General features: G+C 36.8%; 3 protein-coding genes and 1 long non-coding RNA gene across 7 annotated transcripts; 2 read left to right on the forward strand and 2 right to left on the reverse strand.

Annotated features, from left to right (window-relative positions):
- The first annotated feature begins 3538 nt into the window (after positions 1 to 3538).
- LOC129253412 (DNA replication licensing factor REC) lies at positions 3539 to 40808 on the forward strand. Its single transcript, XM_054891774.1, has 5 exons — positions 3539 to 4442; positions 4516 to 5127; positions 5207 to 5824; positions 5879 to 5999; positions 40070 to 40808. Exons 1-5 carry the CDS (start codon positions 3569 to 3571, stop codon positions 40449 to 40451), a joined length of 2607 nt encoding a protein of 868 aa, XP_054747749.1. The 5' UTR covers positions 3539 to 3568; the 3' UTR covers positions 40452 to 40808.
- LOC129253410 (nose resistant to fluoxetine protein 6) lies at positions 11851 to 35279 on the reverse strand. The gene is made up of 11 exons (XM_054891773.1): positions 35201 to 35279; positions 28078 to 28370; positions 21457 to 21619; positions 20599 to 20748; positions 20152 to 20527; positions 19916 to 20081; positions 15952 to 16031; positions 15763 to 15876; positions 12403 to 12743; positions 12195 to 12337; positions 11851 to 12120 (listed from the first exon to the last, which is right to left on the reverse strand). The coding sequence occupies exons 1-11, from the start codon at positions 35277 to 35279 to the stop codon at positions 12016 to 12018; spliced, it is 2010 nt and encodes a 669-aa protein (XP_054747748.1). The 3' UTR covers positions 11851 to 12015.
- A 12508-nt stretch (positions 40809 to 53316) lies between the features above and the next one.
- LOC129247585 (alpha-mannosidase 2) lies at positions 53317 to 185313 on the reverse strand. 3 transcript variants are annotated; one of them, XM_054886768.1, is made up of 9 exons: positions 184993 to 185313; positions 177920 to 177941; positions 130184 to 130241; positions 72594 to 74039; positions 68063 to 68155; positions 65140 to 66034; positions 64069 to 65052; positions 63461 to 63992; positions 53317 to 56146 (listed from the first exon to the last, which is right to left on the reverse strand). In XM_054886768.1, exons 4-9 carry the CDS (start codon positions 73122 to 73124, stop codon positions 55411 to 55413), a joined length of 3771 nt encoding a protein of 1256 aa, XP_054742743.1. In that variant the 5' UTR covers positions 73125 to 74039; positions 130184 to 130241; positions 177920 to 177941; positions 184993 to 185313; the 3' UTR covers positions 53317 to 55410. The 3 variants fall into 3 exon arrangements, with proteins under 3 accessions (XP_054742743.1, XP_054742750.1, XP_054742758.1); XM_054886775.1 differs by lacking the exon at positions 177920 to 177941; XM_054886783.1 differs by lacking the exons at positions 130184 to 130241; positions 177920 to 177941; positions 184993 to 185313 and adding an exon at positions 120609 to 120922.
- Positions 185314 to 196980: 11667 nt separating this feature from the next.
- LOC129253371 (uncharacterized) lies at positions 196981 to 205702 on the forward strand. Of its 2 annotated transcripts, none has more exons than XR_008583711.1 (3): positions 196981 to 197241; positions 204685 to 205234; positions 205351 to 205702. It is a non-coding gene; the product is annotated as an uncharacterized LOC129253371 (long non-coding RNA). The 2 variants fall into 2 exon arrangements; XR_008583712.1 differs by having other exon boundaries at positions 196981 to 197215.
- Positions 205703 to 205906: the final 204 nt, after the last annotated feature.

Consider the following 205906-nt stretch of genomic DNA (forward strand, 5'->3'; position numbering starts at 1 on the left):
GTTCGCGAGGTCTCGATCGCTATAGTTGACATTCGTTTGAAGCGTAAAGATCCTTTTTTATCTGACGTTCGTCCCGAAAAAACAGCATTTGCGGGAAGTCATGCTTCATTATTACCTTTTAAAGAAAAGTGCAGCTGAAACGTGTCGTATATTGATCAATATTTACGGTAATCTCGCTACATCAAATACAACTTATAAAGAGTGGTTTCGACGCTTCCAAAGTGGCAATTTCGACGTGAGTGATAATTTCGCGAACGGGCACCGAACAAATTCGAAGATACTCAACTATAAAAATTATTGGATGAAAGCGCATATCGAACGAACCTAAAACGTTGGATGTTGACAGATCAGCCGTGTGTAAACGTTTGCCCGCGATGGGTATGCTCCAGAAAGCAGCTAACTGGTTACAGCAATTGAAGGAGAGGGATATCGAGAGACGTTTGGTGACATGTGAGATGCTTCTTGAACGGCAGAAAAGAAAAGGTTTTCTGCATCGCATCGTCACTGGCGAAGAAAAATGGATCTATTATGATAACCCTAAGCGTCGAAATTGTTGGAGCATGCCAGATGAACCAAGTCCATCGACAACGAAAAAAAAATCCATGCTTCAAAGGTTATGTTGTGCATCTGGTGGGATCAGAAGAGTGTCATATACATATTATGAACTCCTTAAACTATCTGAAACCATCACTGTCGATCATTATCGACTACGGAATGCAGTTAATGCGTATGAAATAGGACGGTACTCGTAGACATAACAAACTGATTTTACTGCATGGCAATGCCAGCCCACACGTTGCTAAATCGGTCCAGAAATATTTAGAGAGATTGTATTGGAAAATCTTGCCTCACCCGCCGCGTTACCCAGACATTGTACCTTCGAATGACCATCTGTTCCGATCAATGCAGTCAGTCCTTATTGGAGAGCGATTCCCTTCTTACAAGAGCATCGCAAACTGGCTTAGTGAATGGATCAAGTCAAAAGAACTCGAATTTCTCGTCAGAGGAATCCGTATGCTGTCTGAAAGACGGAGTAAAGTTGTAGCTTCTAATAGCACATACTTCACATTTAATTGTTTAACTAATTTGTAACATTGGCTAAAAAAGGACAGAACCTTATTCTCATACCCAATATGACATCCATAACAAATCTGATCTTAAAAATCTGAAGAGTGGCACCAAATTCGTGCAGCATACACAAAATAATTGGCTGACTCCATGCCGCGACGTATACTTCAAGCAATAATTGATTATAAAGGTTACCCAACAAAGTACTAAATACCTTAAAATTTAATAAAAATTGAAACAAATAGTTGCTCTTGTCTTTTAAGCTGCGGCATGATTTCTCTGTATGTTTTTTTTTTTTGCATTACAATGAAATTGGTGAACACTTTTTTATTTATTTCATGTTGATAATTGAAATAAAATAGGATAAAGAAAATATCTGTCTACTCTGTTTTCCATTTTCGCAAAATATTATGAAACTTAGAATACTTGACAAAAAAATCGTATCTGTATCAAATAAGGTGTGAGTGAGTGTATGTAGTTAGTTTCAAGTTACTTTGTGCTATTCGTAGTCTGTAAGATTCAAAATTTTAACAAGTAAATAAATTAGTATGAAAAACTCGACAAAAGAATTGATAAGAGCATACAATTTGTGAAAGTCATCAGGAATGATAGATGGCAATATTTTTCCACCCGAAGCAAAATTGTAGGAGTCATTTTGGCTTCTACCTCAAAGAGGACTTTAGAGCGCAGTTATGCCCGCTCATTACGCAGGTATTCTTACACTCTTTCAAGTAACCAAGCGTGGCTCCCTTGATTCTTTACGGCTTTTGATGACCTCTGTTATAAACAAACCGCTGTGATATCCCGTATTATGTCAGCAAATCAGCTGATTCCTTAAAATTTGCTGAGCGCCGATTAAGACTTTTGATGTCGGTCACACCTTTGCATAATTGATAAAAGTGATACGTAAGTTGCTCACCTCAAGGCCAATCTGCTCTATTTTTTTCTTGTTTGTTTTTTCATTGACAACCTGCTCTAAGTTTGATCAAAAAGAGGTTGTCTGTAAAGTCGGTTTACTGACGATAGTTTAACGTGATAACGTCATAAGAAAATACTGATTGAATGGTTGCATTTTTCAAAAGAAAATTTTAATTTTATTTGTTTTTTTTTAACATAACATAACAAAACATAACATAACATAACATAACATAACATAACATAACATAACATAACATAACATAACATAACATAACATAACATAACATAACATAACATAACATAACATAACATAACATAACATAACATAACATAACATAACATAGCATAACATAACATAACATAACATAACATAACATAACATAACATAACATAACATAACATAACATAACATAACATAACATAACATAACATAACATAACATAACATAACATAACATAACATAACATAACATAACATGACATAACATAACATAACATAACATAACATAACATAACATAACATAACATAACATAACATAACGTAACATAACATAACATAACATAACATGCTGTTCAAGCAAGGTAACGACACATGAGCAAGATAACGACGCATTTTTTGGTGCGTGCAGCCGGCTACATAGATTTATAAGACGTTATCACGTCAAAAAATAATAACATTAAAACAACACGTATTATTAACAAACTTGGTTTTATTTTAAATTCTTCAAGTAAATCAAATTAATAATAATCAATAAGAAGGCATATGCAAATACAAATACGTGAATTTATATATGTACATATACGCATATACATACACATATACGCTCACTTAAGTAGGAGAGAGCAAGATGTCGAACGTTGCCGTTCGTTTGCTTTGTTTGCTTTGTCGTTCGCTCCGCGCTTTCGCTTGCAGTTCATTCAAGGTAACGGCAATGAGCAAGGTAACGGCAATGAGAAAGGTAACGACACATTTTTTCGTGCGTGCAGCCTGTTAAATCGAATTATAAGACGTTATCACGTCAAAAACTTAGGAACGTTGGTTAACTATGGAATCGTAATGAGGGTAAGCATATCTTGACCTTGGATGCATTTGGAATTCCCTCAAGAAAAAAGTGGAACTTCGTTGACTTGAGAAATTAGAGTGCATGTGTGATATTATAACACAATTTCAGATAAGTTGCCTTAATATTTAGTTCCTAATTGAATACGTTGAATATAGCCGTTTGTTCACATGTGTATGTGGACTATTATTAGATATAGTTAATTAAGTTTTTTTTGTTTACTTTTTCTAATTTATCAGTTTGCAACACATAAATTCGCGCATGAGGAAAATTTGTGATGTAGCTGATTCAGAAATTTTTCTTTTCAGTCCCGAAATTTAACAAATTTTTTTATCTCGTTTTCGTAGATTGGCAACTCGTAAGCATTGGCCCCAGTATCTATAGTCTACTGTTAGGCGCACGGTGAACACTTACAAACAGCTGATGGTAAATGTCAACATTAAATAAAGAACGCGGGGTCTTTAAAAATTTGAACATAGGTAATTACGTGAAGATAGTGCATAATTGAAGTAGTTACTTATTATGAATCCACCTGCTTCACGTCCCCCCGGGCGCTTCATACGCGGCCGTGGACGTGGTGGAGGTGGTTACCGGCCATACTTTTACTTTCGACGGCACGGGCGAACAATACCAGCCGGTGGTCGAGGAGGATACCGTGGAACGGGGAACATGCCCAAAGCTAGCACCGTTGGCGGCTGGCGTGGTCGTCGCCGTGCAGGACAACAAAACGATAATTCCTTAACACACCCACCTGACATTCGCTTAGATTCATCTTTTCTACGACCAGAGTGTTATGCAGCGCCGGAAGATGCCCAGCATGCAGTACAAAATATTCCAGCCAATATGCCACTCCAATGTCCTGGCTGGCATCTTTACTTCCCACACGAGTCTTATAATGAGTCATCGGAGCTGGCGAAGCGCATTAAGGTGATTGAGGAGCATTATGCCAGACATGAAGCTGTTTATGATTTCAAGCAAATTCAGTTTGAAAAGTTCTTTATGTTAGAAGCGAATAAAGTGTGCGGAGATGAAGTGCTTATGAAGGCGTGGCCGCAGGTCAAACAGGATATATTAATTCATACCCAGCGTGCACTGGCCACGTTCGGCGCCGCTATGCACAAAGTGGTAACAGTGGCAGCTGTGGAGCGTACAACCAGTCAATTGACGTGTAGCACAAATGTATATGTGCCACGCTGTACTCTACCACGAAAGATATATGTGAGACCAGTTGGCTTTCAAGAAGTTAACTTAATGTCAGATCTAAATAGTTCGTTGGTGGATAGTTTGTGTAGCGTGCGCGGCATTGTGTATGCCATAGGTGCAGTAGAGGCAACGGCCTCTTGGATTGCGTTCAAGTGCTCGCGCTGTGGCCAAGAGCAAACTCTAAGGCAAAGTGGTAAACTTCTGTTTGATATAGATTTTTGCGTTCCAGCTGCTCAATTAACATCTTTTAATCTTTGCCGTCATAGGATTTTATATCACTCGTCCATACAATTGCAAACGCGATGGATGCCTAGCGAAAAGGAATTTCATAGAGCAACGCTCATCTCCATTCACGCGCATTACACCTCTCCAAATAGTTGAGCTTCAAGAGAGCAATTTACAGTCACCCGTCTATTTGGAATTCGAAGCACCGCAGGCGCTAAATGTCGAGCTAAGGTATGATTTAGTGGATAGTTTGGTTTCGGGACAGGATGTAATTATAACTGGTATACTTAAAATGCGTTCTTTGATCGACGAACAAAATACATACCCGAATTCCTCTGCTTCTACGGGAGAAATCTATATGAAAGCTTGCTCCATACAAGATGCCAATCATTTGGGACACAATTTCACCCAGCGCGATCTGGACGCAATTTCAATGATAAACTCGGAACCAGATAGTTTTAAGCTTTTGGCACATTCAGTGGCGCCTGAGCTGCACGGTGAAGAATTGGTGAAAGCGGGCGTGCTCCTAGCACTTTTCGGCGGCTCCGGCTCACAGATACACAACGAGTCGGAAATTAATGTGCTGTTGGTTGGTGATCCCGGCATTGGTAAATCGCACTTGTTGGAAATGAGTACAAACGTTTCTCAAAGAGGCAAGTCGCTGATTAAAATTTCGAATACATATTTTTAATTTAAATCTTCTGCTTTGCATGCTGTTTTTTACTCATACAGGCACCCTCTTTAGCGGCAAACGTTGCTCTCCAGCTTCACAATCATTGACCACAGCGATTCAAGGACGTTCTAATCATATCATTAACTCTGGCGCACTCGTTACTTCGAACACAGGTCATTGTGCAATCGATGATCTTGATCGCTTAGCGTCACAGCAAGACAGTCTTCTACAAATTATGCAATCCAAAACTGTTTCATTGCCATTTCATAATTTATATGTTACCATTACTGCGCCTACCTCCATTATTGCTGTGTCAAACTCACTACGTGGACATTACGACCGTTCTCGGCTGCTTACTGAGAATACACGTCTAAGTACCACTTTGCTGCAGCAATTTCACTTAGTCTTCCTATTATTGGACAAGTCTAATAAAGATTTAGACACCTCTTTAACTGAACACATTAAAGCAATCCATGATGGTATCAAGAAAAGTTCTACGATTGCAGCTCGTTTTGCAATGAAACCAAAATCAAACAATTCAATGAATTTTTCCCTCACTGACGAAGAAATAGACGATGAAAATTACGATTTGAGTAATCGTTTAAAGTTAAAAAACCAAGACTTTGAAGAGGAGGAGTTAGATTTGTTGCCGCCTATTTTAATGAAGAAATTTATTGGTATGTATTTTATGCATATCTCTCTTTGCTTTTGTTACTAGCTTTCCTTTACAGCGTACGCTCGTCAACATGTGCGGCCATTACTAAATAGCGAAGCCGCTGAAGCGCTGAAAACCTTTTACATGGGTTTACGTGAAAAAGGATACGAAGAAAATCGATGCGCTGTAAGTACAAGGTAAGTTAATTTCACCTTTAAGATTGTATAAGTAATCAGAAAATTTCTCTCAAAAATGAGGCATAAGCATTTATTTAGCTTTACTTTTTGTAAGGAAAAGCTCAAGCAATGTTGTTGTTGTTTTAACAGTAATGGTAGCCCCGTCAGTGTAGGGCATATCACCCGTCGTCTTCGTCTAGCTCATCTAGGGGTAGGCCCAGGAAACATGCTGTTTCGACAGGTTGGGTCCAGAGGGAGAGGGATGTTAGATGAGTCGGTTTTAGGGGGCATGTGAAGAGGTGGTTAGTGTCGTGCGGGGTATCTTCACATGTCGGGCATGTGTTTGAAATGTCGGGGTCAATTCTGGATATGTAGGAGTTTAACCTGCTACAGTACCCAGAACGTAATTGTGCCAGTGTTACACGAGTCTCACGGGGAAGCTGGAGCTCTTCGTCTGCAATAGGTGGTGGTTGGATTCCGATTACGGCATTCACAGGACGGGAGTTCATGAAGGTGGTGACGGTCTCCCGGTGGATGTCGTTTATTGACTGTCTAAATACTGTCCGATCCAGAAGATTGCCGTCAGTTTTGTCCTGGATTTCGTCAGCGTAGTCTAAAAGGTGTCTTCTGACGTGCCTGGGAGGCGGCTCAGGCTCAAGCAGGTGTCTGCAGGGGTGAAACCTGCGGTAACATCCAAGCAGGAACTGCTTGCTGAGCAGTTTGTTATGCTCCATTACTGGGAGCATTTGTGCCTCGTTATGCAAGTGTTGAATGGGGGACATCAGGAGACAACCGGTCGCTGTCCGAATGGCAGTATTTTGACATATCTGTAGCTTTATCCACTGCGTGTCACTAGTTCCAAGCGACCAGCGCAGCATAGTTCAGAACCGGCCGACCAATTGCCTTAAATGTCGAAAGCAACAGTTCTTTGTCTTTGCCCCAAGTGCTGCCGGCAAGCGATTTGAGGACGTTGTTGCGATTTTGGACTTTAGTGGCAATTGCGGTTGTGTGCGCAGAGAAGCAGAGCAAGCTGTCAAAGGTTAGAGCCAAAATTTTGGGGTTGTTTACCGTAGGATTTGGTGTGTCGTCGACTTTTACCTTAAGGAACAGCTTGACCTCCTTTGCCCTCTTGGTCGCCGTGGACTCGGTGGGGGAAAGTTGGAGATTCCTCACAGTGAAAAAGCGAGAAAGGTCGTTGAGGTAGTTGTTCACTTTTTAACACAGGCCATCGATGTCATTGCCCGACGACATTATCGTACAGTCGTCAGCGTATGAGATCAGGGAAACTCCCGCTGGTGGTTGGGGGAGCTTCGAGATATAGAAGTTGAACAGCAAGGGAGAAAGGACACCACCCTGCGGTACACCTTGCTTAATCTTCCTCTGCTTTGATGTTTGATTTCGAAAAATCACTGACGAGTGCCGACCGCTCAGGTAGTTTGCGGACCACCTCTTCAGCCCTGGCGGGAGTGTCGACTGATAAATATCATCTAGTAGCGTGGAATGGCTGACTGTGTCGAAAGCCTTCTTCAGGTCCAGCGCTACTAGGACAGTCCTCTCGCAGGGGCGGTTTTGGTTAAGCCCACGGTTTATCTAGGCGTTTATGGCGGATAGCAATTCTTACATTCGCTGAAAGGCAAATGAGGTTTATAGACCATCTATTTGCTGGTTCTCCTAATTTTTTCTAAAAATCAAGCTGAGTTGACAGAAAATTCGGAAAGTGTATGCGTTATGTGCGAAAAGGCTAAGTTTTGACAATTTACACTCTGTTTCATCTTTTTATTTATTTAATGGAAGTGTGACCGGCAAAGTTCAAATTTAGAGTTCCGTTATAAAAAAATTAAAATGTTGCTAAATAGTCACATCCCCTTTGGCGGACGCGTTGTGCAATTTGTTAGTTTTGTGAGAAATTTAGAAATCGTACGTTGTTTTTAAAAAATGCAATATTCCTTTGTACACATCCTAAAAGTCCAGAAATGTGACGTGAATTTGGAGCAAAATATTTGAAGACATCGAAGACGTTCATAAATGAATGGGTGCAAAGGCATACCGAAGTTAAAAACGTTGACCACTCACGCGGACGAAGCCAAAAGAAAAAATACCGCTACAAGATCAGAAGATCGTTGATTTGTTGGTGATAAAACCGTACTTTTCGTGGCGTGACACTGCATAACTTCTAAGAAAAACTGGTGTTAATGAATCCAAAGACACTTTTCGAGGGCATTTACATGTAGAAAGCCTGAAATTTCGGAGCACATTGAAAAAACCGCTGCTCTCGTTATGACATATTGAATTTGACTTGCATGAGCTAAGCCAAATTCAGAACGGAATTGGACAAACATAATATACACGGATGAATCTTCCTTTTGAGCGAATAGTTGCATACGTCAGTTCTGGTGTACTGCTGATAATCGACAACTTCAACGAACATGTAAACATCAAGCTAAGCCTCATGCTTGAGGCTGTTACTCTGAAAAAGGATTTGAATAAATAAAATCTACCAAAAAGCAATATTACTGTCAGCTGCAAGTATTTGGAAAAACAAGTCAAGCTTTTAGTTTACGAGCCTAAGCTTCGAAGCCGAAGATTTGTAGAGTGGAAACAGCAAAATGGGCTTCAAATATTGGATTGGCCTTCACAGTCGCCTAATACCAGCCCTATTGAAAATGTTTGGGCAGTTGTTAACGCTCCGTTGGGCACGTCTTTTAAAACCTTCGTTTGGGCATCTAGCCAACCCCTATGTATTGACAGGCCTTTGTATGGGAGTATGTAGTAAATGCGCCACATTTATAATTCGTTTCTAAGTACCGCAGGTATATATTTTTAATTTCTTACCTTTTTCATTGGTTTCGGCATGCATTGAGCTACCTACCTACAGGATTTTTTTGTTTTGTTCGTTATTTTGACAAATTTCGAAGAAGGTTGAAAAAATAAAAATTGATTGCAATGAAATTTATGGTAAAATATAAAGTGATACTTATTTATAGATTCAGTGGAAGGCAAGTAAAACAAGTATACGAGATTTTTGACAGCTGTTGACATACTGTTGACATAAAAACATAGCCGTCCAGCCAGACCCGAGGTGCCCAACCGAAGATGTTACTTTTTAAATCCTTTCTTTCGTCCTGTTCGAGGATCCATTTTAAAAAGTTATATCCATAAATCGATAGTTAATTAAATTTTAGGAAGTTACCTCGAAGTACAAGTCGTTAGCTAAAGGGTTTTCCAATAAGAGGTGTTATTTTGATATTCAAAGAAAAATACTATTTTTTAATATAAATGATTGGATGTTTATTTCATTATAAAGAGGAAGCTTTGCCGTTAATAGTGAAAAATAACATCAGGCAAATGACCACCATGACCACGCTTACAGGACAATATCCTTTCCATGAATATTTCCATAACCGAATTTGCAAAGTGGCTGCTCTATGTCCTCGATAGTCTCACGAATTCCATCTTTGAGCTCTTGAATCAACGCTGGGCTGTTGGCGTAGACCTTCTCTTTCACGTGGCCCCAAAGAAAAAAGTCACAAGGTATTAAATCACAAGTTCTCGGTGACCATTTGTGATCACCTCTTCGAGAGATAACACGGTCCGGAAACTTTTCCCTTAAAAGTTCAATGGTTTCGTTGCTTGTGTGGCACTTAGCGCCGTCTTGTTGAAAATAAACCTTGTCCAGATCAATACCATCCAATTCCGGCCATAAAAAATCGTTAATCATCTTTCGATAGCGCAATCCATTCACCTGTAACACCTGCTATTGGAAAACCCTTTATAATAGAAATTTTAATAAATTCACGTCCAAAGTTGGAAAAGGTCTGGTCAGACCTAGATGCCTAATGGAGGGTTAAGCAAAAACTCAAGCCAATCATTGACATTTGAGTATATAAAGGGTGATCAGATTGGAGATACTTTTTCCAATAGGGTCTTTTTTTGCCAGTTCATGCGTGACTACTGTCAAACTAAATACACAAGTTTTTTTCATTGACATTTCATTATGGAAAGAGTTAACCTCAACAGAGTTTACAAATCGTTACGAAAGTCGACGCTCGGTGAAAAGTGTGACAAACGACTTTTTGATGCCGGAAATTGAAGCCTCTGATCTTCACAACATTTGGTTCCAACAAGACGGCGTTACTTGCAATACAGCCCGTGAAACAATGGATTTACTGCCTCGTGGTTTCGGTGAGCAATTTATCTCACGTCTCGGATCAGTGGATGGGCCACCAAGATCAAGCGATATCACGCCTTTGGACTTTTATTGTGGAGGTGGATGTAAACTCTAAATGCTTTGTGGATAAACCAGCTTCGATTGAGGCATTGGAAACCAATGTTACTAAAGTTATTCACGACATACCGCCCAATGTCCTTGTGTGTTTTGAATGGCCAAATTACGGCCAACGTTGAAAGGGATTGTCTTTAAAAAATTAATGAATGAATGGTTCTATACAAAAATAATAAAGATTGCCCGATCAATTTGAATTTTCGATGTTTTATTTAAATTTAAAATTCGATGCCTTCATATTAGAAATTGATCACCCTTTATAAGCAAATTATTAAAGAAATAAATTTCCAAAACCCAAAAAAAATGTCCAAATACAAAAACAAACAAATATCCAAACACAAAAAAAAAATCCAAATACAAAAAAAAAACAAACATCAATTTCACTTCACTTTATACTTCTTTGGAATTTTTTTTTTGGTCGCCCTGAACGTCATTAAAAGGTCAAGCCTATGGAGCATTCCTACGACAGTCGGTTCTACGTTGCCGGAATGACCCGAGTTTATATCTGGACAAAGACTTGTCACTCCAGCACCATTCCCTGTACATTTATAGGGAATGCTTATTCTGCTACAACAACAACAACACCAAGCCTATGGAGATTTTAAAACTGCTTTTAGTAAAATCATTTTTTTTTTCTGTGGCTACATTTAGCCAATTTTTGCTGGAAACCACGGACTCTAATCTGCCAACAATTTTCTAATTCATAGAATGCAAATGTTTCCATAGAGTTCTCCAAAGGCGAAATACAATTCTAAAGTTCTCTTAGTAGTCGGGTTTTCAGTAAATCTAGCTACATTTTTGTAAAGTATGGGTTTTTTAACTAAGATTTCTATAAAAGGGTGTTGTTGTTATTCTAATAGTTCATCAAGCCCTGTTGGCAACGACGTAGTCACCGGTTGTCATCGTCTAGACGGTAGACCCAAGAAATATGCTGTTTCGTCAAAAGGGAGTGGATTGTTAGTTGAGTGGGTTTAAGGCGGCATGCAAATAAATCGATGTGAATTGCTATACATCTCTAATATTAACTCTTTACTGCTACTCCAATCAAGTGTCGCTCATTATTTTTAAATTTAAGCAATATTTAAGCCACTCGTGCTGACGAAACACTAAAATAAATGCATATTTGGCTATACCAAAAATCAGTTACAGACGAAGAAATTCAAATGGCTTATGAGCGTCGCGTTCCCTAGCACAACTACATGCTGGATAGTGTAGTAGGTTAAAATCCTACTTCCACTAGGCACCACGCATGACGCTAACCATCTCTTCACATGCTCGTCAAACCTTCTCACTCATCTTAAACCCCTCTCCCTTTGGTTCAACCTCATCGAAACTGCTCGTTTTCCAGGCCTTCCATTAAATGATTTGAGGCCGTCGACGATTTTAGGCTTCACCGCTTTGTAAGCTGCTGCAGGAACAACAACAGCAAGCCATCCAAATCATGTGGATATTCAAAACGAAGCACCACCACATGAACAACACCCAGAAAACCAACAATTTTTTTTATAAAACTCGAAACTTAAATTAAACTTCGCAATATTCTTATTTACTAAAAAATATATAATATTTTTAAATGAAATGCGTCTTAACTAAAACTTATTCCTAGAAGAAGGCGGTATACTCATGCGATGAGCGTTGAAATTTTTTTGAATTATATTTATAAGTCTTTAAAAACGAAATTCCTGGCAATGATTTTTACATTCTCCGGGTAATTGTGGCAATCAGCTCTTTTCTTCTCTTATTCCATACATGAACTTAACGCATAAGTTTCAGCAAGGCAGATGTAGGTAATTCAATCAAAATAGCCAACACCAGCGAGAGCAAATAAGAACCCACCAGAGTGGAAAGTATGAAAGAAAACTGAAAAATAATTTAATAAAAAGTATTACATTTTTGTAATATTACATAATAAAAGAGATCTTTAATTAGCTTACCATAATGCCAGGCGCAAAGAAAAGCGGTGTTCTCAAAGTGCTCAATACGATGCGTGCCACAAAAATGTGTATCACGAAAGCGCCATAGGTGAGACGTCCCAAAATACGGAAAATAGGCAAACAAGAGAACTTGCGGAACAAACCTAAAAATAAAATTCAAGACTTCAAACTAAAATTTTTAAAGTTTCGCTTGAGAAATGGCGCTCACCTCCCACTTTACCGGCCATGCCCACAACAAAGACGCTCAAACCAATTGCCCAAGTGTTGCGTTGTATGGCGGCATAGACACTATTCCAGAAAAGTGACTGCTCCTCGTAGTAATGTTGGTAAATAGGATGAGACGAAAACAGCCATAGAATACCAACTGGAATGAGGGCATACCAAAGGCATTGAAACAACTTGCTTTTATGCAATTTGAATTGTTTCTTAGACATTTCATCGTAGGCTATAGCGGACAGTACACCACAGAAATAGCAACAGAAATTCATATGGAATGGCGCATATAATTCGCTGAATTCGCGATCGTCTATGAAGGAGTCCTTTTGTGTTCTGTGTAAGAAGTGAAATATTATTGGACAATTAATATTATATAACAGATGTATGTATATTATATTTGTATATAGTACAGATATTAAATGAGTGGCATAATTGTACGGACACCACATGTTGTTAAGTTTTGACTATTTATTTGTTTATTTTTAATTTGCAATTATTTTTTTGTATTATTTTTGATAAAAATATATTTCATTCTATAGCAAAAACCACATTAATCCAAGTCTAAAACTTTGTACAGGATTTATAAAAATTCAACAATTTTCCATCAAAATTAAATATTTTTTGGTCAAAATTAAAAAAAAAATTTTGTATGCAATTTTATACGAGGTGTGTTAAAAAAAAAAGTTAATTTTCATTTTTCTCAAAAAATGTTTACATGCTGTTAAAAAAGTACCGGGAATTGTTCAATAAAACGCGAAATAATTGTTTAAACATCAAAATCTATTTTGTTGCCTTCAAAATGGCCTACATTCGTAGCAATACACATATGCCAACGATTACTCCAGTCATCAAAGCACCTTTGAAACGCGTTTGAAGAGATCTTCTATAGCTCCTTCAGCGAACTCTCCTCAACTCAATGCGGCGTCTGCGGAGTGGCAATTTAAGTTTCGGGAAAACGAAAAAGTCACAGGGAGCTAAATTCGGTGAATACGGTGATTGTTCGATGATATTTGTCGAGTTTCTGGTCACAATATGAGCCTTTTGAGATGGCGCGTTATCACGATGCAAAATCCATGAGTTTTCTTTCCACAAATTGGCCCGTTTCCTACGCACATGCTCTACGTTCTCTCTCAATCGTCGCATAACTTCCAAATAATATTCTTTATTGACCGTAAAACCATTTGGAGTGATTTCCGCGTGTACAACACTATGATAATCAGAGACTTTCACTTTTGACCAACTTTGACGTGTTTTTTTTTTGGTTTCGGCTCATGTGGATAGCGCCATTTAGCCGCCTGTTGACTGGTTTGCATGTCAAACTCATATATCCACGTCTCATCACCTGTTATGATGCGCTGGATAAACGTTGGTTCCGAATTCACTTGCTCAAACATGTCTTCAACCACCTTCTTCCGATGAATTTTTTGAAAGAAATCCAACTCTCTTGGTACGAGTCCAGCAGCCACGCGTCTCATTCCCAATTGATGGTGTAAAATGTTGCGAATTGATTCGTGAGACACGCTAAAGTCACGAGCTACCTCCCTCAAACTTTAATCATGGTTTTCTAGCACCATTTCCTAGACTTTGTCGACTTTTTTCTCCGTTGAAGACGTTGATGGGCGACCAGATCGGGACAAATCTTCCACGAGTTCTCGGCCCTCTGCATAGCAGTTTTGATATGCACTTTTTGGTATGTCCTAGAGCTTTCTCAGCGATTCGTTGTTTATCTCCGCAAAACGCCGTACTTTCTTGGGAACAAGAAAAAGTCGCAGGTGGCCAAATCTGGTGAATAGGTGGCTGAGGTATAATAACGGTGTTGTTTTTGGCCAAATAGTCTCTCACAAGCAAAGATGAGCGAGCAGGTGCATTATCATGATGTAAAACCCAAGCATTTTTTTCCACCATTCCGGGCGTTTTTGTTTTTTGTATTGCTTAATGCAAACTGCGCATAACTTCAAGGTAATACTCCTTATTTACCATACGATCTTGTGGTAAGAACACCTGATGCACTACGCCGTGGTAAGTGAAGAAAATGGTGCTTTCTTTGGTCTTGTCTCTCCTGGACTCTGCCATTAGGACGTTTGGGCTTTGGTTTCGATGTCGTAACCATATACCCATGATTTATAACCAGTTATGGCCCTTTTAAGCAAATCTGGATCATCGTTGACGTCATTCAACAATTCCTGAGCGATGCTCATGCGACCAATTTTAGAACGAACTTCGCTGCCACACGCTTCATGCCCAAAATTTCCGAAAAGATTACATGGCATGAACTGATATACCAATATCCTCAGCAACTTCTCTAATTGTGATTCGGCGGTTCTCCATAACAATTTTCTTCACTTTGTTAACATTTTCATCGGTTGTTGATATGCTGGGGCGTCCAGAGCGAGCGTCGTCACACGAGCGTTCACATCTTCTCGACCTTCTGTGAAAAGCTCGTACCACTTGTGAACATTTTTTTGACTCAGAGTACTCTCAGCGTATGCCGTATGCCATTGTCAACATTTCAAATGTTTTTGTCTTGTCTTGTATTATTCTATATTGCTAAAACCGTGAACATATCTTCGCGACGAGTGTACCAAAATAAAAAAAGTAATAACCGAAAGTCAAATGTGTTGAAATATTTTGTATATTTTAGTTACATGACAACTCTATTTCGTTTATTTAGAGCTTCTGTCGAAATGCACTTCTACAGACTCTTTTCAACCTTCTACTTGTAAGCAGGCACAGCGGATATATTTGCGTTGTATGTTATGCTTTTTATAGTTTACGTTGTACTTAAATAAAAACTGAATTATTATAACGAAATAACCCGTATTATTACAAAAGAATGTACGTAGTGCGCAAAATTTGAAAATTCACCTTATTTTTTTAACACACCTCGTAAACCATTAAATTTGAGTGCAATAAAATGCAAGTTCGAAGTAGCTCAAAATTCTCGCTGGTTGCTTATAATTTTTTCGTATTTTCTCCGTTGAAAAAAAAGATGGTGCGAATTCGTTATATGAGAAAAATCGCATTATTGTCCAGGAAAAATGATCAAAATTCAACGAGAATTTTGGGCCACTTCCAGCTACTACTTTATTATACTAGAATTAAAAAGGCTATAAAACTACATACATAATTTTCTTTTTAAATTCTGATTAAAAAGTTTGAAAATGTATCGATTTTTTATAAATATTGCCCAAAGTTTGCAACTAGGCTTAAGATAGCTTTTTATAGAATGAACTATGTTTTTAGAAACAAAATTTGTTTCAATTAAAACTGAATAACTAGTCAAAACCTATGAATATGCAGCGTTTTTATCAGTATGTCACCCACTTTAGTTATGATTGAATTTTAAACTTACTGCGGTGAAGGCACAAAAAAGGGATCATAGTTCCCGAAATATGCTACAAAACCGGGCAGAACAAAAAAGAAGCTGCCAACGCAACCGAAAATCCAGTTTCGTAAGTGAGGCCACCTACAGACAGTAAAATCATTTAATATTATAATATTTAACTAATCGCTGAGTAAATAAATAATTTGTAAGACATACTTGTGTGCGATCATTAGTACGAGCAACGAAAGTATAAACGAAAAAGTGTCGGACGCCAAATACCAACTCTGAAGCATGCACTAAAAGAAATAAGTAAATTTCAAATATTACAAGGTGGCGCAAAATTAATCACCCTATCGGAAGATTTATAATTTTTGCAACTGGCGCCGTACGTCAATCATATTTCACTTATGACTAGACAATTGCAGTATACAAACAGACAAGCAATGGAGCGAATATTTATATGTACAGGATTGCCCATATTCGACGGACCCATCTGGCAACCCTGTATCTTTTGACAGAGATGTCAGATCGTCAAATTGTTGAAATTTACATTCAACAAAAGAAGTCAGAAGAAGAAGAAGAAGAACAAAATCATCATGTCCGATGAGGCTCATCGATTTTTGAAGAAATTGTTTTCTCGTCGTTTGATGTCGAAAAATGGCGATTTTGACTGGCCACCGCGTTCATCCGATTTAATGCCACCTGACTTCTTCTTATGGGGATATTTAAAATCAAAGGTTTATATTAATAAGCCAAAGACCATAGAAGAGCTCAAGAACAACATCCGTGAGGAAATAGGCGTTATTCTAGCCGAAATGTTAGCTAAAACTATGGAAAATGCTGCAAAACGGGCACAATACGCCGTACAGGCTCTAGGCGGCCATTTGAGAGATATCATATTCAAAAAGTGATGTCAACAAATCTACTTGAACCAAATAAAATTTGTTTTTCTTTGATAAAAAAAACACATGGGTCCGTCGAATATGGGCAACCCTGTATATAATTGGCGCGAACACCCTTTTTGGGTGTGTGGCCGAGCTCCTCCTCCTATTTGTGGTGTACGCCTTGATTTTGTTCCACAAAAGGAGGGACCTACAGTTTTAAGCCGACTCCGAACGCCAGATATTTTTATGAGGAAAAAGGCAAAAATAAATAAAGGACAAAATATTTTTTTCTTATTTAATTTTCTTAATTAACGTTAGTTTTTCCCATCCTTATACATCTATTTCTACGACATTAGACTTTAAACGGATTTAAAAATGTTTTATCAGCGCACGGATCTTCAACAGGACATAACTATGACTTAATTTCTTTGTTTAAAACCGCCAGATGGCATTGAAGTGGATATGTTTTGTAAAGTCGTATGTACTACATAAATTATTTAATATTTGCTTAAGTCAAGTAAGATTAAGAAAGCCACGAAGAGCCTCTCCTTAGTATGTCTGATAATGTTGTAAAGGTTTTGGTAGGACAAAAGTAGTTTTGTGTTTCCTCAATAAAGCTGCAAATTTATAAAAACTATCCTAACTGATTGCTGTTCATTGTCACCTGTACAGCAGTAATTATACGAGTATTAAGCTATTATATAAATGGCGTAAGTGCCAGAAAGCCGATGGCCAGTGAGAACAACAACAGGCCTCGCAATGCCAGAACTGGAATTAACCAACATATCGGTTTTCTCTTAAGTTATATTCAGCCCAAATGAGTTTATCAATTCTGCACTGTGGGCCACCTATGAACCGTTGATGAAAATAATTACTCTGCTATTGGGGTTGTGTTCCAATTCCTGCTTGAAGTCATCAATGAACCGTCAGTGGATAACGGAAATGACCGAAAATGCGATGATAAGAAGCGGGAGTGATCACAGGCAGAACTGATTAAAGGTGGAGATGGACAAGAAGCGGAGGTGAATTGAAACAGAGAGTTCCAGAAGCGGAGGCGAACTAAAAGTGACCGGTAAAGGAACAGAAAGCTGACGATATCGAACAAGAAGCTGAAATGACCGGAACTAACCAGAGGCAGGAGTGATTAAAGGTAAAAATGAACTAGAAGCGAAAATCACTCTGAATGGAAATTAAAAGAGATATGGGACTGTGGCGGACTAGAGATGGAAATCACCGGGGATGTAAGTTCAAACGAAGCGAAAGTCCGTAGAGACAGGGCTGATTCGAGACGAATGTGAACAAAAATAGAAAATGGCTAGAAACGGATATTGACAAGCGGGAGAGACCAGAAACGAGGATGACAGGAAGGGGAATTAACTGAAACAAGGACAAATGGACTAACAGCGGAAGTTTCTTTAAACGAAAATGGGCATGAGCCTCGCCTCCAAAAATGTTTCAATGACCTGGAACACAAATTAAGTATACTGAAAGCTGCGGCATTTCAACTAGTCTTAAATAGATTGCGAAAAACTTTATAACCAAAATATACTAGTAGCCCAAGAATGATAGTTTAAAAAATTGCGGTATCTGTGGGAGTATTTCTGGCTGTGGCGTAACAATTGAATAAGAAAGCCAGAGAACACCGTTGTAGGGGATATTCGCTCGTGAATAATAATAAAAATGAAAAGCAATACAACAATAAAATGAACACACAATTATATTATTAAGTCAGCAAATTCGCTGATTCTGCTAAATTCACTGAGAACAGGATAGCGGTTAGCGGATGTCGCCATCTCTGATTAAAAAAGTGCGGCACTCATTTTGAAGGTGGTGTAAAAAAAAAAGTCAGTAAATAACAACACTTCTGTTAGAAAGCACGCACACAATCAGCAAATGAGAGCATTTTTTTACGCTCAGAGAATCGGAAAAATCCGCAGTCCCAGCTCATGATCCAATTTGAAGTCGTTTTGTGTAAAATAGAGAGAGAGAGAGAGATATTCTTACTATGCCCCTTTATGCTTTCATTCTATACATCCAATTCCCGAAGTCTCAGAGGGAATTCTATTAAAATTCGATTATTACAAATGTTCTTCTAAACGTTTGTAATACCCTGCAGAATAAATGTGAGGAGCGAACCGTCAAACGAACAAAGCGAAATAAGAAAAACCCAGTCAACCAAAAGAGAACAATTCTTTTATTATTTTATTATTTATAGGGGCACTTTTTTGATTTCGAATATACATACATATTACAAAAAAAAATATTTTTACAAATACTGAAAATTTAGAATAAAAATCGCGCGATTTTGAGTCCAAATTTTCGACTGCGGCGCTTTTTAGATTTCAATTAGACATACATACCTACATATGTACATGTTACAAAACAAATTTTTTATAAATAGTGAAATAGTGCAAAATCGGAAAATTGTTCACCCAAATTTTCGCCAGCGGCTCTTATAAGCTTTACGATAAAACTACATTTTCATAAGTGCTATGAATTATAAAAACTTAGTTAAATGATTGCTGGGTTGACGATTGCTGTATAAACTTCTCTTCGACTGTATTTCAGTACAAACTGCAAATGCAGTCGTAAAACACCAAATTTTTAAACTTCTCCTGGGGGTTCTATAGGGACCCTAGGAGGTTGGGACTTTCACAGATATAATGGTATAACCTTGCTCTTTCTAATGGGCGTGGTTGAACTCGTCGATACAAATTTCCACGATAATCTGCGCTAGTCAGTACCCAAGAGAGCGGCTGCCCTAGGACTTCCAAAACTGTTGTGCATGAAATATTCACACCTTCAGAGTTGAAATCGTACCCGCGCTTAAGCCTAACGGTTTCAATTTGCGTAAACATTTCTGCGGGATAATGTACGATTTCGTACGTTACCCACTTTTATGTACATAAATGAACCCACTTTCATATATGCAAATGAGCAAATTTGCCAATATTTGTGACCTAAAAAATCCCACTATTAAAACATCAGCAGCCACTTCATGGTTCCAAAGTGACGGAACGGTTTGGTGTGCATTGTCAATCAGTGGAATAATTTGATCATATTTTTTTGAAATTCGTCAAGGGCGCATCGACGCACGCTGAACGATTATTTTGTGCGAATAGTGAGAGAGCATCTTTTCCTCAATATACACCCCCGATTTGAAGACCATTCCTAACTCTGCCACCAGGCACCCTGTATATTGATTCCGTTAGTTTATTACGTATGTAGAGTGTAAAAATATACTCCGTTGCACAAGGTTGGAGTATAAAAATATTAAATACCAATACTTCACCTACCTTCTCATCGTTGCGATAATAATTATTGATATACAGTAAATTGGCCCACCAATTCTTACGACAAGCGAGCTGCTCACGTTCAAAAATGTGACGCCAAAGTGGTCCACCGGGATTTTCAAAATACACACCACTCAATAAAATAGCAAACCCATATGGTATGGTCAATCTGAAAACAAAAACAACAACAAGAATTAACTAATCAGTTTTAAAGCAAACATTTCTCCACGCTAACTCACCGCAAATAACGGAATATATTAAACTTAATAAAAGCCTCCACATATTCCATGGTGCTCAAATCGTTTTTGATTTTTGTAAATGCCAGCCAATTTATAGTCAACAATAAGCCACTAAAGACGAAAAAAGTGATCGTAATTAAACCACCGGATATTAGCAAAGTGCCTGCAAGGGTATGCAACAATCGTTCAACATCCTGGGGATTGCTCAAGGCGCCCTCATACAGAATCCAGTTTGTGTGAGCGAAAACCACCAGGAACATAGAGAAAAATTTGAAGCAATCAAGAAAGCGTAGATCACGTCCCAATTTGCCAACTGGTTCCTGATTTAAGCGATACCAATTGCGCGCTATTGAAAAGCTGACACAGAATCTGTTGCCTGTTGGTGAATAGGCGTTTTTAAATTGACGAGCGAGAATAATGCAATGCGTAAAAGTAATCAATACTCACCTCTGCCTGTGACTGCGTTTTTGTAGTGACCCTCCTTTGAGATTTCTTTGTCGCTAGGCCTATGCTTGAGATAGAAATCAAATAAACTGCTGCTGGCAACTAACAAAATCAGCACAAAAGTGATGGCATAGAATGTCAGGTTCCACGTGTCTGTATGTATGTAAATCAATAAACAAATATTTATAAATAAAAACATTTTTTTTGTTGTTGAAATATTGTACTTAAATCGTAACTTCTATAAAAAAGTGCAATAAGTGTCTATTTATTTGCCTTGTCATCTAGCGTCATTTTATAGACTAAAGGCGTCTCATAACAACAAAATACTATTATTATATTTTCCACACAGACATTACGTGATCGTAGTCGAAATATGCCATAATATTTATATTTATTTTTAATTGCAATTCTGAAATGAACGTTACGTTATTTGTCACATTCTGTGGAAAAAGTAGTTTAAACTATAATATACGAAAACAGTGTGCGTTTTTATCTGAGAAGACTTCTACTGAAATTTTCCGGAGAATATTTTCGTAGAGAATTTTAAACCTCCATCACTGCTAAATACTTGATATTTTTTTAAATTTCTAATAAAAAAAAATATTGATTTAAAATGTTCTACAAAAATATGCGCCATTAAATTTCATTATAGACTCTCTTAATGGTAAATGTATTTTTATACGAGTTTCTTCAAATAATTTACTTCAACTTGAACCCTAATTAGGTAAACTTCAATACAGTGAAAAACCAATTATGATGTTTAGGGACAAAATAGCAGGCCGTCTAATATTCTACAGTTCCGCCTCTTTCATAATTGCTATATCGCATTCTGGTCTCTGGTTCATCCCATTATTTACTCACCCATTTCGACAACTTTATGGTTGGTTTCGCAATATTCAATCATACTGACAGCTTTTAGTCCATATGTTTGTGCTAATTTCAAGTTTATACATTGATTCAATATAGTATTATATTGTATACGATTGGACTCCTCCGCGGTGAATAAACCCACGTATGTGTTGAGCTGTAAAAAAAATATTTAAGCTTTGATTAAAAAAAGTACACCTAATTGTCTTTTTACACAAATTTGATTTAACACGATTTAAAAATTATTTTTTTACACGAATTGTTTAGTTTTAACATGTTTTTCAATATTTTATGATCTTAAATCTAATAAAGCAAATATAATGAAATTTTTCTGAGACTCGGCAGATTTTTCTCTCGCCGTTTAATAATTTATTTAATGAATTAAAATTTGTAAGCACGAAATAACTTTGAAGTAAACTCTAGAAAGAAGTTTTTAATATGGTTTTCATGGTTTCACCTAATTCTTTTTTTACACAAACATTTTTTCACACGAATTCTTTGGCAACGTATATATCGTGTAAAAAAAGAATTGAGTGTACTTCCCAGTCATATTATATATTGGAATTAAAAGATCAGTTTCTAGTCACTAATCACTGATGTGACTGCTGTTTGAATTTCAGGATAAATATTTTTAGATCATTAATCTTTGGGCAAATACAAATTAAATGAAATTAATTAAAGAAAAAAAAATGTTTCACCGACAATAAATATTACTCTTTAGTTAAGAGGCATTGGCGAGTCCCACTCTTTTAAACTAAAAATATTTACATAAATATTAGTTGGGCTTATTAGAATACCCAAGTAAGATCTCCTATTCCTACATCCCATCCAATGATCTCAATCCTTTGTCAAACCAATCAGCCCTTCCAGTGAGGCAGTTCCTAAACTGTGAAGTCTTCGAAAAAGTGGTAGCCCCAAAATCAAAGCAAATTTTTTTGTTCAGAAAGTGCTGAATAGGTTTTGGCGCTTCCTAACATCCACGGCTTCTACAGAAATCGTAGTGTGAAGCGCCGAAAACGGTTTCAAACCTTTCCTCACGCGGTCGTCTGCTTCCACATTGCCCTGAACGCTAGTACGTTTCGGGTCTCTGTGCAGACTGATGCTGAACTGGTAAAGAGACTTTATGGATCTTCGATATTTTTGAATAAATTTCGAGCTGATCAATAATTGTTTAAAAATAAAGTTAAACCTAAGCAACGTTGTCCATAATGATAGCCAACTTTGCCGTCATGTTACAGGGTCCGGCACTCGAAGAGAAAGCAATTAAAAAGGCCATAAATTGATATTAGTTTGGAAAATTACTTTTATTCAATTCAAAGTAAAAAATGTGTGAAAATAATACAAAATTAAGAATCAATTTACTTTTGCTCGATATGTCCAGCTTTTGCCTTGACTATGGCCTTGAGACGGTCCAGAAACGAGGACGTTTTGAAGTTCGGAACGTTGTTTTTTAGCCATGCTTGGTTCACTCGAGTTTTGTGAGACAGTGCCGAGTCCTGTTGAAACGTCCATGGTCTACCACCGAAAAGTTTATTTGCCCACGGCCTCAAAGCAACCTCCTGAATACTTTCTCAATAATTTTGCATTTACCTTGACGCCAAGCTCGATGAAAACTATTGGAGAGCACCCATTTGCGGTTATAGCGGCCCAAACCATTACTTGTGGCGGGTGCCAATCGATGACTCAAATTTTCGTCTGAAGGGTCGGTCAAATAAACTCTATCGTTTTGGGAGTTTACGAATTGCTCAATTTAAAAAATTGTCTCGTCAGAAAACACACTGTTCGGAAATCAACCGCCTTCGGCCAAGCGAAGCAACTCCTTCGCTCTCTCAAATCTGACTTGTTGCTGCTTTGATATGAGCTCTTACGCCTTATGGATCTTATAAGGCTTGACTTTGAGATCATTTTTCAGTATGCGGCGGATTGATTGGCACTTCGTCTTGGATTTCGCTCAAGTCGCTTCTCCACTTTTTGCACCATTTCACGGGACGTTGCAGTCTTTTCATGACTCCTCCATAATGTTTCGCGATGCTACCAGTATCATTATAATGAATAATTGCGCGATAAACAAAAACTATATTTACTTTAAGGTGCTCGAGCTCACGAACAATCGCTGGTTGTGATTTTCCAGCCAAATATAATGCAAGCACACTATTACATTTGAAATCCATTACTGATTTTCCGTTTTCGCGTGTACGCTCGGCAAAATATTTCCGCGCGCTTGTAAACAATACTCTGGACTGTCATTTAGCCAATCAACAGACATCTGATGCTCGTGCGTCAGCTGCGAAGTTTGTTACACTTCGAGTGCCGGTCCCTGTAGTTGTATTATATAAACCTCGGCTTGACAAATACTGCAGTAATCTCGAAGTTTGTAAGCTTCTCTCAATGAGAGTGCAAGTATATTAGGTTCGTCTGTGAAACTTGAAAGCCTACAGCGCCAAAATTGCGGCCAGAGTTGATCTCCGTGATCTAAAGGGTTGTATGGACTTCCTCTATTCTCCAATGAAGCCATTACATCTACCCGCCATCTTCAGCCTACTACATTCATACAAATGGTTTTAGAGCTATTAGAGAAAAATACTACTTGAATCTGAACAACGCTTTTACAAATTATGATAATGTATGTTCAAAATCGGATAATAAATCTTTCAAAGCACCCTTCGTCAAGGAATGGATGACTCGGTGTTATTAATTGTCTCCTTGGTGATAGCACGTCGAGCCACTAAACCAGCTGATCACCTAAAAGTGTGATTGGCAAAATAATGCTGACTATGATGGAAAAGTAAGTAGTACAAAATTAGTCGTGCCGGATAGTCTTTCCGAGAGACCGACTTTCACCTTCTTCTATTCGATTGCTGCTTGTTCTGCAGTGTATTGAGTTGGATCCATGTTACTTCAACGGCCATGAATCTCGGCAAAAACTCCTCTTGATTTCTGTTAAATAACGTCAATCAGTTATCTGAAATTGTCATATGATTGCATTTGTGATCAATTGTGAGCAAAACCAGTCCCATATTGCCGATAGCTAAAGTGGTGGAACAAAGCAGGACTAGCCTTACCACCTTGAGCGAAAACCATAAAGTTACCTTAATCTGGGTCCCGGGACATCGGATCATTGAAGGTAATGAAAAAGCGGATGAATTGGCCAGAAGGGGATTTGCCATGAATAACGTTCTTGCAGAATCGGTATTCACTCCATTAGATGCAGTCAAGAGTACAATTTCCCTAAAATACCGCCCAATCGCCGATTGTAGATGGAGAGACTAGACGAAATGCAAAATTAGCAGAACGTTATGGCCCACCTACAACCTTAAGCAATCGTCAACATTGATAAATATGAAACGACGGGACGCCTGTAGACTAACGGCAGTCATAACTGGCATTTGGTATGTGGGAGAACAATCAGCCAAAATGGGCATCCCTCACAACACAGTTGTAAACAACCGGAGAAAAAGGCAACAATCTTTCATTTCCTCTGCGAATGCCCTGCCCTATGGAAGGACAGAATGTTAACACTGGCTAAACCGCTCTTCGAGAGTCTGGCACAGTTGTCTGACTTAGATCTCAACAACCTGATAAGGTTCCTGAACCGCACAGACTGGATATAGTCATGCTGTAACCAACTGGTAGACAAGTTGGTAACGAGGATGTGGCAACAAAATGATGCGGAAACGCTAGTTGGATTCTGGAAGAATCACCACCTAACCCAACCAGCCAACTCTTTGATGTGATAACCCGGATTTCATCCTGATAACCCTTCAGCGTTTCTCTACCCTATTGAAGTCGCTAGCATCACTCATAAATTGACATACTGGATAAACAATAATCACCATGTGGTGTACCTTCTGAATCATTCGTTGTGTTTCGGCAAAGGATTTAATAAATTTAGTACAAAAGTCAATCGTAGTTCTCTGATTGTAACCAATTTTCCGGAGGAACTAAAAAAAAAAAACCAAATGTAACACTTCTTTCAGAGTATGACATTGCTGGACCGAAAGATATTGGCATAAGTGGTCAAAAATAGCAAAGATTTGTCATTGCTAGATCCATATTTTCCTATCTTGTTTTGTTTTAGCGAATATTGCTTCTTAAGTTTTTACAGCTGTATTTGTTGGTTCAGAATTTATAGGAAACTGATTTATTTTGACAATTTTGAAAAACACCCCTTTCAGATTTTTTCCGAAAAAATATAAGCAGAACTCATGATGGAAAGAATAATGAATAATATGGTACCGTTACTTTGCTCTCAGCGAATTTGACAATGAGTTACGTGGTTTTAGCACCAGATTACCATTTTCGTAAATTGATTTATCATAAAATTTTGTAAAATATACTTTTTTTTTAAATTAGTTCAATAATTCACTCAGTTTTATTTAGCTTTACTTTTTTTAACATCTGGTCGATATACGAGTACCTAAAAAAGGTGTTTTTCAAAAATGAGAAAAAAATGTCCACAAATTATGAATCAAAAATCAAATTCTGAATCCAAAAAAATGTTTCTAAAAGTAAAGTTTAAGAAATTAAAAAAGAGGTAAACAAATTGTAAAAAGAACCAAGATATTTACTTAAAAAATTCTATATTTTTAACATTTAACAAATCTCAAAATTAAAAAATAGTTTTTGATATTTTGCCAGTTTACTTTTTATTATTACTCGAACCTAAAAATAAACCAAATTTCAGAAAAATTTATTTCAATGCTCAATATATAAGGTTGGCCAAAAAGTCTTGCGGTATTTCCGCAAGCTTGTCTTTGCAAGCGCGTAGTTCTAGTTGTATTCGTCGCATCGGTTCACACTAGAGCTTTTTGGAAAGCTCTTTTCACGTGCTAACACGTGTTTGATTAATTGTTGTTTGCTTTTAGTCGTTCGTGAGTTATAGCGTCGCAAACATGGAGCAAAATAAAGAGAAAATACGGCATATTTTACAGTACTACTACGATAAAGGCAAAAATGCATCTCATGCTGCCAATAAAATTTGTGCAGTTTATGGACCCGATACAGTTTCCATTTCCACCGCACAACGATGGTTTCAACGTTTTCGTTCTGGTGCAGAGGTGATCGAAGATGCGCCACGGTCCGGAAGGTCTGTCGTCGAAAATTGAGATAAAATTGCTGAATTGATCGAAAGAGACCGGCATAGTAGCAGCCGTAGCATCGGCCAAGAGCTGGGCATGAGTCATCAAACCGTATAAACCATTTGAAGAAGCTTGGATTCAAAAAGAAGCTCGATGTATGGGTACCACACGACTTGACGCAAAAAAACATTTTTGCCCGTATGGATGCATGCGAATCGCTTCTGAATCGCAACAAAATCCACCCGTTTTTGAAGCGGATGGTGACTGGCGATGAAAAGTGGGTCACTTACGACAACGTGAAGCGCAAACGGTCGTGGTCGAAAAGCGGTGAAGCAGCCCAGACGGTGGCCAAGCCTGGATTGACGGCCAGGAAGGTTCTTCTGTGTGCTTGGTGGGATTGGCAGGGAACCATCCACTATGAGCTGCTCCCCTATGGCCAAACGCTCAATTCGGACCTGTACTGCCAACAACTGGACCGCTTGAATGCAGCACTCATGCAGAAGAGGCCATCTTTGATCAACAGAGGCCGAATTGTCTTCCATCAGGACAACGCCAGGCCACACACATCTTTGGTGACGCGCCAGAAGCTCCGGGAGCTCGGATGGGAGGTTCTTTTGCATCCACCGTATAGTCCGGATCTCGCACTAAGTGATTATCACCTATTTCTGTCCATGGCGAACGAGCTTGGTAGTCGGAAGTTGTCCACAAGAGAATCCTGTGAAAATTGGCTCTCGAAGTTTTTTGACAATAGGGAAGCGAGCTTCTATAAGAGGGGCATTATGAAGTTGGCATCTCGTTGGGAACTCGCCATCGAACAAAACGGCGCCTATTTGACTTAAATCGCATTATTATAACCAATTTTATGAACAATTGAAAATTCAATAAAAATACCGCAAGACTTTTTTGACAACCTTATACTTCGATGGAATCGCTTAACATGAAACCCTCTCTATTGCATAGTAGGGCTACTATTAAACGACTGCGACTGCTGCCTAATTTTTTGTTTGGTGTCTGTACCGCATCCATTGTTTTCTTATGAACGCACGAGTTGAACTGCAATGCCCTTTTTACGTCTTATATAGGTTTAGTTTACCATGATTTCAACAACTCCATAGCTATCTTATATTTGTTGGGCCCAGTCTTATCAAAGTCACTTCTAACATTATTAGATTATCAATTACGCAAGGCAAGCATAAATATATTATATGCGTAAGTACATATGCCCAACAAATAGTCTGTTTGTTTAAATTAGTTTGTTTCATGGCATTTGCTTTTACATATTCTACGTGTAATCAATTTTTATTTACAAGCCACTCCACATATACAAAAGAGAAAAGCAAGTTACTTTTTGCTTAGCTGCGCCAGAATGTTTCAGGTGACAAATCAAACGAATTTATTGGTTTATGGGTGCGTATAGAAATACTATTTGAATATGTAAATACGCTATTATGTACTATGTAAATAATTCTACAAAAGTAAACAAGAAAGAAAAACGCAAAAACATAAAAACAGAAAAAAATCTAGGTGATTCCCATACCTTTGTGTTGTTGGTGAGTAATCCAGCATAAAGTTCTTTGACCACATCGGCCCCAGCTTCCATTAAATCCTCTTCACACCAGCGCAAACATAAGCCATAATACAGATGCCGATGATTAAAGTGATGTTTGTTGTATTTCGATATCTCAGCAATGGTTTGCCATACCTCCGAGTTTTCTTGCGGCAGCACCTCAGCGCGCACAAAACAATATGTCTCTCGATGCTTGAATTCTTGTAAACAACGATCATAATCATCGAAATCATAAAGGTCTGGCATTTTGAAGTATCTCGTCACTGCAGAATAATACACAAATTAATTAATTGACTTGATTGGAAATTTTTAGGGCTTAAAAAGTTAATAGTAAAATTCCGCTTCAGCAGTAAACACTTTAAGTGGTGTAAGTAGAAGTGTTTAGCATATTATGGATATGCAATCTTAAAAGTAATATTAATACAAAGAAATATAGTAATAATTTTCCAAACAAATTTCGAATTGTGTTGTTTTTTTGTTTGTTTTTATAGCTTGTATCGATCAGGTTGACTAAAATTTCTTCGCCGTTGAACAATACACGCGCGAAAATATCCGAGAAATTTCGGGATTCATCACTTCTGTAGTGCGCATGAAATGGATTAAGGCTAGTAGGATAAATTACCTGATTTTTTTTTTAAAGTCGTCCGAAACCATTTAAATTTATAGTCACAGAAATGTAGGTGATCACATCTGTTTGATGTATGCATATACACTCATGGGTAAAATAATAGAATAGCGATATGCTGACCACTTTTATTTTGCGCTTCCAATTTTTGCAATTTATAAAAATATAGTTCACTTTGCAACAAATGTCATATAAAGGTTGGTTAAATTTCAAGGGCCGATGTTGAATGTGAACCACACCTAAACACCAACGACACCGTTGCACTTCTTTCTTTGGAGTTATTTGAAAGAAAAGGTGTACGTCAAAAAGCCAGCAACAATTCAAGAGCTAAAGGATGAGATAATTCGGCACATTAACGGTATAGAACCTCAATTATGCCTCAGCGTCATCGAAAATTTAGACCATCGGATGAAGGTGTGCCGCAGAGACCGCGGCGGCCATTTGGCCGATATTTTGTTCCATACGTAATTGAGCCATACCAATATTATCATAATAAAGAGAAATGACAATAATTTCATAAAAAAATTGTATTTTATTCAATATCAACACCGGGCCTTGGAACTTTGAACCACCCTTAACAAGGTGAAATCCAAAATAAACCAGACTAAGCTAAAATAAATACGACAGGAGCTTTCCTCTGATAACTTCGAGTTTATTTATTCAAAATAGTCCCCTCTGGCCTCGACACACTATTTTGCACGATCTAAAAGCTTTTCGAAAGAGTGTTCCAGGTCATTGACTGGAATGTCCTTCCAAATGTTGGTACAAGCCATTTGGATGGCCTCTACGGACGCAAAACGTTTCCCTTTCATGGCCAAACGCAATTTTCCGATGAGATAGAAGTCAAAGGGAGCCATATCAGGCGAATCCAGGGAGTGATTGTTGGCTAGAATGCGATTTCTAGTCAAAAAAATCAGTCACAAAAGTGGATCGGTGAGATGGTGCGTTATCATGCAATCAGCGCCAGCTTGCTTCTTCGCGGTATTCAGGACGAATTCGACGAATGCTATGCAACAAGCGCTTCAAAACGCCAAGATTGAAAATTGCATTGACGGTTTAGTCCGTTGGCATGAAAACTTTGTAGACAATTTCCTTGGAATCGTAAAAACAAATGAGCATCGACTTGATTTTGGACTTCTCCAAACGCGATTTTTTGGGTGGTGGCTCATCTGGGGCCTTCCATTCGGCACTTTGACGCTTAGTTTCAGGTTCATGTTGGAAACAGCACCTTTCATCGCCAGTTACAATGTTGTTGATTTCTGAGCAATTTTTGGTCATCAGTTAACAGTTGCGGAATGAAACATGCACAGACCTTTCGTAAGCCCAAATGATCAGTTAAAATTAGATAAATCGATGTTTTAGAGATATTCAACTCCGACTCCATAAATTTCAACGATGACTTCGTTTCATTTTTGATGAATTTACGAACAATTTCGATGGGGTTTTCGGTGATTACTGATTTTGGGCGGCCCGCATGCTCATTGTCATTTATGTCCTCACCATCTCTGAGACGTGTAAACCACTTATGAACTCTGACACGAGATAGACAATCACCGCCATAAACCTTTTTATCAATTCAAATGCTTCGGTAAACGTTTTACCGATTTTAAAACGAAATTTAGAATTAGCGCTTTGTTTGAAAATCATTTTGTGCCGATGACACAAACATACTAACACTTTAGACGCAATAACTTCGCTTCCACTGAACCGAATGTCGCCAAACTTTCACTGGAAGTCTGCTAGGGATCTAACTTCCAACGCACTAACTCATTAAAAAGATGGCGCCATCAAAAACATTTTTATAACTCCAGTCTTATTTATTTTGTACTTCACCTTGTATTATTGTTCATTTTCGTTAAAAACTCTATCAAAACCAATGCGAATAACACTGTTGATCCTGTCCCTAGGGGCAAAGAACAGTGGATGAGCGACGAGACATGGAGTGTTATCAATATGCGCAAAAATATTAAGGAGAGAATCGCCAGCTTACTAGCACCCAGACTAAGCAGCACCCAGTAAGTAGTATCGTGCTTTGCAAAAGACGGTTCAGTGATCAGTACGCCATGACAAAAGACGCCACATCAGCAGTCTCACAGACGCAACCGAATGCTCAGCCAAAGCCCGACTCCCGCACGTTATTTAAAATAACCAAGAGGGTGATCAATAAGAGGCTTAATAAATCACGTCCAATTAAAAATCTTGATGACAGACTGCTGATTACCGTTGAGTAATAGCTGCCGCGCTGGAAACACGCCAATAGGCTATTAATACGCCAAGCGATCTACTATGCATCAAAGTTTCACCGCCTGTCTTGGCAGACGTATTTGCAGAAGTAAAACAACTTCGAAAAGAAAAATCTCCTGTGCTTGATGCTATACCAGCCGAGCGTGACACCTCATTATTATCTGAAATATTACACCCGGCTAGTTGGGAAGAATAGTCTCTCCCGCAAGAGGGAAGCTGGCGAAAATTACAATAATTTGAGAGGATGCGTTCTACCCGGATGCCAGAATCATGCGGAATCGTCTTAAAGACCTTAAAACAACTATTTGCACTTGTCAGTCAGACTTTCGTAACGGCTCTTTTTGCGCTGACCAAACCAACACGCTGCGCATCACCATCGAGCAATTAGTGGAATTTAAATCAAAACTACATCTCTTATTTATTGACTTCGAAAAAGCCATAAGTAGCGTCAACCGTGAATATATATAGGCAGCTCTGCGGAGAAGGGGATTCCCAAAAAAAACTCGTAGCTCTTATTAGAAAGAAAGCTACCATACCGAAAACTGACGGGTGTTCCACAAAAATGCGTTGTTAGATACTTTTCGAGTTGAGAATGGAGTGCGTCAAGGTTGTATGCTATCCCCATGTCTGGTTATCGAAGATATGATGGCCTCTACCTTTCCTGTTGGAGATCGGTGTGTTATTTAATGGAAAATTGACAATACCATGCCGAGATACCTGCCCTATGCCGATGTCATCTGCTTACTGTCATCCAATTTTTCTGATCTCAAGACTATCAATAATTTCGTTCGGCTAGACTAAAGAGCAATGCCGCTAAGACTACAACCTTGTATAACAGTACCACCTCTGGGCCACTGGGAGTTGACGGCCAACAATTCGAATGCGTGCAGAAATGTTTGATGAAGATGGTTGAGCAAAGAGTATGCAAACCGAAGTCTGCATTTGGTATTCTCGCACCCCTATGACGAAACAACAACATAAGTGTTAGTACCAAACTAAGAATATTCAACGGATGCATTAAATCTGTGTTACTATAGAGGTGCACCACTTGAAAAGTTAAAGTGACAATCACAAAAGGCCTTCAGACTTTTATCAACTGCTGCCTCCAAAGCGTAGACGAATCTTCTGGCCTCTAAAAATAAGCGTCTCCGTGTTGCTTAGGATTACCAATCAGGTCGAGATTGCCTGTGAATTGCGAAGAAGGAAATGACAATGGATTGGTCACACACTTTGAAAGGATGACGATAAAGTGGCCAAACAGGCGTTACGGTGAAACCCGTTCCAACAAGTAGGGCGTGCAGTTGGGAGACCTCGGCAAGTCTTAATTTATCATAAAGTGAATTGAGAGTCGTAGGGCAAAACTGTATCCGATGACATTCTGGAGTAGTTGACTCCCACAAATAAATAGTTGAAGTAAAACATATATATGCATTAGGCCGGGTCGATTTGTGGGGAGGCAAAAAAATCGCCCATTGCTCTGTGAAAATCATATTCTAGGGATCAAAATAAGAAACTTTGCCGAAGGAACCATACCTCGAAAACGAATTCTGATGTCCCCCAATTTGGGTCGAACTTTTTAGTTTCTCTTCTCATGTAAAGGCCAAAAATGGTGATATTTTAAAATGATTGTATGGGGAACCCCCCAGGGGAGTTCCAGGGGGTGTGCCACTGGAATGGGTGGATCGGTCGTCCAAAGTTAGTGGGGGTCGGTCATACATTTGGACTCGATTGGAGCACTCTAAATGGGTCAAAGTTGGATTTTTCGTTCGACCCATATTGGGGGACATCAGAATTCGTTTTAGAGGTATGTTTCCTTCGGCAAAGTCTCTTATTTTGATCCCTAGAATACGATTTTCACAGAGCAATAAGCGATTTTTAAATCGGCCCGCCCTAATATGCATATATGCATGTTATCTTATAATTTTTAATTTAGTTTGATTTTATTTAATTTTTTAAATTTTATTTTTGTTGGTTTTTATTATATTAATTTAATTTTGTTATGGTTTTTTTTACTAAATTTACAAAATTTTTTAAACTTAAATATTTTTGAACTAATTTAATTATAACTCTTTCACTTAAATATTTTTATTGTAATTTTATAGTTTTATTTTTTGAATTATTATTGTACAATTTTTAATTTAATTTTATTTTTTTTTCTTACCTCATGCTTTATTTACTCTTATTTTATAAACTTTTTACAATATTTTATTTTGTTTTTACTTTATCTTTTTTTAAGTTTGCTTTATTCTTACCTCATATAGCTTTTTTGATTAAATGTTTGGGTGACTAAATTTACTTTAATTTTTCATTTCTCTATTCTCTCCTCTCTTTAATTTAACTAAATATTTCTATTGTAATTTTTATTTAGTTTTATATATTTTTATGTTTTTTTTTATATCGTATTAAAATTATTTTATTTTATCAATTTTTTTATGCTTTATTTACTCTTATTTTACATATTTTTTTAATTTTATTTTTTATTTTATAATTTTTTAAGTTTATTTTATATTTATTTATTTATATAACTTTTTTGTACTTTATTTTTATTTTTTTAATTTTATTTAAATTTTTTCTACTTTACTTTTGTTTGAGTCTTTTTTTATCTTCGCTCCTATTACCACCGGCTCGTCACTATTAAAGATGCGCTTCCGTTACATTTACCGCTTCAGCTTTAATATCTGTTCCGTTTTTATCTTTTTGCTTCTGCCACTTAATTGATTTTAATTCGCTGCATAAAAGTGAAGGGCAAACGGGTTCAAGTTCAGCTTTCGATTTCATTTCACAGGACCTGTTAATTTAACATACATTCACGCACTTTTTTATTCCTTCAAAGTTCTGCAAAAACCGCGTCTTTGTGTAATTGAAGCTTCGATTGGAATGGAAATTTTTATGGCTCATTTGCCAGGTTACTTTTGTTAATGTGATTGTGGATGCTTTCAGCTTAGGTTGAAATTGTTGCGACTTCTTTTAATGTACCTCAGCTAGCCAACAAATCGAAAGAATTAAGCTGCGAACCTGTTTACGAATATATGGCTTCACTGAATGTTTTTTTTTTTTCACTTGTAAAAATTGCATTCCTTCTCCCTCGTTATTCAAGGTTATATAGATTATCTTTTGGCATCATAATATTTTAAAGGGTTTCTCAATAGTTATACAAAATTTGTATTCAATTACAAACACACCTTTGAATATTTTTTCTATAACCTCGCATTGTCAACAATATTTTCCTTTTACTTTTTTCTTGCCATTACGAAATGTTCGAACGAGCAACTTTTGGAAATAAATAAAAATCACTACCGAAAGTTTTAGTCGGTAGTCGTTGGTAGTTAAGTCAACCGTAATAATTGCCCCAGCAGACAGACCATTCGTGCTATATTGAATAAATTCGACTCGTCATATTGGCTATTGCATGCCTTTGTGACAGGGAGACAATAGCCGGTCGACTTAATAAAAAAATAGTAAAAAAAGCAGTAAGTGCTTCAACTTCGAAACGAGCCAAGTTAACCGATCACAGGAGTTGTGGTAAAGGTCTAGGCCAATATCACAACGAGATCAAATGAACTCAAATGAAATGGAGCTGTGGCATTATTGGCTCATTTTTCTTTGAAAATACTGCTGGAAACGTCCTTTCGGTCAACGATGAGCATTGCATAAGCACAATAAACGATTTTTCGTAGCCATAAATTGAAAACATGAACTTGAACGTTCTTTGGGTCAGCAGGATAGCTCGCCATGCCAATTAACTTTTCTGTCTGGGTAATGCAATTTGGCCACCTATGAGCTGCGACGTAATGTCCTGCACTTTTTTTGTAGGGTGCTGCGAAGGACTAATGCTATGCGAAGAATCTAGTAACGATTCAAGCTTCAAGGTGAATATCGAGTTAGACGTCCTTCAGATAAAAGAAGAAGGTCTTGGAGGATGCGTTATTGTGAAGCCAGCCAAGGAACTCTCATTCATTAAATCGTGCTCCATAAATAAAGGAACTATTCCCTCTTTGAAATATACAAATGATCAACTGCAGATTTATAATTTTAGTAATTTGTTTTTTTTTTTTTAATTTTTAAAAGTAAACCACTATAGAGACCACCCTTTGTATAAGCCTGCTTTTGAATATCATATAATGCGTCCTGGTGTTTACTTCAAGAAGCATACAATTAGCACTAAATTTCTTTTGAAAACATTTAAAATATTCATTCAATGAAATAAATTTTATCACAACTTACTATTCATTTCGTAGCTACTTGAAAAACCAGCAAAATAACTCGCAATCGCGAAAAGCCACAATAACATTTTATAAAACATTGTTATTGGTTTGAATTGAAACTTGAAGTTTAGTTACTTTTTATTTTTTATTTTGTTTAAAACAATTTTTTTTTCCATTAAAAATATTAAGTTTCACAATTTTGTTTTTGTATTTTTGTTTTTTTTTTTTTTGTATTTCAATTAATTTATTTTTTATTAATAGTAGTAGTTTCTTTTTTGTTTTATTTTTGTTTAAAAACAACACTAATTTTCACAATTTTCGCTGTTTGCACTCCCACAACTTTCCAAAAACAATTTTTTTTGCACACCTACACATGCGTTTTTCACATTTCCTTTTACTTTTTCAATAACTAAATTCGCTTTTCGATTCACTGACGACTTTATTAAAAACTCAGGAAAATTTGTCCGCATGCCACAACAGTTACAATGGAAATGAATGCGGAGATGAGTTGAGAACTGATCGAGGTTGCCGATGGTTGTATGTTTCTGTTAATAATGAATTTAGACCTACGTACTTACACACGTAGTTGTGTGTATCGAACAAGTAGGGATCGATAAACGAATCATTCTTGAGTAGTTACACGCACGCCTACAGTTTGCGGAATTTTATGTGTGTGCGTGTGATGTGTGTATATGAGTGTTGATACCCATACATCCAGTCGCCGTTCATTGTTTTCACCAACCGCAAAAAGGCTTAATTCTCGTGCCAAATAATGGCTAGTTTTATGATGATCGCAGCAACAAAAAGGCATAGTTTCGAAACAATATATTTTTCCTTAAATTCGACTTAGTGATTAATTGTACTTTTATAGACACATAGTTGATATTAATTGTACTAAGAGCAACTACTTTTTTTTACAAAATGATGACATGCACATTGTTCGCACAAATTTAAGTTCTTATACAGTCATTTGAAAAATTTCAAAACATAACTCTGCTTCAACTTTACTAAATTGTACGAGGTTATTTGTGTGATTGCTTGCTGGGATGCCGTTGAAGTAAAATACCGTTATCAAAGCAAACACTTTTTGCGTCGTTTCATAATTTTTGATCATTTTGTGAAGTGAGTTCAATTTAGTGTGTGCGAAATAATAGGGCCACGAAAATTAAATTAATATTTATTCAAAAATACTGAGGATTTTAAAGAGCTACAAAGAATAAAAGTATTATATAAAAGATAGAGTGTGTACATAAATTAAAGAGATAAGCAAATAATACGATTTATTCAACCATAATGAGCAGAGGAAAACATTGCAGCGTCCAGCTTCGAGAGCAGATAAAAATGAAAAAGGAATTTTCATATAGACAGATAGCCGAAATATTGAACTGTTCTAAGACAATGGTAGAAAATGCAGTAAAACACACGCCACATAAGGAAACACATGGGCGAAAAACAAAAATATCTCCAAGTCTTGAAAACAATACAGTGAGATTTGTTAAAAAGAACCCCTTTGCAACTTCAACTAATATTAAAAGTGAGTTTTCCTTAAATGTCGACACATCTACTATTCGCAAAAGACTAATTTAAAAGTACCTCTTCTATCGAAAAACAATATTACTAAAAGGTTATTTTTTGCGAACAAGAATATCAACCGGTAAGTGCAGAAATGGCGGAATATCCTGTGGTCGGATGAGTCTAAATTTAATATGTTTTATCCTGACTGTGGTTCCCAACACGTTCGCAGGCCAGTGAACACCGCTTTCAAACCGCAATATACAATTAAAACCACTAAACATGGTGGAGGCTCAATTATGGTATGGGGATGTTTCTCCTACCAAGGTGTTGGTCCGGTATACCGAATCGAGGAGAAAATGACGGCTGCGATTTATTGTACCATTAAATGAGGTAATGCTGCCTTATACTGAGGATAATATGCCACTTCGATGGGTGTTTCAGCAAGACAACAATCCGAAGCACATATCGAAGCTGGTCAAGAAATGGTTCACCAATAACAAAATAAACATACTGGATTGGCCTTCTCAATCACCGGATCTAAATCCCATTGAGAACTTGTGGCAACATGTAAAGGTAGCTTTGAGAGGGAAAAAAGCGACCAACAAAGGCCAACTCTGGTCAATAATAAAGAAAGCTTTGGAAAGTATTCCTCAGGCCACATGCCAGAAGTTGGTCGACTCTATGCCTCGACGGTGCATGGCTGTTATACAAAGCAAAGGCTGTCCAACAAAATATTAAAAAGCGAAAATAATTTAATTTATAAACAATTTATAAATGCTGAATTTTTGTAGCTGTCCCTATTTTTTTTCACAGCGTGAAATGACTTCTGCTTTTAAAATTTTGTTTATTTTTATTGTTTGCAAAGAATTTGAGTTTTTTATTTTATTATTTTTAAGCTATATTATTGGCCTATTTAAAAATAAAACACTAACCTGAAATAACTGAAAATAATGGTTTTATTTGTATTCGTATGAAATATTTCTGTGTGTCCCTATTATTCTTCACATGACTGTAAGACAGTTTTGAAAATATTTTTCGCGTAAAATAAAAAGTACAATGTTGCTATAATACTATTAGTAAGCAATTCGTTTTTTTTTTGTTTGAAAGATTAACTATTTGAGAACGCTGAGCTTAGTCAATCAAAGCTCTATACTTCATATGCAAGGTGCAGAAAACCAAATTCTCCACAACATTTTCAGTCATACTTTATTTTATTATTATTTTAAGTTTTATTATTATTTAAAGAATTTTCAATTGCCTACCCTACCATTCCTGCCGTTGTCCTTCATTTTGCATGGCACAGAAGCATTCACGATTTCGCACAAATATGAGAAAGCGTACTAAGGCCATTCGGGAGAGCTACATATACTTATAAAATATGAATTTTTATAGCAATATTTTTGCAAATTAATCAGTGAAACTGTCATTGTCTTGCCTTTATTAGTTTTCAAATATATTGACATTTAAGATTTAATAATAATGCGCTTTGGCCAAATGACAGCTGCAGAAATTGAGTTTTTGCTTACAGCTCTTAGCTTATATCCATACAATATTGAAATAAATCTTCAGAACCTAACGTTATGCATGTAAATTACCCAGTGAAACAGCCACTTTAGGTCCTCAACGAACCTCAACTCAACCCACGCAGGCGTTTGTCATATTAAGTGATCCCTTGTACATTTTTTTACTTAAAATTTCTGTAGAGAAACTCCCTAACTGCCTTTTTAATAAACTTTCATGTGAATTCTTTAAAAAGAGGGCCAAAAATACCCACCAGGTAGTAGCCAGGGGATTAAAATGTTTTGCTAAATTTTATTATAGGCCTCTGAAGATATTAACGGCATTTGAACTCGACTTATATATACCAATTTGCGAAAATGGTTTTCTATTTCTCACACATGAGGAAATCGATATGGGGCGCAAAATTAATTATCCAATTTTGTTTTAAAACTTTTTTTTACTAAAAGTAGAAAAAAAATATCTTGGAATGGAAATCTTTCTTTAGACCTTTATCCACTCCACTGCTTGGTTGTTTGTGTACTGAAGCTGTCTAGTTCAAATGTCAAATATGATTGACATACACCGCATCCTCACTCACCACGTCAGTGGTCTTATTAGGTTGTGTTAGGTTTTGAGTAGCTAAACTCACTTAGGCCATGTAGGTCCGTTGTGGTACCACTGTGTAACACGGATACCTCAGTGTTTATTTATAATGGAACCATTTAGATGCTCTAATGAAACGTTTGTTTTATCCCAATACCGGATAGTTCCGTAAGAGAGTGAAAATGGTATTTTCCTCCTGGTATTACTCCTAGCTAAGGGTGGACAATTACACAAGAAATGTTCTACTGTTTCTTAAGCAAGGGTTTTTATTAAAGGACCTGAAAGTTTCAGTTGGGACCCAGCATTAAAAAAAATTGTCTTAATTCTGAAAGATAAAATTTCCAAAAACATTTGCAATATTTTTTGTCACTTATGAAAAAAAAACTTATATTTTAGAATTCTCTTGACTTTCTTTTTTTATATCCCCATATGCTTTATAGTTTTATAGAATTAGCATAATTTTTTTAATACTGCGTTCTAACTGAAACTTTGAAGTCCTCTAAAAAACACTATGACAACGCGAGTGCTCACGTGTTGCCTCTCACAAGAGAGTTTTTGAGCACTCAAAAGATCCACTTTACAACGCTGATTTGGTACCTAATGATTTCTTTTTGTTACCGAATATTAAAAATAAAATGCGAGATCAACAATTTTTCAACGCCTGTCGAATGCATTGAAGCCTTTGAACAGATTATTTTGGAGGTATCCACTTCTCAGTAGTAAAACTGCTTTGAAAATTGCTTCAAACCAATGCAGAAGGGTATCGACTTCCAAGGAGAAAAACAGCGAAGCCATTTTCATTATTATTTCACTGTGTTTTCATTATTGACAGAAACATCGGTCTCAACTTGTTAACTTTAACACCAATTTTCTCGAAATCTTGGTTTTCGGACAATTGGTCGATTAAAATGCCCAAGAAGGGGGGGAAAAAAACAAAACAAATCACATAGCCTACTGACATCACCTTTAATAGATTCACCTTGGTTCTTTCATTAATCGTGTACTTGTTTGAAGTCAAATCACTGAAATCGTCCAAATCGCTTGACATATTTTGATATGTATCCGTCAAAAAAATAAATTAAAAATTTGTCGTGAAGACTTTAAATATCCTCTCAGTCTATACATATAATAACATATAAAATAAGTATAAAAAATAGGAAATTAAGTGCTTAAGAAATATTTTGAATTGATACTTTTCTCCAGTTCTTACTTTGAAACCATATTGATAATAAAATTTCTTCATTACTTGATTTTGTTATACTATTTCCAGTCACCTTGAAGGCCTCATCCGACTCTCACAGGCCCGTGCACGCGTCGATTTCTCTGCTGAAGTGACAAACGCTCATGTACGCGATGTCCTATGCATTGTACGGCACAGTATTGCCGATACCGCGACGAGCAATTATATTGACACAAATCCCGCCACGGCGAGCGCAGCCACCAGCCAAAGGGGTACAGTGAAAAAATTCATACAAATGTTGCAAATGCGTTCCAGTGCATTGGGACGACGGATATTCGACTTCGATGAGTTGAAGGATATGGCAACGCGCGCAGGTATCTCATGTGGCGTCAGCAATTTGGTGGAAGTTGTAAATTTGCAAGGATATTTGCTAAAGAAGGGACCGAATATGTATGAAGTGATGGCCGATTAGTGGCCGGAAAGGATGAAGAAATGAAGACAAATTAGATATTTTAAGTAGATATTAATGGAGAAGGTAGAAATGAAGGATGTGAAAAGCGTTAAAGTTTTTTGTTTTTGTTTTTAATTTCGCAGCAAATGATTTTAAGTTACATGTAAATATAGAAAGTGAAGGTTTTAAAGTAAATTTATGTATGTAAACTCTTTGTTGGTCTCCGGTGTGAAATACATCAGAGAGGTGTGGATAACATCAGAACATTAACTGGCTCATAGCGATTTTGAAAGAATCAGTTGATTTACTGACGTAATCGGGGTTATGGCATCGGTTTATTTACGAAAAAACTGAAATGATGTTGATGATATACGAAAAAAAGGCAACGCAGCCTTTGCTCATGTTACTTCGATGTCGTCTAAACACCGACTGATTGGACGAGTGTGAAATGATCGTGCAGATCTCGGCAAGCGAATACCCCGTGACGTGGCAGCCGAAGTTACAATTAATTTGTTTGTCTCCATAGTTACTGGCCAAACCTGGTAATCTATTATTCTTGGGTGGCTAGTATTATCCGAGGTACTTTCACGTCCCACACATATGTTGAGTATATCGGGGTAGATTCTGGAAATGTTGATCTCTAACCTACTAAAATATCCGGAACGTAATTGTATCAAGATAACGTAGGAATCTCGAGGCAGTTGAAGCTCTTCGTCTGCGATGGGTGGTGCTTGGACTCCGATGGCGGTATTCGGGAAGTGGGAGTTTAGGAAGGTGCGCTATGTGATAAGCTGAACCTCATCATTCACTCGGTCTTACGTTTTGCTCACAATTCCATCGAACATTTGGGCTCGAGGGTCATTTGAAAAGTCCGCGCAAAGGTTATGTCTAGTTATAGTTAGTAGCAGCTCCTGCCTAAGCAATTGTGGTCGGAAAATCAATGGAAATAGGGTTCCAACTCATTTTACATCCACCCTATTCGTCCCTCGGACTAATATTTGTTCCCCAATTTGAAGAAATGGCTAGCGAGCAAAAAATGTTATTCAAACGAGGCGGTGATTGCACAAACGAATGGCTACTTTCAAGGCTTGAGCACATTTTATTATTTGGAAGGGATCAACAAACTAGAACAGCGTTGGAGTGTATAAGCCTGAAAGGAGACTAAGTCGAAAAATAAAAATGGTTTACCCCGAACACCGCGTAAGGAAAGCTGAAAGTAAACGTATGCTGCGATCAAGATAGAGTCTTCAACCTAAATATGCTTATCCTTTATGGCTGTATAGGGCGGTTGGTTATACAACGAATTTTATCATACGGATTGGTAGTTTGGTGGAAAGCTCTTGAATGAGATTACAACATCAAGTTACCTGGCAGGATACAAAGCTTAGCCGGTGCAATTAGATCATGTCCTAGGGGGGTTCAAGGATATGGCAATCATGAGCGCATTTGGGTTAAATGAAGCGGTTCGCTGGAATCATGAAACTTAATGTACAAGCTCAGTTCACCTTGGCGGGGACTGATTACATCGTCCCAACGGTGCCTTAGAAATGTACTAGGTTGTGGAATAAGTTCGTAGCGTTTTTACCGAAGCCTTTTAATTAAACAAGAAACAATAATTATATTAATAAGTTAATCAACTATATATACACCGTTGCTGTTTATAACCTCTTACCACTTCTCGACCAATTTGTTGGTGCCGTTCCGCCAAAAATCACCTGTTCTGGTGTCAAAGAAGTTGATGAGCTAGTTTTTAAGGACTACTTTTTTATCGAGTGTAACGCCGTTCATATGGTTTGACAGAGAGCGGAAATGATGATAATTGATTGGTGCAAAGTCCGGAGAACACAGCGGATGCTGAAGAACCTCCCATTCGAGCTCTTGGAGTGCGCTTTGACGACTTGCGCAACATGCAGCCTAGCGTTTCCGTGAAGGAGTATGGTTGGCCCATGTCGATCACATCTTTTCAGTCGATGTGTCGGTGTGGCTAGGCAATGAAGAGCTTCTTGTTGACTGTGTCATTCTTTTCGAGCAGCTCTCAATGCACCATGCCCTCCCAGTCTCACCAAACACGTATCATGATCTTCTTTGGATGAATTACATGATGGTCCGGCTTAACTCTCGGCTTTGGTCTATCTCCTGGAGCCACCCACTTCTTTCTTTGTTTCATATTGATGTATAGGCACCATTTCTCATCTCTCGGTTCAAAAAGCGTTGTTTATGACTGCGTGTTGCTCGACGGCGGGCGAATGCTGAGAAGAAATTTTAAGGCGACTTTCTTTGTTTTTTTCATTGAACACGTGAGGTACCCGAGCTCCCAATTTTTCGGTAAATCCCATTGAATGAAGGAGATTGAAAATCGTTTTATGATCGTAGCTCATTTTTTCGGCTAATTCACGACTGGCTTAGCGACCGTTCTCCTCAAACGTTCTTCATTGAATTAAGAAGGGCTTCCGCTGTGGGGTCATCGACGGACTATGGCGGCTTTGACCATTTTCGAACTTTGGAAACGATTTCCGTGTTGTAGACTCACCTCTGACTGCTTCTCCAGACAAATCGCAAATGTCGCGCTCTGCTTCGGCAGCTTTTTGACCTCGATGAAAAGCAAGGAAGAGCAATTGTCGGAAATAATGATTTTTGCCTGCTGGGTATTCCATTTCTAAGCCTCAAAACGAATAAAAAATTAAATAGAGCAGAAGAGTTTGTAGTGCCGAAAGAGTTCTATCGAATGAATACTTAGCCTATAAACTTATTCCCCAACCCAATAGATGGAGCAATCACACAACCGATAGTCAGCAAAATGTTATGGCCCACCAGCAACCACAAGTAAACATCAACATTAACAAATATAAAACGAAGGGATGCCTGCAGACTGACGGCACTTACGAGTATAACTGACTTCTGGTTCATAAGTGAACAGGTAGCCAAAATGGGCATCCCTTAGAATATACAGTGTACAGCAGAAGTCTTGATACCCTACCACTTCGAAGATGTTATATAAAAAATATCTCGAAAGTTTTTGAGTATTTTAATATTTTATTAAAAATTAAATAAATTAAAAATATAAAATATAAATTATCTCATTCTCAAATAAGAAGGAAAAAACCATTGAAAATCTGAAAATTCGCACAGCAAAAATATTGATACTCTTACAATAAAGTATTTATATATGAAAAAATTTAATAACAATTTGAGAAAAATTACATTTAATATTTAGTAGAATATCCTTGTAATCGAATAACCTCTTTCAGTCGGTCAGGCATTGAGTGAATCAAGCTTTTTGTATAATCCGAATTTATATTTTGCTGTTCGACTTGGAGCAAGCTTTTAAGTTAATTTCTGGAAGTTATGTGGTGCTTCCTTAATCGTTTTTGCAAACGATCCCAAAAATGCTCTATAGGGTTCATATCTGGGCTCTGTGGAGGCGTTGACAACAAATGAGGTACTTTATGTCTGATATTAGCCACATCTTCACTATGTGCGCGATGTGTTTGGGATCGTTGTCCTGCTGGAAGTAAAATCCTTCAGACAATCCCATTTTTTCAGCACTTTGTAACAAGTTTTCTTGGAGTATTTTTAAATATACAGTGTTGTCCATATTCGACGCACCCATGTGTTTTTTTTTTTAAATCAAAGAAAAACACAATTTTTTTAATGTTGACGATAATAATCATTTTATTTGGTTCAAGTAGATTTGTTGACATCACTTTTTGAATATGATATCTCTCAAATGGCCGCGTTGAGCCTGTACGGCGTATTGTGCCCGTTTTGCAGCATTTTCCATAGTTTTAGCTAACATTTCGGCTGGAATAACGCCTATTTCCTCACGGATGTTGTTCTTGAGCTCTTCTATGGTCTTTGGCTTATTAATATAAACCTTTGATTTTAAATATCCCCATGGCGTTAAATCGGACGAACGCGGTGGCCAGTCAAAATCGCCATTTTTCGACATCAAACGACGAGGAAACACTTTCGTCAAAAGATCGATTGTGGTGCGAGCTGTGTATGGTGGAGCGCCGTCTTGTTGAAACCAGCACTGCCCCATACGCTTTCGACGAATAATTGGCATAACAAAAGTGGTTATCATATCGCGATAAAGCTCCTGATTGATGGTAACAGCTTGACCATCTTCATTTTCGAAGAAAAACGGCCCAATAATCGTTTTCGCACTAACGCCGCACCAAACAGTGACCTTTTCGTCGTAAAGAGGTCGAAAATACGGCAATTTTGCTTGTTTACCGTCCCATTCAATAAGAAATGAGCCTCATCGGACATGATGATTTTGTTGTTCTTCTTCTTCTTTTGACTTCTTTTGTTGAATGTAGATTTCAACAATTTGGGAGCGCTCGCGTGGCGTGTACTGTTTCATGATAAAAGTCTGCTTGGACTGACGCTTTCAACGCGGTATGTCATTAAGCGATCTGACGTCTCTGTCAAAAGATACAGGGTTGCCAGATGGATCCGTCGAATATGGTCAACCCTGTACATACTTCTTTTGTAATTATTTCATCGATAAAAACAAGATTGCCAACACCTGATGTTGACATGAAGCCTCAAACTTTGACGCCTTGTATTTCGTGGATTTAAATCTTCATTTCGCTTCCTCCACACTTTAAGCCGCCCATCATATCCGAAAATATTATATTTCGATTCTTCGGAGAAAATTACTTTGTCCTAGAAGTCAAATTCTTTGAGTTGATAAGTTCTGGCATTAGTTTGATTGACAAAGGGCCTTTTTCTAGCAATACATGCCTTATATCCATTTCTCTTGATTGACTTTCGCACTGTATCCGATGAAACAATGGTGTTTAGGGATGCTTGCACTACAGTAGCTATATTCGGAGCACTCTCGAAAGGATTTTTTTTATTGTTCTCTTTCAATTAACTTTCTAGCGCGGCCTGATCTCTGCTTATTTTCGATCCTTTTTGAATCTTTGAATTGTGTTTTGCACTGTTGCCTTACTTCCGTTAAAGGTTTTTTCGATTTCTGAGAATGATTTTCTATCTTTATGCATGCGTACAACAATTTTTCTCTCCTTGAATGTCAATTCTTTTCGAGACATGATTGGACGCGTAGAAAAGTAAACATAAATAAATGAACTTCATTGATTATACTGAAAATAGTCTGCCAACAAATATTAGTTCGAAGCATTGACTACTCAAAATCTGAGCGTATCAACAGTTTGTAGTATGAATTTCTTACTTACAGTTACATTTTTGCTTGCCGTCGTTGACGCAGCAGACAAATTTGATTATTTTTGTTTTTTGTTTACGAATGAGTACAAAGTGTATTATTCATATTATATATTAATAAAGTTTTTCAGAATCTATAAAAATGTGCGAAATTTCTTAAAATTATACTTAGAAATGGTAGGGTATCAAGATTTATGCTGTGCACTGTATACTGCCATAGTTGTAGACAACCGGAGAAAAAAGAAACTATCTTCCACTTATGTAGTGAATGCCCTGCCCTATAGAAGCGAGGATGTTAACCTTAGCAAACCGCCTCTCAAAGAGCTCCCCACCTTATAATCGCACATCAAAGAGTAGACTATTTTATAATCGCAAAGACTGGATAAAGCCGCTAAGGAATAATCGTATATCTTATTGGTAGCGAGGATATGGCAACAAAATGGTGCGGAATCACTAATTGGATTCTTGGTGAATAACCACTTCAACCAACCAACCAAACTCAAGCAATTAAGGGATTATGGGTAGTCAGAATTTTCAAAAAAATGGATTTTGTTTTGCATTTTATTAAAGTATAATATCTCCAAAATATTGTGTGAAAATTTTAAGTAAATCCGACAAATACTTTTCGAGTTATTCAACAATCAACAAAGGGCGCTCGGGCGCTCCGGATATCGATCAATGTAACTTTAAAAGCGTTTTTCTCAAAACTATGTTCTTTGAATTGGTGATCAATGTAATTTAAAAACCGTTTGGTAGATTTCAATATACCTATGAAATGAGAATTTTTTTCAATTTCAAAAGTTTATTAACAAAAAATGGTTACAAATTTAATCTTCAAAATAATAGCCATCGTTAGCGACACATTTTTTCCCTCTCTCAGACAATTTGTGGATGCCGCACCAAAAAAATTGACCGTCTTTGGCCGCAAACCAATCATCGAACCATTTTTTGGCTTCTTCGTGAGAATTGAAGCGCTGCTCGGAAAGTGCGTGGCCCATCGATGCAAACAAATGATAATCGGAAGGCGCCAAGTCTGGTGAGTAAGCCGCATGCATCAGCGGTTCCCAATCGTACGTCTCCACCAATGCCCGGGTCGCCCATGTTCGATGTGGCGTGCATTGCCATCAAGAAAAATTACTTTGTGACGCCGATCGGCATATTCTGGGCGTTTTCGGTGCATAGCGCTGTTCAAATCGGCCAATTGTCGTTGGTAGCGTGCACCGTCAACTGTTTCACCTGGTTTTAATAGCTCGTACCAAATCATACCACGCTGATCCCAGAAAACATACAGCATTGCTTTGCGGCCGAAGCGATTTGGTTTGGCCATTGTTTTTGGCTTGTGGCCGGGCGGACCATACGATCGTTTACGCTTGGGATTGCAGAAATACACCCATTTTTCATTACCCATAACGATTTGATGTAAAAAAGACTTCCTTTCGAACCGGGAGAACAGCATTTTACAAGTGGTTTTTCGGTTATCAACGATGTCCGCAAGCCGTAGTTTGAAGGCACGAAATTCGACATTTTTAAGAGCGACAAAAATGCGTTGTTGCATGAAACGCAACAAACAATGAACCGAATATTTTTGACAGATGTCAGGCGAAAAAAACAAGACATTTGGGAAAGTTTAAAAATACTCCTAGCGACATCTATGGTATTGCTTTTGAAAAACATAAAAACTCGTGCCTGATCGAAGGATTTTTCTTTTTTTTTCAAAAATTTCGATTGTTTTTCAAACAATTAATTGTCGGTTTTTTTCTCGAAAATCTGAAAAATATTTCCTGAGGCCGCTATATTGTTAAATAAAAAAAAATAGGCTTCAATCAGACACAAGATTATGTATTAATAAAACTAATTTCTCTTGTCCGATTGATTTTAGGTGAACCTCCAAGGACTTGTGATGATCCCCGCAAGGGACTTGTGGAGAAACGGGCTCCACACAAACAGCGATAACGTTTACAATTATTATTATTATTTTTTTTTTTGTTTTGAAATTTTGCTAAATTCAAGCAATTGACTAGCAAAAAAAAATTATTCAAAATCAGCTTTTTTTCGAGCCTCTGACTACCCCTAAACCCTTAAGTAGTTTTTATTTTTGCACAAACTTTTCAAACGGTCCTCGTATTATTAACACAATAAAAAATAGAAATCAAACAAATTCTTACATTTTAATTACTTTATGTATATATTTCTATTTCATTCTTTTTAAATATATTCCTCAATATTCTGTTGAAATACAATATCAACTTATCCATGTATTTTTTTATATTCATTTGAAGTATAATTTAATTTACTTAAATGTAAGAGCGTACAATGTCTTTTATGCTACATCAGTTTAAATTAACTATTCAATTACCACATTCACTACTAATTTTACTGCTAGGCATTCATTATAGTAACTGTAATTCGTACAATTCTAATTACATATTTCCCCATATCGTCTTATTTGATAGATATTCGTACAGTTTATGCATTTTTCTTTAATACTCATCACCTCATCTCCCTTTTCTTATTACTAAGCTCTATGGTTTCTTCTAATCTTTTTAATAAAAGTGGGCATTAGAACGTCTTTTGTTGTGATTGTTTTAATAATTGCAACTTTGCGGTGCTGTGAATTACATTGGTGATTTTACTGCGTTGATGTTTTAGTTGTTGTTTTTTTTTTTGTTTTTTGTTATTAAAATTCATTGTAATGTTGCTTATTTAAATTTTTCCATTTCACTATGCATTTTTATTTAAATTTTTTGTTTTTTTACTGTACATAGTTACGCTTTTCTATTTAATTTGAAATCAAACTGAAATACATTTTCCATGAGGAAAACTAAATACTAGAATATACTTTAGGTGCTTTACTAAATACATACCTACATACTTATACAGTTTACATTATGTTGGTATTTAATAAATATAGATTTCTTCGATGTGAACTTATTTTCTAGTACACTTTTTGAAATACTACAACTATACATTTCCAGCAAATTATATTATATATTATTTAGGTTCTTCAAAAAAAAGCATAAAAACAATAATGGGATTTATTTAATTATTAAAAATGGAAAGAATATACGAGATAAAGTAATTCTATTTCAGAACCTAGAATTATGTCGTAATTCATTCAGCTGCCTCTGCCCACTGTTAGTAACTACCAAAGCGTTTAGTGCCGCGTAAATTTGTATACATCGGGATCTCCGGTATTTAATCGGGCTATTCGGAAATCGAATAGTTTTCGGAGTACAGCATTAAAGCAATACGAGCGAAAATTGTTTGTCTCCATCGTGGTTCATATTACCGTAAATATACATATCGCAAGTTTACTTAGTAGTCTTAAGGGGTTATATACAACTACAATTTTCAAAAAATCGCTTTTTTATTTTATTTTTTTAAGGGGTTATTTACCTTGTTTTGGACTAAAAAATCGAAAATTTTTTTATGGCATATTCTAAAAGTACATCATCTTAAAAATATAAATTCAAAAAATCATAAAGATCGGCGCACTAGAACGAAAGTTACAAACCGTGTGAGCGCGCAAATTATGCATAAATGAAGTGCACGCAAAACTTTAGACGCGATTATCTCGAATTCGTGTTTTTTGAAAATTACTGTCGCGGTGATCATTATTTATCAAAAACCGATTTGACCGATTTGTATAAACTTTTTTTTAATTATTCGAAGTTACAACCTCGTGAATCTGAACGGTTCACTTTTTATAAATATTTATATAGTTCGCTGGAATTAATTTTTTTTTTAATTTTTCAACCCCTCAAAAATCGTTTGTTTCGTGCAAAGCGGTTTTCATATCGAGAAAAATTTTTTTTTGGGTAAATAAACCGGTTCAGATTCACTAAAAAACATAATCATTTAATTTTTTTTTATTTCAGTTGAGCTGCTCATGCGCTACCGTGATCAGCACAAGCCTCTTCCAAAAAACGGTGTTTCGGGGGAGGGGCGATATCAACAATAAATAATAACACTTTTTAAAATAAAAACACCAAAATGTATTCTTCGAGAGTTACCCTTCCGATGATATATGCTTCATTTTAATAAAAGTTCTAAAACATATTTAAAAAAAATCATGACAATCGTCCATTTTTTCGGGCTCACAAGGTCTATAACCCCTTAAGATAATTAGATAATTTTAGGTTCTTAGTTCATTGTTCGTTGTGAAATGTGTTCGATCGCGTTCGAGTTGTGATTCGAATGAATTATAATAAAGCAATGATGAAATTTACAAAAAAAAAAACAACAAAAAAAAAAACAAAAAAAAAGGAAAAAACGTCATCAAATATCGAAACCGATTTTCTGTAAATAAGCAGCATATTTCTGTGCTGAGCTTATAATTTGACTAAAAAATATTTGCCTTTACAATTAAAATATTCTCTTACATGGTAAATATAATTTTTTTTTGTATAACTTTAAACGATATTATATTTAAGAACTACAAACTTCGTAATATACAATAAGTTAAATATTTTTTATACACGTCTGTATATTACAATCAATCTTAAATAAAAATGAACAACACATTCCTCAACATAAAAATAATTACATATAAATAAATACACATATGTATATAAGAATAAATATTATGATTGTATATAAAATATTTAAGCTAATCAGTCTAGAAAAAAAACTAAAAATTTGCTAGTTTTTGAAATTCAAACGAAAAAAATTTTTTTGTTCAACTTTCTTAGCCAAAAGCGTTGCCAAATATTCGTTTCAAATTTATTAAATTCGCTAATCAGAAAAAGCTAATATCAATGGATGGCTATGAAAAATGGTTGCTTACTTCACGTTTTCGAGATTTACAATAATACCAGACTATAATCACACCTTCAATAAGCGAGCATGCAAATTCCGCACTGACTACAGTATTGCTTCGTCCCAAGCAGATTAAAAGAGTATCTGATTTGTATTAAATGCTAGTAAAAAAAAAAAATACTGGCTTTTGTTCGAAATTTTTGTAAAAGTCGGATCTAATTTTGACTTTTAAATACAACTACCTGCAAACAGGTATGCCTAAGATCAACAGTCAGTTCGCAACTGCTCGACCCGCACTGTCTCCTTTAATTCATTTTGCTTGCATTATTTTTATTAACTTTTACGTAGTATGTAATTTTCCTTAAAACTCAATATATTATATTTATATTATATTTTTCTCTAAACTTAACTACAGTGCGTGGGGTACATTTCACTAAGATTACCGACGCATGTAGTTCGGTGCTGCGTAATTTTTTTTTTGTTTTGTTTTTTTGCATTTAGATTTACTACATTTTTCGGGTCATTTTCTATGCTTTATAATATAATTTAAATATTCTTGATTTTTATTAAATAATTTCCTTTTTTTTGCATTTATAAATATATCATTAAAACGCTCACACTGTCATCTGCACTCATACAAGATTATTAAAAATAAGCTAATGCTGCCTGAGTAAAATAATATACCTACGCCTGTGAGAAGGATATTTTAGCAAGCATTTTTATTTAATGTCTTAAAACCAAAAAAAAATTGTGCCAAATAATTGAAGTAAATCTGATGTATAAGCAAAAAATTAAAAAAATATTATTTTAAAAAAATTAAAAATGTATCAAAAATATTTAAGAATAAAAAGCCATTTACAGAGTGAAATAAAAAGTAAAAAAAAAAACATTAGAATTTAATTAGCACATCGTTTACTCTCAGAAGCTTATCTTGAATATGCTCCAGCGGTTAAAGTATGTCAGCAGTGGTTTGCACGATTTAAAAGTGCTGATTACAGAAGACAAAGAGCGATCAGGTCCATAAAAATAGTTTTAAGATGAAGAATTGGAGGCATTATTCGATCAAGATCAATGTCAAACTCAAGAAGAACTTGGAAAAGCATTGGAAGTCACTCAAAAAGCCATTTCTAAACGTTTAAAAGCAGCCGGATGCATTCACTAACAAGGAAATTGGGTGCCACACGAATTGAAGCTGAGAGACGTTGAAAGGCGATTTTGCGTGTCTGAAATGCTACTTAATCACCACAAAAAGAAATCGTTTTTGCATCGTATTGTCACTGGCGATGAAAAGTGGATTCATTACGACAACCTAAAGCGTAAAAGATCATATGTGAAGCCAGGCCAACCAGCCGAATCGACACCAAAGCCGAATATTCATGGTTTGCTCTGTATTTGGTGGGATACTGTGAGCTGTTAAAATCGGGCCAGATGATCACGGGAGAGCTATACAGGCAACAATTGATACGTTTAAAGTAAGCAATAGCCGAAAAACGGCCGGAATGGACGACCAGACACGAGAAACTGATTCTCCATCATGACAATGCTCGGTCACATGTTGCAGTACCGGTTAAAAATTATTTAGAAAATGCCTGATGGAAAATTCTACCTCACCCGCCTTATAGCCCAGACAGGGCCGTAGAGAGCATATCCAGGCCCTCGGGGAAAATTGCAAATGCCGGCCCTTTTTAATTATGTCTAATTCATATAATTCGAATTACTCTCGAGTCCGGGCCCCTCCGAGAACTCCGGGCCCGTGGTATAAAGGCCCCGATACACAAATAAGAGCTGGCTTACTATTTTTTTTTTTAGAATTTTTTACATTCGGCTTTCGGACGAGGCAAATCCAAATCCTTTCGACTCACGAAAACCAAAGAAGTTAAATATTAAGACACTAGCATTTTGGTTTAGAGACTTTCGAATTCGAAAATACATTTTTGAGAAGTGCGACTTAAAAAAAATATGAACTAGTGGAAAATAAGCGTTTTGTCTACTTAACTCGCTTTAGTGGCCCTCTCGCCATCTCCCCCTCTCTTTCTCTTATTCTTTCTTATTCTCTACTTTCTGCTCACATATAAAAAAAGTGATGTTATATTTTTTTAACGTTCGAGTTTTAATTTATATTACTTCAAGATAATAAAATTCATAATACTTCAAGCTCCTGAACTGTATTTGTAGAATCGTTTCTCAAAAATATGAGCGAGCAGAAAATAAGGAAGTTTTGGTTTAAATTCGCTGAGTTGAGTTTTTCAGAGCGCGCGCGCTTCTGTAAAAAAGTAATTTGACTGCTAAAAAATTAAAAATTAGATTAAAATTTGTTTTAAGACTTCGATTTTTAAAAACATTTTAACCCTATAAATGGCTTTTTATCTTTTCTACTTTCTTTTGAGAGACTTTTTAATATGATTTTGTTGCTTAAAGGAAAAGAAATTCGAGCTGATCATGGAAATTAGTTACACAATAAACTTAAATAAAATAAATTAAAATTAAAATACTTCTTTGCTCTATTTGACTTGGTACGAAAGCACAACAGACGGAAATTTGTATATTACAAAATATTATTTGCTTCGTATGCAAACCATGCTTAGTGCTTGATTGGTTGCTTGCTTAGTGACTGAGTTCAAGGGAGTAAGTGTCGACCAGGCAAATACGCGATTTAATGGAGATGGTTTCCAACGCCATTAGAATAAATTAAAAGAATTACAAAAATGTGGTCGTTATAGGTATTACATTACTGGACTTGAACTTATAAAATTATATAGCGAAACGAAAATTATAATAATAAAAATAAAAATTTCCTAAAAAAAGGAAAAAATTTATAAAACAAAAATTCAAAAAATTATGAAAAGCAAAAATTAAAAAAAAAAAAATAAATAAAAAATAAATAAAAAAATAAAAATAACAAAAAATAAATTAAATAAAAATTCTTGATTAACTCCTTTAAAACTGATGAACTGTAAGTCGTATCCGCATCATATTTATTACCCACTGTTTGGTCTAAGAAAAAATGTCTACGTCTCAAAGTTACATTTTTCCCACCTCACACGAAATAAAGCGAATTTTCTTATCTGTCAAGTCACGAATGTTATTAAGCAAACTAATGTAACTTCTTTTCATTTGAACTCAGTCACTTTCATTGCATGTGTCTTTTCTATGTATGTATGTATATATAAGTAGGTATAACGGTTTTCATATTACTAAAATATTTTACTAAACTACTGTAAGCGTATTCGAGAAACGATATTGTACAATAAGAAAAAAAAAATAGTGTAGCTCCTGGAATGGTTGCTTCGCTGTACTGTACTGGTTACAAGTGCTTAAGAGGGCAACAAAATATGTTTTAAATCTCATTGTATTGCTAAGTAAAGTATTTGATTTCGCTTAAAAGAATTTCTAAACTAATCTGTTGCACATCAGTTAAACGTCGAGTTTGGTGTTAATATTAAAATATTTCGTCGTAATTTAATTAGCAATACAACGGAATAAAAGTTACTTTGAAACCTAGTTTGGTTTTGTTTCTTACTGTGACTTTTTACAAATAGGGATATGTCAGGGCAGTTTAAGTTTATTCATTTTAAAGTTGAAATGCCATTTACATGCGCTTAGCTTTGAAAAAAAAAGATGAAACAAAATAAAAAAATCTATAACCACAAATACATATTTTTTCAGATGAAAAGAAAATTTCGAAAATACCAGTGAGTGTGCAAATACATACATATGTGACATGTAAATTCGGTTTCTAAAACTAATAACACTCATACAAGTAAAATTTAAATACAAAAGCATAACACATACATACGTCAACACGAACACAATAGTCACGATACAAATTGAAGAGCTGTATTCAACAAATACTCGTGTACTTGAAACTCAGTAGAACTAAGAAGCAAAAGAACTCTCGAAGCAAAATATAAACGAGCACTCGTTTTTCTCTGCCTTCCGAGCAATAAACTAAACTTAGTCGTTTTGTACTTCCTGCATACTCGTGCTGTGGCAGAAAGAACGAGATAACTGCACTTTAAGTATCGTCATATCTGCGCTCCCTTTTTGTTTCCTTCTACTTGAAATGGCGAAAAAAGTTCAACACAAATTCAAAATTTGATGCAAATGATTTTCAAGCAGAGCCTGCCGTTAAATGAAGTAATGAAGGAGCTGAGACCGAAGAAAGCGGAATTCAGGATGTTTGCTTTTAAGTCTGTCGCTATAAAGAAGCTACGGACACTTTACTACCGAGCGATGATTGTAAGCATTATTTTGAAAAAAAAAAATATATATATATATATATATACAGTTGAACTCCGCGTATTGCAACTCACGCGTCTTCCGTTTATAGGCGTTTTTTCTAGTTTTTTTAAGAGAAATTTTCATATTTATACGTTTCTGCATGGTTTAGATCTGAATACCAAAAATGAAGTTCAAAGTGAGAACGAGTGCGGTAGCTCAACCTCAACTTTTCAACTTTCGTCGCATCTACTGCGACTGGAATTAAACCAAGCAACTGAATTCGAATACCATTTTATAAACCATGAAAATTCGATAAAACAATTAGAACGAATAAGTAAATTTTTATTAAAATTTGGTTATTTCTACGCGTTTTTTCTAAGTACAGACTTTCCATACCAGAAAAACGCGTTAATCAATTGTGTATTCTGCTTTCAGATTTTTAATAACTCGCAAAATCTCTAAGAACACTGCTTCAATGCTGGTTCAGATGGTTGCACGATGGTTGTTTACTTCTTCTTTGTTCATTTATGAGCTAAACTGGAGTTTTTCTGCATGACTATGCCCCATGAGGGTACGACTTATACAAAACCAAACACTTATACAGCAAAGTATATGGAGCAATATATGTGGAACAAGTAATCATATACTCGTAAGGGAGTATGCTGAAAATACTCGAACAACGATCCTAGGCTCTACTGGGCAACAAATACTCGTTGACATCGAGACAAAACATATATACACATGCATACATACGCAAAAAAAACTATAAAACAACTCAAACTTTGTATCGAACTAACAACTAATTCGTAATTCAAATTTTGAATGTCACATTAAAAGTACGCAGCTCCATTGGATTCAATGTTATCTCGGCGAACGAGTTCAACCGTTTACGTTCACCTTCGCGCAACAAGCCGGTCAAACTTGTTGTCTCCAATCGCACAATGTGCAATCTATTGAAACCCATCTGCCCCAGACCGTTCGCAGATGCAGCACAAACGCGTGTTATATCGATGTTCTGCCCGACTGCACAATCATAGCCCTGTCGCTGCAACACCATTAACGCTGAGGCGGATGGGAAGAGCTGTAATTGTTCTTCGGAGAGCGTACGCAAATTCAACAGATGCAAATCACATGGCAGTGCGCCGTGATCAAGCAGTGTTGCCTTCGGCTTTAGTTGCACTGCTGGTGCATCGAATGTCTCGACATAGTATAAGTTCGGTGGATAGCGTAGCCCATTTGCGAGTTGATTGGCCAGTAGACTGGGTATTTGGTAGGAGTTTTCATTTTTCGTTGGAATATCTTCGATGAGTACCCAGAATTTGTGACGTGTCAGACGGCTGTCGACTATACCTTCGCCCATGCCACGATAATCGTCGTAGAGTGTGCGACGATCGAGCATTACTTCCAGTTGACCAGGTTCATAGGAGGCAGCGCCTTGTGCATGTGTGGTCAGCAATGTGAAACGTACGTGCGAGTCCTGAATGAAAGCGCCACTCGTGATGGGAAAATAGTTGCCCTCAATGCCAATTGTGGGCACTTTGATGCGTCTGTAAGGTAGATAATGGAAGGTTTTTTAAAACATTTGATTGCGTATTGATATTGCAAAAGTGCGTTAAATTTAATACATAATACCAACTATGCGGTATAGAATGTATAATAAAAAATATTTAAAAAACACGCTTTTATTGCTAATCGAATTAAAAAGTAGAAAATAAATTTTAATGACAAAGAGACCTATTATGAAGTAATAGCAAATCGAACGATCAGTCATAGTCAACTACCTCAGAACAGAATTATAACAAAAATTAAGATACAAATAGAATAATTCAAATTAGAGTTAAAAGCGTGGGATGCTTGATATAGTAAATATTACAATCATTCTATTGGCAACTACCTATGTACAGAAGGCAGGGCCGTGGAGAGAGTCTTCGGGCCCCGGGGGAAACTTGAGATGCGGGCCCCTTCAAATTTTTTTTTATTTATCAAAATGCGTATTATGTTATAGTGATATAACATTTAAACATTGAAAAACTCATTGATTAAATATTTGATAGAATTAATTATGAAATATTGATTAAAATGAATTTTAGAAAACTCTTCAGCAGACCTGAAATAAAAAACGCAGCTGAAAAAAGTTAAAATTGTTTATTCATTTTGTGAGCCTTACAAATATTTCTTCGTAATCGTGATCATAACATTCGATATGGTGACACCAAAAAAAGTCTGTGACGGAACTCTGGTAGAAGTATTATTTACTATATTTTTTCAAGCAGGAAATTTCTTGGAATTACCCTCGAGTCCGGGACCCTCTGAAAACTCCGAGCCCGGGGGAAAAAGTACACGATCCCCCCCTACCCCCCTCTCGTCGGGCCTGACAGAAGGTTATGAAAGTGAAGCAAAATGCATCCCACGCTTTTAACTCTAATTTGAATTATTCTATTTGTATCTTAATTTTTGTTATAATTCTGTTCTGAGGTAGTTGACTATGACTGATCGTTCGATTTGCTATTACTTCATTATAGGTCTCTTTGTCATTAAAATTTATTTTCTACTTTTTAATTCGATTAGCAATAAAAGCGTGTTTTTTAGTTTTTTTAAACTATTTTTTATTTTCTACTTTTTAGTTCGATTAGCAAAAAAGTGTGTTTTTTAGTTTTTTTTTTTAACTATTTTTTATTATGAATGAAAATTATTGTTATCATTGCAGTCAGTGAATTAATGATTCGATATATTCGTGTTACATTTAATTCCTTTCTTATCGAGTGTGAGTTATCGGCCGTGATAAAGAAGTAATCGGGATGAAGAACTTATTTCGTGGAGGGAGCCTGAGAAACGGCTACCCTACTCCTGAAACGGAGAGGTAACAACAAAATATACTGACATAATCAATATGTTACATACTTTTTCCCATATAGATCATTGATTGAAGGTCGAGCCTTGTTTTTCTGAATGAAAATTATTGTTTTCATTTAGTCAGTGATTTATAGACCGATTTAATTGTGTTATATTTAATTTCTTCTTTACCGACTATATGTCCAAAGAAATGCCAGCATTGGCCTTGACACAGAATAGATACTCTCAGCACAGAAAAAAGAGACCGTGGATTATATTGACACAATCAAAACGAGATGTAAAGTTCCAGTTTGGTTTTTTTTAGTTCATTTTTGTTGTGAATTGTACTTTAATCGATACAATTTTATAAATAAAATTATGGTAATGATAAATTCCTTCTTTATTTGCCCAAAATTTTGTTCCGTAAAATAATTTCAAAATTTATGTTTTGATTATTTTATTGTAATTAACAAAATTACATCTTATATGAAAATTATTTCACCTTATATGAACATTGAATAGAGTAAATTTGCGTGTATGAGACTTGTAGTATCTACGCATGTGTAAAGACTATACAAAGTGAGAATGCAACTACCCTGAAAACGTTTTACCCTTCTATTCGTACTGTAGTGCCGCGTGCCCGAGCAAGTTCGAATTCGAAAGAGTAAGTCGTAGACTCCCGAAATCAGTAAGAGTAACTCGGAGAGTGCAGGCATGCGCAGACCGCGCGTTAGCTCTGTCTTTCTTACTCTTCTACAGAAGATCTATAGTAAAAAAGAAAATATTAATCCTGGCAATCCCAATAAGGATAATGGAAAACTTTTATCAAATTATTGCATTGTCATCCACTTGCAAGCAGGGGAAAGTGAGAGAGCAAAATGACATTTCATTTTGAGGGGAATTTCCAAGTTTTTACTGGATAAATTTTTACTGGTAAAAATAAACACGAATTAAAATGTGCGATTTGAGTCAAAGTTCAAAATATCAACAAAAATGGTGATTAAAATGGAGAGTGTAAATAAATACATTTTAGAAAAAATTTATGAAGTTTATTTGAAGTCATTATTAAATGTTTACATTAAATAGGAATCGCCCAATGATACAGAGGTATGTAGTTTTGAATCACCGCCTCTAGTAACCGTTGCAGCAGTTTCCGAAATACAAATCAAAAGCATTGAAGGTGTCTTTTGTGTTTTACGTTTGTACTTTTTAGTTATTACCTAATTTAACAATATACGAGGGCGGTTCAATAAGTACTCGCGTTTGATGACAGCGAACGTTCCTAAAGGAACGTCAAACGACGCAAAACAAATTTCAGACTTATGGAGAGGTTAGTTTGGATTTGGCAGCTGTTCGCGTAAGACGTGTTTCGTGATTTTCGCTAAGATGGAAAAAGAACAGTATCGTTCGGTAATTCGCTTTTTATTTTTGGATGGGGAAAAATGCGAGGAGATGAAAACAAAGTTGGCTGCTGTCTATGCGGACGCTTCGCCATCTATGACTACAGTTAGATATTGGGTCAAAGAATTTAAACGTGGGCGAGCATCCGTTTTTTATGAGGATTCTCGCTGATCGGTGAACGAAAGTGCCCGAAGGAACAGAGGCCATAGGTCGACCGGAATGGCAATTAATATTTTAAATGATAAGTTGGCGATGGAAAAATTGTCGGCCGGATGGGTACCGCAATTCCTCACAGTGGAAAACAAGCGGATGCGAACGTCGTCATACTCATGGACTTTTTCGAAAAAGGAACAACGATCGCTAGGCAATACTGCTGTGAGTTATTGTACCGCTTTCAGAAAAAATTGAAGGAGACACATCCGCATTTAGCGAAAAAGAAGGTATTCACCCGATCTGGTTCCATGCGAATTTTCCTTGTGCCCCTTGGCTCGCGGGAAAAAAATTTAGTTCAAACGAGGAAGTCAACGTCGAGACAAAGACGTATTTTCGAGAGCTCGACAAATCCTATTTTTTTGGTGGGGTAAAAAATGGCCAGAGCGTTGGGAGAAATGTATCTTCCTAAAAGAGGACTATGTTGAAATATAAAAAACTAATTTTTGAAAAAAATGGTGTCTACATTTTTATTGAGCCCCCATCGTAAGTACACACATGAAGAAAGCTGTGATGGCCACAACAATACAATTACCAATGGAATATTCTTCATCTAACAGCGATAATGAAATGGAACAAATTATTGTGGACAAAATAAATCATGTGCTGCTTAAGGGGGTATTCTAGTCTAGAAATTTAAAGGTATCGGAAAAAAGTTTAAGTATTCAAAAATATCTCCCTAAAAGGATTTTTCAAAATTCGAATTATTTTCGCAGTTACAACTATTTTAGTGACACGACAGCTAGACTGGTTTGAGCGGACGGCGAACTTTAATCGTGTTTTTCTCGAAACTACTTCTGTCGATATGGTCGGCACGATATCTCAAGTTCTAATCAACCGATTTGCTTGAAGTTTATCATGAATATGCTTTAAATATATCTCTATCGGATGAAGAACGAAAAACTAGAAATTTCAATTTTTTAATATGTGTATACAATTCGAGAAAGCTTAAAAATTAGGGAAAAGTCGAGCTCAATTTTTGAGTAGCCGCCATTTTATGAAAAAAAAATTGTTTTCCTTTTTTTCTGCGTCATACGATAAAGACGTTCATATTAATTAAGAATTTGTCATCGTTTCTTTTCAGATGACCACAAGGGTAGAAATCGTGACAACGAGGACACGGCCTTTTGTTTTCCCCTTCCACTTCAGGGGCGCATAATTCCATGAAATTTTTTTTTTAAATTCATTTTGTGTGCTCTTAATATATAAATAACTAAATGATAAAAAAATAGATAGTAAAAATATCATTAGCTTTGTTTTTTATTCACCGTCAAAAAATTCTCGAAGTTCGGGCCTCTAGACTTTGCATTTCATTTGCCTTTTTTTTTTAATTCGAGGTAGCTCAACTTTTTTGAATTTTGTAATTTTTCCCGCCTACAATTTAGAGTGCTGTTCGTAAAATTCGCAAATTATTACTGGTATTGTTCATGTTCATGTACTTTTTTAAATTAAGTTACTGCCAAGTTACTTGATAATTTTTACATGAACAGACCTAATCTCACGAGGCAAACAGTCTCACGAGATCGGTGAGTTGATTGCTGCACGAGCAGAGAATTTCGTTCAATAAGTTTGCCCAATGGCTGAGCAGAAAAACCGCACATGCCAATGTGCCTTTAAAATGCATACGCATATAGCAATTTTTCCTATTGGTTATTGAAATATAATTTTTCTTACTAAATGCGATTATATGGAAGGTGTGCTTATTTACTGCCCATTTACAATCGGAACCTATAATAATAGTTTGTGCACCATAAATTGGGCTTAGAGTGCACAAATTTAATTAAAAGTGGATGGTGTTGTGTCCATTTTCGAAAATTCAAACTCAATTAAAGTTTTCCCAACTCATATATTAGCTTGGGGGAAAACGCCATTATTACTACGGCATTTTTTTGCCGCAAATTGCTTAAAACTATTTTATGGTCTATCTTTAGCCCCTGGGCGATGCTATGATAACTAATATGCCGGTCAACTTCGATTATTTCTGTTATTTTATTGAAACTTTCGGCATTATCGACATTTTCTTTAGCTGTTACACTATCGGCACCGCAAAAACCATTCACAATTTCAGCCGCTTGGCTTGCATATTCGCCTTTATCAAAGAAAAACTGTAAAATGTACCGAATTTTCTCTTTGTTGACTTCGACTGTTAACACCCTTTAACTCGCAACTGAATGGAACAAACAAAAAACAGCAAACGAATTTTTTAGTATCAAATTCCACCTTGACAACGATAATAAACTTTAAATTGTTTGATCGATATCTTGTAGAGTATCGATCACTAAAGCCATCTACCGAGGAATTCTTTTTCTTCAACCTAATACTTGTATTAAGTTCGAGCAAACTCATTAGTACTGAAATATTGAGTTTTTCGCTTGTTTGAAAGAAAGTTTTGCCATTAGAAACGCATTGACCGAATTGCGCTATTTTAATTTTTAGTTGAATTATCGTGTGACGGAGGGACACTTAGATATACATTCTGTTAAAAAAACGTGCGTTACACATATGTTTATTTTTTTTTTGCTGGAAGGGTGGTACAACTGTCCTCTATAGTTTCGCTGATTTTCAGCGTGATCTGTCAATTAGCTTGTTTTTGGCATTTAATTATATCAGTCAACCGCAGGTGTGCTCTGCGATTTTCCATACGGATAAAAATATTGAACAAAGAATTTGTCTAAAATTTTGAGTTCTGAATGGGATTTCGTGTGCGGAATCATTGAAAATGTTGCAGAAAGCCTATGGCGAGTGTGCTTTATCAAAAATACGGGTATGCGAGTGGTATACTACTTTTGCAAAGGGCCGAGATGTCGTGGAAGATTCGCCCTGGTCTGGTCGCCCATTAACGTCTCAAACGGACGAAAGTGTCGATAAAGTCAATAAAATGGTACTGGAAAACCATCATTTATGTTTGAGGTAGGTAGCTTGTGACCATAACGTGTCACGAATCAATTCGCAATATTTTACACCATTAATTGGGCATGAGACGCGTGGCTGCTGGACTCGTTCCAAGAGAGTTGAATTTCTTTCAAAAAACTAATCGGAAGAAGGTGGTTGAAGACATGCTTGAGTAAGTGAATTCGGACCCAACGTTTGTTCAGCGCACCATAACAGGTGATGAGTCGCGGGTATATGAGTTTGATATGCAAACGAGTCAACAGGCGGCTAAATGGCGCTATCCACATGAGCCGAAACCCAAAAAAACACGTTAAAGTCGTACTACTCGTTTTCTCTGCTTATCATAGTGTTGTGCACTGGGAATGCGTTCCAAATGGCTCTACGGTAAATAAAGAATATTATTTAGAAGTTATGCGACGTTTGAGAGAGAACGTGCTTAGGAAATGGCCCGATTTGTGGAAAGAAAACTCATGGATCTTGCACCATGATAGCGCATCGTCTCACAAGGCTCATATTGTGAACACATTTTTGACCAAAAACTCGACAAATATCATCGAATAACCACCGTATTCATCGGATTTAGCCCTCTGTGACTTTTTCCTTTTCCCAAAACTTAAATTGCCACTCCGCGGACGCCGGTTTGAGTCGATAGAAGCTATTAAGGAGAATACGCTGAAGGAGCTGAAGATGATCTCTTCAAACAAAATAAATGTTGATGATTAAACAATTATGTTGCGTTTTATTTAACAATTCCCGGTACTTTTTTCACAGAATGTACATAGCTTTGTAAGCCAGTTCCTTTTCTAATTACAAATAATTCAGTTTTGTTTTCCTTACCCTGTTAAAAAGGAAATATTTATATGTGCGTATGCACACTTGATGCCCTAGTATATGTACGTTTATATTTGTATTCTGAACTTCCAGCAAAACAAGGCTTATTAATACACACATATGCACGTACATATAACCGCATACACAGAGCACTCACTTTATTCCTCTAAATGCGTCCAAAGCTATCTAAAGCTAAAATTCTATGCCTAACGACTACAAGAAAAAAATGCATTAATAGGCGCAGCCGTAGCGGGCATCATTCTAGTTGCCATAGTGCTGAACAGTCTGAAATAGTCGCGGCGGCGCCGAACAGTTTCAACTATTGTACTGTACAACAAAAACTCATCATAAAATATACATAAGGTATAGCTCTCTCTCTCCTTTTCCTCTTGCGGAACGAAAATGCCCAAAACTTTGCATGGCCTTGAAATTTTTATCTTCATTCTCGCTCATCCATCGACGCCTAAGAAGTTTCACGTCAAAAATAGAAAAAATCGGTTTTGTGAAGAAAGTTATACGGTTGGGTTCTGCAATTCACTTCCGCGTGGATTTCTATGCAATCGCCAGAAAATTTAAATGTGATTCTCTCGGAAGTGAATTACAGAATTTCCCTGATAATACCGTAGTGCAAAATCGCAGCGTGTACAAATAAGTTGTCCTTCTTTACTAAAATTTCTTAACCTCTACACACTCACTTGTGATATTGGAAACCATTTTGATCGCTATAAAACACCGGTAATTCGGCTACAGTATCCGCCTCTTTAAGCACATCGTCACGTTTCACTGTTATAATGTTATCCACGTCAGTGACGAAACGCATGAAAAGCTCTGTTTCACGATTCTTCGGTGGTGGCTCGAAATCTATATCGTTCTCTATGTACATGGCTGCATCGAGGTGGGTATGGGTATTGAAAATACGCACAGTATGCGCCAAAAAGGGGCCATAGATAACAGTAACATCACTAGCGATGGGTCCTGAAGAGATAATAATACGCACATCCTCATACTGATCGAGCACATCCTTTTCGGCTTCGTTTTGTTCGGGATCGGTCTTGAAAAGGTAGGCACCCGAGTGGAATTGTGCGCTGCGATAGGCGGCAAACTTTATAGCGCACTGCATGGGACGTAGAGCTTGCTCGTTTTGGCTCTTGCGTGTTATGGTCTTGAGAAAACCGCTCTTTTCGTCGAAGAGCAAGCGCATGAAATTGTTTTCCAGTTGTATATCACCTATGAGAGTAAATTAAAAAAAAAAAAAGCAAATTATTTAATTAATTTATATTATTACAAAAAATAAATTCCATACCTGATGGTTTTGCTCTGATCACAAAATCTGTGCTAGCATTTGGTGCCGTTGGCGCTGACGCATCAGTACAACCATCGCAATAAATTGTAGCCATGGTTGGACGACTAAAATTCTTTTCATCCACCACCACAAGACTATATGTCGCCAGGGTGAGGGCATCCAATTCAGCAATGAACATCACCTCATATTGGCGCGTGGAGACCCGTATGCGTCCCATGCCACTATTGGCACCCACACCAGCACCCAGTCCCATTTCATAGGCATCTGTTATATTCCAAACTGGATTAATTTGCATTAAGCGCATTTCCTCGCCACGTTCATTCAACACCTTAACATTCGGCACTGGCGATCGTAGGGTTATCACCTCTAAACGTTTTTGTGCCAAAGAGTTGAAGATCACAAAAGAAGCGGTGCCAGCATTCGAATTCAAATCTTCAAACTCATCAACAATACCATTGCCACTCAAAGGTATTGGTGTCTTTCGCGCCAATTTACTGAAATTGTCACGCTCCAGCTCGCTCAAGAGGAAATTGTGTCGCTCACTGCCATCTTGCAAGAGCATTTCAATAGTGGATTCCTGCATTTTCACCGCATCCTGTATGCTTTCGAACAAGCGCATACCGTAATCGCGCATTACTGCCGCCTTTGAAGTGCCTGTGATGGCATCATGATGTTGGAACAGACCCAGATTGCGACGCGCATGTATCATTTTTTCATAGTTCTTCTCGAAGATCTTTATAGCGTTGACATGGTGCTCCTGACGTGCAGTATTGTAAGCGATAGTGAAAAGTATCTCGGCTGCGCGTAGGTTGTGCTCTAAGTCAGCGCTAAGCAACTTGTAAAATGGGCGTGTGGTGTAGTAGCCAGACCAGTAGGCGGGGCGACCCTCTGAAAAGATATCTGAATAGACGAAAAAATCGCCTTTGAGTGTCGGGAAGGAGGTGGTGCGGCGACGTATCTCGTTGAAGTAGTCGCGTGGTGTGCCTGTGCGGGAGAAATTTATGCTGTTTTAGTGGAAAGCAAGCAAGGAAAATATATAATCAAAAATAAATACGAGTCCCACCAACTAACCAAAAGAAATGTCCACATTATACAGTCGCTTATTGGCCATTATGTGATCGATTAATTTTTTATAATTCGTATATTGCTGATCCACTTCACGCTCCTTATTATAGCGGAAATCATCACCAACCGGTATGAGCGCCACGTTGTGGGGAAACAATGAGGCTGTGCGCGAGTATTGCTCCAACAAGATTTGCGCTTTGGATTCTACATTATCATCGGTTATAAATTGCGCCTTCACCGAATACTCTGTATATTCGCCTGGTATTTTACGGAAATCGAAATTCAGGCATATGAACGGATGTGGACCGCATGAGCCCTTAATCGAATATATGTCAAAAGGCATATTGTGTGTTAGTAGCTTGCCATGTTGTGTTGGCGCTTTGCCGCGTTGCTGCCAGTATGGAGCCCATATGAAATCACCCTTTTGTTGGCGCGCAAACCATTGCTTCCAGGCGTAGTGAATACGTTGTATGATAGCGCCTTCGAAATTACTGCCCGACAGCAGATATGGTACAGTGCTGCCATGACCGAAGGGATCGATCGACCAGCCAACGGTTGGTGTGACATTGAGATTGTTGCGCAACCACTGATGCCCTTCGATGAGTTGATCCAACATGGCATAAAGATGCACATTCGCCTCGTCAGTCATAACCCAACCGCCGGTAGTGATTTCAAAACGACCCGATTTGATTAGTTTTTTCAAAGCGCGCTGTTTTGTTGGGTGCGCCTGATCCCACCACAGTTGTAGGAAACTAATTTCGGACCAGATGAACGTCATATCGGTGTATTCTTGCATTTTTGTCACGACCAAATTGAGTATCTGCCGCGAATCCGATTGGAAATAATTAACGAATGTCTTTAGCCAGCCGGGATCGTTGTGCGAGTGTGGTACCACGAAAATCTGTAAAATGGTATTTAATTAAAGGAAAGTCCGCAAAAAGGTCAATTTCAAAGCAAAATAGTTTTCGAAACATGTATATACACATATACATTTACATTCTAACATGAACTTATCGGGAATTGACAAATTAAAAAGCCGCTATAAAAAGATTGTCAAAATTTACATTTCAAGTGATCCACGTATTTTGTACATTGCCCTCAATTATTCTAAAACTTGGTTGATTTGTAGGCTTGATTATAATAAGAAATAAATTGAAAAAATTTTGCAACAAAAACTAATAATTTTGCGATGTATTCAATGTTCCAAATTTTGGTATACCGATTTTTGAAGAGCAATATTTTTGGATAATTTTGAAATTTTTGTAAAATTAAAGAAAACAAAAATTACATACATTTAAGGAAAAAAAATCAATTTTTTTTTTGTTAAAAATTTTAAGAAAAAAAATTTCTTTTGTAAAAAATTTTAAGAGAATAATTATTTTTTGTAAAATTTGGCAAATAAATCCCTCAGATTTTTTAATTATACAATATTTTTCATTAATAGCTGAAATTATACTCAGTAATCTCTAAAAGTTGCGGCCGCCGTAGCCGAATTGGTTAGTGCGTGATTACCATTCGGAATTCACAGAGAGAACGTAGGTTCGAATCTCGGTGAAACACCAGAATTAAGAAAATCATTTTTCTAATAGCGGTCGCCCCTCGGCAGGCAATGGCAAACCAATATATAATCCCTGAAAGTTTCATATTAGCATTCCCATACCTTTTCGAGTTAGATTCAAGTACAAACAGTGCAAAATATAGGGTTTTCCAAACTGAGGTGTTATTTTGATATTCAAAGAAAAACGCTATTTTTTAATATAAATGATCGGATGTTTATTTCATTATAAAGAGGAAGGTTAATAGTGAAAAATAACATCAGGCAAATGACCACCATGACCACGCTTACTGGACAATATCCTTTTCATGAAATTTTTTAGAACCGACTTGCAAAGTGGCTGCCCTATGTCCTCGATAGCCTCACGAATTCCATCTTTGAGGTCTTGAATCGACCCTGGGCTGTTGGCGTAGACCTTCTCTTTCACGTGGCCCGAAAGAAAAAAGTCACAAGGTATTAAATCACAAGATCTCGGTGGCCAATTGTGATCAGCTCTTCGAGAGATAACACGGTCCGGAAACTTTTCCCGTAAAAGATCAATGGTTTCGTTGCTTGTGTGTCACTTAGCGCCGTCTTGTTGGAAATAAACGTTGTCCAGATGAATGCCATCCAATTCCGGCCATAAAAAATCGTTAATCATCTCTCGATAGCGCAATCCATTCACCATTAATACCTCTTATTGGAAAACCCATATGTACTGGTCTAGCGAGCCCGTTTGCAAATGCGATCGAAGTGTTGATACATACATCAAGTAAGCAGATCACTAGTTTGCGTTAAGTATTTGAAAAACTCGAAAAGACTCGAAAACTTATGGGAATCCCAGTATGAAACTTGAAGCGATTTCTGAGCATATTTTAAGCTTTAATAAAAAATAAGCTGGTGTTTTGTTTTTTTAATTACAAAAAAAGTGTATATATATATTTTTCCCAAATATTTTTAACAGAAAAATATAAGCACAATTTTTTATGAAAAAAAATTTTTAATAGTATATTTTACGAAAAAAACTAAAGATTTTAATTTATAAAAATGTGAATAATAACGGAAGATATTTCTCTATCATTCTATATTACAATTTTGTATTTTAATAAATTTCAAAATTATTAAATTTTTCGGTTTAAAAAATATATGCAAACCAATTTTTATAAGAATTGACGCCTTTGCATGAGAGTTTTCATTACGGTTAAGTTAGTTTCACATTCCGCTCCATTTTTTTTTTACTTTTACTTTCAATTCAATTCGTATTAAGATCAAATTTCATTCCGACAACTCAAAAGTCAAAATTTTTGAATCCATCAGAATTGATTGGTATAAGAATAATGTAGTATTCGCTGGGAATCGAAATAAATAAGAGGTCGAATGTAAAATTTTACCTACCTTCAATGGCGGCCGTTTGTAATCTTTCTTTTGTGCCTCAAAGCGTTCTTCAAAGCCGCGATCCCAATACTCTTTTGTGTGAATCCATTCAGGCTGCAAATATAGAAATAACGAAAGAGGTAAAATATCACACTGATTTAATTACTATAACATTAGGCGACTAAAATCTTTGATAAGCTAAGAATGCAAACAGAACTAGATCACTCAAATCTTTTCTTCATAAAATTTTATACGGCGTTCCACTATCCGATTACAACAAAGTACAAATACCAATATGGCGACTGAACACTAACAAAGACGCAGAAGCTGATTGATTGCCGCGGAAATTTTCAAATATGTAGGGAATTGTACTTTAGAAAGTATAAAATGTACCTACGCAGAATTATCCAAACTGTTCACGCGTGAATGTAAACTCCGCCTCTACCAGTCAATAATACTACCAGTGCTGTCCTACGGCTGTGAGTGCTGGACATTGACAAGCAAAGACGAAAGTGGCTCAAGAGTTTTCGAACGAAAAGTACTCCGAATGGTGTTTGGCCCCATACGCTGCAACGATGGAACGCACCGAATACGCTACAACGATGAGTTGCTAAGCTTATGCCAGGGAGAAGACGTCGTAAAATACATTAAATCCCAAAGGCTTCGATGGTTAGGGCACACTGTGCGCGTGGAAGACAGTCGCCCCCAAAAATCTTTTTTTCAACGAATTGTCTAATGACCCGAGTCCGAGGACGTCCAAAGTTAACCTGGCTTGACCAAGCCATAGCCTGAAAAGGCTACGAGTTAGGAGGTGGAGATCTGTTGCTATAAACCGTGCAAATTGGAAGAGGATTGTGGATGAAGCTAAAGCTCAGCCTGAGCAGTAATCGCGATGATGATGATGATGATGACTACAGAATTATAAATAATACCTCAGAAACGGTAAAATGGTTTTCAAAAGGTCAATTGTATGATACTTCAACAAGTTTCTGAGGAAGCTGGCGCCACGGAAGTATTAGCTGAAATCGGAAGTATAAGCTGATATCGTGAACCCTTATGGATACGCCCAGTAAGCGAATCAGTAATTCTAGTGACAACGAAATAATGTTTGCAGAAATAAATCGGAAACAAAAGACTTTTTCGTTTTCCCAAGCGTTAGCAAGTGGCGAATAGATGAAGCAATTGGTATAAATAAACATATCTTGGTAGCGCTGGCAAAGAGCTGCATAAAATTACATTTGTTTGTGAAAATGTTGAGTTGAGCTAGTTTTGTGAGGAATAATCCAACTTTGTTGCTGGTGTGGCATGCACATTTTTTGTGAATTGGGCAGAGCTCAGAAATAGCGAGCAAGGAAGTGGCGAATCGAAGGCATCTAAAATCAAATTCTGAGCGAAGTGTTTAAATTGTGTACTAAACATTACTAAGCGTGAAATTGGAAATAGGAATTGTTCAGTCCCTTTTTTGGAATTTTAAGGTGATAGCTGTGGTACTTGTTTAGTAATTTCTTGCGTTTCGTAACAAAATTTTGACATTTGTGAGGTAATCGCCGGAGGTAACCATTTTTGTTTTTATTTAACAGAAAGAGAGCCCGTGCTACTTAGTGTTACTTTCACTCTTCGAAAATTAAAATTTTTTCTTTTGTACTAATTTTACTAAATTAAATTTTACTAAATTTAGTCCGAGGACTACGGAATTGAACGTAAAGTTAGTCCATCGGGATGAAAAGTATTAGCACGTTAAATGACTCTGCCAAAATCGCTCCACCAACTGCCGCGTCACGTCAATAAGTGGTTCCAACTAAGAGAGCCTTTCCCGACAACGCCCGGGATACACTTCGTCCAACGCTGTTATAATGTGAAAAATAGCCACTCATAAAAACCTTTTCCGACCAGCCATTTCTTCGAATTGGGGAGATAAGAGGGAGCCAAGTCAGAAGTATAGGCGGGATGTGAAACAAGTTGGAGCTCTATTTCTATTAATTTTGCGAAAGGACAAAAGAAAATCACTCGATTCCCTCCATTCAAACGAATGATGATAAGGGCCAGTAGTGCCACATCTCTGACTTTGCACGGTCTTTTCAAACGGTCCTCGTAAGTGCGGGATTTGCAAATTAAGCAAAAAGCGGAAAGGGTATAGTCCGCATGTTACCTTTAAGCCTTTTTTACTAAATGCAGTACTTTCAAAAGAATTGTGGAATCTTAGTTTTGTCCGTTTTGCAGACACAAGTTATTTCTGGTAATGTATTCTTTACCCCATAAACCACAAACTATTTTATAATACAACTGTACAATTGACTAATCTGAAGGAAATTTTGCATTTTCTGATGTACAATTGACTATTCTGAAGTGCATTTCTCGGTTTCTGAAGTACTATTTGAAAAGGTATAGTTTACAGCCAAAACAACCCCATGAACCATACTGGCAGTCCCTAAATGACTGATTACACTGATTTACAAATAATTAAAGACTTTTTACCCAAAAACCAGACCATCGAATTCCAATCCTAAAATCTGTCGCTGAGTCCAAAAATCCATATACTTTTTTTTTGTGATGTAGATTACGAGATATCGCCAAGTAACAGTTTTGCATTAACAAAAAAGTAGATCAAAGCCATTTTAAACATTTGGAGAATGCATTAGGTGGATATTCGGACTTAGCGACCGTTTTTACATAGGAATGGGATGGTCTGATTTTTTACTAAAAAAAAAAAATATTATTTTTAAACTAGTGTAATCAGTCATTTTGGTGCTGCCAGTTGGTCTTCATGATCCAAATTACAGAAACTTTTTTTCTAATAGCGACCGCTACCTAGCAGCCATAAACAGACCTCCGAAGATGCTATGCTATGAAAAAACGTTTCATAAAAACCATACACAGCTTGGAGATGGCCTAGAAGTGTACTAAGTCTTGCTACAATTTTTTTTGACAAATTTTACAATGCATACAGCGAGAGCGAATTCGCAGAAAAAAGTTCCGTTATTTTTGCTTTTGTTCGTATGCATTGTCTACTCATAAATTATACTCAGCTTCGGGACAAATTTCGCTTGTTAACAATGGAGTGGGGAGCTATGGAAATCGATTTGTTGTAAAAGTGCAAGTTAGATTTACGAACTGCTGAAAAAACTTAATGAAGGTGGCGCAAAATTAATCAAATATGGAAAGATTTATAATATTTGGAAATATCGTCCTATGGCAATCATATTTGACACTTGTGAGCTAGACAGCTGCAGCATACAAACAGACAAGCAATGAAGCACGTACGGGTCAAAATAAAGATTTCCGTCATTCAAAATAATTTTTTTTTAAAAGTTGAATGGTTAATTTTGCGCCACCCTTTATTTCGAGAATGTTTGTTTACCGCACGATCAATCGATCTTCCCAAACGTCTGAAGTGACAGACATAAAAAGAATTGGTCGTTCTCGCGTGATTGGAACCGGCGCAGCCATAAAAGCCGTTCGAGAAAGAATTCGCAGCAATCCACTTAGAAAGCAGAAACTCATGTCCAGTGAAATTAATATATCGACCAGACCCATGTCAGAACTAATAAGAGATGATCTCTACATGAAAGCCTTCCGTTGCTCAACTGGTCATCTTTTGGCAACGCGCTTGGAGAAAATTAGACAGATGCAAGCAGCTTCTTCAGTGGCACGCAGTCCGCGGCTATGAAAATATTATTTTCACAGATGAAACAATTTTCACTGTTGAAGAAGGTTTTAATGAACAAAACGACTAAATCTATGCTAAAACTTCTAAAGGCGCAAAAAATGTTGTTTCAAGGGATAAGCGTGGCCGCCATCCAGCCTCCGTAATGGTTTGGTGGGGAGTGCCTTGTAAAAGCGTTACATCTATTCATTTCAGCGAAAAAGGGGTTAAGACCGGGGAAAAAGTGAACCAGGAGGATGTCTTAGAAAATGTGGTGAACCAGTTGAGCAATACTCTCTTCAATGAAGCACGTTGGATCTTCTGGCAAAATTCCGCTCCAGCCCATAAGGCAAAAACCACCCAGAAGTGGCTTAAAGGCTAATGTAAAAGCAAATTGTTACTATTCTGAATGAAAATTAAAATTTTTTTTTTTTTTTTAATATTTACATTATTAAATAAAACTAACTTTATTAAAAAAAACAGTATAATTTCCTACTTATAACGGACTTAACTTGCAACAGAACTTATGGCATAGATATATCCACTTGCAGGACAAGCAAAAGATGGAGGAAGAGCTTGGGCAAAAACCTAATAAAGGCTTACGACCAAGCCAAATTACGACTTATTTATGTTTCTACTTAGTAGCTCAAGCAGCTTTATGACCCATAGGCGAGAATGTATAAACTCCTACAACGACCAATTTGCATGAGCGTAAAAAGGATTTTTAATTTGGTTATTTTAAAAACAATTTTCTATAGACTAAGCTCAGAGCTGTAAAAAAAAAGTATCCTAGTAAGCCCATACATGCATTAGTATATAGTGGAAGGTAAAAGTACTAATTGCATAATTTTCGGCAACAACAAATATTCGTTTTACTTTACACTCTTCTTTCTAACAGTAATTTATTACCTGGAAATCAAATTTCCCGTACTCCTCATTCGTAGTGATATTCGTGTCACTCTCATCCATCACATAGCAAATATCACCCCAATCAGGGTTCTTGGTGGGCGCGCCATTGACGGCCATGTCGATGCCATCGTTCACATCAATGTTGCCGCCGACACCACCACCACCACCACCATCTAATACTGTTGTGGCTGACGACTGCTGCGCTGTGGTGGCGCCACTGCCACTCGTGGTGGCGCCACTGCCACTCGTACTCTGTACGCCATGCTTCTCTTCATTTACACCATGCAAATTCTTAACTTTAGCATTATGCATATTGGCTTTAAACAATTGTTGCAACGGTGAATTCAAACTGGTCGTCATTACACCGCCAAAGCCGCTACTTAGCGCGGCAGTCGTGTCTTTGCCCTGCTGAAGCGTTTCTTGTTGTTGTTGGCCCATGGAAATGTAGTAAAGGCAGAGTAAGATCGTGACAAATGCGGACAGCAGACCGAAACAGCGCGCCGAGCCGCGTCGAAATAATTTGAATGTCATTTTGCGTGACAGCGCTTGTCAATTGCTGAGCGCAGTGAGGATGGGCGAGGAGAAAAGCTTGCTTTGTTGCAAGCGCAATCAACAGTTTGTCCTTCGCTCGGTCGCTCGCTTGCTCGCTTCGCAGCAGCGCGTAATGAAAGGTGGTTTATTATATATTTGTATATTCGTTATTTTTGTTTTTGCGTTTTGTAATTTTGGTTCTTGCTTACTTATTATCTATTTTTCAAATTATTTCCGCAATTTAATTCGATTGCATTCGATGCCCGGCTATTAAGTGTACTGGAGCGGCAGCAGCAGCAATAGTAGTAGTACTAAGCATAGTCAATTGTTGTTGCTCCAGAGCAGTTCCGTGGTTTGCCAGCCAGTGAAGCTCACTTTAAATCAGCACAGTTCCGCTGACGTACATACATAATTGCTTAGACTGCTCTGCTTATTTCGATTCAAATACAAGCACACACACACACGCTTTCGCTTGTACAAATATCTAAGTACTCATTTATGTAAGTATGTAAATCTACAAGCATTGTTCATTTGTTAGTTAACACGATATTATTCGAGTTCGTTGATTTTGTAATTGTTGTTGTTGTGTTAGGTTGATTGGCATTCGATTTTCGATTTCAGTAGTTCAGTTGTTCAGTTGCATAAAACATTTATTGTTCGCCTCCGTCCAGAGGGTGTGAGTTTTTCCCCAATTTCATTGGCAGCCACGTCGTTACGTTGTTTTAAAACTAATTTAGCTGCTGGATATTTGCAATGCTGTTGGCTATTCTAGGTTGGCGGCTTGTCGTTTGTTCAATTGACATTTATTGCTGCGTTGTTGTAGTTGTGTTTCCAATTTCGTTTAGCTTCGGACTATCGAACTCAAATGAAAATCAACATCAGCTACCGCAACATTTTTCCTGTCGTTCGGATTATCTGAAAATTGAAAGCAAATGAAACGTAATGGAATTAGTGTGGTTACATTTGACTTGTCGAAGTGAGTTTGCTATTGTAGAACTCACAAGAATATTCAGTAGCAAATAAATGCGAAGAAAAGTGTTTGAAAGAAGAGGAAATTAGTTTTCAGTTAAATTAGAGCTTTGCATACACCATAAGTGACATACGGCGGCCGCCGTAGCCGAATGGGTTGGGGCGTGATTACTATTCGGAAGTGCACAGGTTTGAATCTACTTGCATGAAACACCAAATGATAGAAGCGTTTTTTCTAATAGCGTCCCACTGTATTTCTGCCACGGAAAAGCTCCTCATGGAGGAGGCGGCATAAAACTTAATGCCCCCACTTTTGTGAAAAACATCAAGACGCACACCGCAAATAAGAAGAGGACCTCGGCCAAACTCCCAAAAAAGGGTGTGAGAATCCCGAAGTAATATAGAAAGCAGTTCCTTGAAGGGTGTCCCCCCAGAAGGAGAGGAGGGATAGTTTTAGTGGCCGCACCACACGACGCAGTAGACGACGGTCGCTATAAGTGCGAAGGCAGTTTTAACCCTACCTCACCCACCAAAACAAAACGATGGCATTTATTTATTATTTTTTTATATTCGTTTTTTTTTTTTATATAAAAATATACGTTATACGACAACAGAAACTGTGTCATTTGCAGTTTCATACTTTATACAAAATTAAAAAAAATTCAACAATTTCAATGCTCACAATTTTTTTTTTTATAAAAAATATTGTTTACATCGGGTGATTTTTAGCTGCATGAAAACTATCGATATCACTAACTATGGTTTGACAGCTGAGAATGGTAAACTGAATTTCTGTGCAGTAAGGTTTGGAAAATCATCATGAATCGTTTAACGCCAGATCAACGCTTCCAAATTGTGGAAGTTTACTTTGAAAAAAAAATAAATTTGTTCGCGAATTTCATAGGGCACTAGTCCTTAACTAAGAATAAGCTGCCGTTACGGTGAATTGCGAGCGCTATCGAGCTATGCCGACTGAATTTTTCTTCTAAAAATTAATCAGCTAAACAGCGACGACAACAAAATAGTTGTTCTGATTCCAACAAGACATCGCAACTTGCCATACAGCGCGCTGAACAATCCATTTATGGCAATATTCAAGCTAGCATTGACGCCATAGGGGCAGACTTATTGGAAAAAGTAGTCAACAATTGAGGTGATTCTAGAGTAACAAAAGCATTGGCTATATCTTCTATGCTCGTTAGTTTACCACCGATTTTTTTGAAATATTCATTGACCCTAATCAACAAATTCTTTAAAAACTGCGGTGTAATTATTGAACAAAAAATATTAGTAAATCACGGTTTGCTCTTTGTCTTATTATACGAAAAATATTATTTACGTCCCAGCAAAATTTTTATGCAAGAAAAGCATTTTATAACAATATTAGAAAAAAAAATTAATTACAAAAAAAGTTTGAATCTCCTATTTATTTACTTCTTGCTATAAAGTTTATTATACAATACATACATATACATACATGCCTACAAAGAATTTATTAAAAAAACTGTTTTTCGACTCAGTTTGGCTTGAAAAGGAAATTTGCGCTTCGCATTACAACCAGCCCACAAAGTCCTAGTATACAATTCAATTACAAAACCAATTTGGATGTGTGGTGTACAGGTTTTGTGTACTGCCTGTTCTACTAACGTCCATATCATACAAAGAGTAAAGTCCGAGATACTTAGAACAATCTCAGCAGCGTTCTTCAAATACCCACGGTCGATGATGAAATCAAAAGTAGTAGAGAAAAATATCTTAAAAAATTGCAGATCCACCCGAACACTCTGCTACGCACACAATCAGCGTATTACATCTAGAACAAAGAAATCGCCCCGCATTAGATGGACAGACATATGCAAATTGAAAAGAGACCTCGCAATGGGTTAGCAAGCAGTTAAATAAGATACAAAATTAAAAACTTACCGAAAGGCTTAAATTTTCTTCCACGCGATTAAGTAAATAAAACTTTTAAAAAATAAAAATAAAAAATAAAATTGTCTTGGGAACTGTTGGGTTCTATTTTTTATTAAAGTTTTTTTCTTTTTATAAATAATTATTTTCCACTAGAAAGGTAGAAAAGCGTATTTATTTGATAACACTTCTAATAGACTCGGATTTTAAGAATATTCTAATCAAATTCTTCGCACTCACAATCAATTGAATTTTCTATACGAATAATAGTTGTTTACGAATGTCACTTTACTGCATACGCTCAGAGTTACAATAATTTGAAACAAAAACTTTCAAATGCTTACGAGTGCGACTATGCGGGCCGAGTGCTTAGCATCAAATGCTTATAGAAGAGTTTATCTTTTAACGCTTGTAAATTTACGGTGCGAAACGTTTTGCGAATCGAAAACTTGTTTTTAAATTTTGAAAAAAAAAACAAAAACGCCTTTTACTTATCTTAATTAAAAAGTACTGTCATAAATTATTTAAAAGTACTATAATTAATTACTCGAAAATGCTTTGTCAGTAAGAAAAATCACAAGTTCACTTCATACTTGAAATTCTTCCATACATTGAAGGCAAAAAAAACGAAAAACGCTTATTATTTTAATTCTAGAATCAAAGCTAAAAATTATCACGAGTTTAGAAAAGTTTCTCGTAATTATATTATAAATAGTTTAATTAACTGAAAATTCCATAGAATATTTTCTCAATTCTTCGTGTTTCGCCGTCAAGAGAAAAGTTTCCATCACGCGTTCCACAGCGTCATAGTCCGCGTAGCTTTTATGCACGCGAATCGCATGCTTTTACACAACTTCATTAATTGTCGATTTTATATGTACATAAATATAGTACAAGTAGGTTCGATAATTTGCATTTCATGCGATTACCTGCGTTGCGTGCAACAACTGTTGTAGTTCCCTAACTCACTCATGCGCTTGCTTACTTACTGGTTGTCGAAAGTTTGGCGTGTACGTATGGAACCAAATCGGCTTGAAACGAATAGCGTTTGCGCCTTCACAGCTTGGATGTGTATTTGTATTTCCTCTGCAAGGCACTAGTGTACTTCTAGTGAATTTGGAACTATGACTAGTTCCGGTTTCCTCTCCTTTTCAATTAAGCAACTAATGAATTTTAAATGGCAGTGTTCTAGGGCGCACAGCCTCAGCATTTCTTTACCATAGTTTGGAACTCGTACTAATTTCGTCAAATGAGAACTATATAGTATGCTTTGCATTTATTTCTCGATAAGTTCGAATATATAATATTACAGATTCATTAAATTATGCTCGTATTTTTGAAAAATGTTAAAGCATCAGAGCGATTCTATGTGAAGAGATCCAAGTATTTCGGGCATGGTCTAAATTTGTCTGAAAATTGGTGTATTTGTAGGCTTGAGTATAAGAAAAAGTAAATGGAAATACAATAATTTTAAGAGAAAAACTTAATAATTTAAAGATTTATTTTTTTTAATTTTTTTTAGATAAATATACTGAATTTTTTGTTTCTAAATTCAATATATTTTTTTATTATTAAATTTTTTAGATAAAATTCATACTATACTAATTAACATAGTATTTAGTTAGCACTCGGTACTAAACTGACTATAGCAGATCAATGAAAAAAAAGAGATACAGTTTTTGTTCCTTGAAAAAACTAGCCAATGAACACTCAGTGCAAATTACAGTCCAGCGAAACGCTAGCATACGTGCACGCATACGGTGGCGCAAAATTAATCACCCTATAGGGCGATCTATAATTTTTGCAAATTGCGCCGTACGTCAATCATATGTGAACTAGACAGTTGCATAAAAAAAAATATTCAAAAACAAAGTTAGGTCCATTTTACAGATGCTACCTACTTTATTATGCAGATACAGAAGGGATATATTATACAATATATTAATACGGACATCGTTGCCCACACTAATATTAACTAACATCTCTTAACATATCTGAAGTCATCAATTCTATGAATTCTAAGGACTGAAAGTAAAAATATATGAATAAAAAGTTTCACATATAGTTGCTTCGCTTTGAGACTCCAAAATAGCCCAGGTTTTAAAGAAAACATTAAATTCGAAAAGGTCTAAGTTTTCGTTAAAAACAGGAGCCATAAGAAAGCTTTAAAGCCATTTCTTTTCTCAAATCAATAAGTCATTGCGTCTTGAAAGAATACATCCCTTAATTTAATTTTGTATTTTATGGTAAATATTCTATATTATGTTTGACCTTGGACTGATCTCTCAAGGTCAAATGAACAACGAAATCAAACTCAACCCCAAAAACGTATGTTATCAATTTTTTTTAACTTTTCTATTGGATATGCTATATTTTACCTTGAACCGGCCCCACAAGGTCAAATGAACAACGAAATCTAACTTAACCCCAAAAAGGCATATTATCAATTTTTTTGAACTTTTCTGTTGGATATGCTAAATATATTTGACCTTAAACTGGCTCCACAAGGTCAAATCAACAACGAAATCGTATTCAACCTCAAAAACGTATACTATCAATTTTTTGAAACTTTTCTGGTGAATATTTTGTGTTTGAGAACTATTCCACTGATCTGGTGAAAAACCTAACAGAACTGCACGCGCCAATTATTAATTTTTTTTTTTTTAAGAAAACCCAGCTGTATGAATTCATTCTATTGCTGTGAAAGCGCTTGATATTTCTGAAATTTATAAGATCTTTTAATTGTAGTTAAGTTATTGGTGAAAATTTGTTGGTATGCAGGTAAGCTAATTGAATTTTAGTACAAGAATGTTGGAGTTTGAAGTTTTTAAAAAAATCTTGTGGATTTTTCATAATTTTTTGCTTGATGCTGTTGAACATACAATTAATTTTTCTAGAAATTCTAATTAAAAATCGTGGAATCCGGATGACAAGTTTGTGGAATTTTTTGTCCCAGGTATTTCCTTAAAGAGGTTTGTTTCATAAAGGCGAATCGAGTAAAAAAACAACATATGAGAGGTATTACTAAAGGTAGGGGAAATGGTTGAAATACCACTCTGGCACTCCCATTATGACGATATTCAGCAATAGGAAGATATCTACAGCCAGCCAGAGCTGTTGATATCATGTGACCTCAATCGTCTATTCTATGCCAAGCCCGGACATTTACTGAGAAAATGTTCAACAGTCTCCTTCTTCTTTTCTGAGAAATAAGTTATGCAATTTCCTTTTAACAACTGCCAGGGGGATGCCGATGCTCGGGTAGAAGGTCTCTGAGAGGTATTTCTAAAACTTTTTGTAGTATATGAAATGGCCCCATATGGCTTGAACGATGCCTTGCATTGTCCGCTGTGGGACCACACGGATTGGAGAGCTATAGTTTTTAACGACTCTACTACAAGAATCTGCCTGAATTATAACAATGGTCTCTGTTATATTGACTATGAGGGCATGAGATGATTGCGACTTATTGGTATACACCTGTGACTTTAGAAAACTCCAGAAGAAAAAGATTAACAAAGTTAAACCGCACAACCTTCATACAAAATGCACGTCATCACGCGGGAGAAACCGTACGATCCCTCTTAGAAAGCCCTAAAAAAATTCGTTATATCAAGAAAATGCGTTAATTCGTTATATTTGAAATTGCATTTTGCTAAGCTAAAACTTAATGGATTATGACACAGTGTACATAATAAAAAAAGTTGATTAAAATTTTTCAAATTTTTATAAATTTCGTGCAAAGCTGGAAACTTTGATTATTATGTCTTTATAATAAGTAATTGGAATGCAAAAATAAGTAAGTAAATAGCCAACACTCAATATGTGGCGCCTTTAAACTAATTTCGGGGTGCCTATGACTGTACTTAAATTTATAAATTTAATAATAATTTTAATTTGTTTAAGGGGGAACACCACTGTGAACGCGTGAAAATTAAGTGATTTTCATGAATTTTTTTTATATATTAAGTAGGGATGATTATTTGAGGATCGGACAAATTATAATTTATTTAACATATACTCAACTATACTGACAAAAGTTTTTATTAAAAATTATTAAAAATTACAATTGTTATTAATATTAATGCAATGACGTCATAAAAACTGATGCACCCTGGTGGCCACAATACAGCGGTGAAAAATCATCTGAAAGCAAAAAACAAAAAAAAATCTTAATCTATGCATCAATGCTATCGTCGTACGTGGCGGTTTTTTTTTTAATTTTTTTGGAGAAAAAGGTGCGGGTTGAAAAATGAGTTTGTGATTTTACCCTTTTTTATTTTCGAAAGGCTTGAAAAATATTAATTTTTGGAATTATTAGAATTTTTAAAAACGGCTATGCACGACTGTAGCCAATACATGCACAAAAATTAAAAAAAAACTTAAAATCGGTTCGTAAGTCTTCGAGAAATCGAGGTCACCGTGTCCAGAAAAGTCGTTTTGAGAAAAACGCGTTTAAAGTTTTCATTGGCCGTTGTCACTCACTACCTGCACTTATTGTATTGGGTATAACTTCGTCAATTTTCAAGATTGTAAGTTAACATTTTTTTACATATTTTTGAATATATTTGCTTTAAGAAAATGCAAAAAAACAATCGATTTTTTTTTTTAAATCACAGTAGTGTCCCCCTTAAATTCATACATTTAACATTTATTGAATTCAAAGCAGATGACGTGCTTCCAGAGGTCATAGTTATCACACGACGCCAAAATGGTAATATGGGATAAATGGAATTTCTTGCGCCTACCTCTTACATTCTGTAAGTAGATGTCGCTATACGCAAGGTGGCTTGCGAGTGGTTCGCAATTGACGCAACGGCACTAGTTCTGCACCAGAAATATTGTTACACTAGTTCGGACTTTCTCCGTAGGGTTTACTTTGTTTCGTGTCAACGTGTTGCAATGATGGACCATTAATTTGCTGCATGCACACTGCTGTTACTCTTTAAGTGCTAATTATTAATTTTTTTTCCATTTGTTGGCGCTGTATGATGTTTGTGTTGCAATTGTGCGAATAAACTAGATAATCGTTTTTTTTTTCTTTTTGTTGTTTCGCAGTTTTTTTTCTTTCTTTTTTTGATTTTTTACCTTCCGTCCTCCTCTGTTATTTAGCACTTAATTACTATCATCCGCTGTGCAGCGAAGCAATGTTTTTTTGCTTATTGTGTTTTTCGATACCCTTTTTGCTGTTGTGTCAGCGAAAGCCAGCCGCATGAAAGCAAAGGTAATAGCGAAGCATTACAGGAAAATGCAATAAAAATTGTCTCAACAATACACGCGATAATTTAATTTTAACGGCTTCAAGCATAGTACCAACGTACTCTTATCTTCTACTTCATAAAAAGTACGTAACCCCTCACTGTCATACCACCGCACGCCATCCGGAGCAGCTCTTTCGTTCGTTGCTGTGTGTATTTATCCATATATATGTATGTGTATGTGCGTGTGCATATTGAGCCATGAATTAGAGAGGATATCGTATGTAGATAAATAATAGTGAAATAATAAAAGTGTGAAACTATCAATCGTTGGTAAATGGAGATGCGCCAGAACGACTTTTTTAAAATGTCAAATCCCACCCATTCACACGGTTACGAGTTCATGTACGAATACTTGTGTGCATGTAACAGCACAAGATGGCAAACTCTAACCAAACAAGCAATCATTCAGTCGACCGGCTGATCGGCCGCCTGGCTGTTTTATCACTTGAGTGCTTTTATGGCCGAACTGTATGACCATAAAATTAATGGCTTTAAAAACGTGAATGGGATTTAGTTTTTGCCATTTTTATACGTATACAGATAGACGCTATTAGCAGTTGTAGTTTTTTCCCCCAATCGCAACACTATGCGTATATTTTTTTATGTATTCCACACCCACGGCATAGACGTGCCTGCTTTGTTGAATCTGTATTTGTTGTTTTGTATAGCCACGAATTAAGTTGCTGTGCAATTTAAATTTTGGTTTGATTTGAAACTGTAAAATAGAAAACAAACATACACACATGCCAATGATCAATAATAAAATGTGATGCCAAGAAATTGGCGTTTGATTTTTTAAATTATTCGTTTCTTACCGTTTCGACTTAATTAATTTTGATTATTTTTTGCCAAACTTGAAACTTTAGCGGAGGAATTTTACATGCATTTGAAAAACGTTTTGATCACTGTGTTATTCATGGGCTGTATTTTCGTAGTATCCGAAGGGCCTACTTTAAAGCGATGCAATAAATTTCTATGAACTAAAAATATTTTGTGTTTTTATTAAGAAATTTCCGGCACCGTTTTGACAGAATCTATGCATATTATGTGAACGGGCGGACATATTGGTATTACTCAAAAATGATAGAAACAAGACTGCGCGCATCAGAGAGTGCGTGACGTCACATTTGTGCAGTTGTGCGGTATAATCCTTTGTTCTTCCCTATAAGTTAAGGTCTCTTTTATACCCAAAATGCCAAAATTTTTGAGTTTCGTCATTGCTTCGTTTTTTTTTTAAGATAAAGCTACCAAACTGTAAATTAAAAAAACAATTTGTATGATTGAAAAATATACTAAAAAATTCCACATTAGTGTAGTTGTGCAGTATTGCCAGCTCTTTGCTCTTAAAAATAAATTTAGATATTTTTTATAACCAAAATGCGAACATTTTTGAGTTTGGTGTTTGCTATTAAAAACAAGAATGAAAAAACAATTTGTATGATTGAAAAAAAAAACGAAAAAAATCCCCTCTTGCATTTAAAGCTTATGCCGAGAAGATTTCAGTGCTATTAAAAATTGACTGATTCTTATAAAGTTTGATGTTTTGAAGGTGCAAATCTCATTGTTTACTCCTTTTGAGGTTATGCAAGAATATTCGTCTTCTTCTCTCAACTCTTCTTAGTATTTAAAACCGTTTTATAAATTTAAAAAGACCTTTGCTGAATTGACCTAATACGAATCAAAGCCATGTAGGTGCATTAAAGAAAAAAAAATTAAAAATTAAAATAAAAATACCAGATAATACTAAAGAAACCATAATGACATTTTTGAAAAAGAAGTACCTTATCTTGTTACATAACCTCGAAAAAACAGTGTTTTTCGGCTTTTTCTAGGAAATTCTCTTGCAATAAAATTTTAAAAATATAGATAGCTGTTTTCTCATTAGCATTGTACAAAACCATTAACATTTATTTAACAAAAAAGCCTAAGTAAAGGCATTTCAACATAAATCAAGTTATGAAAATGATAATCTGGTCACACTGATCCGGAATTGCACCAGTCAGCAATCAGCAAAATCAGCTGATATTGTCAAGTTCGCCGAGAGCAAAGTAGCGGTATCAGGATAGGCGCTTCCTAATTTTTCTCTTCATAGTGAGATGATGTACGTACACCCGTCGACAAAAAAAAAACACCTCATGCCCCTTGGGATTATAAATTTTGCTATTTAATTTTGTTTTTAAATTTGTTGTTAATCAATTTTCAATGAAAATATACTTCATTTAAAGTTCCAAAATTTGTACAAAATTCAGAAAAAATCATAAAATGTGCAAGTAAATTAACAAATTTCAATCAGAATTTCCAGAAAACTTTTGGGCACACAGCCCAATTCAATTTTGGTATATCAAAGCTATTTTTCAACTTTAACTTTAACTTTATTATACTAAACGGGCCATAAAACTGGATACTCAGAAAGAAAATCATTACAACAAAGATTTTTTCGAGGGGTGCAAAAATTAATGCGCTCTAAAAGTAAAGGCGAGTCAACTCTTCCATTTATAATATCGAAAACAAGAAAGAGATTTAACTTTAGTAATCCACACCTTGCATTATGCGAAGGAATCGGATCAGTGAAGTTCAAAGATCTGAGTGCAAAACGAAGAAATTTCTTTTAAATGCGTTGTGGCACTGATGATAAGGATTCCAAACAAAGACGCCATACTCCAGCTTGAATCATACGAGTGAAGTAAGTGTAGAGACTTCAAAGTGTAGTGACTTCAAAGTGTAACGACCCCTCAAATCGGAAGCAAAACGCCGAATGAAGACAAATATAGAATACGATTTGGTGATGGCGAAATTCAAATGACTAAGAAACTAAAAAGTGGATTCAAAGATTACTCCTAAATCAGTTATTTCATTAAGAGTATTTAGACGCGAGTTCTTTATAAAATATGAGGTAGAGATTAAATGCTTTGCCATAGAGAATTATACATGAGTGCATATCTTAATATTTAGCTGAAGTAGATTCCTATCGCACCATGCCACCACGTTGTTGAGGTCTGATTGCATATTGTATGACTCAGACAGGGTTAGAGCATTATTAAAAAATGTTAAGTCGTCTGCATATAACTCAGAAAGTGGAGAAATGGAATCATTCCGATATGTTATTAATAAAAATTACAAAGAACAATGGGCCCAAAATGTTGCCCATTAGAATACAGGAAGAGGTAATAAAAGGTTAAGAACATAAATTATCGACAACAACTACACATTCAGGATTGAAGAGGTCCGACTTAATATACAGTCTGTGTCAAAAAAAAGGAACCGCGATTATTCATGAAGTATAAAAGATATATATTTAAACATTTTTTTACATTCAAATATTTACAAAACTGCGAGTCGCAATTACTCAATAAACCGTGTAGTCTTCATCGTTGTCGAGTATAGTCTGGCATTTTCTTCATGCTTTGAACCAGCTTTTCCGCGTAGCTCGTCGACAAAGAGGGTAAAATTTTGCAAACTTGACGCACGAGTTGCTTTTAATCATGAACTCGCCATCCGGCAGGATGCATTTTCATAGTTCCCTACACATTTTCAATGGAGTTGGCGTCTGGGCTCTGGGATGGCTGGTCCAATACTGTGACGCTATTTTCTTGTTTTGCTGTTTCTCAATGTGTTTTCCTGAGAGCAGTGGTTTTGATGATGTGGGACGGTAGGATATGTTCGCCTCCTTCAGTCGACGTTCGATGGTGTTGGTAATCACATCTATTCCTTTTTTAGCGAGAACTGATCGTGCTTGGCGTATTCACAAAGAAGGGTCCCGGTTAAAAAGATGGACGATCACTTTATCCTGTTTTGTCATCCCTCGCTTCAAGCCGCGCTCGAAAAAGTCATCAGCAAACTTTTTTGATTTTTTAATTACTTTTGCGGCGTAAGATAATTTGGACCCTTTCGAATGCGTGCATAAAAATACCGCCTCAAAACGCTTCCCGTACTTCTCACTCATTTTTGTTTGATTGCGTTTACGGGAAAGTTTCGAACGACACTAACCTGAGTTAGCACTGACGTCGTAGCCCTTGAGTTGGCTATTATGCAGCAAAAAGCAGAACGAAATATATCTTGAAGTTTCAAGAAAAAAATTATTTTCTTCTGACACAGACTGTATATAAGGGAAATAGAGAGAAACCTACAGCTTATTAGTTTTTTAGTTAAGGTTGAATGGCAGATGTTATCGGAAGCCTTCAAAAAATCCGTATAAACAGCATCAACTTGAAGGCTCTTATTGCAAGCCGATTACTTGATATATAACGTTTTAGTGCGAAGTATAATATAAGCTTGGAAATATGCCTATAGTTCGCGATGTCGTTTTTATTCCCAGCTTTGAATCTTGTTGTGATGGAAGTAATTTTCCAAGCATCTATGAATTGTCCACAAACTAACGATTTATTAAAAATTAGCAGAAACGAATAGACAAGAAAGATGATAACCCATCGACATTCACATGCCATGAGCTTTTGATTTGCTGAATACCATCCCAAATAGCATGAACAATTAACTGGAGAGAACTAAAATTAACTAATTGGATCTGATGCAGTTTCAAAATTGGAGCTGAAAAAGTTCGCGAAAGGTCAAAAGCCTCCTTGGTAGAAGAAGTGTAGTTTCCAATGAAGAGCACATCCAAATGTTGTTGTGAACTTCGTTTCATATAGTCTTAAAGTTAAAACTAAAGAATTAACTATATTTGTTTGAAAATTAGTTGAAATTAAAAAAAAAACTAAACGTCAAAATTTATAATCACGAAGGGTGCGTGGGTTGTGCTTTGTCAACGGATGTGTGGTATCTACATACAGTGGCCGACATAACTATGCATACCCTATTATAACATTCTTTTTCTATTATAACATTCAAATTTCGATTAACTTATTAATTTATTTATAATATAGTAACATTATGAAAGCACTAATCTAAATATTTCAATTCCAAAAACAAAATATAGTTTTCATATTTTTTTTTTATAAACGCTCAGAAACTTGTAGCGACAAAATTTGCATACCCTTGTACCCTACTAGCAGTGGTAAAAGTAATCACGTTATGCAAATGACTCAATACTTAGTGTTGCCGCCTTTTGCGTTAATTACAGCCAGGCGGCGTAGCATATAGTGAACTAATCTCTTAAGAAGTTCTTCAGGTATTTATTCCAGGTCTCTGGCAGTTTCTGAAAAAATTCTACTTTCTTTGAGCGACAACTTGATGGATCGATTTTTTCGTCTAAATATTGCCATAAGTGCTCGATAGGATTTAAGTCGGGGCTTTGAGCGGGCTCTATTCTAAAAGCTCTATTGAGTTTTGTCTAAAGTATTCCTTTGCTACGCGACTGGTATGTTTGGGGTCGTTGTCTTGCTGATAGATGAAATTGTGTCCAAGACCCATTTTTCGTGCCGAGGGCTCTAGGAACGTGCTTAGCATATTGACGTAGGACTCCCCAGGCATTTTTCCTTCAATATGTACGAAATCTGATATACCGCTATAGGAAAAACAGCCTCAGATAAGCACACTTCCCCCGCCAAACTTAATTGTGCTTTGCACGCACTTTGATTGGAGAATCTCATTACTTTTTCGCACACTTTTTCTTTTCTTTTTGTATTTTTAAACTCAAACTTACTCTCATTGCTCCATATAACCCTCTCCCAGAAACTCAATGGCATATTGAAGTACTTTTTGGCAAATGCTAGTCGCGCTTTCATGTTTTTATTGCTAAGGAAAGGTTTCCTGATCTTGTAATGACTAGAAAACCCCTCTTCACGAATTCTCCGCTGAATTGTTCGCTCGCTTACATTAATTTGAAGACTTTCTTTAATAAACCTTGCTGAAGTCGTCGGGTCTTTCTTAATTTCCCTTACTATTTGCGTGTCATCGCGAGAATTGGTAACCCTTGGCCGACCTGTTCTTGGAGCGCTCGCAAAGCCGCCATTTTTTTTTTATACCTTTTATAACTCTCTGGATTGTTGACTTGCATCTATTATATTTTTCAGCAATTTTGCCATACGCCATTCCATTTTTGTGGTCCTGAACAATTAGTTTAGTCTTAGGCATTACAATATGCTAAAAGTATATTTGTTGTAAAATACAAGGTAAAATAAACACCAAAAGATTGTTTCCATTACCTTTTCACTACGAATTTGGGAAATATTTAAAACGAAGGACAACACACGCGGATATTTTAGTGGTATGCACACTTTTGTCAAATCCGAAAAGCAACTGAGACGCAATTAGTGAAAATTGTTTTGCCATGTGAAAAGATAACGGCACATTTTTAACGGCGCTGGTTTGCTAGCTTACACTTGTACAATCTTAAATTCGAGGACTTACGGACTTATTTCCATAACAAAATATTTCTTCAAGGGGTATTCATAGTTATTTCGGCCACTGTATAAAACTCAGTGCACCAGTACGTACAGCCACATTAAACAAGCACAAGAGCTATGAGCTAAACCAATTAAAAAGTATATATTTATTGTAGTTAATGTTGTAATACTACTAAGTTGCTTTTTTATATATTTCAAATACTATAATTAACCTAATCACTTTTTTCTATTTGCTTTTGCAGTTTGGGACTAGTCCCACTATGTTCAAACTATAAAATGTAAAAGTTTTTAGTAGATACGTTGACATGAAAAAACAACTACATACGACATAATTAAGATAATGGCAGTTAAAAACAAAAAAGCCTGGTAAACGCTTATTTTTTATAGTTTTCAACACGCTATAATTTAAACTAAATTGGGTCATATGGGAAATGGACTAATTGTGGTCGATGTTTTTTCAACAATAATACAAAAAAATAGCAGCAAAAAATGTTAAAACTAAATTAAATATTTAACAACTGAAAATGAGTATAAATTAAGGCAAAACGGAACTAATTATATATACTCGGTGCATGTTTTCAATAAAATTTCATTGTCATAAATGGGTCATATTTATTTAACATATGAAAATGCTTTATTGCCCTTGCAGGCATTGAACTTTAATAAGAGGATTTTATATTTATCAGAAACTGCTATAAATAAAAAAAGTCTTGCCAAGAGATTGTAGTGCATTCCCAGTCACATTAGCGGAAATACAAACAATTCCAAAACTATTGCAAACTAATGCATATTCCACAACGGGAAGGCTGAGGAGTTCGTTTTTTAACTTGTATGGGTACTGGATCAAAGCAACATACCAAATAGCGAGGCAACAAACGCGCTTGCAAAACAGGGCACTTAAGCTAGCCTGGTAGTTATTAGGCGTGGTTTATTCCTGTTTTCAGCAATTTACTGGAATATGGAAACAGGGATCTCGGGTGTTATTTTGATATTCAAAGAAAATTGTTTTTTTTTAATATAAATGATCGGCTTTTTATTTCATTATAAAGAGGAAGGTATGTCGTTAATAGTGGAAAATAACATCGGGCAAATGACCACCACGACCACGCTTACAGGACAATATCCTTTTCATGAAATTTTCCAGAACCGAATTGCAAAGTGGCTGCTCTATGTCCTCGAATTCCATCTTTGAACTCTTGAATTGACCCTGGGCTGTTGGCGTAGACCTTCTCTTTCACGTGACCTCCAAGAAAAAAGTCACAAGGGGTTAAATCAGAAGATCTCGGTGGCCAATTGTGTTTCGAAAACCTTGTTATTGGAAACCCCTTTATTACTGGCTATTTTTTAAACTTGAAATTATATTCAAAAGAACTGTAATGGATTTTTTAAAAAATCATATATGGGCAATTTATACAATAGCGTAGATTTGGCAAGAAAATTACTTTTAGATACGATCAGGGTATGCGGAACAATCAGTGTACATCTAGGTTTTCCAGAATAAAAAAAAGATATTGTAAATTAAAAATAATGGAAATTAAATTTGCTCGACAGGGGGATATATTGCTGGAAATATTTATTTAAGACTAATAAAAGGAGGGACATTAGATTAATATCAACAATTCATAATGCAAATATCAGGTCAGTCCATAAGTTCGTGCATATTTTAAAGGTGGTTTTAAAATTAATAAAAAAGATGCTTAAAGTATTTATTAATCAATAATATATTTTCCTTCATTATTTACAATGTCTTTTCAACGTTTAGGCAAATTTTTATTTAACTGCTCAAAAAATTTGTTGTCCTTGGAGCCAAAATAAGCTTCGATATCCCTTTTTATAGCTTCTTTTGAGGAGTAGTTCTTATTACTCATATGGGATTGAAGGCCACGGAAAAAGGGATAATCACAAGGTGCAATATCCGGAGAGTACGGTGGATGCGGCATAAGCTCCTATCCGAGCTCGTTCAGCTTGCCTAATGTTTGCCTTGCAGTATGAGGTCTTGCGTTGTCGTGGTGAAATAAAACTTTGCGTATATTCACTAAAGACGGTCCATTTTTGTTAAGTGCCTCATTCAGGTTTGATAGCTGATGGGAATAATAATCAGCAGTTATCATCTGGTTTGGTTCCAGAAGTTCATAATAAACAGTACCGGCCATATCCCACCAAATATTCAGGAAAATCTTCTTGGGGTGAAGGCCATCTCTAGGGGTCGGTTCTGGTGTTTCATCTTTATCTAACCATTGGCGTTTGTGAACAGGATTATTGTAAAGGACCCATTTTTCATCACCAGTAACGATACGGTTCAAAAAACTTTTATTTTCAAGCCGTAGCAGCAGCTGAGAACACACATTCAGTCTCTGCTGAAGGTTGGCGACGGAAAGTCTATGCGGAACCCATTTTACCAGCTTTGAAACCTTTCCCAACTGAACCAGGTACCTGTGAACTGTTCCATCCGATGAATTTAACCTCTGAGTTATCACATCGACTGTCAAATTTGGCTCAGCTTCCACGAGTTCGAGCAAGGCGTCGGAGTTAAAGACTTCAGGACGACCAGCGCGCGGTGCATCCTCCACGTCGCAGTTACCACTTCGGAATTTTGAAAACCACTTTTGCGTAGTCCTTACACTCACGGTATCCTCTCCGTGAACAGTGTTTATTTCTGCAGTAGCAGTTGTTGAATTTTTACCACTTTTATAAAAAAAAATACAAAATATGCTTCTCATACGCGTTCGAAGATTCCATTTTATTTTTTAATAACACGTGCTTCTATTCGCGATTAAAATCACTTGTTGAATGCACAATATATTAAAGAAAATATAGATAGTTCCGTTATATTCCGCAAATCATTTCTTGTATGCATAAATCGAACAAAAATGAAATTATGGGTAAAATTCGCACGAACTTATGGATTGACCTGATATATACGACACTGGAAAAAGGATAAAAAGGGTAATGCTATATTGAAGCCAAAATGTATTATAAACTACAATCAGTTTATGAAGGGTGTAGACCGGGCGGATCAGTATTTAAGCTATTACCCCTTTTAGAGACAATCAAAAAAATTTACAAAGAAAGTCTCTCTCTATTTATTGTATTAAATTGTGCTTATTTAACTCGTTTCGAGTATATGAACATTTGAAGAGTGATCCCAGTCGGAAATTAAATTGTCATGACTTTTTATTTAAATTAGCAAGTGCGTGGATTACCAGTGATCGTGATCCCACTACATCTCATGTCGTGCGTTCTGATCCAGCTGAAAGATTACCCAGAGGAATAAAATAATATTCAATTAAAATATCATTGATAAAAATGTGTGTATAAAGGAATTGTCGTATTTGTAGTAGTTTTCAGTAAGTAGTTTTCATATAAATTCAAAAATTGCGCTTTAATACCCGCAATGTCAATTAGTCATAGGACCTACACTACAGGTTTTGCACAAATACCTCCATTGATAAAAAAATGTTATTTTACATACATAGATGCGCTATTACTGCTGGCGGAAAATTGGAGCATTTATGGTGGAAACTACGACTACATTTTACCAATGACATCCGCGTAAGATTACACGATGGGGGGCGAAGAGTGCGTGTAGGACGAATAAAACATGAAAAGTGGGTAAAACTGGGTTGCTGAAATGGTGAAGTGTAAAGGAAGCAGTTGCTAACTACGCAAACGTTTATGAATTTTCCGCTAGTGAACAATTTAATAACAGCAAAATGTAAATTGGAAAAAATTCAAAAAAAATAATAAAAAATATGGCAATTGTAACAAAGTTATAAATGCTAAAAGTTGCCGACGTAAAATATATATACTTATCCACCTACATACACATACATATACATACATACATACGTATGTTTGTTACCATCATAACGCTTGTTTTCGCTTTGTTTGGCTTGTTGCTATTTTGTAGTTTTTGGGGCATGCAACTGGGTTGGCTTGTTGTCGAATTATTGCTTGGTTGGTTGGTAACAATTTGGTCACGGTAAGCTGGCATTGTTAGCAACACAAACGGCGGAATGCTTTTGCCAACTACAACAGCAATGCCGATGTTTACAGTTGCTGTTGTGTTTTTTGTTTTTGTGTTTTTTTTCTGTATGTTTATGTTCGCTTCAGCCACGGCCAGTCGGCCAACAAGCCAAGTTCAGGCAAATTTTAACTGCATTTTTAGCGTTTTTTCGGCTTCTTCCTTTTTCAACAGTGTTTGTTTTCCAAAATGAAATTACTTGCGCCCGAATGAGCGGATGTCACAGCGTGAAGGGGGGTGGGTGCACTGCGTGTTGGCACAAGTAAAGCGCCAAAATGTTATATAAAAACCTCTATTTAACGGTAAAATTGCTTAAACATTCAACGCTGTCTTTGTGTATGACAGTGAGTAAAAGGAAAAGCAATGATAAACAGGAAGTGCACTAAAAAATGCACCAACAACAACAACTGACACATTTTGTAAATGAGCATTAGGGCGGGTAAATTGCAGCAGACTCGGTTTTACATAAAACTATGAGGAAAAATTTCACTAGAGCATAGCTCTAGAGTTAATTTTGAGGCCTTCAAATTCTAAAAAAAAATGTTTATTTGCCACGAAGTTAATATGAAAATTAATGTTGATTAAAGTGTGTGTAAATGTTTTTTTTTTAATACAAACTTGTATTTGGAGATTTTTTGGAACGAAGAATTTATTTTTTGATCTCTAGTTTTTTAAGACACCCCAAGATGGTGTTACAAAGCATATTATCGTAATTTTTTAATATTGTGAAAGAAAAAGTGATTGAATTTTATTTTATTTATATAAATATAAATCAAACGAAAAAGTGGAAAAAACAATTACATTTTAAAATATTTCAAAAATGTATCTTAAGGGGGTCCGCCACAATGAAAATTCAAAAAAATCTATTTTTTTTTCATAAATTGTTAGTATAACTACTCAAGAAAATGTGGCAAAAATTTTATGTTTATGTGCACTTAAGTGAGCGCCCGCGGGTCGGCCCCGTAGCGCTTACAATACGATGCTTTATTTTAAACGCGTTTTTCTCGAAACGACTTTTTTGATACGGTGGGTCACGATTTCTCGAAGACTATTGAACCGATGTTAATTTTCTTTTTTTCAAAATTTTTGTTATCGCATTGGCTATCGTTGTAGCCGATGTTCAAAATTTTGAAAATAACTATTTTTTTGGGCCTGTTGAGAATAAAAAAAAAAATTGTGAAAAACACGCATCGAAATTCAAATCACCACCATTTCGTCCAAAAACAAAAAAAAAAACAAAAAAAAAAACAACGGCTACGTACAACGATAACCACTATTGTGTAGATGATTATTCATTGTTCGTTACGTTTATTTACATAAATTTGTCAATTTTCAATATTTTTTAATAAAAATTTACATCAAACTAGTTTCATACATTTAAAATAAATAAATAAAATCATTCCTACTTACAAAAAAAAAAGTCCAAAAAAATCGACTATTTTTTAACCCCCCACAGTGGCGTTCCCCCTTAAACATTATTTACTAGTCATACATTTTTTTACAATTCGCAATTCTTACAAGTTCTTTGGTTTACAATTATTTTGGTTTTAGATAATTTTTATCTTCAATATCAGGTCTACTTTTTTACTCCTATCTTAATAGCCATAACTGCTTTTCTAATTTCTTATCAATCAGAACAAACTTCTTTCAAAATTTGGGGAGCTCGAAATTGGCCACCAAACTATGCTCTAATCGTTCTTGTTTAACATTTTATGCGGAATTCAAATCTACTTGGAACAATGTCGGAAAAAATCGTTCCATATAAATTGACCCGCCCTAATGTGCATACTACTTTATAGCTGCCACTAGCACTCAATATTATTTTGTACTTTAGCCCTTTCAAAATACTCAGGAGTGACTCACGAACAAGTTTGCTTATAAACCTAACTGACAACCAGCCAATAGCTTTAAATCCATTGACTTTGACGTCGGCAATGTGTTGACTTGAAATGTAATTAGGATGATAAAAGCTTTGTCCCACACAGTGGCAGGCTGATGATGGCATATACCGTGAAGGGAAGTCGACTAGTACCAAACAGGAGTGTTTCAAATCAATTTATAAGCATAACTGGTTCCCGTTCCTTCGCTTTTCCCCTCAAGTAAGTGGAACATTTTACGCGGCAATGGACTAGGAAATGAAAATTTTCCCAGCTGCGTAACTCTTTCGATAGTTGGGTGTGAGTTAAGCAAAAGTATTTTCATTTTCATTATCTATAGTTGCATTCTGTAAAAAAAGCGTACCAATACCAATTTATATTATTTAACTTTGTTTTTGATATATACACGAAATTCTCAAAAGAGAAGAAAAACAAGTATAAAAAGTGCCAATTAACTATTGTATAAAAATGTGTAAAGCTCGAACGAAAAATGCTTAGGTTCTAAAAGTAAAGAGTGCAATTGTTTTTATTTTTATTTTTTATTTTTTTTGCCCATGAGGGGGCCGAAAATGATAAATGCATCATAAAAGCGGCCGACGCAGCAATGGTATGTTCGGAGACTGAAAATTCGTCCTCGCTCGGAGCCATCGCCCACCCTGGAACCGCTTTCGCATTCCCGCTTTTTTATCCGGAGCATTCTTTCCGTGAAACCACTGATGAGCTCAAACGTTTTATCGCTACTTAGCATCTTGTCGATTACATTTTCAGAGGTTATGTGACCGACTGCATTCACAGCGTTCAACGTTCTTGCAAATGGAGTGTTCGCAGTTTCCTATTTTGAACAGGTATTTCTGGAAATACCCAAAAGCATTTGGATTGTATAAAAAATTGACTTCGCCGAAGTCCCTGCAGTTCCATCTAGCGACGCCTTTTATAAGCCTAGCCGTCCATCTGCCGCGTGTTTCGTTAATCCAGCGGTCTTGCCATAGCTCGCGCGCTGCAGATTTGCTAACTCTTTCTTCCATTACCTCATACCTATAGAAAGCCATTTCATTTTCTGTAACTTGAATTAGACTGTGGACTTGATCGATTGTTGAAGGCTTTTTGGGCGAAAGCCAAATTTGAAGCGCTGATAGCAGGTTCTTCTGCTCAATAACTTTGTTAAGGCGTTTGGTAAGTAATTTTTCTAATAGTTTTGATAAAATGGGAAGGGGACTTATAGGCTGATATGATGATACATCGTGTGCTGGCTTTCCTGGGTTGTTGAACATGATCACCTCGGCAGTTTTCCAGTATATAGGGATGTGTTCAATTTGAATTTAGCATTCGTAATTTTGGTTACGTTAGTTAGATCAGTTGGTGGGAGCTGCTTTAGGATTTCCCTAGGTGGATTTTTTTTCATTTGAATCCGTTACTGGAGGAATTTCGTTGTGATCGTTGTCATAAAATGATTCCATTTCAGCAGCCTTGAGCCATACGACGTGGCTTGAAGACATTTTCTAGCTAATCACAAGGAATTTAGATATAAGATTGGACTAATTGTTGATCAACCAAGGTCTAGCTTCGAGAACTCGAATAATGGCAACACTGCTAGGCGTTATGTTTTTGGCAAAGTGGTGAGATATCAGCAATAATAGCAAAAAGTTGACATCAATTTAATTAAAATGATGCACACATATATAACAACTGTTCCTAGTGGCCATCAGATCGAGTTGAAAAATTTCCGCGACTATGCTTTAAATACAACATTACAAGACTTTAAGATTTATAGAGAACATTTCCTTCGCAAGTACAGTAGAAGAAAAACTAATGAAGATATATTCAATAGAGTTTTGATCACTCTCAACCCTCTGATATGAAGTACGAGCAAACTAGTATCTACAAAAAACAAAAACAGAATTGCGGATTGGATTGGCTGAAAGAAGTTTTACAGTTGTAAGGTATGGAGAATTATAATGATGATGGAGATTCTGATAGTGACGATATTGGCGTATGTTAGGCGAAGATGGTGACGATTTGTCAAAGAAGGTTATATGTTCTATATAAGTTTCTAATAATAGGTTCACATTTTTTGAGCTTAACTCCCACTTCGTAATTAAAAAGCGAGATTACCTCTACATAATTTCTCTCCCGAAATCCGAGATTATTAAATACCTAATCTTAGATTATAAAGATACTTCTTTCTTTACGACCCTGTGTTTCAGTGATAGCTACAATTTTTATTACGAAAGTAAGGAGCTTTACTCGCTAAATCAAACTAAAAACAAAATAAAATGAACGCCTGCAAAGAAAAAAGTTTTGTAAACATAATTCTAATATCATTTTGTTAGATAGTATTAATTAGGCATTCATATTACAGAAAAAAGCGTATGCTTATTCTTTATTTGAAATGTAATATGGAATAATTTGTTGCAACCTCAGTATCTGCCGTTTAGAGATTTCCTCAAACTGTCTATTACTAGCAGCAAATTCTGCAATTAAATTAACTATTGCTTCTCTTTGCCTTTCCTTCATATCGTTAACAGCAATTAAACAAACCAAAAACCTTAAAATATTCCACCAAACCAATTTCAATGTTGAAGAACCTTTCACAACAGCCTTGATAGCTGATTGCCAATTATGCAGCTAATCTGCCATATGTGAACGGGTAGATTGACTTTTGTGGATTTATTGCTAATCATTGCATATGTGAACATACTGTAAGCTTAGTAAAAAAAGATGTAAATAATTATTGATGAGAGAATTTGTAGTAGAATACTGACTAACATCACATAGGATGGCACAAAAACAACAGCCCAGACCCAGAACCGTGTACGATGGAAGGGTGTAGTGGTCCTATGTTCCCGAGCGGAGTGGATTTAATATCACATAATAAAATACCTACTTTACTTTCTCATGAATAATTCACAAAAAAAGAAAAATGATTACTTTACTTGGCAACGTGGGTGACTTAATTTCCTCTTTGAAGAAACATTTTGAAAGAACTACTGATGAAAATTGTTATGCAGATAATGATTGTAATGAGAGTGATGATGATTATTTTGTAATTAATGATGATTAGAGTTTTAATAAACAATCATTAACAATGAAAATTATTTATCAAGGTAGCAATTAACAGAGAAACTATAAGAAAAATGATAGGGGTATTAACTGGTCATTGTCTGATAGGCTCCGATTTCTGTACTATAGAAGCTGACTAAATACAGAAAAAGGGGAAACAGTCAGACACTTTTTATGTGAGTGTGAAAGTTTAGCGACAAGGAGGTTCCGCACTCTTGACATGGCATTTTTAATTGATGTAGCGGACATAACGCATCTAAAACTAACGAAGCTTTGCTCGTTTATTAAAGCTAGCGGATGGTTTGGAAAGGAACCCATAGAGTAAGGATAAGTTCCAGTGATATCACAATGGACCTATGAAAGGTCTAAGTGTGTCATTGCGACAGCCACCCCACCTACCTACCTACCTAGCAACTAAAGTTCCCCTTTTTTGCTCTTTGGTATTACAATAAACCTCTTAATAAACAAATTCCCACTAAACAATTATCGGATTTGTGTTTCTTTTACTTTTCCATGGATTAGTTGTACAAAATACGTTAAAATACAAAGAATCATTAAAAGATTTTAAATTAAATGTAGGTATGAATTAACCGACGGTTAAAGATTCGCTTACTTCACTAAGCGGCGGAAGAAAACATGTTCAAATATAAAGCATTTTTTTCAGTGGATTTAGGCAAAGTATTCACGATGTGAATTTCATTTGTGTGCATTTGATTTGAGGGGAATTACTTTGAGAAATAAAAAAAAAACATATAAAACTGTAGCTTTGAGTCATTAAGTACTTTAGGCAGCGTCATAACTGATGAGTTCGGTATGTAAAATTTGTTTGACATGAAATACGATAATTTTGAAGAAAGTTGCTTTTTAAATTAATTGTTATTGTATACTCAATAGTATTAGCAGTTCCACCACTAAATGGAGTATTTTTTCTTGACACCCGGTGTACTACGATCGATACAATTTGCGATCATTTTGCGGATCGAACAGAAAAAATACACTTTGCAGAAGTTGCTGAGTTGATTGATACCTTTTATAGATGACAGTAAAAAAGCAATAAGTACCAACACTTAAGCGTATCTGTCTGCCATCGCCATATTTGGTTAAATGGGCCAAGACAGCCAGATCGGCAGAGTCGTGTGAATGTCCACGAAAGCGGCATTGGGTTGGTTTAATAAAATATTGTTAATAAGTGATTTAACAGCAACAACAAAAGTTAGTATTTAGTTATAAATGTATATAAATGCAAACATATAAATAAATATATTAGGGATGTGCATTTTTTTCAATTTTATGATCTCCGAAATTTTGGGATATGGTTATTAGAATCCCGAGATTTAGATATAATATTTATTATTTTTCAACAACTCAATTCGAAAAAATTGCATCAACATTGGTTGAGAAACTCTTCTACAATATTTTAAATAAAAAATAAATAAATGAGCCTTAGATATAATTTTTTATTTAAAGTGAATTCGATTTATGAAAAGTACATTCACATATGCAGTGATTAGCAATAAATCCACAAAAATAAATCTACCCGTTCACATATGGAAGATTAGCTGCAAAATTGACAATCAGCTGTCGAGACTGTTGTAATTATCGTTAACACAGAAAACCCACGGTTGCATGAAAAAAAGTATCTTTATAATCTAAGATTTCGGGAAGAAATTTTGTATGTATTTTTGTAAGATCTTGCGCTTAGCGTAAGCTACAAGACCAGCAGCCCTCAATATAAATAAAGAAAAGACGAAGTATATATGTACATAGCACGATCCCTTCACCATAAGTCACATCAGATTCGGAAGTTATGTCTTTGAGTTTATGCAAAAGTTTAAATACTTAGGCGAAGTACTCAGCACATCAAACTTATGAAGTTTTCATTGATATCAGAGGAACAACAACTCCAGATGTACAAAACTATAATAAGACCGGTTCTCGGCTGTGAAACATGGGTCCTCAAACTTAATGACGTGAATTTACTAATGGGATTTGAAAGAAAAATTCACAGAAGAATATTCGGCCCTATACGATTAGAAGACGGTACATACCGTCTATGGTATAACCCCGAGCTCAGTGTTTGAATCGCGGGAGGAAATGTAACATGGTTTATAAAGTCCCAAAGATTACGGTGGTATGGACACGTTTTAAGAATGAGCAGCGAAAGAACGACCAAAAAAGTATTTGAAGCAAACCCTGAAGGAGAAAGAAGTAGAGGCCGGCCACGGAGACTATGGTTGCAAGACGCAGAAGATGAAAAATGAAAGTCTCGAAACATATAGCGAAAGCGGACTGTCGAGAAAAATGGGGGCGTATTGCACAGGAGGCAATGGTCCACTCCGGAGTGTAATGCCAAGATGATGAGAGTTAAGCTTGAAAAGGTAGATAATCTAGTTATATGTGAATCTGTTATAAGGCTAGTACTTAGTGCACAGCCATGAAATTAAGCCAGCAACATGCATGCAGTGAAATGTTGCTATCAACATTGATTGTCCAATGAGAAGACACGTCAAATTGGCCAATTGGCAAATTTTGGTTTGTTCTAAACATATTAGCAGACATATATGTACATATATTAACACCAAAATATTTATAAAGATTTACTTATATTCTTTGCGAAGACGTTTCGCTTAAAAATGTCATGTCTTCGGAATATTTGAACTCAGGCACTTCACTCGCAAACGAACTGTCAGTTTTCGCTAAATTTTAAATTACATATGGATTTTAAATAGGTGTGAAACAATGTTTCTGACATGTTGCGCGGTGTTTTTATGGTGTGAACTGAGTACTACTTCGCCGTGAAAGACATACAAAATTTCTCGCATATTTCACGGCCATGAAATTTGTATGAATTTCGACAGACATTTCGTGTGAAACGTGAGATTAGTGCTATGCTTTATTAACAAAACAAAACAGAAAAGTGAAATTTATATGCCTTTAATAAAACTTTACGTGTATATAGCCGTTGAAAAATACTTCAGAACGATACCTCTTGTCTCCATTTGAGACTATTTTCAATAAAATCACTTAAATGTTTTGCATATAAAGTTTTGTTTTATAAATTTAAAATATTTTCAATCTAAACTAGCCTATATGTCTAAGAAAAACATACATTTTTTTACTTCCTGCCCAAAAGTTAATAATATTGCAAATTTCTTTGAGAAAAATACTTAAGAAGGAAGCAAAATAATAGTCAAATCATAAAAAATACAGGCAAAATAGAAATATAAACATTAATATATCGGCTTTTATATTGAAAAGAAAAAAAATATTTGCTAAAAAGTCAATTTTACTTTTTTTTGCTATAAAAGGAAAAAATGACAAATACCGAAAATTTCGGGATTTCAGGTACTTAATTTAATTAAAACCCGAAATTCCGGGATTGAGATCCCTAATATATACATACATATTCGTATACATATACTTTAAAAAAAAATTATGTAAAAGGGTACATAAGTATGCACATAAGTATGTTTGTATGTATCCATATTTTGTGTGTTTCCTTTTCGTAAGCACTCGCTCATCTATGGTCATGCAGTAAATTCTACTTTTCATTCTTCAGAAACTCGTAGGCCTTAAAATACATTAAACATAAAAAGTTGGTACCGAGTGACCAAAACTACAATGTTAATAAACCGTTACCACACAAAAATGTTCAACAAGCAACTTAATCGGGTAATTAAAAGTAAATTCCTAATATGCATAATGTTAATATGAATTCCACATAAAAACGGCAAATTGACTAAAAGCATTTAAAAGTGGTCTAAATACAAAGTGCCTTTTAAATCTTGATTGTCTCACGCTTCTTATTAGTGCGTACCGACAAGAAAGTGACAGCTGTGGGAACTTAATCTCAAGAGCATCGACTAACAATCGATGTGAGTTAGACGCAATCATTTTTCACACCCCAGATTGAGGAAAATTTTAACAAAAAGACTTGGATTATTGTTGGTGTGGTTATCTATAAATGTTAGGCGAATGGTTCTGAAGATCTGGGAACTCGGCTTTTTTATACGCCGAGTCGCTTTGTTATTGCTAATTGTCAACCATGCAACAGCTTGAAGCAGATTTGATGTCAAATTTGATCGAAATATCACCTTTCATTTATTTGTCTTTGAATTTATATATTATTACGCACTACGAGGTGAAGTCCAAAATAAACAAGACAAAAAATGATTCACAATACTGGATGGATGAGATTGTGCATTATTATGCAATAAGCGCCAGCTTCCTCCTTCGCGGTATTCAGGGCGAACTCGACAAATGCGATGCAAAAAACGCTTCAAAACGCCAAGATAAAAAATTGTAATGACGGTTTGACCCATTGGCACGAACACTTTGTGGACAATTCCCTTGGAATCGTAAAAACAAATGAGCATCGACTTGATTTTTGACTTCTCCAAACGCGATTTTTTGGGTGGTGACTCGTCGGGGCCTTCCATTCGGCACTTTGACGCTTAGTTTCAGGTTCATGTTGGAAACTTAATGTCTCACCAGTTACAATGTTTTAAATGAAGTTCCTGCCTTTTCTCGCCTCTTTAATGAGGTCTTTCGAATGTTGAATTCTGAGCAATTTTTGGTCCTCAGTTAACTTTTGTGGAATGAAACGTGCACAGACCAGCCTAAATGATCATTTAAAATGCGATAAATCGATGTTTTAGAGATATTCAACTTCGATTCTATGAATTTCAACGATGACTTCGGTTCATTGTTGATAAATTTACAGACAATTTCGATGGAGTTTTCATTGATTACTGATTTTGGGCGGCCCATATGTTCATTGTCATTTATGTCCTCACCATCTCTGAGACGTGTAAACCACTTATGAACTCTGGCAAGAGATAGACACTCACCACCATAAACGTTTTTCATCACTTCAAATGCTTCGGTGAACGTTTTACCGATTTTAAAACAAAATTTGATATTAGCTCTTTGTTCGAAACTAATTTTTGTACCGATAACACAAACATACTGACACTTTAGACGCAATAACTTCGCTTCCACTGAACCGAATATCGCCAAACTTTCACTGGAAGTCTGATAGGGATGTAACTTCCAACGCACTAACTCATTAAAAAGGTGGTGCCATCAAAAACATTTTTATAACGCCAGTCTTGTTTGTTTTGGACTTCACCTTGTATGTTAAGCTAATGTACAATAGTTTAGTAATTACTAAGAACAAAACGACTAAGATGCCATAGAGCCATGTAAAATCAGCATCAGAACAATTTTTTATGTTCATCTCAGATAAAAAAAACCAAATTTTCACATCCTATAGAAAACAGGGGCTTAGGCTATTGATATGTGATTTTAGGAGAAAGATGCGCCGCGCCATATAACATAGAGAAACAGGTAGGATCGACATCTAGAGCCAGAAACCATTACAGAGAGTTTGGAAAATAGACAGAAACTTTTATTTGAACTACTCTTTTCCTGCACACGCATACAACTCACGCCAAACGAAGCACACCAACATTTTCACCAGTTCCACAACTATTTTTTTTTTTTTTTTAATTTTCATTATTTTTGTAAAAAAGTATATAACCTTACAAATCCAAGTTTAAGATTTTGTATAAAAAAATTCAACTTTTCCTCACAATCGCAGGATTTTTAATCAGAATTTCTAGTAGCATTTTTAGTAAGCAGTTTTATAACTTATAAAATATTAGTTCAATAATGTAAAAGTTTAAAGTTGCTAAAAAATTTCATTCATTTTTTAAATTTACCCCAACGGACGTTGTTGTTTATTTTCTCTGCATCAAAAATGCATGCATTTTTTTTATATTCAAATACGTTCTTATACCGGTTATTATTTCTTTATCATTTTTCTTTTGACCAAAAAACCAAATAAATGTCAAACACATTTTTTCCATCACAGGAGTCTTATAACTCCAGGGCTTTTAAGGGGGTAGTATGGTATTTTTTTTTTTTATTTTTTTTTTTATTTTTTTTTTTTTTTTTTAAATTATTCTATAACATCTTAAGATTATTGTGTGAAAGTTTGAAGTGCATTAGAGTAAATTTGACAAAGACACAAAGGATTAAGTATCTACCTCTCCAACCGGATTTCACGCTGCCGAAAATCTTTAAACGCGTTTTTCTCACACTTGCCTTTTTTACTGCACCGATTCTTTTCAAATTTGGTTTTTTTGTTTCTTTACTTTATTCACGAGGTAATGACATCGAGTTTTTTTTTTTTTTTTAATTTTGTCATATTTTAAAACAACAAAGTTTTCAAGTTTTTTTTATGAAAAATCGGTGTTTTGACTTCAAAGCGCTTTAAAAAATTAAAAAAAAAAAAAAAAAAAATTCGACGTTGTTACCTGCGAAACTTTATTAGCTGATGAAATCAATTTGGTTTTTTGATTTTAGTTGATCCAGTAATGAGTTCTGAGGGACACCGCAATAAAACTTTTTTATGAGACGTCCGCGAAGATTCGCTGCCACCAACTCATTTCTTCATAAAAATCAATGAAAATTTCACACAATATTCTTTAAATATGACTTTATAATGAAGTAATTTTAAAATTTTGAATAAATCAACTGTGTCGACAAAAAAAATTTCGAAAAATATGCTTGTTTTACACCGAATTAACCATACTACCCCCTTAAGGTCGGAACTCCTCCAACTAGTTTTCCAATCATTTTTTGCGAAAAACTGAAAGTATTTATTATCTTAAAATAAATTACAAATTAATATTCTTGCTTAAATGAATATACAAATATTATTTTGACAAAAAAAAATGGCGGCGCTACTGCAGCTCAAACATGGCTCCTTTAATTTGCGCCGTGAAATGTACAGCCTCTTGGAATGGAAAGCCGCCTCTTACCCTTTTTTATAAACAAATTGACCGAAACAATATTTTTAGTGATAATTAATATAAAATTTGAGCTACTTGTAAAGGCCAGTATGTTAAAGAATATCCCTGTAAAACTTTAGGTTGATATCTTGAATACTTTTTGAGTTATATTAGACAGCGCAGAAAAAAAAAACGTATTTCGAGAAAGAAGCGATTAAGGTTTTCGTTCTTACTCATCTTTCGTTCGACACTCACTGACTTTATAGGGACTTTTTAGACTTCCTTTCAAGCTTAAAACATTGAAAAGATATTCTTTACATTGAAAATGAATTTTTAAAGCAAAAAAAGGAAAACATGGAAGTATTGGAGGAGCTGCCCCCCTTCGGTGGGTGTCAAAAGAGTTTTTGATGGTTTTCAATGATTGCGTTAGGCGGAATAAAAAGTTGTCAACGTATTTACGTCTTATATCGACGACGAAATCAACATCATTAGGATGAGCCAATTAGATTTAATTATTTTTTTTGCTATTCTTTATTTTCTAGGCACAGTGCTTACATGACGGTCCGACTCCACGATTTTATCCATCCTTTTGACGATATGATAGGTCAGTATCATGGCTCATCTCAACATCCGCATTACCAGAACGGAATTGTTGGATCTACTACTTTTTTGTCATTGCATTCGATACAGCATTTGATCCATAGACAGCAAAAATTTGTTGGGCCACCCGCTCCGACTATTCACCTTGGTTGTAGTGGTACTGAAAAATGTATCAAATTATCTCCCAACCTCTAGTTTGGAACCGCTGCAGTGTATACGACGTGTAATATTATTCATTGAAGAAATCTAGCAGAAAACGCTTAGAGCATTTTACTTTACCCAGAGTGTAAGTATATTCTAAACGAGTTTAGAGAATGATAGTGTTATTTGTTATTAATGTTATCGGGCTATAGTATTTACAATACATTGCGATCTCTATGGTGCCACAGGGCTATGATTAGAAAATTCTAATGAATTCGAAGGCTTTTTGTTTCATATTACTAATTGAACTAGAGTCACACATTTGCAGACGATGTGCTCCGACGTTTCATCAGTCGAGTTGGCAATTGTTTCCTGAAATGATAACGAATACTACAACGACAGTAATTGGCGACAAAGTCTATATTCAGCCATGGTAGCTACCATAGAATAAATCTTAAAAGACTCAATGCTTTTATTGCTCTTCGGCAGCAACGGTTTTAGACATGGAATTCACGAGTACTTCAAGTAGCCAGGCACGAGTGCTTTTCTTAGGCAGCCTACGTCAAATCAGACACCATTTGCAGTTGCTTTGCTCTTAATGCGAAAATTTTACAACGTTTGCCTAGTCGAAATTTGTGTGTATTAAGTATCACTTCCGCTTCTACTAGACCTGGTTCTTATACTAGAACTCTTATAGGTAACTAGAGGATCAACATTATTATCATCATAGCAGTTACAGTTCGGGGTGAGTCACATACATATTATATATCTTATTCTTTAAGCCCTATGAACTTGCTTTAATGGAACAAAGATTCTCCTCAGCATATTTCGCTCAAAGCATAGGAGGCCGTTCTTAGTATTGGTGGTCAAAACCCATTCTTCTTCTTTTGGTAGTCATAACTCTTCTTCGCAGCTATAAGTTGCAATCGGTCTTATTAGGGTCTTATAGATTTGCAGCTTACACTTCGTGGTCGCAGCTTGTTTTTGAGCAGTTTAATATGTGAAAAGTAGCTTCCGTTGGCAGGTTGGATTCTATTGCTTACGCAGATTAGGGAGTGGAAGATTTCCACTTTTTGACAAGTATGCTGACCATCTTCCAGGTTACTGTAGCGAGTGGTATTGTTTGAGCGTACGAGATAATTTGTCTTATCGACTTTAACTTCCAGACCCACTGGCTTTACTTTATTCATGAGTTTTAACGCGCAGTTGGCAAGTGCGTGTGAATTTCTTGCAAAAAAAGCAAGATCGTCAGTAGATTCACATATCTGAATGCTCTTTGTGAAGATAAGTGTCCCAGGATCGATTTCGCAGATGAAAGCTTAAAACCAAATTAAAAATTATAAAAGTTAGTTTAGCTATTTGCTTGACACCAGTAGTAACATTGAAAGAACCCATAGTTTTTCCTTGTAACATAACTTTAGATACCGTTAATGCCAAGGTGATAGGTACCAGCGATGTTTTCACACGGTTTCAATCGGTTTTACGTTACCTGCACGACCCGGAATTATAAACGGTCAAGGACTGTTACTTCAGCAGCATTCCCTGCACATGGGTAATGTTTATGCTGCTACAATAACAACAACAAAAGGAGTTGCATTGGTACACCTTGCCGAAGGAGAACAAAAGGAAGTTTATTTCGGTCGATGCGGTCAAAAGCTTTTTTAGAGTCTACAAATAAGAATGTTAAGCCCAAGTTCATACAACTTTTCAAAGATTTGGCGCATTACGCAACACTGATGTGTCCTTAATCTACTTGCTCGAAGTCCATCATTAGTAATTCTTTCGACGCGTATACTCCTATTAGTGAAAATCTTGTAGACAGATCTTAAAAGGATGTACCTCTGAAGATGTTGCAGTCTCGTTTGTCTCCTTTCTACTAGCTAACTAGAAGATACTTCAGAAATCAGAAGTGTCTAAGCAATTTGCAATTTCCAGCTCAATTTAAAATTGCCACCGCTTGAAGAGGTTTTTCATCACGAACATAAACTTGAAAGTAAGAACTGATAGCAAATGAATACAGAGTCCTAAAAGCACCCTTTATTTGAACGTATCTACAAATATACTCGTACACTTTTGAAGGTTCACACTATATTGTTAGTGTCGGTGTTTATGTCTGGAAAACGTTGTAAATTGCAACTATTCTATTATGTTTCTTCTCGCTTGAACGTATTTCTTTTGAACTTTTCTATTTTTGCACTTAACCCCAGTAGTTACTCAACCAAATTTGCACAGTTTTCGAATATAACTTCACCATACGATTTCGCTTAATTAGCGTATTAGTACCAATTAGCTAAGTGTACTACTCGTACTAATCGACAACTAAAAGGCCGACGGTCTGCCTGTTCACCAGCTTGACTGAGAATCTTACCATTCACAGATATGCGTATGTATGTATGCACATATATATATATATATATATATATATATGGGCTGCCTGTGTTCATCAACTAAACGTTTGCTAATTCTCTCGCAGTCCATTGATGCAATCAACCCGGCGTAATATTTCAGTATTCTTTTAAACTGCATCTCTGGTGGTCTCGCCAATGATTGCTTAGTTGGTGTTGGTAGGTTTGAAATTTTTTGTTTATGCCATGCCATTGCTTTGTGTGAGTGCTGGTATATGTATATGCTTGATTGTTTGTACGTGGGGCATCCTCGCGGCCGTGCAACAGTAGCCACATTCGACTCGAATTTAATTGCTGAATCGGCATTAAAATTATCCATTTACTGGACGGACGGGCGGATGGACGGACGTATGGATGAACAGTAGGATTGAAATGATGGAGATGGTCAATTCGAAAATGATTTATGCAAGTCAGGAGTGGCTGTGGGGTGTGTATGTGTGTGTGTGTGAATACTTAGTATCTGATTTGGGTTTTTATGGGTGTTCAATTCACTATTGTTGTTGTGCTGCCATAAAATAACAGCAATTATGAAATTGAAGCAGATAAAAAAGTGAATTGGTGCATAAAAAGATTGTAAATTAACTTACGACCGATTTGGTAACAAAATTTTAGTAAAGCTGCACATTTGTTAATCGTGAATTCCTTTATGAGTGCAACGTATGAAAATATTTTTAGTGGCTCAAATGATTCACATACGAACGGGTGCATTTCATTCAACAGTGAAATTAAAGCGCAGCGAGCTACTACATACTTTTCAATTTATTGCGGTATGCCATCAAACATTATTTATGAGATAATAAAAATTTTTCGTACAATTTATATAATTTATCCCGAAGGATTTGAATTTGAATTTAATCCACTAATTTTCAAGTTATTGAGGTATGCCATCAAACATTATTTATGAACTAATACAATTTATATAATATATTATAATTTATCCCGAAGGATTTGAATTTGAATTTATTCCACTAATTTTCAATTTATTGAGGTATGCCATCAAACATTATTTATGAGCTAATATAATTTTTTTATACAATTTATATAATTTATCCCGAAGGATTTGAATGCTAAAATCACACTTGGGAAACACTGCAATCAATCGCCATATTTTCAACTTATTTACTGGCGAATCCAAAATGCTCCAATTAGTGGGAGAATCGCTGTACTCGGATCTTTACAACTTCAGTTCTTCAACGGTCATACAAACTTTCAGATTACTGCACTATTCACTGGGAATCTGGACACAGAAGCAGGAATACAAGGTGAAGTCCAAAATAAACAAAACTGGCGTCATAAAAGTGCTTTTGATGGCGCCATCTTTTTAATGAGTTAGTGCGTTGGAAGTTCCATCCCTACCAGACTTCCAGTGAAAGTTTGGCGACATTCGGATCAGTGGAATCGAAGTTATTGCGTCTAAAGTGTCAGTATGTTTGTGTCATCGGTACAAAAATCAGTTTCGAACAAAGAGGTAATATGAACATATGGACCGCCCAAAATCAGTAATCACCGAAAACTCTATCGAAATTGTTCGTAAATTCATCAAAAATGAAAAGAAATCATCGTTGACATTCATGGAATCGGAGTTGAATATCTCCAAAACATCGATTAATCGCACTTTAACTGATCATTTTAAGGTTACAATGGGTCTGTGCAAATTTCATTCAGCAACTGTTAACTTAGAATCAAAATTGCTCAGAATTCAACATTCGAAAGACCTCATTAAAGAGGCGAGATAAGACGAGAATTTCCTTTACAGCATTGTAACTGGTGATAAGTAAGCGTCAAAGTGCTGAATGGAAGGCCCAGATGAGCCACCACTCAAAAAATCGTGTTTGGAAAAGCCAACAATGAAGTCGATGCTCATTTGTTTTTACGATTCCAAGGGAATTGTTCACAAGGAGTTCGTGCCAACGGGTCAAACCGTGATTGCAATTTTTATCTTGCCATTTTGAAGCGTTTTTTTGCATCGCATTTGTCGAGTTCGCCCTGAATACCGCGAAGGAGGAAGCTGGCGCTTATTGCATGATAATGCACAATCTCATCGATCCAGTTTTGTGACTGATTTTTTGACTAGAAATTGCATTTTAACCGAAATAGCATTTGGCCATGAAAGGAAAACGTTTTGCGTCCATAGAGGCCATCCAAAAGGCTTGTACCGACATCCTGCGCAAATCAGTGTATCGAGGCCAGGGGTGACTATTTTGAATAAATAATCTCGAAGTTATGAGAACAAAGCTCCTGTCGTTTCTATTTTAGCTCAGCTTTGTTTATTTTGGACTTCACCTTGTAGAACAAAATTAGTATTCGCATATGCTGGCCAATTATGAAACAAGACTTCTAATTTATCATCTCTGAGCTGAGACGTGGCTATAGCATTGAAGGCTGACAACTTTTTGAACGAACCTCGCGCGCGAGGGCCTTAAGACTGGTTCCGGCAGTAGATTTTGGTAGAGGGGTTAAAATAAAATTTAAGTGTATCGATAATATTTTGACTTATTTCTGGCTTTAAGCTTTGAGCTTTGATGTATTAAGAAACTTATAGTAGAATTTTCGGACAAATATTTTTTAAGCAGATTTTAACCCATTGTGCTCCTCTGTTATGTGTATTCTTGGCCTTTTCACGCATAATAGAAAAAATATCCATATATTAAAGAGTTAAAAGGTTAAAATATTCCGCAAAAAATGTTACCCATTTTTTTTCATAAAACTGCTGAGGGTATCATATACGAGTATATTCAGTATGTCATTTTATAAAAGTACACAAGCGAAGCCACGGGGACTAGCTATGTATCGAAAATAAGGAAGACAAAGTGAAATTCGCAACTTACAAAGAGAAAGTATTAATATCCAAACAATTTAAATTTTATTTCTGGTTTTTATTATACTAATTTTTACGACAAAGCGCGCCGTTGGTAAGAAAATATCGTAAATTGCCGAATTCTCTCGCCAAGAAAGCAAAGCATTCTTCTTTACATATCGCCCGTTTGCTGAAAGAGTGCCATATTTTGCTTTAGATAAGAAATTACCGTCAACTCTTCTTTTATGACAGGTAAAAAAATTATAGCGCTTACTGTTAACTGTGTTACTGTACTGTTACATTAGATGGAAATGTGTCTTTATTCTTAACAAGGGGAGGAGTAGAAAATTTAAAACTTTAAACCGGTTTTGTGCAGATTTTGGGTTTTCAGCAAATATCCTATATGTTTGTGCGTACAAATTTAGTTACATGTACATTAGGGTGGTTCACAAAACTTTAAAGTAATACATTTTTGTTAGAAAATCCTTCAAATTTTTTTAATATGGAAAAATAAAAGATATGATTTTATTTTTTTAGAATTGACTGATAGTAAATTTTGCAGACAAGTTTGATATGTATTTCATTTTATGTAGCAAAGTTTTTGATATTTTTATTTTTCTTCTTGTTGTTTTTTCTTTTCAAATTTTATGAGATCACTTAAAATTAATATTTTGCAATGGCTAAGAAAATTTTTTTAAGATCTTAATAACTATTACAGTACCGCAAAAGAAGTCCATACATGACCCTAATTGATAGATTTACTTACAGTTTTAATAAGATATATTAAGGAAAAATAAAAGCAAAATGTTTACTGCAAACCTCTGTCTCTAGACTATACCACTTGGGTGCTCCCAGTTTTGAAAGATTAGAATGCATACCTGAACTGGAGCTTGAGCGACTTCTAAAATTAGCGAAAAGTACGCGCCTCTTGAGCAATGCACATTTCCGCTAAAAATAGGACTCTGGTCTGGTATAGATACGGACCAAAATGGTCTCTGAGTGGCTCCGGTCAGCCAATATAACCCAACCTATCCTCTGAGGCTAAAATATTTTTGCAAGGAAATTACTAATTTGTTTTTTGACTGAGGTATAATATTTAAAAGATCTAATCGAATAATCAGGTAAGCATGAGGGAAAAAATTTTAGTTGAAAGCTTTTTGTGGAAAATTAAATTTTTTTTAGGGATTATCCATATCGTTCTCAAAGTATGGAGCGTTTTTTATGTAGTTCATGAATTTCCAATGTTTCGCACCGAGGAATAACATTTTATCTTAACTCGAAAGCCGACAGAAATACAGCCCAAGTGAATCACGTTGTAGCTTTATTAAAAAAATAAACTTTATTTGATCTTAATTTTAATTTTTTAATGCATATTGTAAAAGTTGAGATTTTCTGGTAGATAAAAAAAAATATCTTTGAGTAAAAAAAAATACGCAGTCAGCGTCAAAGAAAATTAACTCAACATTTTGATAAGTTTTGACTATTTTTTTATTCATTTTGTAATTGACATTATTTTTTTTTTGTAAAAACATAGTTAATACTACAACAAAAACCATATAAAGCAGAGTTTCGAACTTTGTATAAGGCTTGTAGAAAGAAATTCGGCAAACTTTCATCAAAATCTCAAACTTTTTACTGAGAATTTTTAGAAAAATTTTAGGTATGCAGTTTTATAGATCATTGAATTTTATCATGAATTGAATTGAATTTTATAATCAAGTTTAATATGCAAAGGGCAAGTTTCAAGCGGTTCAAAAGTTGCGTTGATTTTTGACATTTTTTTCTGCTGACGTAGTTGGGTATTTTTTGCCATATAAAAAAAAGTGGAGTAGGCATTAAACTTGTCAATATATGGTGCACATTTTATTTTGACCTTGACTGTATATCATACTTGAAAATCCAACTGTAAATGGAGATGATATAATGGAAAAGAGTTAGCCCTACTTTAGACCCAGAGGTGCAAGGCGAAAGGTTTTTCAGTACGGTCTAATGCCCATTGAAAAATATTAAATATTAGCAATGTTATATAAAATTTGTAAGCAGAGATATAAAATGAAGTAGAACCCTAATGCGTTTTTCGTTACTATTTCGTATCAACTGACTTCAAAAAACAAGAATAATGAATGCCCTTTTCTTTCTAATATAAAATAAAAATCCAGTGCCACTTTGTGTGTACCACCCTAATGTGCATGTCACGTGTGTTCATGCGGATAGCAAATTCTGTTGGCGAAAACATAAAAACATATATATAAATACAAATTTCGTAATGCAATGCAAATCATTTATGAAAATAATGGGCATAATAAAAAATTCAGTACAAAATGAATGAAAAATTGCATTAATGAATGAATGAATGACTGAGCTATTCATTGTGCACGCGAGCAATTGACCCACCAGCCAGTAGGCTGACACAAATTACATTAATGCATCACTTAAATATTTACATACACGAACATATACATCCACTTGAAGGCATGTAGGTATGCACGTTTGTGAGTACGTAGTGATTCGCGGCGCAGACATTTACTTATTAATTAAATTGAAAAATAATTACAACGAAACACAGACCAGAAAATGTGTTGGCCTGGCGGCCGAGTAATTAATAGTTAGCTACAGTTTTTTGTTGTTGTTTTTTTACTTGTATGCAGTTGTATGTATGTGCAACATCAAAATGGGCTGGAGAAGGTGAAACAATGGCGTAATTGGCGAATTTGATCAATCGGTAGCGTCACAATGGCAAACGCGATGAAAATGCGACTTTGCATTGTTGGATTAAATTGCATTTAAGCAATAACAACAGCGGAATGATAGACTGGCGTCAATCTGGTAACACTTTACACCAATATGAGCAAATGTTAACGTATTTAATTATGTCAAAACTTGTCTGCTTGCAATCGCTGACGAGCCGTTTGACAAAATTTCATAATTACCCGGGAGTTTGTCAAGAAAAAAGTTCAGTTGTAATTGAATAAATAATACTCCTTTTTATATATATATATATATATACTAGCTTTAACCCGCGACCCCGCTCGCGTAGGAGTAGTTTGGAGGGATTTAGGATATGTATATAAAAGAATTACAAACAATAATTTCATAGAAAATAATTTTTTATTAATAACCATAATATTACAATACCCGGCATCCGTTGCTATGCCTCGTTGAATAAAATCAAAACAACCAATCAGAAAATTATCAAGCAAAATTATTTTTATTAATTTTCTATCTCAAACCGTTTTTGAACTTTGCATTTGGGTCATAATTGAACAGCTTATGCGGATTATGAAGTCTAGAGTGTGCTATAAATAGTAGGAAACAGGTAAAACTAAGATTTTTTAGATTAAATTTAAGCAAATTTTCGATTATTAGTGACGAATGAGAGTGGTGGCGCGGCCTGGGGGCTGTGGGAAGGGAGTTCCATCATAAAAACATGCCTATAACCTTCATTGGGCGAAAATATGAATGTATAAAAATGTTTACGTCATTTGGTGTTGTCGTTTCGTAGTGATGCGCGGACAACGTACAGACATTCACCTTTATAGTATAGATAAATGGCGCGTACACCCTTTTTGGGTGTTTGACAGAGCTTCTCTTCCTATTTGTGGCGTGCGTCTTGATGTTGTTCCACAAATGGAGGCACCTACAGTTATAAGCCGACTCCGAACGGCTGATATACATATTACATTTTTTTTTTTTTATGAGGAGCTTTTTTATGACAGAAATACACTCGAAGGTTTGCCATTGCCTGCCGAAGGGCGACCGCTATTAGAAAAAACTTCGTCTTCGTTTTGGTGTTTCATGCGTGGCGATTCGAGCCTGTAAATTTCGTAATCGCAGTCACGCACCAACCCATCCGGTTACGGCGGCCGGCAATAGCGCTGCTTAAATGAACGTTTTTCGATTTTCAATATAGTCGATGGGAATTTTATCAGATAGTAATATGGATACAAGCCCATCTTGGTCTTCTTCAGCTGAGATCAACTAAACTAAGCCAACTCCTTCGACTATTACTCCGGCAAGGAGTTTGGACATGGTAGCAAACACTGTGTCGAACTCTGCTTTGTGAGCAGCCAAGGCACTAATTTCACGAAATCTTTTTTCACATAAAAACATTTTAGAGGAAACTGAAATCACTGAGCCAGGAATTAAGCTTGTAACCTCTTCAAATTCGCGTACCTCCATTCGAAGATTGTCTAATATAATACCGTGGATTTTATCGACCATTTCTTGTTTTTTAATAAGCCTTTTGTGTCAGTACGACCGCATGGAAATTTAGAAAGCCTGTGTGGTATGACACCAATCTATAGTGGAGAGTCCAAATATAATGATGTAGAATTAAGATTTATAACATATTCTGTAAATTGTGCGATAACATAAATTTTGTAACGTTTTCTACTTAATAAACTCTTATCTTATCTTAAATGATATTTTACAAGCTTTTCTTTTGATTATGTGATGGGTTTTTTTTTGCGCGAACACATTTTTTTTTTACTTTTACAACAAATCTATTTGAAAGTGAAGTCAGAAAATTAAAGCATTTTTCCGGGTGACTTCCTAAAAAACAAAAGATCATTAATTAGCAGTAGGAGGTTTGCAATTTTGATTTTTTCCTATTTATTTAATACCTAAATTTAAATTTTTTTAAGTTGCTCTAAACTATCAATACTTGTTTATAGATTTTGATATTTTGGGGACCAAAAGCAAAAAAACAAACTTTGCTCTACCAGATTAATTTGCCTTAATATTCCGTTCTAATGTTTCAGTGTTGGAAAAACAAATTTTTAAGAAAAGTGTTTAATATATTTTCTATAATTTGTAATTTTTTTTTTACTTTTTTATATAATATAGTTTAATATTTATTAGCGTAAAATTTCAAAAAAAAATAATAATAATATTACTAATGGGTTTTTGCCATTGTCAAATAACAGTTCAAGTTGTCTAACAAATTTCGTCCTTGAAAACCGAGATATATGAATGTACCTGTACATATGTATGTATGTACATACACCTGCAACAATTACTTTCGAATTAAGACTCAATTTCCCACGCTCCATTTAACTGGCCCTCACTTGCAAAAAGAGAAATCACGGTCGCATTGACTAAAACATTATATCGGATAAATCAGCGGACACACAATCGGAATAATTTCATGCATGAGCAAAAACCAAATAGAATAAAAAGTAGAATAATATAAACCGACAAAAGACCATGGTGTATCCAACGTTAGAAATGTGGTGCCAGTGACAAACAGTTAAGAAAAATCCCAACTTATAATACAATAGCAGATCGGTAGCATTAGGCAGCGGTTCCCAAACTTTTCTGTACTGCGACTTCTTATACAGAATTAATTTTTTTGTGATTTATTTTACATTTATTTTGAATATTAAATTCAAAAACAAACAAAACAAATTCTAACAATTTGAATATTCTATGCGTTATAAAATAAAAAAAATTTTGCTATTAGACAAAATATTGTCAGATGTGCAATTTTCAAGGCTCCAGTGGGAGACAAATACTTAGCAAAGATTGTTTCGGGACTATGTAAAAAATAAAGATGCCCGGTGTAGCTTTGAAAAAGAGACAAAAACGAAAATTAAAAAATATTAAAAAAATGATAATAAAAAAAAGAAAAAAAAAATAATAATAAAATATTTAAAAAATTTAATAATAAAAAAATATTTAAAAAATATTGTAATAATAAAAAAAAAAAAATATATATAATAAAAATATTGCAAAACTAGAAATATATAATAATATTTTGAATGTCTGAATGGACCGACGTCTCATGCATTCTTTTAAAAGTAATGTCTAATACGTCGGGCCAATTCGCCGCTCTCAATTTGCGATTTTAGTTGAGCAAGGGTTGTTGTTCCTGTTATCACACCATAAATTAAAAATATTTGTGGAAAGCTGCTGCAGTTCACAACAGACCTTGGCCAGCAATCCTAGCAATGGCGAATCGTTCGTCATGGAAACAGTGGCTCAATTGTAACGCTGTTTACTTATAGTATACTTCCACTCAACATCTCTTCCTCAAGTGTATTACGTAGTCCCTGGAAACACATACATGAAAAGACATGCAAAAAAAATGCTGGCAAATGTAAAAAAGTGGGGCGCCATCATACAGTTGAGAGCACGAATATAGGAGGGCTGACTCACTTCCACTTGTGAACCACAAATAACACACTGAAAATTCATTGCTACCTAAAAACAGAATTCCAAATAGGCCTTTGCGCCAGCGAGGAGGAAATGGTATATTGGTCGCTCTTAAAGTCGTTCGCTTCCCTCAAGCAGCCCACACATTTAAATGGGTGCACATACACACATATGTATATATATATATATATATATACTTACACATGCACACATACATATGTATATTAATGGACGCATGCCTTAAATATCCATTACAATTTGCATATATAGGGAAATTCCAAAAACCAAAATTATACCGAAACGTGCGACACTCAAATAAACGGCACACCAAATTTACATACACACATACATGCGTACATACATACAATCATACAAATATGTTGGTATTTATTTGAAAGAAGTTCAATGGGAGAGGCAAACCGAGAATGGCCAATCAATATGGCAAGCATGCTAAGCATGACATGATAGATAGATGGCGAAGAACGGGGACAGCAGCCCTCTGGCATGTCGAGAGATCACTGTGAAGTGAAGTAAGTCATGTGTGTGCTAGGCTTCTAAAAATAATATTAAGTATATTGTTTTGATTTCTGATTTGTTGGTTGCCAGTAGTTTGAAGTGGAAGTAAGTATACCATGCCTTGCAAGTCATTGTAGAATTTTGAATAATAAATGGAAAGTGTCATGGCAATGTCGAAAAGCATGAGCTGAAAATATTTAATTGGTTTTTTTTTGCATTGTTTAAGCCAAGCGGAATGCTAAAAAGGAATGCTTTTTCGAAAACTCTAATATGCATATTTACTTTAAATTAAAAGCAGTTAGATGCTAAATCGAATCGAGCGATGTTTGCTGTTCTGCATGCGCGAAATTATTATGTATTGTTGCTTAGTCTTACCAGGCCAATACAAAATGTATGCTTTTTAAACTTATTTTAAGCGCTTAAAATATTCCATTAAGTTCTAAAAATATTTCCCAAAAATGCGTTTAAAAGCCTTATAAGCCTTAAGATTGCTTTTAACAGTGCAGCAGCAGAATTATTGCCAATTTATTTGTTTGTTGTTTATTTTGGTAATTTTTAAGTCCAAAATAAACAAGACTGAGCTAAAATAGAAACGACAGAGCCTTTACTCTGATAACTTTGAGATTATTTATTCAAAATAGTCCCCTCGGGCCTCGATACACTGTTTTCCGCGATCTAAAAGCTTTTCGAAAGAGTGTTTCAGATCATTGACCAGAATGTCTTTCAGGATGTCCGTATGTTCATTGTCATTTATGTCCTCATAACCATCTTTGAAACGTGTACTCATGAACTCTGGCACGAGATAGACAATCATCGCCATAAACTTTTTTCATCAATTCAAATGTTTCGGTAAACGTTTTAGCGATTTTAAAAGAAAATTTGATGTCAGTTCTTTGTTCGAAACTCATTTTTGTACCGATGACACAAACATACTGACACTTTAGATGCAATAACTTCGCTTCGACTGAACCGAATGTCTCCAAGCTTTCATTGGAAGTCAGCTAGGGATGTAACTTCCAACGCACTCACTCATTAAAAAGATGGCGCCATCAAAAAACATTTTTTATGACGCCACTCTTGTTTATTTTGGAATTCACCTTCTCTACAAGTATTTATTCTCCTGCAAAAACCAAAAATAAAAAAAAATACTAACTGAAATTTAATAAACATTTTAGGTTGCTCGACTAATTGAAAATATCGTAGAGTTACGTCCATGGCTTTGGACATCATGTTACATCTGCCCCACCTTGATCTCTTCTGCAAATATTCATCAGCCTGTTCCGCTTTAAGGCTCAGAGCGAGCTGACAATGGAAGACTGCCTCACATGGACATTCAGCCATCTTATATCTACGGATATACCAAGTGATTGTGATTAATACCCTTCTATTCTCTGCTTCGAAAGGAATTTCTCAATGAAAATCCCTTGTAGACTGGGATGGCTTGAAGAATATCTATCGCCTAACGCACCCGTTAAGATGTACACGGATGGATCTAAAATGCATACCGGCGTAGGATCAGGGTTATATTGCGAAGAGCTTTTTATCAGTGAATCCTTTAATCACTGTAGTGTTTTTCAAGCGAAAATAAACGCTCTTCATGAAGCCTTAAGATGGTTAGATCAGACAGCCAAGCTGCCCTACGGACTCTGGATGCACTTCAAATAACATCAAGGAGTGTCTTACATTGGCGCCAATCTCTTAATGGGATGACTAAACAGTATTGTGTTATCTTATGCTGGGTTCCAGGACACAGATATATACTAGAGTATTGTACAGCTGATCAAATTGCAAGAGAAGGTACCTGTATGCCAAACATATAGTACATCATTTTATGAGGGTACCTCTCGCAACTTGTAAGCTTCTTGTTATGGATGCACCAATCAATTCTGTAAATCAAAGATGGATTAGTGTCAATACCTGTGAAATTGCTAGGCAAACATGGCCAAGGCTAAATCTACGTCTGTCCAATAATATTATAAAATTCAGTAGACTTCAAATTAGGACCTTAGTAGGGGCCTTCACAGGACATTATCTCATAGGAAATCACGCAAAGAGGCATTTACATGCGTGATTTTTATCGTAGCTGTAGGAGTGAGGAGGAGTTGAAAACAATTCAACACCTTTTTTGAACATGCCCGGCTCGAGCCAGAAGTAGAAACCGATATTTAAGATCCTACTTCTTAATGAATATGGATGATCTATACACTTTAGGTATCAACAACCTTTTACGTTTCGTCAAAAGCTCAGGATGGTTCAATCTGCAAAGGGAAATCTAGCCCAACCCCTGCGGCTCACAACGAACCCTTTTCGTAGTCTAAGTGGCATCATTGTTTCTGTGTGCAATGCGGCTGCCAAACCTGCTTACCTACCTACATGGAATAGAGAGTACCAAGGCAAATTATATCACCTTGATCAAAAAGTTCATGGAACATCCGCCAGCTGACGCTCTAAGTCAAACTATTTGAGTTCTGTTTTTTTTTTATTTAGGTTGCCACAGTTGCAACAACGAGTTTGCATTAAATTTTGGTTCAAAAATGGATTCTCGTAGAAATGTTGGGAAACGATACTCTAAAGCAAATAGCCATTTACGAGTGGCAGGAACGCTTGAGTAGAGATCTATCGAAAATGACGAACGTAGTGGCGGGACTGATGAAAAATCAGGTTGATCAATAACCGCAAATTAATCATCAGAGAGCTGGCAGGGGACCTCAACATTGCTTATGGATCTATTCCGGCAAATGTAGTTAATGATTTGGGTTTATGCCGTGTTGTTGCAATGTTGGTCTCAAAACACCTAAATTTCATGCAAAAAAGGACCGCATGGATATCGCCAGACATAATGTGTAAGGCGAAATGAGACCCAATATTCATCAAACGCATCATTACTGGAGGCGAGACGTAGATTTACGTGGTACGATAGGCAATCCAGATGTCAGGCGAGGGAGTGGAGAGCTTTGAATCAACTAAGATCAAAAAAATCACCTCGTTTTGATGCTCAAGATTTTTATCGATTACAACGGTATCGTATGCCACGAATTTTTTCAAGACGGTCGTACAGGTAATAAATACTATTATTTTGGTATTACCAAGCCTCTACATGAAGCAGTTCGTAAAAAAAAAACAGATTTGTGGGAAAACAACTCGTAGATTTTACATCCTGATAACTCACCTCGAACAGTGCCATCTTTATCCGTGAATTTTCGACCAAGATCGAAACAAATACCATCCAACAAACACCGATATGGCTCCCTGCAATATTTTTTTGTTGGATGGAGTCACGCGGAACGCGTTTTACGAACCGAAAGGAAGTAATAACATAAACAAATTCGAGACGGCTCTGAAGGCTGTACCAAAAATAGAGGACCAGAAAGGTTTCGAGAGCTGAATCAAACGCTGGCATAAGCGTGCTGCCGTGACGGAGAGTACTTTGAAGGCGAAGTACTTTGTAATCACTTTTGAGGAATAAATTTACCTGTATGTTTTGAATTTTCTGAATATATTCCCGGAACTTTTTGATCAAGGTTCTGCAGGGGACATTCAAATTTTAAGAGAGATAGGGATACTTAGAGAGGTTTGTAATAATATATTTGACTTAAGCTGCCTATTAGATGTTGCAGCAATCAGTTATTTATAGGTTCACTGACAATTCCTATCCAAAAAAGTGGCTCTTTTTCGGCTTCCTGTTTTTTTTTTTTTTTTTAATAAAACGGGAGTGGAAACGCGAGAACTCTCAAGCTCGATAAGATGAAAATTGTAATCATTAGGAACAAAGTCTGGCCCATAAGTAACTCGCACCAAATTTATGTAACGTGGTCCCCCCGATATTTTTTTTCAACCGAACGACTTCGCTAAGTTTTTCTGCCTAAAATGCTGTATAAGTCGCATTTAATTTTCATTTCGCTCTAGAACTCGTAATTGGCGAAATAGAAAAAATCACAAATCGCTTTTGACTGTTGATTTTATTTTGGTTTTGTAAAAATCGTTTTTAATTTGTAATCTCAGTTGCTAGTGTCTTTGTTAGTCTCGGAATACTTGCAGAAAAATCTTAACTTTGTACCCCTAGCAACTACTCAATATATCCCTTCCGCAATTTATGGTACTTTATAGTAGGGCGGCTTTACGAAATTTAATCAAAATCAAAGCGGTGAAGTTTTTAGGCGCGCACATTTGACGCGTCTGGATATTTTGACTATATTACCCATAATCTCGAAAGTGGTCTAAATGTATTTTTTTTTTCTCAAAATTAACTATAGTAAATAACTGTGTGCATTGTACACTTCGAGAAATACTGGAGAACAATTTTTATCACAAAGCTCCAAGCTACAAAGCTGCATTCGTAATGAAAAGTTTGGTTTAAATCAAAGAAATCATAAGGGCAAAAAACGAAGGAACAAAGCAATTACATATCTACACATACTTACATACAAGTATTACAATTTGCAGCAAGTTCATCGGCACTGGCAGAATGAAAAACCAATTAAAGGAAGAAAGGAATCAAGTACAAAGAACTGGTTTAAAGTAAGAAAAACAAGCAGAGCAAAATTCAATTGAATTGAATTTGGCTGGCGGTGGTACACTTGTAAGACGGATGGTGATGCCGTTACATGAACATTTGTTTAAGGCTTGTAAGTCTGTGTGTTGGCTTGAAAGTGCGTATAAATTCATACATACCTAGTTGTTTTTGCTGCTCACAGCAAGGCATCTAACTGAATTGCTATTGCAGGGAATAACTTTTCATTTCTTCTTCTTTTATTATGCAGGCAGTGTACGCAGAGAAATGGCAGTGCACAGAGAAGCGCACAATTCAATTACAGCAGCTGCTATGACATGCTATTTTTCTTTGTTTTTTCACCATATACTTCTCCTTTTTTATTTTATATTTCACGGCACTGCTGTTTATTTGCACTTTACAACTTTACAACCTTAATAATAACAGACCTGCTCACACAGTAATGAAAGAGAATTCATAGCAAAACAAATCATCAGAAACACAGTTCAACAGTTGCTCTTGCACCGCTTTAATTTGTGCTGTTCCTTTACATTTATTGCTACAGTTTGTTTCTTTTTGTTGTGCAAGTACACAAAAACGATTTAATTTTGTTATTAACACACTCTTGCTGTTAAGAGTAAGGAGATCTGTTGGCCGTTACCGGTTTATTAATTTTTCCTCTGATCTTTTTGTTTTTATTTTCCCACTGTTTGATTTTTGTTTTTATATTCTCTAAATTTTACATTTAAAGCGCGAGTGCACACTTTGCTTGTTCGCCACCGACGCGTTCCGCACACAAAATGAAACTGAGAGTAGCGTACAGTGACGAGTTGGTTGCTTGCTTGCTAGCGTAGTGATTGGCTGGGCTAACTATGGGGATTTTGACGCTCGCGCGCTCGTGTGGCGCTCACTCGTGCCGACAATGGCAGCAACAGTAGTATGTAGCAGCAATTGCAGCAAGATAACAGTCAGCGCGTCACAAATGCAGCATTTATTGTTGCTTGCTGCTTGTTGCTGGCTGACTGGGCGGCTGTTTGAATGTTGCTCTTGATGCATTTGAAGTAATAAGTTGCTCGCTGCACCTATCATGAACAACGAAGGCGTCATAAGGCAAGGATGAATCCTAAAACCACATATACACACATACACGTACGTATTATAAATGCATTTCGATGGCATTGCTGCCTGTCAGTGTGGCATATTTTTTGTTGTTTTTGGTTCGTTGGCTGTTGTGCGTGGTTCGTTGCAGTAAGGATGTCAGTCGTACAACTACAGAACACTTTGGAAGGGCAGGGCTTCGTGTAATCGAGCGTGATTCCATGCAAGTACATAAGTTTGTACATACAAATAAATATGTACATATGCAGGGTCTTTCAAGTTAGAGTTTATTTTTTAAATTAAAAATGAAAATATTATATACTATATTTATTATTTACTTATTGACATCTGTATGTATGTAGGAGATGTTATGCAATTTTTGAATGTTAAATTATAATTTACATATATCCACCCCAGTTAGTCTTTGCAATGGCATGTGCCCATAATTGGGGCTTTCTCTCGGCAATTTCGCGTCGAATTTTATTGTTCAGAGCTTCAGTTGCTGTTGATTTCTCTACATAAACTTTATACTTGGGATGGAACAACAGAAAATAGTTCAGAGGTATTAAATCAGATGATTTTGCCGGCTACTTGGAATGCAGAATATCGCAAAATAATTTTTCCCGGAAATTTATTTTGGCCTAAACTGTTTGTGCCGATGGCTATAAAGCAAGACGCATAGACTCGTTGAAATCGCACAGCGTGAAAAGCTACACCAGCATATTTCAATTTGCTTTGAACGCCCTAGGGTTGACAAATTTTAAACTTCTTCAAAGCTTTCCGTTACAGCAGCAATATCTTTAAATTAAATGCCTGTATATTGATGATTTTTGTAAAGTAACAGTCAGTCGACTAAAACTTTTCATTTCCCTTTTTTATTCCGGATTCCAACAGATTATTACAAACCACAACTTTTCGGCAGCGCAAATTTTTATAGATTCATCATTTTCCTGATGGAATTTAATTACTTTTCTACGGTTATCGATTATTAATTATCTATCGGTTTGCGAAATTGAATTCATTGGAGCGAATTCCAGATTTTCAACTCAACATTTGTGAAGCACACATCATCGAACTATGAAAGCTGTAGAAAAAATAGAATTAAAAAAAATTAGCATGCAACACCTACTTGAAAGACCCTTTAACATTGGGTATGCACACATGTGTACGTATTTATTTGATGCTTTTTGTGTTCGCGTGAAAGGGATTTTGCATTGTTGGCAAACAGAAATCCATATCTGAAATGTGATTTACAACAGACAAGTGTGTTGAATTCAATTAGTTGCAGGTAATTACCTGGTAAAACACGACATCGAACTTGCGATGGCGACTGATAGCAACATCAAGAACGCAGTAAATGAGCAGAACGGTAGTGATTGCATGTTTACTATTTATTGGTGGGATTTATTTATTTTTTATATTTTCTTTTGTAGGGTTTTACTTATAAGAAAAAATAGATTTAAGTAGCTTAGGAGGAGTGGAAGGCAGGTCGGTTATGTAAAGAGGAGAAAGTGGGCAGTTAATATAGGAGGATGTGTGAATTATTTATATGGTGTAGTCAAAAGTAATAACCGGGTAGCTCATTTAGGAAAGTGTACATATAGTTAGATAAGGGGCGAAACAAGACAAGTGTACTCGTCTACAAACTTCACCGCTTTCATTTTGATAAAATGTGGTGAAGATGTATAGAGTACAGTAACATAAATTGTGCAGGAAGTGCATTGTGGAAAACTTTTTCTTTGAATTGTCAGTCACACCATTGTCAAGTCAAAGTTTTATCAAGGATTACTAGATACTTCATATCCCCGGATAGAGTTAAGTTTGCATTCACAAGTTTTAGGGACCCTAATCCTAACTTCCTTCTTCTGGTGAAAAGTACCACACAAGCTTTGTTCAAATTTATCGAGAATCCTTTCTCTTGCCACCAGTCAACTAGCAATGTCGAGAGCTAGTTACATGCGATCGGCTATAGTAGAGTCAAACTTGCCTCTAACTATAATAACTAGATCATCAGCAAAGCCAAAGGAGCGGTGATAAAACACAGCCTTTGGGTGCAGCCTTTGGTTGACCTGACACATACATCGTTTCGGCCCAGTTTCAAAGTCCTATTCTTCAGCACGTTGTGACTCCTTCCTCAATAGAGCTGAAAGATATGATCGTACTTGCGGCTCAACCTATCAATTCGAGTCATATGCAGAATTCTTGTAGTGTACTATTGAAAAAAACATATACGTGTATAATAACTCAAGTTATTGACCTATAAAGTAAACCGAACATCCGCTTCGTAATGCTGCAATGGTCATGGGACCACCATGAATTGCTCAGCCAACATAAGCAAACTTCATTCAAACTTCAAATTCTCATTTATGCTGAGTATAAACATAAAGCTAGCCACCATAAATTGAAGAGCCAACATATGCTCACTCACATAAATAACAAATATAGTATAGATGTATGTATGTATGTATATTGGTTGTGCGCGTACTAGGCAATAGGAAAATCGGCACATAAGGGAATTGCTATTCGATTTATAGAGGCAAGAGATGCATTTTTTCTTATTACAAGTTGTTTAGCTCATAAAATAATATGGAGAGCTCCTTTATTTTCTTGAATAAAACTAATAGTTTTGTATGTTTTGTTGCAAAGTTCGCCTGCAAGTAATCAAACACGGTTTTGTTTGTTTTTTATTCACCTGGACTTTATTTCTCCTGCCAAACTTAGTAGTTACAGAGCTGGACTTAGACTAAAAAACTATATGCATAAAAGCTAAGCTCTTAACCTCTGGGTACCCTATGCGTCATAAGCGTCGCTGCCGTAGACACTGCTTTCCGTAACAGCTCGTTGAAGTTGTTGTATTGTCTCACGCTACCCTGCCGACAAAACGTCAGCACTTCCCATGCAGTAGGAATTTGCAATCGGATGCCCATTTGATTACTGTTACTGTTGTTGTTATTGCCGTCGTAAGTTAAAGCAAGTATTATTGTTGTTGCTGCTATTGTTGTCATGCGCAGAAAGTTAGTTGCAAGCAAAGTTTTTTTGTGGAAACGGAAATGTTCCATAACTTGCACTTAAATTACATTTTGGTTATGATTTCACAAAAAATCCAAGCTCACTCAAATTGGTTCAGCTGTCGCTAGCGCTCTTGAACGTCAGGTCATTAGTATTAGTATTTATGAGAGACGTGGAAATCGCTGCTATGTGATTTAAGTATTTATAATCTACGAAATCAACAGATAAGCTTTGCTATGTAAATTTGTCCAAAATGGAATGGAAAGCAAAACCCTCACATCGTTGGCTTCGTGGGGAGTCTAAAGCATACCTTATTTTATAAGTCAAAAACTTAATAATAATAATAAAAAAAAGACTGATTACTTCAATGCAAAGAAGACGCTGGAATTTCGTCGATTGCTATATGGGATGGTCAGACTGAACAGCCTCCATTCGCATAGCAGCCGGTTCTAAACACTAAGAAGAGCCAACCTTCGCAATCTAACGCTGTCTATATCGGTAACCCTCATCTTCCGTCGTTCGTCACTGAAGAAACACCTAACAGTGGGACCGCATCGAGACCAACACCCTGCTAAAAAAGGAACTCTACTCTTATCATTTGGAATTAGTGCAACAGATTGAGCTATCTTAAGATCTTTTCTAACCTCAAGTCATACTGGGAGTGGACCATATGATCTCAGGTCCCATGCTGCTCCCGCCAACAGGTATTTGTAGCCACTACAGCTCCAGTATACTTTGATCATGTGTATTTATTGCAAGGGATGGAGCCACCTTAAGATCTTTTTTAGTCTTAAGTCAAACAGCGAGTATACCACATTGTTTTAGGTTCCATGCTACTCCAGCCAACGGGCATCTGTAGCCACTACGGCGCCAGTGCAATGCCTCGATGCGATCCCAACAGAGCAGTATAACTTCCCGTCTCTGTTCTGGCGATCATACTCCGTAGACCGCAACTCATACGCGATGGAACGCCAAGGCAAACAACCCCGCTTGTCACTCACTCCTTGGAATACGACCATCCTGCAAAGCATTATAAAGTCACTCATATTGAACTGCAATAGACTTTAGAGAAAGTTCGTTTGGATAGCTGACCCAATGAGCTGGCATAGCATTTTAGTAGCTGCAGTCTACGCGGCGAGACTGCGTAGGGGCACAACATTTCCCAGTCCATATTGGCGCAATGATCGCACAAAAGTGAAGGCCTCAGATTTATAACATACAATAGAGAGCAATATCATCTTGTCGATGAACAGAAAGACCGTAGGCACGGCATTCGCGCCTAGTAAACGGTCCAAGAGGACACATATTGTCAGAGCAGATATGCGATTCGATTGGTGTGCGATGAATAACTCTCAGCTTGGATAATGGGAAGTTGCAGTAGCTTGGCTGCAGTCTTGAACTCCAACGGAGAGTCTCTCTTGCTAACAAGTGCTACTTTGAGTTAAGTAGAAAACTGAGTAGTAAAGTTCTCTATCGAAGAGCAAACCTAACACTCTAAGTCTTTCTAAACTCGGACAATATCGCGGACGCAGCTATCGCGCCAACCAAAAAGAAGAATAAGTAGCTTGGCAGACAACAGAATTGCTGGCGCTTATTAAACATTACCATAACATGGCAACCTGTCTTTAATATCAGACAAATTGATATCAGCAGAGAATTTCTTGTATTTTTTTAATAAGACACAAAATATAAGCAAACTAAGACTAGCAGCAGACTTGCCGATTCGGTTGGAATTTTAAAAGAAACACGAAACAGAATTTCATTACTTTAAAGTGGGAAATTCACAAATACTCGTATTAAGTGACTGTGACCTCGCAATTTTCTGAGCCGATATTGCACCCAGTGTTTGATCCTTTTAGAAGCAAATGGTCGCACTTTAAGAATTCTTACAAATCATTAGGGAATTTTTGTTTCCTTAACTACACTGGAAGAGAATTCATTCAAACTTTTTGTAATTTCTACCGGGTAAGACAATTTTACATATATCCAGGTTTGTTATGGCAAAGAAAAGTTCAAGACACATTTACTTAACAACAACAAAAATCTATCCTTCTCCAATTTTTTCATGTGGGTTTATTGCAAATGATATTTACAAAGTGAAACTATAAAACTTTAATGATTTAAAATAATAGACCCCATCAATAATTGAGGCGATTCCCACTTCAACTCGGCAGACAGTGAAACATTTTTTTGATAAGCTGCCACACATGCGGCAGTCAGCGTGAAGGTAATTTAAATTGTAACATTTTTAAAAATCATTAAAAACTCATTTATCTTTTTATTGAAATGAAAAAAAAAGAAATTGATTATATGAATTACAAAAAAGGTTGCTTGAGTTTCTTTATGTAGCAAAATGCATCAGTCACACCCTTCACGAACAGTATTTTGCTTAGACTTTTTTTTTAGAAAATAGTACGAAATAACAACGATAAATACCTAATTAATAGAAATATAAGAAAACTATAAAATAAATTAAGAAATATGATATAAATTTCTGTGCACAATAATAACAATACTGCATATGGATAAGTTCTGAATATTTTTTTTTCTAAAATTTCCAACTTCATAGCCAGAATTTTTATTAAATTTTTTTATTATTTTAAAACAAAAACCTTATAATTCAAATTAAACTCAATTAAAAAACAAAACATTCACAAAGACTTCACACTTCAGCCATCAAAAAACCACAAAACTTAAAATTTCAAACTTTGTATAAAAGTTTAAAATTTTCCAAAAATGTTCATCAAAATGGAAAACTGTTAGATCAGCATTTTTAGAAAAACATTTTTATTTAATTTTTTTATTTTTATATAAAAAAAACCCCTTGTAAATAAAAGTTTCAAATTTTGCAAACGAAACTCAACAAATGTTTATCAATTTTCAAACTTCTTAGTCAGAAATTTTAGAATTTTTTTTTTTCTTATAAGAAAAAATGTAGATTAGAACAGAAACCTTATAACTCAAAGTTTCCAACTTTTCACAAAAATTTAACAAAATTAAACAAATTTTTATAAAAATTTCAAACTTTTTAATCAGAGTTTTCAAAAAAAAAACTTAATTTAATTTCTTTACTTTCTTCATAAATGGAAATTTGAAACTTTGTACAGAATTTAAAAATTTCAACAAATTTTGATTAATCGGTATTTTTAGAAAACAATTTTAATCATTTTTTTTTAATTTTTTACAAAACTATTATACTATAACAAAATTCTTATAAATCAAAGTTTAAAATTTTGCAAAAAATTGAATGGAAAAACAACAAATTTTCATCAAAATTTCAAACTTTTTGGTTTTATTAATTTTTGTTATTTTTTCATAAAATTGGTTTTATACTACAAAAAAAAAAAAATAACTCAAAGTTTCAAAATTGCGCAAAAGTTTAAAAACTTTAAAAAATTTAAGAAATTATACAAATTTTCATAAAAATTTCAAACTTTCTAATCAATTTTTAGAAGCAATTTTTTATGTAATATTTTTATTATCTTGTAAAAAATTTTAATTTTCCAATATGAATATATCTCTTACTGCAAGAAAAATCACATAACCCAAATTTTAAAACTTAGTGCAAAATTGTGAAAAATTTAAAAAACTTTCATTAAAATTTGTTTATATTATTTCTTATGAATTGGTTTTGCCTTCGTATAAAAATTAGCTCACATCTTATAACTTATGTAACTTAACTTGTTTCAAACTTTGTCCACAATTTTAAGAAGCTCAAAACATTTTTATCTAAATGTCAAACTCTTTAATCAAAAATATAATAAAAAATATAATTTTATGTATTTTTATATACATGTTTAGTTTTTATAGAAATATATTTTACACTCCAAAAAAAGTTCGAAGCTTTGTACAAAAATTAGAAAAATAAGCAAATATTCATCCAATTTTTTAACTTTCTAAACAGAGTTTTTAGAAAATTTGTTTATTTAATTTCTTTATTTAAAAAAAAAAACATATAACTTAAAGTTTCAAATTACCAATGCTCAACCTATTTGTATCAAAATATCAATATTTCTAATCAGAATTAAAAAAAAAAGAAAAAAAATGCGGCAAAATAAAGTGACTTTTGACAATTTTTTTTCGAGCGATCCTATGAATTTTTTCCTCATAACGAAATTTCGGGCATTCGTTTTATGTTTGTTGCATACTTGAAAAATTGCAAAAAAATCTGACTGAGTTTGAAAGGTTGATGAAAATTTGTTGAATTTTGCAAAATTTTATACCAAGTTTTAAACTTTGGTCTTTATGTGGTTTTTGTTGCAGCATGAAATATATTCATAAAATAAAATTAAAAAAAAAAACTTTAATTAATAAATAGTCGAAATTTTGGAATATGCCGCGCTGCTATTAACGCAACACAGCTTTCATTATATATATAATATATCTATATATGATTGGTGTGTACACCCTTTTTGGATGTTTGTGGCGTGCGTCTTGACGTTGTTCCACAAATGGAGGGACCTGCAGTTTCAAGCCGACTCCGAACGGCAGCTATTTTTATGAGGAGCTCTTTCATGGCAGAAATACATATGCCGAGGGGCGGCCGCAATTAAAAAAACTTTTTCTTCATTTTTGGTCTTTCACCGAGATTCGAACGCTCGTTCTCTCTGAATTCCGAATGGTAGTCACGCATCAACCCATTCGGCTACGACGGCCGCCGCCTTTCATTGCATACAAGTAAAAACGTGTATTATAAAAATCCTTATCGGCAAAATTGTATTTGTTTTTTAATTTAAGCGCACATTGGCGATAATTGCACCATTTTTTGGTTAAGCGGGTAATTAAAGCACATTATGAAGTACATAAAATTTTACCGTTATTATTTAAGAATTTGTAGAGCAATTATTTTGATAATCTTTTTTCATATTATCTGCGATTTTAATTGACAATAACAACCTCAAGTTTTATTTTCACTGCCCATTTCAAAGGATGATACCCTGAGTTTATTTTTTCGCTTTTTTCCAGCAATTAAATATGCCACGATCATTCTTGCACGCCGTACTCATTGTCGCAGTCGAATCGCTTAACCCGCTTATGAATATGTGCATACTGCAGTACAAACGTGCACATAGACGCGTAAATATGTAGACTTAGTAGTTGGGCAACCAATGAAAATCCCTGTAGGGTGATGCGTTGTGTTGTAGAGATTACAATCTACCAATCTGCACAATAAACTTAAGAACTTCAAAACTGAAAATGTAAGCGCATCCACAGAGCAGAGCAGCGTATCATACAACAACACAAATAATAATAACAACAACCGCAACATAAACATCGACGCTGATGGCGATTGCGTCGCTGCAAACGACAATGATGCTGAGTGACTTTTACAAGCTTGTAAGCCGTAAAGCCGCAATGGAACTCTGTCACTGCCTTAGTTTGCTACCCAGCCTGCTCGACTGCCATATAAAGTCAAACTCAAATTTTAAGACACAACCGCACAATCGCAATCAAAACCCCCAACCGCAGTCAGTATTTTATACCACAAACAGTTGCACGGTTAGATGGGGCACGAAGGTACATATCGTATTGTTTGTTTTGTGTTTCGTTAGTAGAGTCTTGTGTCAGACGAGCTATATGTCCGCACACATATACATATGTACACAGTCATACATTTATGCTCTATGCCACAAAGTTAGCTGTTACTTACCTCTAGTTGACTGATATTTTCCACTGCGTTAGATGGTATGAAATGGCATTTCAATAAACTGCAAGAAAAGAAAATAAGGAGAAGCATTACCAATAAAATCGTAAAGAAAAAGAAATCTAGCATAAGAAGAAATTTGGTGTAAAAGCTGTAAAACAAACAGCATAGAGTCGAACTTCAAAGAAAAACGACAGAGGAAAGGCCATCGTTGCTGATTATAACTGAAAAAAGAAATCGAAAAAAAACCAAAAATCAAAATAAACAAAAGGAATCAAAACAAGTAAAGATGTGTCAAAGTTCGGTTTTCTTTCTTGCGAATGAGGAGGTTTAAAATGCCTAATGCATCATCAAAGTGGCCGTCGCGACAATGGTATGTGCGGAGACTAAAAAACTCTCGTTTGGTATTGCCGCCCAATCTGGAACCGCGTGGCGTTTAATCTTCCTTATTACAAGATCCATGCCTGTGCGCCAGCGTCCAGTTCCCGCTTTTGCATACGTAGAATTGTTTCCGCAAAACTACTAATGATTTCCCAGGTTACCTCGCGGCTTAGCATTTTATGGAATACACTTCCACTGGCTATGTGGCCTATTACATTCTCCAACGTTCGATGTTGTTCTTCCCATCGCGTGAATTGGAAAAAGGGGATGTTGAATCTTCGGCTGCGTCACCATATATGTATACAAGTGGGGTGTTTGTGTTCCCCTATTTTGAATAGGTATTTCTGAAAATATCCGTTCCCCGAAAGCCCTTGGGTTGCATAAAAATTGACATCACCGAAGTTCCTGCCATTCCATGACGTATTTTATTAGCCTGGCCGTCCATCTGCCGTGTTTCATTTCTTCAGCGGTCTTGCCACAGCCTCATCGTTTCGTCCTTCATTTCGTGCGCTGCAAGTTTGCTAATTCCTTTTTCCATCTCCTCGTTCGGTAATGCGCACAACTTTTTCCCCTCAAAGGCTAGTAAATCTATTGGTATTAAATCGCTAATAACTTGAACAGCTGGCTTTGATACTGTGCGGTAGGCGGGCACAACTCTCAGAGCTGTCGTTCGTTGTACCGATGCTAGGAGCTTACACCGGTGATTTGTCCTTAGCACAGTAGCCCACAGTTCAGCCTCGCATAAAAGAACGTAGAGCTTGGTAGCCATCATTATTTCCCGTTACTTTTGTACTCTCTATGTTTCCCATTAGTCTACTGAGTAGGGATGCGATCTTAGCGACTTTCTCTGCTGCGTGTTTTATTTGAGCTCAGAAAGTTAGTCTTGGATCAAGTCGTATGTTTAGGTACTTCAGAATCTCTTTCGTGGTTGTGTGCTTCTTGGTTAGAAGTACTAACTCCGTTGTCTCTGTGGCTAATTTGAGGTCACGTAAATCTAGCCACATTTGTGTCCGTATCATTACTTAGTGAACTTTTTTACGAGCTTCTTCAAGGTTCTGTGCTGTAATGACTGCGGGGATATCGTCCGCGCATCCGATTAGAAAGGTACTATCTGGCATTTCTATATTGAATATCTTATAATAGCTAATGTTTCACAAGTCGGAACCGAGAATTGCTACTTGTGTTGTTCCAGATGTGATGTCTATACAGCGAGAACCCTCTGGAGTTTGATAGACGTGTTTGCGATCTCGTAAGTAATTCTTCATTATGCGGAGTTCTGAATCTTAGCTCTAAGACAGTCAATATGCCCGCCTATCTTACGCTATTGAAAGCGTTCCTTATATCTAAGGTGACAAGGAATACTATGCTTCTGGATTGTACACTGCCTTGTTACGCTGCTCCTATGCTATTTATGACAATTTCGATTGCGCCTATTATATACTTTCCGAGCCTCTTGCTGATAGTCTTCTGGCATTATCTATGGCTGTGTCCAGTCGAAGCTTTATCAGTCTTTCAAGGAGCTTGCCTGCTGTGTCGAGCATCCATAATGGCCGACGCTGATGGGGGATTTGGGTTGCCTTTCCCCTTGCTTATTAGCACGTGCTGCTGCTTTTTCCAGATTTATGCGAAAGTTTCCTCTCGTAAACAGGCGTTCTATATGTCTAATAAGACTTGCGCTTTTTGCGATTTCCTTGAGAACTTCTGCGGGTACTCCATCCGGTTCTGCTGCCTTGTTGTTTTTAATTTTGCTCACAGCTGACTGGAGTTCCTCGGTGGTGAATGTTCAATGCTCTTCTGTCACTTTTATTTGACGCTCAATGCCTTCTCTGAATTCGGTACTTGGAAAGAGTTCTTTTACGATGTAATCCATCGCACTCGAGCCTAGTTTCGGTGTATATATCCTGGTTTTTAGGTTCTTCACCCCAATCTTGTATCCAAGTCTCCAGGGATCCCTATTTAGATCTGCTCGGAGTTCCTCGCTTCTTTCTTTCTTGTTTTTTGTAAGAGCGGTCTTTAGCCGCCTCTTTCCACTCTTGTATCCACAGTGGTTTGCCCGGTTCGTCTGTCTCTAGCGTATTTCCGTCTGAGGTGAAGACAGTCTCAATTCGGCTATTTCCTCCATCCACCAATAAACAGAGCTTTTATGCCCGCATGATAGCATCATATAAGTATCTTTTAATAAATTTACCACCAGAGTCGTAAACCCAGCAATTAGTACTACTTCTTTTCTAATTATAAAATCACATTTTTATTTTTAATTAAATAAATAAATAAAATTTCATTTAGTACCCCTTTTTAGATTAGAATTATTGCATTTTGATCAGAGATATGGCCTCTCTTATGCGAGTACCAACTTTTAATTAACAGCGGGCGGTGCCATTAGCATTTCCCAGGTATGTTAGAGAAGAGTTGCAAAATGTATCTAACGTTTTTTGTTATACACACGATGCTTATTTGTTATACCAACAAATTTACTCAACAATTTTGATTATTGATTGCACTGTATATTTTTGAGTGCTTAGAAATTCGTTTAGAGAGTTTAGGATTTTTTTGTATAGTCAAATTCATTTTTTGTGGTCGGTTTTATATTTCTGAAGCGTATCTTTTTTTAATTATAATAATAAAAATATATTATTGTATATTTTTCAAAATATTTTTTTATAAAACCCTGTACTCATTACACAACAAATTCCATATAAATAATTTTTTCAACTGTAGTGCAAAAATTATGAAAATTCTTCAGATTTGCAACCAAAATTTCAAACAGTTTAAGCAGAATTTTTAGAACAAGGTTTGGTATAATTTTTACTGCTGATTCAATTTTAGTATAACAAATTGCAATTTTGAGGTGGCTGCGAATTCGTGTTGACTTTTTAAAATTTTTTAGCCATTTTCTTTCATTTAACGAATGCTCCAAATTTTGTTATATGGAGCAAATGCACAAGACTGCCGGCAAAGAAAAATTCTCAAAAAGCAACGCAAAGTTTTGAACCACTTTAAACTGGCGCTTTATTACACCAAAGTCAATAGACTGTAAAATTGCATACTTTAAAATTTTCTAACAATTACTGATATCCAACATGGAATAGCTGATTTTAAAAAGTGCTAAGCGGGCCTAAGTAGGCAATTGAAGAGGAGAGTCATCTATCGGCAAACAGAAAGGATTCTTCATTAGTCCATCCTTATTTCTGAATCGATTTTATTTGAATGTTACAAATAACCGTTAAGTCACAACAAAGCTCTTTAGACTTTTGCGCAAGAGTACGCACGGGTTCGAAATGAAAAACGAATTAAAAAAATATATAACGAAAAAATAAAATAAATGCCCAAAGTAAAAACGCGCTAGCGAGTAAAGGAGGGTGCAAAATGTTTGCGAAAAAAGCGAGAAGGTCGCAATTTATTGATTTCAGGGACAGACAGGCAGACAAAAACCGATTTTCCACGCGCGTAGCTTAAAACACATGAATAAATGTGCAGTGCTTAGTTCTTTAGTGACTGTATTAGTAAGTGCATAGATATACCTACAAGCCAGGTAATATTTATGTGTTCGTTAAATTCGCTTATGTGCATTCACCTGTAGGAAATAGAAGTCACATCATATACAATAGTACATTTATAAAGTGTACTTTTTTGCAGAAAGTAAATTATTTCTCAAGATTTCCAATTTAACTTTGAGAATTATTCTGGGTATGCAGTGCTATAGTCCACTGAAATTTATTATAACAAAGCGCAGACTTCAGTGACTTTCGTTGATTTTTACTATTTTTTTGGCGTAGGTGTCAAGCTTTTTCTTTCATACAAAACAGGAGTACTTGCTCGAGAATTTTTGTATCGATGCAAAAGCCTAATAGCCTGATTAATAGCATTGGGCGGTGTAAGGTGCTATTGCAAAAATCAGTCGAAAGCAAGACAAAGAACAAAGATCCTGGAAGCGCCACAAGCCAGAAAGGGTCCAAAGAGGATAATTGGGTGTTTGATCTTACACTTTGGATGAAGACGTGTTTCAGCAGCAACCACGCATCTGCTTACAAGACAAGAAAGGCTAAGTATTGGCTGAGTACCACCGGTTGCCAGATTTATGGCCGCATCCAAATTCGCAATGCATTTCTATTGCTTGTTACATGTGGGGTGTGGTTGAAACAAAACTTAATACAAAATCTCATAGTACTAAGGACGCTCTGAAGATCATCATGATAGAAGTAAAAGGCACAAGAGGCAAACTGATACAGGGTAATATAAAACTAGGCGTGAAACGGACCGCAGATTGTGGACGAAGTTCGTCCTATTTACGAATCCTTGACAGAGGGTTAACGTGGAAGCCCAATATTTAGGAGAGTATTGGGAAGACAACAGTTGCCTTATATGGATGGCTCCTATATCGGCAAAGATTAGACCTCTACCCTACTATCGACCCTACTATCGGCAAAGATGAGACCTCTTCTCTAAAGTTCGATTTTGGCTATATAGCACCATTATTAAGCCAATTTTGTTACACGGAGTCCTTGTCTGGTGGAATTCGCTGGAAAGGAGAACATCAGTTACGAATCTGGAGAAGGGCCAAAAGTCTGCCTTCATTGGAATCAGTGGGACGCTGAGGTGTTGGATGGTGCTGGATCATTATACACCCACGCTATGTCCGAGCAGAATTTTTTCACTCATATTACCTCAAAGGAGAAGTAGACGGGGTGCAACATTTGAAGATAGGGCACGGCAAACAAGTTTACGGATGGCTCCAAGTTGTACAGAAAAGATGGTGGCGAGTATTCTGCGAGGAGCACCCCACCAAGCTCAATTTTAGGCTTCCTGACAACTGTAATGTTTTTCAAGCGTAAGTAGCCGCAGTTAAGGAAGCAGTGGATTGGTTGCTTACTTCTGTAATTACTGTAAATATTTATTCTGACAGCCACGCGGCAAGGAGGGGCTTGAACTCGTTGTATGTGCGTTCGAAATTAGTCGGAGAATGCTTGACTTCTCGAATACTTCTATATTAGGCTCATCTCGGTTCCCGGTCATAGCAGCATAGAGGGAAACTGCTGGGCAGACGAGTTGGAGCTCTCAAAACGGGAGGATTAGAGTTACCTTGAGAGCCTGGGGTTTACTCCAGAAAAGATGGTCCTCGCATAAACTCAGCGAGCGCGGAGCTAGCGCGCAAACGTGCAAAGTCGAGAGATCTTTCTGACCACGGCTAGATGGGGAGCGCTCGAGAGAACTTTTAACGTTAACAAAGCCGCAGTTCTCAAATTTCCTTACTGGGCATTGAACGTTAGGTGTCTCTGCGGTAAGACTTTGGATTGCTTCAAATCCTTCCTACGTCGGAATCATCTCAGCACCTTCTTCGCGCATCTGAGCTCTCACTTTTTTGCTACACTTGTGGAAATTGAGGGTTTAAATATCACACACGTGGTAAATTTCATCTGTGGTTTGGAGTGGTTAATATAAAAGTAATTAGCCACTGCTGGTCGTCATCTTCTAATCCAAAGCTCCTTCTACCTTCCTGTTCGGTTCTTTTTCTTCTGTTTTTCACATTTCTCCCATGTAACTCTACCAGCGTGACGTCACGTCTATGTGATGGACGCAATCTTGTAGTCCATTCTTAGATTACGAGATTGCAAATACCGTCAGAATAATTCTGGTTATGACGTAGCAATAAATAAACAAGAAAGAGAACAGGGTTACAGGGGAAATTTGCTCGTGAATAATAATAAAAATTAAAAATAGTACAACCATAAAATGAATACAAATCTTATATTATTACGTCAGCAAATCAGCTGGTTTTATCAAATTCCCTGTGAGCAGGAAATTCGTTCAGGGATGACGCTACCTCTGTTTTCTTTCGACCGTGGCGTGTGTGCGTGCTTATCTATCAGCTAAAGCTTTATTTTGCCGAAATCTGAGGTATTCCATGACAGTAACGGCCCCAAAGTTTTGGCATTGCCTGTCGAGGTGCGAATGCAGTTAGAATTTGTTTTTTCATTTGGTATTTCGCGTCCACGGTATATATCGAGCTCAATCCACTATGGCAATCGCATACATACAAAAATTATATTCAAAATTAATGTCCACTAATGTCTACTGACCCTCTAGTCAAGTAAATGTCTAAATATTTTGTCCGATTGCCTGCCAACTCTTATATAAATATATACCATGGATATGTATGCATGTATGACCGAGTGTATGTCGAAAAGCGAGCATATTTACTTGCAACAAAATTGGAACGAGCCCTTCAACATAAGGTTAATACCCACGCCAAGTGGCACTGCACTAAAGCGAATGTACGCAGAAGAACATAAGAGTTAACCGGCCGACCGGTTACACGGCCAACCAACTAAACCGTTTTGTACTTTTAAAGGCAATGTGCAAACAAACGAAAACAACAAGTACAGGGAAAGAAGAAGAAAAATAAGAACGAAATGATGGCAATGTACAAAGAAGTGGTCGTCGGCGGTGTCGGATTCGTTATACTTGTGGACCATCAATTTTTTTTAACGCTTTATTTTTTTCCCTTTTATTTTGCTTGCGCCACAAAATTCATGTGTCTATTTTTTATTATTTTTCTTCAAGAATGTACTCTGTGTATTGCTGCTGTATTGAGGAAGGAGCGATGGTTCGTTAAGCTAAGCTGCGTTAAAGCATGGAAATGCGCTTGATATCCAGCAGCGCTACTGCAACATACGGGCATTTAGTTATTTAGCAGTTCGATGATTTTAAGCCGGGATAAATAAGTATAGGCAGATGTGAAAACATAAAAGCAAAACAAAAAAAGAGATTGCAGGCGGCAATAGCGGGGTATAAAGGGTGCATCAAATTCAAGGTTATTTTTGAAAAATTTTAATGAAATAAACAAACAGAAATGTTATCACAGTTTGCCATTCGCAGCTATCAAACCATAGTTATCAATATCGATAGTTCTTATATAGGGTTTTTCAGTAAGAGCGCTTCAACTTTTGAACTTTTTTGAATAAAACACAAACGGTTTGACTTTTTTAACTTTTTTTTTTTTATTATCGAGTTTGAACATATACATTTAAGTATGAAATTCGATTTCTTTTGCATGAAGAACCCAAAACGGGACGGCTTGTTAAATGGACCGTAAAATGGTCGTAATGCTCTTAAAGTAGCAGCAACAGAACGATTATTTTCATAAAAAATTTGCACGATTTGCAATCGTTGTTCAAGTGTGTAGTGTTCCATGATAAAATGTATACTAATGAAGTTTACAAATGACAAGCGAAATATAAAAAATATTGCGTCGTTCGCCCTCCCTATCGGAAAAAAGTTGAAGCGCACCTATTGAACAACCCTATATATATATATATAATTGGCGCGTACACCCTTTTTGGGTGTTTGGCCGAGCTCCTCCTTCTATTTGTGGTGTGCGTCTTGATGTTGTTCCACAAATGGAGGGACCTACAGTTTCAAGCCAACTCCGAACGGCAGATATTTTTATGAGAAGCTTTTTCATGGCAGAAATACACTCTAGAGGTTTGCCATTGCCTGCCGAGGGGCGACCGCTATTAGAAAAATGTTTTTATTAATTTTGGTTTCACCGAGATTCGAACCAACGTTCTCTCTGTGAATTCCGAATGGTAATCACGCACCAACCCATTCGGCTACGACGGCCGTCGATAGTTCTTATGCAGCTAAAAAATACCCGATACATTCATAAGTAACTTGAAGAGCCATTTCACTGAATCTGAAGATCGCTTAAGCTCATGCCTTCGATTTGAGCCCACAACAAGTCGACTTCGTGTCCCTCCCAGTCCTGCAGCGTAAATTTACCAATATTACCAACACTCTGTAATATACATCAACTTATTAGCTCCAGGTACAACAATTTTGTTTGTAAATAGTTGAAGTTGCTCTTCCTCCGAAAATGTAAAATCTCGACCAAATTCCACGTCACATTCCACCTGTTGTAAGGCCGTAACTGAAAAGCGATAAACAGTTATCAATAGGTGAGTTGTAGTTTAGAAATATTTTCAGAAAAGAAATATTCTGCTGCTTCGGTGTACTATTGTCAACGCCACACCAAATCATTGAAGGCTCCCTGGAAGTCACCAACGTGGAAAGAATACAGAACTGGCACCACCCGCAAACTTTTATCCTACTCTCAGTGATTTTGAGAGAATCAGATGATTTGCTGATTTAATAATATAATACTTGTATTCATTTTATTTTTGTATTTTTTTTTAATTCTTATTTCTATTCACGAGCGAATTTCCCCTATAACGACGTTCTCTTGCTTGCACTGGTATTGTTACGTCACAGGCAGAATTGCGCTCATACTTGTCGCAATTTTCTAATCTATCATTCTTAGGTATTTTCTTCAGTGACGTCGGCGAAACTTGGTTTACCACCTCCGGGTCTCATTTCTAGTTCGTTTCAGATTTCTTTTGATTCTTAGAAATAGAAAGAAGTTTGCTGGCGCCAGATCAGGTCTGTGCGGTGGCTGCCTATCGTTTTTTGACCAATTGTACGCAAAACCAGCCAATGACTGATATATTTTTTGCTCAATACCTCTGAGCAGATCGCCATCCTACCTCAAGCATTACTTGCAAGCTACTTAGATAAGTATCATTTCGAAGCTTAGATTCCCCAATGAATTTAGCGTGCGGAGTCTCGGCAACTACAAAAAATCATTCCGAAAATTTTCGGACATACGCTATTTAATTTCATTCTCGGTATAAGCTCAACTCACTTATGAAAGGATGTATTGAAGACATACATAGGTTGCATCATCTTCTCCGTAGGAGTAAGACTTCGCGCAGGGATTCCCACAGCTGTGAGCTCAATAATTTGCTACATAGCCACACCATATAACGGTCAAATGAAACAAAGAGATAGTAATTCGCACTCGCAAGGATGATAGATTACAAGGTTTGTCCATCCGAAACAAAATTGTGAGAGTAGCTTCGTCTACCATGTCATCGGGTATTCGGCAGCAGAATTGTGCTCGCTCATTTCACACATTTCACACCCTCATTCAATCAGTCGTTGGGGGGAAGAAGTAACATGGGCGGGGTCTGAATTGCATTATGTTCTTATATCACAAATCTCATTTTTTTTTGCAAACAAACCATTGCTACAACCCCGGTTAGCAGATTCCTTCAAATTGTTGAGTGCTGATTGATGGTCTGATGATAGCCGAACCTCTGAATTTCTATACATCGTGTCGCATTCGCACTCTATCACTCTTTCTCTCTCTCTTTTCTCTGCCATACAAATTCAAATGTTTTAGTTTCCATTTATATGTCGATAACAAGAAATAATCAACCATTACGCCTTTGATTGACCTTAATGGAAGACCGAATTTTGCTCGTGACTTCCATTAAGACGACAAGGAAGAGGTTGCCCGATTTTGGCGAAACGCTGAACTCGGTAGGTTCGCCGATAAAAAAATGGGAAAAGGTTGGTTTGTTGCATGGTTTGCATCTAATTTCTGATCTTTTTTAGGTTGAGACCGATCAAAAGAAATACGCTCGACTGGGTACTGCTGCTGGTAATCTAAATTTTTGGTAATCATTTTTTCCAGGCGAAGAAGATATCAGTGGCAGATGTTGGGGCAAAAACTTTTGGATTCCCACATTCGTGTGCATCTAATCGGGCCAAATGGCACATGCAAATGATGCGTTTACTGACTTTCAGTATTCTGTTTAAGTCCACCAGTCACCACTGATAAATTGTCACCAATACTAATTTATAAGGCTTAACAAAGAACTAGAAAGCCAACAGGAAAGAAAGAGTCGGCGACATTCCCATGACAACCGGTTCTACGTTACCGGAATGACTCGGGTTTTCCCCGACCAAGGGCTGCCGCCCCAGTAAACTAGCCCTGTCTAGTGTACCGTACCCCACCCCACGTCTATCGTCACACGAGAAGTCCTACGCAGCATGTTTGCTCCAAATACTTCTCTTCACGGCTGATATCGAACCCAACCCTGGACCAGAAGGATTCTATAGCTGCATTTGCCACAAACGTCTCTACCCAAACTCCACCTCGGTTAGGTGCAATAAGTGCAACGGGTGGTCTCATCTTAAGACCTGCCTTAAGACACATAGGGAGTCGTCCAAACGGTATGTGGCTACGTGTTGTCCCGCCACCAGACGGTCCCTGCCTCAACGGCTTTAACGTCAAATGTGCCGGCACTTTAAACTGCCGCCACTGCCGGCGGCAGTAACAAATATTGCGAAGCTGTGCATTTTCAGATTTGAGAAACCCTTTTTCTTAATTTTGTTAAGAACTGTCAGATATATTAAACAAAAGTTCGAAGTTCGAAATTTCTTCTCTCCGTTTTTTATGGGGAATTTCTAATTGCAAGATTTTTCTTTCGAGAGAAGCAAAAGTCCCGGCGAACGGATTCCTCGCGAGTATTCAGAATAGAGCTGTTGCAGCTTTTATATGAGACCACCCTGTATGAACAAAGGCAAAACAAAAAATAACAAATATTTAAAACAAGCCAGGGTAGGGTGGAAAGCAAGTGAGTGTCCGCAAATATTAACTTGGCAAATGTGCATGAAAGACATGGAAAGTGTGACTAAAACCTGGAACAAACAAGTGCACAAGAGCAAAAAGTTTCAAGTAAGTAGGGGTTTGCGCAATTTGGCATATGCATACACACATATATACGTAAATATATGTGTATGTAAGTACATGTATTGCACAGCCAGCGAGTATGGGGACAAGTCAGTGGGGATGCCATGAAAGGAGAAACAATTGAGCGTTGTTAAACGCTTAAATGGTTCACACACTGCACAGCCACAGAAAGTGGACAGAAGAATAAATTGTGACGGACAACAAAGGCAAAAAAAAAAAGCAAACGAAACAAAGCCTTTACACAGTGTTCAGACTAAAATTAAAGAATATATATTAATATACAATTTTTTTTTTTTGTTATAACTCGACTGCGGCATTTGCGGCATGCAAGCGCAGACAATGCCGTAATGTTATGAAAATATTTTACGCTCATTACAAGCACAAAAAACGCAGAAGAGACAACAAAATTGAAAACAAAGTGACTGAATTATTACAATTGTTTGTTATGTTCGCTTTAAATGAAGGTAAATGAAATTTTCTCCATGCCTGCAAAGATTGAAACGATGAAAATGAGACAATTGTCTGCAGATACAATAAAAGAGGGGCATCATTGTTCGGTCAGCAAAAAAAATAAAAATTTGTAAATTAAAATAAAGATAAATGTGAAAAGCAAAGAGTAGTTATTAAAAAGTGGTAAGTGTGATAAATAGTCCAGAGAAACACGAGTTGCTGAGAACTGGAAATTTCGCGTGAGAAAATCAAAAATAACTACATGAATGAAAGGGTGACTTAATTGTTATAAAATAATAATTACAACACCGACTAGGGGATTCAAGGTGGCTTTAGCGGTGGATAATGCTTTGGAAAGACAACATGCAATGAGTAAATTAGGGTATAATAAAGTGAAATTAGTATGCATCGGTGAAAAAAGCACGGAATTACATGGTACGAGTATGGCAAACAATTCTCGACAAGGTGAAATAAGATGAGGCAATATTTGATGGTAACGGCAAGGTGGATTAAACGCAATATTTTTATTTCGTACGAACATTATGCTTATGCGTACTCTGAGTATCTGAGTATAGAAAGACGAACAACAACAGCAAAGAGGCGAAAAAAGTTATTTGCATAAAATAAAAAAAAAATCATCAAATTTTATTTTTGAATGCATTTTAACTTAACTTTCTCCAACGACTTCCTCCATGCTTTCCATGCCATCAGGAGTCGCACTTAAAAAGAGATAAAGTGTATGCGAATTCAACAAGCAATGAACTTTATTGTGGAAAACAGATAGAGAGACAGATCTGTATGTCTGTGCAGCGACACCAAAGCTGCGCTCATGGCTTTAGGCAGGCCTCCAACCACATAGTCCTGTAAATCCACGCTAAACTATAATATTCTGATGTTAGCATGGGTCCCGGGACATGAAAGTTCTGAAAGTTCAAGTCGTGCCTCTTATAAACTTTGGAATTCGGTAAATTTACAATAATTTAACATTTAGCAAATTTTCAATATTTCAGTTAAATAACACAGGCCGACAAAATTTAACCAACATTCAGACCCAGAAACCAGACTATATATTTCCGAAGGTTTATGATGCGCTGAATCCAAATCTGGCCTCAGAATTGCTCTATCAGCTCTGGTTTTCGAGATATCCTAACCTAAAAGTGCAAAAAACCCCATTTTTGCCCATATTTGAGGTTATGTAGCCTTGCAGATGTTTTCTTTCACCAAAATTAAAGGATGGCATCTTTAAATACAATCCTTCTTTTTTCAAATGGCGTTTTGTTTGCTCAAATATCATTTTTTTTCGCAGAGATATCGCATTTTGAAATTTTCATGTTTTTTTGTATTTTTTGCACTTTTAGGTTAGGATATCTCGAAAACCAGAGCTGATAGAGCAATTCTGAGGCCAGATTTGGATTCAGCGCATCATAAACCTTCGGAAATATATAGTCTGGTTTCTGGGTCTGAATGTTGGTTAAATTTTGTCGGCCTAGTTCCATTAAACACGAAAGATACGATTATCGTAAAAACTCAAACTAATAAATTAATTTTAGTTATCAATCCGAATTTTGCATGGACAGAGAAGCAGATATTAGTTTAAATTATTTCGGATACTTTTCCTTGTAGACTAGTGTAATTTGAGACGAAAAACTTCAATTACAAAAGCAACAACATAACTAGGGTATTTTCAATATATCAGTTAAATAATTTGTAAGAAAAAATTTCATTTACAAAATCAAGCATTTCCTACTATTACGAGAAAAATATTTGAAAAATATACTATATACTCACAGCTATGCCATTTCATGTCGAGGTTCAGACTTGCACCAATTTGGTTCAGAGTTGCATCAGAAAGTTTCTCGCATAAACGAATTACAACGCTTGACAAACGCGGCGAATTAAGGTTTTAGGTTATTATAGCGGCGGAAAAAAGAAAAATATTTTCCGATTTTTTTCTTTATGGTAAAAAAATTCTTTCTTCTAATAGTGATGTTTTTATTAACTGAATTTCTCAAATATATTAAAAAACAAAACAAAAAAAATAAAAAAATTGTTCGAAACTTGTTTATGGAAATGTTTACTACCTTTCATGCACAAAGAAAGCAAGTACTTGAAATTTCAATTTGCTGATGGCCTTCAATGAAAACTCCGGCGGTAAGTGACATGTTGAAAATGAGCTTTAAAGGCGTAATCAAAGCTGGGCAACTTTTAATTAGAATAACCGATAGAACATCACCATCAGTACTAGTGGAAGGCTTAGGCTGATTTATGCTAACAATGACATGCTCGTCAGTCAAATTTAATTTCCCAAAGTTGATGGAAGTATCTAAATTAGAAAGGACATCTTGAGAAAACTCAAAATCCGTATTGCCTGAAATAAAACTCGAAGAAAAAAAATTAGCAAAGAGATTGACAGCAACGATTGACAGCAATGTTCAAATATAAGTTTTTCTTTGATTTTATGTAACTCCAAAAGGATTGTCAATTATATTTAATATTGCTCTCTACATTATGAATATATCTTGGGCACAAAGATTTATTCAGCTTATTGAATTAACTTCTGTAAAACACATACCGCTTACGACAACCGGCATCATTAGAATGCTTTTGTTTTTTTTATAAAATTTAATCTTCAAGTTCATTAGATGTTTGAGTTCTTTATAATTGAAGTGAAATACAAATTTTGCGATTAATTTTGGGCTCTGGTTTGTTGGAAACCAAATGCCGCATCATCAGACCACAATGCGCACCAGCGGCCTTGAGGAGCGAGCATTGAGGGGTGAGGCTCAGCACACTAGACGAAGTGTTTCAGCTGCCTTGTGAGACCTGCGTTATCTTGGCTCAGTTATGTTCAGGATTTTGTAGTAGGTTAAGCTCCAAACTAGTCATTTATTCAATTGACCTCTCAAACCCACTCACCTAACAACCCTTTCCCTTTGAACCCAACCTGTCGAAAAAGCACGTTTCAAGGGCCTATCGTAAGATGATTTAGACCATGACGTTCGGTGACTAGGTACACCTTACAACGAACGAACAAGTATTAGATTGCTTACATCTTGTACCGAAACCAGACCATAGGTCCCAATTTTTCGATTAAATTTTATAGTCTGCTCGCTTCTGTTGGACTATTATAATGACCGAAAATATCCGGATAATGCATATGAGACATGTGGTTTTGCCAGACCCACAATTTTCGTAGTAGACTTGAATGACTTAACATTTTTGTTTTATTTTCCATATTTTCTAAAAACATCGGACATGGAACGATACTTTTTCTTACCGCTACTATTATGCAAAATTTAATTAGTAGCATTTGCAGCAAATAGCGCAATAATATTTGTATAAAACCGAAATTGCCGGTAATTACACAGTACACCAGTTGAGACGGCTTTATTGATGGAGTTGATTCGTTGGCACTCCTGCCTGGTAGCGGTACTAATGGCTCATAATATGGTTCAATTAGCCTGCCATAAACAACAGCAGCAGCAGCACCAGCAGCACAGCCATCAGAAAAAACTCTAGATTTGTAAGCAATCAGAAAGAAAAAAGTTTTCGAATAACTCAAAACATTTTACATAACTCGAAACTCGTTGCTGTCCGGAGCGAATGAAAACGCACGCAAAAATAATTTTTTTCTACTACCATTTAGTTGGTAAAAAGTTGTTGCAAAGGCTTGCATATTTGAAATTCAAAGCATTACATTTGCGTCTAATTAGCTCAGTCAATTTTCGGTTCGTTCTCTTGCCGTACATACATACATACATACATACATACAACTGCAAACCCATGCATACATAAACTGATGCAATTAAATGCTACGTGCCATAAGATGTCAATTAAATGTTGCACAGCCAGACAGCGACATAGTATAAGTAATATGATGCTTTGGCAAAGGAGTGAGAGAAAGAGCTAGCGAAAGAGAGAGAAAGAAAGAGTGAAAGAGGAAGCCCACTTAAAGCACGTTGCAAATTTGAATTAGCAAAAGTCAAACGAAAAGAAAGCTGCTTGTGCTGTCTTGGCCAGCGAAAGGTTCATTGCCTTCATTAAAGCAATACAAAAAAACACAAAAAAAAGTATTGGCAGAAAGAAGAAAGGATATAAGTAAACTTAGTACTCTAGTAGAAAGCTCTGTGGAAGCAAAACAGAGAAACCGTCGCCAATGCGACACTACTTAATAAAATTGCCTCAAAGCATCATATCGGCTACAGACCACTACACTCGCACCAATGAAAATTGTTGACGCAGATCGTCATCAGCTTACAGTTACAAGAGCGGTCGAAAAAACATGGTTGCTAACAGCAACAGCAACATTGTAGCCAGCAATGCTATCAAAATTTTCAATCAACCGCAACTCAAAAAACTAACAAAGAACAAATAGCAAGACAAACTTGCACCAACATACAAATACTGTCTAGTGAACAGTCTATCACGAGTGTGTATCTGCATGTGCTTGTATGTATGTATGTATACGAGGTATGGCTATTAAATAACGAGACTGATGCTGTTAAGCATTTCATTTGGATTTCTTATTATCATCATCAACATACACCTCACCGTCTACAAAGTGCCAGACTCATTTTTCATCGAAGCTTTCATCCTTCGAAACAGTGTTGAAAGATGTTACTTTTGTCATACTCATTCAGAACCGCTTTATCTTTTACTGCTTAAAAGGAATCAAATATTCTTTCTGCTGATGTAAATGGCACTTTAGGAAGTGCATAGAGGTCGCATGGTTCAAGAACCGCTAAATTAGACGAATGGTTTAATACTGGAATCCCATACTTGGCCAGAAACCCTCATTATTTTGGTGGAGGGCATATGGCTTGGGTAATGGTTCAGCAAAAACTCAAGGGAAAACAAATATGGGCGGCCAAGCAGTTATCAAGGCAAAATCAATTGATTTGGAGCTGATTGCCATCACAGCTTGCGCAGAAATTAACATAAAGTATGACTCGGCGGCCGCTGTAGCGGAATGAGTTGGTGCGTGTCTACTATTCGGAATTCAGAGAGAACGTAGGTTCGAATCTCGGTGAAACACCAAAATGAAGAACACATTTTTTCTAATAGCGTCATTGACCAGAATGTCCTTCAGGATGTCGGTATAAGACTTTTGGATGGCCTCTACGGACGCACACCGTTTTCCTTTCATCACCAAGTGCAATTTTCTGAAAAGGTAGAAGTCACAGAGAGCCATATCAAGCGAATACGGTGAGTTGCTCAGGGCGAATTTGACGAATGCGATGCAACAAACACTTCAAAACGCCAAGATAGAGAATTGCATTGACGGTTTGGCCCGTTGGCACGAACTCCTTGTGGACAATTCCCTTGGAATCGTAAAAACATATGAGCATCGACTTCATTTTTGACGTCAGTCTTGTTTATTTTGGACTTTTGGACATTATTGAAAATTTGTCTTGATGTTGTTCCACAAATGGAAGGACCTGTAATTTTGAGCCGACTCCGAACGGCAGACGGTTTTTTATGAGGAGCTTTTTCATGGCAGAAATACACTCGGAGGTTTGCCATTGCCCGCCGAGAGGCGAGCGCTATTAGAAAATACTTTTCCTATTCATTTGATGTTTCATGCGTGGTGATTCGAATCTTCGGACGGAAATTTCGCACATCCGAATGGCAGTCCCGCACCATATCATTCGGCTATAGCGGCCGCAGTATGCCTTACGGTCCTGAAATTTCTCCCGACCGCAACCGGAGCGGAGGTCTAATAAAGCTGTATGAATAAATTAGTTCAAAAATATATTTATTTTTTTTTTTTGGAAACTTTGGTGAAATCAAGATGAAGCAGTATGCTCATGCAGCCACCTGGCATTACTAGCTGCATGAAATAAATTAAATTACTTCCAACCAAAAAAAAAATTACGAAAAATACTCACTTTCTCATGTCTCTTACTATCTAAAACCAAGCCCTTAAGATATACTACTAGTTTAGTACACTTTATTCACATTTTTTATAACCCTCCCAAGTCATAAAAGCTGGCGGTAAACACTAATCAAATCATCAAACCAAAAGTCTCCTAATTAAAAACATAAACGCCCTGTAGCTTTGAGTTTATAATATTTGCATCCGGTCGTATATGTATATGTATGTATGAGTGTATGTATGTATGCACTTACATAAATAAATTCACAAGCTAAAGCTCAAGAGCAAAACTATTTTTATGCTATCTAAAACGAAAATCACAATACAATGCAACTCAGCAAGCAGAAGCCGGCAGCCGGCAGCAAAATCAAGGAAGCAGCAAGCAGCACGTGAGCGATGCGAAGCAGTCGAGGCATCTGACTAACCGACCAATTGACGCATTGTCAGCAACGTCAGCTCGGAAAGTCACTGTTTTACAAAATACAATAGCCAACCAACAACAATAACAATATGACAACAACTCCACTAGAGCGAGCAACGACACGAATATGTTGTAACATAGCAACAAAGGCAACAGCAACTAGATTAAAGCTAGAATCTGCTGCTGCTGCTGTGGCACAGTGTTGCGAGCGCGGTGAAAATATGTGTGAAAAAGTTGGTGCTTTAATTTAAAAGGAAAGATTTACCCCAAGTTTACTAATTGGAAAGCATTTTTGCTATTGTGTAACAATTCGCAGCGAATGATTCAATGCCATTATAATTCTGATAAAAAATTGTATAAGCTGTTGTAATTTCCTTGTTCCTTTTTTTCTTTGGTGTCCGTTTGTAACTTTTGCGAAAGCTTGTATTATTTTCTAAAGGATAGGTCAAGTAGGAAGTAGGTCAAATTCCATATTCTTTGGGCAAAATCAAGTAAAACTGCCAAAATAAAAGTTGGTTCAGAGCGAAAGAGAAGCTCCAAAAAAGCTCTTATAAATACAAGGTGGCGAAAAACTAATCACACTCTCTGAAGATTTATAATTTTTGCAAATGGAGCACGTAAAAGTGAAATTAAGATTTCCATCACTACAGTTAGAATTTTAAAAAAATCGATTTTTCTTAATGTAGATACGTATATTTAAGAAGACACACAGAAAGTTTAATATCGTTCCGGTGAATATTTCCGAACTTACACGCAAATTTGAAAAAGTGTTTCAAAGTGCTTGAAAGTACAAGGCCGGCGCGACAACGCGTTTTTCTCAAAATGGTGTTTTCAAAGTTGGTGACCAACATTACTCGAAAACAGGTGCACCGATTAGTTTCAAATTTTAACACGAGCTTCTTAAATATATTTTTTAGTAACTAATCGAAGATTTTTTCTCACCGGTAAATATTTTTTTATAAACAATTTAAGGCCGAAATTTTGGTCAAAAATCGATTTTTTTTGAGAAATCGCCATTTTGCCAACGAAATTTATTTATTTATTTTATTTTATAAAGGTTTACATAACAATAAAATTATTATACAAACTGAAAGTAGTGCAGCGCTAGCATCGGAGGCTTTCGGCTGGAAAAAGAAATTTATTTTGCTTATTACTTCAATTAATTACTAGATTCAACATTACTTTAACGAAATCTGTTTGGTTTTTTTTTTTAATTTCAGAGGATCCAGTTCACCACAAAACGTGTTTTGTGAGAGGAGCTCCGGGATATCAGCTGTAGTTCCCTTTCAAATAAATATTGTTACTAATACTAAACCTTAAAATACAGTTCAAGGATAACATAATATATGTACAATATTTTACATCAATAAATTCAAAAGTTTTCTCAGAAAAAAGTTATTTTTTTTTAGTAAAAATATTATGAAAAATAAAATCGGATGATAAATTTTGTGCCACCTAGTACAATATTTAATAATGATTCCACCTAATAATACTCAATTTAACCTCCATTTGAGGAGCAACATCAACACGCACGCCACAAATAGGAGGAGGAGCTCGGCCAAACACCCAAAAAGGGTGTACGCGCAATTTATAACCTAAAGATTACGTTGAAATTTCAAGGCACAGTCGGACTTAGTTAGTTCTAAAATATACTTATTGTATCGTTTAAAGGTCAAAATATAGATTTCCATCACTCAAAATTATTTCATTTTATTAAAAAAGTCATTCAAAAACCAAATCGGTTGATTAATTTTGTCCCACCTTATACAACATACATATAAAACGCGATAAATTAATAAGCAAGCAGCCACCGATTATGGTAGATTTACCAGGTTTGGCCAATAGCTATGGTGAAAAACAAATTTGTGCGAGCAAGTCAGGAGCACTCGGCAGCCGAATTCAATCACTCGTTGTTCAAATAGCAACGAAGCAATATGAGCCGAGGCTGTGTTGATTTTTTTTTTGTATCACCAATACAATCTCTGTTTTTTGTAAACACATCCCCTGTTTCTTCAGCCTATCAGCTGATTCTGCCAAAGTCGCTGAGATCCTGATATGTTATGTTATTGGCCACAGCTTCTCAATTCTTATCACCATGAGTAGCTACCGCATTCTGACAAAGAGAGAACCTTGTTTACTCTCTCAACTGCGCTCTCTTTAACAATTTTTTCGAGCAAGGGGTCGATTTCCAGTAAATTCTGGTAAAATGCAACTATTACGCAATTGTGAGCAACATTTTCTACACAGTTTAATAAAAAAACAGGGTAAATATTGGAAACCAAAAAGGTTTTCTTGCACACATTTTTGACTTAATTTTTTACGATCATTTTTATACATACATACACTCTCTCTCTCTTTCAAAGCGTGCTATCATTATCAAAGTGTGGTGTGCAGCCGGTTAGCCATACAAACTCTGGGTGATACCAATTCGTGGCGATGAACCAATTTATAGCATCTTTCAAATTTACATTTTTCTAGGCAAAGACAATATGCAAACCAAATTTAATCGGAAACGATTAACATTTAACATTCTCGCCCACAAGAGCAGTAGGCGTGCCAGTACGTCAATTTTTACCCTATTTCAAATCTTACCGAGCCAAATCTGGCGAATATGGTAGATGTGGAAGCAATTCGAGGTTCAATTCATGTAGTTTTGACATTGTTTTGATTGACTTGTGACACGGTGCTTTGTCTTCATGAAACAACATTTTTTTCTTGGCTATATACGGAAGTTTCTTTGCCGTTTTAGCCTTCAAACGCTCCAATAACACTGTACAATATTCATTGCTGATGGTATTTTCGTTCTCAAGATGTATATGCATATAATTGGGGCGTACATCCATTTTTGGGTGTTTCGTCGAGCTTCTCCTCCTATTGGAGGCGTGCGTTTTGATGTTGTTCCACAAATGGAGGGACCTACAGTTTCAAGCCGAACAGCAGATATTTTTTATGAGGAGCTTTTTAATGGCAGAAATACATTCGGAGGTTTGCCATTGCCTGGCGAGGGGCGACCACTATTGGAAAAAACTTTTTCTTCATTTTGGTGTTTCACAGAGATTCGAACCGACGTTTTCTCTCAGAATTCCGCACTGGTGGTCACGCACTACCCTATTCGGCTACGGCGGCCGCAAGATAGTCGATGAATATTTGTACACCACGCACATCCCAAAATACCGAGGACATAACCTTTCCACTCGATTGTTGTGCTTTCGGGCGCTTTGAACGAGGTTCACCAGTTGCTGTCCAGCCCGACCGTTGATGACGACAGTTTTGATTCCGAAGTGAAGTGATGGATCCATGCTTCACCCATTGTTACATATTGACGCAAAAACTCCGAATTATTACTTTTGAACAAAGCCAAGCTCTGCTCAGAATCATCAACACGTTCTTGTTTTTGGTCAACAGTGTGCAAATCCGGCACCCACTTTGAACAGAGCTTTCTCATAGTCAAATGCTCATGTATCTAATATAAATCCAACACGTACTTTTGATATATTCACGGTGTGAGCCAGCCAGATTTTGTAGATTTTTTTTATATTTTCTAATGTTACCGCCTCAATTGGGCGTCCACTGTGTTGTGTATCATCGGTGTCTCTACGACCATGTTTGAAGTCACCAAACTATTATTTTATTGTTGTTTTTGATAGAACAGAGTCCCCATAACACATTTCAAGCCATTGCTTTGCTTGAACGGTATGTTTCCCCATCAAGAAGCAGTGTAAAGTTAAAACACGCGATTCTTTTTGAACCATTGAAAATAATAAAAGTGGTGCCACTCTTAGCACAATAACTCACGAACTAATAATAAATAGAATATCCTGAAATTTTTACAGCTGTCTTTTTAAAGTTAGTACTAACTGAAAAAGAGGTGAATGCGATAAAACAGTGCCATCTATGTGTTGGGTCCGGGACTTTTCAGCCCATGTGTTACTACGTTTCAGCGAAATCACTATTTTTGGCTCTCAGCTTTAATGGCCACGTTACACTGTCCAACACTGCGTCGCATCGTTGTCACTGTATGTAACAAACATGTAGTGGACAGTGCAAAATATTTCTATATGTATTGTAAATATTTTTATCTATAAATATACACTTTTTAGCTCGATTGAATGTAGCGGCACAACTTACATATAAAGCCCTGTCCAATCTCTGTGCTGCATAGCATTTTCTGCATTTGATGATTTTCAAGAATTATTTTCGCAATACACTGCAAACTGATTGTTCTCATAAACTTGAACATAACTTACACAAGATTCAGATACTACAAGTACATATATTGTTGATGTTGAGAGGGGCACGGTTGATATTCGTAAGCCAAATATTCAACTAGCCGTCAGTCATTGTGTCAGCTCAACCACACTGAGATTGCAAAAGGCCATGAAATACAGTGCGGACATAAGAGTTATGGTAGCATCAGTGGCAGCTGCTGCCTTGGTTGCCACTAAATAAACGTAAATTCGATTTGCCATCACATACATACATACATATACACATGCATACAGTGGTGAGTAAAAGTGAGCGCATAGTCGTGCTTAAGTGCAGAGGCAGTGCATTAAAAATGATCACGTAATTGTTCGGTTTTTATTCCTTATTCATTTCTTAACAAAAGCAAAATTATTCTAAGCAAGCAAAGCGAATAAAACGACAATAGTCACATATATGCAACTTAACACCTTAAAGCTCAGTGTTTTACTTCTTAGTTAACATTGTTACCGTTTGTTGGTTTGAAGCGGCGTCCAAAACTTCATCAATTACAGCTGTTCTTTGCGAAGTTTGGCCAGTTACTCTTACCAAGTTCAGGCAAGTCCTTTAGTGTGTTCGTGGACCCATTCATTGTATTCGTGCGCGTCTTTCTTTCGCTTTCTACCCACGGGTACTGAGTGGAAGGATCTTTTCATCGGAGCATCATCGACCATATGTGCGACAGTTCCAAGCCAGTGCAACCGTTATATTTTTATGCGTTTGACTAAGTCCACGTCACTGCAAAGCTCGTACAGTTCCTTTCTTCTTTCCTCGTTTGATGCACCACACGAACTCCAATCGGGCTATAAGTGTTGCGTAAAATAGTTCTCTCAAAAGCTCACAAAGTTTCGTCAGACATCGTCCACGTTAAAGGATGTGCATGATGAGCGATTTGTAGAGTGTGAATTTTGCTCGGTAAGAGAGTGCTCTGTTTGTCCATTGTCTACCGAGCTCTAAGTAGCAGCTGTTAGAAAGAGTTATTCTTCGTGTGATTTCCAAACTGGCATTGTTGGTGCACCTAAGCCCATTTCTTTGATAAGCAAACCTTTTAAAACTTAAAAGTTATACCTGCCAAAAGTGACGTGTAATTCGAATTATTTGTATTGCCAGGAAGTACTTCATCTTGCTCTCGTTTACCCTAGACCAACATTTTTTGCTTGCGTCTCAACAATGTCAATAGCATCTGCGTAAAGTTCAATTTTCAAGCTTGCCACAGCACCTTGAAATCACTACTTTCAAACTGGGCAGATAGATTACTTAAACACTATTGCATGATTTGAATTGAAAATTTTCTTAGAAGGACATAGCCGTTTAATTATTCAATGCAGAATTTTTGGAATAAGAAGAAAACCTTCGGAAAATCGTGGCCTGGTTATCCGTTTTGAAGTGCACGCAAATTATCGGCTTGAGTAATCAAACATAAAAACATTTTTGGAACACGTTTTTCAGAGTTAGCTTAAGTTCTCTTCGCGATTTCACATTTATGTCTTCTATCGACTAAAAACGGGTGTCTCGAAGAGTTAATTTAAATTTTTTAAATAGAAGAAGATCGGCCGGAGAAAAGGTGCCTTAACTAGTTCTTGAATGAGTTATTGAACTAAAATCCCTTCCCTTTCGAGTATTTTTGAGAATATCATCAGTATTTCAGGTCATAGACTTTGAGTTAGTGACCTGAAATTCCTTCCCTTTCGAGTATTTTTCAGTATTTAGACTTTGAGTTATTGACCTGAAATTTCTTCCCTTTCGAGTATTTTTGAGAATATCATCAGTATTTAAGGTCATAAACCTAGCATTTTTTGAGGAATTCGCTATATCGAATAACGTATGACGCATGACGCGTGGAGAATATTTTCTATTTACCATCTAATTGCTTATTTTTTTTTTACTTTGTTACTGTTTTATTTTTATTTTTTTTTTATTTTGTTTTAAATTTTGATATCTCTTGAAACCCATTTTTTTTAATTATCAATTCCAGACAGACAGAATGTAGATTGTATAAATATTTGTTTATTGTTCGAGGTCTTATATCTCGAAAGAAATCAATGGGTTTTTGAAAAATGTTATTCCGAAGATAGAATCTTTTGGATCTTTAAAGGTCCAGTGAGTCTAGAGTAGATACAAAGGCAGCCTGCTAAAAGGAAAACGTCTATAAACAGTCGACAATAACCTCGTTGTAACTTAACTCTTGAAGTTTTTTGGAGCTTTTGTTTTTAAAACACTTTAAGTTAGCACCTTAAGGGAATATATCACTCCAGCGGCCGAATAAAGGGCTGGCCTTGACTGTTTTTCTTGGGAGTATGGAAAAAGATAAGGATTTCTTTTTGGAAAACTCATTTAATACATTGTATGAAACAATTGTCTTATGAGTCTGATGCGAAGTGGCGGCAAACGATTCTATTTTCGGAATAATATTTTTTACCCCATAATAATTAGGGCTTTTGTTTTTGTATTTCGTCATATCTCTTTGCAACGTTTCGACATAATTCATTTGGAATGCTTTAGCATTCCCTCCGTTAAAGTTTTCAAAACTTAATTGTTTGAGAAATCCCAGCGCAACTTTCACTATTGCTCACGGATTCTCATGTAGATTGAGCAGAATACAGCAGATTGAGTCAGCCTCAGCCTTCAGATTCAGACTTCCTGGTAAAGAATTACTTTTTGAATATAGGCGCTTATATTCATAAAACTGGGAAATGTCCAAGTCTCGTTTTCATGCAACATGACACTATTGGAGTACAGCATGACCCTAGCTCCACCGCGCTTTCCTGCCTCTTTAACAGCGTGCCAAGCGCACTGTATACCGTCTGACTGAAAGCAATTATGATTTGATTAATCCAACAATCCAAGTTACGAGATATCTGCAATGCATGTACTGTAGCAGTTCGTCATTCGTCATTCGTGATTTCGTTTTACGAACAATGCATGAAATTGATTCACATGACATGGCATGCACTCAATTTTGCACCTCACTGTACATATTCATAGCAGCTAGCTGAGTACGCAAGGAATTTACTGAAGCAATGCTTTATTTGCCCCTTACAATTGGCCAGTTTAGTTTGTGGTCTATAGGGATGCTTGGCTCGAAAGAAATGTTGGCCATTTGTCCGCTAGCCGTTGTCTGTGATTTATGCATGCAATTGACCGCAATAGATACCGAGAAGAGGAAAAATAAAACGAGAAAAAAATTAATGCAGTACTCCACTATTTTTTACAACCCAATGTATAAAAGTGAAAGGTATTATAATTTTGCTGACGTTCCGGTTGATTGAAACACACAAAAGGAGACGCAGTAAGCATAGCCATATATAAGAACTTGCACGAATACGAGTAGATCTGTACTCATACAAATGAAATTAAATGAACTGGAATTGATATACGAGTACCTAAACACATAAGCTGAAAGCACACGCACTAGGAAAGTATTGCACAAGGAATAAGAAGGTTCGTATTGAAATTGCGTGAACTGTTCGAAGTACGCCGGACGAAATTGTTATGCAGAATATATCGATTTTTAGGCCTATGAAAATAAATAAAATTCAAGTTCTTGCTTGCAATTTAAAAAATTAAAGGCTTTTCCATCCACTCATTGCCAAAAGAAGACTGTTTCCCAGTATTCTAATTTCTGAAACAGCTATAACGAATTCCAACAAGCGCTTTGGAAGCGCTTTATCAACGGATGTTCGGAAGCTACCCAGAGAATACTTGGGCGAAGTTGTAAGCTGCTTCTGCCGAATGCAAAAGAATAGCCCTGGGCTGATGAGGCGCCCCTTGGAATTTTTTAGAGAAATATTCTCCGGACTTTTGCACGTTGGCGAATGGATACAAATGCTCTGGCTCTGAAAGTATTCGAGATGGTACCAGCTGGTGAGAGTAGTCTTTGCGGCGGAAAGATCAGGTGGATACGGACTTGGCTTCACTTGGTGTGACCAACTCGCGCCGGTAGCATGAGAAAGAAATGACTGGCGCGCTTTATTAATCTCAGCCAAAATGGCTTAAGCGTCAATTCTGAAGAAGAAGAAGGCTAATAGCTAGGTACGGCGCTCACGAGACGGTTTAGAGCAAAGGAGGCGTAGGTGTCTTTAACTCAGCAAACTCATATAAAGTATAAATTTTTTGCAGGTAAATGCTGGGTTGCAAAGGAGTTTCTCATGGAAATCAAGTCCATGGAAGTCAAATCTCAATAATGGAGAAAGCACCTTTGGTATTACATACAAGACTCAACGTTATTTCTAGTTTCTACGAAAGCGAAACACTTTTATGAAGAACTCTGTCAGAAACTTCAATAAATGCCTCTCAACGTTACCCGTCTATTACTACCTGTCTCTCTCTTATCAACTGCAGTTCTATGCTCAACACTTGGAAACTGTAACCAAAAGACAATGCTGATTTGGAGTCCGGGAAGAGTGGATGAGCTCTTTAATATGGAATACAACGTCTTTCTAATGTACGATGCAGCTTTTCATGGTGGCACTGATCTTTGAAGTCCAATTTTGAGATTAAATGAACTTTTGGTCATCGGTTGCGGCTTATTTGCTAAGGCTTAAGACCTCAGAAGACCCCACAAGAAAGAGTTAGAGCCAATCCATGTCACTTAAGCGAGAGATAACCAAAGCCTCAAATTGTTCATGCAGAATAATCATGTTGTTGTTGTTGTAACAGCGTGAACATTCCCCTTAAATGTTTGGGGAATGCTGCTGGAGTGACAGTCGTTGGCCGGATATAGAAACGGGTCGTTCTGGCAAAGTAGAACCGACTGTCCTGGGAAAATCCATCATGACGTTCACTGAGTGGCACGTACACCTTCTTGCTAGAATGTAGTCACGTCGTCTAAAACCATTCGTTCCATATTGATTAAAATAAGTTGGTTAACAATGATTTGTAGCGCTCACCGTACAACATACAATATCGAAGAGATATGAACCAAAAATGGATCCGGTCCAAAATTTCCACCAAAAATTTGCTATCTTGTGGAGTTGTCTCATATACAGAAATTTTAATTGGCACATAGCCATGCATCGAAAAATGCGCCTCTTTACTAAAGACTATTTTTCAGCCTTTTCTAAGCGCTCCGAAACCGAGCCAGTAATTAAATGGCGTTCTCTAGAGTCGCCAACTTAGAGCTCTTGCCTCGGTATATTTTTGTACGAGTGTAGACTCAAATCCCGATGCGAAATGCATCAAGTTGAAGTATGCTTTACTACGAGTTTTTCTCCACGGCAAGGAATTTCACAAACAGCGGCGACATTCTCAGACGCTCTGGCGTTCCTTTAACCCCTTGCCGTGCTTTAACGAGTCTGACTCGAGATGAAAATTTTGGTCCAAACATGAATATGTCGAGCCGAGGTCGTGTACAGATAGTCGGTTCAAACATAAACATCAGCCTGTTTCTATCTGTACGCCACCACAGTTAGTCACGAGCCTCATAATTGCTGTTATAATGTAGTCTATTTCGAGCTCCGAGTTTCGTCAAGCTATATGGCACGGCAAAGTGGTGGACTCAAATCTGGCTACCGAACATTCGAAAGCCCACTTCTAAGGGAGATTGCCGTAAAATAAACCGTAACGCGCAATTCGTTTGTACTAACAAACGTTGGTTTTGAGAATTCAGTTTTACCATTGCGAGGGGTGTCCCAATGGTGCAACTTGACACAATAACTTAACATATGTGCCACACGTCGTCAACTCCGACTCATCCTATACCTCTTTATAGGCACACATAAATATATGTAGTGATTCTTATAAATATTAGATAAATGTCTTAAATTCTTCCCTCATTAATTTCATTCCAATTGCTTCATCAGTAACATTTTCATTTAATAACCAGGAAGCATAGGTATTGGGTATAAAAATGCAATTTCATCTGAATTTAGATTTCGTTAAATCTTATTTTTCTCCATTAGGTATCTAGACATCGCATGAGTGGACTTTTTGTGCCACATTCTCGCATCGCTCCAAAGGCGCTCGTCTATATTTCCTGTGCAAAGGAATGTTTGTAATGGTAGCTGGCGGTTCGTTAGTTGTTGCTACATTGACTTTTGTTGCTTAATAGGCGTGATGCCGCAATAAATCGACCACACTTAACAGCTGATTGAGTTTATTTACATGACCATCCGCAACAACAACAACAAACAGCTTCAGTAGAATCCAGCCAAATTCAATGCGACGGACTTGCCGCACGTGGAGCTGTGTAAGTGATGAAGTGTTGTGGGTGATAATTGTGTAAATGTTGTACTGGCATTATGATTGGTCTTGAAATGGATTTATGATTAATGGATGTCGTGCATACATCAATAGAACAAATTTGTTTAATATTTATGCATAAAAGATTCACTCATATAGCGGGGAGAATGTGTAGCACTTTGTGACGCCTTATAGAGAAGGGGTGTGAGGTTTCACAATAAAATGCAAATCTTGTCATTTAGGTGTGAAATCTAGCCTTACGAATACACGAGGGCGGTTTAATAGGTACCCGTCTTTGATGACAGAGGGCGTTCCTGAAGGAAGTTGGTAGCATCATGTGCTGCCATCTATCAAACGACGGCAAAATAGGTTTCAGACTGAATGATAGGTTAGTTTGGATGTGGCAGCTATTCGAGTAAGACGTGTTTCGTGATTTTCGCTAAGATGGAAAAAGAGCAGTATCGTTCGGTAATTCACTTTTTGTTTTTGAATGGGAAAAAATGCGAGGAGATAAAAGCAAAGTTGAATGCTGTCTATGGGGACGCTTCGCCATCTGCGACCACAGTTAGATATTGGGTCAACGAATTTAAACGGCGGCGAAGATTCGTTTTTGATGAGGGGCGACCAGGACCCCCGGCAGACGTGATTACCGAGGAAATCATTCAAAAAGTCGTCCCCAACATGATTCTCGCTGATCTACGAACGAAGGTGCGCGAAGTAAGAGAGGTCATAGGTTTATCGACCGGAACGGCAATTAATATTTTACATGATAAATTGGGGATGGAAAAATTGTCGGCCCGATGGGTACCACGATTGCGGACGGTGGGGACAACCAGCGGATGCGGCTATTAACAGTCTTTGGAGCAATTTAAGCGGGATCTGAAGGAATTTTTGCATTGAGTTGTCACAATTGATGAAACCTGGATTCATCATTACACACCAGAAACTAAGCAACAATCAAAACAATGTATTTCTTCCGGTGAATCTGCTCCAAAGGAGGCGAAGACAGACCCATCGGCCGGAAAGGTCATGGCGACGATTTTTTGGGATGCGAACGGCGTCATCCTCATGGATTTTTTAAAAAAAGGAAGAACGATCGCTGGATAATACTACAATGAGTTATTGGACCGCTTACACAAAAATTTGGAGGAGACACGGTAACGCACTATGAATGTGCATCCAGAGTTGTCACTGCCAAACTGCGTGAATTGCGTTATCCATGCTGACCCCCATATTCACCTGATCTGGCTCCCAGCGGCTTTTTCGTGTTCCCTAACATGAAGAAAGGGGGCGCGCGAAAAAAAATTTAGGTGAAACGAGGAAGTCATCGCCGAGACCGGGACGAATTTTGGAGAGTTCGACAAATCTTATTTGTGGAGGGGTTAAAAAATGGCCGGAGCCTTACGAGAAGTGCATCTTTCTATTGTAAAATGGGACTATGTCTGAAAAATAAATAAAAAAATGTATCTTCATTTCTAACACGGGTATTTATTGAACCATCCTCGTAAAGCAGCAGACTACCAAAAGATTCTCAACTTTATCACTACGCCCTAAATTATACTAACAAAGCATCACTGAGTTTAGATAGTCACTTCCTAATTCGAAACTCGTACTGGCATCACTGAGTTTATTCACAGCGCCATTTCGTAGATTCTCGAAGAATTTATTACGTTTGAGGTGAGACATTTTAACAACGCGTCAATAATATGCTCGGTTACAGGCCAGGCGCATTCATTAAAGGTGGTGGCACTAGATCAACAATAATATTTTGTGCGATTGATTGTCACGCTAAAGTAGAAAACAAAAATAGAATTCGCTTTTTTCATTCTGTGCTGACAGTCACGTGGACACGGCGAAAGGAAGAAAAAAACAAATCAGTTGATTTACTTATACCACCTTTGATAGATTCGCCTTGGTTGCTGGAATTGTTACAAGAAAATTTCGAATTTGTATATACACCAAATGCCAAAAATAGGAGATGGATATATTTTTGGTAAAACGTTGGAGTGAAGCTTAATAATTACGGAATGTCATCTATTTTCAGTGGATTACGGCATCTCTCAATGTTTTTTAATATAATTCATTTTATTCTAAGAAAAGAAAAATAATTGCAAAATATTTTTAAATAAATAATTGTCAAGCTGTAATTTGTGTGCTTACTTTACTACACAGTCGAAATACCAATTTTATCATTTCAGTCTGGCAGCATTTTTGATTACGCCAAAAATAAAAAATAAATAAATAAAAAAAAATTCTAATTAACGCAATTAACAAAAACAATTGCAGATTTATAAGTACCGGAGAACCTACCTATTGGCCAACTGACGTAAAGAAAATTCCAGACTTGATCGATTTCTGCATAACCAAAAACATAAGCCATAACCAATTGACAATTCAGTCGTGCTATGAACTTTCTTCTGACCACTCGCCGATATTACTTGAATATGTAAGTTATATAAAATCTATAGATACATCTTTTCGCGTATTTAATGACAGAACCAACTGGGAAAAATTCCGCCACCATATTGACGATCAACTTATACCAAATGTGATATTAAAAACGCAACTTGACATTGAACGTGCCATTATCCATTTCAATGACGTAGTACTAGAAGCAGGGATCAGATCGGCACCAAAGCAAGCTAATAGAACAAATTCAGCAGCAACTGACATTTCTATGAAGAAGCAAATTATTGAAAAACGAAAGTTAAGAAAAAGATGGCAAAAAACCAGATCACCTGACGACAAGAGAAAACTAAACTTAGCCACAAAAATTCTTAAGGATACTTTAAACAAAAGAAATAACAAAGAAATCGAAAACTATTTGAAGAACCTGACTCCCAACAAAGATACAAACTACTCTCTTTGGAAATGTACCAAAACATTAAAAACACAAATAAAACATCAACCACCACTAAAGAAAGATGACAATTCATGGGCCGTTACAAAAGAGGAAAAAGCGAAAACTTTAGCAAAATACTTTGAAGAGGTTCTATCAAATGACGAAGAAAAGAAAATTGACAACCAAAACAACTACCATTATGACTTTACAAAAATAAAAAGGACGAATACACACGAAATAATAGCTTGCATCAAAAAAGGACTAAAACATAAAAAAGCACCCGGATATGACTTGATAACAGGAAAAGCATTAGTGGAGCTACCAACCAAAGCATATATATTTTTGCGAAACGTTTTCAATGCCATGTTTCGCTTGCAATATTTTCCGAAACTCTGGAAAGTGGCAGAGATTATTGCATTGCCAAAACCGGGTAAAGATCCAACTACCGTATCATCTTATAGACCAATAAGCTTACTACCGACAATATCTAAAATTGCTGAAAAATTACTGCATGACCGACTAACCCAATTTCTGGAGAAAAAACGTATAATACCGGATCATCAATTTGGATTTAGAAAAAAACATTCGACTATCCAACAGATCCACAGAATTACAAATAAAATCCAATCAGACTTTGAAAACAATCGTTATTGTGCGGCAGTATTCTTAGACGTAGCTAAAGCGTTTGACAAAGTGTGGCACAGAGGCTTACTCCACAAAATAAAAATAATGATTCCTTTTGACTACTATCTTATCATAAAAAGCTACCTAACTAATCGAAGTTTCTATATTAAATATGACAATCAATGTTCAGATATTCATCAAATAACTGCTGGAGTTCCGCAAGGAAGCGTTCTTGGACCTCTACTATATGTTTTATTCACCGCAGACATACCACCTCCTGACGAAACTAATTCATCAATTGCTAAGTTCGCAGACGATACAATACTACTGGCATCGGATAAAAGCTTAACTATCGCTACTGAAAAACTGTAGCTATACACAAACGCAGTTAAGGAATGGTTCGATAATTGGTGCCTAAAAATAAATGAAGACGAAACCGTACAGGTTATATTTACTACCAAAACAAAATTTACTGCAGTTCCAATAAAAATAAATGGCAAAGCAATTACAATTAAACCAACTACGAAATACCTTGGAATACATTTGGACTCGAAACTAAATTGGAATCACCACATAAAGCAAAAGGTCAAACAAATAAAAGAAAAGCTTCGACAACTTCATTGGTTAGTCAGCACAAAATCCAGACTTACTATACAGAACAAGCTATTATTGTACAAAGCCATGATTAAACCAATCTGGCTATATGGACTACAGGTATGGGGAACGGCTAAAAAGTCTCACCTAGTAAAAATTCAACGACAGCAATCGAAGATTCTTCGAATTTTGACCATGTCTGACAGGTACACGAAAAATGATGACATCCACAGGACTTTTAATATAGCAACAGTAGACGAAGAGACCAAAAAAATAGCAAGAAGCCACTTTGAAAAAATACAGGGACACAATAATGCAGAAATCAACAAACTTCTGGAAAGGGAAAAAAACACTGAAAGACGCTTAAAGAGAACTCGACCAAGCGACTTAATGAATACTAGAAAATAATAAATGTGCAAAGGGCTTAAATTGCTGTTAAATTGTTGTAAAATTTGTATTATGTAGAGTAAAACTTGGAGGATGGTTCCATGTGTAGAAGTCCACGCAAGTGGGGAAAGTTACTGATCGCCATTCACTTGGGAGTGGCCAGGACGATTCTTCTACATATGGTTCAAGCAGCTCACAACGTCCGGGATTAGCCCACGTATCCTCTGGTTAGCTTCCGAACACCCGTTCGGGAGTGAGCTAACGTGAGAAGGCGAAACATTCCAGGATAGCTGGTTGTGCGCTGGATTTGGGACCCGCCACTTAAAAATCCCCCCCAATGAAAAAATTAAAAAAGCCTCGGATGAGAACTGCCTTTACTGATGACGACCCCTGCAAACGAAATAAGGAATACGATTTGAGGGCATGCACCTGGAATGTCCGGTCCCTTAATGGGGAAGGTGCCTCTGCCCGGCTGGTTGATGTCCTCGTGAGAGTAAAGGCTGACATCACTGCCATCCAAGAGATTCGATGGACGGGGCAAGGAAAGAAAACCATAGGACCTTGCGACGTCTACTACAGCTGCCATGTAAAGGAGCGCAAATTCGGTGTCGGATTTGTTGTGGGAGAGAGACTTCGTCGCCAAGTACTGTCGTTCACTCCGGTGGACGAGCGTCTCGCAACAATCCGCATCAAAGCCAGATTTTTCAACATATCGCTAATTTGCGCCGACGCCCCGACGGAAGAGAAGGACGATGCGACCAAAGATTCCTTCTATGAGCGCCTGGAACGTTCTTATGAGCGCTGCCCCCGCCACGACATAAAAATCGTGCTTGGCGACTTCAACGCCAGGGTGGGCAAGGAGGGAATTTTTGGTCCCACAGTCGGAAAATTCAGCCTGCACAACGAAACATCCGGTAACGGACAGAGGCTGATCGACTTCGCCGGGGCCCGAAACATGGTAGTCTGCAGCACCAGATTCCAGCATAAGAAAATACACCAAGCTACCTGGCTGTCTCCGGATCGAAAAACGCGAAACCAGATCGATCATGTTGTGATAGATGGAAGACACGCTTCTAGTGTATTAGATGTACGTACGATCCGAGGACCCAACATCGACTCGGATCATTACCTTGTTGCAGCCAAACTGCGCACCCGCCTCTGTGCAGCAAAAAACGTGCATCTACCTACGCAAAGAATGTTCGACATCGAAAAGCTGCAATCACAACAGACAGCCAGAAGATTCGCCACTCGACTCTCACTCCTGCTCTCCGAAAGCACTGCCCAACAAACCGGCATACGCGAGCAATGGACCAACATTTCTCGTTCCCTACGTACCGCCGCCGAAGAAGAAATCGGATTCCGGCGAGCCCGAAAAAACAAGACGACGAGAAAGTGAAGGTCCCGATACCCCAATCGATGACGACGGAATTGTAGTTCCGTTACCCGATCATGACGAGGTGAGAATAGCGATAACGCGCCTAAAGAACAACAAAGCCGCGGGCGCCGACGGACTGCCGGCTGAGCTATTCAAACATGGCGGCGAGGAGTTGGTAAGGTGCATGCATCAGCTCCTATGCAAAATATGGTCGGATGAAAGCATGCCTGCCGATTGGAATTTAAGTGTGCTCTGCCCAATCCATAAGAAGGGCGATCCTGCAATTTGTGCCAATTACCGCGGGATTAGTCTTCTAAATATCGCCTATAAGGTTCTAGCGAGCGTATTGTGGGAAAGGCTGAAGCCCACCGTCAACCAACTGATTGGACCTTATCAGTGTGGCTTCAGACCTGGAAAGTCTACCATCGACCAAATATTCACAATACGCCAAATCTTGGAAAAGACCCATGAAAGGAGAATCGACACACACCATCTTTTCGTCGACTTCAAAGCTGCATTCGACAGTACAGAAAGGAGTTACCTGTATGCCGCTATGTCTGAATTTGGTATCCCCGCAAAACTAATACGGCTATGTAAGATGACGTTGCTCAACACCAGCAGCGCCGTCAGAATTGGGAAGGACCTCTCCGAGCCGTTTGATACCAAACGAGGTTTCAGACAGGGTGACTCACTGTCGTGTGACTTCTTTAACCTGATGTTGGAGAGCATCGTACGAGCCGCAGAACTTAATCGCTCAGGCACAATATTTTATAAGAGCGTACAATTGTTGGCGTATGCCGATGATATCGATATCATCGGCCTTAACAACCGCGCTGTTAGTTCTGCCTTCTCCAAACTGGATAAAGAGGCAAAGCGAATGGGTCTGGTGGTGAACGAGGACAAAACGAAGTACCTCCTGTCTTCAAACAAACAGTCGGCGCACTCGCGTATCGGCACCCACGTCACTGTAGACAGTTATAATTTTGAGGTTGTAAAAGACTTCGTGTATTTGGGAACCAGCATTAACACCTATAACAATGTCAGCCTTGAAATCCAACGTAGAATCTCTCTTGCCAACAAGTGCTACTTTGGACTAAGTAGGCAATTGAGCAGTAAAGTCCTCTCTCGACGAACAAAACTAACACTCTACAAGACTCTCATCATGCCCGTCCTGACGTATGGCGCAGAAGCTTGGACGATGACAACATCCGATGAAGCGACGCTTGGAGTGTTCGAGAGAAAGATTCTGCGTAAGATTTTTGGACCTTTGCACGTTGGCAACGGCGAATATCGCAGACGATGGAACGATGAGCTGTATGAGCTTTATGACGACATAGACATAGCGCAGCGAATAAAGATCCAGCGGCTTCGTTGGCTGGGTCATGTCGTCCGAATGGATACAAACGCTCCGGCTTTGAAAGTATTCGATGCGGTACCAGCTGGTGGTAGCAGAGGAAGAGGAAGGCCTCCTCTGCGTTGGAAAGATCAGGTGGAGAAGGACTTGGCTTCACTTGGTGTGTCCAATTGGCGCCGGTTAGCACGAGAAAGAAACGACTGGCGCGCTTTATTAAGCTCGGCCAAAATCGCGTAAGCGGTTATCGCGCCAATTAAGAAGAAGAAGAGTAAAACTTGTATTGAATATTATTTAATTGTATTTAATTGTATATATATTAGTATTAATTCGTTTATTTTAATTTTTATCGCTTTGGCACTGGTCATTAAGCGATGTATGTAAATCCTGGCCAAATTGTTAAACAACGTACATAATGTCAATGGGCAGATGTATAAAATAAAGGGGATAAAAAAAAAAAAAAAAAAAAAAAAAAAATAAAACTTAAAAGCATTAATTCATTACATAACACAAAATAAGGCTTACACTATCAATGTTTGGTTGAATGGACAGAAATGACCATTCAAGCTTTTGTGGCAATCTTTCAGAGCTGTTTGACAATTGCGGGATTATCTTTGCCTACAGCTTCTTTGACAACTGCCCAAAGATTTTCTATGGGCTTGAGGTCAGATGACTAAGTCGGCCAGCCTATGATCTAAGTCCCATTTGAAACGAATCAATTTTTTGCCAATTTGCTAGTAACTATTTGGGGCATATACACACATACGAGGGGTGCCTTTTATATGTCGGGATTTGGCAATCCTGGTGTTGCAATCTGGCAACTGACAGCTGTATCGTAAAGTTTGACATTTTTTCGCTTTTACGTACTCAGAACGTTTTGAAATACCAGAGTTATTTGTGTTGTTTACAGTATCCTAAAAGATTCATCTCGGTCCAAAAATGGAATTAAATCGCGAACATTTTCGTGCGATTATTTTTTACAACTTTCGACGTGGATTAACTCAGCAACATTGCATGGATGAACTTAATTCATTTTTTGGCGATGAAGCTCCATCAAGGACCAGTGTTTATCGATGGTATGGTGAATGCAATCGTGAGACAGTCTTAGGCATTAGTGGGACCAGCATACATTCAATATGGCATAAACATTTGACTGTCAAAAAAATTTGTTCGATTGGTCGAAGGAAATGCTCAAAAAATACGATCACGGGGCTTCGATACACGTCTATGACATCGTGACAGGTGATGAATCATGGATTTACGCGTATGAGCCCGAAAGTAAACAGCAGTCGACTGTATGGGTGTTTCAAGATGAGCCAAATCCAACAAAAGTTGTTCGCGCTCGAAGCACTTCCAAGCAAATGGTCGCCTGTTTTTTCGGAAAAACTGGACATGTCGCAATCGTACCACTAGAACAACGCAGAACAGTAAATTCTGAGTGGTACACAACCATTTGTTTGCCAGTTGTCTTCCAAGAAATTAGGAAAACCAATCGCCAAAGACGAATCACTCTTCACCAGGACAATGCGAGCTCTCACACATCGGCTCAAACAACAGCATTTTTGAGCACCCAAAACATCGAATTAATGGGTTATCCGCTGTATAGTCCTGACTTGGCACCGAATGACTTCTTTTTATTCAAAACTGAGAGGTCAACGTTTTTCGACACCTGAAGAAGCGGTTGCGGCATTCAGAATGCATGGTTTGGAGGTAACTCATTCAGAGTGGCAAAGATGCTTCGACAATTGGTTCAAACGCATGCAAAAGTGTATAGATCTTCATGGAGAATATTTTGAAAAACAATAAAGTAATTTTCGATGATTAAAATTTATTTTTGTTCTCTAATCCCCAAATATAAAAGGCACCCCTCGTATCAGAGGCATGTGGTACCATGGTTGACTTCATTGATGGCATATTTAAGGTAACAAGAAGTACTATTTGACCTGTATACAAATGGGCTGTGTTCCTTGAAGTCAAATAAAACAATTTTGGTTTTATCGGACCATGAGAGATTCCACCACTTTTGAACTGTCCAATACAGGTGCTCTTCAGAAAATTTTATTCTGGCCTATAAATATCGTGACTAAGGTAATGGCAAGTGTTTCAAGAAGGCAAGCGTTTTTGCCACATGTTAAACTCAGAACTGAAAAAGGAGCACGACATATATACAATTTGAATGTAATATCTTTAATTCTTAAATCTGTACACGTTAGTTATAGACGGAGAGCTCATGACCAAAAAACCCAACATATTTTATACTTCTTGAAATTTTGTGTGAGATTAGTTTTTTAATACTAGAATCGATATCCGGCGGGCTGGCTGCTCAATAGCGGTCTTAATTATGCGTTTTTATTTTTTAAAATTGTTAATAAAAAACATTTACTCAACATATTTTATACCACTTGAAATTTTAACAGAATTTCATTTACGGTCTGTATAAAATGAAACGATGGTTGCCAGCCCATTCTCATGGTCCCAAAGTACTGCCAGCCCATGTTGAAAGTGCGTTGATGGAAGCACAAGTCAACATATTTTATACCGGCTGTCTTTTTTACACGACATTGGCAATACAATAAATTGATGAAATGTGTAGAGCCAGCCCATTCTGATGGTCCCATCGCATGGAAAATTTGGAAAATTTCATTCCTGTGAGTGCGAGCGAGACCGACTTACGTGAATGTGGGCGCGCGAGAGAGAGCGTATATTGTTCATATTCTGTCTCTCCGTACAGTCTTGCAAAAATGGGAAGGATGAAAGGTTTGTTCATTAAAAAATTAGAGAATGGGATTTTTTTTTTCTTTTTCTTAAAAAAGTTTTTATTTCTAATTTTTTACTCCTTTATTTATTTATTTAATTTATTAAATGAATAGAAAAAAAAACAAAATTAAATTTTTAATTTTCTATGTCAGAAATAGATTCCGAGTCTGAACTGAAATAGTCATTTTCTATTTCTTCAGAGTCTCGCTTTTTTTGTGTACGGTGTAAGTTCTGTGGAGATTGCATCAAATGTGCGTCGTCTTTTTGATGGACCTGCAGCAGTTGTGTCACGTTGACATTCATCATCAGCAGCATTGCTATCCTTATTAATTACATTTTGATAGATGATACCAACCGTATCATGTAGGGTATCTTTCCCGCTGGTTGTTTCGACAAATCTGTCGAAATTATCGGAAGCCACCCCAGTATTTAAATTTGATGCCAACGTAATACCTTCAGGACATTCCTGAGTCCTTTCTATAGGAGAAAAGGCAGCTTCGGTTTCCAGTTCTTCGAGAACATGATAGCTGCAGCAGTGACCGTATTTGTTGAGAATATCGATAACTTTACGGCTGCTGGTTAAACTTTTCAAAGTCATTCCCAAGGTAATATGCTTTCCAGGCTTCATATTTCCATTCGTAACCGCGTAGATTGTGTCGGCCGCAATTGAATTGACTTTTCTATTTAAGTCTGGGGTATTCTTACGTCGATTTCGGGCACCGCTCAACAACATCACGTAAAAATTTATCAAATCACGGTCGATCATACATTCTCCAGCCAGCAATTCAACTTTACATTCGATGATAAAGGCTTCTTTTCAATATTTAAAATTCTTCTTCGTAAAATGAATGCTGCTTTTTGGAGTATTTCATCTTCTTGTAACAGCGAAAAAAGGCCATCATATATTAATTTATTTTTCGGTAAAATTACGTTTTTATTTCTGAAAGCTGAGACTTTAATTTCATCACTGAATTTATCAAGAATTTTATTCAGCAAATGTTGAAGGTTGCATGAACCATCATAACTATAGCCACGGTCTTCGTACAATTTCTTCAATATATCATCGTATATTTCACCCGAGATATTAAAAAGAAGCAACTGCCACGAGCAATGATGTTTTTTTGGATGAACTGATCAATTTCATCATCAGCTTCCTTGTGTAGTTCCCGATTCAGATTAAATTTTGTGTCTGCAGTTGGATTGCTTTTAAATTTATTAAAATATTCAACCGGACAGATTTTGTGATAAAATAAGTGCGGAGGCTCGTTAGAAAGTGACTTAAATAATTAACTATCTCTCACAACATCCAAATATTCTGCTAAGGCTTCAATGAGAATTTTTTTTTCTCCTCTGACAAGTGGTGCCTTACGTCCTTTGGATTTTTCATATTTTTTATTATAAAATGCACAAATATCCTGCTCCACACTTAATGCTGCCTCGGTTAATTTTTCACCTGAAGGTCCTTGTATGGCAGATTGACCTTCCTGATGTGTTTGTTCTATTTCGTGAGCAGAGGAAGTGCTTGATGTCGGTTCATCTGTGAAAATATATTTGAATACAAAAAAAAATTATAATCGGAACTAGTATTATATTCCTTCCCTTATTACAGTAAAATAAATATTTTCATACCTGTTTGAACTGAAATATCCGATGATCTAAGTGTCTTTTTTCATAATACTTTTTCATGACTGATAAGAACATTTTATGGAATTTTATATGATAGCCGTCATCACATTCTGATGCTAGTAAAATAACATCTTTATATTTTAAATTAATTTTTTTCCGAATGTCCAACACTTCCCGGCACTTTTTTAAAGTATGCACGGTAAAAGCAACGAGTTTATCATTTGTACTTTTACTGTTACGAAAAACGCACTTGATGGAAGATTCCATTTTAAATAACAAGTAAGAAAATCGAACGAAAAGTTAAAATTTACGTCTTTACTAGCCAACACTGTGGAAAGAACTAACTATACATGACGTCGTACTTTGGGTCCGGAAACTGTTGTCCTTGAATACCGCCCCTATTGTATTGCAGGCAGATGGCGACTTATGAATCACCATTCAAAATTCCTAGTGAAAAAGTAGAGCCAGCGCGTGCGAGAGAGACAGTATATAAACGATATACGCTCTCTCTCGCGCGCCCACATTCACGTAAGTCGGTCTCGCTCGCACTCACAGGAATGGAATTTTCCAAATTTTCCATGTGATGGGACCATCAGAATGGGCTGGCTCTACACATTTCATCAATTTATTGTATTGCCAATGTCGTGTAAAAGAGACAGCCGGTATAAAATATGTTGACTTGTGCTTCCATCAACGCACTTTCAACATGGGCTGGCAGTACTTTGGGACCATGAGAATGGGCTGGCAACCATCGTTCCATTTTATACAGACCGTAAATGAAATTCTGTTAAAATTTCAAGTGGTATAAAATATGTTGAGTAAATGTTTTTTATTAACAATTTTAAAAAATAAAAACGCATAATTAAGACCGCTATTGAGCAGCCAGCCCGCCGGATATCGATTCTAGTATTGAAAAACTAGTCTCACACAAAATTTCAAGAAGTATAAAATATGTTGGGTTTTTTGGTCATGAGCTCTTAGACTATTAGTTATTATTGTGACCCATTTTGCCGCATATTGGTTCAAAAGTAAATAGGTAAGACTAATTGTAATACTATATTATATACATAGATGAGCGAAGAGAGTAACGAGCTAGACTGGGGGAAATGAGAGAACTTCGGAACTTCTGTGCATATTTTCCCCTCGATCCGATCCTGCCCATTTGGAAAGATTGCCCTCGCACGACCCTCAAGCTCTAGTTTGCAGATAGAGAGATCTGTTCGAAGTTCGAAGAAATACGGTGTTAACTGTCCGAAAATGCTACCATGTCCCTTGAGAGATTGCTCCCAGAGGCCAACCTCCTTTAACCTGATTGCACTTTGAGCTGCGATGGAAATAACGTAAAAGTCGATGGGAAGTAAGTACAAAACGACGTTCAGGGCAGCACTGGGACAAGTTATACATGCCCCAGTGATGTCAATGTATGCAGTCTTTTGCACCCTCCCCAGTTTAGTGATATTAAAGCCCTTCGGAAGAGCTTCCCAATGGGCTGAATGGTAAAAAGTAGTATTTAGTGACGAAAAGAATGGATGGGTCGGATAAAAATAATTCCTATTTACATAATTTAAAAAGTAGGAAAGGGGCTTGAGTCGACATCACAGCCGTGAATGTAGTGTTATGGCATAGGAAGCAATATCGTACTATGGCGCGTTCGAATTGAAAATTGTATACTACAAAATTAGTCTATATTAAGCATCTTTTCTCCGAAATTCGTGAAACATTCGGACGTATTAACTGGATCTTTCAACAGGATAATGCACCTATACACACTTCAAGTGCGGTCAAATCTAGGAGTGCGTCCCAAAATGTAGAAACTTTAGCATGGCCAACGTATTCTCCAGATCTGAACATTACTGAAAATCTATGGGGATGGCGTGCACATAACGTTTATGAGAACGGGCAAGACTAAAGTGAGACTAAGACTAATCAAGTGAATCGAACTTTATTTTCAATGGGTATCAAAAGTTTTAAAGCAGCCTGAATTAACTTTTCAAGAAGTTGGCTACTCTACAGACTTTCAAGCAGACTTCATACGAGGGTCACAATATATATTTTTCTTCTCAGCAAGCCTAAGGCGCTTACTAAAAGGTTTAATACTTTCACTAAAACTTCATAATGCGGTCAGAAATCCTAAAAAAGATATTACTTTAACTCATTTTATTGTTGAAATGAAATTTGAATTGATCGAGCCAAGGAGCACCAAGAGATTTGGCGGCCCTTAAGGTACTCAGGCTAAAAAGCCCATTGTATTTAGAGCTCTGGAAAGAGGGTAGATGGAGAAGGAGGAAAGGAGAAAAGTATCAAAGACAAAGAAAGGAAAGAATAGAGACAGAGATAAAGATGGTCCTGCGAGGATTTTTCAGATTCTTTGGTAAATCTGTAAATATCCTCCAGTGTTAGAGAACGAATATTACTCTTTCTCACGCTATCGGAACCCAACACTCGTACTCTCTCGCGAAAACAAAACAATTACAGAGAAAGTGCTGCGTTATCCCCCTCCTCCAAGCAAGACAGACACATCGGGTCCTCAATGATTCCAATGGTGGTCATATGCTGATCCCATGCGTTGTGTTCTGTAACTACATATATCGACCATAAACCGAACGTCTTTCCTTTCAAGTTTTAGTAGAAAGTTTGACGGTTTTCTGTTCGGACTTGTCACAAAACACATTGAAGTTCTTCAGCGTTCTAGACCGGACCATCGCTCTTTATGTAAATTACATACATATAGGTATAATCGCTGATTCGATTCATGATGACGGCGAAACTGATTCCGATTGTTGGCTCTGACCCTTGTACCTTCAATGCAGCCTGACTGTCACTGAAAACTCTAATTTGTTTCCCGCTCCATCTCCTCTTGATTATCCATTAGGCTACTTTCAGGATGGGAAAAATTTCCGTTTGGAAAACATTTGCAATTTGCCCCATAGCAATACTGCAAGCAGTGATACTTATTAAGTTTAAGTACCATCCGGCTCGAGACCCTATTCCATTTTTGGTTCCATCGGTAAAGAAAATATCCGCCAAACTTGCCTGAATGCATTCTGGATTGCTCCATTGACATCAAATTTCCTTCTAAATGAAACTATGGGTATCAGATCGTCTTTAGGTGCCAAAAACAGTGGATACTGTTCAGATAGCAACTTAAAGATTTCTCTGTGTCCCGAAGTTCCGTCTTCGTGCCAGAAACCATATTTATGGAGTCTTCACATTGCTTTTATTGCATTTACAGCATCGCCGGAGGTTGTACTCATGGCACCCGTGATGCATAAACATTAGGGCGGGTCGATTTAAAAATCACTCATTGCTCTGTGAAAATCGTATTCTAGGGATCAAAATAAGAAACTTTGACTAAGACATCAGAATTCGTTTTAGAGGTATGGTTCCTTCGGCAAAGTTTCTTATTTTGATCCCTAGAATATGATTTTCACAGAGCAATGTTCGATTTTTTTGCCTCCCCACAAAAGACTCTAAAAGTTCGACCCAAATTGGGGGACATCAGAATTCGTTTTAGAGGTATGGTTCCTTCGGCAAAGTTTCTTATTTTGATCCCTAGAATATGATTTTCACAGAGCAATGGCCGATTTTTTTGCCTCCCCACAAAAGACACTAAAAGTTCGACCCAAATTGGGGGACATCAGAATTCGTTTTAGAGGTATGGTTCCTTCGGCAAAGTTTCTTATTTTGATCTCTAGAATATGATTTTCACAGAGCAATGTGCGATTTTTTTGCCTCCCCACAAATCGACCCGGCTTAATAAACATACACTTCTTTGCGGCCTGTATAGTTTCCGGAGTGTGGACTTAACCATGCCATTCTACAGAGGTGTAAGCCATGTTTGGTCTGATAAGTGCTGTGTATATCCATAGGACCACAGCAGGTTTCAGACTCCAGGTTTTACCAAAGGCTCTGAGGCATTGCTGAAAAATCCTCAATGCGCGATTCACCTTCAGTGAAACGAGTGTCCCCCAAGTCAGCTTCTTATCCAAGATTGCTCCTAGATATTGAACTTCATCGGAAAGATTAAGTGTCACACCTTTTAGTATTGGACTTTCAATTTTCTTTTCTCGTGAACAAAACTATGGTGGTTTTGTTCGGATTGACGGAAAAACTTTGTCTGGTGCACCAGTTATTTTGTTGTTAATTTTATTTTTCACTTTTCCGTGTGAACAACTGGAACCCTTTTGGTAATCTATTTCAAGAAAGGCAACTTATAACATATTGTTTAATGAAATTATCGGAAAGCAAATCGATTGGCAAAGTTACTTTCAAAACATACGTTTATTAAGAAATACGAAATAAAAATTAATGAGAAGCATTAACTTATTCCTCATCAATGTCTCATTTCATATTAATACCTCCCCTCACACGTTACACTTCAAAATGAAATTCACTTTTACACATCTCCTCGCCGTCAACAAATCCACCAACAAAGTCGTTAACGCCACTCATTAACAATTTAATTACCACAACACTTTTCCTTATACGCTTTTGACCCGATTTACGAGCGTTGAGGCAAAAAGAAGCGCAATGCTAGCAATAGATTAACTGCTGCCGCTGGCAACGCTGCTAGCGCAACATATTCGAACACACACGTATATGCTTTCCATACATATGAACGTTGCATGCTGCTAATTTTTTCTGTTCGTTGCACATTTTTCCCCACTTTGTTTGGTAAACACTTGGGTGTGCGCATTGTACTTACAATATAAGTAGAAATGTGTTAGAAAGGGGAATTGGAGGGAAAGTGGATAAGCAAAAAACTTTGGCATTGGCAACGATGAGTATGTCGAGTGCATCCGTAAGCTGACAGATAAAAGTGGGCAACAACTGCAACAGTTTACAGTAGCATGCTTCTGTCGTTTTAGTTGGTGGAGGAGAAGTGGAGAACTGCTGCTATAGGGAAAAGCCTATTTCAGCGTAAAAATGAATGAACAGCAGCGGTGACGGCCAGACAATAGTAAAAATAGAATAAACAAATGCGACAAAGTCAAAAAGCAAATATCGCGGGCAGACAAGCAGGCAGGCGTACTCGCATACAAATGGGTAAATGGGTAAAGATGTCGGCATAACTTTATAGGTGAATGTAAAAAGAATTTGCTTGAGTAAGAGTTGGAAAAGGAAAACCGTCGAGCGAAAATCTGGGAAGAAATGAAAGTAACAACAAGCATGTATGCTATTTAAATAGCCTAGTAAATAGCCCTGTTAACTGTGAAAGACTTTCGCTTGAAAATGGCAATAAGAAATGGCCGGCTGTAGCAATGAAATTAACGTACTGAATTGTTGATTTGTTTTTTTTTTTTTGCGGCACAAAATTTTATGCGTGGACATTAAGGAGGCATCAGCGATTAAGTGTTTTTGTTTTTTCTTGGTTTTTCTTTTTATTTCTTCTATTTTTTATTTTATTGCTTCTATTTTTTCTTTTTATTTATTATTTTGATATGAGGAAAAAACATTTGAATTAATTTTGTTAGAATTGATATGCTTTTGAATCCTCACAGAAACTCATGATTCAATAATAAAAGGTTTGCTCAGTAAGCAGCTTTCTCATTCCCTCTTGACAAATCGGCTCCCTTAGCAAGACACTGGGTTGCTAGCTCTAGAAACTTTGACTAAAAGTGGAGGAAAAGTAAAATTTGTAGAAAAAACATTTCATTTTCAAAATGGACTGCTTACTGCGAAATGGTACGCGCCAATTATTTATTTATTTTTAACAAAATATTTTCATATTGGCGAAACTTCGCGATTGGTTTAAAATTTAAAAATTAATTCACAAAATAAAATCTTGGATTATGTGAAATAATTTCTTGTTTTAATATTAGACTTGGCAATTTCCGCTAATCACTTCTGTCTATACCATTATTAACATTAAAATATTAATTAAAATTTATTTCTTAAACCGTTTGCAGTTTGTTTCCATTTAAGTAACAAAATACTATTTTGCTACCATTTTTCCCAAAAAGGATTTAATTTTTTCCTTTTTATGCACCTTCTTAAATACAACCTTTTGTAAGGGAGTGTCAAAAATCGAATGTCACTAGTGAGCAAACCTTTAATAATTGAATCATGACAGAAACTGTGAACTCAGCTCTTTGTTTTGACTTTTGCTTTTTTTTTATTTTCTCCTACCTTTTCCTTTTTATTTCTTATATTTTATTTCTTCTTATTTCTCCTAGTTTTTTCCTTTTATGACTTGTTGTTTTTCTTTTTATTCCTTATAGGTTTTTCTTACTATTTCTTCAAGATTATTCTTTTCATATTTGTACTTGTTATATTTCTTTAAATGTAAAGCGTTTTTCAATAGGTGCGCTTCAACTTTTTTCCGCTAGGGAGGGCGAACGACGCAATATTTTTTATTTTTCGCTTGTCATTTGTAAACTTCATTACTATACATTTCATCATGGAACGCTACACACTTGAGCAACGCGTTAAAGTTATTCAGGCTTATTATGAAAACGTTCAAATCAAAATGCATATCGCGCACTTCATCTTCAGTGAGGACGCACATTTTCACCTCAGTGGATTTGTCAATAAGCAGAATTTCCGCATTTGGGCGAAAGATAATCCAAGAGAGATTGCCGAAAAACTAATGTACCCACAAAGAGTGACTGTTTGGTGCGGTTTACATGCCGGCGGCGTAATTGGCCCACATTTTTTCGTTGACGAGAACGATCGCCACGTTACTGTGAATGGAAATCGATACCGCGACATGATAAACAATATTTTTGGGCGCAATTGAATGGTATGGACTTAGACGACATGTGGTTTCAACAGGACGGGGCCACAAGCCACACAGCACACGCTACAATTGATTTGTTGAAGAGTAAGTTCGATTAGCGCATTATTTCCAGAAATGGACCGGTCGAATGGCCGCCGCGCTCGTGTGATTTGACGCCTCTAGACTATTTTCTTTGGGGTTATGTGAAGTCATTGGTCTACAGTAACAAGCCGGCGACGATTTGTGAGCTCAGAGCCAATATTGAACGCGAAATTGCTGGAATTTCGGCCGATTTATGCAAAAGAGTGGTCGAAAATTGGGTTCAACGATTGGACTTCGTAAAACGTGCACGCGGTGGTCATGCAAAAGAAATTGAATTTCATACTTAAATATATATGTTCAAACTCGATAATAAAAAAAAAATTAGTTAAAAAAGTCAAACCGTTTGTGTTTTATTCAAAAAAAAGTTTAAGCGCTCTTACTGAAAAACGCTTTACTTCTATACTCACCTTTTTATTGCAGTATATGTAACTTTTCATGTATGGTTTGAATCATGTCTAAGAATCTGTACCTCTTTGATGTTCAATAAATTTATTTTCTGTTAAAATCTCCCCTCTTGCATGTTCCCACCGCTGATCTTTAATGAGTTACGTAAATTTCGTCTTCATTGTTTCGATCGTCACACTCTTCACATCAGATTTTAAAGTCAATTTGTGTAGTGACGCATTCGTGTTTCGTAGACGAGTTGGCAACGTCAGGTGCAACAAATATGTGGCTACAAATTATCATAGACAGCAAGCTATTAGGCGCGTTAGCAAGTAGCCACATAAATAGTAAGCATATAAGAATGCAGACTTTCGTGAAATGCTTCGCTGGTCGACACATACTCAGACATTTGATGTTATTTTTTTATTATTACGTGAGCAATCACATTCGCTTTAAATGTGCATGCCGTTGTGGCTGCCAAATTTGTGCGGTCTGCTGTCTTGTCTTGTCTGTTGCCAGTCTGTCCACCTATAGTATATCTAATGTTTACTTTTTAAGTAGTTGCTGTTGTCGTCTTGTTTCCGGTTTAATGTCTCGTTTATTTCAGTGGAAAAGTGTCCCCTCAGTGGTGATTACACAACATTGCACTCTGTCTGGGAGGGTATAAATAGCACACAGTGAGAAATCAGCGAACAGCCGTTTGAAAAATGTTTATTTAAAAGGGTTTTTATATGGCTGTAGTCAATGGCCCACGCTCTACTTATAAAAAAATATCAAGAAAAAAATCTCGTAAAACTTGTACAAATCTAAATAAATTACTGGTTTTTTTACTGACTTACCACAAATGTTGGTTTTCATTATCTGTAAAAGGAGAAATAAAGACAGGTATTATTTTGATATGAGGAAAAAACATTTGAAATAAGTTTGTTAGAATTGCTATGCTTCTGATTCTTCAGATTTCTCCGTTTCACAAACTGAGAACTCAGCTCCTCGTTTTGACTTTTACAAATTATAAAAGATTATTTATTTTAATATATTTCAATAATTAGATTTAAAAAATAGTGAGCCGATTGAAAATGGATCACACCTTTTTTTGTTAATCATTTGGATATAACGGCATTTTTAAAGAGCATTAAATATCTTGTCTAAATGAAAATGGCGGTTTTTATGCTCGTCGATTTTCAAAAAACCTGATTTTCTTTACTCTATGCTTTCAGGTTCCACCGAAAAGTATTCCAGAAACAAGTTTGTTTTAGCAAATAACAGAAGATTTTCTTCATACTGATAAATATTTTCTATTTTAGAAAGAATTAAAGTATAATTTTTATTAAAAATCCATTTTTTTTTTTGCAGAAATTTTTCTCTACGAAATCACAAAATTCCAAAAGTCTAACTTCCAACTTTCGAAAGGAACTGATTTCGAGAAAAGTTTTGAATAATAGGGCTTAGAAAAATACTCATATTTTATAATACTAATAAATAACACATCAAGTTTTTTTTTTTTTTTCGAAATTCAGAGTTTGTGTGCAATAACAAAACCATTCACCAATAAAACTTCAATTGGTAACGGGTGAAGATATCGCACGAAATTTTTCTATACGAAATCACAAAATTCCAAAAGTCTAACTTCCAACTTTCGAAAGGAACTGATTTCGAGAATAGTTTTGAATAATAGGGGTTAGAAAAATACGCATATTTTATAATACTAATAAATAACACATCTTCAAGTTTAAAAAAAAAAATCGACATTCAGAGTTTGTGTGCAATAACAAAAAAACTCACCAACACTTACTTCAATTGGTAATGGGTGAAGGTATCGCACGAAATTTTTCTCTACGAAATCACAAAATTCCAAAAGTCTAACTTCCAACTTTCGAAAGGAACTGATTTCGAGAAAAGTTTTGAATAATAGGGGTTAGAAAAATACTCATATTTTATAATACTAATAAATAACACATCAAGTTTTAAAAAAATTTCGAAATTCAGAGTTTGTGTGCAATAACAAAACCATTCACCAATAAAACTTCAATTGGTAACGGGTGAAGATATCGCACGAAATTTTTCTATACGAAATCACAAAATTCCAAAAGTCTAACTTCCAACTTTCGAAAGGAACTGATTTCGAGAAAAGTTTTGAATAATAGGGGTTAGAAAAATACTCATATTTTATAATACTAATAAATAACACATCAAGTCTTAAAAAAATTTCGAAATTCAGAGTTTGTGTGCAATAACAAAACCATTCACCAACAAATACTTCGACTGGTAATGGGTGAAGGTATCGCACGAAATTTTTCTCTACGAAATCACAAAATTCCAAAAGTCTAACTGCCAACTTTCGAAAGGAACTGATTTCGAGAATAGTTTTGAATAATAGGGGTTACAAAAATACTCATATTTTATAATACTAATAAATAACACATCTTCAAGTCTTAAAAAAATTTCGAAATTCAGAGTTTGTGTGCAATACCAAAACCACTCACCAACACTTACTTGAATTGGTAATGGGTGAAGGTATCACACGAAATTTTTCTATACGAAATCACAAAATTCCAAAAGTCTAACTGCCAACTTTCGAAAGGAACTGATTTCGAGAATAGTTTTGAATAATTGGGGTTAGAAAAATACTCATATTTTATAATACTAATAAATAACACATCTTCAAGTCTTAAAAAAATTTCGAAATTCAGAGTTTGTGTGCAATAACAAAACCACTCACCAATAAATACTTCAATTGGTAACGGGTGAAGATATCGCACGAAATTTTTCTATACGAAATCATAAAATTCGAAAAGTCTAACTGCCAACTTTCGAAAGGAACTGATTTCGAGAATAGTTTTGAATAATAGGGGTTACAAAAATACTCATATTTTATAATACTAATAAATAACACATCTTCAAGTCTTAAAAAAATTTCGAAATTCAGAGTTTGTGTGCAATAATAAAACCACTCACCAACACTTACTTGAATTGGTAATGGGTGAAGGTATCACACGAAATTTTTCTATACGAAATCACAAAATTCCAAAAGTCTAACTTCGAACTTTCGAAAGGAACTGATTTCGAGGGAACTCGTGGGGTAGCATATACACCCATATGTATGTATTTATATGGTTTTTAGAAAGTTCATTTTTACGTAACTATAAAATTTAAGAAAGAAAAAATTTAAAAAACCTTTGAACTTAGGACTAAGAATTAGGCTATATAACAAATATACGAGGTGTGTTCAAAAAGTATCGCGAATTTTGTGTTTTTTTTTCAAAAATTATTTATTTATTCATTAATATATATTTTGTCCCCATCAAAGTAATCCTCATGAGATATTATGCACTTGTTCCAAGTTTTTTCCAATCTTCGCAGCACTTAAAAAAATCCTTTTTTTTATCTTGTTCAGCTCCTCCTCGATGCCGTCTTTATCTCGTCAATGGTAGCGTAGCGTCGCCCTTTCATGGGCCTCTTCAGTTTCGGGAACAATAAAAAGTCACAGGGGGCCAGATCTTGGAAATACGGTGGCTGTGGCATCATTAGTGTATTGTTTTTGGCCAACAAGTCGCGCACAAGCAACGATGTGTGAGCAGGAGCGTTATCGTGATGTAAGAGCCAATTTTTGTTCTTCTACAAATTCGGGCGTTTCTGGCAGATTGCTTCGAGCAAATTCGCGCAGGTATATTCCTTATTAACCGTTTTACCTTGTGGCAAGAACTCATGATGCACAACGCCACTGAAATCGAAGAAAACGGTAAGCATTCGGCCGAACTTGGCGCGCTTTTTTCGGTCTTGGTTCGTGCGGCAGCTTCCATTGAGATGATTGAGCTTTGGTTTTCACGTCATAACTATAAACCCACGATTTGTCACCAGTTATGACCCTCTGGAGCAAATTTGGGTCGTCGCGGACAGAGACCAACATCTCATTAGCAATGTTCATGCGATGCTGCTTTTGGTCTGGGGAGTTAGGCACTTAAGTTCATGGAAATTTTCGGCCATCCAATCTCGTGTCGCCTCATATGAAGGAGCAGAGTCTTGCTAAAAAATGTACATTATCAATCTAGATTTTCACTACTGTCTCTAAAACCTCGATATATGCAGCACAATTTACTCGAACTTCTTAAGTAGAGAAGTGTGATGGCATTTGTTGTCATAACATCTAAAACCATGACAACATGGGAAGAGCTGTAGTATTGAAACATAGCCATCTGTCATTGTTGCTGGAGTGACAGTCCTTGACCGGATATAAATCTTCCATATTTTCTTCGACATAAACTGTCCTCTGCGCTTGAAGCAAGATTTATAACGAATATCTTCATGGACAACTCGAGAGATAATACTCGCAGAAACATTCAACTCCCTCGCAAGGGCTCTCATTGATTTTGAAGTGTCCACGTTGATGATCGCTTGTGCTTGTTGAATAAATTCTGCAGATTGGACAGTGGCAGAACGTTTCCGGGTGCTTTTTGGGGCTTGCTGCTTTCAGTTCCCTTTTTGAAGGAATGCACGGAAGCACTTAAGAAAAAAATAGATTTCTAAATCGGTGTGACTGGCACATCTAGCCACGGTAACTGCATGTCTCTTCATTTCTTGAGTTAAGTTGTAATCCTCCATATGATTAACGATTTTTTATTTTGTCCACATATTGATCTAGACAACGTTTATTTTCAACAAGACGGCGCTACGTGCCACACAAGCAACGAAACCATTGATTTTGTACGCGAAAAGTTTCCGGGCCGTGTTATCTCACGAAGACCACAATTGGCCACCACAGATCTTGTGATTTAACACCTTGTGACTTTTTTCTTTGAGGCCACTTGAAAGAGAAGGTCTACGCCAACAGTTCAGGGTCGATTCAAGACCTCAAAGATGGAATTCGTGAGGCTATCGAGGACATAGGGCAGCCACTTTACAATTCGGTTATGGAAAATTTCATGAAAACGATATTGTCCTGTAAGCGTAGTTGCGGTGGTCATCTGCCTGATGTTATTTTCCACTATTAACGGCAAAACTTCCTCTTTATAATGAAATAAACATCCGATCATTTATAAAGGGTGTTTTTTTTAGAGGTTAGGTTTTCAATTTGGCACTACTTTTTTTGTAGATGGTCTTTTTGACAGCTGTCACTTGATTTATGCTCAGTTTGGTTTGCCATTTCATAATGAATAGACTTACACCTGAACAACGTTTGCAAATCGTGCAAATTTATTACGAAAATAATGGTTCGGTTCGCGCGACGCATCGAAGAAAATTTTGTTCAGCGATGAAGCTCACTTTTGGTTGAATGGGTATGTCAATAAGCGAAATTGTCGCATTTGGAGTGAACATAATCCACAAGCCATTGCTGAGACGCCGTTACATCCTCAAAAAGTCACTGTTTGGTGTGCTCTATGGGCAGAGGGAATCATTGGTCCATATTTCTTTAAAAATGAAGCCGGCCATAATGTTACAGTCAATGGAGAGCGCTATAGAGCCATGATTAATGACTTTTTCGTGCCTGAATTAGACGATGTTAATGTGGACGACCTTTGGTTCCAAGAAGACGGCGCTACATGCCATACAGCCAACGCAACAATCGATTTATTGAAGGATACTTTTGGTGAGCGCATTATCTCGCGCCGTGGACCTGTGGCGTGGCCTCCAAGATCGTGCGATATAACACCGCTGATCTATTTCTTGTGGGGCTATGTGAAGTCGCTTGTCTACGCAGATAAGCCCGAGACGATTGACGTCTTGGAAGAGAATACTCGGCGCGTTATTGCTGACATACGGCCCCAATTGCTGCAAAAAGTGGTCGAAAATTGGGCCTCTCGGCTGGAATTTATTCGAGCCAGCCGCGGCGGCCACTTGCCCGAAATCATTTTTAAAACATAATGGCAAACCCTTATCTTTATAATAAAGCTAAATTCTTGGCCATAACATTAAATTATATACGTTTTATTTCATCTTGAAAACCTAACCTCTAAAAAAACACCCTTTATTAAAAAATCGCATTTTTCTTTGAATATCAAAAAAACACCCCTTATTGGTAAATCCTTTATATAATATATTTAACAAAAAAAATGTCAAATATTTTTAAATTTTATACATAAAATAAAGTCAACTTTTTGTGTGTGTTCGCTAACCGGCCGTGTCTTTGCACCGAATTAAACCAAACTTACACACATTGTTAAGTAGGTATTGAAGATGGTTTCCGTATAGTTTGGATACCTATTGGTGGATAGGGTCTCGAGATATAGGTCAAAACGTGGACCCGGGTAACCTTTGGATGTGTATGTACAATATGGATATCAAATGGAAGCTGTTGGTGAATGCTTTAGTACAGAGTATTTTTCATGCCGCTCCGTGACTGGGGTCTCTAGATATAGGTCAAAACGTGGACTCGGGTAACCTTTGGTTGTGTATGTACAATATGGGTATCAAATGAAAGCTGTTGATAAGTGCTTTAATACGGGGTACGGAGTGGATTTTGGAACAGTGAATAATTTCTTACGAAATTTGAGAATTTAATGTGAAATCCGAATGTTCAAATGAAACTTACAAGTTAATGAAGAATTGATTCTATTAACTGGTGATTTTAGACAAACGTTACCCGTTATTCCGCGATCAACCCCAGCTGATGAATTGAATGCGTGCTTGAAAGCATCTAATTTGTGGCGATATGTGACGAAATTAACACTAAACACAAATGTTCGCGTTCAACTCCAAAATGATTCAAGTGCTGAAGTTTTTTCAAAGCAATTGTTACAAATTGGCAATGGACAAATTTCTATTGATAATAATGGCTTATTTAAATTTCCAGATCATTTTTGTCAAATAGCAGAATCAAAGGCCAATTTGGTGCAAAAGGTTTTTCCCGACATAAGACAAAATTACAAGAATCACAACTGGCTAAGTGAACGAGCTATATTGGCTGGTACGAATAAAGATGTTAATGAGATAAATTCAGATATCTTGGATAAAATACCTGGTGATACTGTTGTATACCGGTCTGTTGACACAATTATCCAACCGAATTTTTGAATTCATTGGATAACTCGGATTTCCGCCACATTATTTGCAATTAAAAGTTGGTGCAACCATTATTATGCTTCGGAATATTAATCATCCAAAATTATGTAACGGAACTAGACTTGTAGTCAAACGATTGATGAATAATGTTATCGAAACAACTATTTTAATTGGCAAATTCAAGAATGAAGACGTTCTAATACCGAGAATTCCATTGATTCCACCTGAATTGTCATTTGAATACAAGCGTTTGTAACTGCCCATTCGTTTAGCATTTGCAATAACTATCAATAAATCACAAGGGCAAACTTTAGAAATATGCGGGATGAATTTAGAAGAACCAGTATTCACCCATGGTCAACTATACGTTGGCTGTTCGCGTGTTGGGAAGCCAACAACATTATATATTTACTCAAAAACAAATAGAAAAACAAAAAATATTGTTATGCCAAAACGCTTGAATAAAGAATAAAGAAATAAATAATATGAAAACCATATCTTTTCTGTTCTAAACCATATCTATTCTATTTTAGTGTGCCCAGCGAAGCGGGCCGGGTTTGCTAGTAACTATATATATTTTTATAAATATGATAGTCTTGTAACATAAAGTAATGTTTTATACATCTGTATACATAAATAGTTGCAGATATTGTGTATTATTTAATTTTTTTTTGCATTTTTCTAATTAGCATCTTAAGTATCGGAAAAAATTGTTCTTTAACGTCACTTTATATTATTTTAAATATTATAACCTTTAAGTAACGATTTTTATTACCTACTTTATCTAATTTAAAACGACATTTCTGCAAATCAATTAATGCATCTTGCCAACACAAGCAAATTCAGCTAATCAATTTTGCACATAAAACCAATTCACTTTTATAAATCTTTTCCCCAAAATAATCATTGTGCTCACCCGTGTTTGGTCGTTTTTAATCAATATACCCCAAGCGCTGAGCGTCAACATCAAGCGCAACAACACTGCACAAAGCACCAACAACAAACACTTCACAAACTAATCAGCCGCTTGCGAAAAAAGCCAGGCCATTCTGCACACAATCAGTAGTTGTACCGCACACCACACTTTTACTTTATGCAAAATTTTATAAATTACACAAATTGTTAATTTCTTCGATTTTTGTAGTAATTTATTGTTTATTCACCCCCGTTAACCGCAAAAAGAAGAAACAATTTTGCACGATACATAGAGCCAAAAAACACACAACAACCCTTCAGCGGAACAGCACAAACGAGATTGCCAGACGATTGAATGTATTCGATGTGGGAAAATTCCAACTGCACGGCAATTTCAGGGTTGCTGGGCGCCCGGGAAAAGAATTTGCATTTATATGTTTATATTTACTGCATTGTAAAACTAAATGCAGCATTGAGGTGCAAAATTTATTAAAAGTAATCAGAAAACTAAAAACAAAAAGGAAAAATTGTTCTACTCTTACAGTAATTTAGTAAATTGAAGGTTAAAAACTATTGTTTTTACACATTTTTTGAGTCATCAAACTTTACCCGAAGATGGCGCAATGGACAGAAATACATCACTGTGTACAGCTGACATTGACATTGTGAAAGAGAGACAAATGACATGGTGAGGTTAAAATAAAATATATCCTTGTTTCACCCGCTCAAATGACACATTGCACAGCATTGCATACTGTTAGGCTGAGCTGAAATTGAAACGCGCTGCCAACTAACTGAAAAAGGGAAAAGAAATTTTCTTGAAATTCTATTGAAAACTTGATCGTATATGTTTAATTTTAACCCTAGACGGACATTCTTCGTCATTTCGACGACGCTCGATTGCATTTAACCGCTTATCATAATTTCCGTTCATTGTTTTTCTTTAATTTTTCGTACAGCTTTAGTCGTTGCTGAGCTTTAATTGTGAGGGTCCGTTCATCTGTGCTAGTTGCTTGTAAGTACCGTTTTAAAAAATTTGCGTCGGCGAAACGACGAAGAATGTCTTTTGTGTGAGTTTTGCAAGAAAATAATATATCGCTTTTAGGATTTTTTTTTTGTCTTAAAAACTTTTATATAGTTCAATTCGACATGACAAAACAAGCCTTTTTAAATGACAAGGAAATTGAAAAGTTTCTTGCTGAAGACGATGACTTAATAGTTTCGGATGAAGATGATTATGCCATTGGCGAGCTTGAGATAGACTTGAGAGAGCTAATGGACGAAGAAAATTCTTCTGAAGAGATTTCTGCAGACGAAGACGATGTCCCGTTGAATGTGTTGCTTGAAGAGTCTGATATAATTAGTTTCTCAAAAAACATATTACGTGGAAAAAAACGTTATAAGTGGTCGACGCAAAAAGCTACATCTCATAGATATGGACAAAATATTGTGTATCAAGTACGTGGTCCTACTCGAATTGTAACCATGGATAATTGGTTCACTTCAGTCTCCTTGGCTAAATCTCTTTTAAAAGAACCATATAAATTAACATTGGTTGGAACATTGCGAAATATATTATACCTCCAGAGGGATAACTCCAGAGATGAAAGTCAGCAAAGGTCGAAAATGTGGCACTTCAATGTTCGCCTATGACAACGAACGGACGCTCTTGTCATACTACTGTGTCCAAAAAATAAGGTGACATTTGATTTTAAACTGCGCGCTTTGAAGGATTAGGAGAATTCTTTTTTTTTTTAGGTTGGTAGTACTGTGAGTGACATCTATGTCAAATTTCATGTGAAATATTCATTTACTGTTTGAGATACGCGTCGTTTTGTGAGCTGCTAAAAGTGAGTTTCTCGTTTTTTGCAATGTCGAAATTTGTTGAGCAAAGAATTTGCATTAAATTTTGTTTGCGGAATCAATTTTCGGATACGTTGAGGATGGTGCAGAAAGCCTTTGGTGATGAGGCTATGTCTAAAAAAAATGTTTACAAGTGGTATAGTGAGTTCCAAGCCGGTCGTGAACGTGTCGAAGACGAAGAGCGTCCTGGGCGACCATCAACCTCAACTGACGAAGCTCACGTCCAACAAATCAAAGATTTAGTGTTGAAAAACCGTCGATTAACGATTAGAGACCTTGCTGATGATGTTGGCATATCGAAAGGCTCAGTCAATACCATTTTGAAGGATGTTTTGGGCCTCAAGCGCGTCAAATCTCGACTGGTACCGAAAACATTGAATTTTTTGGACTCGTAATTCGTGATCATTTCATCAAAAACTCAACCCATATCGTTCCGCAACCACCGTATTCACCTGATCTGGCACCGTGCGACTTCTGGCTGTTCAGCAGGCTCAAAAGACCGCTCCGGGGACACCGTTTTGACACGATAGAGGAGATTCAAGCCGCAACGAAGACGGAACTGAAGGCCATCCCGGAAAGTGACTACAACCAGTGTTTCGAAAATTGGAAAAAACGTTGGCATAAGTGCATTGTGTCGGGAGGGGATTACTTTGAAGGGGATGAAATTGATTTGGAAGAATAAATAAAGAATTTTCAAAATAAATACAATGTCACCTTATTTTTTGGACACAGTAGTATAAGCCAAAACCGAATAAAATATTTTACTTGTTGTCCTCATGCAATAAAATTTGGAACTGTAAATAGCATGACAAAGACGCCACATATGATCGAGTTCTACAATTCAACAAAAGATGGTGTAGACACCTTAGACCAATGTGCAACGTAATGAGTTGCGCTCGAAACACAAACCGCTGGCCAATGGCAATATTTTTAGGCATACTCAATATGGCTTATATAAATAGTTATGTTATATACACCCATAATATGTTCCAATTGGGACAGAAACCACTTAGTCGCAGAAAATTTATGAAAGGTTTACACTCTGCTCTCATTCAAAAACACTTATATAAAAGACCTAACGTGGTAACTTTTAAAACGGCAGCTCGACAAAATATACAAGGCGGACTAGTTCAACATGATGAGAATGCAAAAAACAGTGGAGAGGTATCAGCAAGCAAACAAAGAAAGATTTGCATGATTTGTCCATCATCCAAACGTCGAATGGCCAAATCTTCATGCGCCAAATGTCAAAAAAGCTTGTGTGGGGAGCATAAAATTGATCTCTGTGCCTCATGTGCAAAATAAAGTTAAAGACCTATAAAACAGAGTTTTATTTTTAGTTTTAAGCATAAAATGTACCTTTTTAAAGTATTAATGAATTTTAATTTGAATAATATTACTTTTTTGTTGAAGTTTGTCAGAGGCTATGAGCAAAAAAAAAATTTTTTATTGAATATGAATATTTTTAATTTTAAGTTTTATATTATATTAAAATAAATAAAAAGCTTTAAAACTATTAAATAAATATTTAGAGTAAAATACTGCATTTATATTTTATTCTTTTTGGGTGTAGGTGCAATCTGAAGAAAGCTTAAAAAGAGTAGTCGTCGTTTCGACGAAGAATGTCTTTAGTGTACTAAAAATATGAATGTCCTTCTAGGGTTAAATTTTTTGTGAATTTTGCACAAACTTGCTGCTTTTATTTATACATTTTTTTATAAACTGAAGTGTCTCATACAGCTCATTGTTCCATAGCATGCGATAATCGCCGTTGCCAACGTGCAAAGGTCCAAAAATCTGACGCAGAATCTTTCTTTCAAACACTCCAAGCGTCGCTTCATCGGATGTTGTCATGGTCCAAGTTTCTGCGCCGTACGTTAGGTCGGGCATGATGAGAGTCTTGTAGAGTGTTAGTTTTGTTCGTCGAGGTAGGACTTTACTGCTCAGTTGCCTACTTAGTCCAAAGTAGCACTTGTTGGCAAGAGAGATTCTACTTTGGATTTCAAGGCTGACATTGTTATCGGTGTTAGTGCTGGTTCCTAAGTATACGAAGTCTTTCACAACCTCAAAATTATAACTGTCTACAGTGACGTGGGTGCCGATACACGAGTGCGCCAACTGTTTGTTTGAAGACAGGAACACATTCGCTTTGCCTCTTTATCTAGTTTGGAGAAGGCAGAACTAACAGCGCGGTTGTTAAGGCCGATGATGTCAATATCATCGGCATACGCCAGCAATTGTACGCTCTTATAAAATATTGTGCCTGACCGATTAAGTTCTGCGGCTCGTACGATGCTCTCCAACATCAGGTTAAAGAAGCCACACGACAGCGAGTCACCTTGTCTGAAACCTCGTTTGGTATCAAACGGCTCGGAGAGGTCCTTCCCAATTTTGACGGCGCTGGTGGTGTTAAGCAACGTCATCTTGCATTGCCTTATTAGTTTTGCGGGGATACCAAATTCAGACATCGCGGCATACAAGTAACTGCTTTTCGTACTGTTGAATGCAGCTTTGAAATCGACGAAAAGATGGTGTGTGTCGATTCTCCTTTCATGGGTCTTTTCCAAGATTTGGCGTATTGTGAATATTTGGTCGATGGTAGACTTTCCAGGTCTGAAGCCACACTGATAAGGTCCAATCAGTTGGTTGACGGTGGGCTTCAGCCTTTCACACAATACGCTCGTTAGAACCTTATAAGCGATATTTAGAAGACTAATCCCGCGGTAATTGGCACAAATTGCACTCGAGACTGGTGAATCTTTTAATTCGGAACTTGCCTTACAAATGGCCCAAAGAGAATAATCCATCGGATTCGCGTCTGGTAAACTTGAGAGCCATTGTGTGGACGTTATGAAGCTCGGAACGTTGTTTTTAAGATTGTTGTTGTTGATGAAAATGTCTGAAGAGCACCCATCTGTGGTTACAGCGGCCCAAACCATTACCTGTGGCGGGTGCTGCCTCCTGATGGCCAATCGATGACACAAATTCTCGTTTGAATGGTTGGTCAAATAAACCCTATCCTTTTGGGAGTTTACGTGTTACTCAATTTGAAGAAATTTTTCGTCAAAAACACAATGTTCGGAAATTGACCGCTTTCGGCCAAGCGAAGCAACTCCTTCGCTCTCTCAAGTCTGACTTGTTGCTGCTTTAGTGTGAGATCATGCGCCTTTTGGATTTTGTAAGGCTTTACTTTAAGATCATTTTTCAGTATGCGGCGGATGCTACGGTGAGATATTTTCAGTTCTTACACCCTTTGATTGGCACATCGTCGAGGATTTCGCTCAAGTTGCTTCTTCACTTTTTGAACCATTTCACGTGACGTTGCAATCTTTTGATGAGAACCTCCATGAAGTTTCGCGATACTACCAGTATCATTGTAACGAGTAATGGGGCGATAAACAAAAACTTTATTTACTTTAAGGTTCTCGAGCTCACGAACAATCGCTGGTTGTGATTTTCCATCCAAATACAATCACACCATTACGTTTGAATTCCATTACAGATTTTCTTTTTTCGGACTGTTATTCAGTCTACTAACAGACAGCTGATGCCCGTGCATTAGCTGCGCGAGCGATCTGAAGTTGGTTACACTTCGAGTGCCGGACCCTGTAAAATCGTTTAAGCAAACATTGTTTTGCTCAGCCCAATTCAAGCGTATATTGAATACTGATATTGCCACCCCCTATGTAATTTTATTCGTATTTAGCATTACCTTCACCGATTGTTTCATAGTCTTCAGTATTGGTCATTTAAAGCTGAGGGTTCCAAACGAGGTTCAACAATCTACTGCTCGATTTCAAATTGGGAGACTTGCTGCAATGATTCTACTTCCCGCTGCAAAATTGCAATTAATCGAATATTGGATGCATCATCAGCTGTGTACATATCTGTAATCGTGACTCCGAAAGAGCAATGATATCGTCACAATCCCAGCTAGGCGCTTTTTCAAACAGTTTTTGAAATGACGACTGAATTGAAGTTGCAGTAAAAGCATCTCATGCACCAGCTAAAAACCATAATGCATTTTTCTGGTGGATATTTCGCTGGGACTCATCGGTAGTTTGGACTGCTTTGGAAAACTTTCTCAATGATAGAAGATTGCGACAATGGGGTAATGGACCGTAGATGTGGAGTCAGTATCTATACTGATGGTTCCAAGCTTAATGAACACATAGGCGGAGGCTTCCACTCTGAGGTAGTGAGTGCCAAAATTTTCTTCCGGCTACCGGATCATTAGAGCGTATTTCAAACTGAAATACTAGTTATCAAGGAAAGCCTTTTGGTTTTAAAGAGAAGTGTTCTCACCACAAAGAAATAAATATACATATACATATTCAGAAAGTCAATCGGCCCTGAAATCAATATTGACTCGAAGACTGTAAAAGAATGTATCAGGACTATCTTTACTCTACAATAAACCTGCTCTGGGCACCGGGGCACAGTGACATCGAAAGTAACTGCAAAGCCGATGAACTAGCGAGATTATGAACCTCATTACCGATCCATTCAGATAAAGCGAACATACATACGTATACCTCTAGCAACTTATAAGCAACTAATAGACAAACACACCATCAAATCTGCTAACGAGCTATGGACTCAGTCCGTGAACTGTGCAACAAGTAGGATGACGTGGCCAGAATAAAACATGGACCGCACAAACCGACTGTTGAAACGGGACAGGAAGGACGAGAGAAATCTTTTTGGTGTTGTAACAGGGCACTGTCTTATAGGCAGGCATGCCAGCAGACTGGGAGCACCCTATAATGATTACTGCAGAAGCTGTAAAGACATTGAATAAGAAGAAGAAGGTTCAATTTCTACACTCTTTTTCCGGCCCAGGAGGTATTCACGTACGAAATCGCTGAAGATCATCAACCCACTCCACAAGTAAGCGCAGAAGAGCTTCTAGCCTCATTAGACCGCATTAAAGACAATAAAGCCCTGACACTGGATAGAGTACCCAACATTGCCACCAAAACGACTGTAAAAACGACGCCAACCGTGTTTGCCACCTTGTTCCATAACTGCCTTCTGGAAGGCGTACTCCCCAACGAATGGAAAAATAGCGATTAGTGCTCTTATTAAAGTCGGGAAAGCTGCCAGAGCAACCATCATCGTATCAAAACTGGAACTAGTCTTGCTAAGTTAAGCTAAGGAGGGCACGTGAAGGGAGGGCACACCATAAGTTCCCAGTACCTAAGTAGAAGTACCTAGGAGTCATCATTGACCCAAGTATAACGTTCAAGGATCATTGTGAGGCAGTCAACAAAAAATCACAGCTAGTACACAGCGCGCTTTCAAGACTCATGCCAAATATAGGAGGATCTTGGGAAGAAAAACCAAAGCTGCCTTCAATTTTCACCACAACCGTGATAGCATACGCAGCGCTGATCTGGGCAATTGCAAAAAAATCGCGTATGAAGGGAATGAGAACCACACACAGAGTAAGCGCGCTTAGAGTGACGAGCGCGTATATCACTGTTTCAGTCGATGCCATAGCAGTCATATCAAGAAAAATCCATATATGTAGATCTCTCGATCAAAGAGCTTCAGAGGCTGTATAACCTAGCGCGAGAAATACCGAAAGGTATTTTTAAAGAGAGGCAGCGAACCATCAGAGAGTCACAGCAACGCTGGGACCTTTCAAAAAATGGTCGCTGGACGCACAAGCTGATACCAGACATAGCGAAATGGTACCGAGGGAAGCACGGAGATGTTGGCTTCTACGTGTCACAACTGCTGAGGTTGCTTTAAAGAGAACCTACACTGCTTTAATTTGGAAAATTACCCCTTTTTCCCGGTCTGCCCTGACCAGAGAGTGAAAGGCATGTGCTATTCCGCTGTACGCGTTTCGACACCGAAAGAGAAGATCTATACATGGTTCAGACAAGAGGAGGTTTTAGTTCGGCTTAAAGTCCACAATGACCAAGGGCTTTCGACACTTTCCTCCTTCACAAAAAATTGTATTATTGTATAACTGTATTGCATTGTATTAGATGCCTCTTTTGTAACCCAACCATTGCTTGATCCGCAAACCCATTTAACAACACGTTTTACATTCAGAAATCTTTAGAGTTTTCCTTTTACCTGGACCAGACACATTTCTTTATGAACTGTTAATTTTTTTAATACGAGTTACTGTTACTCCATACACCTGAAAGCTTTTAGCTAATGGACTAATGGAAATTTCCCCATTTAATTTGTTCAGAATATCAGATTTTTCGCTTATTGTAAGCAGTGCAAATTTTCTCTTCATCATTTCTATATTTCCCCACGCAAAATTTAATGCGGAACTGTCAGCCCGTCAGCAAATGCATTAGGCGGTACTTCCCTAAAGTCATACATCTGATTCAATTCAAAAACTGTCATTACCAGAATGACATTGACGGTACTGTCTAGAGCTTTATTCTCAAAAATACAAAGCAAGAGAAAATTCGATGCAAAATAGAAAGACAAAACAAAAAATGCAAGTATTGAGGGAAAAACACTCTAATGTCGCAAGTACTGAGTGCCTAATGAAAAAAAAAAATCTGTTGCAAGTATCGAGTTTCTACTGTATTTTCTGCTTCGCAATATCTGATCGAAGACGTAGATGATTCGTCATTTGCTTTTCATAATTATGCTGTACGGAAGCTAGCAACCACTGCATTTTAATCGCTCAAATTAGATGTGAATAATCAGGTCATGAATTCAGACATGAATGTTAAGTGAAAACGGAAGAGGTTAGTGAATACGAGATAGTAAAAATTTAAGAGCAGATGGGAGCAAATCGCTCTTTATTAATTTCATCTCGAAAATACAACATAGAAAAATGTCGCTAGCAAGAAAAAAAAAACATTACCTAACTAAGCAAAAGAAAAAAAAAACACATATGTCTTCCTTTGAAACATAGCATGCATTTTAACTACACCAAACAAATATATCAGTATGCAAAAGGGGTCATTATAGAGTTTTCTTTAAAAAAAAATTAACAAAAATTTAATTTTTCAATACCTTTTTGATTTATTCAAAAAAGCAAACATTCCCATTATTTATGGAAATGGATTTCACTTATGTGACTGCCTCGGCTGGTTATTCCAGTCTTCCAAGACCTTGGTAAAGGCTTCTGTTTTCATCTCACGAATGACTTGGTCGCTATTCACCTTATGGTCTTGAAGCGTTGATGTATTTCTTGTACCACATACGTCCTTCTCGGCACCCCACAAAAAAGGTCAGTAGTTTAGTTTTATTGGGTCATAATGCACCACTACTTCTGCTGTGGTCTATTGTGCTTGACCGCAAGCTTATAACAGACGGATTCTAATGGATTCGAAGGCTTTTTGTTCCATATTCCCAATGCATCTAGTCACACTACCCAGGTTTGAGAGTCTTCGCCTTGCGAGAGCTGCACCTTTGAAGCGGATGGGCTCTGGTGTTTCATTGCCCAGTTCGCAAAAAACTATAATGAATCCAGTGAATGCTCGTAAGGTTTCTCTGTCCAGATTTAATAGCCTGGTTTGCTCTCCTTTTTCGAGGAAGGATACAGTTTTTTGCCTGCCTTTGCCCTGGACTTGCCATTTCCATTCAGTTTCGTAGGAATTCCATGTTTTCCTAGTACTTGACAATGTCGTTTCAATTTCAAGCTTTCAATTTTGACGCATCACCTAATTTTGTTAGGCAGACCACGGTGAGTCGTTTCTTTATGTCCCAGAACTGAAAGAACGAATTAGAAAAAAGTCAAGCCTGGGAAAATTCAGGACAGTTTCAGTATTGACATTTACACATATAGACGTGCATCCACTACTTCGTGTCCAGGTATGACCTGAAGTTTCGGGATCCATAGCAGTCGAATGCGTTTATGTATATTAGTAGATCTAATGCACTTAAGGACTTATGAGAAAACCAACTTCGGAGGTTTCTTCTTAAATTGATTTCTGCGCATAGATCGATGACATACACTTCCGCTTGGAAAGTACTGACGGGCCTTTTGGGATTTTATATCCCAGGGCCAACGCTTTCGAGCCCTCTGTATACCAATGCAGGGTACACTCTTGAAGTTTCCTTGCAAAAACCTTTATTGTCCAAATAAATTTTTAACTTCGTTTCTAATTTTGGGAGCTTATTGATGATTGATTGTCATCTTTGGGGAATTGGGCAAGTAGAAGCTGCAGGCTCAACGATTTCATATTCTTTAATGAGAAACAGTATCAAGTCGGGTAACACTCCGTTGCAGATGTAGAGAAAGTTTACCATGTCTCTGCTCTCGCTCTTGTGCAACTTGAAGCCTTTGTCCCATAAAAAGGGATTTTACCCTCTTACAGATAATGCGAGTAGCACTTTACTCCCGCTCTGCTGAACCAGGCCTAGTCTACAAGGAGTCATTCAACCTGCCAGGATGTCCAAGAAGTGATGTAGGTGGGAGTTCGCCCCTCCTCTACCCACCCTTCTCAGTGCCTGCGTTCACTGGCTCAGATAATTTGAAAGGTTTGTGACTTCTGCAATGTGGTTGGCGACCGCTCTTCTTCCGGCTGGTGGATTTGTCTGATCAGTGACTACGTAGTCCAGTATCAGAATCTATGCTTTCCGGTGGTGCTCGGCTCTTTCCAGATCCTCCTAGTACTGCTCTAACGATGGCTAGCCCGACTGCTGTCAGCGGTTGTTTTTTCCCATGTTTATCTCGCTATTTTTTGTTAGATGTAGCTTCAATGGTTGCAAGCCCACTGGGTCACAAAACATTAAGGGCAGGTTTTCGTTAAACTGCCGGCTGGTAGAGGCCACCCATCATGTTCGCAGGCATATTTCGCGAAAAGTGATGCCTTGTCTGCCGAGAGCACTGTGAGGTGGTATTTACCGATTTTGCCTTCGGCAGACACAGTTGAATTAACCACCTGTCTGAAAATCATCTAATGGGGACAGTGACGCATAACACCTTGGATTAGGAGGTGAAACATTTCGGTCGCCGTTCTCAAGCAGCAACAGACGTCGGGGCGAAGGATCGTATAATGAGAAACACTTCCATCCGGTGATCGGATCCGTTTTGAGATTTGTCTAAGCCGCTGTACCGCGTTAATATATATAAATAAACATATATTGGCGCGTACATTTTTTGTTGGGGGTTTGGCCGCGCTCTTCCTGCAATTTGTGGTGTGTGCGTTATTGTGGCTCCACAAATGGAGGGATCTTTAGTTCTATGCCGCTTTCGAACGGCAAATGGCGGGAGCTTTTGCAGTCGGCTACGGCGTCCGAAACACTGACTCAGAATTTCGCTGAAAAACACTTAAAGTTTCAATAATGTTTTCACTTTTTCAGCTCATAGTAAGGATTTACGAGTGCATATGGATTTACATACAAAGTAGTTTTACCCCGAATAAATAACCTATCAACAGTAGGACTACTCAAATTTAAAAGCCAGTGAAGCAAATTTTTGCTTAAAATTGCGTTTGATTACAGGAAACTCAAAGCACTAATAACCTATACTAAAAATATAATTTTAAAATAAAAATTAAATTTGGAATTCTAAAACACTACGAATGCGTATAAAAATATCATTGCCCATATTCCCATTTCCGCTTCCTGCAGCATGACTTGAGTTACTATTTCTGGATATAAATATTTTTCTCAGCAATTGTGACTATTTTTTACTTCCGCTGGCGCTGGCATACAATGCATTATGTGCTCACTCGTTTGCTCTCGCGCTCTCTTACTCGTATATACGTACATACGTATGTGTGTGTATGTATCTCTCTCAAAGCACACAATCAAAAGGGCAATGATTTTCCTTCGCCCGGAAGGAGCAAGAAATCCGAATTCTGCGGCAAATTTTTGTTTTGCATGCGCGGCGATTTCAAACCATATGACTGCGACAATCAGCAGTGACAACAAAAACAACGCTAAAACAACATATGAAAGCAACAGCAATAACATTGCCATTGGAAGGAAAAGCAACAATTTGCTTTGAGCTATTCATTTCTGTCAACTTAACCACTCCTTTTGGTCTTGGCACTGTTTTGGTGCAGGGAAGGGTGGACGTTAGCTTTCAGTTCATTTTCTTAAATCGTCATATCGCCGAATCACCCTTCCAGCCATGGTCACGAAAGTCGAAATTGCTAAAAGTCAACTTGGCAAAGGGACCAGTCGTGTTCGTACCGTCGTCGAGTCGTGTTCTAAATTGTGCATTAGCGGACGCGTCGTTGCGAAGCGAAAATCCAACAACAAAAAGCAGAGAAGCAAGAAAGAAAAAAATTGAGACTAAGCAGAAAATTTTAATTGAAATGCCTATACGCAGAAAAATCTTAATGAAATGTCATTAATAATTTGAAAAATATTCGATACGTGAAATAAATTGAAGATTTATCAAACGCGTGCGAAGATTAAAATTTGTGAGAAAGTTTGAGGAAAAATTACGGTGTGTGAGTGTGTGTGACCTATGCACAAGGCGTGTGAAAGTGTGTTAAATTTGATTGCCTACATTTGGGTGCCAGCCAGGCAAGCAGCCAACAATTAAGCCATTCAAACAACTAAGCTCAAAATAATCAAATAGCCTGTGAATTAGTCAGCTAGTTGGTAGATCGATCAGTCAGTCCATCATTCGACATATCGATTTTGCCACAAAGCCAAGCAAATATGCATTTTCACATTCATGCCACATTATATTAACAATTTTTTTTTTATTTATTAGCACAGAGTCGAAAAAATTAGATTTTGAAGACGATAAAAATCGATTTGTGCACGAAGACTGCAGCCGCTGTTAGGCCGGAAGGCGCACAGAAACGTGCACACAAGCGGACAGGCAGGCAGGCTGGCAGGCAGACAGACGGCTGGGCAATTGATGGCACCGTTTTTGTGTACCACAAGGAAAATTTTGAAGCAGCGGCGAGCGAACGTGTGAGATCACCATCGCCATCGCTATCGCCACTACCAATACCAATACCAATACACAAAGTTTGTATAAGTGTTTACGTGGTATATGCATGCCAACACAGTCGTACTTTGCCGTCACTACAAGTTGTACATATGTACATATGTAGTACTTGGTAGTTGAATGCTTTCTTCTGCACCGTCACCGCTGTTTCCCTCCGCGTTGTGTGCGCTAGCAAGTTGTGAAAAGAGAACAGCGTCGCAGTAGGGACGTAAAGGTTTTCCAGCTTTCGTTTTATGCTTGTTTTCCTATGCATTGTATTAGTGTTGCGCATACATGCAGACGCATGGTATATATGTATGTATATACGCTCGTGTACAAATACAAGGTTCAAAAATATACGGCGGTTGCCCTAACCAAGTAAGTTTTTGATTGACTTACGGGCATTTAGCATCAAAAAAGTACTTCGAAATAATGGGCACCTCACGGCAAACCTTAGGGCGTATTTTTGTAATGAAAAAGTCGCTCATAAAAACTATCAGCCATGCGGAGAGAGCATAAAACTGTAGTATCTTTTTAGTGGGAGAGTAAAATGTTAGTGCGGCTTTTTTGGGTGAATTTTGACGAACAGTCTACAGCCGGTTAAGAGAGATCGCTGATATGTAGAAGACCATTAGTTCACAGTTCCCATGCTAGCTCTACTGGTAGCGAATTCAGTTGCGCAATCTGAGCGGATACTTAATTCTCGAAGCTCGGTGAATAGGAGTCGTTGGAGTCTGTCGAAACTATTTAGTTTTGACCTCAACTGGTACCAAATTAAGCTTTGAGGTCTGACTGGACCCTCAAGAGGAGGAATAAGAGTCCTTGGAGTTAGTTCCCATCTGTCTTTGAAATGATATTTGTGGAGTTTCGTGGCAGTTATCGTTTAGCCTGTTTAGTTTTAATCTCAACTGGTATTATATTCAGCTGTGCGGCCTGTATGTAGAAACCTGATTTTGGAAATGCCTATTTTTGTAGGGTTTCGTGGTAAGTAAAGTTGACCTGTTTAGCTTGGACCCCAACTGCTAGGAAATTAAGCTAAGAGGTCTGACTGGATCCTCAATAGGAGGAATAGAAGCCCTTGGAGTCCGTTCCTATCTATCTTTGAAATGATCCTTGTGGAGTTTCGTGGCAGTTTTAGTTTGGCCTGTTTAGTTTTGTCCTCTGCTGGTAGCAGATTTTGCTGCGAATTCTCAGCGGACACTTAATTCCCGCATCACGGGGAGCATAAGCGCTTGGAGTTCACGCCGACTAGTTTTTGGAAATGCTCTTATGTGAAATGTCGCGGTAGAGTTTGGACTTGGGCGGGTATTACTACCGCGCGCCATACCCAAAGCACTCAGAACGTTAAGTTGAGCGTTGAACTGCATCAAGTTGATCCTTTCTATATTTTTAATTGGCACCGATACTGATTGCACTTTTTACCGATGCATAAATTTTATTCAAGATTGCCCCCCACTGCTAATACTGTTATAGAATTATAGTTAAGCGTTTTTTTAATATTTTGTTGCATACATTTCGGCGAAGAAGCAGGTTTGATGTAAGAGATTTGTTGTATACATATTCTTATGAAAATAAAAAATTAATAATATAAAAAGTAGTATTTAAATAAAACAAAATTAAAAATAGATTCTGATTTTCAGTCTTTACTATTTAGTAGAAAATTTATTCCTATACCAAATACTTACACATGCACACTCGATTGGCCCTTATTTTGAAAACTGTTCCGATTCTCGCTTTCACCTCCTATAAAAATGCGAATAGCCTAAAAACTTAAATATACAAAGTTATAGGTCTGCCAAAAGAAATTTTTGAGTGGCTTTTAGCGATTTAAATCCTGAAAAATTTATAATTTTTAACTTTTTTTTAATTTTATCCTTCCATATTTCTTTAATTATGGGCAAAACTGCTTTGGTCTTATCATTTATAAATTATGCGTATTTTTGTGATAAATTTGGCAAGCAAAAAATTAAAATTAATGTATTATTTTAATGCTGACACATAGTTTCTAATACAAGGTGGCACAAAATCAATCATCCAGTCATCAATTTTTGAATAACTTGTATCCTTAATAATAAAAAAAAATTTAGTGATGGAAATCTTTATTTTGTCCTTTACGCACTCCATTTCTTGTCTGTTTCTATACTGCAGCTGTCTAGTCACAAGTGTCAACTACGATTGACGTACGACGCCATTTGTAAAAGTTATAAATCTTCCGATGGGGTGATTAATTTTGTGCTACCTTGTGCATACACATCGGTCATTCACTTCAATAGTCAAATCAAAAAAAAAAACAGAAAAAAGGTTGAGAAAAATGGCTTAAAAGTTTTCTATTTCTATGCCTTCTTAAGTGAGAGTAAAAACATGGTTTCATCTAATGCGATACTGTTAAGAGATATCTTAACAAACTTTGTTTTTGGATTAAGGAACCAAATGCAGGGATGCCTGCAGACTCACGGAGAGCAGGCAGACGAAATGGGTATCCCTTACAATATGAACTGCCATAGTTGTAAACAACGGGTGAAAAGACAAACCAGCTTCCACCTATTCTGTAAATGCCCTACCCTATGCAAGGCATGAGGATGATAACGCACTGCTATTAAAATTTATCAGTAAAACGAATTATTCATTAATATTTACTGTATTTTGTTCAAAGTGATTTCCTTGCTAACCAACCGTACCCTCCAACACTTCTTCCAATCTTCTAAACATTTTTCTTAGGGCGATTTGGAATGACATTCAGTCTCAGGCGTCGCAAAACGTTTTCCGTGGATTGGTAATTTGAGTAGTGTAAATGGAAAGGGTCACATGAGAGCAGACTAAGCGACTGAGCAGCTAATTTCGTTTCGCTTGAAATGTGTGAAGGTGAAGATTTCTGAATCTTCTGAATGACATTTTGCTGAAAACTGATACGGTGTTGTTCATGTACAAGAAATCAAAGAAACCATTTTCTATTTGGCTTCATTGCCGTCTACACAACGACTGCTTGTATTCAACTCACCTCGTTTTACACATATTTTATTTTCATTTCATTCGCCCTTGTCTCAGTCAAAACTTTTATGATGTAACAGACAAAGCTACTCTTACAACTCGGATGGCCAATCCTTGGAATGCATTATCTTTGAATATCGGCTGCTAATAGTCAACCTATAAGCATAAACTCTCTAACGGTTCCAATACTTTCATCAGTCCCAAAAGTAGATGGTCGATCGAGGCGAATCAGGAGTCACCATATGACCAATTTTAAATTCTTTGTATCACTTGAACGCTTTTGTTTTCGCGACTCTACATAGTTCCGGTAGGCCAAAATTTGGTTCAAAAGTGGCATATATTTGATGGACAGTTGTAGCAATCTAGAAAAGAAAATTCTATGCCCTTTTTGGGTAGAATACATAGCTATGGACATCAGCATATCAGTGAACGAGACTATTCCCAGGGCCATACTGACCACAAGCACTACCCTGGAAAACCGTGAGAAATGCCACTCCGTTATATATATTAAATATAATTGGCGCGTACACCTTTTTTGGGTGTTTGGCCGAGCTCCTCCTCCAATTTGTGCCGTGCGTCCTGATATTGTTCCACAAATAGTCACGAACCACCCCATTCGGCTACGGCGGCCGCCGTCCTTATCCATTACATATATTGTACCAATACAGTTTATTTCATAATTTTTTAGTCGAGTCATAAATATTCGATATACTCTTTCAGAGACTCAGTAAACAACTCGTTTGCATACAAGAGCTTCAAAACATAGTAAAGTGAACACCTTAACCAAAACTTTGTTTCGTAGATTTTAAATGCTTTCCGGCTATGATCTATGACTTTGATAAGACGGTGAAAGTCTTAGATTTCATCAGTTCAGTTGTCTGTAATGTATGAAGAAAAATAAATAAATTCACTACCTCGTTATTAAGGTTGTATTCACGGATGTTTCAAGCTTCATCTTCTTTTTGATCGGCGCCATAACCTCCTTAACTTTAAGCAATTTTCGGCTGAGTTTTAAAAATCCCCGTCTTTTATTTCTTTTCCGTGCTAGTCGGCGTCAGTTGGACACACCGAGTGAAGCCAAGTTTTTCACCATTTGATCTTTCCAAATTCCTTCTTCTGCTACCCCCAGCTGATTCCACATTTCTTCTTGGAATCTTTCTCTCAAACACTTCAGGGGCCGCCGTTATCGTCCGGACCTCTGCGCTATACAATAGCACATGCATGATGAGCGACTTATTAAGTATATATTTTATTTTTTTATTTAAACTAAAAAATATAATTATATCATTAAGTTAATCAATTATATATTCACCGTTGCTGTTGACAATCTCTTCCCATCTCTCGATCAATTTGTTGATGTCGTTCCGCCAAAATCGCCTGGTTTGCCAGTTTGTAAGGGCCTTTTTGTTAACGCAGGTAACGCCTTTCATATGGTTGGACAGCGAAAAAGATGGTAATTGATCGGTGTAAGGTCCGGAGAATACGGCGGATGTTGTAGGATCTCCTATTCGATCTCTTAGAGTGCGGCTTTGACGACTTGTGCAACATGGGGCCTGGCGGTGTCGTGAAGGCGTATGGTTTGACCATGTCGACCAGGTCTTTTCAGTCGAATATCCTCATTCTCGCGGTGTAGCTGAGCAATATAGAGCTCCTTGTTGGCCGTGGCATTCATTTCGAGCAATTCCCAGTGCAGCATGCCTTCCCGATCCCACCAAACACATAACGCGATCTGTTTTGAATAAAGACCCGGCTTGTCTCTCGGCTTTGGCGTATCTCCTGGAGTCACCCACTTCTTTCTTTGCTTCATATTGATGTATAGGCACAATTTCTCATCTCCCATGACAATTCGGTTCAAAAGCGTTGTTTATGACCGCGTGTTGCTCGATAGGGGGAATGCTGAGAAGAACTTTGAAGGCGACTTTCTTTGTTTTTTTTCATTGAGCATGTGAGGTACCCGAGCTCCCAATTTTTCGGTAAATCCCATTGAATGAAGGTGATTGAAAATCGTTTTATGATCGCAGCTCTTTTTTCGGCCAATTCACGACTAGTTTGGCGACCGTTCTCCCTTGAAGATGATTTGAGACGTTCTTCATCGAATTCAGAAGGCCTTCTACTGCGAGACGTGTCATCGACGTCGAAGTCGCCAAATTTAGAACTTTGCAAATCATTTCCGTGCTGTCAACTCGCCTATGACACCTTCTCCATACACGTCGCAAATATCCCTTCGGCAGCTTTTTGACCTCGATGTAAACCAAAGAAGAGCAGGTGTCAAAAATATTAATCTTTGCCTCGTGGTTATTCCATTTCTAAACCTCAAAACTAGTAAAAATTAAATAACTCAAAAATACAATTAACGTAATTTTGTAGAGCAGAGAGAGTTTTATCGAATGAATATCTACCTTTTGGCAAACAGCGAATAAATCGTTGTAAAATAAAAGAAAATATAAAAACGCTATGACTTATTCCCCAATAATACGAGTATTACGAGCATATTGTACTCGTATGTTATAGCTCCGAGTAAGTAGAATAGGTCAGGATAAGGCAGGTTCCTAGTTATGGTATTGAGAGGTGCCCTACTTACAATATATCGCTCCAGCTAGGACTTTTAGAATAAATGAGGTGGCGAGATGTTTTCTTCCATACTAAATTGATTTTAGATCTCTTTATTTCGACTAGCGCATACTACTGGAAACGTCTATCAAAAAACGGCGAAATCAAAGTTAAACTCGTGTAGAAAAATTGTTATAAGAGCATCATCTTTGCTTTTATCGCTTTGCGGAGTTTGGACACACGAAATTATATATGTTCTTCTTCATTGGCGCGGTAACCGCTTGTGCGATTTTGGTCGGGTTTAACAAAGCGCGCGGGTTGTTTTTTTCTCATGCTAACCGGCGTCAGTTGGAAACATCTAGTGAAGCCAAGTCCTTCTCCATCTAATCTTTACAACGCAAAGGAGGCCTTCCTCTTCCTCTGCTACCACCAGCTGGTGCCACATCGAATACTTTCAGAACCGGAGCATTTGTATCCATTCGGACGACATGACCCAGCCAACGTAGCCGCTGGATCTTTTCTTCGCTGCGCTATGTCTATGTCATCGTAAAGCTCATACAGGTAACCATTCCATCGCCTGCGATATTCGTCATCGCCAACGTGCAAAGGTCCAAAATCTGCCGTAGAATCTTTCTCTGAAACACTCCAAGTGACGTCTCATTGGATATTGTCATAAATCGGCGAAATTATATACAAATAGAAATTTTTTTGAAAAACTTTTCCTTCGTACTCAATTTTTTTTTCGTACAAAAAAAAAATACTATAATCGCTTAAGCCATTTTTGATATATTGCAGTTTGAAAATTAAATTTCTGATTTTTCAACATATTTTGACTTATAGATACGCCTCTTCTATAAGCTTTTGCATTATATTTTTGAAAAAAGCCTTCCTGGAGAGATTAACTACAAGACACAAAAAATGCGGGGCAAATCGGAGCATTCTGTGCGCAGTTATTAGCGAACATGTGCCCCTATTTTGCGACTTTTTTTCCAAGATGTAGAGAACTGAAGGTGTGGTTCAAGATTCCTATACAACTAAATTTTCTTCATAACTAAATTAAACATTCTTGCTTCTTTCACTTGTCCATACTACATATATTTCACTTGCGTAAAAATAGTAGCGAGCTAACCGCTCCCTCGCATATGCTACACTTTTTTTCAGGCACCTTCGCTCTGAAGCTGATGCCAAAAACACACTTTGATGGCATTAAAAATTCAACTGCACTGCTGGAACACCCAAAGGCAATCAAATTTATTGCGCTCATCAGCGACGAAATATGTGTACACACATACGTATATAATTGTATGTAGCTCGTATATTTCATGTATGTATGTTTGTATGCATGTGTGAGGAATGGAGAAAATAATAGTTTGTAAGCGCTGGCAATAAATAATTAAATTGCTTTTACAGTTTTACCTTCACTTTCGTTTTCACCTCCCCAAAAGAAACTCGATTCTAACCACACTCTTACATACACACAGTAACACACACATAGTCAAATACATATATACATACAGTCAAGTAGACATTTGTATACACTAACCAATACATACATATGTACACAGTGTTAAACATATTTATCGAAGGCAAAATACAACACCCACACATTAACGCTGTACGAGTTGTTGTTGCTCCACCTCGAGTGCCCATATTTTGATTCCCGGAAATTTTGTTGCTGTTGGTTGTTAAACTACCGAGTACCATATTCGTGTTTCTATAACTGCCACACAATTCGATTTGGTGAGAAGAGACTAAACAAAAAAAAAATCAAAAAATTAAAAGAATTACGCACATTTTTCTTTGGTTTTGTGTAACCAACCACATACCTACCTACATACGTCATTTGCGCTCTTCTAACGCCCAATAGGCCAACTACGCAAATCCAAGAAACACTTTGAAGTCCATGCGCAACTCAAGGAAGACATTCACAAGTCGCTGAAAAAATAGAAAATTTGAAAAAGTAAGGAAATAATAATAACAATAATAAATAAACGCGCCTGTTTACATACGCATACATACATATACAAACATTCATACATACATGCAAATGGTCTAATCGCCGTCTTTTGTATGTAGTTTGTGCGAATTTGAAGACGCATTAAAGCATTCGGCGCCATATTTGACGCATCCACAACCGGCGGCGCCATCGTACCCACACATCCCAAAGAGAGACTATCCTCTCCCGCAATAGCCGTAAATCTACATCAATAGATACATACATACGTATATTCACAGCAACAACGACGTCACAACGTACGCAGTGTCTATTGCAAGCATTTGTTGTTTGTGTTACGTGTCGCCATCGTTTCGATTAACAGAACTAAATCAGTGTCTGGTTATTTGGTTTTAATAAGTTTTTGTGTTGAAAAGTAAAAACCTTCCTTATGATCGGATCATTTTGGAATTTGTGTAGAGCGTGCCCATCAATGCCGGTCGACAAGGTGAGTGGAACAGTACGTAAATATCGTTTCTCAATCATTTTATATGTATCTAAATATAATATCTTTATGCCTATGTACGTATGTATCGATATATGTAAGTGTGTAAATATGTTAATATATATTAACCCTCCCAAATATGTCCGGGAAAGTCTCTTTTGATTTAAATCTGTAATTAATATAATGGGTGACCA

This window comes from Anastrepha obliqua, chromosome 1, assembly GCF_027943255.1.
Source record: "Anastrepha obliqua isolate idAnaObli1 chromosome 1, idAnaObli1_1.0, whole genome shotgun sequence".
Taxonomy (NCBI): Eukaryota; Metazoa; Arthropoda; class Insecta; order Diptera; family Tephritidae; genus Anastrepha; species Anastrepha obliqua.

Coding starts and splice junctions, on each gene's coding strand:
- LOC129253412 (XM_054891774.1), top strand. CDS start 3,569: ATGAATCCACCTGCTTCACGTCCCCCCGGGCGCTTCATACGCGGCCGT. Junction 4,443..4,515: donor GCAAACTCTAAGGCAAAGTG/GTAAACTTCTGT, acceptor TTGCCGTCATAG/GATTTTATATCACTCGTCCA. Junction 5,128..5,206: donor TACAAACGTTTCTCAAAGAG/GCAAGTCGCTGA, acceptor TTACTCATACAG/GCACCCTCTTTAGCGGCAAA.
- LOC129253410 (XM_054891773.1), bottom strand. CDS start 35,279: ATGTTTTATAAAATGTTATTGTGGCTTTTCGCGATTGCGAGTTATTTT. Junction 21,620..28,077: donor TACTCACCAACAACACAAAG/GTATGGGAATCA, acceptor TTTTTTTTACAG/CTCAACACATACGTGGGTTT. Junction 20,528..20,598: donor AAACGCAGTCACAGGCAGAG/GTGAGTATTGAT, acceptor ATTCACCAACAG/GCAACAGATTCTGTGTCAGC.
- LOC129247585 (XM_054886775.1), bottom strand. CDS start 73,124: ATGACATTCAAATTATTTCGACGCGGCTCGGCGCGCTGTTTCGGTCTG. Junction 65,053..65,139: donor TAATGTGGACATTTCTTTTG/GTTAGTTGGTGG, acceptor TCTCCCGCACAG/GCACACCACGCGACTACTTC. Junction 56,147..63,460: donor AATGGTTTCCAATATCACAA/GTGAGTGTGTAG, acceptor TCTACCTTACAG/ACGCATCAAAGTGCCCACAA.